The sequence below is a fragment of the Camelus dromedarius genome, chromosome 14 (assembly GCF_036321535.1).
Source record: "Camelus dromedarius isolate mCamDro1 chromosome 14, mCamDro1.pat, whole genome shotgun sequence".
Classification (NCBI taxonomy): domain Eukaryota; kingdom Metazoa; phylum Chordata; class Mammalia; order Artiodactyla; family Camelidae; genus Camelus; species Camelus dromedarius.
Genome location: NC_087449.1, coordinates 21,343,727 through 21,597,259, shown reverse-complemented (window position 1 = coordinate 21,597,259; position 253,533 = coordinate 21,343,727). Strand labels below are relative to the sequence as shown.

General features: G+C 39.3%; 3 protein-coding genes, 1 non-coding gene and 1 pseudogene across 20 annotated transcripts in view; 3 read left to right on the top strand and 2 right to left on the bottom strand.

The window, feature by feature from the left end:
* Positions 1 to 19,501: 19,501 nt before the first annotated feature.
* LOC105096676 (small ribosomal subunit protein eS1-like) lies at positions 19,502 to 20,377 on the bottom strand (annotated as a pseudogene).
* Positions 20,378 to 25,821: 5,444 nt separating this feature from the next.
* On the top strand, positions 25,822 to 208,354 carry SGIP1 (SH3GL interacting endocytic adaptor 1). Of its 16 annotated transcripts, XM_064493480.1 has the most exons (26): positions 25,822 to 26,304; positions 26,619 to 26,746; positions 104,685 to 104,748; positions 109,745 to 109,769; positions 110,782 to 110,865; positions 112,738 to 112,809; positions 116,497 to 116,553; positions 117,965 to 118,019; positions 118,655 to 118,830; positions 143,238 to 143,262; positions 144,236 to 144,287; positions 145,586 to 145,671; positions 148,510 to 148,602; positions 150,072 to 150,146; positions 152,290 to 152,790; positions 159,091 to 159,218; positions 160,181 to 160,307; positions 165,158 to 165,223; positions 166,159 to 166,218; positions 185,911 to 186,022; positions 195,835 to 195,990; positions 200,171 to 200,303; positions 203,870 to 204,072; positions 205,245 to 205,309; positions 205,892 to 206,056; positions 207,047 to 208,354. In XM_064493480.1, the coding sequence occupies exons 2-26, from the start codon at positions 26,737 to 26,739 to the stop codon at positions 207,067 to 207,069; spliced, it is 2,613 nt and encodes an 870-aa protein (XP_064349550.1). In that variant the 5' UTR covers positions 25,822 to 26,304; positions 26,619 to 26,736; the 3' UTR covers positions 207,070 to 208,354. The 16 variants fall into 16 exon arrangements, with proteins under 16 accessions (XP_064349550.1, XP_064349551.1, XP_064349552.1 ...); XM_064493481.1 differs by lacking the exons at positions 25,822 to 26,304; positions 165,158 to 165,223 and having other exon boundaries at positions 26,350 to 26,746; XM_064493482.1 differs by lacking the exons at positions 25,822 to 26,304; positions 165,158 to 165,223; positions 166,159 to 166,218 and having other exon boundaries at positions 26,350 to 26,746.
* A 3,790-nt stretch (positions 208,355 to 212,144) lies between these two features.
* TRNAA-UGC (transfer RNA alanine (anticodon UGC)) lies at positions 212,145 to 212,217 on the top strand. Its single transcript has one exon. It is a non-coding gene; the product is annotated as a tRNA-Ala (tRNA).
* Positions 212,218 to 216,365: 4,148 nt separating this feature from the next.
* DYNLT5 (dynein light chain Tctex-type family member 5) lies at positions 216,366 to 240,008 on the top strand. Its single transcript, XM_010989000.3, has 5 exons — positions 216,366 to 216,539; positions 218,261 to 218,382; positions 231,410 to 231,501; positions 237,594 to 237,718; positions 238,571 to 240,008. Exons 2-5 carry the CDS (start codon positions 218,264 to 218,266, stop codon positions 238,772 to 238,774), a joined length of 540 nt encoding a protein of 179 aa, XP_010987302.1. The 5' UTR covers positions 216,366 to 216,539; positions 218,261 to 218,263; the 3' UTR covers positions 238,775 to 240,008.
* A 13,107-nt stretch (positions 240,009 to 253,115) lies between these two features.
* INSL5 (insulin like 5) overlaps positions 253,116 to 253,533 on the bottom strand; it is a 4,618-nt gene continuing 4,200 nt past the window's right edge. For both annotated transcript variants that reach the window (XM_031463717.2, XM_010989001.3), the window contains one exon: positions 253,116 to 253,533. This exon is cut by the window's right edge and continues 47 nt beyond it. In XM_031463717.2, the coding sequence (XP_031319577.1) occupies positions 253,348 to 253,533 (186 nt within the window). In that variant the 3' untranslated portion in view covers positions 253,116 to 253,347.

Below are 253,533 nucleotides of genomic sequence, written 5' to 3'. Positions count from 1 at the left end.
CAATAAACAAATGAAGAACCCAAATATATGATATAATTCAGGTAGAGATAAAAGGAGTTCAGAAAAATGCAGCAGAATAAAGTTGGAAGACTAATGGAAGACTACTTTTTATAGATAACATGTCAGGGGCAGGCTCTCTATGGAGGTGAAGGGTGAACAGAGATCAGAATAAAATGAGGAAGTGAATCTAGCAGAAGCCAGGCGGGACAGGTCTCTAAGAGATTCCATCCATCTCTGTCCCGTCAGTCGCAGACACTTCTTCCTCGCCAGCAATGCCATTTTGAGGTGCGGGCGCATGACTTATACTTTCTACAAAGATGTGCAGCAGGAGAAACACTCCTACTGACCTTCTACTCTGCCACCGTGGTCACCGCCCAATTTTCACCTCTTTCTACTGCCATCAGTGCTTTAATACTAGTGGCCTGGCCCTAAGGGTTTAGCAGCTCAACTTTTTAAGTACCATAGATAGGTAAGTGTCTGCTTCTTATGAGTCCGGGGAAAGAAATTTTAAAATATATAAAATAAAATACGCAGGAACGAGTTTAGGTAGTTTGAAGAGTCTTGTACATCAGAAAATTTTCAAAGTTGTTTTGGTAGCAGAAGTCCTTTTCTCAGACAAGGTCGGATGTAAGACAGATGATACACTACACAACACAGAATAAAGAGCTGCTCTGGATGCGGTGGGGCAAGCCTCAGAGACGTGACTGCCGGCAAATGCTCGGGCCTTCCTCAAAGCCCTTGGAGCAAGGTCTCCTCGGAACAAAGAGAAAGATTAAGTTCACAGAGGTTGTTTTTTTTGTTTGCTTGTTTGTGTTTTAAAAAGAGATATTCAACATTTATTCTTTGAATTTCTGGTCCATGCAAGGCACTGCTCTCTAAACTGAGGGCAAGAGTGAAGAGTGGAGAAGGGATAAAAGAAATCATGTATTGATCACATTTTAAAGAGAGAAGACAGTGAGATAAAACAATTAAAACATGAGGTTTGAGCCATATAGTTTCAGAGCTTAGATCTCTCACTTTTTAGCAGTGCAGTCTTTGGTAAGTTAATCGACTTTACTATGCCTCAGCTTTCTCAGATGTGGGGAAAAAAAACCTATTGACTTGGTCCTTCCTTAAGTTATTACTGGTCCTGCTAGGCAATTATCTCCAAACATTATGAATAAATCACGCCCCTCCTCTAAGAAAGCTTTGCTGGATTGAACAGTAAGAATAAGAATATAACACAGTGAGGATGCCGCATTAGAATCAGGAATCAAGACAGAATGTTCTGGCGCCCAGGGGATGATCTTATATTTGGCCCATTCTGCTGTCCTTCCTGGACCCTGGTTACCTCCTGTCTCTGAGCAGGTATCCAGATAAAAGACTTAGGCATTTAACATGTTAGATGAGATCAAGGCTCTCTGTCTCTGGTCTTAGAAATTCAGAAGTTCCTTTGCAAGGCTTGATTTTTAAAATTAGTTTCTGGAAAGCAAAGATAGTCTACTCAAAGCCCACTGCCCCTGGTCCCAGGTCTGCCTTCCCTGGTTTCCAGGCTGGTGGGAGGTCCGTAGAGAGTACTCGTGTGGTTGGTCCTGCAATTTTGACAACATCACTCACAGATCAGACGCACTTCATTTAGGCATGCAGAGACCATTGTTTCTTTGGTATTAGGAATAAACAAGTTCCTTGATAACAGGTATGAAGTCTGCCCACCTGGCTGCTGATAAAGGGAAAGGGCTTAAGTGCCTGTGGGTGTCTGTGGGAACACAGTGCGTGAGCCTGTTCGTGTGTGTATGGAGCCAGGCAAAGATAACAGACAAATGCTGAAAGAGGCCTCTTTGATCATTTGCTTATCTCATAGTGATGAGGGTATTAAGTAAAAGTATGCATAAGCAGTGGTTACACAGTGCCTTGCACATAGTAAACATGCAGGATATGGTGGCTGTTACTCTAAACAGTCATCACAAAGCGTGCTTGTGTTGGTCAGGAGACACCTGATAGCAGGTGATGGAGCCTCAGTTTAAACCACCTTAAACAAATACTAGTTTAAAAAAATATTAAGACTCTTATTAACTAAACTTCTAACTGGAGATGGGAGCCCCATCCAAACCAGCCAAGTGTGGCCAGAAGCAGCCAGAAAAACAAAGTAACTTCTGCAGAAAAATCATTGCAGATGTTGAAGAAATCAAAGAAGTGGGTACAGCCAGGTCTCAGGATAGGAATCCTGAACAGACAAAATGAAAGATATCTCCTACTATGATAGAAAAAGATGTAAAAGAAGAAAAAAAAAATGCCCAGGAGTGGGAGAAGCAGAGATTGGGGAGAGCATCTTCAGTGGCAGATCTCGGAGGTGAGTCTTGAAGCAAACAGCCTGTGGGAACTGGAGGAAGATGGAAGGGGCTTCAAGGAGGAAGGGACACTGTCTGGATAGACGTGGCGACCTAAAAGTGCACAGGCTGTACGGAGCTCAGAAAGTGTTTAGTGAAAGCCGAAAAGCTGGGTTAGAAGCAGACACAAAATACCAGGCTAAGCGGGACATGGTTTACTCTTCACACATAGACGGTGAGTGGGCCCTCGAAGACGGGAGCTTAGGCTGAGTCATTATTACATTCCGCCTCCTTGTGTCTTTCCACCCCAAGTTTGACAGTTTAGAACATTTTTAGAAAAATTGGGAAAAAGGTTTTCCCTTGCATGAATGTTTATCCCTGAACCCACTCTGTTCTGGGATCTGCCTTTCAATGAGAGCAGGATGGTAGGGTAGAAAGCAGGTTCTGGGTCACGCAGACCTTGTACCAGCCCTGCTTTGCGACCCAGTAACCATGAGACCATGATCAAGTTACTTGTCTTCTCCGAGCCTCAGTTCTTCTAATTCTATGAGAGTAATATTAACAATTAGATTTCACAGAAAAAAATGAGGGCCAAGTAAGAAATCACTGGCAATTTTAAAAAATAGAAATTGAGAAATGCTACATAAAAGTTAAATATTTAATGGTGGGACAACTAGGTTTTTTTTTTTTTTTTTTAAGTTTTTTACTCAGAGGACAGAGTAAGAAGTAAAATTCAACCAGAAAGAAAACAATGAAAAAAATTACAGGAGGTAAAGGTAATCAGAGCATTTCATAAGTGGCTTCAGTAAAATGTAAATAGAAATGGCTAATATTAATGTCCAAAATGAAATTTTGAAAAATTTTCCAGACATTAATCAATATCTGTGACAGAATGGAAAATTGGCATTGTTATTTTGATACTGATATTAAAGTTAAAATGTTGACAAAATAATTTCTATTAGAAGGCAGCAAAACCACAAGTCTATATTTTAGTACATATACATTTAAAAAATCTCTTTCCTTCTGCCATGTTTCTTCATACTTTTGTGTTACACCAGCCCTTCAAAACCCTCTCTCAGTTTTACTGCCTTCTTCTTGCGTATCCCTCTCAATTCCAACTTTAAAATTCTGCCTCTCCTCTCCTGTAAGAACTATCTTTCAAAACTCTTTCTCAAAACAACCTGGAAGATTTGAGTTATACAATCGAGTGACTCATAGTCTCCACTAAGATCAAACAGAGGTCAATTCCAGTTACAAGAAAACAGGGTTAATTCATAAATGAGAATTCCAATTTTACATTGAAATGTAGATTTATGATAGTACTTGATTATGTCGTCATGTTTTGCTGTCTATCCAACAGCCACCTCTTCTTTCCTGCTCACAAATATTCAAAATAGAGGCTTCTCACCCCAGGAAGCGAGTGTCAATCATTCTAGTTAATCTAGACTTGTGATAATTCTGTTTCCATCATCAGTGATTGGCTTAATTATGAATGTGTTATGAAACTCTGGCCATCAGAGTAGGGAGAATTTTGCTTCTGGACTTTTGAACTTTGGGGAAAGAGATTCTATCCTGATAAAAAGAGCTGGGCGAGAGAGAATAGCTCTTTTTTGCCTCTCCACTGGGTTGTTCATGAAGTCACTTTAGCCAGGAAGAGGGGGCCATCGCGCCTCCCCAGTGGGGAGGACCTAGGTCCTTTGTTCACCTTCAAATGTTTTATTATGTAAAATATAAAACCCATTAGTATTTAAGCCACTTTCAAGTTTTGTTTTGTTTTGCTTTCATACCTGAACATATCTTAAAGAATATTTGGTGAATTGAGTTATTTGATTAACCAAAAATTTTAAAAATTCCCTTCCAAGTTATGTCAGGAGAATGCTAATAATGTTATCCTAACTTTGCTGGTGAACTTCTGATAAAACAAAAAAAAGAGCTACAGACTTTCAATAGTACAAAGAACTGCCAAATTCTCCAAAGAATTTCCGAAATATGAATGAGACCCTGAAACATAAAAGATACGCAATACATAGGAGAAAATTTAGATAACACCAAATGCAAGGTTTGGTAGACTTCACCATTCAAAAATTTAAATTCCTAAAAATGATAAGTAATTCCACAGTCAAAATGAAAAGTAGAAAAACAAGTTGGAAAAAAAATATAGGCAACATACATAATAGAAAAGTGTTAATATCCTTAATAGAAAAAAACCTTACAAGTCAATAAAAGATGTTAAAAGGAAAAAATGTCAAAGTAATTACTACCCATTCAATACGCATAAAATTTAACATTAATAATTAACGCAATTCAAAAAAGGAAAATGCCATTCTTTGAATATCAATTTGTCAAGATTTTTAATGTTGATGGAGGTATAGCAAAATGAGCACCTTCTAAACTAAAGGTAGAGCTGTGTTTCAATGTTTTGATTAAAATTTGGCAGCCAATATCAAAAGTTAAAAATGTTAAGAATATTTTGAGGCTGTGCTTTTGTCATTAAGAAAATGGAATTGTATACAAATACACAGGCATACAAATATTCATTTCTGTATCAACATATATACCAAAACTAAGGGATTAATTATTTAAAAGTTAGCATTTCCTTAAGAAAAATTTTTATATATACAGTATGATTTTGATTTTTAAATGCACTGTACATGAATTTCATCCAAAGTATCATACACAAAGCTTTTACGTATAATGGAATTTTATAGAAATTTTAGTTGAAAGTGGGTTGGTGAAGAATCAATAGATAAAATATAGGACAGGAAGCAGTTTCCAGTTCAAAGGCAGATACTACCAGACCTAGAAGTCTGGCCACCATCAATCTTGCATTTTCCTCTGTTTCTCACTGACTGTGTTGCTCTGTGTCCCCCCAGCTTCCCACCATGTTGCCAGGCCTCTCTGAAATCTTGAGCTACTGAATTTCCTGCAAGAATATACATCTCATTCTTGGTCCTGCACTTGCCCATCTTAACTGTGTTCTGTGTAAGTGTGTTGCTGGTATATGGTAACAACACTACCTATTGTCACCCAAAAGTCCCATCAACTGCTTTTCCTCATCCTTCTCTGCAAATAAGCCAGAATAATCATCAACAATCATCTAGAGGAGAATTCTGCCATTAATTCAGAAGGCAGGAGGAGCTGCAGTCAGGTTTTAATTTTTAATAGCAGTTCTTCTATCTGCTAAATAAATATGTATATATTTATACCAGAGATTTAGCAATATTTATTTCCAGAAAGGATTATTGAAAAAAATTATTTTTATTTTTATGTTATTTTTTCTGATTTGCCAAAATTTCCACCTGAAAGATGCAATTGGAAAACAAACCGAAAGGCTTTTCTAATTGTTTTTAATTAATTGTATTGAAATTGCTTGTAAATATGCTAAAATACTATCCTGCATTGTAATATTGAATCTGAAATATGGAAAGTCTGAAATGAAATGATGGATAGTGTTTTGAATTAATATTTGATATCAACTTATATTATTATCATTCATTTCTCTCTCCTGAAAGAGACTACACATGCAGAAAAAGACTTCATTCCCTGAGAGATTTAGCTCATTAGATAAGGCTATGTGTGTATGGGGGTGTGTCTGTGTGTATGTGTCTGTTTATAAAGGAAAGGCTCTGATCCCTGGAGTAAACTATGTATTGTGTAACTGATCATATATATATATATTACACAATGCTCTTAGAGTCTAATTTTTAATTATTTGTTCTATTAAATCGTCTCAGATTTCCATTCTTTCAGTACTTTCATTTCCTCACACTGTGTGCTTATCCTCAATTGTATTAAGCTATATTTCATTTCTCCCATTCTTTTAATCTTTCCTTTCTACTGGGTTCTTATAGTGCCATTTGACTAGCAGCTTTATTATTTATTCTCCTTTAAACAGCTAGAGGATTCTTCTCCAAACCCCAGATCCAGAAGAGAAGAAAACAAGACAGGTTTTGTTTCTAGTGTATTGAAATTCTGCTTGAAAATTCTGATTGAATTTTCACATATTCTTGAACTATATCCTTGACTAACGTTTGGGCTAGTTATGAAAAGAAAGAAAGGAATAAAAAGAAAGAAGGTCTGGGACCAACCTCAGGAGGTATGTGCCTGACTGTGATCTAGTGAAACAGTGTAGGCTTTTTCATCAGGGAAAGCTGAGCATCTCTGCTAGCTCTACGAATTTCTTGCCATGCCACCATGAATAACACGCTAAAACAGAGCCTCAGTTTCCTCACTGTAAAATGGGGATAGTATACCTACCTGGCAGGGTTATTATAAAGATTAGATGTAATGTACGCAAATAATAACTATTATTATTATATCCACATCATGTCTCCAATATCAAACATGTCCCTGAATTTAAACCCCGATACTCAGTATAACTTTGGACAAGCAACTTGATTTCTCTGTGCTCCAGCTTTCTCATCTGTGATATAGCAATGCTGACATTCCTCACTTGGGCCCAATTCTCCTCTGTTAAAAGAGAATGCAAGGGAGAAACTGTTTAATCCTGATGCAAAAAAATATTTATTTTATTTCTCATGACTTATTTCACTGGTTGTTTCTCTACTTACCACCCAGGATTGCTGTGAGAATGAAGTAAGTGATGCATATAAGAACAAAGTGTTAGCTGTCATCATCATCTTCTATGTTGAATACCTTTATCTTCCTTCTGCTATCTGACTCAGTCACTGATTTTTGGTTTGGAAAACATTTCTAAGTGTAGGCATAATTTAGCTCTTTGGCCCCAGTCAAGATCCAGAAGGCTCCTTTGAGCCGCCTGGATGTAACTGTCAACCATTTGTAGGGAGAGCATGGACACAATGGGTTCAAGGCTCCCTCATATTTGTTCTCTGTATTCAGAATGATTCAGAGCTGCTTGAGTCATTTCCTTGCTAAAAATTCTCTGCTCACCATAGACACACCAAAGCCCTATAGCATGCTTGGCCAAAACCATTAAAATCCAGTCTACAGAAGCATATGAACTTGGAAAGGACAGGGGCCTGTCACCAGTAGCAGAGATAGGACGCCGAGTACAGTTTGGGCAACCTCCAGGCTGGCTCTCCTGGTAACTAACTTGGCATCTCCAAACTAGGCGTCTTGGCATGTAGACTTTCCCTGTGAGTTAGAGGCAGGAGGAGATCACCCATCAGATTTTCAGTTGTCTGATTTTACCGCACATCTGACTTTTACTCCATGGCTAGTTTCTGAGTCATTTTAAGGAGAGCAATAAAATAGAACAAAGAAGCATGCTGCTCTTACAAGCATGTAAAATATGATAGCTGCAGATTTTAGGGGAAAAACAGATAAACCGAAAAGTAATTGAAAGGTAAACTGGAGTAATAAAATGGAAGGTTATAATGAGAGTTACCCAATTACCATTCAGTGGGGAATAAAAAATAAAACCCCATCAAGTTCTCTATCACAAAAGGCATTCATTTAAGGCCTGCAATTGAGAATAATTTTCCAATCAAAGATTTACATGAGGTCACAACAGGTGGTATGCAAACAATCAGTTAACGAAATGAGTCGTAAAGAATGAGATAAATAGTTCCAGCCTTAACTATAAATGCAGCTTCTCCTTGGCTTTTCCTTTTGCTAGGGCACTGAGAAATGGAGACCAGGGGATGGAAATAAATAAAATTGAGCTGTGTGAATGGTAAAGCAGCACCCCTTACCTGGAGGCCATGTGGTGGGTCACCTGAACTGCTGACGATGGAGTCTCACTTTCTGGAGATAATGTTTATGGCAAAATCCACAATTGAAGCTGAATTATTATTCCATACATAAACCTCACAGCTTTCACTTAAACTCTGTTTATTTTTGATTTTTAAGATAATCTTAATAGTTATTTGATTTTTCTAGATTATGAAAAAAAATGTTTTTCTTTTTAGTTTAAATAAAATAGAATACAGAAAAGTTTAAGGAAAAATTCAACATTAGCAGTAATCTCAGCATAGAAATGCCCACTTCTCCTATTTTGCGTATTTCATTCTAATCTTTTTTGTGTGTGTGCCTATGTATATAAATATACTGTAAAATGAGAATCTTTCTCTCCTTATAAAAATTCATATCCTATCTTTTCCATACTGATCATTATTTCTAGGCCAGAGTTAGCAAGTTTGGTTGTCTAAAATATTCATAGAAGTTTCAAAGAGAAATTTGAGGACCATTAAAGGGAACTATTCTCTAACTGTAAAATGAAGGTCTGAGTGCAGTAAGTTCAAGAAAATATCTGAGTGAATAAAATAATAAAAATTTCAGGATTAGAGGGGAACTCAGAGAACATGTAATTCAACCATTGTGCAAATGTTTAATTCCTTCTAAGTCATCCTTGCTTGAAGGGGTACTTAGTCACAAAAAATACAATACTTCCTAATGGTGCCCATTCCATTTCCAGGCAGTTCTCATATTAGTTATGGCAGCGCTAGTACCTGTAACAAATAATCTGGTCAAATAAATTTAGTCAAGTGAAGCTCAAAGTAGCTTTCCTGATAGGCAGCAGGCCCTCCTCTGATTCTGATTCAGGGAACAGGCTTCTTCCATCTTTGACATGTAGCCCCCAGAGCTTCCAGAATCATCAGCATCAAACCAGTGCAAGGAGAAAGCGGATGGAAGGTTGTATGAGAAAGGTATTTACGGGCCAGATCTGAGTCAGTAAACATCACATTCCATTGGTCAGAACTGCATCTCATGGACACACCCAACTACAAGGGAGGCTGGGAAATGTCTAACTGTGCATCCAGGACGAGGACATGCCCAGCCAGTCGAGGCCACAGTTTTATTGGTCAGAAAGTTCATTCTCAGGTTGAGCCAAAATTCCATATGGACTGGTTCTGACTTTGCCCCTAGGAAAACATAAAATAATTCTAATCTCTCCTCCACAGAATAACCCTTCAGTGTTTAAAGAATGATTTCATATCCTCATATGTCTTATTTTCTTTAATCCAATACCCAAAATTTCTTTATGTAACATTACTATTAAATCATGGTCATTTGAGGCCATTTGATACAGAAATCAGCAAATTCACATATGTCAGTACTTTAAAGGCATGCATTTTTTAAAGCATAATATAATAGGTATTATGCATAATAAAACTCTTTAGTTATCTATAAATAATTTAAGCTTATATGCAGACATTTAAAAATATGTGTCTCTGTTGCCTCAATTTCCTCATTTGTAAACTCATTTAAATTTTTGAGTGCTTCTTACGTTCCAGGAACTGGGCTTGGATATTCACAAAGATGATCTTATTTCATCTTTTTAAGAATTCTGTAGGGTAGTCATTCTTACCCTCATTTTAAAGAAGAGAAATCTGAGGCTCACAGGAGTGAAGTTACTTCATCATGATCAGATGACTAGCAAGTGAAGAATCAGGATTAAAAACTGTATCTATGCAGGTCCCAAGCCCATGCATTTGCCACTAAAACAGGCTGATATCTTCCAGGAAAAATGGTAGTGTGACTGCAGTCCAGTAAAACTGACCAAAATTAACCAAAATGAGTAAAAATAAGGAAGATATTTTAAATCCTGAATCCAAAGAGAGATCCTTGACTCGTGCTACAAACTTTGATTGCTTTTATTTATATAAAAGAAACATCACTCGTCTAAGCTAAAAATTTGGGGGTCATCTCAGTATGCCCCCATCTCCCATACACAATGTAAGTATTTGATAGTACACCCTACTTTAAGAAAATTCTATGTACAAGATTCAGTCATACAAAGAAGTTATAGGCTCAGAATGGAAATGGACCTCCCTCCAGTTCAACTGCTTCATTTCTCAGGTGAGTAAACTGAAACTCAGGAAGTTTAAGTCACCTGCTCAAGGTCATCTAACAAGGCAGAACTAGAACAGAGCTTTCCTGGTGGTCTGTTAGCACTCTTCTCTTTATATCATGCTGTCACTTTTGCAACGGATGGCATGGGGCTATCAGATGACACAGGCATCAAATATTTACTGAGCACCTATTATGTATCAGGCGCTGCGATGTAATGGTAAGCAAAACAGACGTAGTCCCTGTCCTCCTTGGACTTGCAGTTCGGTGGCAGTTAGGGCTATTTAGCAAAGAACAGCGCAGATATAAAGCACACACTTTGATAAGTGCTATAAAGGAGTATAAAGTGCTGCTGCGAGAATGCAGTCAGTTTGATCTAATGGGGTAAAGTAGATCTATGGGGAATCAGGCAAAACGTCTCCAAGACTGTGATGTGTGAACTAAAATAGGAGTGGTGGGGTCAGAGCCAAGGAAACGCAGAGTGGCTTCTAATTGCTGCTACCACAAAGACTTGGTTTTCAAAAGCCCAGAGGATTAACAAAGCAAAATCAAGTTCAAACACATAAACCACCTGCTTCAGTCCAGAAACACGGTCCTCCAAGCCAGTGTAATGTTCTGAAAGGCAAAGTTAAAACATACCTTGGATCAAATGCTGAGTAGTCACTTTGGGAATCTGATTCATTAAAACCAGGATTTTCCAAAGCAGACTGCGTTCAAACAAGCAAGAATTGAAACAGCAGGGTTTTTACAAGTGGTAAAGTTTGACAACGGAGATTCATGACTAATTGTAAAATTGGTGAATGTGCTGCGTTTATTGTTGTCAACTTGGTATCGCCACCATCAGTCCTTTTTAAGGCTAAGAACTACGTTACCCAGAATTCCCTTACCTGTAAGTTTCTGGGTTAGAATTTGCCAATGAAGACACTTGCATGAGATTGGGAAAGCACAAGTGAAGCCGAAGCTATTATATTTGGAGTAATGTGGCAGTCTTATGTAGCAGACTTTCAAACCTCTTTTGAAGTTTGTACTTTTAAGTTGGCAGTGGTTTGCAGACTTCTCAAAGTGGCAGCTTTCTTTCTCTGTCCCAGGGCTTTGATATCAGTGAAAGTTTCTCCAATTCTTCAGCTTCAGCATGCCAGGTATCCCAGATCCCCCAGATCTTTCCATTTTGTAAGCTCTAATTCCTATATTAAAGTATTTATTTTCATAATACTTATTATAGCTCTGTTTCCCCAACCAAACCCAAACTAATGCAAATTTTGGATTATTAAAATTAGTCTCAAGGGCACATAAACTTCTGGGTGGGTGTCTTGTATCGGTTCTCTGACCTGATTTGATTTAAAGGTGTTGATAACCTTCATTTTCAGTGGTAGTGAGTCATTAAAAGTTCCTGGCAGGCAGTAGCAAAACAATCACTTCATTTATCACTGCAGTCACCTGGAGTCAGGCACCTATAGGAGTCAAGGCTGTGAGCTGCTACAATAGGACACAGTAATGGAAATAATGTGCATAAGAACTGTCGGATGGATAGGTTGCTTCCAAATACAATAGAGAACCTAGGTAGGTATGGATCTATACTGGTTTATGGGCAGTGGCTCACAGTTTAGCTAGAGCGTCATGGAGTTAGAAGGCACAAATTGGAAAATTGTGTACAAGGAGGTCTGGAAAAGAGAGAAGTGGATGTCATGCTCCAGATTGGCACAGAATATGAGGATATTTGTGTCCCATGTAAATGCTCATGAAAGGGCTGCAATGGCAGAAGAGACTTTAAATAATCAGAGGGACAATGTAACCTCCCGTAGGTTATAGATACAGGGTTTTAGGTGCTTGACAAACTATACAAGTCTCAGGAAATGTCCTCAGGATACTGCTTATGCTCCGAATCAGCAATCAGGATGTTAATTCATCCATAGCCAGGATGCATGGATTTGGGAACTACAGGGTAGAAGTGGAACTGAATTCTCTCATTATTACCTCTAACAATCTACTAGCAAAATTTTCTGTTCTCATCATTACAACTTGGGCTTGCTGCTTTTAAGATCTTAATTCCTAGAATCAGGGGCCACACAATAGTTATAATGAAATAGGAACTGCCACTGCCATCTGGCCATTATGGGTACCTCATGCCCCCAATAGCAAAGTAGGGTGTTACTATAGTGGTCGGGGTACTTCATTCTGATAATAAAGAGAGAATTAGGTTGCTACTACAAAACAGAGGTAAAGAGGACATGACTATAACCCAGGATATTCTACAGGGCTGTTTCATCTACTATCCTATGGCAGAAAGTAATGGGAAATGGTAGAAATCCAATATAGACGAGTCCGCTGACAGAGACCCTTCAGGAGAATTTGGGTGACTACACTGGGCAAAGAACCACAACCAATTGTACCACTTACTGAAGGCAAAAAGATCAAGGAAAGTTTATTGGAATAAGAAAGATATAAACACCAATTGTTTGGAATATTACTCAGCCATAAAAACCGACAACATAACACCATTTGCAGCAACATGGATGCTCCTGGAGAATGTTATTCTAAGTGAAGTAAGCCAGAAAGAGAAAGAAAAATACCATATGAGATCGCTCATATGTGGAATCCAAAAAAAAAAAAAAAAAAAAACCCAAAGCATAAATACAAAACAGAAATAGACTCATAGACATAGAATACAAACTCGTGGTTGCCAAGGGGGCGGGGGGTGGGAAGGGATAGACTGGGATTTCAAGATTGTAGAATAGATAAACAAGATTATACTGTATAGCACAGGGAAATATATACAAGATCTTATAGTAGCTCACAGAGAAAAAAATGTGACAATGAATATATATATGTTCATGTATAACTGAAAAATTGTGCTCTACACGGGAATTTGACACAACAGTGTAAAATGATTATAAATCAATAAAAAATGTTTAAAAAAAAGAAAGACATAAACACCAATTGTGGCCAAATCATTACTTGTAGAAACAATAACTGTAGCTATTATGCTCATTTTCCTTATTGTTTTGATTTGTTTATATTTACATACATTAATGAATTACTCTTTTCTTTCTTTTTTATTGAGTTATAGTCAATTTACTATGTTGTGTCAACTTCCAGTGTAGAGCACAATTTTTCAGTTATACTGAATTACTCTTTTCTATTCTCCTTCTTCATTGTTGTATTACATTAGATATTTTAATAATGATTACCTGTCTATTTCAGTCTCTACTTTATAGGACTTTAAAGGGGAAAGTGTAACTTAGCTAAAGAGGGGTACGTATCATTTAGAGATAGTCAAAGTGATATACGTGACTTGAGTCTACTTTTGGTAAAAGGGATTGTTGCTAAAGGGTGGTTGCATTGTGTTAATTAAAAGCATGATGTCTTTATATTATTTATTGAGGAGTTAAATACGGTTAAAAGGAATGGGGTGTGGATGTCAAACTTCCAAAGGGATCTACTCTACAAGATTGTTTGTTGTCAATTTTGTAATGTCTTCACAATCCCCTTTTGTGCCCCTTTCCTTTAGGAAAATATGTTTCCTAAAATCTCCTTCCCTACATGGTTTTAGGTTGGAGTTTCCCAATGAGAAAAACTCTCTTGAGATTTGGGAGGTAAAGTGAAGCAAATGAATTTTGGGGAAGTTACTATGATCCCATGTGGTAGGCTTCCAGACTTCATGAGCTCTTGCCTAGCAGTCATAGTGGCTTGAAAACTTCCCCATAAATGGTATCCTCCTTTCCTTTTCCTTTGCTTCAGCCTGACATGTGTGACTGCTTCTAGATTCTATAGCTTCAAACATCTAGACTGATACTCCTGCAGCATTTTCCATATCTGGGTGAGCCTTGTCCTCATTATTAAACATTAGTTATACCCATCAATATTTGCAGTGTCTCAGTTTTCTTGAATAAACTCAGACTGGTACAATGAATGATCCTCTACTAATGTTTTATATTCAGGACTCAGGGCCTCTGTGGCAGTTATGTTTAGTGATATAAAACTGTAAGTAGAAGATGGATACCAGGGAACTTGTTTGGTAAAACCAGAAAAGGTGCCAGAGCCCCTTATAAGCAAGTCCTGTGAAGAAGCTGGAAGGAAAACTAAGGGAAGACCAGGGCATGGATCAGGATACAATTCTGGAGGGCACTCCAGCATCCAGAGTTCACCCTTGGCGCTGGCGCCACACAGCAAACACAAATGATTCTAGGCTTCACCTGGTGGCAGGAATGAATGCAACTACCAACATTCTTTCCAGCATTTGTCAGAGGAGGTTCATAAGAAGTGCAGCTGAAACTACAGATAAAAGGTATAAACAATGCTGGTTCAAAGCGACTGAAAAAAGCATGGTCTAAAAATGGGGATACAAATACACTCAGGGTTATTATAGGTCAGAACTAGAACTGGGGCAAAGCTTATCAACCATAATATTAAGTTAGCACACTAAATTATAATCAGCTAATACCTTAATGAAATTAGCAACAACTATATTACTTGGGTTCACAAAGTGAATATATTTCTCATCTCAGACCCATTTCTCAAGTCCACTGCGTGTATCCAATATACAGTGTAGAGTTTCTCACTTAATAAAATGTATACTCCTATCACTCTTTACCAAACAACTCTGAAATGGAAATAATCTATTCAGCAAGGATCTTCTCTTATTCCATTTTGTGGGTATAATAATTTGGTTCAATTGTCAACTGAAAAAGTGGTAGATTTATAGGATGTAGTAATTTGTCCTTTTTATGGTAGAAACACTTCAATATGGCCTATTTCTGGTGAAGTGACTAAACAGAGGCACAATTATTTCCTTGAAGAGGAAAAAAAATGTAATTGCATAAGCATCTCTTCTTTGTGTGTAAATTCTAAGCCACTCCCTAATTTTAAAGTCTTCAGCAAAAAAAGTCGAATGATTAATATGATAGCTTGGGCACATGTTAATCCACTTAAATTAGCAGCACTCAAACATTTTGGGTCCTATTACTGGACTGTACTAGTGGCAGAGCCTGCAACGAGTTGGATTTGGATACTGCTCTTGTTCTGGACGATGATCACAAAACCCACAAGAAACAATTGGAGATCCAACGATTTTTATTGGACTGTACACTAGGTGAAAATATGGCCCAGTTTTAATTGGTAAACACACTTGTATGTGTGTACGCACACATACAAACCACGCATACCGCATACACATAAACACAGGCATATCACAAAACAGAAAGAGAGTCAAAGGAATGTATTTACCTCCAGCTGAAAAACCAAAGCAGGTTTTCTATTCACGTGACAGGCCAGTTTGGAGAGGAAGCTCCTAAGGCTCCTCCCACTTCTGTCAGCTCCCAGCAGGGCTCCACTCGAATGAGATCTGTTGACAAGGCACCTTCTGGACCTTTGCTGACAGGGACAAGAAGCTTATGGGTTTTGAATGGAAAGGATTTGCTAAATAAAGCTTCAATCCAAGCCTTCACCCCTTTCCCCCAGAGGCCAGGGCACTAAAGTCCTTGGTCGCTTTGAAAATCGCAAGGTGAACCAATGAGTTATTTACATTTTAGAGCTTGCTACTTGACACTGATCCCTAGTTAAACCCAGTTAGGAAATTAAGCTCATGCAATTATATTTTCAAAATGAAAATGCAGAGTGAGGAAGCTTCTTCTTTATAGCTGTATAATTAGTGGTGGATGTGCCTCTCTGGTCCATTGTCAAAGACTGATTCCCACGTAATCTAAACCTCAACACATCATCCTGGTGACCAAGAGCCAAGGCTCTTTTTCTTCTGTGAGTAAATTCTATATAAATCTAGTTTCTTGGCCAATATGACATATTACATATTCAAATACCTTTGATTTCCTCTTGATTCCTTCCTTGGGTCTAGTCTATGATTTATTTAGTTTTGTAATGGTCATTAAAAAGAAAGTAGTGAACACCAGTGAAAAACACTATTGTAAGGTGGGAGTGGCTTTATTTGGGCTTAATTCTTAAAAGGGATGATTTTATCTTACGAAATTCTGATTATTGCTCTCACTCCATCCATGTCTTTGAACTAAACTGAACTACTGACTCTTATTTTGGCTAATGATCTTCAAAAAGAAGAGTTTTGGGTCTCACAGAGCTCTTCAGGATAAATGGTCTTAGATGGCTTTAATTCCATTGTTTCTCACCCCTGATTCTACTCTTGATGCTGACTGACTTACAACCCTTTGGGTTTGTCTCTTGCTTCCAACATTTCATTTCCTTCTTCGTTATGCTAACAGGCCTTAATTTTACTGATTTTTGACCTTCAGCACTTCCTGGGTTGGGCTGAATCATTTATGACTCCTTTGCAAGTGACAGAGAGCTGACCTGAATTTGTTTGAGCAAAATGGGGAAGTTATTAGTTCCTGTGACCATGGGAAAGCCAGACGCAGCAAGGGGGAGAAAAGAAAAGCTCACCAGCAATAGGGCTGTCTCTCCCCCTCCACCCTCCTTGTCAGTCCCATTCTCTCCTGCACACGGGCTCCCTGCAGGGGCTGAAGGACACTCCATGGCTTCAGGTTTATGTTCTAATATTTGAGTACTCAACAGGAAAAGGCTCCTTACTCACAGGTTTAGTGTCTTGATTCTTGGGGAAGCATTCTAATAGGGCCAGCTTGGGTTGTGACCTGGGAAATCAGGTATTCTTGGCTCAGCATGGGCAGATATCTCTCTCTTGACCAAACATTATGGGGAAGGAGGTACTGTCACATTGAGAGATGACAGCAACCTTTTCTTCTTCGTGATAGTGTAGTGGGAAGAAGGGAATTTCTCACCAATGAAGGGAGTTGTATTACTAGGAACAAAAGAGGAATATTAAATCTCCAAACCAATTAGTATTCACAAGACAAACTTATACTCATCGAATTTTAATGGTAAGTCATGGGCTTTAGAGTCAGAAATATGTGAGCCCAAACTCCAGCTCTGATACTTACTGTTCTCTTGGACAAGTCGTTAATAATTCTGAGCCTCTACTTCCTCATCTGTAACATGGGAATAGAGTACCTAATTTATAGGTTTGGGGGAATGCCATGACATAATAATCACAAAGGACCTAGCAGACTGCTGATAGAATGCTTAATAAAACATGGAATGCTATGAGATGCTTCATAAATTCTGGCTGTTATTGTGGTGCTCTGTGCTTCCTGTTTCTGGTTGCTCTATTAACAGCCCCACCTAACCAGGTCTGGATTCTAAATCCAATCTGAGAAGTAATTTCTGGGCTTACATTCCTACTTAGATTTTCCCAGATCTCTCTGGGGGAGATCAAACAAGAAACTTTAATTTTCTCCTTAATTTTTTTTTCGCTGACAAAGAAATAATATTTCTGCTACTGGATTTACATAACAAAGTAAAAATGATATATTTGTTTATCAAATAATTATTTCAAGTACCAAGGATGCATCCAGACTTGTGCTATTTGTGTAGGAAATGTCAAAGAAATAGAAGGTATCATCCGCTTCTTACAGATTTCTGTTGGGGCGATGATTAACAGATAAGAAATAATTAGAAGGTAATGTAAGCTGTATAATCAAAAGTTGATTTGGTTCATGTAGTAGGAGTTAAGAGAAAGAAAGATCCACGTTCTTGGTTTCCTGGAGAGAATCTGAGTTTGACCTTGAAGAAAAGGTTGAAGTTTTCAAGATAAAAGTAGACATTCCAGGTGAGTTCCAGGAGAAAATGACTAGAGTAGGTATTATTGGATTTTGAGGGAAGAATTGCTTCCCCAAATCCTTTCTCTCCTTCACCACAGATTTTACTCTCAAGTCTATGAGAATAAGGAAGATCAGCAGCCCAAGGGATCACAATAAGAAGCAAAAGGAGATAAGGAGGTGTTAAGGCAGATGTATGAAATGTAGAGGGTGAGGAAAGATGGATAAATAATTTAGAGGTTAGGGAGATACACAATGTGAAATATTAAAAATTAACAAAGATGAGGTCCAAAATATAGCTATAGTTTTAGTGACTAAGACACAATGGAAATTAAGGAAATGAAGGTCCCTGGAATTGAGAAAGTCAAGGAACTGTGAGGTAGGGATGCTGGATCATGGAAGGGATGCTGAAGTCATGAACAATGAGGACAGGTGGTGAGATAAAGGGGAGGACTGTGATACAGTTGCTGAAGTCATAGAGGAAGGTTTGACCTGGACTTGGTCTGAGGTTGATAAAAAGAGAAACAGCTAACGTGGGGAAAAGTAGGCAGGATGGACCTAGAAGATATTTTTGGCAATGGTAGCAAATGATTGACACAGAAGTCGAAATGGGGAAAATGTCAACCCCCCCTCACCTAGTGAGTTGGGGATGAAGGGTAGGGCATGGGAAAGGGAGCTGGTCTCCAGCAGAGTGCGTATAAAAAGAACATATGTCATTAAAGGAAAACCAGGATTGAGTTTAAGCAAGCTGATGCTGAAGTTTGACTATGGGCATTTTTGTTAACCATTGAACAGGAGATCCAGACAACACTGAAAGGGCTATCAGAAGAGAAAACAAAGTTGGGAAGAGATGAGGATGGGGTAAGGCTGGATAAGGATGGGTCTTAAGAGCATCTTATTTGCCCTTGAAAGATAGCACAAGCAGTACCTCTGCTCAGAAGCCTTCTTTGCCTCCCCTCTACCCCAGGTGTCTCTCCTTTGTGGTGCCTTGGCTCTGAATCTGTACTGTAATTCTTGGTTTGCTCATCTGCTTCCTTCCCTGAATTATAGGCTTCTTGAAAGATTTATGCCTTTTTCATCTTTGTGTCCCCGAACCTGACACAGTGCCTGGGCATAGATAATTCTGAACATTTCTTTGTTGGATGGAGAAATGAATAAATGTGAATGTGGTAGTAATATATAAGATTAACACATAACCTCTTAAACAAACCCAACCTTCACTTGCACACAGTGTTTATTAGGATGGCTTTCTCTCAGTCTCTAGAATAGCCCTGTCCAATAGAAATATAATGTGGGTCACAAAAATGAGCCACATGTGTAATTTAAATTTTCAGGCACATACATTGAAAAGAAACAAGTGCAATTAATTTATTAATATATTTTATCCAAATACATAAAATCAATATAAACATTATTAATGAGATATTTTAATACTCTCTGAAATCTGGTGTGCATTTTACATGTACATCACATCTCAATTCAGACTAGGCACATTTCTTTTTTTTTTAATTGGGGTATGGTTGATCTACAATGTTGTGTTAGTTTCTGGTGTACAGCATAGCGATTCAGTTATACATATATATATTCTTTTCCATTAAAGATTATTATAAACTATTGAATATAGTTCAGACTAGGCACATTTCAGTTGCTAAATAGCCATATGTAGTAGTGACTACTGCATTAGACAGAGCATCTTTGACTTCTAGAACATGCCTAGTCATTTCTCTTTTTTAAAAATACATCACTGATAAGATCTTTTATTTGTCACCCTTAAAAGTCTGACTTTTAAACAGGGTCTTGTTTGACTTTAGCACCTGTCTCATTCCCAGTAGCTTTTCTAGAACTGTTACCTTCACCATGAAGCTCCATAAATTTTCACAATTCAAATTTGGGCTTCAGCATTTTTACTTAATTAACAAAGACATTGTGGAGTAGGTAAATAGATCGGCAAACCTTTTCTGGTCTTTCCCAATGCTGTCTGGAATCAATATATTGACTACTTCTTTCAAGGCGTTTGTCTTCACCTCTCTGGTCATGACTTCCATCATCTTCTGGATTCAGCAGACCAGTTGCTGCTGGGTATATGAGGTCTTCCAAACCTGATCGTTGCATTTTTTAGAAAAACTCACACAGAATAGACAAAGCAAATAAACATCAGTAGTATTGATAACCATGTGAGCTTTAATCATGGTCTGCCATTTTTTTGACCATGGAGCACATTTTGTGTCATGATGGGAAGGATCTATGCCATGAAAATTAGGTAGTTTTTTGCCCAGAACATCCTCAATTACCTTGAGTATTCTAAAAGCAACGTCTTCATTCTGCGGATCAGCAAGGCTCACTTCAAAAACACGACCCTTGAGGCCATCAGATGAGATTTCGGTTCCTTGAGTTTTCATGACTAGTGTGTTTTCCCAATATTTCTTATATTGAACATAGCTGGTGCTTTCACATCACATCAATCTTTCTTAGAAAATGGGTCAATCACTTTCTTCTTGGCTCCTTTCTGGCGCCTTTCATAAGGCACTTGTTCTTGCTGACCACCACTATGCTGCTCTGTGTTCTTTCCCTTTTGATGGCCTCTGCACCTGGATTGTCCTCTGTTTGGATTAGTCCTCCTCTAGCTCTTTTAAAATATATATATACTTTTGGATATATCATTCAAAAAAGATTATACATCCATATAATGTGCAAACATATGTAAATATTTATATACACATAATGTATATACATAGTATGGAGAGTAACACAATGAAACTTTATTTCTTGCACATTCAAAGTCTTATGAAGATCAGTTATTTGGAAGGGAAGAAGAGGCATGGAAGATATGTGGGGTGTCTGTAAAGCACTGACCTTGACGATTCCATTGCCTTAATTCACTCAGATAACTCCACCCAGATGCAAGGAAATTCAACAAATGCAGTCTTCCTGTGTATCCAGATAGAGAAAATGATGTGATGAATACATATCACTATCTCTGACACAATTTCACATCTTTTATTCCTAATTTTTTGGCCAGCATCCATAGAACAGTATAAAATATTAAATAACAATGATGATAAAGGACATTTAAGTCTTATTTCTGATTTTAATGAAGACTGTTCTCACCATGTTTCCATTAAACAAGATGACAGATTTGGGGAAGAGATTCGTATATTTTATCATACTAAGGAACTTTTTTATCTCTTTCTTTGTTAAAAGGTTTTTACTTATTTAATTAATGATATATGTTGAAATAGATCAGATATCATCTCAGCAATTATGGAGATACTAATTTCCTTTTCAATTGCTTAATATTGGGGATACTATTTATTAGATTTCATAATGTTGAATGATTTCTCTTGTTCCTAGCATAAAGTTTAATTTATTATTATATCTATAACATATATGTAATTATACATATAATGTTTTTGAAAAGCTGGATTCTGCTTGCTGTTATTTTATTTAAAAGCTTTGCATCGAAATTCAGAGGCAAAATTGAACTGCAGTTTTTCATTATTTTTGTCAGGTTTTGCAACTCATGCAGTGAATTTCAGAGCTTTCTTTCTCAGTTTCTGGAACTGTTAAAGTTATATCTGAGTTAACGGATTCTTCAAAGAGAGAAAGATTTCCATCGCGCCTGGGCCAGTTAATGTTGTTGTGGGTCTATGTTTCAAGCACATTGTCAGCCAGGCCAATCAATGTTCCCCATTGTCAGTCTCCAACATATCTTTGATTACAGCTGTAACATTTACAAATTTTAATAAGAATGCCCATGCTCTTTTTCTGGCCCTCAGTATGCTCTATTATCATAGCAGTCTGCTCTTATTTATTACTGCTATATTCCTGAACCTATATCTGAAGTAAAAAATTGATTTTTTAAAAATGCCTCTCTAGTTTTCTACATTGCCTCTACTCTCAGTGAGGGTGGTGCCCCTGTTTCAGTGAGCTGTGACTGTTTACCCTCTCCCACTTTTGAAACTGCTGATCCTGCTAGTGTATTTAGTCGTTACTGCTTATCTTTGTCAATGCAGGTGTAGCTAAAGCAGTACTCTTAGCTGATTTAAGTTCCTTCAGTACTGGTGTAGGTCTGGCTAAGTGGCTTTCTGGGCAGGGATGGACCAATGAGTGGCAAACATATCATGGCACATCTTTGGTGTCAGTGGGCCAAGAAGTAGGGTTGGCTCTCTCTCCTTTTACGCCCTCCTTCCCCACAACAAGGAAGAGGATGACTATTGGGTCTGCAAGTTTCTCTCTGGATGTAGTGAGTGAGACGGTGAATACATGAATAACCTCTCAAATATGATGAATGGGGTGGGTATGGCATTCTGAGTCCCTCTGCCACCATGACTCCTGTAAGTTTATTTAAGGTGAACTGAGCAATGTCTACCTGATGGACAGCTTTTGTTTTATAGTTGCTCTCCCCGCATTGGTTCTGGTAATAGCTCCCTCTCTTCCTCTGACAATGTCTCTTCTACCCCTCCAATCATATTAGGGGTTCATATTATTAAAGGTTGTTTGTCACAGAAACTTACCTATCTCTCTCCCATGTTGAGTCACAGTAGAGGGCACGTGTCTAATTCTAATGTAAGTTTTGTTTAAATAAGTCCATCATGAGACCTTATCAACCTGCCCATAAATGGGTCCAAAGGTTGAATGGTGATCCAAGCCAGAGTCTATCAGAGTCTTGCCCTGGAAGTTTCTGTAAAGTAGCTCTCAGATAGTCAAGCTGTGAAGATGTGAGCTTAAAGATTTAAATGGCCAGCTCCCTAGTCACAGGGAGAAAAACTGGGAAGCCGAAGAAACTGATGTGCTGGGAGAAACAGCACTGTGAGTGCTTGGTTGTGGTCACCACGTTTCCTAGAGGACCAGGTTCCTGCTTTCCCTCAGCTGTTCGGTCTTCAAGTCCCCGGAGCTCCCAAATAGCTCCCTTCTCTGCCCGTGTCAGTGCCAGCTGGAGTTCTTCCTTTTAACAAGGGGTATAAATATAGTGAGTATGGGGATCCATACTTTTTTGCTCTTCATCTATTCCATCCAGTGGAAATCTAATTCTTCAGGTGGGGCCCTTGCTGATGGCTGGGGCTTGGACAATATTTTCCTTTCTTTATTCATTGAACTGCCTCAGCAGGGACAGCGAGAGGGACAGAGTCAGCGTTGTGCTGAGGTCATTATCTTGGAGATATCTCTCTGCATCTGATTTTTAAACTTTCCTTCTGTGCTAATTTTCTTTCCTCCTTCCTTTCTGAATCCGTTGTCATTATTTTCTTTCTCTTTCTGAAATATGAGCCAGTTCCCCCCTAAACACTACAACTGGGAAATAGTGAAGAAAATCAATGTTTATAGTACGATATAGTAGGATTTGTAAAATAAATGTGTAATAGGGCATCACTACCATACAAATATTATTCCGGAGAAGAAGTTTAAGTATCTAGCAATTTCAGCTACTTAAGTTTTCGGTCTTGGACTAGGCACAGGCACCTTCTGAGAGCTTGGTGTGATCCGGGGCACACACTCACCATCCTGGGCTAGACTCCGGAGCAGTCCCTGCACTTTGGTGCAACTCAGTAATTTGCCCGATGTTTTCCACAGATCCTTTGACTTCCGTTTAAGACTTGAAAAAAGTATTCCATTATTTTAGCAGCTAGAAATTCTCCTTTATACTTAGTTGCTAAACAAAAACTAGTACAGAAGGGAAGAAATTGGGGCTACAATCTAAAGTACTGTCTTTGTTCTTGAGGAAAAAAACCTTTTTTTCTCCAAAAAAACTATGAGAAATTAGAATGCTCAATACCTGCTGATAACATACTTGAGCAGTTCTTTTTTTTAAATTTGAAGCAGAACTTTGTTCATGGGATGCTTTTATGACTGTTGATAGCATTTTTTGATAAGGTTGCATAAAGTTTAACCAGTCTTGATACTGGCCTTACAACCTTGATACTGGCCTTACACATCCTTTTCTTGTTCCTTCTCTTATGACAGTATCGAGACACTTTTCTTTTTTTCTATTAACACCCCACTCACCAAAAGACTCTTTGAGCTGTCTTTCTGTCTCTGGCTAGTTGCTTTGCCGCAAGTCTAAAACAAAACTGAGGTGTGCCGGCACTGCATCTACCCGAGAGGTTTGCTCTAACACACTGTGAAACTTGCATTGGGTGAGAAAAGGCAGGCAGCTTGGGTTTCCTTGGCTTTCCTACCCCCTTACATCTCTGAAAATGCTGCCTGCCCCTGCACCTCAGTGCTTGCACTCACCTCCAGATTTTATATTGAGACTTTTTTTTTCTAATTTAGAACTCCCTGTCTTATTTAGAACTGCCACTCCCAGTCCATTCCATGCTTTCTTGAACTCTGAAATGCCATCTCTGTAAAAGGAACTTCCCTAACTAGCCTCTTCGGGTTCTAGTCACTCTTCTGCTGTCTGTTAGCACTCTCCAACGTGGTACACTGCTGGATGCACCACCTAGCCTTTCCCTAAGTTGCTCTCTGTGTACATGCTGTAACTCTCAGTTGGCTGCAAACTATTTTGATGCCTCTGGCAGCCCTTTGGTGGTGATAATACTAATATTAAAAAGCTAGCACGGAGGGTTTATTATGCTCCAGACACAATGCTAAGTAATTTACTGGCAAAGTACTTAGCACACTGCTTAGCACAGAGTGAAGGTTTGTTATTAACACTATTTATAGCCCTCCGAGCTTGGTACCATTATCTCCATTTCACAGATAAGGAAACTGTGAGGCATAGAGAGTTAAATAACTCGTACAGGGTCACAGAGCTCATGAAGTGGCAGAGACAGAACTGTTTGGCACCAATATCCATGTTCTTAACCATTACCCCCCAAATTGGCTACATACACACAAGTTAATTGATCTCATCTTTACAATTATAGTCTTGCACTTTTCAGAGCAGTGGAAGGTGTACTCAAGATAGGTGTTACTTTGGAATTCTTTCCTCTTTAAAAAATTCAACGGCCTCATAGATATAAGGGAAAAGGCACAAGTAAGCTTATCTTCCTGGAGAGCTTCATTTTGAAAATTCCGAGGCCACTGAGATATGTTCCCTGAGGGAGACTGGTGAGTTTTTAAAAACTAAGTTGCTAAGGAACTGTTTTTTTTAACCTTTACTATGCTATACTTCGGTCAACTTCTTTAGTTACATTTCCTTTAGCAGTTCTCAGCCACTAATACCTTGTATTTGCTCTCGTATAAAGAACAGGACTATGTCAAGGGCTGAGCAATATCAAAAGTCCACAGGTATATTTAGAATATAAATGGTTAATAATAGTATTAGAGACTCAGCCCTGATGGTGTAATGTATCTCACTTCTTAACGTTATTTCAGTTGATGCTCACAATTGTTCCGTGATGTAATGGTTTTCCTCCTGATCATGTTGCTAGATTGTAGAGGGAGAAATGCCCACTTCCGCCGTTCTAAAGAGGCTTTTCCTTTCCTTCCCTTCTCCCTTCCTTCTCCTCCTCCCACACTCTGCCTGCCTTCCCCTTTCTTAGCCTTCAGAGCCTGCTTGAAGGGAACCGAGGATCTTCGGACCCTGGAGCCAGGGGCCCTCTGAAAGGCTCTAGGATCCCTGGGGACTAGTCACGTGACGGATTCTCAACTCAAGCAGCCCGGGTGTCATAACCTTTCCCACTGAGGCAGCAGCTCTGCTCCCACACCCCACCCCAGGAAGCCTGGGCTCCACCCACCCCTCGGGCCAGAACCCGGCACAATCGCCCTATTCTGGATTTTTAGCTTGGAGGCGACTGCAGATGCTGAAGGCGCGTGGCGAAAAAGGTGTCACTTAGGAGAGAGTTGGTTTCCTCCAGGGACTTCAGTAGGCGGCAGCAGCCGCGCTCCACCTGGGGCAGCGCGGCGGCTAACGTGTGCGCTGGGCCGTAAGGATGCGCTGGCTGCGGGACTCGAACCCCGAGCGGAGCGGCGCCCCGCGGTCCCGTCTGCGTCTGGCCGCCCAGGTCCGAGTGGGAAGAAGGCGCGCACAGCTGTCTTCCGTCGGGCTGAGGCCTCCCTCCCGGCCGACTCCCCTCTCTCCCGTCTCCCGCCCCAGAAATTATCTCAAGCGTTGCCAGTGCGATTCCAGAGCCCCAGTCGGGTGGGTTCTTTTGTTTCTTTGTTTTAATGACAGTTCCTCGCCCTTCGGCATGTCATGCGCGATTAATTCCCTGGCTCTCTCGAAAGCAGCTGGGGTGAAATTTCTTCTGCATCATCCTTTTGGGGATAATTGTTTATGATGTGACGTCAGCCGGACTGATTTTTCTGTCCTGAATGAGAGAGAGAGTCACAGATGTGTGCGGAGGCCACGGATACTGACATTTGGAATTCCGTCAGGGCAAAAGGAGCTGGGAATGGGAGCTTGAGTGTGCAGCCAAGACTTCAGGCTGCACGGAATTATTATGAAATTTTTCTTTAACAAAAAAAAAAAAAAAAGGAAGAGAGAGAGAGAAAGAAAGAAAGCCCCTCCGCAGCGAGCCACTTAGGTGCTCCTTTCATGCCAGAGTCTCCTGTTAAGGTGTTAGCGCCTGATAATTAATCTCGGGTACCCAGCCGCTGCAAACGGCTTCAGAAGACGAAGAGGAGGGGCGGGGGAAGTGCGTCACCAGGTGGGGAAGGGGCTGTGCATTTGGTGACAAGCCGGAGGGGTTGGGGGTGGAGGGATGGAGAGGAGTGGGGACGGGGAAGAGGTTCTGTGTGCTCTCCGGGGGTATTGTGTCAGGAGATGCAGGCTGCCTACCATGTGACGCGGTCCAGAGCTGAAGGGATTGGCCGAGGCAGCGCAGGCGGTGCAGCTCGGCCGGCTTGCTGTTCCTCTCCCTTTCTCTCGCAGCATCTTCCTGGGAGCCTGTAGGTGAAGCAGCACCAGCAGCATCCATGGCCTATCTTTGGGGTTAACACTTGTCTCCTTTGGCTTCAGCAGCGGACAGAGCAGATCTCTCGGCAGCGGCAGCGTTGTGAGGACTTAGCTGGGACCTGGAATCGTATCCTCCTGTATTTTTTCAGACTCTTTGGAAATTAAGGAATGCAATTCTGCCACCATGATGGAAGGTAGGATGCTTTCTGCTGTGGTTGACTGGCTTCAGGCAAGATTCGGGCAGACACCGTTGAAATACGTGTGCAGCCTGTATTTGTGGCTGGTCTAGAACCTGGTTGCCAGCATTTGCAAGCAGAATGCTGCAGTTTGCTTGCAGCGGACCAGGGCTCAGACTGATGGAATCAAACCACAGGGCTTCTGTTTATCTCAGAACCTACAGAGCTCCCAGTTCTTTTGAGAGAGAGAGAGAGGAAAAAAAAAAAAAACCTAAAGTGCTTGCAGGGAGCTGAGATAGAGCTTGCAAAGCAAAGAAGTTGGGAGATAAGATGAGGTTTTCAGTTCTGGGTTCCTGGGACTACACTGATAAAACATTTACAATGGAAACTTGTCGTCTGAAATTGACATTAGACAGGAGAGGTCATTGACAGAGTTATCCACACTGTCATTTTCAGTGAACTGTTTAAAAATATTTTTAAAAAATTCTTGTAAGGTATTTTTATCTCTTTCATTTACATCATACTCTTGAGGTGAGAGGTGCAGCGAATTTGGTCCATAAGCTATAGTTTTACGGGGCTGTCATTGCAACAGAAGGAGCAATATGAGGAAAATATCTGGGCTTCTTGGCTCCTGATTCAGGGTCTTATCAGGTTAAAAAGAGAATTTTGTGCTTCCTAAATGCATTCCTTATGCAATGGTTCTTAGCCAAGCATCAGATGATTACTTACGATTACCTTTTTGTATTCAATATTAAGTGCAAGGAGGAAGTTTCCCTGGGGAGATGTTTAAACTGTATTTTATTCTCCTAAATTACCCTTCCAAGCTTGAGATGGTGATAGCCAAGATTGCCTCGAAAAAGCAGCAAGCTGATTAAGAAAGAAGCAGGCAGCCCTATCCTGGCTTTGATTTTCTGTTTTCACACTACAGGATGGTGCAAAACTCCTGGCCTTTCCTAAGATGACAGGCAGAAATTTGTCCCCAGCCTGGATTTCACACTGCAGAATCCAGTGCATAATGGGTCTCAAATCAGCCATGAAAATGGCAGAGAGGCCACCTCTTAAGCTATGGTCTGTTTTATAGATTTTAAACATTTCTTAGAAATTTACCAAAATGGAATAAGAGGAGAAAGGTTGAAAAAAACAAAAACAAACAAACAAAAAACCCCAACAGCGTTGCTTGTACTTATGTGGCAGAAATAAATTCTTTTTTCTCTCTCTGTCGTCATGTCAAACATTGTTAATGTGATTTGGGGGAGTGAAGAATTCTACAGTCGTGGCCCACAGATTTTAGAAAATTGCCTTAAAACAGAGATTGGGTATTATCTTGTTAGGGAGCCTGGTCTGATTTGCAAAGGGCACTCAAGTCTAGTTTTTTAAATACAGGCCTAAATAAACTGTGACTACTGACTCTCTAAGATTAAATCTTTTTCATGAATTCAAAATGGGTTTAATCTTTGAACAATAAAGCAAGGCAAACAGAAAGAGGGTTACTGATGTACTTTTCAATTAAAAGCTCACGTGGCTTACCCTCTTCAGGAAAAAAAAAAAGATTGTGTCTATAGAAGTGCTAGCTTTCTCCAGCTGAATTTCACATAGCATTTCTTCAAAATAAATCTGCACACATTCTGATTGGATTTTAATCTTACACAGGGAAGTGGAAGAGCTTTCATTTGACTTCTTACCTTGCAAACTATGTAGTTAAAGAATCTTTGAAGGAAGCAATATTTATTGATGCTCATTAGTGATTCTCCTGGTAATATTGTCTACTGTGCCATCCCAGAGTGTCAGTTCAAAGCCCTGTGATAAGCTTATCTGAGCTGCCTAAACGTGAGAACTGTAACAAAGACTTGTGTTGGAGCCGAATTAACACTATTGCTTTGCGTTTGCCAAATTTATCTAATGAAGGATGTTATCTTAGGACTTAGGAATTAAAGGTGACACCAGGGATGCGGTTGCTGGCCATCAGATCCTTGCGAAAGAAATTGGACAGGTGTTCTAGTGCCTTAAAAACTGAAATGCTACTTATAATTTTTTATCTATCTGTAGTTCCTACTTAAATGCTTTTCAAGACTTACTATCTTAATGGTTCAGTGACCTTAGAAAGGCTGGTGGGAACCTTAACCAGAAACCCATTTGCCTACCAATGCCCTTCCAAGGCAGTTGCCGGTCTTTTTGGCAATATATACACATTTCTGATATTGCATCTCAGAAGTTCACCTCTGAATTGCTCTCACTCTGAAAGTGTGTTGTAGCAGTTATCATTTACATTCAGCTCACCCGTAGAGGAAGCACAGCTTCCATCTATCACAATAGCCTTGGAAAGACAAGAAACCCCTTGCAAGGCACCCTAAAATCCTGTCATGGCAGCCGTCTGCTGAAACATCAGGGGGCTCTGAGAATGTCTCCCCAAACTTCCAGATAAAATGCTGTCTCTTCTCCACTAGTACGTGTGCCACACACACACACACACACACATAGTTGCACACATATGTCATTCACACGTATACACTATTCTAGAAAGGGAGAGAACCCACATTTGCATTTGTGTGTATATATTTCCATATTCACTCAAGTGTTTTAATCTACTGCTCAGGAAAAGCACGGCCTTGGCAACTTTTCAAAGCTACTTCTCTACTTTGTGTGAAACAAGAGTAAACAAATATTCATCAGAACGGCTCATGGTTTAATTTTGTGTTCTCATTTTGGTGGAACAGGATCTAGGCTCCGTTCATTCAATGCCTATTGGAAGTTCTGGCCATAGAAGAGAAATGTTACTACCTCCCCAGTGATTCTAATATCATAGAAGGGAGTGAAATAATTCTGCAGGGACCTCAAGCATGGTACTGGTAGTCTGTGGCTCCGTGACTCGTTTCAAATACTTATATTTAAAAAAGGATATCTTAAGGAGCTTGATTTGTTGATATCTGCAGTGTTGATTTTGGGGCAGTAATCAATATTGTGTCTTTCCTAAAGAATGCCACGTGATGTGGAGCCTTATATAGTCTGTGCAGGGAAAGAGGATGAGAAATGGAATTATTTGCTAAAGGGTATACATATTGGCTGAGCTTTACAATGCAGCCCATGTGATTAGGGCAACTGTTCAGGGATTCTATTGTTTTTCATATATTATTAGTAAAGTTTGCAAGTGACATTTTGGGAACCTTTTCTAAGATAAGTAAAACTAAGTCAGGGTCTCTAGGGACATCTGTTCTTTTGTAAGGCAGTCTGGGACATGGTCCCTTGTCTGGTAGAACTGGACAGAAAGTGTGTGTTTTCAGTTCCATATTCAGGCTTTTAGGGGTTTTACTGGAAGGAAAAGTTTTTTTGGGGGGGTCAATGGTTTCATCCTATATATAATTCTTAAAGTTAACAAGCATATGTTTAAGAGTTTACTGGGTTTAATTGCAATGTGCAGGGTGATTTAATAAATTTTATTATGTTTACTATTCACAATAACCTGCAGATAAGCGTATTCTGCACTGAGTACTTCTCCAGTGCTTTTTTTAAATTGCAAAAATGAAAAATAATACACTAAGGCAGAAAAATGGTGGGATGGAATTTGGACCTAAGTTCATTCAACAACAAAGCTCATACTTTTGGTCTCCCATAACATCTTAAATGTGAACTCTTCCTTCTAGTTCATGTCAAGGTGGGGAATGTTAACCTGATGGAAAACTAATTTCTTTGGTTGTATATTCTGTCTCTCTTTTAAATACGAGTACTCACAGAGCCATACCTCTTAGTGCCGTGTTAATACCTTTTATCTCCAAAATCAATATTTAGAAAAATTTGAACAAATTCTAGGTTAACTGATCTGTTGTTGAAGTGAACCTTGTAACAATAAAGGCTCCCCCCCCCATCTAGAAATGGGGCTTATTTATTTGGAAAATTCTGTGCTGTAATAAGAAAGGAACGAAGCATTTTGAAGCTGGAACTGTTCATTTTTCTAGTTAGCTAAGAAGTTTTAAAGGGAATCCTTTTCACTCTCCTACCAATTCCCTTTCCAGAAATGGTGAAGTTATTTTGGAAAATCTTAAGCATGGATATGAGATTATAATATATATTCCATCACTTATGTAATTTCTCTCCTTCCTAAAGGGTTCTGGGTCAGAAAAAGCCTTCTTTTATGTATAAATTCCCATTCAATTTCCAAAGGCCAGCTTCAAATCTCTAAAAAGAACGTGTAGTCTTTAAAAAAAAATTAACTTAGATGAACCATGCTGGAAGACTGTGGATAATTCTGCCTGTTGGATTTGGCACAGATACTATCCATGTTTCCAGTAAACAAGTTGTAGGAAGTACAACTCAAAATATTTTTGATCTTGAGATTGTTTGTGATTTGGTCACTGGAAACAAGTTTTCTTGTAGGAAAAATTGTATCAGTGATGACTGGATTCTCACACTAGTCCATTAAAGATGGTTAACACATTATCTAGCTAAAACACTAAATATTTGCCATGAAATGTATAAAAAAAATATGGTTACTATAGTAGTCCGTTAAAAGACAATAATGGCACTAAATGTGTTTTCAATTTCCAATATTGCTATTTGAAGGAAAAAAGGTTTCCTTAGAGGTCAATGAGGAAATGGAGAGAAAGTTTGAAGGGTGGTTGTTGTTTTTAGGTTTTCGGTTTTTTGGAGGTATATTCAGAAGTTTTAGAGACTCGTGACACTCGATTTTTCGCTTGTGTTCAGTTTTACTTCCATACTTGTGGTTTACCTATTTGTGACTCAGTTTTATCATATCTACTGCTATTTAATTGTGATGATTTTCATTCTGTAAACTCATGAATGGAATGAAGAAAAGGGTAAAGGAGTTGGAAGAGGGAAAAAGGTGAAGGGATTATAATGGATATGAACTCATGTGTCTGAAAAAGTCCCTGAGGAGACATGGACTGGAGAAGGAAGAAGTCATAGACAGAAGGGAATTGGGGAGCTTGGTGAGTGCGGGATCCTCTTGAGGAAAAAGTAGGGTGTGGAGCAGAGGTATTGGATCTAGCTGGCTTGTGCACCGACTACCTAATATTTCCATATGCTCCACAGTGGGAGGGCTTTGGGAAAGGAGGAGTAGACTTGCGGGGGAATAAGTCTCCATTCTTGGAGCACATGCCATTTAACTGCATCTACAGAGTGTTAGAAAGATATTTAGCATCTCTATTTAATATCTTATATCATGCTGTTTCCTTGTTTAAACAGAACTTCGATACCTTCTCATTTCTCTTAAAATCCATAGCATACAGGAGCCTGCACGCCCTGGCCTGCTCTGCTTCTTCAAGCTCGTCTAATGCATCGCTTACACTGATAGCCTGTCTTAGAGTATCTAGAACAAATACTTTCCTGCCTCAGGGCTTCTGCCCCACCTAGAATACTCTTTTGCCAGCTCATGGAGTAACCGAGTCTCTTGTGATTCAAGCACGACTGCCACCTCCTCAGGAGGCCTTCCCTACCATTTGTGTCATCCCAAGCTCCCAAGCCGACACCCTGAGCCGCTGAGGCCATCTTGGGTCCCTCTCTCGCCTGAGAGCTGTGTTTATGATTCGTGGTCGTTTAATGGTATTTGAGCTGAATCTCTTGCTCAGAGGTAAACTCCATCAAGGCAGGAATCTGATCTATCATATTCCTCTCTGTATCCTTAGCATTTGATAAACAGTGGATGCTTACCATATTTATGTATTGGCAAAGTGAATAAAATCAGATGTAAATGACTCCAATGACTTCATACTATACATTGTAAGGTATTATATTGAGCATTATGGCGGACATAAGAAAAATAAATGCTCAAATTTACATTCTTGTTGGAGAAACAAGATCTATAAACATGAAATAACTGGGGAAAAGATATATGTTATGGAGTGCTAATTGTGAGATACAGGTAATACTTTTTGAGAAGCAAAAGAAAAGAAATTTGAAAATATGTACTTGAACTTGAATTATTTTGGTGATTAGCTCCAAAGAAATGATTTCCTAATGGGAAGAGACAAGTTATAACACAGGTATTCAAAGCCATTCCCAGTGGCAGGACTGTCAATATCCTGCACATTTTTTTCTCTCTCCCTTCTGCTTTCCTTGTGTCTCTGCCTTCCTTCTCTCGGTTTTTCCTCTTTCTTCCATTCCATCTTTCCCTTCCTGGGCTCTTTCCCTTTCTGTGGATTATGACCAGATCTGAAAATAGTGGCTTTGAGAGCTGGAAAGTTAGGCTTGGAATTCGGGAAAGTATTTTTAAATACATTTATGTAAATGAGTATAATATTGTACACTATATTTGTACATGCAGTGGCAATGTGATGGTATGTGAGGTTTTTCAGATGCCGAATTAGTCTTGATTGGAGAATTTATGAATCTTAGAAATTCAAAATGGTCACTGAATTTGTGCAGTTTGGATTTCTTGGTTGAAAGAGCATGGACGAAGGAGTCAGACTTAGGTTTGCGTCTAAGTGTTGTAACTGCTTGACTGTATGTCTTGAGAGGGTTACTTTACCTTCCTGGACTTCTGTTTCCTTGCAAACAAAATAAGATCATCGATCCACCATATTTTTAAAACTTCGAGCTCCGAAAATCTCTGGCATTTGCCAAATGATTTGGGTTCCACATATTCACTCCCTCCAAGGTTTGAATTCTAATGGTCGACTCCTCTTCCTCCCACCTCAAAAGATACTTGTTCCTGACACACACACACACAAATGATTCAAACATATTCCTGTCTGCTTTTCTTGGTTTATTCTTCCTCTCTGGTTTCTTTTGCACATGTGCCACAAGTTAGTTTTGCATCGTTGCTGTACTGGAAGACAAAAATGCATTTATGCAACCCTCCTATATAGCTCTTAGCATAGAATGGTTTACGTATTCATCAAAAATTATATATTGAATGCATACTATGGTTAAGCACAGTTCTAGGTGCTAGAGGTTTGATAGTGAATGAAACAGATTCCTGCCTATCCAGAGCTTCCTGTTTGGTGCAGGAGAGAAATGATCAAATAAAATGAAATGCACAGTACATTGGATGGGGATAAGGACTTTGGAGAACCAAGTGGAGAAAAGGAATAGAGGAGGTAGTGGAAGGAGTGGGGCAGATGGGGTTGCAGCTGTAAATAGCATGATGATGGACGGCCTCACTGAAAAGACACTTGAGCAAAGGTTTGCAGGAGGGGAGGGAGTAAGCAACCAAGTCATTATTTGCAGGAACAGTCCAAAGAGTCAGGGGAGAGAGTGAGTGAAAGGCTCAGAATGTGGGTGGAACAGCAAGGGGATCAGTGTGTCTGGAGCAAAGGACAGGGGAATGTCCCAGAGAAGAACTCAGAGATAATAACGGACACCTATGAGTCCCTTTTTAAAACAATTGTTGTTGAAGTGTAGTTGACTTACAATATTATATTAATTGAAGGTGTACAACATAGTGATTTGACAGTTTTATAGACTATGCACCATACACAATTATTATAATATTATTGATTGTGTTTCCCATGCTGCCCATTACACTCCTGGCATTTATTTTATAATTGGTAGTTTGCACCTTTTATTTCCCTTTAACTATTTTGCCTGTTCCCCAGCCTCCCCACCCCGGGAACCAGTAGTTTTTCTCTGTATCTGTGAGTCTGTTTCTATTTTTTATATTTATTTATTTGTTTTGTTTTTTTAGATTCCACATGTAACTGAAAACAAACAGTATTTGTCTTTCTCTGTCTGACTTACTTCCCTTAGCAGAATACCCTCCAGGTCCATCCATGTTGTTGCAAATGGCAAGATATCCATTCTTTTTTATGGCTGAGTCATGTTCCATTGTATATATACACCACATCTTTATCCATTCATCTAATGATGGACACAGGTTTCTTCCATATCTTGCAAGTGTAAATAGTGCTGCTGCGAACATTGAGGTGCATGTGTCTTTTGGAATTAGCGTTTTTGTTTTCTTTTGATAAACACCCAGGAGTAGAGCCACTGGATCCCTTTCAGCGGTAAGAAAGCCCGTTTCCTTTTGCAGAAGTCAGTGTGCACGGGCCTGCGTTATCCATGTGTCAAGCACAGATGGGCTTTGCGAAGCCTGGTGTTCTGGTGCTGGTTCTGTTACTGTCTTGTGATGGTGCTGCTCAGACTCATTCTTCCCCCAGATTTAAGTAAGTGGATAAATATCATGCTTCTGCCTTACCTTCTGGTTCCAAGCCCAAAGTTAGAGCTGAGAGCTCAGCTCCAACTCTAGGCTTGGACATTTCCACACCAAAGATAGAGCTCCGTGATAAAGTGACTTCAGAATCAGAATGACCTATCAGTTCACAAATGTTTTGACTCTGTCTCAAAGACTTTCATTTTTATTTGGTTCATATAAACTTCATTATGCATCAAGACTAGTATTTTAGGATTTTTTGAAAGCCCATGCAGAGTGACCCATGTCACAAATCTTTAATAAACAGTGGAAGGAAAATATGCTCACTTAGGACAGTGTCATAAGATGATGACATCCGTATATACCTGAGTTTCCAAAATGCTTCATTCATTTGGCAGGGACGTCTGGGGCTTTTCCCTTAGTCTCAGTGCTGGGCACTGTGAATAAGACAGCAAGAAAGGGGCAACTGGACTCTCCATCCTCAGAAGCTTAGACACTAGTACATGTTACCACATACTCACGGACATATTTTATTCTCCACATCTCTGTGTGGTAGAAATAGTTATTACCATCCTCATTTCAAACAAGAGGCAGCTAGGGCCCAATGACGTTAAGCGACTTGTTCAAGGTGACCACCTTACCAAGTGGCAGAACCAGCATTTATTAGCCAAACTTGACTCCCAGTCAGGTGCTCTTTATCTGTATGATGGTGTAATTAGAACATCCAGCTCGTATCTGAAATCATTTGGCCTGGGTCTCAGGCTGACAAGCAAACAGCAGATTGTCTACATTTGACATGGTACTTCAAAAGCCTTCTTCAGAACTGAGCGAGTTAATTTTATTATCAGGTCACAAGCCTTCAGACCAACCACCATCCTGAGGAAAGCAGAAGTGTTTTAGCCCGGTGGCTGCCTTTCAATGACACTGATGGTTTCCTAGAATTTTCTGATGGGAACGGACATGTGATATCATTAGGCCAGTGGACTCTAAATTTTCACAGCTTACACACTATAGAACATTTTATCAAAAAGTCTGGCTCCCACTATGAACAAAAGCCCTTTCTCCCTGAGAAGGACAGCTTGGTATTCACTGACAATTCATGAAAGCCTTGGCCATCATCATGAAAGCGTGATGCTGTGTGCTACTGTGGAAGATGAACCAATCTAATCCAACCTCTTTTTGCAGTTGAGGAAACCAAAGCCACCTTACCCAAGGATTTTTATTCTCTCTGTAAGAGGACAAGTCAAAGTTTATTTTAGTGATTCCAAAAATGTGAATAGACAAAGACTTGGAAACTGCCACGTCTTCCTCGTTCAAAGGTGCTGAGGCTGGTTGGATGACTGCCCAAAGGCACACAAACGAACGTGTCCCCAGGGCCATCGCTCTGTGGGGCGCACATACAATGAGGCCATTTATAGCTCTCTCCTATCTGTGAGTCAATGCCCTGAGGAGGGAAGGACCAGGACTTGAGGCTGTACCTCCTGAGAAGCTCTGTGACCTTGAGGGAGTTCTGGAACTGCTTTGGTCTCAGCCCCCCACTAGGAAGGGAGAATTAATGCTGGCTCCCTTTTTATTTAATAACATTGTGAAAATCAAATAAGATTATCAGTATGAAAGCATCTGAAAGTGTGTGGTGGCAACGCCAGTAATTTTCTCAGATGCCTCTCTCTCAGCTTGGTGGTTACGTGTGGGTTTGCGAGCGTTCAGTGGCTGGGCATTACTGCTTGCTGTTTTGCTTTTCAAGTAGATTATTGCTGCATCTCTTCTGCAGAGAAGGCTTACAGATTTCAGTCTTTACCATCCTGTTAATTACCAATATGTTACATCGTCCTCCATTCTCAATGTCCGTGTGCCACACTCCCCCTTTCTTGACCATGGAAGACAATCAATCACAGTCATCTTTCTCTCCGCCCTCAGCACCTATCTCAACATCACATTCCAGGCCACCTCTGCCAGTTGTTGGGAGCTGGCACATGTGATGACATTGCTTTGCTTTCCCTACTGCCAGCAGTTTCCCAAAGTCAAAATACGGTGCATAAAACTGGAGCACAGGTGGTTGAGCTGTATGCCCAGCCTTTACAAATGCTCTGAAAATGATATGTGAATCACTAAAAAATGACATGTGAAAAATTGCTCACGGCACTGGTTATGGGAGCAAAGATAGGAAGTGGTCTGTAAGCCCTGAAGCAGGTAGGACTTTACCCCTATACTACGGACCTCAACCTTCAAGTTTCTCTTAGCCTCCTTGTTCCCCTAATTCAAAGAACTGTGTCTACCAAGTAGCCAAGCCAGACTCACTGTTGGGATTCATTCCTGATTCTCTCTTCCTGCCTGTGTCATGTCAGTAGGTCCTCAAGATCTGTGGGTTATCCTTCCTGACTCTGTTCTTTCTCTTTCATCCCCTGCTACCACACTTGACCAGACCTTGCTGCTGCCACCTTCCAGTCCATCCTCCTCACAGCCATCAAAGACATCACTTTCCTCACCTGCCTTTGATTGTTCCTCGTGCTTCTAAGATGAGTGCCAAATGCCTTCGTATGCTGGGCAACACGCTCACCCATGGGCTGCCTTATGCCCTTACGTCTCACTGCTCTGACCAGACGGGAGTTCCTTGCCCTTCTCTTTCCCTTGCATATGCTGTCCCTTTTCTTCCCTGTGTGGTAACAGTCTGTCCTGATCATTCGAGGTCAAACAAAAGCAACCCCTTCAAAGAAACATTTCCACGTTCCCCGTGGTTGAGGGTGAGGTGGTCCCTTCCCTGTGCTGATTTGATTCTAAGTTCCCACCCTCCAAAGCCAAGGAGCAGAAAGTTTAAGAGCCCTGGCTTTGGAGTCAGACTGACTTAGGTTAAACCTTATGTGTGTGCCTTGGGAAGCTAGTGAATCTGCTTCCTCATCTGGAAAACGAGAGTGAGAATAACAGTATTTTTCTCATGGGTAATTTAATCACGTGAGGCTTAAGGCTTAAATCAGAAAGTGCACTTCTCTCATTGAGTTTTCAGAGGTATGGAACCAATAAGCAGAGAAAGAGAGAAAGAGAGAAGGGGCGGAGGTGTTAAAGGAATTGGTTCACTTGATTATGAGGATTGGCATGGCAAGTCCAAAGTCCAGTGAACAGACCGACAGGCTGGAAACTTAGATGGGGTGGATGCTGCAGTCTTGAGGCAAAGTGTTAAGCACAAATCTTAGCTGCTATTTTTTGTTCTTATACCTACTTTGTTTGTGCCTTCCCCAAGGACTAAGGACTCTGCCATTTTTGCATTAGCCATGTATGGCATGTGTAAGTGCTCAGTAAATAGCCACTGAATGAATGAATCCTGTCAAAGGATCACAGACTTTTTGGAGGATATTCAAGCCACCCAGCCTATGGCTATCATGAGAATTCAATGAGTCACTATATGTAAAATATTTAGAGAAGTGTTTGGTCCAGAATAAAGGCGTATTCCGTGTCACTCTGTTGGGTACATGGAAGGCTCCTGCATGGTTCCTGGAGGCCAGGCAGTAGCCAGGACTGTGCTGTCTCTGCTCTCCCCAGAGCGCCCATCTGCTGCGTGGGATCGCTCTGGCTGAGAGCCGCACTCTGGCTCCAGGAGCACGCAGTTAATCTAGTATCTCACACATTCCGCCTGACACTTTTGTTTCCCTCTCATCTTAAGGGAGACCAGGTTTCGTCGTAGAAAACTTGGAAAATAGGAAGAGACAAAGAAGAAGTGGAAATCACCAGGAACCTCATTGTTATAAATAACCAACCACTGCTACAGTTTGTTGAGTGTAGAACATGGGCTTTGGGGACAGACGATCTGATGCTCTTCAAGCCTCAGTATCAGTAAAGTGACTGACATAACACCTACCACGTAAGTTTGTGTGAAAGTTAAATTAGCAGGTATATAGCCTGCACTTAGCGCTTACCTAGCATATTAAGTCAAAATATATATTTACATCAAAAAAACCAATTTTATCATTACATGTATTTATACATATTTGTATGTATACACACACACATGGTTTTTTCACTTTACACTAGACTGTGACCACTGTCTTAGGTAGCATGTTTATTTCTTAAGAACGTGGGAAGTGGAGACAAATTTCTCAGATTCAAATCCTGACTTCTCTACACCTCCCCACTGCAAGCTTAGGCAAGTTATTTAACCCCTCTGCTCTTCAGTTTCTTCTTCTGTATGAGGTAATCCCTATCTGAAAAGGTTATTATAAAGATTAAATGAGTTTAATGCTTTTATATAAACTCATGTGTAAGTATATGAGTGTAAAATATTTTATTATATGTGATATATAATATTCTTAAAAACAGTATTTGGTACAGAGTAATTGTTTGATCAAGAAATGTTAGCTATATTATTATCCTCATGAAATAATCCCCCAAAGCCCTGTTTTTGCTGGTTGTATAATATTCCATCACGTCATATGGAATTACTTTACTATTTTACTATTTTCATGTTGTTAGACATTTAGACTGTTAGCTGGAGCATGATTTCTGTTTAGAGTTAGAATGGCCCATATTAATGAGTCTCATGGAATGGTGTGACTTTTTGGTTCTCACTGAATAAACTAGCTTGGTGAGGTGGTGTGAGTTCTGTATTGGATTCTAGTCTGGGCACTGCCCCAGCCAGCTGAGGGACTTTGGACAAGCCATTTAACATTGGGAAGAGAAGACAAAGTAGTAGAAAGAGAAATTGATTTTAATTCAAAGATTCTAACATCTCCTGGCACCATTCTTTATGAGCTATGAAGATGAGGCCAAGAGTTTGCCAGATGGGTAGGTATCGATTTTTGATGTCCTGTTGGAAGGTGCTGGCTGTGTATCTTGGGCAAGTCACCATCTTTTTATTTTTCCATCTGTATAATGGTAAATGATAGGAACTTTCCAGCCTTTCTCACATGGTTATAAATGTCAAAGCACAAAATATATGTGAAAGTATTTTGAAAGCTTTGTATTTTTATATAAATAAAATGTACTATTAGGGCTATTATTACATTTGGTATCTTGGAAAGTGTTTTCAACTGAAGCGTTAGGTTAGATAATTTTGAAAGTTCTAACAAGTTTTAAGATTTTTGTGATCTAGTACTAGAATTTTAGGGTGTATCTCCCTGCTACAGTTACCCCCCCTTCCCATCCCTTTCACCTTTCATGCATACCAATGATTTTCATCATTTCTGGGTACCAGGAGAGAAACACCTTTCTTCATTTGTTGAATTAGTTGCTTGAACAGGGAATGCTATGGTATATACTTTTAATTGGGTAAAGTTATTATTTCTAGCAATGAATTTGTAGTGGGACAATTTCAGATACGTTTAAAAGAGTGTCTAAGTAAAACCTATCTTGTCCTAGTTACAAAACTAAAAATAGTTCTGTACATCATTTGAGCAAAGTCTAATCCACTCAATCTAATGACCAGATCAAATTATTTAATCTGGATTACTTTTTTAGTGTTTCCCGCCATCTTCGATTTTTTGTGGCAATCCACTTCAAGTTGACATGTTGAAGAAAAGTATTTGCTGTCTCAATAAATTTAGACTAAGATGCAGAGGAAGGCTTTTACTGGCAGTGGACTGCTGTGAGCTAGCCATGGTTCTAGGTATGGGGCACAGGTGGACAAGACATAGAGTCCTTGTTTGCTTCAGGTTCTTATTCTACTATGAGAAGACAAGACGAACAAGCCAAATGAATAAACAAGGTAATTTCAGATGGTGGTAAAATCAACTAAAACACAGAACCACGTGGAAGAGAGTGGCGAGTGCTGGTGAAAGCCACTTTAGGGGGTTCGGGAAAGCATTCGAGCTGAGACCTCTTTGCACTGTGGCATAACTAAGGATCTGGGAACCGAGCACTTCAGGAGTGAGGACTGTGAGGCGCAAGCTCAAGGAACAAAAGGAAAGCCAGGGTGACTGGAGACCAGTAAGGGAGGGGGAAGGAGGCAAGAGGGAAGGAAAGCAAAGCTAGGTCAGGGACGCCTTTACAAGCAGCGGAGATGGATCTAGAATTTATTCTGAGGCAATGGAAAGCCACTGGAGGCGTTTAAGGAGAAGGTCATGCTTCCGTTTGTCTTTCAACAATTACTTGCATGTTGGATGAACTTGAGTGGCTACAGATGGCATTCTGGTTTTGGGGAGGCTTTGGGGTTTTTTTTAAGAGAACAAGTAGATTGTCTTGAATCTGTGTTTGAGCAATAAATGCTCTGATTTTATTTAAATTTTATGTTCATCTTGGGGAAAGCTAAAAGAGAATGGAAGGAATCGTGGGGCCCGTCCCCCGGCCACTTGACTCCACCCCTGCCGAAGTCTGAGGGCTCCAAGTGAAGGTTTCATTCACCTTTACTCAATAAACTCTTTTTCTAACTCAATTGCTTCTGGCATTAGATTTTTTTGAGGCATGTTGACCGGTGAATAAAATGAAGATATCAAAGACCCAAGTATATCAGTGTGTGTGTGTGTTTATGTGCTTGGTTTCAAATGGCGTTGAAGTACTTCAGTTCTTTGACAGTCGTTTTGACACTGAGTCAGTTCATTTGTTAGGCTGACTTTCATTACTGAGGCTCCTTCTCTCTTGGCCAGATCAGAAAGACAGAAGTACTTCGGAGACCTTGCTGTTGACAGAGGTTGGCCTCTCTGTGTTTCATTTTTCTCCACAAATGTTTCCATTGAGACTTCTTGTGTTCTCTCTGAGTTTCATTGACTGAGACCCCCACTGTCTCCCTTAACTAGAGTCAACCAGGCACGCCTCCGACTGCACAGCTCCTCCCTTCCTGCCTGCAGGAGCGGAAATACGCTCTAAAATGCACTTGTCCCCTTCCTGAAGGTGCCATGTGTCCCTGTTCCAGTCTTCCTTATACTGAGGACGCTGGTTTTCTTTTCTAATTACTTACAGCAGGGAGTTACATGGGCTTGAAAGTCAAAACAGATCTGGGTTTAAATGTTGCCTCTATAACTTACATTGTGCCTTTGAGCAAGCCTGAGCTTCAGAGTTTTTTTGGTTTTGCTTTTGTTTCTTTCTTAGATTTTTAATCAATCATGCATTTAGAAGACTGTCAGCAAGTACATATTGTGATTCTAAACATTGTGTTATGTACAATGTGTATACGGTGAGCAAACATCAGCCCTTCTGGAGTGGACAGTATTAGTGACAGAGAAACTAAATTAATACAGATAACGAAATAATTCTACATGAGCAAAGCACTGTGAAGGGAGCGTTGAGTGGAATTCTCACAGAGCTTTTTAAATATGGGAACTAACCTGGTCAGGTGAGAGGGAGTCAAAGTTGTTGCAAGCATGAAATGGCATTGTGCTTACAACGTATTTCCTGTGACCTTTGCATTCAGTGGATCATAGCTGTCATTGTCCTACTATCATTACTGTCATATTGTTACTATTACGTGCATTCCATGCCTGTATATGTATATCCTGGATTCAGTGAGCTTTCCCAGAACTTGCTCCAGGATGCTCCAAAAATGTCTGTCGACTGTGCTCTTGGTCAATTGCCTACAGCTGTTCTGTGTCTGTGCTCTCTGCCTCCTGCCAGCTTACCTACTTTCTGACCTGCTTTCTGACTGGTTTCTGGGACTAGCCACTCGACTTTGAGTCCCATCCATGCCTTGACTTTCCCAGATTCCTCAGAAGCCTCCTGATCTTAACAATTTATCTCTAAATGAACGTCAACCACACCCTAACATGATGACTGCCTTGGTGCTATGCTGTTCCAGAAGGAAACAGGAACCTTTTAGGAGGTTTTCCTAAAAGGGAAAGAGTGCCTCCCTCTCTGTTTAAGCCCCTTTGAGAGCCCATCGCTGCACCCACTCAGCACCATGAGCACCTGTTCTGGCTGAATCATGAGCCTGAGGAATTTTCCTTCCCACTGATTTCCAGCAAGTCTCTCTTATTCATCATTGTCCTAGAGCCTAGGCCATACACTGAATCCTCAGACTTTTCCATTTCTTCATATCAAAGCCTGTGGAACTCTGTCCTTAAGTTTTTATATTGTCAGTGCATCTGTGATACATACAGCTATGCAGGGTAAACTCTTGACTTTCCCAGCTGATGGGTGAGAGGAAGAGCTTTTCACAGCCATTAGCTCGGAATCACCTCTTCTACTGAAGATGCTCATAACTGACTTCAGTTATTCCTTCCTTTTGTTCTATTCTCTAATTAGACCTTATCAAAAGATAGCTGCCCCAGAACAACCCTAGACCTCCAGGTGTTGTATAATAAGAAAGACCAAGAATTACATTATCTCTGAAATGTTCCGCAATTGTTCTTAACAAGTGGGTACAGCTATAACCAGTGCTCTCCCCAAGCAGAGGGACTGTTCGGGTAGAGCTTGGATTTATTTATCTAAAAATAGCTACCACTTCTTGAGCACCTGCTGTAGGCCATAAATTGTTCTTAAATTCTTTATAAGCATTCATCTCATTTAATCTTCACAACAATTCTATGAGGTTGATACTATAATTATTCCCATTATATGGATGAGAAAACTGAGGATGAGAGAGTTTATGACTTGCCTAAATATTTAGGACTTGAACACTGACCTGACTCTCAAACTTATATTGGCACCTCTAAGGACTATTGTCTCTCAAATTTTTCATCTTTGAGAAACCATATTTAATATATTCCCACATGAGACAAAAACAGCAACGTCATCACCACAACAACTGAGAATAGTGACAATTACAGCCTGCTCACCTATTTCTCCTCACCAGATAAGTGGTGAATCTTAGGTTCCTGTCCAGTTCCTGTGCATACTATAAAACATCTATAATACCTTATAGACAATTTTCTGGCTAATAAAAAATGAGTAGATGTTTATAGAGGTAACAAAATTATTATCCATTTTGTCTTTGTTCTGGTTATTTTTAATCAAATTGGTTTGTAGTTTCTCACATTTTACAGTATAGGTAAAGCAAACTTTGATAAACTACACTGGATGTTCCAGAGAAATTTGCAATGCCTTCTTCAGTATTTAAAGCATTTCTCCTATGCTAGAATGAGAAGTAACATTTCCCTCTTTTGCTTAACAATCTATTGGGCACATAATAGAATTTTTATTTTATAACATTTCAGAGGCAATTCAATCACTAGTTCACTTTTGTATAACATGAGAAATAAAGTCATTCTGACTGTGGGGTTTGGAAAAGGTTATAGGTCCCAATTCCATATTAACAGCTTCACTGTAGTTAGGACTTAACACTGATTTAGTTTTTAATATTCATAACACATGCTCAGTCTTCAATGACTATAATAAAATGCGTATTTTGGAAATGTGTAAAAATATGCAGATCCTCTCCAAGTTTATTTATAACCCCGAAATGGAACATTTATGCTATTTATTCTGCAGTAAATATAAATACAGCCCTTAGGTATTGCCTTTTTTGACCTGTGCTCTGTGTTGCTTGTTCTCATCACAAGTTCTTTAGTCAGAACAGGAAAAACAACAGGCACATACCTCTAAAGCATGCAAAACTCCAAGACTCTGTGGATTCTCTGAGGGAAAAACTGGCCACAGTCACCTGACGCTGGTAGTAACGATGGTCATTATTATTACTATGGATAATTTATCACTGTGCAGGGCTCTAAGTGAGTGGCTGTATAAATGGCAGATCACCTATTTCTCACCTTAACTCTATGAGGGTAATTTTTTTTGAGGTATAGTTGATTTATAGTACTATGTTAGTTTCAGGTATACAGCAAAGTGATTCAGTTATATATATATGTTTCAGATTGTTGCTTTATAGGTTATTACAAGATATTTAATATAGTTCCATATGCTATACAGTAAATACAGTTGCTTATCTATTTTATGCATAGTAGCATGTATCTGTTAATCCCATAGTCCTAATTTATCCCTCCTCTCCTCCCTTTCAGTAACCATAAATTTGTTTTCTATGTCTGGGAGTCTGCTTCTGTTTTGTAAATAAATTCATTTGTATTATTTTTTAGATTCCACATATAAGTGATATCATATAATATTTGTATTTGTCTGATTTACTTTGCATAGTATGATAATCTCTAGGTCCATCCATTTGGCTGCAAATGGCAATATTTCTTTGTTATGGCTGAGTAATATTCCATATATATATATATTATTTCTTCTTTCTCCATTTATCTGTTGATGGGCATTTGGGTTGCTTCCATGCCTTGGCTATTGTAAATAGTGCTGCCATGCACACTGGGGTGCATGTACCCTTTTGATTTAGAATTTTCATCTTTTTTGGATATATACCCAGGAGTGGGATTGCTGGATCACATGGTAAGTCTGTTGTTAATTTTTTAAGGAACCTCTGTACTGTTTTCCATAGTGACTGCACCCATTTAAATTCACTGAGGGTTACTCTCAAGCACATTTGCTAAATGAGGAAAATGAGGCCCGAGGTCACATGCACAAGTAGGAAACGGCCAAGCAGGATGGGACTGCCGAGTCCAGGTTCTGCAATCTCTGAGCCACTGTGTAGTGACTGCCTTTGTTGTGGGCGGGTCGGAGGGAGCTGGGTTGGGGTGAGTCTCTAGTGCATTGTCAAAAGAGGTCAAAGACTTCACCTGGGACCTCTTCCCACCACTCATCACGCCATCTGAGCTCTGGAGAGTGCCTGTATTTCTGGCTATGTATTTTAGTGAGTCTTTACTGACTTGGTCAGATTCATTCAGCAGCGCAAGCTCCAGAGGTGTGCCGTTCTCGGCTCTCCCCTTGGCCCTTCTTTACTGTGTTTTGTGCTATTTCGTACTGTTCCACAGCTCCCCCTTCTCTCGTCTTCCCTCGTTTCTTCCTGTGTTCTCCTACCTGGCTTGTGTGTGCTGCTGCTGTGTCCCGTCTGTGGTCTCTGCCCCTCCTGCTCCCCTCATGCGGCTGGGTCTGGGCAGCAGTAGAGCAGCATTTATAAGACAGCAACCTTTTGATCTCAGCTGCTGGACTTCAAATCCTGACCCCGTCACTTAGAAGCTGTTCAATCTCAGCTAATCTTCTGTGCCTCTGTTTTCTGTTTTCTCAGCTTTAAAATCAATATTACCAAAATAATGCCTCTCTCATAGAGTTATGATGAGGAATAAGTGAGCTAACATATACATAAAGTGCTTAGTTTAGTGCCTGACACATAGTAATTGCTCACCTAATAAAACATTTTTGTATACATTTTTCCAATGGTGAGTAATTCACATCAGGAAATCTCATCATTTCGTTGAGGGAGAAATGACTTTAACCACTACAAGGAAAACCCTTTCTCCAGGGGTAAAACAAGACAAGCTCTCCCTTTAAGGTGTTACCCATTCCTTCATTTTCAAGTTCCCCTTGGCCACAAAGCAAGTTGGCTGACTGCCATGGAGACCAATACATCAGCCAAGTTTTGTTTTTCTCTTAACTCTTGCAATTCCTGTCTTATCATATGCCTCCCATATTCACAGTGCAGCAGGGTCTTGGCAATAGCTCCACATTTGGGTCATGGTTGATCTGGGTCTTGTGGTCTTAGGAAGTTGAGCAGAAACCTTAGGGAACAATGGCTTTCTGTTCACTTGTCCACAACAGTCACGCGTCAGAGCACATATGATAACCTCATGTGCAGGTGGGGAAGGGCCAGTGTAAAGAATTCAAAATGGTCCTCGGAGCCAGCTCTGCCTGGTACTTTTCATACAGCATTTTATTTGAAGCCGCCTCTTGCAGATGGTATTGCTTTTTTCCATTTAAAAAATAAGATTGTCAACAGTGAGGCCAAGAGATAATAAGTAATTTGGCTAAGATCTACATGATTCCAATATCTGGGCTCTTAACCACGTCCCAGACTTGCTCCTTTCACTTTGCTGCACACGTTCCTTCCTACACTACCCTCTCCTAGCCTCAATGTCCTCATCTGCAAAGTGATTTGGGGTTCCCTCCAGCTCTGATATTTGGTACTCTGAGTCAGCATCTGAGTTTAGCAGCACTGCTGCCAGTGGTCCCCCCTTGGGCATCCATTTGGATGTGTGTGGACAGGCCCCATTTGCTCATTGCTGCTTGGATGACGCTGCAAGTGTCTGTGACTCTGTCTCTGAATCACATGACAGCTCCCATTACCGTATTTCCTGTACCGACCACACACACTGTTCCATTACAATTGAGCCAATCCTCTCAGGAATCCAATAGAGCTTCAAGAATTCTCTTCCAGTAGTTGCTGAATGTGTGTTGCCTCGATCCACAATTTTATACAATTTCAGAAGAAAAGACACTCAGAAGAAAAGAGTCCAATCAAGGTTGGAGTAAGATACAGAAGACAGAGAACCCAGCAACCATTGAGTTCTACTGAATTCAGTCTGTTTTGCTTTGTTTTTCACAATCTTGCAAGATTAGGTACTTTCTCCAAGACTCAGACAGAATAAAACCTCAAAGCTTGTGCAGAGAATTCAAATTTGAGTCTGCTTATATTTTTCATATGATGTCTTTCTACAGTATCTTTCTTTTGGTGTAGTAGTAAAAAGAGGGGCTAGATTGGAGATTTCATTCCAGCTCTGCTACTAATTTTAATGTGCTGCTTTGATTAAGACACTCTTCATCAATCAGATCAATCTATAAAACTGATTATCTTTAAACTAAGTAATGTGAAGAGATTCTATATCTTGAGCCATGTTAATGCTTTAATCACCTCAACTGGTTAAGGGGTGGACATGGACTCGCCTTTTACTCTTTTCTCCTTTATCTCATAGATTAAATCATCAAGTACTGTCAGTTCTCTCCTCAAAATTCTCTCTCTGTATTCTTCTTTCCCATTTCGGTCACCCATCACTGAAATTCTGGACCTTATGTCACTCCTGGAATCCTGAAATACATTGCAAGCTGCCCTTATGCCCAGGCTCTCCCCAGTTTGGCTCCAGTCCTTCCGTGTGTCCTCCTTACACACATACTTGCTACTTCCTGCTCTTGTCGGAAACCTCAGTTGTTCCTTCTCTATCACTTGCATTACTGAATTCACCAGGCTTCCATAAGTAGAAACTGCCCAGAATAAGCTTTCTGTTCTCCCATGTCCACCATCTTTATCTCATCTCTGAATCTTTGCTACGGCTGTTTTCTGTAACTCTCTTCATCGAATTCTTCCATGTGCTTCAAGGCCCAGCCCACAGAAAAGAGAGTCCAGAAAAATACAGAAAAGAGCCCTGTCCCTCTTGTTCATCAGGAAGGATGTGTCCCGAGCACAAGCGTAATGCCAGGCACATAAGGGGAACTTAGTGAGCACTTGTTGAGTTAATGCCTGAGTCCCTTCCACAAGGTATCCTTGACTACTTTATCCTACATTCATGTCAGGATTCTTTAAACTCCTATGGTGCCAATTTATCAGCTCTAGGGTCTTAGTGTCAGAGATTTGCTTTTTTAAAAATACATTTAAGGAAGAATAAAATCAATGAAATCAAAGAAGGATTTTTAAATTGGCCAAAATCTCACCCTAGTCATTTCTCTGTCAGACCGAAGAAGGAGGAGGCTCTTCCTGTGTGTCAGGCCCTGTTCTGAGCACCCCAGCAACATGTTACACTGAACTGTTACATCAACATTGTGAGGCCGGCGCTATGTTATTCCCACTTTATTGGTGTGAAAACTGAGGTCCAGAGAAATTAAGTAACTTGCTTAAGAAAAGAAAGCTAACATGGTTAAGCCAGGATTCCAACCCAGGGATTACAGAGTGTGCAGCTGTTGCCACTAGACTGTGCTATGTCTCACACAAACGCAAAACATAGGAAAATATTGAGTATATCATCAGACTAACCCCAGGAATAAAAACAAACATACTCTTAAGGCAGGCTCTACAATCAGCGAAGCACAATATGATCTTATTAGGAATGGACAGCCCTTTAGATTCAGCTCTTGTTTATTCATAATCCCCAGAAAGGTGCTCTCCTAGCTATTTATAAATGGATGTGTTCTTGTGTTTTGGTGTTAAATGATGACAGCCTTGCCCCAGCTCGAGTTCCTCTTTTCCCCTTTAAGGGTCTTCTCTGGCCCCCTGAAAATGCCGCATGGCTAATGGCAGGATGTGCCTTCTTTAAGGAAGCTCTACTTCCTAGAGTTTCTCTGGCGTGCTGTCCTGGGAAGCTCAGCACCACGAGCCTCTGACCAGCTGAATAAAAATGAAGTGGGCATTTGTATTTCCCCACTGATTGAGCTGGCTCAACCTGATGTAGGTTCACATTCACAAAAGCACAGACAGGCTTGCTTCCAGGCTTGCAATGGAGATGGAGGAAGGCAGGCTGTGTGCCCAGCTTCCTTGCAAAGTGTGGCATTGGATATGTGTCACTGGTACCCTTTAAAACCAAGGCTCCAGAACTTTCCCTCCCCCACCCACAAGTCACGGGATGGTTTGTGCAAGATGCCCTACTTCTGATGCCAACTGGACCCTGTTCAAATGAGTGTGCAGATCAGAAAGTGTTTTTTAAAGGGTGAGTGCCTCCACCGTGATTAGAATGATCTGTAACACTAGATGTCTCAAACTATCCCCCTGGAATTTTCAAGCTTAATATTTTTGCTCTTCTTGAAGGCTTCTTCCTCAGAGAAGCCTAATCTTAATCATGTGAATTCCAGTTATTTGACAGTGTCAACCTGGTTAAACTGTGTGTTTCCGAGTCCATGTTGACAAACAATTGTTTGGTTCGGTTTGGTATTTTTTTTTTTTTGGTGGGGAGGGGGTACTTAGGTCTATTTATTTTTAAAATTTTTTTAAAATGGAGGTAGTGGGGGGTTGATCCCAGAACCTCATGCACGCCAAGCATGCACTCTACCACTGAGCTATACCCTCCCCCACAACAACTATAGTGGTATCTTGGTATTTACAAGTTCAGCATTCAGGTTTCCAGTATTCATATCATGCATTTTAGGTTCACAGCAAGGAGTAATTTGTAGGTCCTATGGTGTAAATATGAATCACCCAAGGAGGGAATGCAGGGGCTTAGGTGAGGGTCAGTTAAGAATATACCTAGCTGTGTGTCCAGCACCCACATCTCAACATGCTCTGCTAGTCTCTGGAGTCATATAGTAACTATAATTGAGGGAATTTTCCTTCAGATGTTAAGGGTAAACACTTCATCTGAATCCGTGAAATAAATAGGTTTTTATACAAATGGTTGCCACATGACACTTCCAGGGGTTTTCCCAATCCACACTCGTGGCCACCACTGCTTGTCTGTTTACTGCCCGGGGCCGGTGCAGCCTTGCGTCAGAATCCTCCACCAGAGGTTAACTGGCTTTGGTGCTTGAAGATGTGTAAATCGCTCACTGTTGCTGGGATTTGGAAGGCCTAACTCAGCTGCTTCTTTTTTACGTCTTATAATTTAAACCTGACTTTAAATGCAGATTTTTCTATTTTCTCCCACACACAAGTTTGTGTCTCTTAGACCCTGCCAAGCATTCTGCAAAAACATTAGGAAAACAGATCGCTTTACTTGGTCTGCCCATCTCTGGCAACGGGACTGAGATAGATGCCTTGGGAGGAGGTGGCCAAGAAAGGAGGAGTAGGGGGCCAGAGCTCATTCATGCAGGTGAGAAGTAAGTAGGGACACGCTAGAGGAAATTTCCATGTAAGCAAAATGATGTGCCTCTACCCTCAAACAGAAACTCAGCTTGTGGCCCCTAAAACAGCCTGCTTCTTGGCTTCATTTGAAAAGTTTGCCCCACATAAAGATAGCTTTTGTTAGAAGGAGAACTTTACTAATTTATGGAATACACGTAGATTTGATGGATTGGTGATTCAACTTCAAATACTTAATAATTTTTAGATTCTGTCATGATAACAACCTGCTGCCTCAGAGTAGAGACCTATTTTCATGTTAGCTTGCCTACTGGAGTGTGAGCCCCATGAAATGGAAGACGTCTTAAAAAAAAAATCGTATCCAAGAAATAGCAATGTGCCTTGCAGGTGGTGAGTTTGAACGAAGAAATTAGTAGACGATATTTAGTAGGAATGGTTTTATCATGGAGTCTTATGCACCATGAACTAGTCATAGACCTCTTTTGATGACAATTTCTCTTCATTGCAAAAAGTTTTCTGAAAATAGAGACCACCGTGTTCATTTCTCCCTTGCTCATTTCATCCTGAGAGCAGGGCTGCTTTCATGGCTGTGCAACCAGTACCTTTGCATAAGGCTTCGAAGGGCCCTGCACTTGGCTGAGTGCCCGGATGTTGCTTTCTTAAAATTCTTAATGATTTTTGAGCAAGGAATCTTGCATTTTCATATTGCACCAAGCCCACAAACTATGCACCATATCCTGCCTGAGGGCCTGATGTACACGGTGTGCTGGACGGACAGCTGTGGGAGAGCCTATCTTTCCAATGTGGTTTTTCTCGCCCCAAGTTGAATGTGCCGGTAATGGCTGGGTTTGTGATGTGTGGTTCCCTTTGTGTAAGGAGAGCCTCGACAGCCGCCATCATCAGGAAGAGGCAGTCTTGTTACCTGGCTGCAGGGGAATAGAGTTAGAAACCTACCATGCAGCCATTATAATTTGGTTTCAAAGCATCAAAGAGAAAAATCTTTAGAGGAAGGGGACCTGGAGAGGGGCTAACAGGTGCATGATTTCTACTCCCTTCCCTCCAGCTGGAGACAAGGGAAAGGTGAAGGGAGCTGAGCCTGAAAGTTCCTCAAGAGGTCCCTGGGGAAGCGTACTGTGGGGCTCATTTCTTTTGCTTCTTGTCTAGGACTTATGTGCCCTAGGATAATGCTTCTCCAACTTTACTGTGTATGAGAAACAGCTACCACTCTTGTTAAAATGCACCTGCTGACGCAGCAGATCGGAGTAGGGGAAGCTTGACATTCTGCATTTCTAGAAATCTCGTAGGGGAGGCTGATGCTGCTAGTCGGTGGACCACACGGTGGGCAGCAAGCTGACAGGCTTGCTATGTTTTGGTTTCGGGCTGATCCTGAATTTCTGTTTCATCCTGGCTTATGGTGGAGGCACCATCTTCCCCTAAAAGCAGTCTGGTGTCCGCTATCTTCCTAATCCTTACACTGGCGCAAGCCTGCGCAAGTGCATGCGTGCATGCTGTGACTTAGAATCCTCAGAGCTTCAGTAAGGGGACAGTCTGACTCAGACTGCCTTCCACAAGGAGATTTATTATCTCACACAATTGAAGGAGCAGAGAGAGTCAGAAACAGGCTCCCGGAGCAGTAGAGTCCATGACTCCGTAGTGCCACCAAAGGCCCAGGCTTTCTGCTCTCCGTGCCGCCATCCTCGGCACTGCGCAACGGCTCTGACTGTCCCAGGCATTACCCTCAGATAAAACCATGTCCAGAGGCAGGAGGGAGCCGTCTCTGGGGTTTTCTCTGTTGAGAACCCAGATACATTTCTCAGAAGCCCCAAGCAAACGTCTCATGTTTCATGCCCCGAGTCTGTTCCTAACCCAATGATTTAGCCAGGGGAATGAGATGACTGTGATCAGCTTAGCTTAATCAGGCTGATCAGGGTCCACTTGCTGGAGCCAGAGAAGGGGCGGTGAGAGTCCCTTGAAACACATGGATACGTGGAGGAGTGAATATCTGAAAAAAGTCCAGGTAATGTTGGAAAGAGGAAATGTGTTTTGACTGGGGAGAGAGAGGATGGGTACTGGGTTGGCCACCAATCAAGTTTTTACTCACACATGCTTCACAACAAAAGGCCTTCATTTCAAGAGGCGCAATAGACCATCTCATCACAGGTCTGCAGCAAGGAAGCCTGGAAGCCCAAACCCTGTCTTTTCTTTCACTGGATTAGCCATCCCTGAAGCTAAGCTCTAAAATCATTGGTTTGATTTTTAGGAAATAATTTTAACTGGCCGCTGATCATTGATGCTTAATTACAATGCAGGACAAAAACAACTGTGTGACTGTGAAAGAAGTACCAGATTGATATTGTTGTTGGCTTTATTTGATTGAAATATTAAATGTTTTTCAGGCTCGTGAGTTTCAAGAATAAGGTCATCTTTGTAGCTCATATACCTAAACAAACAGAGGACACTCTTTAATCTAACACTTTTCCGATCCAGTGGGTGAAATCTCATGACTTTTGACAGCATTGGGCTGTAGGGTTCTTCTGTTGAGACACTAGATGCATTTTACAGTAGACAATGAAAAAAAAACAACCAGACTACTTGACAACATTCCTGGAAGACCTTGTGAACTGCCAAAAGTGACTTATAAAAATAATTTAAAAGACTTCATTCCTTGGTACAGATTACTATAGTTAGAGAATGCATTAAATGACCCTTCTGTCCTCATTTATTTATGAATGCTACTTAAAAAAAAAAAGAAAAGTCAGGGCAACACGGTGGGTAAAACACAGACTCTGAAGTCCAGGTACCTGAATTTAAATCTTAGTTATGCCGCTAACTAGCTGTGTGACTTTAGTTTAGGCAAGTTACTTAGCCTCGTTCTGCTTCAATTTCCTTATCTGTGAAGTGAGGATAAGAATAGCACCCATCTCTCTTGGTTGTTGTGAATATTAAATATGCAGAAATAGAAGAGGTCTTGGCCTTGATTGAGCCCTCCGTCAGTATCCACACATTCACATGTTTTTCTTTGCCTTCCATGAGGCAGGCTGGGTGTTACACTTTATCACTAAGCCTCAAAACAGTCCTGGAAGATTATGTAGTATTGCAAATAGCAACAGCTAACAATAGCTAACATTAATTGCACACTTACTCTGCGTGGGTACCAAGCACTGTTTGGGGCACCAAGCAGGTATCTCTCAGAAGCCTCACAATAACTTGCAGAAAGAAATAAGATTTTCACCCATTTTACAGATGAGAAAACTGAGATAGGAAACTGCACAGAGAAATCAATTAGAAAAAATACTTTGGTGCTTTTTAGATGTGGAACATTAGCCCCAGGGCATGGCCAAGAAGCATGGCTAGAAAAAGAGAGACTTGAATTGCTTTATAAAATGAAGTTGGACCCAGAGATTATCATATTAAGTGAAGTAAATCAGACGCAGAAAGACAAACATCATATGATATCACTTATATGTGGAATCTAAAAAACATGATACACGTTCTATTTACAAACCAAAACCAGACTCACAGACATAGAAAACAAACTCTGGTTACCAAAAGGAAAAGGGTGGGGAGGAATAAATCAGGGGTTGGGGATTAACAGACACATATTACTATATATAAAATAGATAAACAACAAGGACCTACTATATAGCACAGGGATCTATATTCAATTTTTTGAAATAACATATAATGGAAAAGAATCTGAAAATAAAATATATGTATATATGTATATATTTAAGTGAGTCACTTTGCTGTACATGTGAAACTAACATTGTAAATCCACTGTACAGTGAAAAATTAAACAAAAATGAAGTGGGAAAAAATGTCAAACATCCAGGAATTAGGCAGGAGAGGACTTGGAAAAGCTAGGCGTGAGGGATGATCTGCGACACAGCGAGGGGCTGAGGGGTGATGGAGAAATTTGGCAGAAGGAAGGGTCTGTGTGATAACAATGACCTGCAATTTTAAGAACAGAAATACTTAAAGTTTAGTTTGAAGTAACCTACTTTACTATAATGTAACCTTCCTTTGTTGTTCCCTATTTGTTGTTGTTGTTGTTAAAGTTTATTACCTACTACTCTTAAATATGTGATATTTAGAGGAAATTGGAGGGGGATGGGAGGCATTGTCCTGAAATATCAGCATGAAGTACAAATAAGATAAAAATCAGTTCTAAAAGGAAAAACTCAACACCAAAAATTCAGTGCAAATAGATCATCTGAACAAGATATGCCTAAGAGGGCTATAACCCACCCAGGAAACCTTGAAGGCACCGAGGAGAGGTCAGTGGGTGTCTCCTTATCTGCAGGGTTGGGACTTGAAGCATTTCTGCTTCAATGTTGAGAAGTGTTACATAGGCCAGGCGATGCAGGGCTGTCCATTTGGCTGACTCCTGGGTTATTTGGAAGAACACACTATGTTGTAGCAAGAAGGGACTTTAGTAACACAGATGTAGTCCGGAATCTTCCTTTAACAGACTTGGAAACCGAGACCAGAGAATAAGGTGACTTGCCCAATTCCAGACTAGGAGAGGCAGAGGAAAGACAATGAGGACCAGATCTCCTGAGTGGGAGCCCGTGGCAGTCCCCTCCATGCCTGCCCCTTTCATAAGAGACTTTGTGTTTCTTCTGTGCTTTGAGGATGCTTTGGGAAGGTCCTAGCGATTTAGAACTCTCCAGTGGGCCAACTGGCTTAGCATCTGGGAAATTCTGAATCACATTGGGTGGAATGTTTTGTTTACTTCCTCTCCGCAGTGCTACGGGGGAGACAGCGTTCCTTTTTTTTTTTTTTCCCCCTCTAGCTAATTTGCTGAAAGCAGTAAATAACTTCCCAGTTCATCTGGTCTCACTTGCAACCGATGTCTTCCTGTGGCCATCTATTTGCTAGTTTCAGAGAAGGAGTATCATCTGAAATAGTTTACTTCTTTTTAGAAGTTAGCGAAAAAAAAAAAAAAAAAGGAAAAAAGCCTCTTCCTAACTCTTCTCTTAGGAAACCTGCCGTGCCTACTACTAGTGGCAAATTGTAACACAGACGTGCCACCCAGAACAGTTGGTACAGCCAGGAATGGATGTGTGTTCAGAGATTGTTAAACCAGATGGTTAAACTATGACTGTTAGCAATCATCTAGTTCAATGGATCATAAGCCCTTTTAAAAACCAAACTAGTCTATGGGCATATCACCCTGAACACGCTCGATCTTGTCTAAAAACCAAACTAAAGTCAATACCCATTACAGAAAAACCAAGAAACTGGAGCTTCCCAGGTTTAAGTTAAGGGTTGAGAACAATTTAATCCCCTGCTGGCCCTGGAGTAGCAGTCCCTGAGACAGGTCCCTAAGGAAGCAATTCTGTAACAATGTACTAAGCGTGTCCAACTTATTTACTCTGTCCACAGAGACACTCACATTTCAGAGTAACCTTCCCAAGGTCTTATGGCTAATGAGTTTCATGCCTGGAATTGAACTCAGCCCATTGACTCTCTTGGAACTCACTTAAGTGGTAAATGCTCTTTTGACTTCTGCCTCACCTGGAACTAGGATCTCCTTGGAGGCAGAGAGTGATGGAATGAGGCTGGACAGGCAATATGTTACTATGTTCCTATAAGCAGGGAAAATTCAGTGAGGTAGGGGCAGAGGAAGCTATGGTTGGACCTGACTGATCTAAACTTAATGCACATAAACATGTAAAGAAGGCACACAGAAATTTATTTAGTATAATTCTCAAGAGACTTGAGATTTCTGTCATCTGCCACATTCTCTTTACATTTGTCCAAATATGGCCCCAGGATGCCTCGTAGTCCTGAGGAAATGATACACGTAGGAAATCATGCTGCAGTTATTCTTTTTGTAAAAATGGTGACGGTGGGAGATATTTACCAGACCATGAAAGGAAAAGGAAATTAACTGTGTGAATGCGAAGAGTCACACAGTCAACTCACTGTGGGACCTTCAGTCAGTTATTTCATTCCACTACTTCAGTTGCTTCCTTCACAAGGAGGGAATGAGAGGGAAATGAGATACTACGCTTAGAGCCCTCGGCACAGTGCCTGGTATAGTAAGCGTGCAGTTGTATTAACTGTTATTATTGGTGTGTAACCAGCTTAATAATAACGCTTCTTGCAATAACCCTGTGGGACTTACCGTTATCAAAGTTCTCATTTTCCAAATGAAGAAACTGAGTTCTAGAGAGTTTGAATGCTTTGCCCAGATAAACAAGTTTACACTGTATAGCACAGGAAAATATATTCAGTATCTTGTAGTAGCTTGGAGTGAAAAACAATATGGAAATGAATATATGTATATTCATGTATGACTGAAGAATTGTGCTGTACAGCAGAAATTTGACACAATATTGTAAACTGACTGTACCTCAACTTTAAAAAATGGAAAAAAAAATGCTTTGTCCAAAGTCACACAGTTAAGAAAGAGGCAGAAAATGGGATGTAAAACCAGGATCACTCACTCCACTGCCCATTCACTTTCTACTGCAAAGATCCCTGATAAATTGTTACTTAGGTTTAATTTCATGGGGGAAATGTTTCTGCCAATGAATAGTAATCTGATGTATAATTTGGATGACTCTCTTCCTGTTTTTGTGCTGGAAAACTTGAAACCAAATTTATTGGCCAAGTGTAATTATCTAATTAACTCTGTAAGAATTTATTCCTTCCATTTACATGGACTCTTATTTTCTGTGGCTTGGTTTTTATTTATTTTTTGTTTTAAACATCATACTGTATTTCTCTTGGGTATGTCTTTTTGAAAACTGTCAGGTTATCAGAAACAAGTAGAAATTCAAACTTGAGTATTTGAAGGCAGTTTTAGGTTGTAGGGGATATAAAAAGGATAAACCTAGGTATCTGGAATCTAGAAACTTATAGTTAAACTGAGGACAATAACATATATATCATACATGTATAGATATATAAAAATGACAAGACAGTAAATAAATCCCAAGTCAGAGAGATATGGATGGAAAATACAAGAGAGCTCTGAAGAAGGGGAGAGATTTCTAAATCAGGGGGTGACCATGAGAAGGATTTTCCAAAATTTGGGTTTAAAGTTCTAGAAACAAGTGTGTTGCAGTGGAATCCCAAAGCAGGAAAGGTCCTCTTGCTCCTTTAAGAAAGTTAAATAAATCTTTTGCCTACTCATTTATTCAACACACTGTATTTCTCTCTCTTGTGCTAGGCTCTGTGTCAGAGCCAGGTAGTGAGTACAACAGTCACGGTCTTTGCCCTTGTAGAATTTACAGTCTAGTTTGTCAGGAAAAACGTTTCTAGTTCTACTGTGTTGTACTTATGAGAGAAAGCAAGAAGCAGGAGAATAGTCTAGTCTGAAATCTAAGTATTCATCCATTTGCTAGTCCATTTTATTAAATATTTTATTATTATTTTTGTTGTTGTTGTTGTTATTGTTATTATATTATTATTATTATTCTAAGTTGTTATGGCCTCAGTGAGGTTCACCTCAGACCAGTCAGTACACTGAGTGAAAGATGGATTCATTTTAACGTCTTCCTTTTATTGCGGAAAATCCATCGCTCAGTTAAAGTAGGCTGGAACGTAAACGAGACACTATGTAAATCTTATCATTAGGTAGGCAGTAGGATGACTGCTGTGGTGATAAGCAACCCACTCAGCACTCTCTGCCTGCAACTTTGCTGTTTGAATCCTGGGGTCTTTTTAAGATCAATGTGAATAATGAGCAATTGTTGTCTCTTAGGGCCAGCAACTTTCTCAGGAGCTAATTCTTAGTCCAGCCATCATTTTGATTTCAGAGACATTTGGGATAACAATTGATAATTTGGAAAAAGAAATTTTTACATTCGCCTCCAAAATCTTTTATTCTATTCAGCAAGAAAAACGTGCACTTTTTCTGGGGGGAAGAGTTTTTAAATTCATTTTTGGAGTAATGAAGAGTTATCCTAGTATGCAGGGCAGTCTAGTCCAGTGGAAAGACACCGGGCCAAGAGAGGGGAGACCTGCATTGTGGTCCCACCCACCCCACCCAGTGGGTTTGTTTCTCGTTTCTGAGGTGGGGATGATATCATCGACAACAGGATAACTATGAAATCGTAGCACAAAGTTGACAATGTTTTATGGTTTTTGCCTTGCTAGAATACATTTGCTCTTTTCCTGGTACCCAAAATTTCCTTTAGGAATTAACAGTTCCTCTACGTGGCACACAGATCTAGCCAGTCAGAACACAAAATGAGGATGCTTATAAAAATGAAATAACCACAGTGATTTGGCTCGGGGACGGGTGAACTAGCCAAATTGATTGAATCAGAAATGAATTCTGGGAATTATGTGGGAGCTACTGGAATGTGGTTCTTGCTCTGTCCTCTTGAAATTAAATCTGAGAGGATACGAGCCTGTGTAGCTACAGTTTCTAAAAGGTGGAGCTTGAGAAGGAAGTCCCCTCAGAGGAAAGAGAAGTGATTGTTGAAGGTCATGGTGCCCTGATAGTGTAGTTAAGCCCCTGGGACAGGCTATGTCTGAAAGCAATGTCATTCTTGAAGTTTCACTTAGGTGAGCTGATAAATCCCCAATTTGCACTAAAGCAGTTTGAATCAGATTTCATAATTAAGAAAAAAAAGAAGAGGGAAGATTTTAAAAATAAGCATTAGTGAAACATATATGAGCCTTTTGCTTATTAAACCATTGAAGGGTAGCTGTTAATGGCAATGAATGCTATCAATTCGGTAGTAAGGAAGGACTATGATAATATGGACTTTCTTATCTTACTAAGAAGAATACGACCAGATATTTTTAACCATTCAGAACAGAAGAGATAATACAGTCGTTCTTTGGTATTTATGGGGAATTAATTCCAGGACCTGTTGTAGATCCCAAAATCCATGGATACTCAAGTCTCATAGTTGGCCTCCCATGTCCATGGGCCCCACATCCCGGGTGTAAATACAGCCCTACGTGATTCTGCAGTTTGCTTAATCCAGGAACGCGGAACCTGAGGGTAGGGAAAGCCAACAGTAAGCTATGGGACTGAAAAAGATGTTGTTTGAAGAAAGAAAAGGAGAAATTACCACCATCATTAAACACCAGGCTTTGCCTTGGTGACTTATTTTAAGTCTCTCAAGTTTTATTTTTGTTGTTTTCATTATATATTATAAGTTTTTAATTAATTAATTTTATTTTTTTCCAGTGTTTTGGAGATATAGTTGACTCACAACACTGAGTAAGTTGAAAGTGTACAACGTGATGATTTGGTAGACTAATATATTGTGAAATGACTACAACAGCAGGGTTGGTTAACACCTCTGTGATATCACATAATTACAGCTTCCTTCTTGTGATGAGAACATTTAAGATCTATGCTCTTAGCAATTTTCATGTATAAAATATAGTTTTGTTAACTATAATCATCATGCTGTACATTAGGTTGCCAAATTTATTCGTCTAATAACTGGAAGTTTAGTAAACTTTATTTTCAGATTGGCTTCTTCCATTTAGTAACACACATTTAAATTCCTCCATGTCTTTTCATGGCTTGACAGTTCATTTCGTTTTAGCAATGAGTAATATTACAGTGTCTGAATATACCACAATTTATTTATCCATTCGTCTACTGAAGGACATCTTGATTGCTTCCAAGTTTTGGCGATTATGAATAAAGCTGCTATCAGCATTCATGTTCAGGTTTTTGTACGGACATAAGCTTTCATTTCATTTGGTTAAATATCAACGTGTATGCTTGCTGGATAGTGTGGTAAGAATATACTTAGTTTTTTTTTTTAAACATTTTTTATTGATTTATAATCATTTCACAATGTTGTGTCAAATTCCAGTGTAGAGCACAATTTTTCAGTTATACATGAACATATATATATATATTCATTGTCACATTTTTTTCTCTGTGAGCTACCATAAGATCTTGTGTATATTTCCCTGTGCTATACAGTATAATCTTGTTTATCTATTCTACAATTTTGAAATCCCGTCTATCCCTTGGCAACCACAAGTTTGTATTCTATGTCTATGAGTCTGTTTCTGTTTTGTATTTATGCTTTGTTTGTTTGATTCTTTCTTTGTTTGTTTTAGATTCCACATATGAGCGATCTCATACGGTATTTTTCTTTCTCTTTCTGGCTTACTTCACTTCGAATGACATTCTCCAGGAGCATCCATGTTGCTGCAAATGGTGTTATGTTGTCAGTTTTTATGGCTGAGTAGTATTCCATGAATATATTTAGTTTTGTAGGAAACTGCCAAATTATCTTTCAAAGTGGCTACACTATTTTGCATTCCCATCGGCAATGAATGAGAGTTCCTGTTGCTCCTCATCCTTGTCAGCATTTAGCATTGTCAGTGTTCTGGATTTTGGCTGTTCTAATGCATGCATAGTGGTATCTCATTATTGTTTTAATTTGCAATTTCCTAATGACATATGATACCAAAAATATTTTTATATGCCTGTTTATTGTCTATATATAATCTTCTTTGGTGAGGTGTTTGTTCGTGTTGGGTCCATTTTTTAATCATCTTGTTCATTTTCATATTGTTGAGTTTTATGAGGGTTTTTTTTTGTGTGTGTGTATTTTGGATAGCAGTCCTTTATTAGATGTATCTTTTGCAAGTGTTTTATCATAATTTATGGCTTGTCTTTTCAGTCTTTTGACATTGTCTTTTGCAGGGCAGAGGTTTTTAATTTTAATGAATTCCAGCTTATCAACTATTTCTTTCGTGGATCATGCCTGTGGTGTTACATTTAAAAAGTCATTGCCACACCCAAAGTCACCTAGATTTATTTCCTGTGTTGTCTTCTAGGAGTTTTATAGTTTTGTGTTTTACATTTAAGTCTATGATTCATTTTCACTGAAGAGTGTAAGGTCTAAGTCTGGATTTATTTTTTGGTATGTGGATGTCCAGTAGTTCCAACACCATTTGTTGAAAAAACAGTTGTTGCTCCATTGTATTGCCTTTGCTGCTGTAAAATTGACTACATTTACATGGTTTTATTTCCAGGCTCTCTATCCTCTTCCATTGTTCTACTTATCCATCTCTTTTCGATACCATATTATCTTGATTATTGTAACTTTATAGTAAGTCTTGAAGAATGGTAGTGTCAGTCCTCCAATTTTGTTCTTGCCCTTGAATATTCTGTCTATTCCAAGTCTTTTGCCTCTCCATATAAACTTTAGAATCAGTTTGTAGATATCCCCAAAATAACCTGCTGGGATTTTGATTGGGAGATTGCATTCAATCTACAGATCAAGCTGGGAAGAATTGACATCTTGACAATATTGAGTCTTCCTGTTCATGTACATGGAATATCTTTCTATTTAGTTATTCTTTGATATCTTTATAAGAGTTCATAATTCCCCTCAGATAGTTCTTGTACTTAGTTTGTTAGATTTATACCTTAGTATTTCATTTTGGAAATGATACTCTTATTTCCAGGTTTTCACTTCTAGCATATAAGAAACTGATTGATATTTGTATATTAATCTCACGTTCTGCAAACTTGCTGTAATCACTTATTAGTTCCAGGACATTTTTGTTGATTCTTTCAGACTTTCTACAAAGATGATCATATCATCTGTGAACAAAGGCAGTTTTATTTCTTTCTTCACAATCTGTGACCTTTTATTTCTTTTTCTCCCCTTATTGTATTAGCTAAGATTTCCAGGACAATATTGAAAAGCAGGGTTGACAGAGGACATCCTTGTCTTGGTTCTGATCTTAGTGAGAAAGTTTCCAGTTTCTTACCAGTAAGTCTGATATCAGCTATTGCGTTTTGTAGATGTTCTTTATCAAGTTGAGGAATTTCCTCTATATTCTTAGTTTGCTGAGGGTTTTATCATGAATGGGTGCTGGCTTTTGTCAAATTTTTTTTTCTGCATCTATTGATAGGATAATGTGATTTTTCTTCTTTAGCCTGTTAATATGATTCCATTAATTGATTTTTGAATGTTGAACCAGGCTTGTATACCTGGGCTAAATCTCACTTGGTCATGGTATAAAATTCTTAATATATATTGTGGGATTCAATTTGCTAATATTTTGTTAATAATTTTTGCATCTATGTCCATGAGACATATTGGTCTGTAGCTTTCTTTCTATGTAAAGTTTTTGTCTGGTTTTGTTATTAGGGTAATTCTGGTCTCAGAGAGAGAGTTAGGAAGTAGTCCCTCTGTCTCTTTCTTCTGGAAGAAATTGTAGAGGATTAATACAATTTATTTCTTAAATATTTGGTGGAATTCACCGGTGAACCCATCTGAGCCTGCAGTTTTTTGGAAGGCTATTAATTTATTGATTCAAATTCCTTAATAGATATAGGTCTGTGAGATTTTCTGTTTATTTTTGTGTGAGTTTTGATAGATTGTGCCTTTCAAGGAATTGGTACATTGCATGTAGGTTATCAGATCTGTAGGCATAATATTTCTTCATTATTCTTTTAATGTCTGTGGGATCTATAGTAATGTCCCCACTTTTATTTTTAACATTAGCAATTGTGTCATCTCTCTTTTTTTCTTGGTTAGTCTGGCTAGAGGCATATTGATTTTATTGATCTTTTCAAGGAACTAGATTATGGTTTTGTTGATCTATTATTATTTGTAATGTTCTTGACTTTACCATGTGAAATGCCAACTGGTGGGCATATCTATTTCTCACATTATCATCATCCTAGGAATATCCTGAAACTTCCTGAAACTTCTGTAGGGCCAAAAAAAAGTCACAAGCTTCATTCCAACATTTTTATAATCCAGATATGCATTCTAAGGAATGAATTTAGATTCATCTGGATCTTTTTTTTACGTCTCCAGGCTGTACAATTTGAAATATGCCTTACTATGTTAAGCATTTTTTCAGGTACTAGTGATCAATAGACAGAATTCTGAACACAAGTTAATTTTGAAGGACATTTCATATTGTCTCCCTAGCTACTAATAATAGTGTGGCCAACCAACTCATTTTTTATTTTAGTAGCTGAGCTCCATCCATCCAGCTATTCACCCACCCGTCCATCCAACAGTCCATTCATATATGGATTTAATACATATTTATCAAATATCTGCTGTGTTCCAGGCACAGTGCCAAGCCTTAAAGGTTTAGTATGCGGGAGCATACACACAGTTCTTTGCTGTCATGGAGCAAATTTTGTCCTCACCACTTGCTCATCTGCCCTGATTTCAATCCCCCATGCAAATTTGTAGTACATTTCCAGTCTTCCAATAATTCTACTCCAGAATTATTTCTGGAATATGGCATTCTCTCTGTTTATCTACTGTTCTGCCTCACATCCACTCCATTGCTCCTATAATGTTGTAATGCCTGATCTCCCTGCTACCAAAGTGGCTTCATCAGTGTCCGTCTTCCACGTAGTACTAGTAAAGTTATCTTGGAAGCAAATCTGATCATCATTGTTAGTTAGAATCACTGTGAGCAGGACAACCAGATATTAAGTGCCTCTCAGTGGGATGCAATATAAATTATACAGTACCTCCTATGAAGTATTCTTGCCTTTGGAAAAAAATTGAGGTTGAATCTAATTAAGCCTTTTGGAGTAAACTATGTTATAGGTAACAGGAAAAGTGTCAGAAAAGATTAAATTACACACCAAGAAAGCAAACAGGTAAATGGGACATACTCTAGAACGTTATACCAGGTTCTTCAGTAAGTCAATAGTATGGGGGTAAAAGAGGGTGGGGTGAAGAGGAAGTGCTCGAAATCAAGATTTTTAAGAACCATTGCAACTTAGGGCGACATGAGAAATTAATTGGGATCCTCATTTGAGCGAACCTACTATAAAAAAGATATTTATGAGATAATTAAAGACATTTCAGTCCACAAATGATTAAGTTATGCCAAAACAATATTATTAATTTAGATGTGAAAATGGATTGTAATTTAATAAGAGCATGTCCATATGCAGAGATGTAGGGGCAAAATGAAACCAGGTGGGTAGTTTGCTTTAAAATCCTTCGTTTAAATAAAATAAAGTAGAAGTGGAAAACTCTTGACAATTGTTGAGTAGTTGACATGCGTATGGTAATTTTTACATTATTCTATTGTGTGTGTCTATGTTTTCATAGTAAAATTCCAAAAATAATCCAACCATGTAAGTCTCTCTTTAAAAAAAAAACAAAAAAAACCAAAAACAAAACAAAACAACAACAACAACAAAACCCTGCTAATTCTCTGCTGGCTAAAGAACAAAATCTAAATTCATGAGCTTGCCATAAAGGGTTATAGACTGAACCCAAACTAGTTTTCAGCCTACTGCTGCATTCCCTGTAATTCTGCCTTGCATAACCCCCTTTTTCCTAAACCTACCATGGCCTTTCTTGACTCCGAATCTTTGGGGATCCCATTCCCACTATCCAGAATCTCCTTGCTTTCCTTCTCACATGGCAAATGTACTCATCCCTAAGCCCATCCACAATGTTTTCCTTTGAGACAAGGACTTCAGTCAGAATTAGTCATTCTCTCCAAGTTTCCCATCCATGACTCTCTTACAGATCTTACTACATTCTGCTGTAATTACTAAGCCATTGTCTCTATATCTCTGTATTCCCAGCATCACCATAGTGCCCAGGAACAAGGAGTGCTTGATATGTGTCTATCAAATGAATGCGATGCTTGCAGAGTCAATTCTTTCTTTGTGAATGTCCTTCTGATGACCTAAAGAGAGCGAATACAGAAGCAGCATTTTTCTGTCTTGCAGTATCTTTCTCCTGTCTTGTAAGTCTTCCCAGAAATTTAACTTCTCTACTGTGGAAAGGCAATCACAATTCTCAACTTCCAGGCTACAGAAATATGTTAATATTTCATTGGTAAACACCCCAACAAATGGACTCTGTCATTAAGATTTAATGATTTTTAGACTAGCTGGGATTTATCTTTAGAAAAACACGGAGACTTGATTCCTTTAATGAACTTTTTTTCCCTGACCCAGCAATACCTAACTTCTACTTAATTGCTTTGTGTTGACATTTGGTTTTGTTCTTTGGGCTCCTCCCCAAGATGTACCCTCACGGAGACTGCTGCCAGATGGTTTGGTTGCAATGCATTATTTTCTCCTTACAGTTCTTGACTTACAAGGTATGAAACCATGCGCTTTCCTCTTGTTTTTTTCACTTTGGGGGACTTTGTATGTTATCACCCTAACAGGAGTTTCAAGTTTTCTGAATGATTTTAAGTCAGATAAGTCATTTTTTGGTAAAATATTGATAGTTGTAGCCTACAAGATTTGAATGTGTGTGTGCATCCTCTAGATAAATGAACCCCCTCCTCAGCTGGGTGGTAGACTATTTTAAAGATCCTAAAGCAAAGATAAGAAAAGCTTGGTTATGAATCATCAGCCAATGAATGGAAGAGTACAGTATGGTAAAGCCACACAAAGGAGAGTTATTCAGCGATAAAAAGGAGTGAAGTACCGACACACGTCACATGGATGAAAACATTGTGCTGAAAACATTGTGCTGGAGTCGTAAAGCCCATGTATTGTACGATTGCATGTATAGGAAGTGTCTAGAATAGGCAAATCTATAGAGACAGGAAAAAGATGAGTGATTGTCTAGGGCTGGGAGGGTTAGGGGGAGATGGGGGAAAAGACTGCTGATGGGTATAGGGTTTCTTTGTGAAGTGATTAAAATCCTCTGGAATTTGATGACAGTGATGACTGCACAACCCTGAGAATATACCAAAAATCATTGAATTGTGAACTTACTGTATATAAATTATACCTCAACAAAGTGGTTACTTTTTCTTTAGAACATGAGAATTGGATACATTATTTTTAGGATAATGCAAGCTGATGGAACAAACTTAAATATTACAGTGGCTTTACACTAAAAATTTGTCTCCTTATTCACATAAAGCCTATTCCTGCTAGACGAGGAGTTTCCCATGCATCCATTCAGAGACCTGGGTTCTTTCCATCTTGTGTGTCTAGGTCCTCCGAGTCCTCTGTATGCAGCTGGCAGATGAGGAAAGGGAGTGGAAAGAGGCACTTGCATTTCTCTGCCCTCTCAGCTTGGGATGACCCAGTATGACTTCTACTCGGGTTTCATTGTGTCACATAGTACATCTAACTGCAAGGGATTCTTGGAAATGTCCCTGAGCTTGAGTCCAGAAGAAGAGGAAACTGGCTTAGCTGTCTCTGCTGTCGTGTTCCCACCCTTCCCAGTTCTCTCCACCCTCTCTCCCTTTCCCCACCTTCCCAATTTATTTGTGCTTATGTCCAATTCTTTGCCATATTTTACTCATCACCTAATATAATTCTGTATTATATACATTCTGGGTCTTTAAATAAGCACATATAGTATACATCTATGAAAACAATTAGATTGTTTTTAATTCTTTAAGTGGAAGGAGAGGACAATTTGCTTCATATGCAGCACATGGAGTTACCACTCTGTCCTTTCCCTCCTTAATTCATAGTCTTTGTCATCAACATCTTTCTTTAACAAATCTATTCTTGGTACTCCCCACTTAGAACATTCAGTGGCTCCCCATTGCTTACAGATATAGTTTTCAAATACCAGGCTGTAGACTGCTTCTAATCTGCAGTGAAGTGATCAAAAATAAAACAATGTTTTGTGTGTGTGTGTGTTTAAGTTTGCAAACGGCCCTTGTTCAAGAAATTTCTTTAGAGATTCATCCTTCCAATCTTTGGGGTATTAAAATTTTTTCTTGCATGAAGCCACTGGTGCTAGTTGTTTATTTTTAAATGTCTTTCCATTCTAAAATAGATTTAACCTTATAGTTTGTCAAAATGTGGACAAACATGTCCTTTAAGAGCCCCATAGGGCTTTTTTCAAAAGTTGTCTTTTGAGAGAAAAGTTATAGAGTTGCCACTCACAGAACACGTGGAAGTTACATCCTCTCCTTGGTTCTGATCATATGACGCGTACTTTTGACCTTCTACTTGGAAGGCTTGTGTCTATACATGGTTCATGGGGTGAGGAGTGAAGGGTCTTCCAGGATTTGGGTAGTGTTGTGAGGACGGTGAAAGGGCTTTTACTTGGTCATGTGTGAATTTCCCATGAGAATGATAGAGATGGAAGGACAGGCTGTGGTCTGAACTACAGTCAGCAGAGGACAGAACACTTCCTTCTCATTCAGGTTCTGGGGCTGGCCTAACCATTAAAGTAATATTAGGCATATAAACAGGAGAAAAGTATACACATTTACTTAATATTTTTGCTTGGACACAAGAGTCTTCAGAAGGAATTTGAAGACCCGAAAAAGCTGTTAGGCCCCAAAGCTTGTAAGCCTTTTTATGTAAATAACAGTAAATTGTGGGGATGTGACAAAGGGACTTGGGCTAAGGGCAGTACATTGTGGGACAGTGACTAGGAAACAGATGGGGGAAACGAATGTGAGATGAGGGTTATTTTAGTAGGTTTGCTTGTACAGGTCCAATGCGGTGTTAACTCCCAGTTTCTGGTGCTAAGACTGTTTTTCTCTTCCTGGTTCAGGGAGCGCACCTTACTCATGAAAAAATTTATGACCTGCTTTTAGGTAGAAAGGGAGAGGTCAGAGACTCTTCTCAAGTGCATTCACCTCAAGATACTCAATAATGCCAAAGCAACATATTTTGGGTGGCACATTCTGAACCCCTTCAAGTCCATAATATGCATTTAAAACACCTCATTTCATTTGATCAGCTTTCTCATTCTTAAAATCTGGTTGGCCTTACATTTACTTGCAGACACACCCCCACATTTTCTCTACTTGCTGTTGTTGTAGAAATGGGCCACTTAAAATGACAGTCCAAAACCTCCAAATTGGACCCAAGTAGCCATGCAAGTAAATATCTCTTCTCTCAAACCCATGTGCGTTGACATTCTGCACGTGGCTCAGTGTGGGTCCTCATGCAGGTCACGCCAGGCCTCTGGGCCTCAGTTTTCAATAACAGAAAATGGAAAAGTGGGCCAGTCTGATTTCTAATGTCTCTTCATTGCTAACACTGTATAAATGGAACTATTCTTGCCTGATGCCTATGGACTCTGTGGTAAAACCCATATCAAAGGCTTTATTTTCTATCTTTGGTTGGATTCTGACAATTTTCAAAGTAAATAAAATATGTGTTGTGTTTAAAGCTGAAGTGGAAACTACCTGTCTGTCATCTGGGGGTCTTGGAAAGACAACTGGAGACAGAGTTTGTTATGCATGCTCCAAATGGAAGCCAGCTTCCCCTGACAGTGGCAGTTTTATCCTTATTCCGGGAGCAATGTGCAACTTATTTTATTTCCAGGACTTTTCTTCCTAAGACTATGTGGGCACTGAAGCTGGAAGTAAAGGTGCAGACATCAGAACGGGCCAATGTTGATTTATAGATTGCAGCAAAAGATAAAAAAAATGAAAACTGACAGAAACAGTATGAAGATGGGACCTGGGACTGGGTCCTCCTGGAGTCATAAAGGTAATTATTGATTTAAAGTTGTTAACAAGGAAGGAGATACTGTATTAGCATTAGCATTTTTCTTTTTGTAAAGGAGGTGCTCGTGGAGTATGTGTGTATCAATTCAGCATCACTGGAGATGAGGAAGAAGGAGAAAACGTTTCTCTGTTAGGTAAACTGAAATCACTGTAGCCATTGTAGCTTCCCACTGTTGAACCTACATAGTTAATTCCATTCTAATGTGGGTGAGGAGCCTGAGTTTCTGGAGTCAGTAGACTAGATTAGGTCTTTTTTGAAATCCAGCCACTATATTTTTATTTTGAGGGGGAGGCAATTGGGTTTATTTTTAATTATTTAATTTATTTAAATTTATTTATTTAAACCCAGGACCTCATGCATGCTAAGCACGCGCTTTATGTCGGAGCTATACTCTGCCCCAAGAAATTCAGCCACTTTTAAAAGCTTTATGAGTCTATGCAAATACTTACTTTTGCAATCTTGCGTGTTCTCATCTATAAAATGGAGTGTAAGGGTATAGGGTTGTGGTAAGGATGTAAAGAGAGTTAACTCAATGGACATGGTAAACACTCAAGGAATTGATAGCTATTTTTATTCTGCACCAACTTTTTAAATAGTTATTTCTTAGTGGTATGTCAGAAAATTTTATTTCTTTCATTATATTTTAATTTATTTTACAATTTGTTTTGCCTGGAGTATTTATTGATTTTATTTTATTTTGTTTTATTTTATTTATTTTTTATTGAAGTATAGTCAGTTACAGTGTGTCAATTTCTGGTGTGCAGCACAATGTCCCAGTCATGCATATACATACATATATTCATTTTCATATTCTTTTTCATTAAAGGTTATTACAAGATATTGAATAGAGTTCTCTGTGTATACAGAAGAAACTTGTTTTTCTTTAAATCTATTTTTATGTATAGTGGCTAACATTTGCAAATCTCAAACTCCCAAATTTATCCCTTCCCACCTGCTTTCTCTCGGTAACTGTAAGATTGTTTACTATGTCTGAGAGTCTGTTTCTGTTCTGTGGATGAGTTCATTACTGTCCTCTTTTTTTCTATTTTTAGATTCTACATATAAGTGATATCATATGGTATTTTTCTTTCTTTTTCTGGCTTACTTAGAATGATAATCTTTAGGTCAACCCATGTTGCTGCAAATAGCATTATTTCATTCTTTTTTATGGCTGAGTAGTAGTCCGTTGAGTAAATATACCACAGCTTCTTTATCCAGTCATCTGTCGATGGACATTTAGGTTGTTTCCATGTCTGGACTATTGTATGTAGTCCTGCCATGAACACTGGGGTACTACACCAACTTTTAATACACATCCCAAGATCTCTGAGACTAACTTCTGTCTTCACAAGCTTTGCTCTAAAAATCTGTCTAAATTTTCTGCAACTATTAGTGGTTTTGTTTCATTTCTTCTCCCCTTCCTCTCCTCTCCTCCTTTTTTCTCGTCCTTCTTCTCAGAGTTGGTGGGAATGGGTAGTGGCCGTGTGCCAGACTATTCTTGAAAGTGTGCCTTCACAGTAACCATGTGGCATCTGAGGTTTGGGGTCTGGGAATTCTCCTCTAGGGATTACAAAACAGACAAGGGGAGTGACTGTCTTGTTTCCCCTCCTACCTCCTCCCTAGGCAGACCAGCTGCCGGCTCGGGGATGCAGCGTCAGCAGGGTCGTGCCTGGTGCTTGGTGTGCAGCTGCAGCAGTTAGAGTTGAAAAAGCTCTGTCTTATTTTTTGAGAAGGGCAACTGCCAGTGTGTTGGGACACACTCGAGTGTCCTGAATAACTCCTGAACTGCTATCCACTAGCAGGGTAGGTTTTCTCTCAGATAAAGCTCTCAACCTGCCACTGGGATTACCTCCCTCCCATCTCTGCTCACTAAAGGTTTTTTTTTTTCATCCTTTAAATTCCATTTCAAATATCAATTCCTCCACAAAGGCCTTTCCTGGTCTCTCCTCTGGACCCCCTTTCTTTCTCAGCTCAGAGCACATGCTTATAGCAGAAGCTTGCACGTGTATGTAACCTTGGCTGATCCGATGAAGTAGCCCAGGGCTTCCTCATGTAAAGGAGCCCCTTAAAGAATGTTTGTCATTCATAGACTGATCCTGAACAATTTATATCAATCTACTTGTGTCTTAGTTTGATAACTGTTTTCTACTTTGAATTTGCTCTAATCCTGATGCTTAACTAGTTAACTTTATGGCCCCTGGCCTCTGCTTCTGAGCTCGTGGGAGGCTGGTCGCAAGTGATGTATATAAAGGAGAGAGGTCGTGAGGTTATTCTGACTGGTGGGTGTTAACCTCACTCATTTGTGCTGTAGTGACAGTTGTACATATCTTATTTCTCTCCTCTAAGCGAGATTCCAGGAAATTGTTTTTCTACATAAAATCAGCCTTTGGACATAGAAGGTGCTCAAGTGATTAATAATTTGAATCTGATAAGCTCATTTCCTTAGCAATCTAGAAAAAATGATACAAATCCAATTCTCTCTCTCCCGTGTGTGTGTGTGTGTGTGTGTGTGTGTGTGTGTGTGTGTGTATGTGTATGTATGTTGAATGCCGAGAGAGAAAAAGACAGAAAGGAGGACTAGGAAGACACAGTGGCAGCAGGGTCAAACCTGGATGACACCGTGAAACTTCTTTTCTTTGTTTTGCACTTACTCTTCCTATATGAAGTCAGGATTCAAGACCAGATGATCAATGTTAGCTTCAAGATTGATTTCTAGGAATTCTTCTCCTATTCAGACGTACTTTAACCAAAATATCACACTGTCATTTATAAATGAGCATGATTTTTCAAGATCTTATGTCTTGCAGAGATAATTTTACTTTAATCTTTCTCCATGATCAGGTTTAAGCTTCTGCTATGTACCAATGTTGGGCATTTCTAGGGCGGGGGAGGGGGAGGGGGAGAATATCCAATGTCCTGTAACAGTGATTCCCCCATCCAGCTGGTTGCCCAAGTCACACAGAACTTCTAGACCTGAGCCCATCCCTGAAGATTCTGAGTCAGGATATCTGGGATGGTCAGGTGCTGGGAAGAAGTATCTTTAAAAAGCTTCCCAAATTGGGCTAATGAACGACGGACATGATAACCGCAAGGGTAAAAAGACTGGGTCCTGCCCACTAAGAGTTTATAGGGCTTCCCAGGAAGACTGGACATAAGGAAAAATATTCAGAAACTTTATTTATGTTACGAAATAGAGAATTTACATGTTTAGAGCAGTTTACCATTTGTGAAGCATCTCGTAAAGTGCTCCCCGTCTTTCCGTAAGGTTGGTAAAGCAGTTGTTTTTATTCTATTTTTTTAATGGCTATTGAGACCAAGACATCAACTGACTTCCCAAGAAACCCAAAATCTGGATCACATGCATGTTTAAACATTGCATATCCCATGACCTTCACTCAACAGACTCACGGGTCCAAGGAGTGTGTTCACGGTGAAGGAAAATCTAGCACAGAAAGCAGAGAGAATGTGGGGTGTGTCTACAGGTGAAATAACACTGATGATCCAGAGACACGTCAGTCAATGTGGGTTTTTCAAATAAAAATCTAATGAAAAAAAAGTAGAACTTTTTTTCTCCTCCTCTTTAAGTATTTCAGTGTGTGTGGTTTCCCTTTTGTTTATTTTGGGGTTCCTAAAATCATGTACATGTTTAATGATAGGGTTAACCAAGTTCATTGTTACCGTTGTTTATTTTCATTCTATGTTTAAGAAACTAAAGAGGGGCCATGACTACCCTGTCTTCCCACCACGTCAGTACCCAAGATGCTCTTTCTCAAGGCTGCTGGCGCTTAGCTTCACCCATTTTCACTAGCCCAGCCCTTTATGTCAGTGTCCCTGGGGACGCCCTTTAAGGTAGAAGATAGTAGCCATCAGATGGTGGACATGGGGCTGCCCAATGTCAGAGGCTTTTGTAAGCTTTTGTGAACCAATAGGTATAGACATAGCCAGTTCACAGAACAGAAAAAGATCTATATGGTGATCAGAGCAGATATATAGGATTAGAAACAGATTCAAATGGGATTAAGGAAGAAGGCAGACTTCCTATGAGAACTTTCAAGCAATGCTGCTAGACCATGGCTCTCAAATTTCGTGCATGGCACAAGGCACCTGTAGAATAAAGTGCACATATGAGAGGCTCTTCATTAACTGGGCCCTGCTGACCTCCCCCATCTCGCACCTTCTTGTCCAGTCCTACCAGACTCCTTGCGGTTCTCACACATTCTCACTTTCTTATCTGCCTTTGCCTTGGCTCACGGAGCCCATTCTGATGAAGATAAAAATCATCTGTTCACGCTCCTGGGACATCCTCCCCTAACGTTAAAATACCTGTTCAAAACTCGGTTCAAGTGTTATTTCTTCCTACAAAGCCCTTTTTGGACAACTCTCTCACCCCAGTACAACTGGCCATTCTTCCTCTTCCCCATCTTAGTCGGTTCTGACCCTGTTCTCATAGTTGCTATCACCAAAAAATTAGAGTGATCCCTGAATCCTTCGTTTCTCACACACACCACATCCAATCAACCAAATATCCTATTATCTCTACCGTCAAAATATTTCCCAAATACAGTCACTCCTCACCATCTCCAAAGCTTTCACCCTGGTCTAAGCCACAGTGTGCATTCAGGTGGTTTATTTTAATAGCCTCCTAATTATCTTCTCAGGTTTCATCCTAGCCCCATTTCTGTCTAATCTCTACATGACAGTGAGAGTGATCCTTTTAAAATGGATCATGTCACAACTCTTTAATACCCTTGAATGTCCTTCCACCTCACTCAGAAAAAGAGCCAGACTTCCAAGAGTGCCTACAAGGCCCTATGTAACCTAGAGCCCCATCGTCTCTCCAACTTCCTCTTCTCCACCACGTTAGGTCCTTGCCCTTCCCTGTATCTTCAAGCATGTGCCTGCCTCAGGATCTTTGCACTTGCTCTCCTTTTGCCTGGAACCCTCATCCCTGATAACCACATGGTATATTCGCTTACTTCCTAGAGGTCTTTGCTCAGATAGCACCAAGCCAGAGAGGCCACTCTTGGGCGTACCGTATAAACTAGCAGCCGCTACCTCAAAACTCCCCATCTCCTGCGTCTGCTTTTTCTTGTACAGGGACTTCTCTCCACCTGATACAAGATATATTATTTATTTGCTCATCATCTATTTTTCCATATACAGCAAGAATTTCTTCTGTTACTGTCTTCAACACTCAGTATGGTGCTTGGTACATGTCTTTTGATCTGCCAGCCATGACCTGGAGAAAAGCCATCACACATACCGTGGGCTTAAAATAAAAAATGTATGGGAAAAAAATGGAGATATTTTTTGTAACTTTCTTCTTGACACAATTACTTATTTTATTAATGGGCAAAAACTCAAGACCTTCTCACTGTACTAAATACTCTCAGACATGGGAGTAAATGGCAAAACTTTACTACTTTCAACTAACAAAATCCAATCTGTTTCAACTGCCAATCAGTTCATTTAAGGCTGGGTAGTATACTGGTTTAAGGATCAAGACTCTGGAGTCAGGCTGTGTATTTTTATTGTTTGTTTATTTTATTTTTTAGCTTTATTTTTTTTAAATTTTTTGAAACATTTATTTGGAGGGAGCAGGTAATTAAGTTTATTCATTCATTTATTTATTTTTTAATGGAAGTCCTGGGTATTGAATCCAGGACCTCATTCATGCTGTGTATTTTTAAAATTCTAGCTTGAACACTTACTATTTGTGTATCTTGGAAATGTACTTATCATCTCTGTTCTTTGTATATAAATGGAGATAATAATACGTTACTTCATCACATTAATGAGAGGATTTAATGACCTATAATCCATAAAACTCTTAAAATAGTGCCTTGTAAATAGGAAAATCTTACTCTTAGCTATTGTTATTGTTATTATTCTAGAATATAGTTTTTATTACTTTCAATGGCACATAATAACTGTCAACAAGGTCTTTCCTAGCAGGTCCGGCCAGTCTTGACTCAAAGAATACATAAAAACTATTTATGATTAACATTTATTTCTATAAAAGTAGTTCATATATTAGGGTCCAGACATTTTCTTAAGTTTAAAATGCTTTCCCAGGTACATCCTCAGCTCAGCCCAAGTCAGGTTATTCCACATTCTTTATTGGAAAACTCCAAGTTAGTGGTGTTTCATTTTGTGTTCCCTCCTGAAGTCTGAGGGTTGATTCTCTTGTTTGTAAAAACACGGCATCAGGTGTAAGTTTGGTCCTGACATAGGTAACACTTAGCATTAAAAAAGGAAGACCAGAGACTTTTACCAAATTTTACTTCAGCAGATGAAGAAAGACACAGGACATTAATTTAGAGACAAGCAAGTGGATTATAATTTGGCTAATCCTTTTGTACTGTAATCCAATTTGCCTCACAAAGCGTCCGCTACCCACACACCACCTGAGGGACCGCGTGAGCTGATGAGAGACACCTCTCATTCTGTGCGTGGAGTGCTTTGCACCGGTGACGTGTGACCTGGTAACCAGTGTGTATCTGGAAAGGCTGCAGCATCCTCATGAATCAGCGTCTGTTAGAAATGAGACCAGGTCACCAGCGACTTTGCCATGAGAAGAATTATACAAAAAGGAAGAGAGAAGCACTGAAGTATAGCTCAGAGAGGAAGATGATGGATTCTGAATCTGTCACCTCCCAGAAGGGAGAAAGGGCCACCTAGTTAGTGGTGATGCCGGACTGGAATCCAGGTCTCCCCAAGTCCAGGTTCCTTCCCCTCCACCGTGCTCTTAGGGCAGGTAAAGGAGGTTGTGAATTATCTAGAAGTCTGGGAAAAGGTCATCTTGACTTGAAAAGGGCTCATAAATTCTGAATGAGAGTAAGTGGACTAGAAGAAACAGGACAGATAATATAAAACACCATTTGTTTAATGTTGCCTTTGAAAACGAATGGCTTTGCTCTGAGGTATTTTTTCTCAGGGGAAGTGGCCAGATGAGCTGGCAAGTGAGGATAGAAGGACTTTACTGTCCAGCGTCCCTTACAGGGATACTTTGTATGAAAACGGGTCAGGTCCCAGGCCTACAAATATGAATGGAGGGTCATTGTTCTCCGGGAGATCTGGGGAACGGCATTTACTGCTAAGTTTTTGATTAAATGAGGGGAAAACACACTTCACAGACTGAACATGAGTTTTTTTTTTTTTTTTAAATAAAGGGCTTTGCCAATTTATGTCAGTAGAAAAGCTGTTAACTCTTTCCAGTCAAAGACACAGGAAGAATTAGTTATTGTTGCCTAAAATAAGCTAAAGAGATGATCCACCTTGAAGAATTGAAGAGTGTGTAAAAATAAGTTAGCGCCCACATCTCATTCTTAAACCCTCAGGTCTTCGTTTACCTTAACAGAGTGACCACCACTTGTACTGTGCTAGGAAAAAAAAAACTATTAACCTATAGGTGCACCTTACTTAAATTCAGATTTATGAAAAAAGATAGATGAGGGAGTGATTTTATTTTACACATATTTATAAAATTCTTTAATGTATCAAGTCTCTGGTGTGTTTGATATCAACCGATTCATACATATCTGAAGTACACATGGCATTTTCCACCCTGCCTAAAAAATGTTTATCAAGGAGAGGGTGAGACAGATACGCCTGTAAGTATTTCAAATTATATGTGGTTTCGCAAGTAGAATACCCAGCTATAGTGTATGCCAGAAAGGTCTAGGTGGTTCGGATGAGACCTGACGGTAGATCTGTGCAGGACATGAGCTGTCAGCTCTAGAAAGCAGTAGAACAGCTGGAAGTATTCTCCGCGTGTGGTCCACAGACTACTGGCACTGGAAGTCCCTAAAGTGCTTGTTGTAAATTCCGATTAACCCCATTCGACCGAGTATCAGGGAGTGGGGCCCCAGTAACTGCACTGAATGAGCTCCTTAGTTTGTTCTGACGTGCCTTCAAGTTTGCCAGCCATTGGGACTATTTGTTTACAGGCTATGTTTCACCTTTGCAGAAATTGATGATCCTAATTTTTATGTTAACAAATGAAAATCCAAGTTCCTCAGTTTGTGATGAAATACATATAAGCGTCATTTTTTGAGCCCAAATACCCTTTCTTTAGGTGAACTAAAGAGGAAAGTTTATGCTATCTCAGCTGCGTTTTGTTTTACATCCTTTCTTAAGGCCTCCTGTTTCCCACCAAGTAGAGATTAGTGGTGTCTTTCTTCTGCATATTCCTTTGTCACATGATCCTACAAACGTTTGTTTACATGGCTATCTCCTGTCTGCACCACTGTGATCCCCGTGAGAGAAGGAAAATCATTGCTAGGAGATCATCTTTTATTATCACCAACTAAAGATAAATGGAAACACTGCGTGCGTGTGTGCGTGTGTGCGTGCGTGCGTGCGTGCGTGTGTCCCTTGAAGCATTCAAGTAGGATAGTAAAATAATATGCAAGTCCTGTTGCTCATACCCCGGGCTCCCCTTGACTCACTGCATAGCCTCTTTGAAGGCATTCGCCCTCTCTCTCCTTCAGTGTCTTCACCTGCGAACTATGAAAATGTTACAACTTCCTCTACTTCATTACATTGTTCAAGAGAAAGTGGAGCATTGGTGTTTCCATGTTCTATGCAGGACAGATTTATTCATATGCAGGAGGCCAAGTGATCCAGAGCAGAGATATATTCAGCCTAATAAAATGTAATAATTTGATTTTTACCATAAAAGAGAAGAAGTAAGAATTAATTGAAGAGAGTTAATTTTTCACTGTTTCCAGTGGATCTTCCTTCCCGTATTTTCCATTTCAGTCTAGGTCTGTGATCTAGCAAGTGCTAAGTGCAGTTAACCTTCACAATGTCCCATCCTCATTCTTCATTCTTACCTCCCTTTTGATTTCATGTTTAATTTGTGTTTTACTTTTTGAGGACGATTAGCAATAGATTCGCAGCTGAACATTTTCTCAAAAGTAACCAAGATACTGTTATTATTAAATGTTCTTTCAGTTTGTAAAATAAAGGAATTATACTGCCTTCTAGGTTCTGGCACTTTAAAGAGTAAAATTGGTAGAAATATGATTTTTAAAAAAAGAAATAATGATTCTACTTAACACAAGAAACAGAAGCGGAACCCTTATCTTCTTAATTTTTTTCCCAGCAATAAAACACAGGCCTGCTTTAATTAATATGAAATCGTCTCATGTTCTATTTAGCATTATTTAGCATCTAAATATGTCCTCATTAGTTTTCTTCAATTAGAATCCTAGTACCTACATGGTAACTTGAGGATAAAGAGAAGGTGAAGGGTTCAGGGGTTTCCCATGACTGGAAGGAAACAGAATGAATTCATTTAGTGTTTGCTGAAGAAGCAAAGACGTGACTATTTTAGACTTTGTTTTCTTAGATCATTTGGGCACAAAAATGTCCTGTGTCATTAATCCTAGTTTCTCTTCTTTTTTTTTTTTTTCCAAAGCAAAACATAACAAATTCCCTAAACATTGGACTAGGAGTCCTTAAAGCAAATTCAAACTGCTGGCTTTTTTATCCCATGAATTTTACAAAGATGGGTTTTTGCAGGAGCTCTTGAGCTTGGGATGGGAACTTACGCCTCCCCGCTATTGAGCTTCTGAGGGACCCCTGTGGGGACAATTCAAACACCCACGAAAATCACTCTCCTGATGCTGCGTTTCTTATGTGTAGTAGCCCTAAGGCCTGGAGACTCAACAAACAAGGGTGTTTGACAACATATTCCTAAAACATTGTCGGTAGGTAAAGACCTCTTTAATGGAATCATCTTTAGAAGTCTTGGAAATTGTGGGCTGTTTAAACTTTCTCTGGATATAAAAATCCCAGGTCTCCTTCTGAATATCAAGGACTGTCCTACCCAGTCCTTCTGGCCTTGTCTAAGTCTTAGCTCATCTATAAAACTCTTGTCCAATGCCTCATAAAATTTCTATTGTGTTTATAGACAGAAGCACATAGTTTGCCACGTGATGCTTTAATGCTGTGTATTCTCCTTTTGCTTCCTGTGTATTTTACCTCCCCATCGAGTTTTTTAATTACTTGGGGACAGAGATTAGATTAAGATCTCAAGAGAAACCCTAGGTAGTGAAATAAATGTTGGCATCCCCTCCACTAACACATCTAATTCAAAATAAGAAATGATGTTATATAGTCAAACAAGAATAAGAAAGTTTAGCAAATTGCAAAATTTTCTGTATTTGTTTGGAAAATGTTATTCTTTAGAATTCTTTTCCTGTTTTTGGTGCCCTAAGCAAATGCATAGGTGGCCTTTTGGGCAATCTAACCTGTTTGAAGATTAGAAATAAATATTATCCACCTTGTGTGTTCCTAAGAATAATTGGATTCTGTCAACATCTGCTAGTTTGATTAACAGAGTCCTGTAGTAAATCTCTATAAAATTAGAGGACACATTAGAAAATCATTTTCTTCTGAATTATTGGCTTTAAGTGTGTGTTCTGTATATCTGATTTTTTTTTTAAATAAGGGAAACATTCTATTTCTGTAGCTTAGATGTCCTCCTTTTCAAACTGCCCCAACAGGAAAGTCTACTCTCAGCAATGCTTCTGCATTAGTGAGCAATAAAAATTTTGCTAAATATTTTTAGGGGTGATGAAGACATTTTAATATTATGCACCTACAGCAAACTTGAAATCGTCTATTTTCATTGGTTTTCTCTAAAGTGGAGCACTGACAACCCTGCTTCAGGGAAGTGGGGAGAGGTCTCTGACCCTTCTCTCTATCCTACGCCCTCACTCCACTTTCTGGATTTACTACCAAAGTCTGAAGCATCTTATCAAGCCATTTCCTAGACCATGCTAGATACCTCCTTACAAGGAGTCTTGACCCAATTGCCAAACAATAAAATTTTCTCAGACAATATTTAGGCCAAGGATATGATGGTTAGGCTCAAGATAAGCCTGAGAGAATGATCTTGTCCAAGTGATGGACACATTCTCCTTGACCTCTGTTTTGACATCACCCTTCCTTTGCAAGTTATGTTCATTTTTTTCCCCCTTCTAGTAGACTTTATTTTTTAGAGACCCCCCCCTACCCCCACACATGTATGTCCTTTCCCACTGACAACATCCCCCAATAGAGCGGTCCGTTTGTTATAATTGAAGAACCCACACATTGTCACCCAAAGTCCATAGTGTACATTTCGGATCACTCTTATCATCGTTGTGCAGTCTATGAGTTGGGACAAATATATAATGACATGGAGTCAATGCTGTAGGATCATGCAGAAAACTCCACTGCCCTATGAGTCCTCTGTGTTCACCCCTCTCTCCCCCATGAGCCCTGGCAACCACTAATCTTTTTACTGTCTCCATAGTTTTGCCTTTTCCAGAATGTCATATAGTTGGAATCATACAGTATGTAGCATTATCGGATTGGCTTCTTCCACTTAGTAATGTGCATTTAAGTTTCCTCCATGTCTTCACAGCTTCATAGCTCATCTCATTTGAGCTCTGAATAATATTCCCTTATCTGGAGGTACCGCAGTTTATTTATCCATTCAACTACTGAAGGACATCTTGATTGTTTTCAAGTTTGAGCAATTATGAATAAAATTTCTATCAACGTTCATGTACAGGTTTTCATGTGGACATAAGTTTTCAACTCCTTTGAGTAAAATACCAAGGAGCTCAATTGCCAGATTGTATGTAAGAGTAGGTTTGATTTTATAGGAAACTGCTATACTCTCTTCCCAGTGGCTGTTCCATTTGCGTGCCCACCAGCAGTGAAGGAGGATTTCTCTTGCCCCACAGCTCTGCTCACAGGGGTTGGTGGAATCACTTGGCTCATAGCACCTACTACTGTGAGTGGCTGACTAAGCACATGGTTCCCTTAAAAGACTATCTTCTAGTCACTTAAGAAAATGGAGCTCAAGGCACAATGGATTTCATTTGAGGTCAAAAACAGACCTAGGTGAGACCCAGTTCTGTTCCTCATTTGCTATGCAACTTGCCGAGTTATTTATTTAATCTCTCATATACTTTGGTTTTCTATTCTTCTAAATAAGGTTAAGACATGCCAACATGTTTTAAAGAATATTTATCTAACAATATTCTTATTAAAGAACAGAACAAATATTCTGATAAACTTTACAGTTTCTTAATGAGTGACATTGTAAGAGGTGGAATAAAAGAATCTTATGCATGGTTACCTAATAACAAGAATGTGTTTTTCTTCTTCACCACTTAAAGTAATAAAGTGCAATGTGAGTATAAATTTAGAAATTTAAAAATACTTCTGTATCTATCAAATCGAGAAGTGAGAATGAGGAGGATTCATGGGATGATCTAATGGGAATAAACAACATATGTGAAAGAAAAAAATTGAAACAATTTTTTGGGGGGCTTGAATGTCAAGGCTTGTGTCCATTAAGCTCCCAACACTTACTTAGTCCTCAAAATTATTACTCCGTTGTCAGTCTTGTTGGGAAACTGTCCCAGTCTATTAGACCTGTTATTATTAACATATACATAATTTCTCACCCTGTAGATGCTAAAAAGAAAAAAAGCACAGCATTTTTTCCCTAGTAATTCTATCGTTTGTGACAAGACCTATGTTGTGGTTTGCTAGGGTGATGAAGGGTGTGTCTTAGGAAGGCTGGCTCTGGACTAAGCAAAGTGGCTTAAAAAAAAAAAAAAAAGAGAATTAAATAATGCCAGTTGCAGCGACTTGGATGGACCTGGAGATCGTCATTCTAAGTGAAGTAAGCCAGAAAGAGAAAAAAAATGCCATATGATATCACTTTAGATGTGGAATCTAAAAAAAAGGACACAAATGAACTTACCCACAAAACAGAAACAGACTCACAGACACAGAGAACAAACTTATGGTTACCAGGGAGTAAAGGGGGTGGGAAGGGAAAAATTGGGAATTCGAAAATTGCATCTCTTGGGGAGCGATGCAAACGTTAGATATCTTGATTGTGGTGCTGGCTTCATAGGTATACACATCTGTCAAAATTCATCAAATTGTACATCTGAAATATGTGTAGCTTACGGTACAAAAATTATGCCACGATAAAGCTATTTTAAAAAATTAAAAAAGAAATTCACTTGAGTCTCCATTTGCAAGGTCTGGCCCTTAATCTTGGGGATCCAGGCACTTGATTTTGCCAGTGCTCAGAGGTAAGCGAGCTCTGGGATTATGGGAACAGTCATGTGGCCCAGACTCACCAGAGATTCGTATATTAAACACACCTCTAGTTTATTAATTTATAATGAGAAAGAAAAGGCTAAGGGGCAGGAAAGGCAGTGGAGACAGACCCCAAGGGCTTCCTTTTCCTGGCTTGGGTGGGTTACCGAACTTCTCTACGCCTCAGTCCTTCCCTGTGAGTGGCGGTAATAATAGAACCCAACTTGACAAGATGCTATGAGAGCTAATGATAAGGTATATAAAATGCATCAGCACCCTGCTTGTCACTCGCCAAACACTCAAGTGTTAGAGGAAGAGGAAACTTCAGGCTGTTTTGGTCAGTGGGTTCCCTCTCAGAATGAGCTATTTCATTGATGTGTGCAGAGAGGGAATCAAAAGGAATCAGGAGATTGTCATGAAGGAGCTCCTGGCTTGAGCCGTCCTTTCCCACTACGGAGATCGACTTTCCAGTGACACCCTGCTTGCTGGAGCTCCTTTCCCGAACGGCTCCTTGAGACGCACTGGGTATCGGGTTTGATGTTTTAGACATTGTTTTATATTCTTCATGCTGGGCATTGACCTTTCGGTTGATGCAGACTTTCTTTCGTTCCAACTCATGACCAACAACTGGCACGGATGTGGCAATATCTCCACCAATGCCTGGGGCAGACACCAGGAACCATCCAGGCTCTGTTTCTGCTGAGCCTGGACTCGCCCTCTGAGTTCTCATCACTGCCCTCCAGGCAGCTGCTACCAATAGCTCATAATTTTTACTGGAATTGAGATGTATTTGCCATCCTGGGGACAGGTCACAGTGGAGTCACCACTCCCTGCTTTTAGCTTAAAAACACACAGTTTCTCATCACAGGGTGCTGTTTCCATTCATCAGCTCTTCACCTGGCTAAGGGGTCTCGGGAGACTGCAGGTACCGTCCACAGCCTCAGACTATGAGAGGGCAAAGATAAAAGTTCTACTGGTGAACTCCTGAGTTTCTCTGTCAGATATTATGCATGCAAAAGAGTTTGGGCTTTTGGCATTTCCATTCACTGGCTTTCTTAACCTATTCATAAATTTTATGATAAGGGCGAATGATGAAACTGTTCTATGGAATCCACATTATAGAACAGTGCTCAGTGACAAGAAGCATGAACTGCTGACACGTACAACAGACCGGAGGGGTCTCAGAGGAATCAACTGGGTTGAAAAAGCTAATCTCAAAAGGTTACATATTGTAGGATTCCATTTATATAATATTCTTGAAATGACAAATTTATAGAGAGGGGGGAAAGATGAGTAGTTACCAGGGAGAGGGGAGAGGGGAGGGGGCTGTGGCTGTTAGAGCAGAACAAGGGAAGAGTTTTCAGGAGAAACCAAACCTGCCTAAGCCTTAGTCTTGGACTTCTAGCCCGCAAAATTGTGAGAAGATAAATTTCTGTTGTTTAAACAAACAAACAAAAGAATAGTTCAAGGGGGTCCCTCTAATCGGACTGTTCTGTAGCTTGACTGTAATGGCAGTTGTAAGAATCTACGTATGTTAGAAAACTGCGCGCACACACATACACACACACACACACACACACATACACACACGAAGTGACAGAAGACAGTAACGGACTATCCAGGACATGAACCCAGGACTTTCAACTCCACTTTCAATAATATTTATTGTGATTCCCTGCTATAAAAATAATACATCTCATTGCAAAATACCCATACACAAACACACACACAATACATATGAATGCTTGTTTTAAGTCTGGTGAAATCTGAATAATTGAGTAAATCGTATCAATGTCAATTTCCTGGTTGGGCTGTTGTCCTATAGTCATACAAGACTTACCACTGGAATGGGAAACTGAGTGAAGGGTGCATGGTTCTCTCTTTATCATTTCTGACAATTGCATGTGAGACTAACGTTATCTCAAAAGATTTTTAAAAGATTTTTAAAAGATCTGAGATCAGCATCTTGGGAATTGCAACTGTATTTAATAGCAATTAAGTATCAAACAAAGAGAATTAATTCCTTCAGAATAGTAACAGAGAATGATGCTCGGGTGTTTTCAACCCTAAGGTGGTTGTGTTCTTAATATTTCCCATTATTTCTATATTATTATAATATTGTGACTTTGAGGACTCTTCTCGAAGGTACATTTGCCCCCTCATCTGACCTGGGTTATCTACAGAAAGCAGAAAGCTATTGATCTAACTATCTGTCAACCTGAGAACTCCATTTAAAACGTGAGAGGGTGTTGGTTTATAGTTATTTGTTTTGTTTTCTATTTTTAATATAAAACAAATAAAATAAGTAAGCAAAAATGAGATCTAGCTTTTTTTTTCCCTTAAAAATGTGAGAGGGAGAGTGTTCTGGAGTTCTGTATATTTCAGCCAGAAATAGCAAACATGCAGCATGCTTGCTGCCAGTCTCTGCTCCTGAGTCTCTGACAAACATCACTAGTGGGTTGTGGCACTTAATTTTTTGAGGAGCCTGAATTCTTCCTCAGAATCCTTCTTAACATAACATTTCAGAGAGACATTAACAGTAAATTGCCATTGACACAAGATGGAGCCCCAGAGCCAGCATTTTATGGGCTATTTCTCCTTCCCAGAGTATGAGATTTTTTTTCTAGCCTACTCTATCTCCTGTCCATGCCAAATAAAAAAGATTTGATGTATTAATATTTTCTTTCCTCCCCCAGTTTCACCTCATTTAAGCATGATTCACATACTTCCTGAAATGCCTTTATCATTCATAAATAAATATTTCCCAAATAGAGTGTTTTTGCACTTAAATATAACGTTCCTTAAAAAGTAATGCCATATGCAGCTGGTAAATTGTGAACACATTTTATTTAATTCCTTTATAGTTCAAGCAGAAAAAGTTCACAACTGGCCAGTGTAGTGGAAAGTAAGTTCTCTTGGGCATGTGCATATTTTTAAAGATATTTGCCCCTTTTTGCAATAATTAATACATACTGTCAACCTTCAGTGTCAAAGATAATCAGTTTTTATATACTGACACCAGTGACTTATTTTGATGATAAAGGTACATTTCAATCCAGGAGAAAGGAGCAAATAGGTGATATAAATTTATTTTCTTTGCATGGAAGTCTATCCAAACTAGTATATGAAGCGCAGTTTAAAAAAACTAACAGATCATAGAATTATTTACCAAAGAGATAATTCATCCAGTTCAGATTTCTCCTGAGTACCTATTATATGCTAGGGCCATAGTTCCCAAAACTTGTGCCGAGGTGCCCTAGGGTACCATGGTGCCGTGAGAACTTTTAAGTTTTCAAGGGAAACACAATAATATCTGTCCGATGCTGAATGAGCTTAAGGTAATTCACAATTTCAACCTTAGGCCATGCAACTTCAGGTAACATTGTGGTTCTTTACCAATACAGTAAAATCGTTATTTTTTTTCTCTTTCAATTTTTGTGTATCTTTTTTTTCCATACAATTACTAAGTTGTTAAGGACAAAAAAGTACTCATCGTGTTATTTGTATCTAACTACTTAATAAATAGAGCTGTTAAGTATTTCTATTTTGTGAAAATACTGCTTAGGCATCAAATGCGCTTGGGAGCCTCCACCCTAGGACATTAGGAAACATATTTCATCCATATTCTTGCATTTGTCTCTCATAAAATCCCACAAGGTAGGTATGGTCAGCCTAATTTTACATCCAAAGAAATTGAGACTTAACAGAGGTTTGGGGGCTTGCCCGTCTAGACGGCTGGCAGGTGACGGAGGCAGCAGGGGCTAAGTGACTTGCCTGAAAAGTCATAGTGAATCAGAGACAGAACTGAAACAAAATCCTTCTGTCCTGATTCCCCTCCCAGGATGCCGTTCACAAAGCCATGCTTTCTCTCCACATCCTCATTTGCCTTTTTCTTCCTAAGTCTGAAATTACAATAGAAAGAGGTGGACTTCCATTCTTTGTATCTTATTTAACTACAGGAATATTTGTACTGGGTTACTTGCTGCCTCTCTCGATTTTGAGTCTGCGTGGAAATGTGCAAGGTACTATGGCATGAGGATTTGGGTTTGGTCTGAATAAACGCTAAAACAATATTAAAACAACTTTTGGCTCCTGTAACCAAGGAGACCCTGACATCTTACAGAGGACACTGTCCTCTCCTCGGGTTTCCTGTAGCTAAATGGCTGATCCTGTCTTTCAGGGAATTGGATACTTGGGATCTGTTTTCAACCTGGTGAGCTCCAATTTAACACTGAAGAGTGTCTGGATTTTCCCGTCAGCCCTCCCAGAAACGACCCCTGATACCATCTTTTTAGCCCAGAGGGGCAGGCGATATTAAAACTCCAGGTCCAATAAATGCTAGAACTTTTACAAGATTTGACACATTGGCTCTTACTGTAATGGGTGTTTTGAAACACAGCTTCCCCGAGCTTCGGTGAGCTTTTGCTTTGCTTTTTGTTCGATGGCATTTCACTGGCAGCCTTATGAACAGCATGTTAAACAGTCAGTCTTTGTGCCTTTGGGCTCATTTCAATAAACTTATAGAAATTTAATTTTCTAAAAAAGGTTCATTACAAAGCTGTGTGATTATGACTCACATCTAGACGAAAATTTGTATCCAAGTTTAATCTTTCTTTGATTTGAATAGCTTTCATTTGTTCGGATACTTATCAAATATATATTATTTGCCAATCATTCTGCTAGAAACTGGAGATGCAAAGGCCGAGCAAGCACAGAGGCCCCTCCTGTAAATGGAAGTCATGAGAATGAAAAGTCATACAATGTAGTTGCAATAATAAGGCATTCATCGTCAGGCAATAATAATAATAATAATAATAAGGCACTCACAAGTTCTGATGGTTGCCGCAGGGAAAGAAAAGCTGGTTCCAGCTTGATGATGCCACCGAGGCAACCTTTACAGAGGAGGTGATGATTATGTTTTAACCTGAAGCTCGAGGAGGAGTTTTGCTGCGTGAACACGTTGAGAAAGGGGATTCAAAGCGGAAAGGAGAGTGCGATCAGAAGCTGGGGGATGCATGGCTCATTGCTAGGGAAGACAGAAGTAGTGAAGTATTGCTGGGCTGTGGAGTGGCCCAGGGAGGGCAGGAGAAGAAAAAGCCAGTGGGGAGATGTGATGGTCACTGCAAATGGTCTTCTACACCATGCAAGGGTGTGGATCTGTGATGAAAAGAACTGGCGGATTGTAGGCTAGGGGAAGACATGATCCAATAAGCAGATTTGAAAAACCACTCTGCCGAGAATAGCTCGGAATAGGTCAGAAGCCCCAAACAGGAAGACCTCCTCCAGGCTCTTGCTGCCCTTCAGGGGGATGTCGATGAACACCAATGGTCACTGAACAGGACAGTGACAACCGGGCTGGATTTCTGCCAGGACCTAACTGGAAATTGTATTTTAGAATAAATCAGCGAGAAGAATTGGAATGTTATTAAAAGCAATTTTTAAAAATACGGACCAACTTCCCCAACCTGAACTGGCTCAATGCTTTGTCTGGTTTAGAATCAGCACCGTGTCTCCGCACGACTGGTCTAGTGTTCTCACTAACGCCTCCCCCGGATGGGCCCCATGTATGGTGGAAAGTGACTGGGTTTAGGGTCATGCAGTCATGAGCGAGAATATCATCCATCTGCGTCCTTTTTTTCGGTGAGATTTTTAACTTCCCTAAGCTTTGATTTTCTCATCTATAAAAGGTGTTAATAACTAATCCTATTTTAGAATGGTAAGAATTAACTGAGATTATTTAATCTTACATAGAGAACAATGTCTAAGGTATAGTCATTGCTCAAAAAGAGTTAGTTCCAGTCTTATATTTTACTGCAAAAGATGTTTCAGATATTGTATTAAGAAATCCAGGCAGCCATTGTCACATCTGCAACTTTCTTTTTGCAGCATTCTCGTCTGTAGGGCTTCAGAAACATGATCAGTCTTTCAATGTGATAGAGCAAACAGCTCTTCCTCTTACATCAACCTTTCAAATATCAATATCCCCCAGGGTTCAGATCTTTCCCTAACTTTCTCCTCAAGAGACACCAGGGCAGAGTGGAAAGAGTTTAGGATTGGAAGTCAGACTCGGATTGGAGTTCTACTCTGCTGCTTACTGTAGGACTTTTGGGGCAAGCTGTTTAACTTCTCTGGGCCTCAGATTTTTCATTTCTTAAATAAGGGTTACATGGCCAATCTCACATGGTTGTTGTAAAGACTAGCAGGTAACCATCACAGGACTGGCTCTCAGCTACCATGATGGTCCAAGCGCATTCTGACATCATTATCCCTGAGCTTTGGAGTGCTATGCCCAGGTCCAACTGCATACCCCTCTGGCATCTGAAAGTTAACAGATTTATGAACTCAACTCCCCCTTAAACTTATTCTCTTGTTTTTTCTTAACTATTCACCAGGACAATACATGGCACCATTCTTCATTCTAGTTGCTAAAATGGAAATCTGGAAGTCCATGCTCTGCCTGTGTTCAATCATAAGGTCTTGCCAATTTCCACGTCCCCATTTCACCCTGGTTTGGCATCATCAGTTCTCACCTGGATCTCTATAAAGTCCCTTCCTTTGGTCTTCAAGCCTCTAGTTTCTCCTCTCGCAATTTCTTCCTGTAGTTGTACACCAGTGTTTTCTACCAAACAACGCACTGATGATTTTAGTCCCTGCTTGAAACCCTTAAGTGGCTTTCCATCACCTCCAGGATAAAGTCCAAACTACTTAACAGATAATATAAAAATTGTCATGACCTTGGCCATTTCTTGCAGCTTTATTTTTCCTGGTTTTCTTGACATTCCAGTTGCTCTGAATTGCCTTTGGGCTTCTACACACATATGGCACTTCTCACCTCCATGACTTTGTTGTGCTGTCCCCTGCCTGGCATGCCACCTCCCCAGTTCTTCTTTCCCTCACTAACTTCTACTAAATTTACTGCTTCCACCACCACCACCACCACCACCACCACTTTAGCCAAGCTGGATACTGGGGGAGATGCTGAAGCTATGTCTCTAACACCTCTAAGTACAGTACAATGTGCAGGTGTCGAGATCTCCTTCTGTCTCTCTTTGCTTTCCTAAACCCAGGCACCCGGGACTGATCCTCGCTCCATGCTTCCTGAACCGAACTGTCATATTAATTCTTGATGCCACTGATAATTCCTTGATGTTTTTCACCTTTTTGGAAGCAGGAATTACATAGGACAGATGACTTTCTAGAGCTCTTCCGCAGGACCTAGCATCCTGCGACAGTGCACGGCAAACACTATAGGCACGTGAAGGCTTATTCACTGAGACTCTTACTGTTGACAGTTTTGGTAATTCAGTGCTCTCATCTTTCCTTACCAGTGAAGAAGCTGGGATGCAGGCGGAGGATGCAGGAACTTGCCGTAGGATTTGAGAGCTCCTAGACTTTGCTCATGTGACCTGAGCTTCCCAAACACTGAGCCTTGGACTCACTGCCTCAGAATCACCTGGGAAACATGCATCGATTCCTGGGTCTCAACCCCAGAGTTCTGAGCGCTGGAGCTGGAACTGAGAATACAAGTGTTTTAAAAGCTTCCTGCGTATAGGAAGTGCTCATAAGCATCTGCTAAATGTTTTCGGGTGAGTTACAGGAGTCAAAGGAGAAACTGGTGTCAGCTCTAAGTGTGACTTTGGAAGACATCATCAGGGAAGACTTGGAGGCTTTCTTATCTGACCATTCAGTTGCTCTCTGGTAGTGGTTTCCCAGGTAGAACTCCATGAGCAGGGTTTTCTAGACACATTGTTCCCCAGACTGTCTGCTACCCTCATCTCAGTTACCTTGTCCAAGAGGTAGAGAAATGAAAGGAGATGTAGAGATGGGAAGCTGTCAAAGAAAGTGAAGAGATGGGGCACCTCTATAAGGCAGCTCCCTCAAGAATTGTAATGTGGTTTTATTTGCTACCTGGATACTTGGAATGACTTTAAGGAGAGTAGGGCCACCGTCATTGTACCAGACTGTCTCTTGATGGGACCTGGGGGGAGGCAATCAGTCCAGATATCACAAAACGACTGTGTTAGCTCGTGTGTCCCAGATAGAGCAAAACAATGACTCATGACCCCTTTATGGCCCCAAACAAGCTGATATTCTTGCCACAATAGTCCATAAAGGCTTTGACTTTTCATCTACAAGGAATTATAGGTGAAGGCTAATTTGGGGTCTGAGGGTGAATGGAAAGAGGATATGAAGTTTCATCATGACTGCCTGATACCACTGATTGTCTCAGAGGTTCAGTTAGCCATGTCTTGAGGGAAAAGGCAATATGAGTCTGAATGCTCCTGGATGGAAGCCCAGCCCTCCAGTAAGTTTTTGATTGCTTTGTCTCGGCCAAGACCATGGGACTACAGTGTTGGAATTCACCTGAGTATCCTAGGAGGTGTATGTCACCTTTTTCCCTCCATACATAGCTTTTCAGCTGAGGAAGAGTTGCGGTCTCTCAGACATAGATAATTTCAAGATCCTGGAAGGCATGGGGTTAGAGCTCAGCTGTTTTTAAATAAATGCTTTTAAAAGCATTATATAGTAGAAAAAAATATTAGACTTGGAGTCAGACACAAATATATTAAATACGAGTGCAATTTATTAACTGTGGGGTCTTACGCAAGGCACATAATCTCTGAGAACCTCTGGCCACCCACATGTAGAAAGTAGGTGGATGAGACCTACCCAGCAGGACTGATTTATGGCTTAAATGAGGTAAAATATGAGAGAGGGCCACACGGCAGGAACTATGTTGATTTTTTTCTTCCAGTATCATTGCTAATGACCAAGGTCTTTAGTTTCTAGTTCTAACTGGGATTTTCTACTCAGTTTTGAAATCTGCATGTCCAGCAAAAGCACTGTGGCTGTTTATCACAGAAACAGATGGATGACTGGACCAGCCAGAAAAAAAAAATAGGGAGGTTCTGTGGGTGAGACATGACAAAGGAGTCGGCTGATTGACTGTAATTTAGAGCATTCATCATCCTGGGTGCAGGGACAGGGACTGTGAATTATGATCCTGACTCAGGCCCTGATTCCTTTTGAAATGTTAGGTAACATTTAGTTTCTGACGAAGATTCACCATACTGCTCGGCATGGCTGGGTTGTCTCGGCCAAGATCACTTATGTGCTATTATTGCACATTAATGCAAGAAAAAAATTGGTTCCTAAAGAGGAAGGGTCTGAACTTGAGATCCATGATACATTTAGCTGGTCCCCAAATGTAGGAATAATATGCAGGTTAATAGACGTGTGTGGGCCAGTATTTTATGGGAAGAGGATCCAAAGCTTTTATTAGATTCTCAGTGGAGTCTGTGACCAAAAGGAAGTTAAAACCCACTGCTACATAGTAAAAGACCAGAATTTTTATAGCTAGAGAGACCATTTTTAACGAGTATGTTTTTCCTGAAACTCTAAAATATTCTCCCTGATGAAGACAGGATTGGAGCCATGCTTCATTTCTGTGAACTGTGCTGTCTTGTAATGGGGTTTTTATTACATTTGTTTCTCAATGGAATTCAAATAGGTATTCCAAAGTCTGCTTTAATTGCTTAAGAAACATGCCTGAGTTTTTAATACTCTTCCTTTAACTATGAACTTTCCTCATCACTCTCTCATATTTCTAAAACAAAATATTTACTGTTTGGTTATCTCAAATGACAATTTCCTTCAGGATGGGGAACCAAGGATTGTAGTTTCATTCACACAGTGGCCGGGTAGCCTAGCATCCTTGACTGTGCATTACTTAGAGATAAGACCTGCTGAACACCGGAGAGCATCCTTAAGCAGATGTGAAACAGCAAGCTGACCGTGTCAAGCATGGCTTACCATTGTGTACAACTGAGCGACAGAGGGTGACCACAGTGGTGGGATAAGTGTTGCTGGCAGTTGGCGGCTGAGAGTGTTTGAAGTGAAGAAGCTGAAGTTACTGTGTCTATCTCTAAAATAAAAGCTGGCCCTTCAGAGATAGATTTGGTTGCTTGTGCCCAGCAGGGATGGAGAAGGTCATTTTTGACACTTGCACCTTGGCCTGGCCTGGAACCCTTTTCTCAGCTCAGTGAGTGTTAACTTACTATCTGCCGAGTGTAGGGCACTGAATTCACTTCACTGATGGGGCACAAGATGAGTGAGAAGTGCGTCCTGTCTTCAAGGTGCTTAAAATCCAGAAGAACAATGACAATGTAAACCGTCATAGGAGGCAAACTTTGATCATTTCAATTGGGAAGTCTTAAGTTTGGAAGAACCCAAGAGAAAAAAATCAGTTCTGAAGGGAAAACCTCCCACAGGTGTGGCAGGGTGTTTCTGAACCGGCAGGAGGATGGTAGGTTTCCATGGTTATCAGTTAAAGAGAAAGCGGTCCAAAGAGAGAGTCCTCAAAGCAGAGGCTAACACACAGGCCACAGATGTGCACACTTACTGAGGGAATGAGGAGAATTTTCATTTGGTTGCAGAACGGAGTTTTGAAGGGTAACAGTGACAGGAAAAACTAGAGAAATATGATAGTCCAGCTCCTAAGTGCCAACCATAGCAAGGAGCTCTGTCTTCTGGTAACTTCAGAACAGACTGAAAATTCTGCTGAAATCACTGAGAGGGGGCTCTGCTTACACCACGTGGCAGAGGGGAGCAAGGTGAGTACATACGTTTAGGTGGCTGCCAAAAAGAAGGAGCCAGGGCCACTCGCAGTTTTCAAAGGCATTTCAGGGGAGAAATATCTGGGGCAGCCTGACTAGGATGCTAGCAAACTTTTGAATTTTGCATACAGCTTCTCTTGTCAGCATGACTGTTTCAGGACGAACAATACGCATTTGTGCAAAGTACCGCACGATTAGCTAAATTCAGACCAGCACTTGGATCTTGTCATATTCTACAGACCCTGTTTCTAATGACTTTTTTTTCTGTTTTGATTTTTTGTATCACATTAAAGTAACCTTTCACTTTCTTGTCTTTTTAGAGTACTTACCAGAACATTTACTCAAAATGCTAAGCCAAATTTCAGCTTAAAATGGTATTTGTGTCACTGGACATGTGATTCAGATTGTCAGGGTAATGCTATTCAGCCGAAGAGGGGTTCATGACACTGTTCTAGACATTTAGAAAGTAATGAGATATATTTAGAAGTCGAAACAAAACCCATACTCAAACCTAAAGCTGCACGGTATTCTAGAGCAGTACAGGAGATAGATAGATAGATAGTTGATGTGTTCTCTCTCTCTCTTTCCGTATGTGTGTGTGTGTGTGTGTGTGTGTGTGTGTGTGTGTGTGTGTGTGTATACACATATTTGTATTTCTATTTTTCATATTATTATATATTTATTTGTATTCACACATGCATACACCCACTCAAGTATAATGAAGCAATATGGTAAATTGTACTGAACTAAGTAAAGGGGTGAAGGTTTGACTGCAGCCTTCGCTCTGCTTTTCTGTATGGCTGGGGGCCTGTGGCTCTGACCCCCCCGCTTCATTTCTACTCTGTTCCCAAACCAGATGCTGCTCTCCAGCCTGCTGTTCTGTGATTTAACAGCCTATCAGTTGTGCCATGTTGTTTCCCCTTTTTCATCTTTTAATAGAAGCTTTTTAAAACTCCCTCCCAAGAACAATTTTTTGCTTAAATTGGGATTTTAGGGGGAGAAAAGGAAACCAACATCTCCAAATCTTCTTTAACCATTACCTTTAGAGGAGAAAGGTAATTTAGTGAACCATTGTATAGTTTTTTTTTTTTAATCAAACAATTTTAAGAATTTATTCTGGGGTCAGTTTTATACTCAGACTCAATTTCTAGAAAATAGTGATTGTGACAAGCCGTTGATTTTGCTAAGCAGCTTACACGTGTGATTTACTTAGTTTTCATAATAATCCTATGAGATAGGGTCCATTTTATGGATGAGAATATTGAGGTTAAGAGAAGCATACATTTATCCATGGGAACACAAGTAGCAAGTGGCAGAACCAGTTCATTATGTGGGACTAGAGCTCTGGGCTGCAGAGAAGTGGTAATGAGAGGGGTGGCTTATCCGTGTAGGGATTGGAGGAGACAGCTAGTTGACTTCCAGAGAGCCAAGCTCCCTTTCCACCATGCAGAACTGTTGTGGGGGAGTGGCTTCCCAGCCAGGGACTTTGTTTTCCAGCATCTCTGACATCGAGGTGAGGTCATATGGTACATAAGCCAAAACCCTTCTGGTCAATGGTGTAGAAGCAGAACTGTGTCTCTCCCTGGATGCGATGCTAAAGCATCCACAGTGACTCCCTCATGATTTCTCTCCCTTCCACAGCAATCTTAGAGGGCATGTCTTGAAGGTGGTAGCTTCAGGAGGTGGAAGGAGCCTGGGTAAACAGATTGGATGTACACAAGAAAGAGAGCTAACAGCACTCACTGATGGACCAGTTGTGGAGCGGGAGGGAAAGGAGTCAAAGGTGCGTCTTAGATTTCCAGATGGAGCGTCTTGGAGGATGATGGCACTATTTTACTTGGTGAGGGAACCCCTGGCAAAGGAACTGGCTAAGGAGGAAGTTCCATTTAGATTATCCGTGCTTCGTGTGAATACTTGTCTTATCTTGATAGATTGCTGAAAAGCAACTAAGCAAGATTTTATAAGAATCTTAAAGTTAATGCTATCCAGAGGAAGACATTGGAAAATGCACTTAGGGAAAACAGATTTTCCTCCCCTTTTCATACTAACAAGAGAGAGATCTTAGTATTTATGCTGAATTAGATACTTTATTTTTACAGTTGACTATTTTCAACCTTCAATTAAAATGACACTAATAATTATACAAATAAATAATGATATTACTTCTTCCGTGGGTAGCATTTCATTTACATATTCCAATCCATTTTCTCATTTAACACTAACAATTGTCATGTGACGCAGATATTTTATAGTTCAGGAAGCTGAGTTCTTGAGAGATTAGCTGATTTTTTTCAGCATCACACAGCTGATTAGTGGTAAAGCTAGAATCTGATTTGGGGGCTGACTGCAAATGCAACAAAACTCTGTGAGGAGTTTGAGTTCAGGAGTTATGGGAGTTTAATTAGTTTGATGGTTCTTAATTAGTTTGAGTCTCAATTAGGATTGACAAAATTGGCATAATTACATACAGTTACAAACAGTAAACTCTTAAGTGGGAAGAAATATTCGGGTATTCACTTGTTCTGGAAATTAAATATTTTACTTTAGAGCCCAACTCATATGCTGGTTTTCAAATAATTGGTACAGCATGATACTTTTGACACTAAAACAATACTCAATGTGATTTTGTCTTCTGATGGTCTAGGAAAGACAAGTTATGTATTTAGCACATCATAGTGACCATGATACAAATTAATTACTATTGGGGCTTTCTGGTACTAATAATAGACATTGTTGGTGGGGGAAAAAAAAAGATTATTTAGATGATGTCACTTTCCTTTTGCTTTCATGGCTACCCATTGCACTTACAATCTAAAGTCCTTAACCTGGGGGGAGGGTATAGCTCAGTGGCAAAGTGTGTGCCTAGCATGCATGAGGTCCTGGGTTCAATCCCTGGTCCCTCCATCAAGAAAAATAAATAAATTAACCTAACTATCCCCCCCCCCCCCCGATTTTTTTAAAATAAAGTCCTTAACTTGACCTTCACATGATCTGGCTCCTGACAGTCTTATCTCATGTCAATCTTCATCTTAAATACCACTCATTTATGCATATGTCCCATCAATGAGTAGGTAAGGAGGAGCTAAAATGGGTGACAACTACTTAATCAAAAGGGGGTGTTTTCAGGTTTGAGTAACTGATCTTTGAAGAAGTAGACTTCATGGATTCTTACTAAATGAAATTGGCTAGTGGCCTGTGGTGTATTGAGTCCACCATGCCATGTAAAGCTCCCTTCCTGTTCACCTCTCTGCCTCCACATAATATGTTAGAATTAAACCAAAACGATTTTATGTAAGACATGTTCCAGCTTTCTTTTTTAAATTCACCTTTAAAGACTTTTAATTCACCTCACTCAGTGGTACACAGAGTAACAGTTAAGAGATTTTTACCAAAGGACTTGCTCCTTCCTCTCTGGATGAAATGTAAAAAGACAGGAGCCGATGAAATGTAAAAAGACAGGAGCCCATGAAAAGCATTTCCATTATTGTGCAGTTTGCTTTCATTTATTTCCTTCTTAAGAGCAGAGCATTTTGAAAATGAGATTTGGTGAATTGCAATTCAATTGAATTTTTCTGTTTATTCCTGAAAACCAGTCATTAACTTCAGTTCTGTCGAGGTGTCAGTGTCGGGCCGGGGAGGGACTGGAGGCAGAGGGGAGATAATCGATCAATGTGGGGAGATGGAATGCGGGAGAGAAAGAGGCAAGAAGAGGAAAACCACTTGACAGAACAAGGTTCTCAGGGAACAGGTCAAATTAATTTCACTAGTGTCTGAAGTGTTAGTCTCTAAGCAGGGCCTATGTGTCTCCCCACTGGGTGGGGGGAGGAAACTGCAAATTCTGCATGCCCTAATCCAAGTAAAAGGAACACTGGTCTACTTTCAAATCGTTCTGATGAAGGTCTGCAGTAGACTTACACATAGTGAAGGCTTCATCAGTGACGGATTTTCCTGCTTCAGGAGATAGTTGTTTTTCTTCCTGTGGGTTTTTTAACTCCCTCTGATCTTTTATGACAGATGTTAGTAAATTACAGTTCTTAATCTTGGTTTTGGTAATTAAGGTACCCAGGAAAAGCTGGAGATTTTGAAAAGTTGGATTATTTTCAAGTTTTGATGTTGTATTTTTATTTGTAAAGGGCTAGAGCTATGGAGGGGCTAGAAGTGCTGAAATCGGGCGTTTGGTTACTTTTACATAATTAGTTAAAATAGCTGATTTCTAGTTGCTTTGTAACTATCAAAACTGCAAGAAAAGCAAGCGGGATCCATATAAAATGTATCTGCACAATATATTTTAGGTCTGATATATTTTACACCCATTTAAACTTTACAAAAACCTTTTATGATAGATTGCTGAGAAAGCTGAGACTACAGTACAAGTGATGTACCTTGCCCTGGGAGGTACTGAAGATGGAATTTGAACCCAAGTTATTTGGAGCTCAAATAACCTCCTACATTTTTTTTTTAACAACTACATATACTTCCCATGATCTTGCTACTGTATTTAAAGCTTAATAGAAGTTGTTCACTTGCTTAAAATTCTTCCCAATTCCACTCAACTCCTTCACTACATTGACCTTGGCGGAGAAAGCACTAAGTCCTTCTGTGGCAATACCTGTTCCATGACCGTTTCCTCTTCAACATTTTCTTCATGTCACCAAAAGTCAAGCATTTCTTTTTTAAAAAAGTCATTACTATTTTTAGTATTTTTAGCCCTTGATGTCTTTGTTGCCTGATGGCCACCTCCATTTCAGTGCACTAAGATGAACTCCCATATCTCACATCTGAACTCCAAGGTGCTGTGCATATCCGGCTCCTTTGCAGTCCTTCCAGTACTAATGGAGTGTGTCATTAAGATGCGTATTTCCCCCGACAGGCTCAGCTCAGAATGATTGGGCACCACATTGTAAAGAGGCCCTGTGCTGACCAAGCACAAAGAGCACCTGGATTTCCTTTGAGTCGCATAAAAATGAAGGGAAAGCATGCAGACCGAAGAGCACATGGCCATCATTCCCATCCGTAATCACCAGGAGTAAGGGGACGGCAGGGCCATCCGAGGGACCCAGTGAACCAGTTATGAGCAGTTTGGATTAAAATTGCAAATACGTAGAACAACCAACAATTATTTGTTAAGTGACTACCATGTGCCAGGTACTGCTCGACACTGAACTTGACTTTTCATATTTCCTGGTACTCGCCTCCATTAAGCATTTCCCTTATCTTAGGCAGTAGTCCAGGCACTGAAAATCATAAATATCATAAAAAATCGTGGGACTGGCCTCCATCTCAACTGATCTTACATTTTTTTTGGTAAAACCTTCTTAGGACAAAGAATCTGAATTGAATTATAGTACCTATATTTAAAACTCAGAGGAAAAGCTAATACTCAAGGCATTTGACAGAAATACAGTGGCCACCGTAATGAATAGATATTGCCAGTGAGAGTTGCTGTCACTATGCAGCATTCTGCCCAGGGCAATTATATTTGCCTGTTTTTTTTATTACTGAGACCAAATGTTTGGCCTGAGTTCCTACAGAAAATATGTAATTCCATTACATGTGATTCACCTTTGCGTAACCCTCCAAGCTGACAAAGACTCAAGCTGAAAATTTACGTTTATTACAGAAATAATCCATTTAGCAAACATTTATTGAGTCTCCTTATGTTCACTGGGCAGCATACAAAGATTTAAAAGTGCAAAATCCAGTCTTTGTGTTTAGGAAATGTGCAGCCTAACTTCTCAAAAAATGTCTTCCCATTGAAAAAAAAAAAAGCCAAGGTTTTGTTTTTTGTTTCTGTTTTTTAATAAGAGTGCAAAATGACTTGTGATGACTAATGGGAAGGTATTCCAAAGACATGAAGGGGTGGACTCTGGCGGCAGGCAGAGGGGACACTCCTCCTGCCCTGTGGTGTGTAGTCAATGCAGTAATAACTCCCACCTCATAAGGTCGTGTTGAGTCAAGATAAGGAAGTTCCTGACCAATTTCTGAAACATTGTAAGTACTTTAACAAATTACATCTATTGGTTTTTATTTATGATATACGTTTGGGGCTAAATTGAACTTTTCAGTGTACCATTGTAGTGCACATTCTTCACCTGAAATTGTGGTGAGGTCGCACCACAGCACTCCCCTGAGTTTCTGTTCCCTGGCGGAATGCAGATACATTCCGATAGACCCTCCCACCCCCCGCAGTTTAGGGCTCCTCCTCCTTTCCGAAGACCTCTATATACACAAAGAAATATCCCCACACCTGAACGTCACTGGGATGTAGATTGCAAACATCAGGAAAAGTCATTTGTTTTTTGTGTTAATTATACAAACATCGAGCAGCTTTTTTTTTTTTTTTTTTTGAAACTGTTAGACATACATGGATGCTGTGTCCACTGTGCACCAGGCAGGGCCCTGGGTCTCGTGAGACTCATCAGACCACGTGGAAGAAGCTACTTGGCTTGGAGACAAGTAGACCTGGCTCAGAATCTTGGTGTTGCCTAGCTTGTTTGTTTGGTGATCTTGAAAAGTAGCGTAATCACTTTGAGACTGTTTTTTAATCCTTAAAATAGGGGTTAGTAGTTCCTTCTGGGCTTGCTGAAAGAGTTGGCTCGTGAAAGTGCCTAGCGTGGTGCCTGGCACATCCGAGGGACCCAGTGAACCAGCCCTGCCTTCCCCTTACTCCTGGTGATTGCAGATGGGAAACCTGAGGTTGTTCCTCTAAACCCCTCATCCTGTGACAACATGAATCCTAACATGTAACACAGTGCCTCTCAGATTCTCTGTACATTTTGTTGCAAGTGACAACGAGTAAAAGGTCAAGTTGCAATCTGATCCCAGATCTTTGGAGTCTAAAGAAGGCCGTGCATTCTGCTCCCTGCCACCATGTCTCCTGCTCTGCTCCTGGGAGGGGCGTCTTCATGCTTCTGGGGGGGATACATGAGAGGATGGTTTCTACTCCTCCGTGAACTGTGTTTTGCGTACTGACCCTAAACCGCTGTCACTGCCCCCTTTCCTCCTCCTGGGGCTCCTCTTCCAAAGCGCTTGGTCACTCTTAGAGCTGACTTTGTGCCCAGGCCTAATTTTGCCCAAGCTCTGCTCAAGAGCACTATTTATGCAGGGATGGGAAGCAGAAGGACTAAGTACACCCCAGGAACATGATCCCTTAAAGTAGTACATTTTCAACCGTTTTAAAGGCAGCATGCTTATACGGGGGTCTTAACATCATGACAAAGAGCTGTTAGTGAAAGCGAAGTGTACGCAAGACTGAGATGAGTGACGAAGGTCATCAGAAACTAGTCCTTACAAAGGAGCTCTCTTCTCCAACAGTCAAATACGCAGAATGTCCCCCTCCCCGCCACAGGCTCACTCCCCAGCCCCACCGCCCCCAGCGTTAAAACCTGGCTTTGTCTTTGGCTCTTCTCCCCTTGTCTTGTACCTGCCCCACATCTCTCCCCATCCCAGCCCCTTAAAGTTAGCTGAGAGATACACCAGTTTGTTGGCAGCATGCAGATAGGATGGTGACTATTCTACCTTTGGCCTCTTGTCGTCTTACCAGCTAGCAGTGGAATGGTACGAATTTAGGACAAGGAGAGAAAGGAGGAGGTATTGGCAGGACTCCCCAGCTTACAGTCTTATGTGGCAGGACAGCATCTCTGGTGAAGGCCAGCAGCATCTTTTGTGGGGTAGGTCCTCAGCTTCTACCTATAGGATGTTCTCACCTTGATTTCTCCTGTTCTGGACTCAGCTCCAGGAATGTTACCTCAACCTGTCCGTCTATAGAACCAGTCTTCATTTTTAGCAAAAAATATTTCAAGTGTAAGTAAAATAATGATAACAACAACAACAACAACAACAATGGAAGATATGAAACCAAGCAAGCAAAAACCTGAAGGTTTTGTTGTTGTTGTAAATTCTCATGGAAATATCACTTTCTTGATCAGGGAGGTCATCATGAACACAGATTTGTGACTAAACAGCTCCTCACTTCTTTACTGTTTCACAATTTAAGCAAAACAAAACAAAACCAACCCAAATTTTAAGCCAATCTGCCTTGTCTCTTTCTTCTTCACTCCCTCCCATCTTTTACCCCCATGATCACAGAATAATCTGACTTGAACTATTCCATTTTTTTTTTATTGTGGTGAAATACACATGACATAAAACCTGTAATGTTAAAGTGTATTTACTACATTCTCAGTATTGTGTAACCATCACTACCATCTAGTTCCAGGACTTTTGTATAATCCCAAAAGGAAACTCTGTACCAATTAAACAGTCACTCCTCATTCCCCCTGCATCCAGCCCCTGGCAACCTCTAGTCTGCTATCTGTACCAATGAATTTGCCTACCCTGGATATTTTACATAAATGGAATCATATAATCGGTGGTTCTTTGTATCTGCCTTTTTCATTTAGCATAATGTTTTCAAGGTTCATTTTTATTGTAACCTGTGTCAGTCCATTCCTTTTCATGACTGAATAATATTCCATTGTATGGGTATACTGCCTTTTGTTTATCTACTCATCAGTTCACAGAGAACTATTTCATTGTAAAGGAGATTTTATTCAGAAAGTAATTGTCAACTAAATGATTGGATATACATTTACAAGTTTGATTACCTACACACACACACACACACACACACACACACACACACACAATGTGGTGCCTAAAGGCTTTCAAAGAAATCTGATGTCTATTTGTAGAAGCCTGAGTATGAGAAGTATTGTAAATCCAGAAGCTCATGAGACAGCACTGGGTCTGACCTATAGATTCAGGATTCATCTATATGCAGATGGAACATGAAAGCATGGGAGTGAATGAAATTGCCCCAGGTAGTAGGTGTAAAGGAGCCCAGGACAGAACTTTGGGGATCAGTGGAGATGATGATAATAAAACTCAACTCAGGTAAACCTTCAGGCTCACCATTTGAAAAGAAAACACATCCTACTTTTTCAAAAAGTTTGTGAGAAAATTAAATGAGTCAACATATGCAAAGCCGCTGGTACCTGGCTCATAGATAGGACCTCAGTAATGGTGGCTGTAATTGTTATTGTATATATTTGTGCTATCACTATTGTCAGTTTCTGCATCTGTTGCTTTATTTCACTATCTTGTAACATCATATCCAGGACTACCGATTTTGAAACAAGCTTTCCTACCCTCTTAAAAAATCAGTCTGTCTTTAGTTTTGTTGTTGTTGTCCTTCTCTGACTAGCTTCTTCCATAATACGAAAGGAAGCTAAAGGAATCCTAATTAGGTGGAGAGATGCTGGAGGCACAGCACAGACTTCCAGGTGACTGATCTCGTTCTGCCTACACATGGGAAGGTGTTCCCGATTCCATAGCTTAGAAGAGAGCTATTCTGGTCCCAGATCATCAAGATGTTAAAATTCTTTCTCTTCAGCTTTCTTTGTTGTGATATTGGCAAGGGGAAAGTTAGTTACTTCATGTCTCAAAAACACTTTTTTTTTTCCCCTCCCATTTTTGGTCAAGAATAGCTGACAAAAATTCATAACCCAGCCTAAAAACAATTACACTGTAGAAACTGACTTTAAATTTTTCATGAAGTTCTGGAGTCAGAAGTGAAAAATCATTGGAGAGAGTGTTTTAAGCTGATCAGATGATCAAATATAGTGTCTTAAACTTGTTATTCCTAGAAGATCTTTGAGTAGCATTGCTCTCTTCCGAAGAATTTTTTTGAGTATTTTAAAATTAACTCTCAAAAGCATTGGCCACCCCTCTCCAGTCATTTTTCACACAGTTGGTATGACTGTCTCTTTCTGGGTCTTCTCAAAGAGCTATTAAGATATGAATAACTTTTACATTTCATAACTTTGTTTTAGTCTTTCTGAGTTTTCTTCATACTTTTCTAAACTTCTCACATCTTTCCACTTTTCAAGGGGGAAAAGTTTTCAGTGTTTTTTCTTATTCAGTAGTTTGATTAGGTTTGTTTTCTGGGATGTCACATCTTTGGTGTATTCCTGTATGCATTCCATGTATGGGGCTGCATTCTGTGGATGGGAAATGTGACTTCTGGCAGAACTAAAACTACAGAGCAGCGCTGCATTGTGTGAACATGTGCAAATTCTTTCAGCCCTTATTCCTGGCTGATTTGTTGTAGACTGAGGGGATGAAATACAAAAAGAAAGTGACTTGTATTCATCTACACAAATAAGGCTGGGAACAGACTCTCTCCTGAAGCCTGATCCAGGGCACTTTTCCCTGGAAAATGGACAACATGTGACATTCATGACCTAGTTCATACTGGCTATTGTCCAAATTTAGTGGTCCAAAACAGGACAGAGTCCATGGAAAACTACTATTGCCCGCTCTGTTACTAATTTAATACAAGAATGACTGGAATCTGTCTGTATTTTCGGATCTATTTGGTAGGGCACGCTGTCTCTCATCTCACGGTCAAGTTACAGAAAATAGTCATTTGAAAACATAAGATAATAAAAGCTTTTGTTTTATAATCCTATAAAAATGAGTAGCAATTGGGGAATATCGCATTTATTGGGCCCCAAAGCTGAATCAGAAGCATGGAAAAGCCAATTAAGAGATTTGAAGCTGAAAGAAAATTATAGGAAGAAAATGATGATTTTTAACTATGGTATCTTGCCCCTATAAGGGGATAAGGCAGTTAAAGATGAAAAGAAAGAAGTTTTTCATCATCAAAATTAAAAATGAACAGGGGGAAGGTATTCCTAAATATTATGGGTGGGTATGTTTAAATGTCAATAAAGTTTCTATAAATTCCTCATTTGGAGGGTAAAGGAGAATAGCTTAATGTGGGAGGAGATTTTTTTTAAACAAACATTGACATTTTAAAGACCTAAACATCTTAAATGGAATGACTATTCAAATGCAAAATTAGACTAACAAAGGCATTTTGGAGATTGTATTTGAGTAGTATCCTGAGTCAGATAATGAATGACTCAGATCATCTGAGCGGCTTGGACTGACTCACATGTTTTAGGAGAAGGTGTCATGCAATCTCTGATTTTGTCAGTGTTTTTCCCTTTGTTCCACCTGGTAGTGCCAAGCAAATCCTGAAAGTCAGTGACTTTTCCCGCTCTAATTTGTCAAGAAGACATTCCAAACCACCGGTAACAAGTCTAAGGTTTCGAATATATAGGCATTTGGTATATTTGAATAACACTCATTAACACAAGAAACACAAGCCACATATGTAACAGCAGGACATGTAGGAGATGGTTCCCAGACAGACCCTTGACAGGATAAGAATGGAAGCTATAAGACTAGGCTTGGTTTGTCCAGAATCAGACACACCTTCTTTCCCCAATACGCGTGAATGATGTTTCTTGGAAGACATCTTAAATCAACAAATGTTATCTGGTACCTGTACTTGGTAAAGGGGACATGCAGAGGATGTCCTTGGCCTCTGTCCCAGAAAGTCTTACCATCTGTGAGAGAAACTGACATAAGAACTAGTAAGTGGAATAGTTTGATATATTGTAATACACACGAGAGCACCATTTGTGGGGAGCACAGAATAATCAGTTTCTTACCGCACTAGAATTGAGAGGCCCTCACGGAGGAGGTGGCATTTGACTGGGCTTTAAAGGCCCATATTGAAGTTCTAAATACAAACAAAATAGGAAAAACATTTCAACCAGAGCTAAGGACCAAATAACGAAAAAAGAAATACTGGATTACAGATGTTGGGGTACATTCAGAAAATCCGGTATAGCCACCAAATTGAGGAAGTAGAAAAAGATGAATTGGGAATACGGAATACAGAGATGTGTCAGGTCAATGTGGCCCTCTTGTATGATTTACATAATCTGTGCCTTGGAACTATTCCAGTCTCAAGAATATGTCTAACCTGGAAATTGCTGTTCTTCAAATCTGTGATTTGGTTTCTTGACAGATTGCCAGTTTGAGTGATGAGTAACAATAGTCTAAGAAAAGCTTGTCGTCTTGTCTGTACCTGGCTCTGATCTCCTTCCCATTCTTTTATATTCTTATGCTGCTGATCGTGCTAAGAGATTATGGTGCCACGTCCTTGATAAACATCTGTTGAAGAATATCATAATGAATCATACGTGCCTGCACACACACACACACACGGATACAAATGAAGAAACTGCCGTTGCTTCTCGAACATTCACAGTTAACGAATGTGTGTCAGCGTTAAAAATAATGTTCACTTGAATGTTGCTAGGAACACTCAAATAGAAAATAAACTTCTTTGACCTTTTGTTGTTTTCCCACAGGATTGAAAAAACGTACAAGGAAGGCCTTTGGAATACGGAAGAAAGAAAAGGACACTGATTCTACGTATGTACTTGAGGAGAGCATCACCGCTCAGTGTCAGCTGTGACTATGTAGAAATGCAGATCTGCTGTGGTCTCTGTATGGCAGAATAATGAGCCCATTAAACCCCTGATTTGGCTAGAAGTCCTGAAAGGAGGTTAGAAAATGGGAAAATCAATAGCTGTTTAGGCGTAGGTAAAAAGGAAGAGAGCTACATTTGTTTCTCATCTGTAGCTTTTCATTCTGCATATTTTTATCATGCATAAATTTCATCACAGGGTGCCGAGTATTGCCCTGCGTTCTTGCCTTCTAAGAATTTATAATTCGTGGACAAAATACCTGTCACACAGATTGAAGTATCTTTCATATAACTAGACGAGCTAACATTGGACATGACTAGCATGGTACCCAGTACTTAGTAAGTGCTCAGTGAATGGCAGAGGCCACTATGCTTATTACTACTGAGACAAATTAATACGTGGTAAGTTCCTTATGAGCAGTTAAAAATGGAATTTCGTGGGAATTTGAGGGCGGGAAAGCTCATATTTGAACAGATGATCAGTGAAGCTTCGGAGAGGGAGGAACCTTGAGTTTGGCCTTCAAGAAGGTGAGGACATGTATTTCCTGCAAAGGGAATGCCAGCCAAAGCAGAGATGTGGGACAGCCAAGTAGGTATTCAGGACAAGCTAAAGAGGGCAGTCTGTCTACCTGTCAGCTGCATACGTGTGTTGATGGGAGGCAAGGCTGGAAAGGAGATCAGGGCCAGACAGAAAGGGCTGTACATGCCAGACTGAGGTGTCTGGGCTTCCTTCCTTAGGCAGTGAGCAACCTTGAAACCTCAAAGGCTTTTCAACCAAAGACTATAAAGGATTGGAGAGCAAAAAAGCTATTTTTTACCCAGTTATCAAATGTGAAGTCTTCTGTTCTTACTTTTTCTTTGTGCTTTTTCTTTTGGTAATTAATTATTTCATGGAAACTATATTTCCTCTGGCCTTGCAAAGTTTTCTAAATGATTAAATTAGAAAATTTTGTTCTAAACATTATATGATTTCCATTATTTTTTGAGAAATTGCTGTTTTCGAAACATAACCAGAAGAGGTGATGGTTCGTTCAGCAGAGTCAGAAGATCTGGGCTTTGGGTCCAGCATTGCCAACAGCCTTGGAATATACTTTCCTCTAATGGGCCTCAGTTTACGCTAGATGGAATCTAATTTTCCTAAAAGGCTAGACACTGCACCAGTCTGTCTGTCAGCAACATCTTTTGTCACCTACAACATGCCACGTGTTGTGTGGAATATTGTTAGACACATCTCAGGAGAACATCATTAGCAGAGACCAAATCCATTTTTCTTGGAAGACAGTGTCTGTAACTGACTGCATATAATCTCTGGTGTGTGAAGAAAATTAAAAAGGAAACAAAGCTCCCTCAAATGGGAAAAGAGGTCAGACAACCTCCCCAGGGCAGGCTGAGCTCATTTGTATGTGGCCAAAGCCACACTTTTCCATCAACAATTCTAAACTCATGAAAATGTGAAAGCTGCTCCTCACAGCTTCGGGTAGATGCCCAATATCTCTGTGAAGTACTCTAAGGAGATATTTGCCAGTAAAATCCCAGGCCTCTCTTCTTCGCTTCTTATCGTTTGAGCACCCCAATTTACTCAGCAAATTAGCTATCAGTTCCCACCTGCAGCAATGATCAAAGGACAAGTCATTTGGTGTAAGCCTTTGCTTTTCAGAAGCCCCTGCTCTCTAACTAGGTCACATATCATTCTTGCAGAGGCTGGGGAAATGTTCTGGCAATTTGCTAGCCCTTTTGCTTTAGGTAATGCTTATGTTGGTCTGCAATCACTGAAACCTTGTTGGTGCAAACTGTTTTCAGGGCTGTTGCAACTCCGTGACGGTTGCCAAGCAACCTGCTATGGTAGCTGCCAGCTCTAACGTCCGCTGATTGAACCTCCTTAGATAGAGTGAGGTTGAACCAGAGCTTCCTGATTTGATCATCATCATTACAATGGCTGGTAGAAAGAGGAAAGCAGAGAGCTGGTGCTAAATGGCAGGCTCTGTGCAGGGTATTTTGTATACAGTGATATCCTTTTTAATCCTCACAGTAATTCAATAAGGTTAGAAGTAATGTCTCAATTTTAGAGATGAGGAATCAGTGCCAAAAGGAATTAAGTAACTTGCTGAAGGCTATCCAGAAAATAAGGCATGGAACCATTCTAGTTTAAAATCCAGTGCTTATTCCTTTATCACTCAGGGAAAAAAAAAAAAAGAAATAGATGGGAAAAATTATAATCAAGACCACTAGGAGAGTAAAAGAGAAAAGGCAGTTGTCGCAAGAGGTGATGGCCACTTTTAAAAATAGAGGCCAAGGGTCCCTGGTGGATGATTAGTTAGAAAACAGAAGTCAGTAAATATAATGGGTTTGCTGTTAAAAAGAAAAAAAAAGCATATAAAACTTAACAGGAGGGTTTAGGAAATAAATTGAGAACATTTGCCCAAGTGTCTGAGGCTGCTAAAATCTCTCTCTACTCCCCATCCTAGGCTAGCGTATACAATATCTTTACTCTAGATACCATCGAATGAGTATTTACTATGTCCTAGGCACTATTTCAGGCTTTTCATTTATATTAACTCATTGAATCCTTTAGGAGGCCTATGGGGTATATGCTGTTATCACGGCTATTATATAGATGAAGAAACTAAGACACAAAGCGATGAAGTACTTGTCCAGGGTTATGCAGCTGGGAAATCTAAGTTGATTGAACCGAGGGAGTCTGGCACTGCAGCTGGTGCTCTTAAACACCATGCTTACTGCCACCACACTGGGATGCAGCAGCCCCATTCCCAATGGATAAGACAAAGGATCACCAATGCTGCTATGTACAATCACAGTTCTCCTGATTAAATGTTTTTAAACACCATCCCTATAGCTGCAATATGCATGAGATCGAGTGGCCTCCCATTTAAGACCCCCTATAAATATGCCCTTCTACCTGGACCAATAGTTGGCAACATCACAGCCAGGCCTATCTCCAGAGCTTTGCCTTCTCCACATCCATTACCTGCCCCAGAAGACAACCCCACTAGGATCAGTGCCTCTGGATTATCCTACCCCAAAGTTGACACAATCACCTCATTCTCAATTCCTTTAGCCAAGGCTGAAATCCTAGTAAGAAATGCTCATTTCTTGCAATGTATAAATCTGATAAGGAAAATTGGTTTTGATGAGTGTGGGTTGGTACCTTTCTTCTGTGCTTTCTGACCAACCTGGGCTTATGGTGGCCACAAGAACCCACTGGCTTTACCTGCCCATCGCCTTCTCTTTCTGATGACCATGTCTCCTTCATTATTTTTAACCCCTGATCCTAGCGTAGTGCCTGACCCAATGTAAGCACTCAGTATTTGATCAGTGAATTATAACTTTTATTGGCTAAGACTATTCCTAGCTTTCTTAGATGGAATTCCTTTGAACCAACTAATTCCCATAGCCGGCAAAAATCCAAACATTTCTGTCAACTCTCATGGTCTTTCACTATCGGGATCCTTCCTGCTTCTAGTCCCTGTATCACTGATTCAGCCTTGCATCCACATGAACACAGAACTGATTATGAAAAATAACGCACTTCTCTGTAATCCAAGCAGAATATCCTGCTAATTTTGGCTGAGAATCACATCTTGGAGCCAAGAGTATGTCCCACCAACTCTGCATTTCTCTTTCTCTCTCTCTGTCTCTCTTCTCTTCTCTCTCCTTTGCCGCATCCTATGGAGCAATAAAGAACTTTGTTACTTTGTCCCACCTCTTAAAGAACAGTTCCAAACACACCAAACTCTTCAAGATTTCATAGTCTACCCCAAGTACTTATTGAGGTTTTCCTCCAAACAATGCAGGTCCTCATCTAAGCAGAATTCTGGTCTTCATGTTAATAGAATAACATTTTTCAAGCTTCCTTACAAAATGAATTAAAATAAGACATTACAAATTTACAGTGACTTCTCTCTTGCTTCTCCCTTTCTCTGGTTCCTCCAATTCAGTTTTCCAAAGCAACAATAATAATACCCTTCCTCTATTGCTATAAAGTCTAACAGGGTTGCAAGTGGGCAGTTTTGTGTTCCTAATGGAGAGGCATCATGGAAGAGGGGAAAAAAACATAACAAACAAACATGTTTGAATACTCAGTATGTGCCAGGAACTATATGTTATGTATATACCTTATATTTAAAAAGGCTTAGAGAGGTTGAGTCATGTGTTCAGGGTCAGAGAACTAATAAGAGGTGGAGTCTGGATATGTAGATTCATCCTGCTCTAAAGCCGGGACTCTTCAGCACGGCAGCCTTGTGCCGCCATGGATCAAATACCCTGGACGTTAGTCATCAAAATGAGCCACTTAGCAAAATTGCCCTCCATTTCCTGCTCCTCCATAATCAAAGGAGCAGTAAATATGGAAATAAGGAAGAAAGTACAGATTCTCAAAGTAGGTTGAAAAATACCATAGAAATTCCTTCTTATAAGGGGAAATTCAAGACCATTGATAGGGGAGAAGATGAGAGAGAACAAATTGGTCTGCTTTCCCTGTGGTAGTTGTAAATGGAAGCCAGCTGAGTGGGACAGACGGTTCATGAATTCTCCTCTCAAAAGTTGGCAAAGATATACACATATATGTATAATGGAATCACTTTGCTGTACACCTGAAACTAACACCACGTTGTAAACTAACTATACGTCAATTTTTAAAATGTTTATTAAAAAAAGGTGGGCAAGACATTGCACCATCAACTTGGTACCTTTTGGATCTCAGTTTTTAATGAGAATCTCCCTCCCACACGCACATACACACATACCCTACTCAAATATCACTCAGTCGATTTATTTGAATTTAGTTTTCATTAGCCAGGTTTACTGGGGTGGGAGCTCGCAAGACGGGGAGAGAGGTGGTTAATGATTCTTATTGTTGTTCTTGAGTCTATGTAGCAAGAATGATTCATTTTCCTAATAGCTACCAATTTCTTTTTGTTACAGAGGTTCACCAGATAGAGATGGAATTGTAAGTATTTAAATGACCATTTTTAGTAGGTTTACACTTCAATCTATGCTAGTTTAAATTTCTTAAGCCCCATTTCCTTTTTTTTTTTTTTTCAGCAGGGAAAAAGTAGCTTAAATAACTTTTCAGACCTCTCACTGTTATAATTTTCTGTAGTAATTGCATGGAACAAAAACGCAGTCTTAGTCAAGTTAAACTTATTTATTGCATTCACCTAAAACCCTGCCCCAGAGTAGGCAAGCAAACCAGTCATCAATATGGTGGGTCAAAAGCCAGACAGTTCCTGCAGAGGCTGCTACCATCAAGTCTTATTTCATTTCCAATTTAATGATATAAAAGCTCATTATGGGAGAATGTTTTTCTCCAACAGAGTCCACAAAGTCATAATGGAGCTGAGATCCAATAAAATTGAAAGAAACTTTTCCCCTTTCATAGTTGAGCTGCAGATACATTTTCTATATTAAATTCTTAAGTAGGGAATGGTCTTGAAACCACTTATGCCTGAATTTACAGCCTGAAGGAGGAAAATGTGTCCACTGGGTTCAGATTTAACAGTAACTCTGATTCCTTGCTTGTTGCCAGATTTCTTGCTTTTTAAAGAAGCCTGTGGTGCATGGCTTGGATTTATCTGAGTTGTGCTTCTGGGAGTCTGCACCAACTTCTAAAATGACTTCCTTCAAATCTAAATCAGATGCCTATTCAGAAGGTTGAAAAGAACAGCTGTTACTGGAGGGGAAAAAAAAAAGGACTCACATTAGGCTCATTGGGCTGGAGTGGGAACCAAAATAAACCTGATGGTTAAAAATATTTTTTTGGAAATATCTTACTTTATAATATTACAGCTAAATTGGGGTGTTAACTGCACCTATGGTAGGAGCTTTTCTCCCACATTTGACTCGAGGTTCTAAGCTTTGGGGTGCCTTTTGCATTCATGTAGTTCTCATCATGAAATGTTAAGAAAATAGACTGAAATTTATCAGACATTGGGTAACACTATAATCAAGGCTCTATTCAGCAGGGGAAAAAAAAGACCCAGAAGACCCAGCTTCTCCTCACCTCTTGCTTCTGGCTCAGAGCCCTCTCGTTAACTCTGTCTCAGGTACTCTCCGCTTCTGTGTCTTCTCTTGGCTTCTGTCTCAGTCCCCTTCCTGAGTTCTCTTGCCCTTTTCATTCTGCCCCTTGCAAGGCTCTGTTATAGCTAGCCTCCGCTTTCTCTCGCTGCTGCTCCCAGGCTGGTTTGCTATTTCTTGCTTCTCTCCCTCTGGCACCCTCAGTCTTGTCCTTTTTTCTTTCTCTAAAGCTCCTCCCACCCTGCTGTTTATTGTCTCGAGGCCCCACCGCTGCCTTAGGCTTCTCTGCGTTTCTAGGGACCACCAGTTTAAATCTCAAGTAGACCATGCGTCCCAGTGCCCGACACAGCACTGGCATGCAGCAGGTGACTGAGTATGTGCTGCATGAATGAGCCCAGCTGGGATTCTGTGGACTCACTGACCCTAAGTCAAGGCTTTGTACCTGAGTCCTCCGAGTCCTCCTTCACTGCCACCATTCCCTGTCACATCAAGATATTTATCAGCAGATGTGCCCTCTTCGTTCCTCAATTGGAAATGCCATGAATGGATCACTGGTCATGATTTTAGGGAAAAGGAATTATTTAATTTCGATTTCTTAGTAAATAACACAGACCTGTTTGGAAAAAATTCGAAATAAATGCATGTTCTCAGAAACAGGGTGTATAGCTTCACAGGTAATTGGAAATTATTAGCCAACTGCTAATTTTACCATTTGGAAATGTTCCTCAAGTCTTCTCCATGTACTATGGCCACCAAACTTTACGAACTCTGTATCAAACCAATGCCTTAGGAGTCCAAGTTGCTGTTTGTATTCAGTCCCTAGACATCTCAACCTGATTTTCTTTCAAACTCAGACAAATTTTAAGACCTTGTGTCTGTGGACCTAGTCCACTTTTACGTGGCTGATTTAGCTTTCAAATGATTGCCTTTTGAATATCTGAAGTTTAAATTTAAGGCTTCACTAATGCGGTTCTACGAACTGCAAGCGCTGGTGCACCCGCTTAACGCTTATAAACCACCTGGCCAGCGCAGGGGCTACACAGCAGGCTTAACGTACTGATGCTTGTTTAATTTCTGTTTCTCAAAATCCAACGAACCCCATCTCCAGTGACAACGCTTTTGAGGTTCTGTGTGCAGAGGTTTTGTGGCAGGGCTGCGTGTATGAAGGTGGGCTTGCCTTGCCAGCCACGGGCTGAATAAGCCCCCACCCCAGCCCCACCGAGCTGTCTGTCGCGGTGTCCGAGGCTTCAGGCAGCTGTGTGTGATGATATCATTCTAACCCAGAGACAAACTCCGATCTGTGCAGCATACACTCAGTGTTTTCTGAAGCGGTTCAGATTTCCATCCGCCCCTAGACTGGGGGCAATGGAGGTTACATCCGTCACCGTGAGATCTCTGCCCATCTTGAACATGTGTGCAGGAAATGGTCCAGATTTGGAACTGTCAGCAGTGCGTACTCTGTGTATTGATGACTCCCAGAAAGGCTTTAATCTAGGGGAATATATGGTGGTGCCAGACTTCTCGGGTTTGTATTAAAAGTACAACCGTTTTTATTCAGTCTCTTTGGTGTGTCCTGGTGTCTGTTCTCGACCCCATAAATTAAGTGCGGGCTGAATGAGGACTAGATCCACATCATCCCTGGTGCCTGGGATGTGTCCTCCTCCTTCTCCCTTCTTCTCCTGACCCAGCCACACTGGCCTGCTGAATAGAGCCTCATTATGGGCCCCAAAGTCCGCTCTTTGCTTCAGGAACCCTGCCAAGATTGGTAGGCCCTACAATTTGGCCTAGAAATTGTTTCTTCTCTGGTATGTTTGCTGACTCCATGTGATTCTTTATATGTGTCTTGAAGAACAAACAGATCCTTTAACAACTTTTTTCTACATGAAAACAATCAATTCCAGCAGCCCAGCCCACATGAACCACCCTACAATAACAAAGCAGAGTGCGCGCGTGAAGGAGGAAAAAAAGTTTCGGTAAGGAAACAGATTTTAGTTTAAAATTTCCAAGGGGTTTTAGAAACAGTGAGTAAAATCCCAATTTGAAATTTAAAAAAAAAAAAGTGTTTAAGAAGACTCTCTCTTGGGTAGTATTTCCCAATGACTTCTTGACTACCCGGGGCCAATTCTTAAATCAATCATATAGACTGTATATATTGACATCTGAATATACTTTTAAAGAGTGATCAGGCAGGAAAGACATGTGATTTCTTCAGCTTAGACGAAGGACAGGGATTCAAACTTTAAAAAGAATCTGTTATCTATAAGAAAGCTTTGACTATTTAACATAGACAATTCAATACAAATTGAGTAGTCATTTGTTAGAATAAGCATGATTTCAGTAAGATCAGGAATTTGGCAGGACCTCGGCCTGTGGGAACCAATGCGCTTAACCAAAGGATGTCATATCAGGGATGCTGATCCTGGTGCAGAATATGCAACAATTCTAGTTGTGTTATCCAATATGGTAGCCAGATAAGGCTATTTAAAATTCAGTTCCTCAGTCGCATTTGCCACATTTCAAGTTCTCCATAGCTACTTGGGACTAGTGGCTACCATGTTGGACAGCACACATATAGAATGTTGACGTCTCCACATACAGTTCTGTTGGGCAGTCCTATGCTATAGGAGTATTTACAAAGTGAGTAAGTGTAGCTCAATGGCAAAAAGATAATGTTTAGGCAGTATATCGTGTGTCATTTGCACTTCTTGCCAAAGAACACTATGAGACCACGAGCTGACCTTGGAAAAGAGGAGCATCCACAGCGAAACTGAAGAACTTTGATGAATGTACAATTGAACATAATTGATGCTGTGTTTATGGACTTAGTCCATCATGTTACCTGAGAGCAGATATGGCTGACCAAAGTACAATAGCTATTAAGACATGATCAATATTGCTGTGACCCTCAATTATCTTTAAAGAACAATCATGTATTTAAGTTGCAGAAGCTATTCGCACTAGTTGTGGAATTTTAGAAAATAGAGAAAAGAAAGAAATAAAAGAATGTATAACTTCTGCTCCAAGAGAAAAACCACTGCGTATATGTTAGGGAATAGCCAACGTTGCTTTATATATTAAGCCTAGTTTTTAAACAGCATTTCCCCACTTACATTCTTTCTTGCTTTTTCAATGTTTTCCAATTGAAATTCAATAGAGTCATTATCTCCACCACCATCGCTGTGATGGTGATAACCACTTAAAAGGTTAAACGAGGACAATTATTTCTTCCTTGAAGTCTGACCAGAAGAATTTCAACCAGATTCTGGCTTATCTTTAACTTGATAATATCTACTTACAAAACCAATTATATTTGTAAGAATTCACTAATGTGAATGAAGCCAAATTGTCAGTTCCTCTAATAAAGTTCTGTGTGTGTGTGCGTGTGCTCTGAATATTTGCCCAAGAGAATGTGTTGTTATGATTTGTTGTTTTTTGTATTTATGTTTAAAATGTTTCTATTTTAAAAGAAAATTTCTTTTTATAGGCTTTGATTTCTCATTATCTTTATCTTCCATTGGTTTCCATGGAAACCGGGAAATTTTTTCACTCAGCCCAGATCTAGAAAATTGAAAACATTGAGGGACTTTTTATTCATAATGTTGGATATATGTTATCAGGAAAAACACATACACATACACACACATACATCTATTTTGTTGTTCAGCTGAGCATATCAACTATCTTGGTTTTGAAGGGCTTTGGTTTTGGAAGTGAGATTATTATGGAAGCAAACACTACAAAACTTTAAACAATTTGAACTCAGTAATTTATTTAATCTCTTTGGGTTTTAGATAACAATTCTTTGTACTGAAGAACTGTTTAAAAACTAGAAGTTCTATTAATAGCAGTATGTACTGATCACAAAATTTATGAGTTTAGTTCTTTGCAGCCAGCTTAGTTCATTTGATTTCCCATTATTATACATTAAATTTGTATTTTGAATTTATTACATACACTTTCTAAGAAGGATTTGGAGAATTTTTCAAAGAAGATACATGCAAACAGATTGGTATGGTAGAAACTTAAAAAGAAAGCAAATGTGACAGAAAAAAAATAGGAACCATGCCATTCACCATGGGAGAGATTTTTTATTATGAGATGGCACATTATTTAATGGACTATGTCCTCCAAATTAGCTTCATAACTTATACAGGTACAGAGTTGATGTGGCAGGTATTTCAAACAACCTTTGTTCAAAAAGGAAAGGCTATCATTGAAGCACTAATTCAATGAAGGCAATTCCACGAGAAGGATAAAATGGTGTCATCTGACAAAGTATGTACTCTCTGTCAGGAGCAAGACAAAGAGGAAGAGAGGCGCAGGCCCTCTGCATTCCAGGATGCGGGTCGGTGGAAGCAGGGCAGAGCTCATGCATTTGTAAATTCTGGTGCGGTGGCAGTGTATGGGAAGAGAGCGAGAATGAGCCCAGTGTCTGTCCCTTACGCAGTAGTCACCCTCACTACACTACTGCTAGTTCTTAGAATGCCCAGCAGCATTCAGTAAGTATTAATCAGTGATAATGCTTCCTAGGTTACCTCTGAGTTGGTTTTCTGGTGATCCTATGTGCATAGATGAAAAGCTTTCTTCTACTTGTTTGTCAAATTAAGTCTTAGCTGTTCACACTGTAGTTCAACTGGTCTTCATTTGTGATTACAAAATTAGGTGTCCTGTCCTTAAGCCTCCTCGTGCGTCACCATTTGATGTGTGTTGTTGTGAGATCTGACGGTTCTCAGTGACATACCATTGCTCTGTGTGCTAAATACAGGCACGTTGTTGAACGGACTCTCCATTACCAACCTGATTTGCGTTTTTGTCCTTTGCTCATGAAAATCAGAGAATCCCAGCAATTTCCATTTGGATGATGCCATATCCTTGCTCAAGTGCTTATGGCCACACAAGTCATGTTTGTACTAGAGGCCAAAATAGAACTTTAAAAATAATCCTGAGAGAGCAATGCTGATACGCAGTCATCTTGCGATGATGTATGCTCATGAAGGCATAGGATGCCTGGATGATGGGAATTCATGATTAATCCTCAAATTCCATTTTAATAATTTGATAAGAAAAGCCACTCGAAAAGAATACCAACACTTCTTAATACCTACATGTTGAGTTAACTAACTCAGAGCTGATTTCCTTTATATTCTATCAAGGGGATGGTTAGGAAAAGGTTGAGTCAGGAAAACTAAAAGTTTGAGTTAGAAAAACTAAGATTAGTTAATGACTTGGATAAATACTGTTTGGCTGTGTTGGAACTAATTGTATATGAGAGCAACAGGGAAATCAAAATGTTGCCATTTCAACATGTATATACATCTGGTTATATCCTCTGAAGCTATAGAGGATTAAATTATAATGTAGGTGCTGCTGTTCTTCAGTAATTGAATAAAAGTTGAACAGCTAGTTGTTCATATCCCCATGCTTAGATATCCTATAATCTTTCATGAAATAAGTATGTAAGCTCTTTTATGCAGTGTCACGGCAGCTCAGTTTACCATTCAGTTACACCAGTGTGGTTGCTTAGAAGGCCGGTCTAATTTGTCTCCCAGTGCTGAATTTTGATAGCTCTTGCTAAATACAGATAAGAGTTAAATGGTCTTTGTTCCTTTTCTTTTCACTCAGATGTTTCTTCTCTAAATATATTTTCAAATTTATTACAGAAGAAAAGCAATGGGGCACCAAATGGATTTTATGCAGAAATTGATTGGGAAAGATACGTAAGTATCAGAAGATTGTCTTTATAAATATTTCAGAATGTGAAAATGAGTTGAGGCATTCTTATATTTAAAACAGGACATGGGAATAAGTAAAACATCTCATTAAGGAGTGCCTGGCACCATTAACATTGTATAGAGATTAAGAGCACTAGATTCCGTTAGACCTGGGTTCAAGACCTCACCCCTCCACATGTCAGCTGTGTGTGGCTTTGGGATAGTTATTTGTCAGCCAGCAAAAATGAAGCCAGTAGTTACTTTATAGCATTGTTGCAAGGATTCAATGAGCAAATTATCTGCAGAATATTTCAGTAGCCTGCTTACCCTGTAATGTGTTCAAAGAACACTTTTTTAAATGTTAACTCCAGATGTTTCAGTTCTGGCTATACTTCTAAGCAGCTTTGAATATTGAAGCAAGTCAATTAATGTCTGGGCCTTGGTTTTGTAATGTCTTAGCCATTTGGGCAGCCATACCACAATATCAAAAATTGAATGGCTTATAAACAACAAACATTTATTTCTAACAGTTCTGGAGTCTGGGAAGTCCAAGATCATGGTACCAGCAGGTTCAGTGTTGAGTGCCCCCTTTCTGGTTCATAGAAGGCACCTTCCAGCTACAACCTCACTGGGGAGGCTCTGTTATAAGGACAGCTTTTGCTGTCCCCAATCCATCCTGAAGCATACTTCCAACACCTGCAGATTGTGCTTTCAGCATGGCCTCCCCTAGTTGAGAAGCTGCAGTAGCTGTATCCTGTCCAGGCTCTTCCCCCAGCATGTTGGCCCACCGGTCTTATTTTCCAGGGTCTCCCACCACACAGCTTCCTTTCCAGGCACGCCATCTTCACTGTTGCCTCTGCCTTTCCCCACGTGAACCATACTGCCCATTCCCGCCTTGGTGCCTTAGTGCAGCCTCTTCCTTACTTCTGACTCCCCTCTGCCCGATCCATCTGGACCAAGAGGTACATGTAGACTCCCTGACTCTTCTAAACCTCACTAATTTCCTCTCCTTTCAAACTCCTATCACTGATGTTTTGTGGTTTGCGTATTTTTTAACTTTTCCTACCAAAATACAGACAAAAGATAATTTGCACTTTGTACCCCCCCTACACACACACCATGTTGCTTAACTTAGTCCTTGGTTTACAGGAAATGTGTGATAAATTCTCTCTGAATGTTTTCTTTCATTGACAGTTGATCCCTAGTTGATTTTCCCAGTAGGAAGACTTTGCAAATATCTCTGGGTGAATATCTAAACATATACTGCTCAGCAGTCACCTCCAAAAGTTAAAATCCTCACCTCCTAGAATAAGGAGGCATGTCTCCATCTTTAAGTAGAAGGCTCTTGAAGGAAAATGAATCATTCCTTTATCATTGTCAGGATAATAATTGCTTAATGTGCGCTTGTATTTTATAGAACTCACCTGAGCTGGATGAAGAAGGCTACAGCATCAGACCTGAGGAACCCGGCTATATCCTTTCTTTATTGTTTTAATTGGAATTTTGGCTTTCTCTCAGAAAGCACTATGACAGATTTCGGTTTTGTAAAAGTGCCGAAACCCAAGCTTCCCTAGTATTAGAGATGAATAAACAGCACAGAGAACAGCCTGATCACTAACAAGCAGGCATTCTGCCTTGATCTATTCATAGAAAAGAGAGAGGAGGAGGAGAAAATTGTGCTGAAAAACAATTGTACAAATTGTAGGTACTGGATTGTCTGCTAAAACCTGATGTGGCAATGCCACTTATGGTGGCTGGAAAACAGCCCTTACTTATGTTTTCCCCACGGATCCTCTCTGCTCAGAGAGCAGGTCACACCCTGAAGCACTTTAAACTCATCACAGTTTGTCCTCAGAGTGGCCCTCCTCTCTCCATGGGAAGAGGACATTTACGTGGGCCTTGAAATTCACCACCCTTAGCTGTGTTCCAAGGAAAGGGGAATAAATTCTAACCCTTTCCTGCTTTACTTTCAAATTTTTGTTTGTTTTGTTTTGATTTTCTGCTATCTACGGATACTTCCACTGACTCTCAGTATGATTGCTCTTTCTTATACTCACCGTTGCCTCCCAGTAGAAAAAAGAGTCATGTATCTTTAACTGTGTTCTACCTACCAAAGGAAAGCACTTTTATTCTTCGAGCGAATCGGAAGAGGAAGAAGAATCACACAAGAAATTTAACATCAAGATTAAGCCATTGCAATCTAAAGACATTCTTAAGAACGCTGCAACGGTGGATGAACTGAAGGCATCAATAGGCAACATTGCACTTTCCCCATCGCCAGTGGTGAGTGGTTTTTTTTATGTCAAGCTTTGGTGAGGCTGGACAGACAGCTGCATTCTGCCCATACACGTTCAGCAGATCAGAAACTCCTTAAACTGAAGGCTGCATATGGTCACCATTTTATGAACTCTGTAAACCTGAAACAGCTCATTCTAGCTATGGAAGGCAATGCTCATTTTATATTGCAACTCCTGTACTTTTGAAAATGGTCAAAATGACTGAGACCACATTTCTTTTTGACTTATTCTCCTGCAAACATTTTTCAAAGAAGGAAAAAAAAATAACATAAAGATTATCCGGATATACTTCTGAAACAATTAGAAACAATATGAAGTTTACATACTTACTAATAGAGATTTTTTAAAACATAAAAAAATCAAAAACAAAAAATTAAAACAATATATCATCCTCTTTTATGAAAGAACACATAAAAACTCATGGAAGGGAAACAAAGGAAATTGCTGTTTTTCAGGAAAAAACCTTCTCATTGTTAATGCTTCAAAAAGAACTATTAACCTAATATCATAGATCATAGGCTGAAAAGATATAAAAACTCACAATCTTCATTATATTTTATTATCAAATTGTCTTAAATACTCTTATAATTTAGGCACCTCAAATACAGGTATACTTTATTTATATTAAACAAATTGGTATTTTTCTACAATTAGTACTTCCTTCTCCAATTCTCATCTACTAAATTCCTCCAGTTGCAGAATTCTGAGTTCCAACATTTACAGTGTTTTCTCTGTAGAGTTTGATAAATGCTGCAATTGTTTTCTAAAAATAGCTGTGAAGAGCAGATGAAGGCTCTCCTACCAGCAGCTAATATGTTCTTGGCTTCTTGGCATCTTCTTTAGAGACACGTGATCTCCCCGCGACATTTCCCATGAACGAGGTAGTTAATACCTGCAGAACCATTTTTGAGATGCTCTGGAAATACCTCAACCAGCCTTTCTAAAGGAGTTGTAATCACCTGTCCTTTGGGAATAACCATTGCCTGCCTGGTGTGAACCGAGTCTATAACGATGCCTTTTTTAGTGCTTAGTGCTTATAATGGCCTTTACCACTATTGTTAAGAGTCAACTAACATGACCGCTAATAGTAATCAACCACAGCAAATAGTACATCAGGTAATTTTTAATCATATACTCACTTGCCTTCTTAAGATGTATTGTTGAAAAGGGAGGCATGAAATACATGCTTTTTCTTTCCCTTCTGCAATGGAGAGTGCAGATTTTAAACTCACACATTGGTCTGTCATGCAGGTGATTTCTAGCAGTAGGGGCATTTTAAATGCACACACTTTCATTTTTCAGTTGATATCCTTCAAATCATTTTTTTACTTACTAAAAATTTTTTTTATTAATTGGGAAAATGTATTTAAACGCCTGAAACCAATTTATATCCACTTCTTCATGGGATGTAATAAACTTAGTGGGCATTTGGAAGCTACGTGGATAATTGTAAGAAGGCAAGTTCATGGCATTAAATGAATAAAGTTACATGAAAGAAGACTTACCAGAACAATCTCAGACATGCAATATAAATTTGCTGAAAGCTAGTTGAATCTACGAAAGAAATCCCTTCTATCAGAAAGATGTGTGCCCAAGTCATCTGGTAGTTATTCCTCCAACCAGATATGATGCTGCTGAGGGGGTAGCAAGAAGACTGGTTGTTACTCTGAGCTCTGCCCAGCACCTATTTTAAAGTGATATATTGACATGATGTGGTTAAGACTGATAAAAAGCTTCTAGGGAAATCGTGTGAAAACTAGATGGCGACACTCAGAGAAAGTAATCACAGAGTTAGGCTGTTTCTGCAGACCAGGAGCACCACAAACCAGGGGAGCCCAGGACCCCCTACCACTACTGCCCTGCACTCCCAGCCGGCTCCCTCTAATGTGAGAACCTGGCTCTACCATTACTATGATTCCCAAATATTTGTGATTTTGACATTTAATGTAAGAAAATGAGCAGTTATTGCTACTTTAGGGAAAGGTAAGCCTATTTCTGGGTAAACATAAGGGTAAAGAGAGATTGTAACTGAAAAAATATTCTTGGCTTTAGGATGCTTGCCCTCTTCTAGATAATCCATGCGAACCTATATTTCTCAAATGACAGATATAAAACCTTATCTCCAAATCCAGATAAATAGAAATAACCTTTCAAAATCCAGTTAGTGCCATAATAAAAATGAGGAATGCTTTGTACAACTTTTTTTTTAGATGTTTCCAGCCAAATAATCAGACATTCATACATCTACGCTTAATTCCAAAACTAAAAGAGAAATAGGACCTACACCAGCTAATGATATATCAGAATATTTTATTGAGGCTATGGTTCTTATGCTACAAAAGCATCAATCATTACACTAACAGAAATTCCAAGTGGTAAGCTATTCATAACAATGGCTTATGGTGAATTTCTTTTTTTTTTAATTTTAATTTTAATTTTAATTTTTTTTTATTTTTGAGGGGGAGGTAATTAGGTTCTTACTTATTCATCCTTAATGGAGGCACTGGGAACTGAACCCAGGACCTCATGCATGCTAAGCACTCAGTCTACCACTGAGCTATACCCTCCCTTTATGTTGAATTTTTTATTTCTGTTTCTTTTGAAGAATTTTAAGAAAAAGTTGTGTTTCACTTGTTCTTTCCATCTATCTATGAGTATGTATCAATGAATTGTAACCCATTTATCATGAATTGGTTTTTGTTTTATTTAGATAGTTTTCCTCTACATGCTACATGATCAAATGACTCGATAAATGAATGAAATGAGTGGATGGGTGGATGGATGAATGAATCATATATAGCTAAGTGTATATATAGTATAAACAAACCTATTTGAAAATTAATCCTCCTCAAAACAAAGCGTCAGCAATGTAGAAAATCAGAGTTTCATTGCTGGCAAAAATCCTACTGTATAAACAAATAAACGTAATTTCAGTCCAGATCTCACCTTGGCCCTTGATTTTTATATAGAAATCAAGTATAATATGGGCCAGAACAAGGCAGAGCACCAAAAAAAAGAAGAGGGGAGGATGCAGAAGTTAACTCACAGGCAAAAGATGTTCACTTCTAGTCTTATCATGTTGTAGTCTCCTAATGAGATACCACGCTGATAGGGTAAAGAAGGAAAATCACCCCAGTTTTGGTCATTGATTTGGGATCTGTATGAGTTAAAATACAGGTAGAGCTACTTTAACAGAAATCAAAATGGTTTTGACTTTAACAAAGTAGATGGTTTACTTCTATCACACAAAAGAGTCAAAACCAGTACGCAGTCTAGATGCGTAGTAGAGTCTTGCTCCAGGGGTTATTCAAGAACCAGGGGACTTTCTGTATTATCGCTCCACCTTTTCGAGGGTGCTGCTGCCTTATCACCATGAAACACCTCCATGTTCCAGCCTTGGGATGGAGGAAGGAGAACATAAAAGGCAAGTGGTTTCCTTTAAAGGTTTAAGTCAGAAATTGTACCCATCACCACCACCCAGATCCCACTGGCCATAACTTAGTCACATGGCCATATTATTTGGAAGAGAGTCTGGGAAATGTAGTCTTTGGCTGGATACACATATAACCAGCTAAAATTCAGGGTTCTGTTACTAAAAGACAACGGAGTGAATGGATATCGGTGGACGTTGACACAGTCTGTGCCACTTCTGTCCCATTTAAGTAATATCAGATTAATTTGGGGAATTATTGGGAAATGAGATTTTTTTTCCCCTATTTGTCTTAAAATTATTCCCAGAACCTATTGAAACTAGGAAATTTCCTTTTAAAGATTTCTAGTCACTAATTTCTAAATACCAGTGACATTATGCTATGTGCTAGCCAGCAGCAAGGTGAAAAGAAACACATTTAAGTAAGATACCAACCTGCCTGGTTGATACAGGCCCCTCCAACAGTAAGAGGACTCCCTCTGCCTTACAAAGTGCACTGCTTTTGGAGGAAGGCTGTTTCACTGTAGGAAGAAATTTATTAAACCCAAATGCTGTCTCCGTATAACTTTTATTCATGTTATAGTTGTGCTCTTTGAAGGATGATAAAAGGACAAAGTCCCTCCTATTCTCAGCAGGTTTTCCATGAAGCATGAAGCTTACCGATGCCAGCTCCAAATTTGGTGTGCAGGATGTTTGTTAAGGAGTGACCTTGGGCTCGACACCCATAGGGTAGGGTGGGCAGAGGAGAGGTTAGGCTGTTTTGCACATCCAACAACAGCCTAAGCTAATCACATGGGGAACTCTTGAGCTAGAATGACCCTTCAGGGTTGCTCTGAGTTGGGCTGAGATGGATAACCTTTATACTGTGACATCAATCAGTACCCCAGTATGGGCAGGCTAAGAAAGGGCGTGACCTTGGCCAAGGTGTCTCTCTGCAGCTGAGTCGGATCCTCAAGTGTTGACAGTTGAAGGCTGTCTGCCAACAGCGCTTCTAACAGCTGGTGCAAGAAACCCTTCTGAAGACAAATCCACATGGCATATTTTGGCACCTAGGGTTACCACCTCCTTTTCCAAGTGCTTTCTGGCCATTTGTTCAAATAATTTCTTCCAGAATTTTGGGTCAATAGGAGGCAGCCATGTACTAATAGAAAGAGTGTAGCACCTGGATTCAGACAGGCAGGACACCAGGCCCAGATCTGCCAGTTTACCTGTGTAACCTTAGGTAAGTCCCCAGATTTGTCCTAAGACTGTATTTCCTTTTCTGTAAAGTGAGGATAATAATGGTCTTTATGGAGTTTTGATGCAGACCATCGTTGGAGGATCAAATCTTCTTGGACTTTTTGTTCCCTGTGCTTAGCACAGTACATGGCACACATTAGGCACTCGGAGAGTTATTCCGTAAGTGAGCGAATGAAGAGTCTAGTGACATACCTGGTGCATATGTTAGTACTTCCTGATTGTTCATTTCTTTGTTACTACTTGTATTAGCCAGGGTTCTTTAAAGAAACAACTGACAGGAGGTAGGTATATATGTGTATAGATAAACAGATGAGAGAGAGCGAGAGATGACAGATGATAAATAGATTTGTTATAAGAAATTGGCTCACATGATTATGGAGGCTGAGAAGTCCCACAATATGCTGTCTGCACACTGGAGACCCAGGAAAGCTGGAAAGATCATTCAATCTGAGTCTAAAGGCCTTGGAATCAGAAAAGCTGATGGTGTAAATCCCAGTCTGAGGGCAGGAGAAGATGACATGAGATGTCCCAGCTCAAACAATGAGGCAGGAGAATGGGGTGAATTCCTCCTCTCTCCGCCTTTTTTTCTATTCAGTCCCTCTGTGGACTGGGTAAGGGAAAGGCAATCTACTGAGTCCACCAACTCAACTGCTAATCTCATCCAGAAGCACCCTCACAACCCACCCAGAATAATGTTTAATCTGGGTACCTGATAGCCAATCAAGTTGACACTTAAACTAATCATCACAATAGTATGTATGTGTGTCCTTGTGTGTGTGTATATGTATGTATTTTTCTATGTTTATATATATATATATATATATTATTTTTTTTTTAAGTCTAACTTTTGCTCCTTTAGTGAGAGTCATGGCTTTGCTTCTCCATTTCTAGTCTCCTACCCTAAAAGCATTCTGTCTTTTCATGTCCTGGATTATAATGTATCTGCATTTCAAGTCTTGAATTCAGTTAAAGAGGTTTGGGTAATCTCTTGCTTATCTTTTAAAAAAATGTATTGAAGTACAGTCAGTATTTTTTAACAGACTTTATTTTTTATTTTTTAAATTTTTGGTGGGGTGGGTAATTAGGCTTTATTTATTTATTTAGAGGAGGTACTGGGGATTGAACCCAGGACCCCATGCATGCTAAGCCTCCGCTCTACCATTTGAGCTGTACCCTCCCACTTCTTATTTTTAGACTTTAATTTTGAACCAAGTCGGATCCACCTTTTAGAGGAACTACTTTTAAACCATTTTTTTTTATATGGACATTTGTGATTGACATTTCTTTAAACACAAATAGAAACTTTATACTTACCCCTGAAGGAACTGGCATATAGTGGGAAGGACACTGGAATCCGATTGTCCTGAACTCAACCTCTGCTAACGGTACCACTTAGGCAAGTTTCTTAAGCCTAAGATACTGAGTCTCAGTTTCTTCATCTCTAAAATGAGAATAATGAACACCTACCTTACATGATAGTTGTTGGGATGTCCACCTTTTTCTGCTAATAAAATGTAAAGCTCTTTCCCTTAAAGGAGGAGATGGAAACAGAGACGTGTTCCACTATTTGCTTGCACTCATTATAGATACTACGTTTAGAGATTATTTTATTGTTGTTGTTAGAATTGTCTGCAGAGCCTGGGGTACATTTTTAAGAAGTTCATTAATGGTGATAAATCAGGTAACCCAAACAGCCAAGAGTCACGTAGGGCCAGGACTAGTAATTGTTTTGAGTAGCAAACTAGGAAAATGTGTACTTAAAATAACTTGTTTTGTGGTTCCTGTGGACTGGTCTTGAAGCTCTTTCCAGAACTCTTTCCATTCCTAAACTGTTTTAACATCAAAATCCCCTGAATGAGTAAGATGCTTCCTCCAGAGACCGCACTGAAGGCTGACATTCACAGTGGGATCCTCTACTGTGTATCTCCACCAAATTTATTTCATGGAGAGAGGACATCGTTTCCCACCCCTCTTCCAATGAATTCACCAGATATTTGGTAAATAACTTCTACGTAGCAGGCACTGAGAGCTAATATCAGAAATACAAGACAGATAGGTCCAACCCTCTGGCTAACATTCTAACTACACATTTATCAGAAAACAACGTAGCACTAATGTCGCTAGCAGCACAGAGAGGCTGAACTTCCCCTCATGGTCCAAACGCCTGCCTGTCTCCTATTCAGTTTCCTGACTGAAGGGACCCTCTGCAGTCAGCTTCCCCTGTGGCTCCCAATGCACAGTCTCTTGCTTCCTCACACCTCACAGGATCTGAGAGGGAGACATTCATTTCGTACAAAACCCACAGGGGCACACATCTTTTCAGCCATGTGCTTTGCTTACTAGGTACGTTGAAGCCTCTGGCTCCCGCAGCTTTCATGGAATCAAGAAGACAAATGCTACATTGTAGTTCTTAGCACAGTATCATCTTTTCCTCTTGTGAGCTGCCAATGATTCCTTTCCTTTTGTTCTTCGGTGAACCAAGAATCACTGCTGACTTACCTTGAGCAATTGTCTTTAACTATAAGCATTCATTTCTGTACTGACTACAGATTTTTGCTCTGGAATAAGTCAAAACTAAGTTTGCGTTCTGGCTCTGCACTCATTATCCATATGACCCTGGGTAAGTTACATAAACCTTTAAGCCCCAGTCCAGGCTTAATCAAATGTAAGATCATTTTAATAATACTATCCACCTCGTAGGATCCTTGAAAGAATTAAGGAAGTAGTGCGTGTAAAGTCCTCAGTACTTTGTAAGTAGATTTATGTATGTAAAGCCCAAAGGAGTTGCTTGGTAAATGATAGCAATTATTAATCAGAACAATAGAGTGTGTCTCATGGTGACTACTTGTAAACATCCTCTAAGGTCACGGACCACTTAGAGAACTTATGATGGTGATGGTGTTGGTGGTTGGCAGTTGTGAAAGTCTGAGTGCTGACTGTGTGTCAGATGCTTCACATGTATTAATTCACTTATCCCCACAACAACCCAATAGGTATGATTATTACCCTCATTTTACAGATAGGAAAACTGAGGCATAAAAGAATTAATCAGCTAATCCAAGACGTCACGGTTAAGTCAGTGAAGTTGCTCAGATTTAAACTCAGAAGTTCTGGCTTCTAATTCAGAACTCTGAACCACTGTGCTGTACCACTTTTGATAACAGCTATTGGTTCTCTTCCCAGAAAACTAAATTAAAAGCTCGCTAATCATCTCAAACATTTTACAAATAATTTCTGAGTACTCACGACCCCTTTGAAGACCATCACTTTGATGGTGCCTGGGACCCCGCCGTGGGGCCTGCTCCATGCCTTCTTCCACGTGGCGGGAGGGTGAGGCTGAGCTGACAGGTCAGGCAGGCTGCCTTGCTGCTGTGTCTGCTTTGCTTTAGTTGTTAAGGGATGACACCTTGTCTTTCTATGACTCATCTATTTCGGTTCCCTCTGATCAATCAGTCAATCAGTCAGCAAGGATTTTTTATGGCGACGGTTCATGATAACTAGTGGTTTATGTTTTCTAACCACTGTCACGACCAGAAAGATGAAATGAGCAGGTACACCACTAAGCAGACAGGGAGGTGGTGATCGCCCTGTTTTACAGAAGGAATCAACTCAGAAAGATCAAGAGGCAGCTGAAGGTTCAGGGGCCCGGACTAAAACTCCAGCATCTGCCTCTTTTCTGTGAAGTTAAAACCACAGTGTATTTTCTCACCTACGTTGAATCAGGGTCTACTATTCAGTTATCTTTCTATCCCTCTCAGCTTTAATGCCCTGCTGTGAATTCTGGCCCAAGAATCTCTGTGGGAAGCTCTCTGTTTTAGGGGCAGGTTGAGTGTGCAGCGAGAGGACCAAGAAAGAGCACTTCCTTGAAGCACACTGGTTAAGGAGGAAGCACACAGGCCTTTGAGTCTGTATCTTATTGTCTGCGTGTCCATGTGCAAACTCCTTAACTCAGAGCCTCGGATCCCAAGTCTGTAAAATGGGAATAATGATCCTACCTTCTCAGGAATGATGTAAAGATGGCAGGAGATAATGTTGCAAAATGCCTGCTTCAGTGTCTGTCACTGAGGAAGGGGCTCGACAAGCATCTGTTCCTTTTGAGCTCCATTTCCCTCTTCCCTAACTTCAGAGACTTGTGGGAAGCAGAAAGAAAATAAAAATAGCGAGGGAGGACTTGAGCAAAGTCGAGGAAAAGAGGGCTGAGCAAAATGAGCGAGTAGGAGTTGACCTACCCTGGCATGTGTGCTCATGCCTCCTCCCTTTCCCCTGCAAAATTCAGTGATACCAGGAGTTAAAGAATTTGACATAGAGTTATGAAGGAGCAATTAGTTTAATCTTGTTCCTGGAGATGTGCTATCCACAACGGAGTTATTTAATCAAAAAATAAGGGGAGGGGGAGATAGCTTTCAACTGAGGACGATCTGGTGCTGTTTGTCTATTCCAGGTGGCCCACCCACCCTGCCACCCCCAAATTAGCCTGCCAGAGAGCAAAATCCCTGAATTTGCTGCTGCTTGGTAACACCACCCCCTTTCCTGTCCTCACTTTGGCAGAAGGTTCAGCACCCCATTGAGTTCAGTAAAAACAAAGAGTCATCAGTGGGGGAGGAGAGCTTCAGTCTCCTACACGCTGGCATTTGCTCCCAGCAGAAACTCTGCACGGTGCAAGGGGAGGCTAAAGATGGCATGCATTCTGATGCTAAGTGTTCAGCCCAGACCTCCTGTGCAGCAAGCTGGAGGGAAGAGGCTCAGTCTGGGTTCTGCCCATCAAGGAGACTTCGTAGGGCAAACATGATTTGGGTTGGGTCTAGACCAGGAATATCAAGCATGGAGCACGGAAACTGCCACTCCCCATCCAGACCTTCAGTAGACATTGCAACTGGGTCCCACATCCCAGATGCAGTCTGAGAAGCCCCCTCCAGACACAGCTGCAAGCAGCCTGGCCAGAACCACCTAGGAGTGGCATGTGAGATGTACCTCTTTTTCTCCAGGCCTTAGAGAGAAAAATAGATGGGGAAATGGGTGGGATCTAACTGTCTCAAAATACATTCTTCTCTTTCTTACATTATAATAAGCTATGGACCATCTGCAGAAGAGTTTCTTTCATATCTGAATGTTTGTTCTTTCTTTCATTACTAATTACTTTTCCTAGAGAATTCTCTGTTGCTTCCATTTCCTGATCTTTAAATAAAAATACCATTTTTTCAAACCCTTATGCCCCCACCCATGGTAGTAAGAAGAAATCTCTGAGCTGTGGTATGTTTCGATCTCCTTGCAAAATGAGCAAAAAATGAGTTCAATCTGGATTGCCTTTGTCATTATTTCTCCAATTAATGTTGGTTGTACCCTCTGAATACAGGGTATTTTGCTTCCCTTCGTGAGGTATAAGAGAATTTCCTTGCATGACTCTAAATTCTTTCATTGTGTTCTACTATCTCAGACCACCTGATCTGATTGGGCGTTCCAGAAACATGAACGACAGGGTCAGAGATCTTAAACCCTCAATTTCTGTTATTCACTTAAAATCTAATTGAATGAGACAATATACCCACAATATTGACGCATAAAAATGTTTGGGTGTCCTCAACTAGAGGTAGCAAATTCTTGAATTATATGCTTTTAATTACAATGCTAATTATCAAAAAAGCTAGCTTTTATATCTTCAAGTTCTTCTGTCTTGATTGTGTTAGTCCTACTGGTATGGAGTTGAATTTAAAACCATTTTTCTTAGCTAATGGTGTAATCAGGGTAGAATGGGCCCTGTAAAGAAGCAATCATTTTGGAAAATAAGTTTGTAACAGAAGAAGAACTTGTGAATAATTCAGTAAGCGTTGGGTTTATAAAAATTAATCCTGCACCCAGAAGTTATAGGTTCTTAGTCCTTCTTTAATGGGGCCTTTCCTCAAGAGTCTATGACACTGAGTAACGTGCAGTAGGTACTTAGAAGATACTTGTTCGTTGACTGGACAGATGGATGCTTGTCCCTGTGGGAAATTATACAGAACTTGATGTTTCACTGTGATATAATGAAACCTATCTCTCTCACATTATTTTATAAAGACAGCAAATTTTTTATCTTTTCTCCTTCAATTCAACCAAGTGTTTCTCCATTATTGAATGGATGAACAATATGAACACTAACTCTGTTTATTCTCTTACAGGAGTTATTTGTAAGTTCTTTTCTAAAGCTTATTAATGTGTTCTTATTTTCTGTGGGTGCTAATTTCCTCTCATAATTCTGTTCCCCAAATCCCGTACATTCTAATGAGGTGCCTGTTTTCTCATCTCAAGTCTCAGATTTCAGTCACTTCGTGGTCCCTGACCTTGAGAATAAAGGATAGATACTTTATTACCTTTTTTATACCATTTATTTTTATACTAAAGAGTTTCTATAAATATACAAATAATAGTGTAAAAATAACTGTAACAGTATGAAAAAACATCTATCCTATTGTTCTTTGAAGGAGAATTTTTTTAGTGCTAGAAATAATCTACAGCAATGAATGTACTTCTTAATTGTTTTAGAAAAAAATCTTAGAGTGTGAATCACTCATATTAATGATGTCAGGAAATGCTTCCTCAGACGTGGAGTGGTGGGAGGGGGGATTTCATTTCTAAACAGAATGAAGGTGAGATTTCCTTCTGTCTCTTATATTGTCTGAAGGACAGTCACTAACTGCCCATGGACCTTAGGAACTATTGCTTCAAATCAGCCACCCGCACAGCAGTGGTACAGAGCCATGCACGCCGGGCTGAGCTAATTGTCCTGAAGTGGCTGGCACAGAGGGAAGGCAAGATGGACTGCTCTCATTCTGTTTTGCCCCGCCGAAACTCCCTTTCTACCTCCTAGCCCATTGGAAGCCCAACTTTATTTTATTTTATTATTTTATTTTTAACATGGTACATGGGGAATCAAAATAAGCTTCCAAAGAGTAATGAAAAACAACAACATATGTCCCCTCCAGGTGTTTTCTGGTCTTGTTTCATCTGTTTCATCAATGCCTCTTCTCAACAACCAACAGTGACTAAATGTCCACGCTGAGGACTCCTGATAAGTAACAGTCATGAGCCACGCTGAAGCAGAGGGAAACCGGTCTCCACAGTGGCCTCTGAGAGCCTCGTGGTGGGGATACCCCCAACCCCAGACTAACACCTGCCACCCTTCCTTCTCACTCCATTCCCTCCCTCTCCTCGGCATTCCCTCTTCCCCTAGGGTGGCACTGCGACCTCCCTCTCAACTTCAGGTGCTTCGTCAAGTCCCCTTCTCAGTGAGCCCTCCCCTGACCACCTTATTTAAAGTCACAAAGCTCTCTTTCTTGGCATTCCCAAACCCCCTGTATATGCTCTACTTTTTAAAATTGCATATATCATCTTCTAAAATACTAAATACTTTGCTTTTTTATTATATTTATTATTTATAATCTATCTCCTCCCTGTCCCCACAAAAGCTCATTGAGCAGTTTTGTCTGTTGCTCCTATTGCTTTGCTCACTAATGTACCGAGAACAGTGTCTGGTCCTAATTAGGTGCCCAATGAATACTCATTAATGGTTTAATAAATGACTAAATCATCCTTTTGCTCCTTGTGAATACCTGACTAGTCAGACATAACTGATAGGAAGGAGTTACATCAATAAGAAAATCTCATTTGTTAAAATATAAAGACTCAAAATATAGCCATCCTATTTTTAAGGTTAAACAATTGTAGACTCTTAAAAAGCTTGGAAATTAGATCTGGCTTTTTGTGTCTTGATCCCACTCTATAAAACTTGATGCCAAAAATTCCCATGGCAACTCAGTTCCTCATTAAGAGGACGGGGGTATATTTAGAGCACAAAATCTCCATGGAAGGATCATTGAAATTGTGGTGTATATTTTCTCTATTCACCTCTGTTAGCTTTAGCTCTGGGTCTTAAACAGAATTCAATCTTAAATGCTGCTGATCTCCAGCCCTTCATGCAGAAAGGAAGGCTTCGACAAGACCTAACTTGAATGACTGCTTGCGTTAAAAAGCGATTTGGGATAATGCAGCCAGAGAGAGATTTTCCATTTGCAGAGGGTAGGGGTCTCTGGGCTCCTTGGAAAGCCATTGATCATAAGGCTGAGCTACCTTTCAACAAGGCTTGCAAATTAGAGAATTATGTTGCTCAGACCATCAGACAGGAACATCCCTGCACTTAGAGACAATTCACTGGTTATATTTTACATGTATGTAAATTCAACCCAAATTGTTTCTGTGAACACGAGTACCTGGAGGTATAAAGCTCTTTTTCTGTCCTTTTATTATCTTTTCCATAATTAAAAATAACTCTGATGCGATTAGCTCTTTTTCAATCAAGAAATATCTTTGTTTTCCCCAAAAGAGAATTGTCTTGTCATGTTTTTTTCTTTGTTCAACATTCTGAAGAAACTCCCAAGAGGTCATCGCCTAGGTGTTGATAGCTGCTAACAATTACAACATGTTGAGTAAAGATGGTTTAATCATCATAGAGCCTGGAGTAGGAGTGAGGGGTGAGCCCTTATCATCTGTGTGTTCATGTTTATTCCTCTAATTCTAATTTAATCAAATGCATTTCATTCTAGAAAAAGGCTGAGAAATTTACCTTACAATCAGAGTTTAATTCCAAGATCTGAAATCATGCCTAGAAACACAAGCTTACTTGCTGAAAAGCTCATTCTGAGACCTGCGATGATAGACAGGCATGATCTATTAAACTCCTTCCTTTGGAAAAATCCAAGATTATCTTCCAGGCTCTGTGATCTGTTAGCTTTTAGCTCTGTCATTTCTAAATCCCAGTGCTCATAAGGGCTTGAAACTGGATTCAGTCTGTTTAGGGGAATTGGGCTCTGCCACGCGCCCACCCCAACCCGGCTCCCTGGAGTTAGACAAGCGGGGATCCAGTCCCAGCTCTGAATCTTTGTAACCAGGTGACCTTGGAACTCATCCAAGCCTCCTTTTCCTCCTTAGTAAGCTGGAGATAATGACACCAACCTCATGAGGTAAAACAGTAATAGTAAATTCTCAGCAAACGTTAGCCGTCACTGCCATCCACATTTTTAATTTTCACAACAGTTCTACAAGGCAGCAGTCTTCCCTGCTTTGCAAACTATGGGATTGAGGAACAGTGTAACTTGCTCAAAAGCATCCAGAAAATAAGGGGTTAAGCTAATTTGCATATGTAAAAACTCATGCACTTCCTTCCATGACAACTCCTTTGAAGCTATTTAACCCCAAAATTCTTTTGTTTGTAAATTAAGGACTTGGACCTTAAATTTTTTCATTTCTCTGTGCTATTTATTAGGGTCTAGTCTGAAAGCAGCACCAAGGCTGTGGGTCCTATCTTGAGCCTCAGTTATTCTGAAGTAGTCATTTTTTTGCTATAGGAGAACATTCCACCCTGGAGATCTGATCACATAGCTCTACACTAATGTTTGTGCAAAACAGTGCCACTTCCTTGGAGCCTTTGTAACATCTATTAGCGCCTGAGTTCACTAACGGGCAGAGAGATCGACAGTTAAATAGGAGCTCAGTGATACATTCACAGGAGCTGGTAAAGGAACCACTACCACTGGGGCCATGTCCCTCAGGCTGTATACAGTTCAGCCTTATTGCAGAGACCAGTTCATCTTTCTATATTTTAAAAGACACTGTGCTTCAAACATTTGTATCATGTTTTAATGACCATAAAAAGAAAATTCAAAAACATGCTCTGAGTGCCTACTGTGTGCCTCGCACTAGGCTGGGGCTCAGCGAATCCATGCATAACCATTACTGAGAACGGATAATGAAACAGAGACACCTAAATAACACAGAACAAAATAAGAACTGCAAAAAATATACTAGCAACGTGTGCCTTTGTTTTCTCTGAGGCTAGAGATGCCAGGGAATGATTTATTCTGACTGGAAAGCTTGGAAAAGGCATCATGGAGGAAATGTTAATGGCCTTGAAGAATAAGTGAGATAGTAATGAAGGGAGAGGGGGAAGCATTGAAGGCTGAAGAAGCAGCTTGAGCAGAAGGCAGGGACACATATGAGTGGACTGCACCTTTGGGAGACACGAAGGAGGGTCTGCAGCTAAGTGTAGGCTTCATGTAGACAACAGTGCAAGATGAGGGAAGCCAGAGCCTATTATGAAGGCATTAAAAGACAGAATGAAGCTTGCATTCTATTTTCTGAATAATGGGTTTTCAATGGGCAGAGTAATACATTCACATCAGTATTTTTGTAAAATAATTCTAAGGGTAGTATGAAGGATGTATTCAGGAGATAAAATACGGAGGAGGCTGAAGGAGTGCATACTACTGTAAGCAAGAAATGAAATGAAATTCAGACAGTTGCTGAGGAAATAAAAGAGCACTCCCAGGGGCCAGGGGCCACTCACCAGGAAAATAATTTGTAATTGCCCATGGAGAGTGAGGGCAAGTGAAAAATGGGAAGAGAAGTGACAGTTTGAGCCAGGGTATCTTGGGAGAAGATAATAGATGCCAGTTTTCCCTGATAAGATTGGAAATTTTGGAAAATCTGCAACACATTCGTGGAATTTTCCAATTCCTTTCAATATTACAAAGCATAATCTTCTATTTTCAAAGTACAAATCTACTTGATAAAAGTCAACCATTCAAAAGCGAGCTTAGAATGTACTCAAATGGAGGCCACACCTATGCCCTTTATAAATTGAATTTGTAGAGGATGCAAAACTACTTCAACGCATCTTAGCTTTCCAGCTGGGACTCTTTAGCAAAAAGATTAATAACAGAAAAATGAACATAAGTCTATTAACATGTCTGTTTCACGTATACCGGGCCGATACTCAGGAAAAATGAGTAACTCAAAGAAGTGGCTTCAGAATTTACAATTGAACACCATCTTCACAGGGATGGAGGCTTCTTAGGGGAGAGTAAATGATTTTTAAGGAACATGAATGGGCCCTTAGAAGCATAGATGAGAAGTATGATAGTTTGTGATAAAGTTTCTCTGAATATGGTGTCAACTTCTGGTCTCCTGTCCTCTGATGAGTCAGTCCTGCTTGGTTGATGAAACTGTTCAGAATATTGATTTCCTTTTGGAAGATGTATCTTTAGGCAGATTATGGGAGTTCAGAGAAAGCCTCTCCTTGCATTTGCTCTTTTCATGTGCCTACAGCTCAAAACATTCAGTATGGCAAAGTGGCATATTTGGGGGTGGTATAAAGCCAGCAGCCGGGAAATGGCCGGATCAGACACCCACAGGAAGCATTTATAAGAGCAATGCCGTGGAGAGCTGCTTTAAGGAAGGTTACTCTGAATGTTGAGTTGTATCTTCTTGAATATACCTTTCATCGCTTTCATTGTCTCTTTATTTTTTCCTCCCCATGCCTGCACTTTTAGAGGAAAAGTCCGGTAAGAAATAAGTCCTTTCTATATCTTGGCCAAACATTATTTACTCTGTACATATTCTGTATATCTGATGACTGACTGTATTTAACACCTAAAACCGATTCCGAACTTTAAAAACAAACCTTTATGAACCAGGGCAAGGGCTAACTATGCCCTATGGGGAAAAAAAGGAAGTTGGTTGTTAAGTGATTTTACAAGCCTGTGATTAAGGGCCACGGGGTAATTTTGTAAAGATTCACCTCTGCCTCAGTCATAGGCATGTGATCAAATATTTTAGTATTAAGTTTCATTTATTGCAGCTTCCACTTGGTTTAGTCCAGCTACATATACTTACCATGAGCTAGGCGAACTTTTTTTTAAGTTAATTTTCTTTGAACGTACAACATGATAGCATGTCCCTGAGTGAACGCTAGTGAAGGTGGCCTAGGAAAGGGAAGTTGTCCTCTTTTCTTCTTTTTTTCCCCAGTTAGTCAGAAAAATTATCCCCTCCTGGAGTTGTCAGAGACAGAGAAGGAAGATCTTTATAAAGTGCGAATCATCTCTTATGTGGTTCATTTTACTACCAGGGTAATTCTTAGTGGTAGCACAAATTGGATACGAGGTACCTCCATCTTTTTTTTCTTTTAAGCAACAATGAAACAGATCTATATAAAAAGAAAATACATTGTTCTTGTCTCGGCTGCCTGGTTTATTGGGAAGATGTTCCCAGGATGCTGACACACAGCTGACACAGGCGACCTCTCCACTGGAAAATATGAAAATGTTGTGTTTCCATGTTAACACGCACCACGAAGTGGTTGCTTGTCTATTTAACTCACCTAAGTGGATGCTGCAATCAGTGCTGTAACCTCCCATCCTGCCATTGACCCAAAGCTGGCAGTCCCTGTACCACGCGCAGGAGATGCTCTGGTAGCAGGTCATGTGATTGGAGGAAGGAAGAGAAGAAGATGTAGGAAGAACAAAAAAAGCAGAGTCAGACCATTGCAATTTATCAAAATGTGGACCCAATGATTTTTGTTTCCAAGAATAAAACCAGTACCTATTATAATTATTATTACTAAACTAAATGACCTACTTCTGAGTAATTGGGAGTCAGTTTCATGTTATGTGACATGCTGTGACGTACGTATCATTAGCGCCCTTCAACAACCTTTCTTTGTATTTTGCCAATTTCATTTATTCTTCTTGACCCTGAATTTATCTCTGAATTATCCAAATTTGGCCAATTGAAATACTAAGTGGCCTGAAGTTACCTAAAGTGGTGCTTTAAAAATGTCTTGTTCCTCATTATCTTTCCTCCTCCTGTGTTGCTCTGACAGCAATGTCAACCACAAGTGTTCCTTTTCCTCACTAGCTGTGTGTCTTTAAAGATGATTCCTCTCCTATGCGCCTGCCTCATTCTTCCTTGGAAATGTCCATGTTGTTGACGCTCAGCCCACTCAACTTTTAGTGGTATCTTGGTTAGTTACAGGTGCTTTGTCTCTCTTCCCAAATGGAGTTTCAGAAGATCATCTCTCCAAGCCCTGCTGGATGTGATAGGCATTCACTGTCATCTGACTTGTAACAGACACAGAAACAAATTCAACTATAGACAAACGCATACCATTGAGGGGGAGGGGAGGGTGACTTCCCATAGGTTCTTGCCTGATAGATTGTTTTCACCCTAAAGCATTTAAGAGCAAATAAGAATATTGGCTAGGATCATAGTAATAAACACAATGATCATATATTCTAATTCTTTCCTAGAAAATTCTCTCACTGAATCACTGAGTTTGCTGTGACTAGACTGTATAAAAATAATATTTGTTTGGCGCTTTGTGGCTTTTCACGCTTTTTCCTGTTTCCCTACAGCACTGAATTTTTAGCAAATGAGGATGTTGTAAAGCTTCAAGACCTGAGGCTGGTTATTTAGCGATTTTGACAAGCCAGATTGTGTTTGGTTACTTCTTTTTATATATATCTTAAAACACCCGCATTGGCTAGGACTAAAGTTAGCTGAATTTAAATTAATCCTTTTGTGCAAAAAATAACCAAACAAAGCTGATGTGGGGTAAGGACACTGTGGGTACTTCGAGGACAGATCCAGAAGTATCTTCTCTTAGGAGGGCATATTCATACAGCAAAGTATATATATTGTAGAAATACAAAATGTTCTGACCAAAGATCTTCATTCTAGCAACCAAATCATAAATCAGTAGTGCATACTCACTTTGAAAATAGCGTCAAAGTACAAAGTAAGACTTATCTCCAGGCTGAACATAAAAATGGAAGTAGAGGAGAAAATAAAATGTTTTTCAATACCTTCTCCAGGATGCATCAGAAGATCGAGGGAAGACTAGGAATTGCACAATTAATGTTTAATCAGGAACACAGGAAGTTTGTGCAGAAAACAAATAGACCAATTGCAAAGTCCTTGTCTGAGTAATCAAGTGAAGTAATAACAGTAGACAAAAAAATTTACTGAGAGCTTATTATGTGTGATACAAATGTCTGCAATCAGAGACAAATTGGCCACCTGCAGTTTCTGAACAACAGAATGGATGTTTTGTTTGGTTGTGTAGTTAAAAACAATCTCAGCACCGTTTAAAAAACAGAATCTTTGAAATTAATTTAAAAAATCAAGATATGCATCTTCTCTGATGACTCTGAAGATCCGGCAGCCCTAGGTCCAAATTTTTACACTGCAAACATGGGTGCACCCACCTGGAGGTTAGTTCCCCAGAGCTTTGTGAAGCACGTGTGCCCTCACACACGGCACCCCTGCTCCTTGCCCTGCACACTACTGAGTTTGCAGTTTAACACAGAAAGAGTTCGGCTTACAGAATCTATCAGGACCAGACCCTGAATGAGTTTCCTTCCATCTTCGAAGCCAGTTCTATATAGTGGTAGAGCAAAGATAGACCACTTGAGGCTTCAAGGTTCTTGGGAAATGACAGGAGAAAGAGTAAAATAAAACTTCTAACAGGAAAGACCCTCCCCTCCTGGCTGGTAATGGCCTTGCTGTCCCTGTTCAGCAGAGCCTACAACTGCTTTCTGAACCTTAATGATGACAATTAACATATAAAGCCGTTCAGTCTGACTTCTGGGATCCTTTGCCTGCTTTTTAAGGTTTCAGATAGCTTTTAATGATGGACCTGAGGTTTTCTGGGTCTGACCTTTCCACAGCTTTTAGCTGGGTCTTCTGGATTCTGGTTAGCAAGCTTGTGACTGCATGAATCTAAACAGCTGGATCTTTATGAAGGCGTTTTGGCAGTAGAGTTCCCAAAATGCTTTTTTAATCATGCTATCTTTTACTAGAAAAGAATACAAACAGGAACTGTTGATTAAAATATATGGGTTTTTAACTCACTGAACTTAATTTTGGGTGACTTAATATAATTAGAAGTATTTTGAAAAGTGTTGTTTTCTATAGTCCTAAATAAAACTTCTTGAATTTGAGTTCTGCCTACATGGTTGCAATGTACATTTTATTTTGCATTATTTCTCCTAATCATCTTGGGGAAAACTGTCTCTTTGAATCCCCTCTTTGCTGTAATTTATGCTGCTTTTAAGTGTGAATTGTTTGCCATGAAATTGAAGCTAAAATCATAAATCCCCACCTTTTCTTCTTTAGAGAAGAACTTTAGCCTGGTCATTAAAGAATTTTAAAGTCAAAAACTTTATATAAAACAGGGCTTGAATTTGTCTCCAAACACAGGGTACATTTGTCAGTAAAAGAATTTAAGCCCAGAAATACATAGTCATAACTGTCCTTTTTTTCTGATTTTATTTAAATTGCATCCATGCAGATAAACAGATTCATAAGAAAGTGGCATCGATATGGAACAGAACTGGGAAAACATGGTGAATAATAAAGTCTAAAATTTTACAAGTAAAATTGACCAGAGTAAATATGTCTAAAATCCTAGCTGCTGACTGATACTCGTCTGAAAAGTAACCATTCCTGGCTCTCTGCTTTAGGAGTCCTCCAACAGCATCAGGCTTGGTGTCCTAGAAAGAACGTGAGGATGAGAGACCCGAGATCTAAATTCTGACTCTGGTTCTACCCTTTTTCTAGTCTCTTTTTCTTCTCTGTATCTTAGAGGCAATTGGACTATATATCCATGGAGACCTCCCAGGTATAGAAGACTATAGGTTTTTATTTCTTGTCTATATTCTGGAGAATAGAGCCATCTTTTTCATTTATGCAACCTTCCAGATACTTTTGCGTTTGTGCTTCTTGCCCAGATTTTAGGATTTGGCCAGCACTGGGTCCCCGGTACAGCCTCTGTGAATTCATGGGCAAGCTCATATCCTGAAACGGAAGCTCCGAGCAACAGCGCTTGCCCCACTCACATCATAGTCACTCTTGTTACTGCAGAAACATCCTAAAGATGGAGAGCAACTAGAGAGCACTGGGGTAAATGGTAGCAGCCAGGATTGAGGAGTTAAAGAAAGAAGTCATATGTCTATTTGTCCACGCATCACCCGGTCCACCAGTGTTCCGTGGCTGCTGGATGGTTTTCTTCATTCCCACCTGCGCTTGCCAGGAGCTCCTCATCTCCCTCACCACATCCTACCCGTTGCTGGAGACTGCCCAAACCACCAGACCAAGAACATGTGCTTTAAAAACGTCCTCAGCAGCACTCACTCCACAGAGTGCTAAAGGGAAAAGCCAGGCAAAGAAGAGGTCTCTCTGATCCTTCCCTCCGAGTTTTGGAGACTCTAATTAAAGCCCTGATTATGTGGGAAATGTATTATGTCTGTGATGTTTACTAATACTCTGTTGTGTGGGGAAACAGTGTTCCCTGAACTACCTATTCCCTAAAACGCCCCTTCCCAAACAATATGGAGGAAAAACATCTCAGGACAAGGCATGAAGAACTGCCAGTGAAATTTTCTTGTATGTTTCTGCTTTGTCTTTGTGTACGTAGAACTGAAACTAGTACATTCCCATTAGCAAATCTATGCTGTACAGTGGATGGATTCTCTTTAAGTTTCTCCAAGACCTCCTTATGGTTTAAGTAAGCCACCAACACAATGACTGCCTGTCCTTCTTTGGCCCGATTACTCAGAGTGTGTGTTTGGTTAGCTGTTGATGAAGTCTTCTGTTACCCAAGCCTGTTGACTGATCCATCATTCTCTGACTAGGTGTCTGTTCTCTCTTCCTTTTTGCTGATCACAGAGGCGCAGCCCGGTAAGAACCCTCAACATTTTTACCTTAAAAATGTATAGTGAAAATTGTTGCCAAGGCAGGGTGGCCAGGTTGGCTTCTTGTAAAATTTGTAACTCAGTATGAATGAGGCAGATGAATTAGGTTTAGTAGTTGAAAGTTTCTGGTCTTATGTGTGTTCAGATCATCAGAGCACTTCCCATAACAAGCTAAATTAATACATAGGTATCCCAACTCCTAGTGCTATGTGTGAAAAATGTGTGTGGTATATGTGTGTATGCGAGATCTGGAGGTTGTCCAGAAAGCACCATAGACATTTGTAAAACGTGATCATAAAGAATAAGAAAACAATCTACCTATAAAGGGAAGTAAGGAAACAATTTGTAAGCCACATTGTTTTTAAGCCTGAATTTAAAATAAGTCCCTGGACCATACCTTATATTGGCCAAGATACAATAATACATAATCATACTTTCTATCTTGGGAGGAAGAGCCCTGCTTTCAAGTCAGTCTTTCTAGGCTGTCACATATATATATTTCATCACTGAAGGCAAATCAGTACCAGTTTGCATTGTTCAGAGTAAATATCAATCATTTTCCTCAGGTTGAAAGTGCAATGAATTTGAAGCAGCAAAAAGAAGGATCTTTGCTATGTTTAAAATGATCCCCACCTGCCCGGTCAGTGCCTTGCAAGAGGAAATGGAATGAAACAGTGCTCTCTGAAATATCCCTAGGCTTGTGCCAATTTGATCAATCAAATACTGTTTGAGGCAAATGCTCTACACCAGCTGGCAAGCTGTGGTTCTCTATTTAAGCCACAGAGTTGATGATCATAGCACCTTCGGAGACTAGGTGGATGACTCCAACACCACGGTTAGGTAACATCTCAGGTTATGACACATTACATTCTTTTTTTTTTTTTTTTTTTTAAGGAAAAAGAGTGAATTGACTAAATCAAAATGAAGGCAGTCTATTCACAATCTACCTATAAAAAGAATCATTGCAAGGAGGGAAATGTGGTCACTTGGGGAGGATAAGGTTTTAGAATTCAATGGGCTTTTTTCCTGAATGTGGTTTGTGTGGTCATTATCACCTTAACCTTGTTCTAGATTTGTCCTGTTGTGACATCAAGGCCATCGAAGGTCTATATGCCGGATCCAGAGACAACAGGACTTGCTTTTCTGTTGCTAATGACTTTCTGCTGATGGAGTGAATATCTGTTCCTTTCTAAACTGATCTGAAATTATTCTTTCTCATTTCTAAACAACAGAGTTTTCTTGCATATTTCTGCCATGTCTGCTTGCACTTGACGTGATTTTTCATTCACAAGGAATATTGAATAAAAAATGTCACAGGGGCTTCCTGTCTAGTGCTTCTCAATAATAAATATCTATCAAATGAATTGATCTACCGGGAAGCAATGAATACCAAAGAAGTTTTGTATCTTTCTTGGTTTCACAAGTGTAACATTTTAAACAAAAGGGTAAGACAGAGAAACCAAAAGTTCTTCAATGTAGCCTCTGGGGTCCCCTAACTCCTGGATTTCAGGTCTCACTATACCAGGTGGGTCCTATTCCCTCAATGTCAACCTTGTGATTGACTTCTTCAAACTAAAGCCCCTGTATCTTTTCCTTCAGACCCTATTAACAAAATTTTGTCCGAGGCTCCTTAACCTAGAAAAACATTTTAATGCCATTTAAATAATTTGTTCTCTTATTATTTTGTCTATAGATTCTTATTTTCCAAAAGCCAACCTGTATCCAAGCTCTGATAATGACTGTAGCTGATTTAAATGATATTTATTTAAAATGTTAATTAATTTAACAAAACTTGTTAATTAAACATATTGATTTAAAATGTTTATCTATTAAAATAAATATTTATGAATTTAAAAAGTTTTTACTAATAATGTAATAAGTGTCTATGTGGCACACACATGCAGACTGTACTATTAGGCAAGATGAGCCAGAAAATATAGTTCGAGAGAGCCGCTAAAAAGCGACCAGTGAATCTTTATTCAGACTGAAACTGCTCCTCTATCGTAAATGAGTTCAAAATGAGAAAAACTTCTGATAAATTCTTAGGAAAGAGGGAAAAGGGCTTCTTATAAGTCTGCTGCAGAGGTGCTATATCTTGTCCTGACTTGTTAATGTTATCATTTGAGAGAAGAAAACTTGCGTAGCCACCAGTTTGAGCCTTCACCAAAGTCAGAAAGTAGAAACAATTGTACGTTTGGTTATCACCCACCAAACTCAGAGTCATGCCTTCTGGAAAACTTTCTTATACTTCCATTTCCCCACCCCCGAGTTCTGTCCCTGACATTCTCCTAAGGAGGCCCTGCCAGCCCGTGCCCCACCTTGTGAGGCCACCTTCTACTGCTCTGCTTTTCTGGAAGCAGCCTATGCTAAGAACCTTTCACGGTGATTTTGAATAAAAACTTCTGTCTAATCAGTCCTCTCTTATCAAAAAGACTAGGGCATTATAAATCTGAAAATGACCTTCTCAGACTATTCCTGCCAAGGCAATTTGCATCCCAATAGGATCACAATGCCTTGCGCTAAAGAAATGACTCCCAATTGATAGATCAGTGGCCCCCAGGGCAGGCAAGTAGAGGAAATTGGGGTAGGGAGGTGGGTGGGAAAGAATGGAATTCTCTGGCTCTCTGAATAGAACAGCCCATTCAGTGGTAATGCCTTCAAATTTTCCTTCTCTTTGACATTTGCCACACATATCTTTAAAACTTGCATTAGTAAACTAATGACTATTTCTATGAGTGACTTATGGACCCCATGTGATAAGAGCAGAGAGTACCCAGAATACGTTCTATAATTTTTAAACATCAAACATGAGTTAAACTTAATTTAATTTCTTGTCTGCTGGATATCAAGGGCTCTTTTTTTTTTTTTAATGGACTATTTAATAGTTGCTTTAATTTATCAAATCTACCCAGGTAAGGGATTTTTTCTGGTTTGGAAGATTTGTTATTTACCCTCTCTTCCCCTCTATAATCTTCGAGTAAAATGAAAAACTGATTTATATGTATGTGTCTACAATTTCCAACTTGAATGCAATTCTGAGAAAAAGAATCATTTTTCCCCATCTGCATTTTTTTGAGTTCAGTTTAATTGCAATAACAGAAATATACATATTGTACATAACATATATGTGGTCTTAAACCTTATAGTGTCTATTTCTAATTCTAGGGTGCAATTAAAAGGAACTTATCCAGTAAGTATATCTTAGCTACCAGAAATAGAGTATGATTTAAAAGAAGGAACAGTTCCTTGGATCTTGGAGCATATATGCATTAATTTACACACTCTTGGGCTTGATTTTGGAGGCTTTCAAATGTCTTACTTTTACAGCAGGGAAATCTTATGATAAAATGGCTCGGTGGGTTCAGAATGATTAATGTTTAAATCTTGAAAGTGAATATGTTTTTGGATAAACATTGCTATTTTCTTTCTATATTTGTCAACTCTTACTGTATCATTTGATTTTAGAAATGAATTTAATCAAGCGTGTGTTTATGGATTGGGATAGGAGAGGAGGATGCTAGAATGAACTGAAGACAGAAGCAGCTTACCCATTCTTGTGTTATTTGATACGAAAATTATAGTAGTATAAATTAAAGTGATACGAAATAGGTTATAGCTACACGTGGCATGATTTTCTTCTGCTGTATCCAGCACATTCTAGGAAATTTTAAATGAATGGTTCCTAGTTAGAGGTAAAACATTTTCTTGGTATTTCAAGAAAAGAACAGGCAGAGAATGCTGGATTCATGTACTCTGTACATATGGCCTGGCTTAGTATTCTCTTATGGTAATTTGGGAACAGAATGGATCAAGGCAGCAGACATTCAAAGAAAGATGTGCTGTTCCGCTGAGCTCTGCAGTGTACAGATCTTCTATTTGATGGCTTATCATGGTAATTCCTTGGTTAATCAGGTTATACAAATGCCAAAGAAAATGCTACTACATATGCCTGATATATGGCTGTTGTATTGCCAGGGCAGAGAATTTGTTTTCTAGATTCGTTTTGCAGAGTTTTCATACAGAGTTGCTTATTGATGGGACTCAAATCTCTAAGTGTTTCCAAACATAGCTCATAAGACAGAGAAGAGAAAAATGGTAAAAAAAAAAAAAAAAAAAAAAAAAAAATGAAGAAGCCTAAAAACTTCCTTTGTCCTGTGCATCAGGTGAAGAAGTGGCGAGACCCAGGCGTTCCACACCAACTCCAGAACTCATAAGGTGAGTGTGAAGAACGTTAGCTGTGTTTTATGCCCAGCGTCGTGTACGCTTAACAATAAGACAAAGCTCCTTTGGCCTAAACTCTCAGCTTCTAATAACAAAGGGCCTGCCCTTCTGTGTACATCACAGCAGGTTCAAATATGCTATAGTTTCTCCTAAGTGCTGCCTGAGGGAGACCTTTAGGGAGATACTCTGCAGTCATCTAAAGTAACATCCATCAGAATGAGCAGCCTCTCACTAATGAGAGGTTAAAGGCCTATATGAAGATGTCATTTGGTGTCTGGAACGCTGATCTGAAATATGATTATGTTGCCTTATAAATCGTATGTAGCCTGTTTAGTTGAATACAACTTTGTGATACATCCTGTCTGCCTCACACCAAAGGACTCTTCTATTTTGTTTTTGGGTTTTTTTGGCAAAACATTTTACACTGTGTATTCCTTGGAATAAGTAACTATTTCACAAATAAACATTTTTTTCCAAAAAAGACTTCTATTTCTATCTAAAGCCTGGATCCTTTTAATCGTCCCTCCTTCTCTGACCCCTTCCCTCTCCCCTTCACCTCTTACCACTCTGCACACTCTACACCCACACACATCCCCAACGCGTTAGAACCAACGAGGGGAATCAGGTCTGGGTAAGAAATAGAGAAGATGATGCAGCTTTTTGTTAATAAGTGTAATTAATAATTGGTAGAAAGGATGCAAGTTTAACATATTACCCTTCTTTTGCCCCCAGTTTCTCAATACTCTTCTCTTTCTGAGATGTGCAGTATTAAGGTACTAGGAAGTGACAACTAAGCTACTATGTTGGAGGATTGGGGCGGGGAGGAAAATTAGAAGTTGATGGACTTAGTTTCTTATTCAAACACAAACTGCCTGGTGGCTTGTTCCCCACCCTCCCTATGCCTGACTTCCACTAATCATAAACCGCGTTAACTACATCACAGAGACTAAGGTGCGTGGCAACAAACTGTTATCTCTACTATTACCTCTTCTAAGTATAGAGAATCAGGATGCTTTAAAAGAGTTTCCCGCCTTCATCCTGTCACTGTTGGAGCAGCCCCTTGGTCCCCCCTTGAGAACCAGGCATCTTATCTGTTACCAACCCTTTTGTCCACATACGTTGACATCTTCTGAAATATACTTTTTAGCCCCTTGGAAGCTTGAGTACACACACATGCACATGAGTGCACACACGTACACGTGCCTGACCATGAAAAACATCTGAAAGCATGTACACCTTTTTAACATTAATATGTCTTTTCTCTACATTTTCCTTTAATGTGTGTGATTTAGCAAAAAACCTCCAGATGACACCACGGCGCTTGCCCCCCTCTTTGGCCCACCATTAGAGTCAGCTTTCGATGAACAGAAGACAGAAGGTAGGAAAGACTCTATATTAGATCTATGGATCTTCTTTTCATTGAAGCATCACTTACCTAGAGTAAATGTATGTGTTTTGAGGCGTATTTTTAATGTGTCACCAGATCTGCACATGAAAGAATAATTCTGATCTAGGGGTGCTATTGGCAAACCTCTAGTGTTTCAGGATTTGAAATTTTACCTCCATAAGTATCTAATAGCTAACAAGTTCACTCTTCAAAAGAGGTCTGTACGAATTACAGCAAATCTATGCAGCTTACTGGTCGGGGAGTAAGGGCTCTAGGAGCCAAACGGTCATCATCATGGAGCCAGACCTTCAAACTCCCCATCGTGGTTACTGTCACTGCGATCTAGCCTCCCCGACCACACTTCCTCGCCTGTCCACCTCATCATTGGAGGTGTCACTGAGATTGCTCACACAACAAGACTCTGTTTGCAGGCTCAGGACCCAGGAATGCACTTGAATCATTTAGCAACTTAAAATAAAATGTTATGGGAGAAATACCATTTTGGCTGTTATTGTTGGGTTTACCCTAGGAATTTTAAATTCTTAGATTAAATATTTAACTTTTAAAAACTGATGTTTTTTGGATGGCTGTAAGTCATCTTTACTTTGCTGACATAAAAGAAATTCTTTATAAAAGGGATCTAATCTATTCCTGAAATGTATTTGTCTAAAGCATGTACCTACAGCATCTGGGGTTGGTAATATGGAACGTGTAAAAGTTATTTGATTTAAGAGCACAATGGCAGGTGTATAATAGAAGGTTTCTTTTTAATGGGCTGGTGTGGGGGGCTCTGAACTTCCTGCCTTCCTGACTCCAGTGCCACCTCAGGCCTTGGACTGGGTGCCCAGACCATGTGCAGCCTAAAATGTTATTTTTCCAGGACCCAGTTGTGAAGGAAATTAAATTTCAGTGTTAAGGATAACAAGATTCACTACCAGTCCTTATAAGAGCAAAATCTGGAAGGGACCACATCACTTCCAAGCAGAGCCCACCAGAAGGAATTCAGGGCCATTTGGCCAGCTAAAATTTTAACTATAGAAGAAATGGAGCATGGACCCTGGGAGACAGCTGGCAGTCAGCCACAACTGAATATTTCTTAATGATACAGTTAGGAAAATGTATAAGGAACATCTCCAAATATACCTTCAGTGACTGAAATGTCTACAACTTAAAATGCAGAAGTAAAGGTGACCCTGTGGTGAAGTTATCCGTGGTCTTTTTAACTCATCTGTGATCAGTCTCGCTTTTAACAGCATCATGATGTATATGTGTAGTGACTGAAGATGGGATTTGATATGTTGCATTTGAATCTACCAATCTTTTAAAAAGTCCAAATAGTATGGAAACTGGTATGCCAGATAGAAAATAGATTCTTAAAAATCAAGATGATATCCCCCACTGAACCCAGGAAAAAACAAACGGCTACTTCACATCTTTGGAGACTGTTTGCTTTCTTGTTAGAAACCAAAAGGAGCTAAGACCAACCTGGAGGTTTGTGATGGAGGAGGGGATGCACACCTGGACTTGTCAGCGAGCCTGGCTTGATTGTTCTTCAGGCTATTTCAGCCCCTGAAGTTCTGCAAAGTACCAAAATTTGCACCAAGCATACTAGTCCTTCTAGTGTCTACACTTACCTTTCCTATCTTCTCACTCTTACTTTTTTGGTTGAGTCTTCTATCACTGGTTTACAAGACCTGGGAGGGAAATATGCATTTTGGGGGTTCAGTATACATGCCTGGGATCAGATCTTAGCGCCTCTACTTCCACCATGAATGTTGAAGGGCAAGGCGTTTAACCACTGAGATCTTTGGTTTCCTTTCCTGAAAATGGTATTAACATCAGCCAGGTGGAGGTGTGGTAAGAACTAAAATGTATCATAGTAGCTATTGGCCTCGTGATAAGTGTTTTATATGCATTTTATATACATTATATTTCTACATATTACCTCTTTTAATCCTTTTAGTAACTTATTATCTCTACACGGATGGAAAGGAAGCTGAGAGGTCACATGAGTTGCCCCAGGTCCTACAGTAATTGTGGAGGCTGGATTCACATCCACATCCAACTAACTTCCCAGCCTGTGTTTTACAACGTAATGACAAGCGGTATTTACACAGACCCTGGCACATGATAGGTGCTGAGAAGAGCTAGTTCATTCCATTGTTACCATAGCAACAACAAAAAATCAGAAGGAACAGATGAAAGAAATAGAAGAAACATGAGCTTCAGTGTCCTTAAGCCTAATGCCTCATTGCCCTGATTTACTTTAGATGTCTATGCCCTTGTTTATTTTTCTGGTTCTTTTAAGATGTTCATCAAACTTTTTTTTGAATAATTTAATGTCTCTTTATGATGCTGTAAAAGATTTTGTTTAAAGACACTGCAAAGTCCTTTAAAGATGAGAACCACTGTACGGAATTGAGGCATTTTCATTTTTGAAGCATATTCATAGCAAACTTTAAAGAAACCAACTTAAAACAAATGTCCACAGGAGTGATGCCTGTGTTTTCAAGTGGGTGCCAGAGTCAGTACATGGATTGTATTGACATTTAGACTGTCCTTAAGTGACCAACCAGGAAGAGAATGCAGACGCTCTATTTTGCAAGTTTTTATTTAGCTCTACGTGCACACACACACACACTACGCTCCTATGTCTGTTCTCTGCTTGAAAAGAATAAGGACCAACACATCCCTGAATTAATTTGCTAGGACCGAGGCAAGACAGAAATAATTCTGGGAAGCTCAACTTTAAATTGAAATTTTAAGTGCTAAAATCAGGGCATTTCTTTGCTGAACTCACCCTGGGAAATTTTCTTTTTATATTTCCAGTTCTTTTAGATCAGCCTGAGATATGGGGTCCAGGCCAACCAATTAATCCAAGCACGGAGTCGCCAAAGTTAACAAGGCCTTTTCCCACTGGAAGTAAGTTACGTGTCTACTCTGTCTGGAAAAATAAGTGACTCATTTTACTGTCTGCCTGCACAGTGAAATGAGGCAACACTTAGAAAGTCTGCGTAAGCCATATTTGGACTGTATACTATTAAGAAGAGTTGTTATTTTAATAGGTTTTAGAGTTAAAGGGGCCCAGGACTGTTTGTTAAGACAGGAATAATATAACAAACAAAGTAAAATAATCAATGTTAAATCGTAGCTTCTTCTGACATCCCACAGGCTCATTCATTCATTTATTCATTCATTGTATATATATACAATGAATGAATGTATATATATACAATGAATACATACATTGTATATATATACAATGAATGAATAAATATATATATATGAGTGAGAAGCAACTCAGCTAGAGAATCTGCCATGCTCCAAGCATGGGCTAGCACTCAATACAGAGGTGACCAATTCAAATACAGTCTATTCTAGTTCTACAGAACAAAAGAGGCTGCAGAGGATAGAAAGGACACATTGAGAGGAAAGAAGGATTATTGGAGAGCAAGAGAAATGATGCCATATGGGAGACAGACCCTGAGACAGGAGATCAGGGCAAATTTATCTCAAAGCAAGGCCATCAACCCTGCTTATTCCAGCGTGCTCTCAACCCCGACTCCAGGTGGCTGGGGAAAGAGGTCCCAAAGGAAAAGTGAACTCTTGGAATCTGCCAAATGCAGCCAGCGACAAGAAAACATACATTTAAAGGAAGAATAAGAAAAACAAATGTACCTGTTGAAATCGTAATTCCGAACTTTGCCCACAAAGCGATAAGCCCAGTTCAGAAGGATGAGTCTCTGGGATGGGGGCATACTACAATACTTTTTCTATCTCAGGGAGATTTTTTTAGCTGTAATTTTTACCAAAGTCATCTGTTCACTCTTCAAGTCATTTTGATCCCAGATTTTCAAAAATATACCCAAATTGAAGACATATAACTTTGAGGACTCTTTCCAGACGCAGTCCAGGCGAGAATATTCTGACTCTATTAAAGCCCCTAACCGGAGCCCCTACCCAAGCTGTTTTCATTTCCCTGCTCACCCTCTGGACTGTGATTACCTGTGACCATGATATTCATTCATTTGGTTGTAAATTCCTTGAGGGCAGAGTCTCCTGGTATTCAACCCCATGTCCTTAGTTCCTAGTACAGGATAGGTGACTTAGTTGGTGCTTGAGGTTTATTGAATAAAGGAATGAATGAAAGGATATGATTATTGTTATCATCTGACTTTCTTTTGACAATTTCTTATCATAAAGCGGAAGAATCTGAATGAGTCCTGCTTCAGTCCCTTAGCTTTGAGCTTAAAAACATTTGGACCATTAATGACTGTTCCTTTTCCAATAGCAGGGCTGTGAATGAAAGCCCAAATTCTGCTCATGTAAGGAATAGTGTGTAACTTAGGGAGAGAGTGATCAATGATCCTTGGCTTCTCATCTCTCGGCAGCACCTCCACCACTGCCTCCAAAAAATGTACCAGCCACCCCACCCCGAACAGGCTCCCCCTTAACAATTGGCCCAGGTAAGCTTTGTTTTTTTCTGTTCTGGGATGGTGTAGCAATCGGCAGCAGTGCCCCGGGACCTCGACACGCCCTTGCTGTGTCAGAAGCTGTGGGCTAGACAACACGTGAAAATGTTTGCATTTAGCTTTACTTCAATTACAATTTACTACGCAGATTTCTTTTCAAGTGTCACTCCCAGGTTTCACAGAAAGTTTCACTTTCTCAACTGATTTTTTTCTTCTGGGTAATTTCATTGAATGAAGGCCACATTTACTTGCGAGATGAAAGAAAAATAAATCTCGGTATCAAAAGCCATTGTTTCATTGACATCTCCTTTTCTTGGATCTCATTTGAATTATTCACAAATTTAAAGTTCTCAAGGCATAATTTGCATTTTTCCCAGAACTGAGAAATGTTTTTCTAGAGTTAAAACCGTATAGTCCACAATGATAATAAAATGGTTCCCAGGCTGTGCGACGCACAGGTATGCTTGGGTGGTGGGAGATTTTCTCCCAGTAGTCATTAGAGTATTTATTACCCCATGGCAAAGAGAGATGTGAGGAGGATGGAATATGGCAAGGAACTGCTGCATGCCTTCAGACAGATAATTCCTAAGGCACATCTCTACCATCTGTTAAAGTCAATACTACATATTCCCACAATTTATAATCTACCCAGTGGTACTGGACTAGCAAATCAAAAGCGGTAGTAGTTACTTTATGTGTCTGGGTCCTCAGAACATAGTTCTTTATCACCTCTGCCGTGTCACCCTCAGCTATTTAGGCACTGAGAGCTACAGTGGGGCATTTATCAACAAGAGCAAACACAGGACAGAGTCGTTTATGAGACTCATATTGACTCAAACCCACAGAGAGTCATCCAGAGTGTCACAGGTAAAGGTGCTGGCAAGTTCAAATCACGCTGGCCCCTTGTATTTCCATGATTATGTTAGAGATAAATAAATCTACCAGCAACAAAGCGGTAAACATTGTGGGCTATCTCGTTTATCCGTACGTAGCCTTGGAACCTTGAAGGTTAACTCTCTCCAAATGTGAAATATGGAAATGCTAAGCCGGCTCTTAGAGCTTAAAGGTTATTTAAAGGTAAAGTGGCTTCTGCTCATGCCTTGCAATTATTTAGGTAACAATTTCTCATTTGAATAACCTCAGTTTGAAAAAAAGTACACTTCCTCACATTTCAGTTGTTGTCAAGTATTTCCTGCTGATCTGTAGAAGGTAATTTTAATTTTTTCCCTTATTACTGATAAGAATTAAAAAGATTAGCTGATGCTAATTCTTAAGCAAAACAGACTTTTCTGTTTCATGGCTACAGATATATATACCAGTTATGCTTGTGATGTTAACAGGTTAGACTTGATGAAAAAAAGAAACTATAAAGATGTTTTTATAATCTTCTTCCCTATTAAACAGGTATATATGTAACAGTCCTAATGAGTAGTAAATGTCTTCTCAGTCCCTCTGTGTGTGGTGTGTGGTGTGTGGGGTACACATGTGTGTTTGTAAGTATATGTGTGGGGAGATCCCTTTAAGTCAACGTTGTGCTGTGTTTCTGGTGTGTTCAGGATGGAGGATATTCAGCTAATTATGATGTGATTATTTTTTTTCAACTAACAGATAATATAATCAGTTTCACCAAACATTCTCATTCAGTGAGCTAGGCTAGACAATCTTTATCAAACATGCAGGTTACTTTCGGCTATCAATTCTTTTTTTGTTGGATCCCACGTATTTCAGTAGGCCAGATTTTTCAGAAGGGACCTGCCTTTTGGAATTTGCGGTCCCAGAGCCTGTACCTCTGTGTGAACCTAACACTGCCTTCTCAAAATGACCACACTCTGCACACTTGTGGGCAGCCTCGGAGGGCAGCTGCGTGCTCGGCACTTTCAGTGAGGGCAGAAGTAGCTAAGCCGGTCACCCCACACTAAGGGTAAATAGTAGCAAGAAAGGTGATGCTGACCTTGTAGGGGCAGGGAACCATCCCCTCCCCTTCAACTCCATATCAAGACATTTTTTCATCATGAGATATGCCCACCCAGAAAACTCACAAGGCAACCTACCAGGCTTTGCCTCATCCCTCCCACTCCCCATACCAATAATTTTAACAAGCTCAATTAAAGTTTAAAATCAACTACTTTAACCACAGGAAATGACCAGTCAGCCACAGAGGTCAAAATTGAAAAACTACCATCAATCAATGACTTGGACAGCATTTTTGGGCCAGTGTTGTCCCCCAAGTCTGTTGCTGTTAATACAGAAGAAAAGTGGGTCCATTTTTCCGATACGTCCCCGGAACGTGTCACTCCAGAGTTGACTCCAAGGGAAAAGGTGGTGTCTCCACCAGCTGCATCAGACAACCCAGCTGACTCCCCAGCACCAGGCCCCCCGGGCCCTCCTGGCCCTCCGGGCCCCCCAGGACCCCCAGGTCCTCCTCGCAATGTACCATCGCCGCTCAATTTAGAAGAAGTCCAGAAGAAAATCGCTGAGCAGACCTTCATTAAAGATGATTACTTAGAAACAATCTCATCTCCTAAAGATTTTGGGTTGGGACAGAGAGCAACTCCGCCTCCCCCACCACCACCCACCTACAGGACTGTGGTTTCGTCCCCCGGACCCGGCTCGGGCAGTGGTACGGGGACCGCCAGTGGTACGTCTTACTGTTTGCGTGTGCTTCGTGTGACCGGGAATGGCCGTGGCTGCTGCAGTGTGAGCACCACCCTCCTCCTGCCTGGCGGTTGGCTTTAGAGCTTCAGCCATCCCTCCTTTGGTCTGGGTGTCCTGTGCCCCGTGGCATGTCCCAGTCCGTCGAATGCTCGCAGTCATAGTGCAAGTCTGTGGACGTGTCCCGCCCTGCGCTCCCAGCCCCTAGGAGTGCCCTGCTTTCCACTCTGCAGTTAAGAAGTGTATATTTTTTAAAGAAAGCTGTGACGTCATTGTTTAGAATTCAGGAAACTTCTAGAAAGACAAGTTTCGTAGCAAAGGAGTTTCATGTTAAATGTCTGATTTCCTTGTCAGATACTTCTATGGGGACCCTAGTTTGTTTGTTTGTTTTTTTGTTTTTTCTGCTTTGTTGAGTTATAATTGACAAAATTGTAAGATATTTAAAGTGCACAATGTGATGATATGATGTACATATACATTAGGAAAGGATTCCTCCCACCAAGTTAATTAATACAGTCCATCGCCTCACGTATTTTTTTGGGGGTGAGAACATTAAAGCTCTACTCTCTTAAGATATTTCAATCACACAATACAGTGTTATCACCTATAGTCATCATGTTATACATTAGATCCTCAGACATTATTCAACTTACATAAATCTGTTTGCATTTTTTTTAGGAGCCCTAGTTTTTGTAGGTCACTGTGTTTTCTTCTGCTTTTCTTCTTTTTTCTTTTTCCTTACTGAAGGAGAACTGTGTCAACCCCGCTAACTACTTCAGAGAAAAAGAAGTAGGGTTTGAAAAGGAGGTTTTAGAGGACAGCAAGAAAGAGGATGCTTCATTGCATCCCCAGCCTAACTGAGCTGCCACTGAAATGAACCGCTGTCTGATTTCCTCATTTAACATGCTCATCAGCCTGTGAGGTCCACTCTAAGTATGGTGACAGGTGAGGGGACAGTTGATCAGAAATGTCCATTTTGGGACTCTAAATGCAAATGTTAATACTGAATCTGATTTTTTCGTTTTCCTTATTTGAAGCTTCATTTTTTGTTCTCTGATTATGAAAGGATGGGAACTGTCATGCATACCAAAGAAATATCAAGATTTTTCTAACGCATTTTCTTCCGTATCGTTTATTCCACTGGTGCCGGTGTTTGTCTGCCAAGATCGTCCAGTGCCTTCCCTCCTGTTCTGTGGGTTCCCAGGGATGTCAATGGCTATTTGGTTTTTATTTGCTTTGAAAGAGGCGGCCAAGTTTAAGTTATTTAAATCTAGTAAGAGGCAGAAAGAAAAGGCATCTGTCCCTATTCTAATAGTCATCATTGCTTCCATTTTCAATGCAGAATCCTTCAGTGCTCACTCTGTGTTTGCAAATTGCTCCGTGCTTTGCAGTGAGAGCGTCCATGCTGGTCAAGGACAGGACTGGAGTCACCTGTACTGCACAGAAAACCAGTGTTTTATATCGTTAGGGGTTCCCCTCCTCCAAAAAAAGGGAGAAATAATTCAGTACTCAAATTAGTTTGGAAAACATTGTGTTAAAACAAAATCAACAGGTTTCTTAACCATAGGACCTCGGAGAGCCTTCATTTTGTCAGTAAGAACAGCCACAGTTTCTTGTCCTGACACAATGTCAGGTGCTTTACGTGCATCATTTCATCCTTACAACAAGCCCATATAGTAATTACTCTTATTTTCCCCATCTTGCAGATTGGAAAACTGAGGCTGGTGAGTGTTAAGTAATTTGTCCAGCTTTACACAGCTGTAGGTGACAGACTTGGGATTCATTCTCAGGTCTGTCTGATCCCAAACCTGTGTTCTTAACCACTATGCCCCCCAGGCATGCTTGTAAGGTTTAGTGACAAAATATCTTAAACTTAATTAAGACTGAGACCCACCTATACTGCACAGATTGCTTTCCAGGATCCTTGGGAGCTTTGTTGTTGTTTTAATGTTTTAGCTTCCAGACTTTTATTTAAAATTACCTTAAAATGTTACCAGTAAGTACTATTGATTCTTAATAATTAAGCTGGAAAAAAAAACTATACTTTGCTGGTATTAAAAGATTGAATTTCTAAGTGGAAGACTGAACTGGGCCAATGAAGCTCATGAATAAATAAAACTTTGCATCATTATCTCCTTAATTAAGTCCCAGTTTATTTGCTCCTTAATCTTTTATTAATGAAATACACACAGACGGGCAGAAATGTAAAGTTAGGATCAAAACAATAGGCTATGGTCTCATGTCTTAGTGATTACCAAGGCTTGTCACTGCCTGCTTTTACTAACACGTAACCTGATGAGAAGAACTTTTCCTGTACTTCTCAGACTATATTTAATTGGATACCATTATGCTTACTTTTAAAGTTTTGTTCACAGCGACATGATTATCACTGACTGAGTTCAGGCAGTACTCACAGCCTCGGGAATCAGAAGAGTTACCTGCTGTGGAAAAAGATGGAGTTTAAGAATTTACAACAAGAACTTTAATTTCCTTACGGCAAAAGTTAAAAATACATAGTTTGGCCAAAACACTGCTTCCCTGGGATGCAGACCCTGATTCTTGGCAAAGGCTATCACTTCTCCTGTGTGGGCTGTGTGCCTAGGGGTGGAGTGGAGAAATGGCCCGCAGCAAGTTTGGAGGCCAGGGAAAAAGAGGAGTTTAATAAAGATAGATTGCTCAGTGCAACAGTTTCCAACTGGGGAAACTAAAGCAATATTAAAAGTTGTTAAACCCACCAGATACACACAGACATACCCATAAACAAATGAATTTGAGCTACCAGGGGTTGAATTAAATATATCTCCTAACTACAAGTCTTTTTAGAACGGCAGCGTCCAATGTAGAAGCCACCACGCACTTGTGGCTATTTTAATCTTAATGGTAATTAATTAAAATTAAAATTAAAATCAGTTGTTTAGATGCAGTCAGCACAGTGCAGTGCTCAGTGGCCACGAGTGGTTAATGGCTATCTTATTGGACAGCACTTGATCTAGAACATTTTCATCATGTGGAATGCTTTGTTGGACAGTACTGTTTTAGGGCTTTTAACTGTTCACCAAAAAAGAAACTTTGTATGAAACCATTCCCATACATATTTAAAACTTTCTCCAAAAAGTGATGCAATTGTGTTCTAAGAAACAGAATTTGGGAAAGGGTGTTTGAGTCTTTAGATATTTTGAAGTGCGTATATTTTAATTCATTTGATTCTCCTCACAACGTTGTGATGTATCAGCCTCATTTTACAGGCAAGGAAACGGAAGCTCAGAGACAGAACTTGGCCACAGTTACAAAGCTAATAACTAGCAAAGCCAGGATCTGTCTGATCCCAGATCTGTTGGGTTCCATTTACCACTTCCCAGCTGCCCTCGATCCCTGTGCCACCCCCACCACACACACACACACACACACACACACACACACACACACACAGATGCAATTTGAAGCTGTCGTTAAATGTGGTTCTCAGGGTTTACCAAAAAAGCTACGATGGAACCTCAGGATGAGAGCAGCAGATGGATTGAGAGCAGGTCAAAGGTTGCCAACTTTTTGGAACTCACAAAACTCAAATAATGTATATGTTGAAGTTAAACGATGTTCAGTTATTTTCCAGCATCGTTCTTGGGAACAAACACTGCTTGAAGGGGAAATAAAAGGATAACTGAAGATCAAAGAATGAGGAGAGAGATGTAAAGATAATAACCCTCTACACCCTTACAATACACAATAATTGTGTAATCTCACAGAAGCACGGGAAGCTTTAGTTCAGTTGTGAAATACCCTCCACTGAACTGGTGGGCTCTGCCAAGCAAGGTTTTGCTTCTTAAACATTCCCTTGGTGGCTTCGAACTGCACAACAAATCAATTAATCAATTCGGTGAAGAAAAAGTGAGTTGAGCAGGATGTCCAAAAAGGAAAAGGAAATGAGTGAACCAGCTCTTTTTTTCTTTGTTTTTAGTTGAATCTACAACAAAAAACACAATCTTTACCATCAACATCATGGCATTTTACAGTTTAGTGAATACGTTAATAAGCATTTTCCATTTCAACTGTTACAACTACTTTCCATGTAGAAACAGGTCTCATTTCTTAAAACCGGAAGCTGAGGCTCAGGAAGGTGAAGGTCCCACAACTGGTAAGAGGTCGGCGGGGCCAGAACTCAGATCCTCTGACTTCTCATCAGTATTTTCAATAATCCACACGCTTGGATGACACCCCTTTACTACTTGCCCAAGTATTACTGAAACTGGGTTTTTTTTAATTTCCCTTCTGGAACTTGTAGGAAAAGGATAAGCAGCTGACCTTTTCCCGAAATTGACTCAGAAGACTGTTTCTTGGAAACAGACCCTTGGATAGACATTTTGAACCACTGCTACAGCACGGGTTCCCAGCGAAGTAGAACCCCCACCAAAAAGCCCCATAGAACTTCCTGACAAAGACGTGTAAAGGTTCATTTCCCATCTCTTTGCTATCACTTCTGTTTTCTGAAAATATTCTGGGTGAAAATCTATTTGTAGTGGGACCTGTCAAAGTGTACCCTATTCTTTATTCAAGGGAAGATTAGCCGAAGACTAAGAATATTTATCTTGAGAGAAATTCATGCAATCTGCCCGTGCCAAAATAAGACCAGGCTTTGTGCAAAATGTGAGGCTGAAGACCACCAAAGTCCACAAGACACTGCATTTAAAAGCTCAGGCTTGGAGTTAAAGAAACTATTTGAGCTTTGTGACCTTGAGCAAGTTACTGAGTATCTCTGAGCTTTAGTTTGCACTGAGACAGTAGAAGTACCTTCCTCCAAAGCGTACTGTGGGCAGAAAATAAGATAATGCATTTCATGGGCCTAGCAGAGATGTTGGCCCAATAAAATAAAAAGTGAGAATACAGTGAAAGGGTGGTAGTGATGGAGAGGAGGCAGCGGAAGGGATGGGTGGTAATAATTAGTGGGGTTTCACACTAATGCAATTATGCTTAAAATAAACAGCACAAAGAAAGACAACACACGCGAGATTTCAAATTGTTTAAACAAAGGAGCAAGGTTCATCCCCAAGGACTCTCCTAGGATGAAAGCAGATGCTGAGATGCTGGGTTTTGCTGCTCACCTTCAAAGCTCCTTAGTGTGAAAATCTGGAGATGGAGGTGTGGGTCTAGGATTATCCAAACGGCAGAGATTTATAGTGGGTTGGCGGGGAGGTGAGGAGGGGGCGGGCACTTTCCTGGAGCAGAATTTCTTAGAATAATTTGATACCTGTGCTTCAAACCAAAGTGAAAAAAACCTCAGGAGTAGCTGGAACGTTTCTGACTAATAAGAACTGTGTGGAATATTGATTTGACTTTCTTAAGATTGTTTGCTGAGCAATTGACCCTCGTATCCCAGACTATGACTGAAGATAGGCGGCCCCCCGAGGCCAGAGACCCTCCTGGTGTGCTGATTAGTGTGCATGCCGGCCTCTGTGTGTCCTCTGTGTTTCTCATGCTTGTCATTGACAGCCAGAAAAGTAAATCCAAGAGGCTCTTTAAAAAATTACCACAGAAATCATCGTGGGCAACCTCTCCGTAGACAGATTCCCACACATCGTCCTTCAAAAGATAAAATCCTCTAAATTCAACGTGTTTCCGTTAAGACACTACACACAAAGTATGCACGTAACATCTGATTTCCATTCTTACAGTTTATCCCTTTGCTTACCATCCAGTGTTTGCTGACATTTACAAAGTTAACACTCATGTTTTCGAAGCACAGTAAAAAGGATAATGCTCTTCTACATGTTTATATAATATATATATATGTATGTATATATGTATATGTATATAAAATGTGAAAGATCATTCTTTTTTTTCAAGTTCGAACTTCCATTTTCATCTTGGACATAAATTCTGGATATGTAAAAATCAAGAAAATTTTTCCTAAGTTGGCTGTGTGCATGGTGAAAATGAAAGCTACCCACCCAGCCAGCCAAAAGGGTCTGAAGAATATACTTTCCGTCACAGAGAGTAATAAAAGGATTTACCTTTCCCTGGGTGTCACATGACAACAAAAGGCAATGAGCTTCAGCTTCTGCCATCAACCATAGTTCAACTGAGTGATTTTTTTTCGTTATTGAAAAAAAAAAAAAAACCCAAAAAAGCCCCAAAACCCCATGTGCTCTAGTGCTGACCTTACTAACTGCTGAAGTGAAGGAAGTGTGGTGATTGACGCTGTGCAGTGGGAGCCGGGAGGGCGGGACCAAATGATGACAGCACTTTGGCCACCTAAGTTTCTTGCCATTTTTAATGCCAGCTTGTTTTTCAGGTGCATCATCCCCTGCTCGGCCAGCCACCCCCTTGGTTCCCTGCAGTAGCACCACCCCACCTCCGCCTCCTCCCCGGCCTCCGTCTCGGGCAAAGCTACCTCCAGGGAAGCCTGGAGTCGGCGATGTGGTATGTTCCCTTCTGCCCTGGCTGGCTCAGAAACGTCCAGTGGGAATGACCAGCAGGAGCCAAAATGCCTTAACACGGGTCATCGTAACTTCAGGTCTAAGCCTTACAGTACTTGTCCAAATGGCCCTGCCGGGTGGCATCTAAAACATTGTCACTGCAGCAAGAATGTACATTTCAGTCATCCTCAAATCTCTACAACCTTTCAAGCCAAGGTCTAAAATGGTGGGACAGCACCCTGGGGCCCTCAGTTCTTCTCTAGTGGATTTGATGCAAATTAAGATAGTAATGCTTGGCTGCGCTAAATCCTTAAGAATAGGAGGTGTTTCTTTTCATCATATGGATCTGACTTTGGAAGACTCAAAGGGAGGGAAAGTCCTGATTTCTGTCCCCAGACTACAGAGATATTGGTGGTAGGCACACTACATGAATAAAAAGGAGGATGGTGGCCCAGTGAGTTTTTTCTGGAAGATTCTTACGTGTGTTTTAAGTCTGAGAGGTGGAAAACATTCTGTGTGAACAATTAAAAGACTTCCAGCAGAGGTAAATTTCCTTGGTAACCACACATAGGAGTCACAGACTGGTGACATCCATGATACTTGATTTAGATAGCACAGTACAATATTTTGTACTCAGATATCTTTAAGTGGGTATGAACTCTCACATTATGTTACTTGCTTAGTCCCTGAGGGCATGTGAGTCTACCGTCCTGAAACATCACTGACCGCATCCCAGACCTCAGCTTCTCTAAATGTGAGGTACCTGTTGAGTGTAGCGCATTATGGTTTAAGTTTCCTCTAGCACCATCCACAAGCTCCTATATAGATATAACCAATTTCATGGTAAAAATGGTGCCACCAGTCCTCTTAAGAACCCGAGTTGTCATATCTGGGGCTGGGAAATGTTCAAAATATGGAACGAAGACCCGTGACTCTAACTTTCCATTTTTCTTCTTCTCCCCACAGCCCCGACCTTTCAGCCCTCCCATACATTCTTCCAGCCCTCCTCCGATAGCACCCCTTGCCCGGGCTGAAAGCACTTCTTCCATATCGTCCACTAATTCCTTGAGTGCAGCCACTACTCCCACAGTTGGTAAAAATTATCTTCTCTCTTTTAATCCATTTGTGGTTTTGACTGGCTATTTTTTTAATGATCTGAAAACCCTAGAGTCTTATGTTTCTGGTCAAAATTGTTTCGCTGTGTGTTTTGCTACTATCATCTGACTCTTCTTTTAAAAGCACCTTCTCAGCAAAGAAGGCAAAGTGCTTTAACTAAGCAAATAAACAAAAGGATACGAACACCTGTGTTTTGCAGGAATGCTCTTAGGCTGTTTCCATACAGAGCTATTCATAAAATAAAGAAGAAATCGTCAAGTAAGATGCTGTAATTTAGGTTTTATTTCTTAGAATGCAAATAGTCTCCTTTGAGGGGAGAGCGTTTATTTAAATTCTGACGGTGTGACACATGAGAAATCACAAAATTTAGAACTTTTATTTTCTTGAAGCTTCCATTTCTTCATCACTTCGGTTCTCCTTCTGTTGACAGATGGTGTAAACATGGGCATTGTGGGACTTGAGAAAAGCTTCTGACATTTTTTCTAGTGCTTTTCAGTGATGTGTGGTCAATTTTCCCCAAGAAATAAGTCACTGCTGGCATTTTCAGTAAATGCCTTTTGTGCCTCTTTCCTTATGGTGTGATGAAAGTGAAGAGTTGAGATTGGCTGCTCAGCTGGATGGTTTTCCCAGGTTTAAATGCCTCATTTTGCCTGGAGCGTCTGCCCTCTTCCCAAGGCTGGTCTCTCTCTACACCTCTTTCCCCACCTTTCCTGGCTCCTGCTACCTCTCACGTTTGCATGGTGTCTCCGACCTGGGCTTTCCCATTTCATTTTCCCCGTTGTTTTCCTTTCTTGTCCTGACTTCTGCCAAGTCTCCCGTATTATAAACCAGCTGGCCCATCCTGCATTGCTTGGGAGAATCATTAACCAAAGCTAAATAAATTCCTGCTGCTACTTGCCAAAGAGAGCACGCTACAGAGATGCCCACGTGAGAAGTAATTTGATCAAAGCCTGAAGCTCTTCTGGGGAAGAAATCCCCAGTATCCCGGGGAAGTAAGTTAAGGTGTGCCTTTTAGGCCCCCAAAGAGAAATCCAATCATATCATGTGCTCTATATTTTTAATCAGACCAGCTCAAAAGAATTCTTCAGATTTGGTGAAAAAGAACCAGCTATCCAATTTTGTATGATGCATCAGATATCACAGACAGATATTTAACATTATTTATACAGCCAAGTCTATTCTTTATCTGCATCACCAGTTGGGGCAATTTGGGGCTCCCTATTTTTAGGTGCCTATTAGCTCATTTCTCTCTGGCTTTTGTTGTTGTTTTGTTTTGTTTTGTTTCTGTAACACCCAACCTTCGTTTTGAAGTCTCTTTAATACTCCTCATGGCTACAGTGTTGCCCCCACTCCCGCTCTGTTGTTTTTCCGTTGCTCTTTTTCCTCAAGATCGTTTGTTCCACTCACTCCATGTGATTTTGCTGGTTGGTCAGAGAGGAAAGTTAGGATAATAAACTGTCACTCAGAACGCAGACCTCAAGTGACCTCAGATGACCATCTAACATCTTCCTTCGACTCTGAAATTCAAAGAGAACACTGCACACACAGGGAATTGGAACTGTGTCCGTGTTTTGTGCAATGTGTTTTTATGCTCTCCGCTGCAGAAATCTCAAATCCTGGCCAGTGCCTTTGATACTTAACCCAGCTAAGGCTGCATTCTTTCACCACAGAGAGGCTGAAAAAAGAAAAACGTCACCTGAGAGGACAGTCACATTGCTTCATTGCTGAGGAGCATTCTGATTTAATCTGTTTGGTTCTGTTATTTTTATTTGGTTTTCATCTTCCTCACTGTCTTGTTCTGTATTTCCTGCTGCTGCGGGTCGCCTGACAGCCACTTCTCTCTGAAGTCCATACGCTGTCAATGACAACCCAGCAGGACCTTGTGCAGTGTTGGTAAATGTCTTTTTGGAGAGGATATGCTTTGTTCATGACTGACTTGGAATGTCAACTGAATGTAGTCAAATGGCTTGAGGGAGACAGAGAATTTCAACAGCAAATTCCTGACATTGGTGGTTCAACATGTCCCTTCCATCACCACAATACTTTTTTTTTTTTTTTTTTTTGCATTTTCTGAGACACTTGTGCCAAAATTTGGGCAAGTGTGGTGGAAACTTTGCACTTAATGATTTATACTTGCCTATTGCAAAGTTTAATATAATTTGAGAACTAACTTTTTAAGAGCAAGTCTGTTCTTCCTACACAACGAGTCATATAAGGATATGCCCCTGAAAGGCTTTGAGCGTAAAATCTTTCATGAGACCCGTGATTTATAAAGTAGTAAATCTGATGCCACATCTGAAAAGAAGACTTTCTGTGCACTGTCACATTCAAAAAATAAAGTGTTCCCTTGCAGCTGTACTTCACTAAATTTAAGATACTTTCCAATAGGAGATGCACTATCATTTCATGTGTGACTGAGAAAGGGAGGGGAGGGCTGCCAACTGAGTTAAGGTGCAATACTTTCTTATATTGATTTTAAGACCCATCTCAATTTCAGAGAGGTTAAAATGTGAAAAAGTGCACAGATTAGAATCAATGAAATACAATAAACTCCTTTTATACTGAAAAAAGCTCACAAGATCTTCACTGTTTGATTTTGGGAAAAAAATCTGAATACTAATATGCAAATAGAGAAAATGCTTGAAGTTATTCTAAGAAACAAACTCCTAGACATTAAGAGATGAACAGGGAATTATCTCTAGTTGTAAATATCCAATTTATTATTTTTTATTTCTACGGGTGATAGTCACTTTTTAAGATGTTAGCAAAACCCTCTTTTGGTACCCCAATACAAAAAGGCCACCATAAAAACAATCTTTCTTTATTGTTAAATTCACTGTTAATTATATTCCTTCACTGTTGATTATGCATTTTTAGTTGCATTTTTAACATCTCAGGAATCTGTAATGAATGGACATTCATGGACACCAAAGGAAGTATCAGCTGGACTTTGATGCTTCCTTTGGTGTAGAGCTTTGAGCAAAAGTGATTTGTATTCAGTACTGGAATATTAACCATAACATCTAAAACTTGAAATATTTCCTCCAAGCCTTTGTCTTTCCAAGCTGGGTGGCAATTCTGACTTGGATAATCTTGTTAAAAAAAAAAAAAATCTGTATTAACATCAATTATTCTGCACAAAAAGAAAGACCTTTGGAGGTGGGTATTCTTAATCTCAATTTAAAATACCCACATTTAATTTTAGTATTTTTCTTCTTTCTGCTTTCTTTTGGAGGGGGTGGGGGTGGGAAAGCCTGTCTCCAGTGCTAGCTGTCTGGCCAGTCCCCATCCCAGATCCTTTTGAGACAATTTCCATGGTTCGTTCTTAAGGACAATTTTGTTCAGTACTTAATTTGAGTGCTACCCTTGTTTAAATCCAGCACAGAGTTACCCAGTGACGCATTTTTTAAGTTCCCTGATTGATTTAGTACATTTGCTTCTAAGCCCTCAATGTCCACAACGATGATAAAAAAAAATTTTTTTAGCATGCTATTCAACCCTTATGAACTATTCTTTTGTAACTTCAACTCAAAGGACAAATGGCAGAATTGGAGGCTCCTTGTTTTAAGGAGATTGTAAATAGAAATTTAGTTTTTCAAAAGAAAGGAATATTCTCCACCATTCCCCACCAGCAGGTATGAAAAAGCACTGTTAACATTCAGTTTCTGCCAAGGTTCCTGTTTCACTTCCGATTTCCTGGAGATACGGAGCATCGGCTTTAGTGCTGGTTCCTTCTCCTCTCCTACAGATATTAAAGGAGTTGCATTCATTTGTTCTAGCCACCAAGGAAGCCACATGTATGAATAAAAACTGATTGACAGGTGATATCCTAGAGCCCTAAGAATTGCAAGGAAGCAATTTCCCTGCCTTACTAAGTCTAGGAGGCAAGCTAGTAGACTATTTTCCAAGAAATGTTGTTTATGAAGTAATTTTACTACCCTCATTCATTTCTTTATCTTACTTCTCTGCATTGTAAGGAAGAATCTCCCTCATTGCTCTTTGTACAGAATTTACTCAATTTTCTATTAAAGTTATAACCCTTCAGACCTGTGGCATTGATTGATCTAAATCAAATAGAGTAAAACTTCAATTATCTACATTTGTTTGTTGGTGAGAAGGGAGAGCACATGCAAAGATCTGGAATGGTTGGGGTTCAGAGCAACTGTTGTGACCAGTTTACAAAGACATTTGATGATGCTTGCTTCCAGAGCCAATTATGGAATTACAATCATGCTGTTCAAAATTACCCATCCATAACTACCAAAGACAGGTGCAAGACAAACTAAATTTGGATATTGATGGAGCTGAAATGGGATACTTCATTCAGGGACCTCAGATTTATAGTGTTGCATTTTTATGGTCTCGGTAAAAGCTTCCTCTTTCCCCATGGCGAGGAAGGTGCATGTGGGGTGATCCCACCGAGCTGTCAGCACTATGTCAGGAGTTTCTGTTGATGGACATATGTCTGGCCACTTGAGAATTGCGTCTGAGTGAAATACATTTGCACAAGTCAATTATTAATGATAATGCCTTTAACAACTCCCTGAAAAGGCAGGAGCATGATTTCTTCCATGAAGCTGACTTCAGCGAATTCACAGATGCTAAAACCCGGCATTTTAAAATTTTCAGTTTCTTCTCATAGACTTATCATGAAATAAGCACGTCACTTTTTATACCCTGTCCATAATCACAGTGTCTTAGGTTTTGTTTCCTTTTTCCATCAAAATCATTTCTGTGTTTCGATCAGTAAAGTGTGCTGCTTGATTTCATTTGAGATTTGTATTTGTGTTTTTGTTTTCCATTCCTTTATATTTCTTTGGTTCGTAGTGTCAGAAGATGATGTTTTTTATGACAAACTGCCCTCGTTTGAAAGGCGCTGTGAAACGCCTGCAGGTATGGTGCTAGCTGAGTGATTTTTAGATATCTAGACTTTAAAAATCCAAGCCATTATGCCATCTGAACGCTAAACTTCATGGACATGCTACTCACCTCATGAGTGTCCAGTGCCTCTCAGATGCACTATCTATCTACTGTTCATCGTGGAACTCATGCCACTGAAATGTTTTTTAAGTGACCATATTAAAAAGCAGCAGGTTGCATGACAGTTTCTCAGTGAAAAGGGTCAAAAAAGGTGGGATGCTATTGCTTTGTGAATTTACAAAGGAAGGAATAATTTAACTGCTCAGAATTACCTGTTCAGTGATGTCTTTTTAATTTAGGATAGAATAGAGCACCATTAGTAACCTTGCTTTCTCTTTGGTATGTAGGTAAAGGGTGTTTTGTGTCTGGATGCCTAAGATGATTTCAGGGGAGGGGACGGAAGATATATGACATCTTCCATGAACTTTCAATTTATATGCAATGCTGTTGTCATTTAAAACCTAAGCTAAGTTTTATATAACCCATAACTCCGAGTTTATTTTTTTGAAAACAAAGAAGGGGATGACATTGAAGATGTAATGGATACAGCAATTGCTGAATGACAGTTTGCCCAAACTAGTGCAGTTAAAATACGCTGACGCCCCTGCATGGCCAGGAAGACTTCTGCTCCATGCGCACAAGCACCAAGTACCAAGCTACCAGCCACACGTGCCCATCCCTTCAGGCCTCCATAGCTTTGCTTTTGCTTTCTGTTTCCTGAACTAAAAAAAAAAAAAAAAAATAGATGATTGCCAGCCTTCCCTTTTTTTTTCCTGCACGCTAATGGCATGCAGTGCCTCCGCCCTCCCCCATAGTGAGATTAATGACCTGCTCTGTAACTCATACTGTGTCCTTCTCTCTCCTTCTCCTTAACCTTCCCCATCCCGCTTCAACTCCTGGCCATACAGAGAATGAACAGCCTTCCCTCGTTTGGTTTGACAGAGGAAAGTTTTATTTGACTTTTGAAGGTAAGTAGTACATAGCATACCAGATTCTAATTTGTCCTCCCCTCCTGCTTTCTCCCCATCCGCATTTCGAAATCCCAGTTCTCATCAAAAGACCTGGTTTCGTTTGCTATATAAAAATGCTATGGCTACTTAGAAAATATTCAACACTAAAGAAAATATTCCATGAATTTGGTTTGTATGAGATCTTCAATTTTTCATATTAAAAAAAATGAAAGCTAATTTGCAGTTAATATTGGTTACTTAATTAACTGTGTTAAATTGAAAAAAAAAAAAACAAAAACAAAAACTATTTTGGGCAAGGAACTTAACTCTGTCAACCAGGGCTCTTTCCTAACTCTTTTGCAAATGCAATGCAACAAATATAGGGACATTTTTGGCTGGAAGTGCCATTTAACTTTGCTTTAGATAATTAATATTTCAGATTTAACATCCACTATTGTGAAATATAAATACACAAATATATTCTTATGACAAGGAATGCTGCATGGGAGATCAGAAAAATAAGGAAAAGAGAAAAGAGTATTTTTAGTAAGTTCTGTTTACATCTTCTGAAATTGAAATTGAGACTGGAATGACTTTAAAATGGACAACTACTATCGGACTTGCCATTTTAGAAGATTAAAAAATATGTACATAAGTATAATGTCAGATCTCTAACCTCGGTGTTGGATAATTTGTTATATTCTTTATTAAGTGTTAGCATTCTTTTGTTCCATATTTAAGTTCTAAATCATTTTAACAGGCCAGGCATTTGATGAAATGGCTCATTTAAACTAATGATGTAGGGAAAATTAAGTAATTTAACTTAATTAATGGGATATCTTACACATAATGTTTCAGTTAAGTCTCTACTCTCTACCATTTTAAACAGCTAAGTTTATCCTGGGATCAAAAGTTGGCCAGAAAATACTATACCCTAGAACTGAATATAAATATTGAACTTGCCCTTGTATTTCACAACAACAAAGAGAACTTTGGTAATTTAAGTGTATGTTTTAACACAATTTTAAAAATAGGAATGACCGATACAGATTTTTAAGTAGTTTGTGCAGTGTGGCTTTTTTTCTCTCAACAGTGAACGTTCCTTACAAAGTGGTCCCAGAGACAGAAGTCCTTAGCTTGGAGTAGTGTGGATAGCCGCAGAGAGTATTGTCTGATTTAAAACTTCTCCAACGCTCGATGTGTTGTCCGGGCTCAGGCACAGAAGGGGTGGATAGGCAGTTTTTAAAGGAGGATGCATATTTTTCACATGATGTTGGAAATCTTCATTGCCTCGGGCCATAAATTTTGTAATAACCAAGGTGCAAAATTTACAAACTTATGAACATCTAAACTTTCTGTTTGAATCAGATGGAGTTAAAAAGTGGCCAGGTATCTTTTTACTGATCAGCACATCTCAGAGGAGAAGTTCTGGTTGAATAGGTTGGTGATCTTGACATACAGCCAATACGTGCCCCTTTCTCTGGTTCAGTCCAGCCATAGCAGCAGCTGCGGTTTACTATGTTTAACCAGGGAAGTAAACAATATGTTACCAGCAGCCTTCGAGTAATGTCTAGGGGTCCAAAAAACATCTTTGGTAACTTTTTTGCTGTTGTGGTTTGTTTTAGCTTTAGAGTGTCTATTGGCTTGTTTGCATGTGTTTTGGTTTGGATTTCTTTAAACAGAGAGAGAGAAACTTTTTTTTTGAAGGTACCAATCTAAAGACAACTTTTGGTTGTTAGTTTGTTTTTAAAATATGTATCATTGATCAAATATAAGTGTTGATAAACGTATGGAATAACGATGTGAACCACATTTTTTTTCTTTTTAGGAAAATAAAATGTTTGTTAGTAGATTTCTGGGTATCTAAAATTGGTAACATCGCCATTCTATTTAGTAAGATCCAAATTCCGTTAAGCATCTCAGTTTGGTCCATGAGAGGTCATGCAGGAAAGAGGTTTAACTAGAAATTAACTGGATCTCTAGTCTCTGTGTTACCTTCATCTTGGACTTTGCTCAAGTCTGGGAAGTACAGACAAGGCTTCCCAAGGGATTATAGGCGCAGCCATGTCATGAATGTGTGTCCCTATTATTTCTTCAGGAAATGCTCATGCAAATAAAAGTACGTCAAAATGAACTTCAGGGGAAGACTTAGGAGAAACTAAAAATGACACCTTAACACCTGAAACTAAAAATGTCACAAGAATGGCTATATTTTAAGAATAGAAAAGGTTTTATTTTTGTCATTTATTTACATTAGTCTTTCAGGAATTTTTTGCTGGTGCAACCCAGAATGATTTTTTAATTTCCTGCTGTGATGACAAAGTGACACTGAAACAGTGCACATTAAAATGTCTTGGGAATAGTGCTCCTACCCAAATTCTAAACCCCATAGAGGCTGTCATTCAACATGTTTTATTGAACAGCACTTCTTGTATATTCTCCTAGGGCACTCTGACTTCACCCACATTTGTTATTAATAATATTATGATTATTGTTAATTATTTATTCAAGGAATTCAGAAGAAGGAGAAAGACTCCCAGATCAAAATATCCATCTGTTCTAAATAGCCTTTAGAGTATCAATTGTTGTCATCTAAATAATGTTTTCATAGTGTTCCAAACCTTAGCCTGTCTTATCCACTGCTTTGGTCTTACAGTCCTCTAGGCATTGTGGTTACCCTATGGGTATCTGAGCCACTGACCAACCAACCAACTAACTAATGAACATTGCCTTAAGAATTTATTTGGAGATACCATGAGATGCTTCCCATCTCCAAAGTTAGCATAGCAAGAGAGAGAGAAAAATCTTCCAACTCACAAGAGTTCCAAAGCTTGTCTTCATGTTTTACTTTTATATACAATTTCACTGAAATTTTAACCTATTTAAGTTGGACTTTAAAAAAAAGTAAAGGTTACAAAAGGTAGTAACTTTTAAAATTCATTCATCCAGGAGTATATCCTATTGAAGACTCAAGGAAGGGAAAGCTATTCCCATAACATAGAGATGATGTGACTGCTAGATATTTGAATAATTCCCTGGAGCATTGAAGGTGTTTCTAGAAATGTGCTGTCCCTCTCCTTGGTTAGCTTATTACAAAGTCATCTTGTATCTCGTAATGAAAAAAAAAAAAATAACCTACAACCACACATTCTTGAGTGTCCTTGTTCCAAATAGCATCCCTGTCCTCTGTGCACACAGCCATGTGCACGCTCATCTCTAGACTGCCCCGTGCTCCTGTCCGCTGCTCTTACTGCCACACCTTCGGGAAGGCACGTCTTTAGCAACACCCTTCTCTACCTTTGCAGGCTCTCTGCTGACCTGGCCCATCTGTTTCCTTCACTGAATCCCAGCTCTCTCCAGGGCCATCTCTTCTCCCATAGCACTCTCCACGGAAAGATCTTCAGTCTTCTGGGAGCCATATGTCATAGGACTACAAGGCAATGTTTGAGTTCTCCCAACTCCTGGTGTTACCCTGCTAACCCCTGCTCCCATTGTGGAAAGCAGCCATCTGCTCATTCCGCTGACGTATGGCGTATTCCTCTGCATTTATCTACAGGCTTGGAGAGGCTGGCAGCCCCTCTGATCCCATTCTCCACCTGACCCCCTAGCTTCATTTTGCAGCAGAGGTTTGATGTGGAAGACCCACCCAACATGCTGGCTCCAGGGCCTCCCTGACTTCTTCAGTTCCAACAGACTTTCCCTCCACTCAGTAACCCCCACCTCTGGCCACATCTCAGAAGTGGTTCCCACTGGCAAATGCCATGTTGGCTATTTCAGAACTGATCATTTGTCACCCTTCCTGTACTCCAAGAACTGTATTAGGCAATGATTCTTTCATTCAACAAATATTTATTAAGTGCTACTGGGTGCCAGCCCTGTCCTAGGCACTCCCCTGTAGGGACCAAAACAGAAAAAAACCCCTTGTCACTATGGAGCTTACATTTCAATGTGGAGAATCAAAAATAAGAAGATACAACAATAAGTAAAATACATAGTGTGGAGATGGTAAAAGTTCTGTAGAAAAAATAAAATAGAGAAGAACGACACGTACTGAGGGTGGCAATTATAAACAGGAGGACCTGAGGTAACAAAAATGATAAATAATGGTAATTAGCATCTGAGCCCTTACCACTCAAAAAGTACATTTTGTCTGTATCTCATTTCATCCGCACAACTCACTGATGAAGACATTCAGATTCAGATGACATAAGTGACTTTTGCAGGACCACTCAGCCAGGAAGAGGCAGAGCAGGGATTTAAACCCAGGCTGCCTCACTGGAGCCCTGGGCTGCTGCTCCGCCCTGCACACGCGATCTCGTTCAGTCTTTGCTTCAGCCCCTTGACATAGGTGGTGCTGGTGGGTTTTCCCAACTTTCCTAACCTTCCAGCCCCCCAGCCCCCTGTCTGTGCCTTGTCCCTGACCTTGTTGACACCTCTGGTCTCATGTCCATCCCACTTTCATTCACTCCACTAGCCAAGCCTACATGCAAGTTTTCTTCTTTATCCAGATGCGCCCCCATGGAGGAAGAGCATGCTTCTATAAGGACCTCATCTGTATGTTGGGGGCTGCGTTCTCCTCTTTAGAGTTATGTTGTTTATGTGGAAAAAATGAACTCTTTGGACATTTTTAACTTCTGACTTCCTTCAGTAGGTTATTCAATATCCCTACTTAGTAACTGTTAAGACGTAATCATAGTCATGGACCACTCAGCTTTCCTTACCCTGACATAGTAATAGCATCCTGTAAAGCAGCAGACAGGTCAGATTTTTCGCATGTGACCAGAAGGATATTAATTCATTCATCTGAAAGTCACTGGAGAAAGAAAAACTGAATTACCAAATGCAATTTTGAGAATTTTTTGAGAAAGGATGTGGCATGATCATCTTTGATTTTCAGGGTTAGCGGTGCAGTGAAATTTGGGGATTCACTGAAGCAGTTCAGGAGAAGTAGTAAGGAACTGGACCACTTTCATCCAGGGATTTGAAGAACACCACTGGGGTGGAAACATGTGACATCTAATAGAATGTGGAGGGTGGGGAGTGAAAGCTTCCATTGTGAGCCAAAGGGAGGAGGCTGCTGCTGTAAACCAGAAGAAAGAAGATTCCGAGAGCACTAGATTTGATCGGAAGGGATGAGTTGCTCTTGATGCCGCTCAGCTTTGAGGCCCTGCACACCATCCATGCAGTATGAGTCCGGGAATACAGAGACTGTAGAAATTTGGGAGTTATTTGCGTAGAGATAAGGGCTGAATCCATGGAGGGAGGTTTAGCCTGAGGGCAAGTCTGTCTTCAGGAGCCCTATTGGAAAAGGAATGCCTTGTAACTTGGAATTTGCTCCGTTGTATCTTTTCTTTAAATAGCCACACAAATATGAATGGTGACTACTGAATGCACGCTACTCTGTGGATATTTTTTGTGGAATATATTAGGTGCCTAGATCTTTTGCTGATCTGTTGTTCATGCTCAGGGGAACACCTAACTGTCTGACCCAGTTGCACTCTGAGTATGATCGTTAACCTAAGTACCAGACAGGAAAATTGCAGACATCAAGCCTAGAAGGAGAATACCGCCTTCTAGAAGACCGCTATTGCAGTTACAAGTTAACATAGTGGTGGCGTCTGACCTCTTTTCTCTGACTGCCGCCTGCCCACGCCTTTGGTCCTCACATGTGTGTCTGTCCTCATCTGTCTTGCAATCTTTGATCTCTTTCTCTTTTTTCTTCTTCTTGACACATCGACATGAACACTCAAAACTGAACATCATATGAGATTGAGGGGATTTTTAATTTTTGTTGTGCACATGAAATAAAAATGCAATGACTCATTTAAGTCTTAGAAATAATTGAATAATACATTTTGTATTTGTTTGCTTATGAGCAGAAAGAAAATTGGTTTATATAGGGCATTTCATTTTTCTTTTTCCATGAAGTAGCAGATCTTGCAAACAATTTTAAAGTTCCCTACCTACCCCTTTAGTAAATTTATAATCATATAAGTCATGTTCAAAAGGAGGAATTAGTTGTTCATTATGATATTACAGGGTTTCTGAAACACTCCTCGTAGTAGCTGCAATGTGCCCAGGCACACTTATAGTTAATATTCTTTATCAGGAGTCAGGACTGTCTTCACGTGTCTACGTGGGGGTGCACAGATTTTATTATAATGGATGCATAGCAAAATGCTGAGGTTTATTTACCATGTTTACCTAATTCTGCACTAGGTAGGTATCTGATAGAGAAAACAATGAACGAATTTGTAGAATATGGCCTTGATAATGTTACCCCAAAAGGGGAAGGGAAAAGACCCCAGTTCTTTTCTTACCCAAAAATAAGAACTCAGATGAGAGAAAGAACATTGTGTACTGAAAGATTTTTAAAATTTTATTTAGCAAAGAAAACGTACACCTCCAAGAATGGGAGGCAAGCTGATCCAAAGGAGGAAAGTCTTTGTTTTGCCCCCTCGCTTGTACTCTAGCTTAGAAATGTTTTTTCACTTGATCAACGGCTCTTGCCCCTGGAATGCCTAGTCATGTTTCTCCTCTTTGCGCATGTCCTTACCCATGATGCACAGAAAACCCCCTGGGGGCCTAAACCGCAATGCTGATTATATTACAAGGAGCACTGGGTCATGTCCAGTCCTTCCTACCACGCAGTTGCAGCTGTTGGGTTCCAATCGGTTTCTTGCTGAAACTCACTTAGAGGAAGTAAAGGCCCTTTATGTTGGAGGTGGGCATAACGCCATCTTCCAGACCATCCACCTTATCTGCCTGGTGCCCCCACTTATCTACCTACCTAATAATAATACTGCTATAAGGACAATTCATTCAATCAGCAAGTCGTTTTTGAGTCCCTACGATGTGCACAGTACCATGAAAGGTATTGGGGTCACAGTAGAGAACAAGAAAGACGTCCCTCTACCTTCATGGAGCACAGAAGACAGACATTAACCGAGTTGTTACAATAATGTGGAGAGATCGTTGTAATTCAGGAGAGAGGTGCTTTGGAGGCACCCAGCGGAAAGGCCCTCTGACCTGGAGGTTAGGGAGCGCTTCCAGAGGAAGGGAGAGGGGTGGCATTGAAGTCTACACACAGTCTGTTTGAAGAAAGATAAAATATTGCTAAGCTAGAGTTCTAATGAAAAGCCTCATGTAATGTGCAAATGTTAACCTAAAGGTTTATTGGCTATTATCCTAGATACTAGAAACAGAAAAAGAGCCCCTGATTAACTTCTATCAGTTTGCCCTCAGTACACACATGCATGTGCACACACATATACATATAAGCAGAGAAAATATATGGAATAGGTATATATAGAGAGAGAAAGTGTGTGTGTGTGTGCGCGCGCGCATTGGCTCTGGAATTAGCCTTCTGGGTCTAAATTAGTCTCAGCATGATGTGACTTTAGGTAAGCTACCTAATCTCTGTAAGCCTCAGTTTCCTTCTCTGGAAATTGGAATAGCAACGGTGTGGCTAGGAAATAGTAACCCATTTCACATGGTTGCAATGGTTCTCGTCAAGATTAAATAGTCGAGTACAAGATCAGTGCACACAAAGTGCTCAATAACAGTTAGCTCTTACCACTATTGTCCAACTTCACACATCCCTGGACTGTTCTGTTTAGTCATTGCCTGCTTTGGAGAAGGTTGGGAGGCTGTAGTCTAGTGTTCTTCCACATAAAACATCTGGCAACTTGATCTTTGTTAGCAGGGACAATGAGCAATCTTTTCCCCACAGTTTATGGAGCAGGAGAATGATTTGGAGGTAGAAGCCCTCCTCCCTGCTGTACACGCACCCCTCCGCCGCCACCAGCCTCCATCAGAGCCTATCATTAAAGCTGACTGGCTGAGACTAATGATCTACCTGGTGATAACACTCCTCCATGTACTGTGTTAATGCTGATGGGAGATGTTAGAAGAAAATCTGGTACCATCTCTTTTATTAAAGAATTTGTAAATCAAGGCATTTCAGCAGATTTGACAAGTGATTTCAAGCTTTCTGAGAAAAGAATGGAGAAGCCGAGAATCACAAGAGAGATCTGTTTACCTTGGCGTGATTGTGAGCCTTCATTGCACACTAGCATTTTTTTTCATTGATGTACATTTGATGTACAATCTTATATAAGTTACAGGTGTACAATATAATGATTCACAATTTTTAAAAGTTATACTCCATTTATAGTCATTATGAAATATCGGCTATATTCCCTGTGTTGTATAATATATCCTTGATGCTTATTTTATATATAATAGTTTGTATAATAGCTTTTTATTATGTGTCTTCTAATAAGAGCTGTCCACAGCTGGAGGCAGCCCATGCATTGTACTCCTGACTCCCCCAGACACAGAGGAGGCCCTCTGACTACCCCCTTCAGAGAGAAGAGCTGACACGGTAAACGAAAAAGTGATTCAGACAGGTGATGTCAAGACTCAAGAGAATCTCCCATTTCTAAGCCCTTTTATGTGTGTGGAATGAATATATTTCATCAACACCATACATACCCCCTAACAGATTTTAGTCAGTTACTTGTGAAAGGACTTTGTAAACTACAAAGTACAATTCAAATGTAGTCATTTCTTAATAATGAACATTAATGAATACTTAGTATGTGCTAAGAATTTTACATTCATTTCTTATTTATTAAGGCAAAGATTAATTTGGGGTCATCAGGATATGGCATTTGAGATGAGGTGTTAAGAGAAGTCATGGCCCTTAAGATTTTAACCCTTTTGTGTCTTAAACTATTTTGCAACATGTATGTGGTAATAATTTCTGCTAGAGCGTGGACTTTCAGCAGACAGGAATTTTCATGGGCTTGTTCCTCTTCTGCTGGCTCTGCTGTACTGAGTCACCAGGATGTGAGTAAAGGTAGCCTTGGGGCCTCGTTTCCCACTGGCGTACGTGCACAGACAGTGTGTGCCGCTAACAGTTGTGTTGCGTGGTCTTCTAGTCAGAGTAACTGCCACATGGCTTCCCCTAAGATTTGATTGAGAAGCTCAACCATGCCTTTGAGAAAACACAAAAGGTTATTCTGGAGAAGTGTCACAAAGGAGCAAGGGTGAGGTTAATCTTTCAAGGATGTTTTGGTGACTTTCAAGAGTTGCAATTGTCATTGTAAAGGGTGAGTCCAGGAAGAGGAAGAATGAGTTATTTAATGCTGATTACGCCTTTCCTAGATTTGGCCTTTTTTTGGACTCTGCTCACAGCCCGTTCCCCAAGAAACTGGCAGCTCAAATAGCAGGCTTTCAGGCAGTCAGACTACGTCCGACAGCATTCGTTATGCCTCTCCATTCATAAATATCAGCCCCCTAGGGGAATAACTTTCAATGGCATTCAGAATTACCAGCATCCACTTCTTAACTGTAAGAACAGGGACCATTCAAGAAACAAATAAAGGAGAAATGTAGAAACTTCAGTATTACTTAAGATCCCAGTATAACTCTCAATTTCTATTTATAATTTTTTTGCCACACTATCACCATACATGCTCATTACAGAAAACTTAGAAAAACAGAAAGCTATAAAGAAAATGAAATAATCTATAATCTAATAACCATAGATAACCATTGTTAGCATTTTAGTGTATTTTATTTCTAAGATTTTTCATGTGTACCTGACCGTGTATGTGTGTGTATGTGTGTAGTTTATATTTTCATGCACTATATAATAATGCATTCTTTTATTTTATCATATGATAATGTCCCCCATGCCATTAAACTATATTTGAAAGCAGTTCATAATTTATTTTATTCTGATCATGAAATTGATGTAAGCACATTACTTTTAAAAATTCAAAATATGGGAAAGTATAGATAAAAGAGTGAACACAGAGAAGGAAGGAAATCCTGCTGTTTGCAACAACATGGATGCATCCTGAGGGCATTATGCTACGTGAAGTAAGCCAGACAAAGAAAGACAAATACTGCACGGTATCACTTATACGTGGAATCTAGGGAAAACAAGTCAGACTCGTAGAAACAGAGTAGAAAAGTGGTTGCCAGCAGCTGGGTGGTAGGGGACACAGGGAGAGGTTGGTAAAAGGGTACAAAGTTTCAGCTATAAGGTGAGTATGGTCTGAGGATCTAGTGTATAACATCGTGACTATAGTTAATGGTCCTGTATTGTATAATGGAAATTTACTAAGGGAGTAGAACTTAAATATTCTCACGAAAGAAAGAAAGAGAGAGAGAGAGGAAGGAAGAAAGGAAGGAAGGGTGATCAGCATATGAATTAACTTGATGGGAGGAATCCTCCCACAATGTGTATGTATATCAAGTCATCACCATGTACACATCAAATACCTTACAATTTTATTTCTTAGTTATACCTCAATAGAGCTAAAGGAGAAAAAAGATCCTGGAACTGAAAAAAAAAAAAAAAAAAAAAAGGAGTAAATACAGCCAGGAAATCACATGTGTTTGTGTGTGTGTGTTGCATATACTTGATTCCAAAAAGCCATCCACTGAGATATGTTCCATTGGTTTAATAACAACATTTCCGGTGCAAAATAAGCTTCCTTAAATGTAAAAAAAAATATATTTTTTTCTAACAAACAAAGTGCAAGCCACTGTCTTCAGTATAACCATCAGAAATTGAATCTAAACTGATTTCAATTTCAGAATTAAAAACATATCTAAATCACTTCTGGCCATCAGCAGTTATGTTTAACATCACAGAGACTTGATGCTTTTTAAACCGCACGTTCATAATCTTGACCTCTTTATTCTCTTTGATGTTGATAGCTTCTTTTGGGGGGCACATCAAAAATTCCAGGCTTTTATCTGCATTCGGATTCCTGAGTTTATTTATAAACTGCCAACAGGTAAATAACTTTCTTGAAAGTCAGCCAGAAGTTATTGACAGATACAGTTTTAACACCTGAGTTACATATCCTTTCATGATGCATAATTCAGTCATAACCCACTTGTCCCATCTTTCAAAATTCCGTGGTTTAGATTTCAAAGATTCTGGCAGTTTCTCCTGCCTGCAGTTGCGTACCCTGGAGTGTGACGGTTTATCTTCTGTGTACAAATAAGTTTTTACTTCGTTACTACATCAGATGGAACCTTAAGAAAAAATTTTTTAAGAGGAAATAAGGGTCCAATTCAAATACGTGAGAAGCTAGCAATTCAAATAACTCAGCTCAGCTGAGGAACCTGTGAGATGAGCTGATCATGTCTACACGTAGTTAGGCTCCCACCAGGGCAAGCAGAGACAACGCTGGGACCCTCGCTGCTAGCAGCTGCGTTTTCATTTGCCATTGATTACAAAATGCATCTCAATTTCAGAAATTTAATACTTTTATGTTTTCAAAAGTATGTTTCTTACAGTCAAGGAAATATGTACGATTTTATGCAAATAGAAGATATATTCTGCTCTATAACCTGCAGTCAATAGTAGCCATTTAAATGCAGAATACAGAGTGTGTGGGTATATATATATGTGTGCATATACATACATATACCCATAATCATATTAATGGTTCCACAGTATTATACTATATGGCTGTACCTATCTTTTATTAATAAATATTTAGGTTGGTTTATATCCGTATTTTTTTGCTATTATGTAAAATGGTGCAAGGAGTGGACTTAAACCTATATTCTCATGTACTTGTGTGAATTTCTCCAAAAGATAAATTGCTAGAAATGGAATTGCTATGTTAAACGGTATGCACGTTTAAAATAATACTACAAACTACCAAATGCCCATCCAAAAATTCATACCAACATTGTAATTAATATTTTTTGCATTTGCTTATCAACATTAAGATGTCAGTATTTTTCACCTTTTCCAGTCTAATAGATAAAATGTCATATGTGATTGTTTTTAGCTCCATTTTTAATTACTGAAAACTTTTTAGTATCTGCATGACATTTCATTCTGTCATGAGTTGTGATTTATTTCAATTCAATGATTAGGCATTTAAATTGCTTCAAGTTCTCCTATGTGCAATGAACATCTTTACACATGATTCTTTGGCCGTCAGACATTTTCTTAGAATAGATTCTTAAAATTGGAATTATGGGCTAAAATTAGGAAACTTTTAAAGGTTCACGGTTCACATTGCCAAGTAGTTTTCTAGAAAATTTATACCAGTTCTTCCATCAACACTATATTATAGTGCCTCTTTCATTATATGTTCACAAGCATGAAGTATTTTTTTTTAGATCTTTTCTAATCTGAAAAGGTAAAACATTCTGTCTCTCTTCCTGTCGTATTTCTTTGAGTACTAGTGAGGCTGAACTTGCTTTCAAACCTTTCAACCATTCATGGTTCTTCAGTGAATATTTTATTCCTTATATTTTACTTGTTATACTATTGCTTATATTAATTCCTTGTATTAATATTATATTTCTATATTCTTTTCCTTTTTAAAAGTATTCATGTATCCCACTTGTACTTGCGAAAGACGCTAGCAGGCTAGTAATATGCTGGTGTTGTCAACTCCACGGCCATACCTTTAAGTAGCCACCATGTCTCTGGAAATACTTACTTTCCACAGAAAAACGTACTCCACCAGCCCGACCTGCTTGGAAGTCCTCTAGTTCTCCTCATTCCTTAGCAGACGCTCTACTCGTTCTCTGGGTGCTCTCGGGCCTGTGTCACTGTCCCCTACCGTTGTAGTCTGACCTTGCTCCTGTTTGGTTTAAAGCCTGACGCAGGCTCTCCCCAGCTCCTCTGATTACAGCAGATCCGTGGAGTATACGCCTCTTTCCTGCTTCAGCGCAGGGGCTGCCCACACTGCTCATGGGAGAGCATCTCTCCCGGCTCAGCCACGCTCTCGCCCTCCCTTTCCTGAGCTCTGTTCCTTTGTGGGGTCTTTACTGGATATTTTCCCAGGGATCTTGAGGAGCTCACTCATAATTTTTGGCAACACAGTTATTATTCATTCAGTGTAAGTTTGAAGAAAGGAATAAACTATTATTATCCTTTAGCAAAACCAGTGCTTTATAAAGTTCTTACCAAGAGAGTTGATGGGGTATAAAGGACATTCACAACCAAAGGCCCTTTTGAAACTGTAAACCAGTGCTTCTCAAACTGTTTTTTTGTTATCCCCCTTCCCTTACCCACAGTCTTTTTAGACCTTTGTTTCCTCTTAATTGCTCCCCAGTAGAATTTTAATATCACAGATGTACTGGTTATGTACTGTAGGTATATCTGTGTGCTTTATACACAAAAAAGTAAAGGCTTCCTTCACTTTCCCCCAAGAACCAATTTCTACCCCTTTTGGGGTGATGCTGCCTTATTGAGAACACACGCTGTGGATCTTGGAGCAAGGCTTACTCACATGAATGGCCCACCACTGCTATTACAGAGCAGGGTTTAAGAACACAGTTCATGTTAGGTGTGGTTTTCAGTCTCAGCACCTTTCTACTTACTGTCGAGCAAGTTACCTTGAGCAAATTATTTAATTTCACTAAACGTCAATCTCCTCAATGGTAACATGTGCATAATAATGGTGCGTACCCCAAGGAGATGTTTGGAGACTAGGAGACATGATGTATGTAAAGTATTCAGCACAACGGCCAGCCCATACAGTGCTCTGCAGAGATGAGCTCTCACGCACGTGGTGCCCCACATCCTTTGCGGTGCCGTGCTGTGGCTGGCCCAGCTTCAGGTGCTTAGTCAAACGCTCATGCCGCCTGTGTGAAATTGGCTAGGGTTTGGTCCTGCGAGTCTTCATACCAAAGACATTTCATTATGGCTTTGTCTCCTGCCTTATGATCATTTCTAACAACAGTCCTTGTGTTGAATATGCTGGATGTGGCTGTGATGATCAAAATGAAACACAATTTTCCCATTTTCTTAGTCAAATATATTATTTTAGGAAGCTAATTAATTAGGGCATTAATTCATGTTGGATGATGGCCTGAGAACTGTTAACAAAGACAGTTTGAAGAAAATTCTCTATAAAACATGACAAAAATGTCTGCCAATTATATGTTTCTGGACTGAGTGGAATTTGAAAAGCAAAAATATATGCACATGAATATATATGTATCTCCAGGGCAGGTAAGCAGGGGCTTATGAAGAGGAAGACTGGAAATAACTAATTCTACTTACATATCCAGAAATTAAGTATCGTTAATTCTATTCTGTGATAACTGGCTTTTAAAGTATGCCTTCCTTGTTTTCATGAAGGTGAAGACCTTGCATACTGAAAAGCATGTAACAGATATAACATATTACATATTGTGACTTCCAGGCAAATTTTCCTTCTCTGTAATCATAATGGCTATAATTTGTTCAGTATTTACTATGTGCAGGAACTCAGATTCACGTATAGTAATGAAATTTCTTACCTAAGTGTCATTACTGGTGTCTTTGCAGTTACTGGATTTTGTAAAAAGGTAAAGACCAACACAACATGAAGGTATTAACCTTACAACTTTAGTCCCCATTCTAATATTTTACCAAGTCAACACTAGCTTCTACAGCATCTATGCCTGTTCATTACATAATACCCAGATTTGGTCAGTTTCTCCATACGTGTCTGATATTACAAGCAGTGGACATGCAATGCAAATACAGTGCGCATATATTGCAAAGTGAAATTGCCAGTCTTAGAAAGGATATGGGATTCCATGAAGTCAGTGAAGGTGATGGTGTTAAGCTCTTTGTCAGGACTCGACAAGCTAGTAGTAGCAACTTGTCCTGAAGGTACCACAAATGCGCCATGAGATGCATAACATGATCTTGATCTGACTTTTTGCTCCTGGAGCAGAGAGGTTAAGAGTGTGGGATCCAGAGGCAGGAAGGCCTAGGTTCGCATCCCAGTTCTGTTCTTCCTTCTTACTCACTGGGTGACTGTGGGTAAGGCTCCTGAGTGACTTGAAACCTCAGTTTTCTCATCTGGAAAACAAAATTAATAATTGTAGTTCTCTAATGGGGGTATTATCAGCATTAAGAGTTAATGCAAGCAAAGCCCCTTGAGTAGTTCTTAGTATGCAGTAAAATCTACAAAGCTTTTGTTATTGTTACTGTTGTTTTTGTTAGAGTTAAGGGACCTAGGATGGAATTTCAGCTTTACCACTTACTAGCAGAGTGAACTTGGGCTAGTGAAACAGAGATAATTACATTAAATCTGTTTATCCATTCAATGTATAAAGAACACAAAGCCATATTAGTGTTTGATATTTTATTTTATTATAGAGTAGACATAATAAATACTATTTCTACCTTGAATTGTTTAAAAACAATCATTAACAGTAATACAATAATTATAATATTAAACTACTATCTAGCTCCATGTAGTTCTTTATCTTTCATATGTATCTAATTTTATACCCTCCCTTCCCTACTGTTACGTTCCAAGAAGGGAGGGGCACATCTCATACATTTCTGTGACTCCCTCAGCACCTAGCACAATGCCTAATTATTTCAGGAAGTCATGTTCAAATGAATCAAATGACAAAGATGCATTCAACCAACTTTCATCTCCTATTAATCCAACCATTATATCAGGTAACTTGAATGATACGGTAGCCACCCATGTCATACACAAAAAATTAAACATGTGTGATGGAATTCATTGTTCTTAGGATAAGGGAATTTTAGGGATGGAAAGAACCTAAAAACTCTAGTCTATCTCCGTGTTCAGTGAGGAGTACTATTTGTGCTAGCATCTGTCTTCATTTTCTACCTAAATACTCAAATTCAAAGAACCGACTCTAATTCAACAACCTTCAAAAGCTCCTTGTGACAAAATAACAGCAACAATAAGATGTTTTCATGGTACATAAAGTGTTAAGGATTTCACAAACGTTACCCCATGTGATGTCCACCACAAGCCTTTACCATAGATATTATGATCTATCTTATTTTAAAGATGAGGAAACTGAGTCACGGATTGATTAAAAAGCTTGCTCCTGGTCATTCAGGTCGTTTAAGTAGAGGAGCTGAGATTCACATCCAAGGCTGTATGACTCCAGAGCCCAGGCTTCCTTTTGTTAAGTCAAGGAGTGGCATCTCCTGCTCTGCTCGTCGGGCAATTAACCTTGCCGTGAAATACTCTCATGGAGCTGTCACTTGAACCTTCTGCCTTCAGCTCTTGTTTGCATGTGTGATTGTTACTAGGTTTTCTATATGCTTATATCTTATTTCCTGAAAGTTTACACATTTGTGTCCCCGCCACTATGTCACACACAGTGGAGGCTCAGTAGATGTTTGGCAGAGCCACTCAAATTGCCAGTGAGGGGATCCTGTTTTCAAAGCAGCTTGTTTCTGTGTAAGAATATTGTTCCTATTGCTTGAAAACCCTTAAATGCCTATAATCAACTTAAAATCATAAAATCCTAAAACAGAGATGATGTGGTCTTTTGCTTTCATTTTATAGTTGAGAAAACCTAAAGTTAGTTGACCTGCCCAAGATCACAAAGCTATTAACTTGCAGATTCATGGCCATGAACTCTGGTCCCTTGAGTCACTGTCTAGAAATATTATTTCAGATATTTGGAAATAGTTGTCAGGCCCCTCTTAGGCATCGTAGGCCATGAGGTTTGAATTTCTCAACATCTTAGACATTCTCCTGGTTTTAGCCCATTTTTCCAATAATTATATTAACAAAGATTCTCTGAGTTACTGCAGGGGATCAAAAGCATTCATTTATTCCTAATAGCATTTTTCACTGAGTATAATCTGGCATTCTTAGTAATCAAAAATTTATCTACCTTATGGTTTGGTCATCTCACTTTGTATTATTAAAACTATATCTTAAGGAAATAATTAAAAAGGAAAAGAAAACCAGTTTGTACCAAGATGGATTTAGAATAATTGCTACCTAGAAATGGCCCAACATTTGGAGAACACTTGTACAATAATATATAACCTGAAAATGCTATGTAGACCAGATAGCAATAAGGAAAATTATGTAATAAATGAAAAAAGTAAAATAGAAAATGGCATATTTATTCCAACGTGTAAGGATGTGAAGAAATTAGAATTGTAAATTGTGGATCCTTTAAGGTAAAAGGGTCCTTGGTAAAATTTTGGCGTTTTCTCCTTCTCTGGCATTATTGATCAAACCTACAACAAGAACGGTAGTGCCCAGAGGTGAACGCAGTAGAGTATAGGGTTGCTGGAGGGAGAGGGAGGAAGTGGGTCAGGAAGGACAGAGCTGGCCTGAACAGCATGACTTAGTCTGTTCCGACTGCTGTAACAAATATCACAGCCTGCATGGCTCGTAAACTACAAGAATTTATTTCTCATGTTTCTGGAGCCTGTAAGTCCAAGATCAGTGTGGCCGCATGGTCATGTTCTGGTGAACACCCTCTTGCAGGTTGCAGACGCCAGAGACTCACTGCGTCCTCACGTGGTGGGAGTGACAAGCTAGCTGGGGCCGCTCTTAAAAGGGTGCTAATCCTATTCATGGGAGCCCCGCTGCCATAACCTGATGATGTCCCAAAGGCCCCACTTCCTAACAACATCACCTTATAGTGAGGTCTTATCCATTTCCAAACTGTAGCTCCAGTGTTATTTTCTCAATGACACCTCCCCTGGCCTATCTAAGCAATATGAAGTGCTTTCATTGAGCTTTGCTCGGAGCATTCTTAGAACACTTATCAAATTCCTTTGATTACAAATCTATCTGTATGCTCACCAAATTCCAAGTCCCAATCACATGGAACCCTGAAATAATGGTGAGAATCCACCCCTCTCACCATTCTCACTCAGTTTTAACTAACAGAGAAGCCATTCTCCTCCAGGATCTAATAGTTATTCAGTAACTATTTGAAAAATAAGAAAGCAAACTGAGTAATTCTATTACAAAATAATAGAGGCACCTGTTCAGTGCCTTTTTTATTTATAGATGTATCTAAATGTTACCTTCCTGAGGTCCAACAATGGATAATTCGACATGGATTTAATGAAAGATCAGTGGAAACCTGGCTCTGTTTTAGGGACCGTGGATGGTTCATAAAAGCTTCTGTCACAGCTCCCTCCTTCTAAAAGTTTACAGTCTTGTGGTGGCAAAGACTTAGACATGGGTACTCCAACTTAAGACTCACTCGATGCTACTGTAATTGTTTGCTTGCCCTCAGATGGTACTGTAACTGACCACAAAGGCAGAAAATTCATATAGTCCTCAGAGCCTAAACTTTGAACTTATATGTATCTGGGTACCAATTTTAAATATTCTGCATACCAGCTGTGCAAGACTAAGCAAGTTATATAAACTCTTAGCCTTGATTCCAACCACTACCAAATGAAGATAATGCTTACTTCATACAATTACATAGATAATGTGAAGATAAAACCCATAGGAAGTATGCAACAAATAATGCTTAAGGAAGTAAGTCTGGTAGTGAATGTTGATGATGTTAATGATGATATTAGTACATTGAACTGTAAGTCTCTGAGGACAAGGATTATGTTTAATTTGTCTTTGAATCCCCAGCACCTACCATTGTGTTTGATAATAAGTAAATATTTGTTGATGATCAATGACCACGTCCAAGATACTGAAAGCCAAGGGAAGACACAAAAAGTAGACAACCTGGCATGAACTGGAATTATCAAGGAAAGCTTTACTGAGGAGGGAAATATACAAAGGGTAAATTTTTTTCATAATCAGAGAAGAGGATAGAAGTTACTGAAGGTAAGAGATAAAAAGTCTATGGCATAGTCTGTGACAAGGTCAGGGGAGTAAATGTGTTTTGTGTGATGGGAAAGAGAAGCAGTGAATGGGAGACATAATGAATACTTGGTCCTTACTGAAACTCGACTCTTCAGTCTCATGTCTAGAGATTGATAACGATGACAACCATCCTCAACTTGGCTCCCTTTGGAAACCTCAAGTTATATCAAAATCATACAAGAAAATGTTTCATTTAGACAAACTATGTGGTATAAACAGCATGGGGAAAACACGTGCCTTATAGGGTGGCAAGTCTAGGTTTGAATTTTAGTTTTGCCACTTAAATATGTTATCTTGGGCAAGTCACTTACCTCACTGATCGTCAGTTCTGTTTCTGTAAAACAGAAATAATAATGCTTATCCCACAGGGCCGATGGGGGGGTGCTATAATTCTTGTAAGGTATTCAGTGTAGTCCCTGGTATATAGCAGATGTCCAGTAAGCATAAGTACTGCTGTTATTTTTAATTATGTGAATTGATGCATTTATGTGTTTGTACTAAGTCAAGGTATATGTTTGGGTTTTATATATTTGGGGACCTGTACACTTGAGCCTCCTTAGTCGGAGGGTAATTGGACTTTTTGAAATGGAAGCAGTCCAGGAGAGGACAATGTGTAACATGGTATCCCGTGAGGGGGTTGATGTTTGTCTGTTTAAAATGAAGAAATGCAAACAGTTTTGAGTGTATAGACAATTGTATAAGGTGAATGTTCAAACAGGAAGCTAATAATTTTCTTTACTAACTGCCTGCTGTACAAACTGTCATGCAAATACTGCCTTATGCTTCAGGTAAAACATTGAAAACCCTTATGACTTTATACTTCTGCTTGGATTTTTTTTTCCGTAGTAAAACATGTAATTGATTAATTTCAAGTGTGTTTGTCTGTAAACCAGCCAAATATTTCCTTTTAAATACTTGAGCTCTATGTTGAATATACAGAGTTATGGTTCTTAGCATATTACCTTATTCCCCCAGTAATTAGGTTTCAGACTTTAACCTTTGAATGAGCTTTTAGTTCCACGTATACTAAGATGTCTCCAACCCACATTAAATGAAGGTTTTTCATTTCATGTAGGTTCTTCCCGGGGACCCAGCCCCCTAACCATGGGAGCCCAGGACACCCTCCCTGTTGCAGCAGCATTTACAGAAACGGTCAACGCCTACTTCAAAGGAGCAGATCCAAGCAAGTAAGCCTGGGGCTTGGTCCACTGTGTTCTCCAAATTCTATTCTGTTCAGTGAAAGACATCCTAATATAACTATTTAATTCCTTATCCTAAAACAAACAAAAAATGCAGTTAACCATAACAGGGGGCATACCTAGAATTAATTTAATTAGGAGTATTATTAATTCACTGCTTTTTTAAAAAATGTGCCTAAAGGTCCAATCATCTGATATCTTACTACCCAGAAATCTCTGATCCAGTTTTCATTGCAAGTTACAGAAAGCACTAACCCAACTCAGTCAACAAGGAGAAAATGTATTCTCTCACAAAAGTAAATGTCTAGATCATGTGTTTATTGTGCTAGTCTTTCCTGGATGGGAATCACCCACATACAAACTGAAATAATGATACAGTGGAATGAGACCCTGGAATAAAAACGTCTTTCCATAACACACAGGTTAATAAAAGGCCAAGTTATACGTTACGCTTGTTAAGTAAGGGAAAACTAGCCAAAAAAATCACAGCAAAGTAAAAACTTTGGATAAAAATGTACCACTTTCTATTCACATGAGCCTGATTTCACTTGTATCAGTATATCCTGACAGTGGATTTGACCTGAATGCACATGTAATATGATTAAATACTTCACCTCTCTATAAGGAGTTCCATGGATAGGGTTCAGGAAGTCTGTGGATCATCTGAAATTACATTTCATGCCTAACGTGTGTGTGCACATGCACATTTGTCAATGGAGAGGGTCTACAGCATCAATTTCACAAAGGGCTTCATATCAAAAAAAAAAAAAAACAAGTTGAGTGATTTTTGGTCTACACTGAAAACTAAACACCTAAGTCAAACTGGTTTTCAAGCGTGTCACATACAATTCCAAGTCTGAACTTGATGGATAGACAAAGGACAAACCTAGATAAAGACAGAATTGCTCTTTATTTTTTACTTGCAAGGACTAGGGCTTAGAAATCCTTAGTATCCATGGAAATAAGAATGAGAGAAAAAATTAAACTTGCATGTAAAACACTGGACTATTTTATAAAAATTTCTGAAGCAGCGACAGTCGGGGGGGGTTAGAACATGGGTCTTTCTATTTTAAGTGACAACCTATGTGACTAATTGTTAATCCTCTTTGCACTTCAGAAACACTAGCTTTTTTAAGTCTAAGTCTAACAATTTGATCTGGGGAACTAATATAACTAGTTAACTCTGCTTCTTCCTAGCCACTGGGGTCTATCAACCTCCCTAAATGTCATATCCTTTTTTTTTTCTTTCTTTTTTCTTTTTTTATTGAGTTGTAGTCATTTTACAATGTTGTGTCAAATTCCAGTGTAGAGCACAGTTTTTCAGTTATACAGAAGGAACCCTACTTCAAAAAGACACCCGCACCCCAATGTTCAGAGCAGCACTATTTGCAATAACCAAGACATGGAAACAGCCTAAATGTCCATCAACGGATGACTGGATAAAGAAGATGTGGTATATTTATACAATGGAATACTACTCAGCCATAAAAACCGACAACATAACGCCATTTGTCGTATCTTTTAAAATAACATTTAGGCTTTACTCTGGGTTCAGAGTTTTATAGAGAAACAAACACTGGGGATTCTGGCGTCTAAGTTCACTTGGGCTGCTATAACAGAAAATCAAATACTGGGTGGCTTATAAATAACAGGAACTTATTTCTCAATGTTCTGGAGGCTGGAAAGTCCAAAGTCAAGGCCCTGGAGGATTTGGCATCTGATGAGAGCCAGCTTCCTGGTTCATAGGAACCTTACATGGTGGATGGGACTAAGGAGCTTTGTGGGTCTCTTTTACAAAAGCACTAATTTCATTCATGAGGGCCCCACCCTGGTGACCTAATCACCACCCAACAGCCCCACCCTAAATACCATCACGTTAGAGATTAGGTTTAAATATAAAAAATTGAGGAGAGCATAAACATTCAGTCTATAGCACTCTGGTTTCTCCCATGTCTTCTTCATCTTCAAAGCAGGAAGGTCATTTGAACACAACCATAGAAATGAAAAGCTCCTCATACAGAGTATGTGTTTGAACTGATAGGGCAAGTAAGCATCTTGAGTTGGTTGTACATATACTTTATATACATACATACATGTTCTGTAGACTCTTCTTTGAGCAAAGAATTTGCATGGCTTTGTATCATACCAGTTCTAAAGACTATTAGTGACTGACCCATACCTGAGAAAGCTCAGGCTGACCTGAATTGCAGGTAGAAACACATCCTAAAAAAAAAGGTTTTCAATAGTGTAGAGAGATGTCTAAACTGGAGTGAAAAATACTGGGAATCACACAAGAAAGAATTCTTTTTTGCCCACTTACTAATTGGCTTTCATTCATTTCATTTCATTCATTTATTCAGAGAGCTTTAACTGGTAGTAGGGATACTTCCACTTTTGCTCCCCACTAAAATCTATGCTCAATGTATACATCACTGTTCATTTCAAAATCTTCCTAACTTGTTCAGAGTCAAAACCAAATGCTTTATGATGGTCTGTAAAACTATGTGATCTGTCCTTCACGACCACCTACTCCATCCCAGTTGCCACCTCTTGTCTCCACCCCTCTCGTCCTTATTCACGCCCTTCTAGCCACGCTGGCTTCATGGCTGTTTCTCTTTCATCAGCCCCACCCCAGCTGCATCTTAAGGTCTTTGCATTAGTTGCTCCTTCCATCTTAGTGTAATCTCCCAGCCATCTGAGTGACGTTCCCCCTCGCTTCCTTCATAATTCTTCAGCAAATTTGTCAGAGACCTTCCCTGGCCATCCTATGTAAAACAGCAACACTGTTTCCCCCTCCACTATCCACACTTCCTTTCTCCTTACCTCACTTTTCTCTTTCTCCATAGTTAGTGTGCTACATGTTTTCTAATTAATTAACATGTTTAGCATGTTCCATTTTTTTCAGTGCCCACTGTCTGTCTCTTCCCCCATTAGAATGTAAGCCCTTAAGAATTGGGACTTTGAGTATTTTATTTATTGCTGTATCCTCAGTACCTAAAACATGGGGTCCCCAGTGCACATTTGCTGACCAAGTTGAGTTGAATTACTTATTCACCTAACATTTACAGAATTTACACTATGTGGCTGCCATTGTGCTAGACAGGGGATATATTTATTGGTGGTGAAGACAGTTGATGCGGAAAATAAGTACATAAATATAATGCAAAGTTCACTGAAGAGAGGTGTAGATGTGGGGCAATGGGACTTAAGAAGCCCTTGATGATAATGTTTTTAAATTCCAGTGAGTGGTGTAACAGCCTACCAGTCCCTTGTGGAACTGTCCCTATGCAGGCTGGGTTTGTCATTCCGTTTCAGTTTCCCCAGCACACCATGACAAGTGTCTGCAGAGGTCAGTACCAGTGAGCCTGGTACCCATGCCTTGGCATTCCAATGACATGGCACTAGAGCCAAATTAATATTAGTGCTTTTCTTATGCCCTTCTAAAGTAACTGAGCCTGTGATTTGTGGATGATAGTACATATTGGGTCTTTTTCCAATTATATTGCTATAAGTAATTGTAGCATATACTGTATGTTGGTAGATGGGAGATTTAGTATATTTCATTGAAATTATGAGATCTGAAATTTATGAACAGATCATGAAGTGACATTCTTCTAAATTTAATTTCATCTCCAGGCAGTGAATCATTTTAATTGCTGTTCTTCCGTTATTCACTTTCAAGGAAACAACTCAAGTTTGAAAGTTCAATCATAGTGCAAGGTGGGGAGGTGGAGGATAAAGCCAAACACAGCACCACATAGAGAAATGATGCAGAAAAGGCATGTGGGTCTGCTTTTGCTTGTGGTTCTCTCTCATCCTGCATCAAAGGCTTCCCCATTTGTTTTCAGACCATACACTGGAAATAGAAATCTACTACTTTATTACATATTATGATATCTCATCCATTCAATTACAGTTATACTCTTTCCCCGAGGAACACCTGTAACAGGTATTCTGACATCTGAGTCTTTCTCAGTAGCTTATAGGCAGAAAACTTGACTTTGCTGCTTGGGGAAAACACATCTTCCTTGTAATTAGCTCCTATTTAAATAATGTGGTGCTAGGGATTAACTCCCTAATTCCCAAGAGAACCTTATACTTCTCATTCCTATTTTATCCTTCCCTCATCACCATATTTCAATTATTTATTCAAGTGTCTGTCTCCTTGCTTAAACTGGAAGTTTGGGCAAGACCACATTTGTCCTGTTTCTCACTGCCTGTTCTTGCGCGTTACATGGCGGCTGATACATTGATTAGGCACCCCATACAAATTTGTTAAATGTAGGAATTTATTTTCAAAACATCTCATTGAGTTTCTGCTCTGCCCTGAGTTCTGTGTTTTGCACCTTTGCCTTCTCATAACCCAAGACATAGGACTTGCCTTCACAGTAGCGGATAGGTATGTTCGAGAAACTACAAAACAGTTTTTTTTTTTAATATGTCCATTTGTCCAAGGAACCTAAAGAAAGAAAAAAATGAAGGAGGGCTGACTGGAGAGGATATTAAGGAAGGCTTTGGAAAGATCTGCCTTTGAACTGAGTCTTAAAATATGAAAAGGAGTTTTTGCCCATTACCCAAGTCAATGAAAGGGGATGATAAGGAAAGGAAGGGAACAATTCTACGCACAGAGGTACGTCCCCTTGGAAAGAAGACCATGGGCCTAGTTACCACAGCAGTGGAAGTCACACTTTGTGTGAGGAATGCATTTCTGATGACTTCACATAAATCAAAGCCACACATTTCCTGACCATAATTGCCCGGCATTTCTGTCGCCCAGCTAACATGATACTGCCTCTGGCAACAGGGAAAACCCAGTTTGTAAGTCATTTGACCAAATGACGTTGAAATTTTGCCATTCTAGACAAATGTTTCATTTGGAAGGATTCATATGATTTCAGATTTACTTCATAAAGTACATGTGTTAATATTTCCATATTGCAATATTTTAGATTCCCATAATTTAAACTTGCATGAAATGTAACCATACCACATATTGATAGGAATAATCATTACTGCTGAACAAAGACTTCCCTTTAGTGAGTAAGGGTTGAAAATGCTAATTTTTATATAGAAAACTTCAGACCAGCTTAGACACTGGATGGATTAATAAATCATCTAAGGTCTGACTCTGACAGTTGAGAAGCAGTATAGAAATGTACGTGATTGCGAGTGAGGAGCCGGGGCGCTTCTTGCATTGGTTTATATTGACTACTTCTCTCATCCTCCACGGAGCTCTGTAAGTCCTTTGAAGGCAGTGACTGTTTTTGCTCATTTTTTAACAGCCTCCCCACTCAAAAACGAACAGACAACAAAATTACACAGTTAGGAGTCAATAAGTGTTTATTGATTTAATAAATGCTGCCTCCTCCCCTTGCTGACTTCCTTTTAAAAGAGAAACCAGGAGAGGGTGTAGCTCAGTGGTAGTCTGTGCTTAGCATGCACAAGGTCCTGGGTTCAATCCCCAGTACCTCCACTAGAATAATTAATTAATTAATTAAAAGAATAAATAAATAAACCTAATTACCCCCCCTTCCAAAAAAACAGAGATAAACATTATCCCCACCAAGACACCATTTAGCACTCATTTTCTGGAAAAGAAACCGAGCTGATTCCTCATCAATTAAAACACATTTGAGCCATCACTGCTAACAACACTCTACTGAGTGATGGAGGTACTGAAGTCGAATTTAACAAGTGCTCTGACTAACTGTTGCTTCTTCTAGAGTTGTCAAATAATATGTTTCATGTTGAAACATGAAACATCAAGAGGAGACTCAGCCTGATGGGAAGTCTAGGCTTAGCATCAGTTCAGCACCAGTAAAACAAGCAGGGCTTATGGAGCTAACAGACAGAGAAGGTAGCCAGCAGAGTTGGCACCAAACAGGGAGATCCGCAGTGCTCTCCAGGAGGGACGGAGGGGCAAACTTCTAGGAACCAAAATTCTCCTTCAGAACAGTTCAGAGTTAGGATGACTATTTCTGAGCGGGGAGGAGGGGGCACATGGCACATTTCAGAGGTTCACCTACCCTCCGCCCTTTCCCCAAACCCAGTCTTGTACATACAAGGCTTTTGAATGTGGACCAAGGACCAGCTCACCTGAGCCACTTGGGCTCATCAGTCAGCTACACGGTCTACGAGGTGACTATGGGGCAAACAGAATTTCCAGTATTCACGTGTGAGCAAAGTTTTCATTTATGAACTCAATTTCCCTTTCTAGTGCACTCTTGAACTTAGACAGTTGTAGAAATGGTACAAGTTGGTTGTCCAAATGTATAGGGAAGTCACAAAGAAGTTCACTCATTTTAAATATTTACCATTTCCCAAAGAAGAATAATTCTTTTGAGATTTCTGCTTCTGGCCAATGTGGAGTAACAGGGACCAATTTACTCTTCTACCTGAATACACTTCAGAAACAGACAAAACACATGAAACAGTGATTTGCAAGACCCGGGGCCCGGTGAAGCCCTGAGAGGTGGGGTGAGCCGGAGGATCCCCAGCTGACCTCCTGGAGAGCCTCCAGGCCATGGCACAGGGAGAGCCCGGCAGACCCCCAGCTGCTCACAGGAGGTGTCTCGCTGGTGCGCTCTCCCCTGAGGCTGGCTGGGGAGAGAGGAGGTGCCAGAGGAAGTGAAGGGCCGGAGGGCGCTGCTGAGCACCGTGCACTGCAGAACCTGGCTGTGGAGGTGTGCATGTGACCAGAGCCTGGAGCTGGGGACCCAGTCTGCACTGCAGGAGCTGGGCGCTGGGGCAGCTCAGTCACACATACCTCAGGAGTTGCCAGTGTCACCGGGCACCAGCAAAGCAGACAGACTGCAGCACCCAAACACTGGGAGTGCCACGTGCCTCTGCACTGCCAGGGCCTTGCCCTGAACAAGCCCTGAGTCCTGCAAGAGCCTGCCTAGCAAGCACACTGGAACCAGGAAGGGGGAAAAAAAAAACAAAAAAGAAACCTCTCCTTCCTGCAATGACTCTCTAGTGCCCTCTGCTGACAATGCGTAACATAGTACCTTTGACAAAGAAAAAATATATTAGAGGGCCCAATACTAATTCTCTCAGAGCAGGCAGTAAAGGGTGAATTTGAATTACATTGATTTTCTGTAGAAATTGGCACAGTTATCGTAAATTTAATGTGGAGACACAAGGAATCACAATAGCCAAAACAACGTTGAAAAAGGACAAATGTGGTAGATTAACACTATGTGATTTCAGAACTATTTTAAAGCTACAGTAATTAAGACAGTGAGGTATTGGTGTAAAGACAGACAAAACAGATCAGTGCAAGAGCATGGAGAATTTAGAAATAGACCAACATATAAATGGATAACTGTATTTCAACAAAATTGCCAAGTGGAGAAATCAACACATAGTACTAAAAGAATTAGATATCCTATCCACACTAAAAAATGGACTTGGACCTACACCTCACAGAAAATATACAAAAATTAACTAAAAGTGGATCACAAAACTAAATGTAAAACTAAAAATTAAAAAAAAAACACTTCTAGAATAAAATATAGGTGAAACTGTTGTGACCTTGGATTTAACAAAGACTTAGATAAGACTCCAAAAGAGTAAATTGATTAGCTACAACCCATAAAAGAATAAATTGATGAATTTAAAGCTTCTGTTCTTCAAAGTTACTCTTAGGAAAAAGAAAAAAGCAAGTCAGAGACTGAGGGGGAAAATCTTTGCAAAACATGTATCCTTTAAGTTATTTGTATCCAGAAAGTACAAAAAAAAAAAAAAACTCTCAAAATTCAATAAGAGAACAGAAAACTCAGTTTTAAAAAAAAATGTTTAGCAGAAAAATTGGGCAGGCACTTCACCAGAGTAGATAACCGTTGACAAAAAAGCACAGGAAGAGATGCTTAAGATCATTAGCCGTTAGGGAAATGTAGATTGAAACAGAGACCAGTGCTCACCTACTAGAATGACTAAAGTTAAAAAGACAGATCCTACCAAGTGTTGGTGAGGATATGCAAGAACTGAAATTCTCATACACAGCTGGATTTTCCACTTCAGAAAACTGCTTGGCAGTTTCTTCAAAAGTGAAAGGTACACAAACCGTGTGATCCAACCATCTCACTCATATATTTATCCAAGACAAATAAGGGCTTGTGCACACATATCCATCACAGCTTTGTTTGTAATTGGCAAAAATGGAAGAATCCAAATATTCTTCAGCAAGCGAATGAATTTAAAAAAAAAATAACCAGTGGCATATCCATATCTTACCCAGGAACTGTTGACTCACACACCACGTGGATGAATCTCAAAATAATTATGCTGAGTGGAAAAAACCAGACAAAAAAAAAACACACACACACACACCTTATGATTCTGTTTATATGGAATTTTAGAAAGTGCAAACTAATGTGGAGTATCGGAAAACATATTAGCAATTGCCGAAGAGTGGGGAGAGAAAGGATGGAGAAGGGCAGGTGAGAGGAATGACAAAAATGCGGGAGGAAACTTTTAGGGGTGTTGGATATCTTCATTATCTTGATTGTGTGATGGTTTCACAGGTGTAAAGCAGGTCAAAAATTATGGACTTTTACACTATAAGTAAGTGCCAGTTATTATATACCAACTCTTCATCAACAAAGCCTCCTTTTTATTTTATTGAAGTACAGTCAGTCATTTGACAGACAATGTGTCAATTTCTGGTGTGCAGCACATGTCCCAGTCATGCATATACATACATATATTCATTTTCATATATTTTTTATTAAAGGTTATTACAAGATATTGAACATAGTTCCCTGTGCTATACAGAGGAAACTTTTTTAAAATCTGTTTTTATATATAGTGGCTAACATTTGTAAATTTCAAACTCCCAAATTTATCCCTTCCCACCCCCTCTCCCTGGTAACCATAAGGGTGTTTACTACATCTGCAAATCTGTTTTCTGTTTTGTAGATGAGTTCATAGTGTCCTTCTTTTTTTTTAGATTCCACATATGAGTGGTATCATATGGCATTTTTCTTTCTTTCTGGCTTACTTCACTTAGAGTGATGATCTCCAGGTCCATCCATGTTGCTGCAAATGGCATTATTTTATTCTTTTTTTATGGCTGAGTATTATTTTATTGTCTAAATACACCACAATTTCTTTATCCAGGCATCTGTCGATGGACATTTAGGTTGCTTCCATGTCTAGGCTATTGTAAATAGTGCTGATATGAACATTGAAACAAAGCCCTTTTTTTAAAGAAAGGGTTATTCCTTCCAAATTATCGAACTGTGTTAACTTATGTACATGACTGATTTTACAATTTCACCCAAAAAGACAAGTTAATGGAATGAAGATCTAATAAAGTGGGAAGCAAGAAGTTTACCTCACGAGCATATAAAAGAACATGCTCAAGGCATCAGTCACGGTACCCAGAGAACTAGAACCAGTCCCAGTGAATAGTGTGACAACATCGTGCAATTCAATATCTTCAAATATGCTGCCAACCATTCAGAAATCAAAGAGAGAGAACCACCAGAACAGATGATTCTATTTGTGAGGTGAACATACAGACTTCTTTCCAGAAAGAGAAAAGCTGCACTTTTCTTCGTACTGTCCAAAAACATCTTCAACAAAATAGCCACTTTTTTTTGGATAAATGTTAAAACCAACCTTTGAGTCCTCGGGTCTTAGAAATGATTCAGTAGTGGAGAGTCCATTTTAAGAACTTTTTCTCTCTTCTGCTGTGTCATATTGCTCCATAAATCCTTGCGTTTCACAGCTGCTTCGATTCACAACTTGTTGACCTGGGTTTCCTCTCTTCCCTCTCACATGTTGTGACATGACAGGTGTATCGTGAAGATTACTGGAGAAATGGTGTTGTCCTTTCCTGCCGGCATCACCAGACACTTTGCCAACAACCCGTCGCCAGCTGCTCTGACTTTTCGGGTGATAAATTTCAGCAGGTTAGAACACGTCCTGCCAAATCCCCAACTTCTCTGCTGGTAAATATATTTTGCACAGATTTTTTTAGAGATGTGTGTGGCTTAGCACTTTATGCTTAGATGAGGGGTAGACCTTAGCAAGAGAGAAGCACCATGGAAAAATTACCACTACTCAGATATGTTTATAGATTCCAACCAAGATCTTTTACCAGCTGTCAAAGTTTTTGGTGGGTGATGTGTGTGTGTGTGCATATATGTATTTTAATGGCCAACTATCTCAAGTGGCTAAAGAGACATTTAGATTAATAAAATCTGCATCAGTGACAATTTATTCATTGTCTGTTTTGCTTATCATTGGTAAACAATAGATAAGAATGGTGAGAAGTCAGCTCAATCAAAAGAATAAAATCCATTTGTTGTATTAGCATCTTTTAAAATCAAATGATATTTGAACTGTGAGCTATTCTTCATATAAGCTTGAACTCTCTTTTGTGAAACATATAATTTCATTGCACTGTAATGGCCCCTGTTTTGATAGAACTTTACACATATTGTGTCAAAGAAACTTGTGTGAATTTGTTTATATAAATATCCTTTTTCACATTTCCTATTAAATCTGAATATGTCTTTATCATATTTATGCACATGGCAGTCACACAAATACACACATACATGCTGTTAAAAATGATCCACTATGCACGTTAATTATTGGCAACGGATGAGACATCAGGAGTCATTCTTGACAGCCTTCTCCACCACCAAGTCTTGATATTCCATCTAAAAAATCTCTCTCTTAAATGGCCACTTGCTCCCTTTATCATGACTTCTCCTATCCAAATGCTGACTATCATTTCGCTGGACCACAGCAGCTGCTTTCCTCCTTCCCTCCCTGCATCCAGTTGCTCCACAACTACACACAACAGCCAAATGACCTTTTTTTGAGATAAATCAGGCTGTCCTTGCTCTTAGTTCTCTGGTGGCTTCACATTGCATCTGTACCAGAATCCAAACTTGTTACTGTTGCCTTGGAAGCCCTGAGTCATGCACTCTTGCTTGACTCTCTGTCCTCATCTCCCACTGTCCTCCTCAGAATCCCTGTAGCTCCAGCCAGACCTGCCAGTCTTAGGAACAAGCTGAATGCTTTCCCACATCAAGGCTCTGCCTCTAATAGGCCTTCCATCCTTCTTTACTGGACTCCTGCTCATCCGTCAGATCTCAGCTCCACTCTACCTTTGACCATCCCACTCTCCTCCCCACTCCCAGATGAAATCATATTGCCTGCTGTTCTCTCTCAGGGTTCTCTATTCTTCCATTTGTCACACTTACTAAAATTAGTAATTACATATCTATTTGTGTCCTTCATTCATCCATCTCCCCCACTAGACTGTAAAACCCATGGGGGAATAGGACACATCTCACACACCACCACAGCCTCAGCACCGTCCACTATGCCTAATAAGGACCTGAGTAGTATATGTTGAATATGAATGAACAATTCAACTATAATTTAAAGAACTTAGTCAAGCAGGATATCTATGGAAAATTCACTGAAGGTTGTTGGTGTCTGGAATTTGAGGACCAATATAGTCACTTTCTTTCTTGACTAAATGAGACTGTTTCATTCCAGTGGTGAAAAGAACAGTCACAGGTCTTTCAGGTGATGACCAAGATCACCCCCTTCTCTTTGGTCCTTGTGGTGCCTTAATCGACAAACTTGATTCCAAGCTTAAGACTGTAAAAGAAATGCTACCCATTCAATGAAAAATAAATGTGAAATGGTCAAAATTGGAAATGGGCAACTTCTTGTTTCAGTTTCCCTCCATGTTTTTGATGTGCACATTGAGCCAGTTGATTTTATTTTTCTAAGTTCCTCCATCTGAAATTAGGATTTATGTGCCACCCTCTCATCAGTGTGTTTGTAAATGTCACTGGTGTAGAGTTATAGTTTTTGTTGCATTTTTAAGCAGTTGTGTTGCCAAGTTCTTAGACATGTGTAAGAGTTTTATACTTATTTCAATATATCAGTCTTATGAATTGAATTAAATATCAGGCTGAGAATGTTTTTGTTTGACAAAATATTATACAGACCCTTAAATTACTTTTTAAACAAAAAGCAAATCCTTATTAATTAACTTGGACTTTATTAACTCTAAATGTTTGGTGATCGCATCAGGGCTGTGACTGGTGGCCCATGAGTCATCGAGCCTGTTGGGTTTAGTCAGGCAGTGCTGTTCCACCGCCACCACCGCCACACCTAGCTTTTTAAAAGGCAGTTGAACCAAGCATTGTTCTCAAATGCAGTTCAAGCCTGTTTTCATCTGTCGTCTTATCCCCAGACACTCCTCTCAGTTACCTTCAGTGAAAGACATGTAGGTTAGCAGCTTGGCCTCTGAAGACACTTGGGTTTGCAGTCCCTGTGACAGGAACCAAATTGAAATGTACTACTTTTCCCTTGTGAAAGGGGTTGGCTTACAGAAGATGTTCAGGAACAGTTGTTAAACCAACTATGAGTCTAAAGAATTCTCAAGAACTCTAAAGCATTCAAGAATGACATCCCTGTGTAAGCTTTTGATTGGCAATGCTTTCTTGAGTATTTATTACAGCAAGTTCTCTGAGGAATTATCATAGACCTAGGACTTAGCTTATTTTGTGATTAAACGTATAATTGAGATTTTCTCAGTTATTCAGATTTACTTAGCACAGATTAATGGCATGCTTCCGGGCACTAATTCTGCACCTCTTTTGGTATTGTGAGAAAGTATGACCTGTAGTAAGACTGACCTGGGCTGGAATCTGACTCTGTTACTTATTAGCTACCCAACCTTAAGCAAATTACTTAATTTTGCTGCACCCCATTACTCTTATCTCCTGCCTCTTTGTGTCCCTACTGGGGTAACTTGAGTGCTTTGCATGATAACATTTTAGATAGCCCTTATCAGCATCCTTAGTTTAGCCTGGCCAGGAGCAAAGTCTAGGGGTCAGGAGTCTTTTCCGTCTGCTTCCTACGCACCCAGTCATGGGGCTTTGCTTTGTCCTCAACAACATACTCCAGGCGCAACAGAACCATCTGGGCTGTGCTGAGACAGGCCCCCACAGCCACTCCCTCCTAATAGACCGGGAGCAATTTTAAGGCTCTGATTTTTTTTGTCGTTGTTGACTCAGCTCTTGGTTTGTTTGACTTCTGGAGGCTGAATCAGAGCAACTTACTTTTGACCTGTCTTTTACTTTATCAAGACTTTCTGTCTTCTTAACCTCTAATTTTCTCTTTTTATAACTTTTGCTCAACTTTAGAAAGGAAGATAATTCTCCCTTTGCGGGGTAGATTTTGATAAAATATGAAATAATGGAGCACCTAGCACCTAACAGGTGGTCAAAAAATTATAGCTGCTCTCATTGTATTATATAGGCTATTCTGAGAGGGAAATGTCAGTAATTTACTGAGCCCTCAGTTTCCTTATCATGTGGGAAGTGAGCAGGTGCTTTTCACATCTTGCTTGATTTTTTTTTGTCATTGAGTCATTTTCAAGAAATAATTTCAGTGGGTAAGTGGCCTGTGGATAAGCCTCTGAGCAAAGCTGACAACTCTCTCATAGGAATACAAAACTCCTTAGTTCGTCAAGACTGCACTCTCTAGTCTAACTACCGTGATTATTATCATTTAAATTCCAGGATTATCTTGTAAGTGAGGTATTTTTTATGACTTAGATGCTTTTAGATGAACTATCGGTGCTATAAGGTAGCAAGGTAATTTTAGTCTCACACTTTTCTCCTCAGTTGGAAATGAAGACCATGTTTACATTTGGCCAAATATTTAACTCTGTAATTTCTGAGAAAATACTCAAGACAATTCAAAAGAAAAATCAATGTACTAAGCTCCTTGATTACATTAATTGACTAATTCAGAGGAAATTGTGGTGATGTAGAAAGAGCTATTAGATTTGGGTTAATAAATAATTCACTCTTGAAAGCAAGCAATTATCATCATGATTGGTTAATATTACTAGGTACTCACTGAGATTTATAGCAATACAATAATGCCTCCCATGGGTATTAATCTATTAACATAATACGATTCAGAGCTGCAATTTTACTAGAACTATACTACTGTTGATAATAGAATCTCTACAAATTGTCAAAGATGGATATAGAAATCAGATGATAATTTGCTAAGATGCTTTTCTGTGCGATTCATGTTTGTCACAAGATGCTACTCAATTATTCCTTCTTCCCGATTGAATAGCGATAATACCCAAAATGATGCCAACACCAAGGAATTCTGGGTAAACATGCCAAATTTGATGACTCACCTAAAGAAAGTATCAGAACAAAAACCCCAGGCTACATACTATAATGTGGACATGCTCAAATATCAGGTAAGCCTATTTATATGGGCAGGGCATCTCTTCCACATTACAAATGTGTGTTCTAACATATCTAACATTAAATGAAAGTCCATAAAGTAACATCTCTTTTAATACGATTTAAAAGCTATAATTTATAAGAAAATGGAAACCTTAAAAGACTATTTGGAGGCTATTTAGTGACAGGAATATTCATACGTATTCTTAATAGTTTAAACTTGTAAGTAAAACATTGTATTAAAATTTAAAGAAACATGCCACAAAAATGAATTTGCAGAAATTACATCAATTAAGATTACAAATATTGACAAACAATTTCACTGTAATTTTGTTAAGAGCAGTGCTGTGCTGAAATCTCTCATTTTAAATGATTCAGTGTAAGTAGTCTGATGTTTTTTCATAATGTCATAGTCTTATGAAATAAATTTTAATGAAACTTATGTTAAGAAATGATTTAATGTGAAAAGAATGTTTGGTACAACACATTCTAGGATATGAAGGCTTTCTTTTTGTGCTGAGGTTTGCCCTTACCCCAAAGTACTACTGATCTTATAAATAAGCCCATTTCAAACCAGGATTCTCTAGAGCCTGAGTGTCCCACTGATTCCCACTTGATCTCCTAGGTTATTTTTAGTGCATTGCCATTTTTGTGATTAAATATGCTCAAACTATTTTTCCTAAGATAAGGAAACAAATTATTATTTTTGAAAGTTGTACTTTAGTAGAAATCAGTGCATCTTAAACATGAGTGCACTTTACAATCTCCAGGGAAGTTATCAACAAATGCTGCTTCTGAATCGGTGTTAATTATAGATAGATACAGATAGAGGATAGATACCTATCATTAAAATCTATTTATAGATGAACAGAGATGGAGATGGGGATGGGGATGAGAAGAGAGACAGAGACAGAGACAGAGATACTTGCTGGGCCCAGACACTCCCAGAAATTTTGACTTCATTGGTTCTGGATGTGACCAAGGTATAGATATTATTTTACAAGTCCTCCAAGTTATAATACACACTATGGATTGGAAACAACATATTTATATTGTTGTAAGGAAATTATTGAAAGTAAAGTATCTATGTGATGGTACATTTCACAAAAATGCAAATGACTATAATGTTCTTCTAGTAAGACTAATATCGTCTAAGCTTTGGACATTCTAACAAAACCTAGAAAGTAGACAGATTTCACCTATCTCAAAAAGATCTTGGTGTAAAGTATTTAAACATAGGCAAGAGACTGAATTCTGGAACAAAGTCAGCTTCCTACTGTCCACTGACCTCGGTTGGGCCCTTCATCTCCCTGAGCCTCAGTTTCCTCATCTGCAAATAAGGGTACAAATGATTCCTGCCCAGGTATTTTGTAGGTTGTGAGGAGCTAACAACCAAACATATTTCAAAGCACGCCCTGAAATGTCAGCAGTCCTCAGCCCGCCACTTTGTTTTAAAGGTGCTCTGCGGAACCTCTTTTCTTATGGGTTAGTTATGTTGTTGTTACTGTTTTTCAACAATGCAGGGGACTGGCTGGGAGGCATAAAGTAGCATTCTGTGGGATCATCCTCACATCACAGCCTGTTTACTTTCTGGCCACCAGCAGCGCCCCCAGCAACAGGGACAGTCACATAGCCATAAAGCACCTCACGGGGTAGAGGAACTCCTGCTGAGGACAGAGTGCGGAGACGGGTGGGGAGACCGAGTCTGCCTGGCTTTTGAGCTTTCTTAAATAACAGATTTCTAAGTAAAAGTTCATTTACAGAGAATTGGGCTGCTAAAAATATTTAAAGTTTTAAACTTTATTATAAGGCTTATAATAGAGTTTACTATGAAGTTTTAAAGCTTTTATTATAATGGTTAGCTAAATAAAATTATGTTAGGTCTGTCATTTATAAAAGAATCCATTTCTGGGTTTCCTTCTATAGCAACCACTCTTGCTTTATAAGCTCATCCTGCCTTCAGTATCCTTCCCCATGGTGTCTATATGCACAGGCATTGCTAGTCCAATAAAGAGCTGTTTATATTCTTCAAAGTCAGCAGAACTTATACTCTATGAATAAAACTTCAGGGGCACAGACATCGCCCACATGGCCTCTGCAGTGCATGTGTATTTATAAAAGGTAACCAGAATTAGACAACACTGCAAATTTTTCACTACAGATCCAGGATTCAAGTTGATATTATTACCTTTCAAACTTTTTGTTGATTCTTCAAACCTGGCTTTTCTTTAGTCAAATTTACAGTTGATTCTAACTAGAATCGACAGTAGACAGTAGAATACAGCACTGCCTGTTAGAAGACTGGGGTTCAAGTCTTTACTTTGGCAAATTCCAAAGGAATAATCATAACTTGCTTTCTCTAACTCACTGGTTTGTGAGGAGCAAATGTGATAATATTAATAGATAACATATTAAAATGTTAATTCCTTACTATATACTAGGCACTATCCTGAGTCTATCACATAAAACTTCTCCTTCAATCTTCTTAACAACTGTAGGTATAAATGTTATTATTATAGTTCCCATTTGGCAGATGAGGAAATAACTGAGGCACAGAGCAGTTTAGTGACTGTTCCAAGATCCCTCAGCTTGTAAGTTACAATCAGAACTCAACCCAGACAACCAAAAAAAACACAAAAACACTAATTTGAAAAGACACATGAAACCCAATGCTCATAGTTAGCATTATTTACAATTGCCAAGATATGGAAGCAACCTAAGTGTCCATTAACAGATGAATAGATACAGAAGATGTGATACACACACACACACACACACACACATATGCACACAATGGACTATTACTCAGCCATTAAAAAGAATGAACTTTTGCCATTTTCAGCAACATGTATGGACTTGGAGCACATTGTGCGAAGCAAAATAAGTCAGATGGAGAAAGACAAATATGCATTGCATCACTTATATGTAGAATCTCAACAACAACAACAAACTAGTGAATATAACAAAAAAGAAGCAGACTCAATATAGAGAAAGCAAACTAGTGGTCACCAGTGGGGAGAGGGAAGGGAATGGGCAATATAGGGGTAGGGGATTAAGAAGTACAAACTATTAGATATAAAATAAAGTACAAGGATGTACTGTACAAGATTGGGAATATAGCCAATACTTTATAATAACTATAAATGGAGCATAACCTTTAAAAATTGTGAATCACTATATTGTGCACCTATAATTTATAAAATATTGTACATCAGCTATACTTATTAAAAAAAAAGAATTCACACTCAGGGCTGTCTGCCTTGTTGACCTCAACTCCCAAACAGTGTGCTACCATCTCCCTAACTGACATTATGTGCACTGTAAACTCTAAAGTGCAACAGAGATTTTAGTAACTGATTTTGTGTTTTTAATCTGTAACAGTTTATGTGAAGCGCCCAGCTCTCCCCTGCGTGGCACCCTTCACAGTGATTTTTCACTGAGCACGCATTTGTGAGCAGTACAAACAACAACATGGCATTTTGATATCTAAGAACATTCCAGTGGGAGATAATCACAGCTTCTGGTTTTGTTTCTGATTAATGGTTAAGCCTTAAACCTTCTCTTTCCTGTGTTTGGCAAGGTATCTGCCCAGGGCATTCAGTCCACGCCGCTGAACCTGGCAGTGAACTGGCGATGTGAGCCGGCAAGCACTGACCTGCGCATAGATTACAAATACAACACAGATGCAATGACAACGGCTGTAGCCCTCAACAACGTGCAGTTCCTGGTCCCCATAGACGGAGGGGTAACCAAGCTCCAGGCTGTGCTCCCACCGGCAGTCTGGTAAGGAGCCATTAGTCCCCTTCCTCTCCACCAAAGGGCTCCTTCTGGGCAAAGGATCACAGACTGCTTAGCATTTGTGTTTCCTGCAGGAAGAGATCACAGCAGGCCTGGCTGTCAGGGTTCAGGACGGGAAACAGAAACTGCTATAGCTGTTTCAGGAAATAATTTAACACAGGGATTTAGATGTTCACACGGCAGAAAAGGAACAAGCTTTAGGTTGGATCCGCAAGAATGTTTCCCAGAACACTGCAGAACTGACCCATCAGTGGAGCTGCTACCTCTGCCACAACCAAGAAAGAAAGAAGTTAGAAAGCTGTCAGTGGAGCCACCAGGAGCCCGCCACAGCCACGAGAATCCAAGGATAAGAAGGTTCCTACTGGCACAGCCTAAACTGCTTCTCAGCACCCACCAAACTGAGACTGGACTGGATTACTGTTTAACAAGATCCGCACATAATCAGTTACGCTGCTGGCCCGCAGAAAAGAGCCAAAAGAGCAGCAGGAGAATGCCCTCTGCCTCCCTTCTGTTCTCCAAATCTCAGATAGTGCATGTGATTGGTGGACCCTAAGCTGTATGTAGGACCCTAATTACAGGGCAATCTGAGTTTCATTTTGCAGCCTCTAGATTATAAAAAAGCACACTAGAGAAGGTATGGGAACAGAAACAGAATAAAACTGAGTACCAATAGTGACTGTTAAAAAGAGCTTATTCTCCTAGAAAAAATACTCTAGTTTTTCCATATGATTGTCAGAAGCAAAAAGTAGAACATTAAAAAAAAAGAGAGAGAGAGAAACTGTCAACCATATGACAGCTCCAACTTAAATTACCTGAATTAATTGGTCAACTAACACTTCCAATCTATTTTTTCAGTAGATGTGTTAAAAAAATTTTTTAACTACATTGTCCTTTAAATGTTTCTGTCTCTGACAGTGTTGTGACTAGTTACAGTGAGGAAAGGAAAAGGAGAGGATTCATGTGTGGATGGATGGATAGATGGAAGGAGGGAAGGAGGAAGAGATGGATGGATAGATGATAGATAGATAGATAACACTTAAATTGCTGCTAAAAATTTCAAGATCCTTTTTTCAAATGAACACTATCTGGAAAGATATGATATCCATTAAACAGAAATCCTTGCAAACGCAAAAATCTTTTATCTATTTTATTTTTAGGAATGCTGAACAACAAAGAATATTATGGAAGATTCCTGACATTTCTCAGAAGTCAGAAAATGGAGGTAATGTAATCACAGGCTTATTTTATTTACTACATAAAGCTGAAATAACTTTCAGATATTAGAAAACTATTAACCAAAATACACTTAGTATTAAAAGCAAGCAAAATATTTCACTTTATTTTGATAAATACATATTTTAACCAATAAAAGCAAATAATTCTTCAATGAATCCTCTGCTTCCTCTTTTCTACCCAAGACCCCACATCAAACAGGCCATACTTTAAGCAGAGAAGAGCTTTTAGTGAGGCATATTTCCATTCTGTATCAGATCTCACACTCTCTGATAGTTAAGATATTTTTCGCTTTCCTCTGACATTAATCATAAGCTGGAAAATGCATTGCCTTCCAAGTAGCATGCTCCCAAATTTTGAAATACTATTTGGCTGAATTACAATTTTATCAGCGTGCAAAAAAAAGTCGTGAATAATTTAATGGTAAATTTTATTCATCGCCATTCTGTCACTGAAAAATATACTATTTTTTAGTAAGTTAGATTTTGCATATTAACTTTGAATACAATTTCCAAAATCACATCTACAATGCAGTGTTGACTGTGATTTTGTAATAATACTCTTTTTACAGGGGTGGGTTCTTTATTGGCAAGATTTCAGTTATCGGAAGGCCCAAGCAAACCTTCTCCATTGGTGGTGCAATTCACAAGTGAAGGAAGCACCCTTTCTGGCTGTGACATTGAACTTGTTGGAGCAGGGTATAGATTTTCACTCATCAAGAAAAGGTTTGCTGCAGGTGAGTGGGTATCTTGTGAGCACATTTGCAAAAATAACATTGCTTTAGCTGTTTTTCCTTAAGAGGAAAGAGTTTGTGATTTTCTCATGTTCTTCATCCTCCTCCTCCTCCCCACTCCTAGCCCCCATTTCCCATCCCAGTCAGAAAGCAAATCAATTGCTGGATGAAGTAAAACTCTGACAGTGGATTGCAAATCAGAAATTAGGAAGGCCCTGGCTACTTATCGTGGCTCTGGCTGTTTCTTATGTGGCACTGACCGAGATCATTCCCATTATATACATGTGTGTGTACAGTGAGATTAATGGAGCAAATCCTGCTTTTGTGATATTGACAAGATAAATGCCATTTATCTTTGAATATATCTCTTACCTGAAAACTTTTTTTCTCCATCAAGTCTTCATAAAGTTTAGACTTGGCAGGCTTAGCTGAGGTCCGGGAGAATCCATCTTTCACTGTATCATAGCAATCGTAAAAAATCTAGGGCAGACATCAGAACTGGTTGCCCTTGAGCTGAATACAGTCATTGACAGGCTTTTGGCACACATGAGAGTTGGCTGGTGGGGGTTTCCCAGTATGAAGGTGATTATACTTGCCAGTGATTTGCTGGGATACGTCCTGGTTTTCATGTCTGCTGTACTGATGTAATTTTTAATTATACCCCTTTCACTCTCAGAAATGACCCAGGTGGAAAGTAATTCTATGATCGCTCTATAACAAGTTGGAGTCACATCCAGGAACAAGTCTCCCAACCTATTCTGGACAAAACCCAAACTTCTGCAAAGTGTTCATATATGGAAATGTGAAAAGGCAACTAGCTGGTCCAGAAAATAGAAAACTTAAAAGACTTTATATATTTTATGCTAGTATTGCACCCCTCAGGTTTACAGTATTTGGGGCTAGGAATAGGGTGGGAAGAATAGAAATGTTACCCTTAATAACCACATTATGGAACTAGCAGGTAACCTGTTACTATGCTGTTTTATTTTGCAGGAAAATACTTGGCAGATAATTAACAAAATCTTATGCAAGAATCTGGAGGATTCATATAATGGAGAACTGTTGTATGAGAAACAGAATTTAATTTTGGTTTGATGAAAACAAACCAAAATCTGCACTTGGGATATATCTGCTGGAAATGTCAATGACTTTCAGCAATGATTTCCCTCACACGATACCATGATGACCGGTCCTACAGTATTTACTTCTAGGTGTAATATTGTTAATGGTTTTAAAATGTAATTACTGTATTTGTAAATTGTACTCATTCCAGTAAGGCAGTTAGATACTTGAGTTTTAGCATTTTACCATTCCTGAAATGGATGTAATTTAAACTGTGGTATGTAAATTTAATAGTAGTACTGTCGAATGGCACAATGCTTACAGAGGTAGACTGCATTTTGTCAATATATAAAATTTAAATATAAATATTGATAGCTGTCATAAAGGGGGTGCCACACACAAAGAAAATTAAGTGGAACCAGGAAAAGAAGTTCCTTTTCTTCAGTCCTTAGTATGTTTTACTCTAGTGCTAAATAAAAATTCTATCTTCAAATATTTAGTGGGTTAAATTCAGAAACTATTTCAGAAAAAAAATTCTAAGGTTACAGCATATTCAAAGAGAAGCATTAATTACCACTTTTTAAAAAGCTTTTTTTTCAAACTGCAAATTTCATAAAAATGCGAACTGTGTAAACAGGGCCTCTTATTTTTATAACTTGTGTAAAAAGGGAAAGCAATTCATATTTAAAGTTTAAGTATATGAAATTATAATCAAGAGTAAAAAGATGTTGAAGTCTTAACTACTCGAGTACCCCATCTCTCCACAGTTTAGCTTATGTGGAGATTACTGAATCATCAGATTAAAACCAAAATTGTGATTTTAAAATTTCAAGACTTTCCAGAGTTGAACTGGATAACATTTGCACAATAACTCTAAACAGAGGGTCCCTCCCATCCAACATGGAGAATGATACCTACCACCCATCTGCCTCTTTACCCACAGGAATCAAAATACTGAGTCTCAAAATCTCAAAAAAAAAAAAAAAAAATTTAGTCCCCTATTTAAATCCAGATGGAGAATTTTAATCAGCGTTATTTATATCATTGGGGAAGGAAAAAAAAAAAGCTTTGTTAAGTGAAATTCTAACCACAGTATTGTGCAATAAATTTCCTTTCAGATAAGGTTCATTGTCTGTAACTATAAATCTTTGCCATTCTTGGGGAATCAAAAAAATAGTGGATAAAAATGTATGTTATGATTTCATTGTTGCAAGGTATAATAAAAACTGTGATTATTCAGTCTGGCCTCATAACATGGGAATTTAGAATGGAGAAGCACTTCTTTAGGGGGCCCGGTTGTAAAATCTTTCTCCATTACAATCTAAAAACACAAATCTTCCTTTAAGTCTTAGAACTTATTTTAAACATAAACCAATTTCTATCCTAGGTTACACTATTAAATAACTGTAATTATTAAGTCGTTATATTTATCATTAGTTGCTAAATTTTATTTTTACATTCCCTCATATTTGACAAAAAACTTTTAGTCCCTTTAAATTTTAGAATCAGATTAAAATTTTGTAAGTCTTACTTTTAAAATGAGGTTGTGACTGGCAATTGTTTATAGTGGAACTTTTTAAACTAATGTTTGTACTTCTCATTCAGTGCTTGCTATCAAGAGAATGTTTGAAATGATCCGTATTATCTTAGAAGAATTCTTACTGTTCAAACAAACTCTTGGTTAGCTCCCTAAGCAGTCTAGTGTTAAAGTTTTTTTGGACAAATAATTAATATACTCATTTTAAGTAAAGATATTCAATTTGATTTTGAATCCAAAATAAAAAATGCCAATTTTTAAATCCCATGAAACATGGGGAAATTTCAACAATGAAACCAATGAAAAGTAAATAGTAAAAAGGTGAGATTTATCCAGCACATGCATATAAAAATGTGTTTTTAAGAAATCAGTTCCTGAAAAAAAATATTGAATACTAACACAGAACATATTAAAAATGTGTAAATATTACTGGTTCTCATGTCTTGCTCATTATATTTTATTTTATTTTATATAGTTCTTGAGTGAATTAGCAATTAAACACAAGGATTTTTCTTTTCAAAGAATAATTTTGTTAATATTGTAAAGTGTGATTTAAGTCATAGATTACAATAATCTCTAACATTATTCAAATGTTTCCAGGAACTAAATTTGAAACTATGAAGATATCCTGTGATTCCATAAGTGATCTTTAAGAAACAGAATTAAAGTCAATTATTTCAAAATTATTAAACATTGAATAACCAGAACTTCAATAGTGAATACATCCTTTCTCCTTCCAGAAAATAGGTCAAATAATAACACAATACACAATACACTCACATCAGGAATTTAGATTTTGGTGTCTTTTTTTTAAATCCTGTAGTTTATAATCTCCTATTACACTTGTATCCACAGTACTGTACAATAAGAGTTCATGTTAGGAAGTATAATCCTAGACAATGCAAGAATCTCAGTTATAAAAGAAACATTGTCAGGTTCATTATCAATTCCTATAACAAAACAAAATGTGCTGGTATATATTCAGATTTTCAATGCCAGGGGTTAAAATAAAAATAAAGGGTTCTCATTAACCAGAACACCATTTCCTAAGCATTATGATTAAAAAAGATTTCTCTCTAACAAGATAGAAAGTATGAATGATACTGCTTTATTTTGGCAACATGGAAAATATGGTTTTTCAAATAAATTTCATATTTTCATGTTATTTTTAAAAAATAAATTATTGTTAAGAATTAGTCTGAATTTTATCATAATTGGAACATACAATTCCAAAGAATTAAATTTTTAATTATTTTTAAAGCTCTATTCTTCTCTCCACCTACAGTCAAAATGAAAATTCGCTGAATGGTATTTGGGAAAATATTTCACCTGTAAAGAAAGAATGTTCACATTTCAAGCGGTTTTGAGTGAGTAGAGAGGAACTCTCTCCAGAAAGTCAAACTACCATTGCTTTTCATTTTTAAGTATTTTTGCTCAATCTCAATATGCAAGGTATTTGAGGCCATAATTACTCATATGTCCCTTTCCAAATACTTTTCAGAGAAGCCTGGTAACTACACTAGTTCTGCCACTAACTCCTGCTGTGTAACCTTGGACAAATCACTGCCCCGAAAAGGTTTCTCATCTTTGGAATGAGAGATTGGGATTGCCAGTGGTTTTCAAGATTTTCTTAACAGCTGAACTTTTTTCTACTAAAATTGCACACAAAGTCCTATTACACAAAATAGCTCAAAGCAATGAAGGAATTCCTTCAGCAGCTTAAATTTGGGTCCTCCAGAGCAGTGTTGAAACACATAATAACATATCAATGAGCTATAAAGTTTCTCCCACCTCAGAAGTTCCATGATTCTACTTGACTCAGAGAGATCCACCTTCAGGGGCTTTACCAATAAACATGAACAATCACAGTAACTGATAGACAATAAAAACTGATATTTACTGGAGTGCTTACCATGTACCAGTCACTATAGATATTCGCTCACTTCATCTTCGTATCAACCCCCAAACTCTAGATACTCTTTTTAATTCCTCTTTTACAAATGGTGACATTGAGACTGAGATTAATTAACTTGCCCAAAGTGACATAGCAGCTGGAAGTAACCCATTTATCTTGACTACAAAGGAAGCCCCTGATCTGCTTTACTTGTTCATTCTGGGAAATGAACTCTGCTGTTTTATTTTACTATACGTATTCTATTTGCATACCCAGGTAAAAGGCGCTGTGAAAAAACAGTACCAAAATAAGGATAATTCCAAGAGCAAAATTGTTGGAAAACAGTTTCTCAGAGCATGATTTGTGGACCGCTTGAATTACCATTTATTTAAGAAGGGCAATGATTTTGACTTAGTCATCACTATGGCCTCAGAACCTAGAAGATAGTAGGCATCAATAAATTTATATTGAATGAATAAATCTGTAGGAATGGAGTTTAAGAATATGTATTTTGATAAGTACCCAAAATCTGAGAATCATTGCTCCCAGTAGCTCTCTCAAATACTTCTTAGTTCTGACATTTTTATCAGATATTAGACATTAAATTATAACTTCAGTACCATTTTTCTAGTGAGCTTATTTTTTCATTCAGTCCGTTTCGTTTCCTCTACTATTAAAAAAAAAAAAAAGAGGGATTTTTCTAGGAAAAACCCTCTTACCCTTGGAGTTCTTGTGTTATGCCTAACTTGGTCTCAAAATGGCCTGAAATGCATTCTCGCATTTTCATATTTCTATCCTTTTCATCAATGTCTTAAAAGATTAAACAAGAAGTAGGGAGGTTGCAAGCTGTCATTCATTCCAAATACAATGTTCTAAAAAATGGCTCCCTCCCTGCAAGGGCACAGACATCTAACTTGTGAATTGGCAGTATTTATTTTGTAGGCCTTTGATCTGAGTGCTTTATAAGCCTGGAGCAGTGTCATTCCGAAGAGTTGCACCAATCTTTTTCATTTTTGCATTTGTCTTTCCAAATAATCACAGTCTGTTAGTTAAAGTTGAATAACACAGTAAAACATGCAGATATCCACTAAGGAGATGAGTTTACAAATTATAATTTGTTTTTTTTTTAAAGCTTTCTTTTTTAAAAAAGATTATGCATTTGAGCAAAATCCCATTCAGTCTAAACATACTCATTTTGCTACATGGTTTTCTGATCAACAATTTTTTTAAATGAATTCATAATTTTTATGATATCAAAATGAGGGTGAGCTCTACATATTGCTTTATAAGTTAATATAAAAAATTAAAAGTTAATATAAATCAACATGATGTTTCCTTAACATGAGCCAAATTAAAATGTTGATATGAATGAATAAATCAATCCTTGTTACACTGATTAAAGAGATTGCTCTGATGACCCACCCCACCCCCTTTTCTGTGTCCACTTCTCTCTTGAGCATTTATTGTATTTTCTTGCTCCTTCCATTTTTTTTATTCATTTGGAAAACAGTATTTAAATGCCATTTGCTCATTTGTGAGTCAAACATGACTATCATTATGTTACTTTTTGTCCATGGATATATATAGATTCTTGGGGAGGAGGGCATAGCTTAGTGGTAGAGTGCAAGCCTTGCACGCATGAGGTCCTGGGTTCAATCCCCAGTACCTCCATTATAAATAAATAAATAAACCTAATTACCTTCCCCTCTGAAAAAAAAAAGAAAGAAAGAATATATAAATTCACAATGAGATAGGAGTACAATATTTAAGTCTCCAAATAATAAAAACAAACAACAAAACTCACTAGCATTTCTACTGCTTTGGTGCTCTGGCATCTTCTGTAAGCTAGAGCTGCATTTTTAATATTTAATTAAATACAAAATGTCCTTCTTGAAGGAATATCCAATTTTAGAGTCTACTGAGTTGACCACAGTCAGAACTTTAATTGCCCCTAATGTTTAATATCTGATTCCTGTGCAAAATGAGTATTCCTAGGAGAGACCATCACCTACTTGTTGACATTCACCGTGGGCATAATAATGTATTCTCTCGGTTTACTTCTGAAATTATTTTCCCTTTGATTTGTAGTATTTCTAATTGTTTCCTTCTAGCCCTAGGTTAGTCATTGTCTATTCTAAACACATCTTTTAACCTTAAAAGATGTTTCAATGAAAAGCAAACATATTTGCATGTGTCTCATAAAAGAAAATATGCAAAGGATATTTCTACTGCATTCACTTGTATTCCAGTATTTTCCAAATCCTGTTCAGGACTACTGGTTCTGGAAAATGTTCACTGTGATCTGAGAACAAATGATCCTAAACCACAGTTCCCACTCCTTGGACATTGAAAATTAATGTTATGAAGCTTAAGAAAGTTTTGGATCAGCAAAACACTTTTTTTTTCTAAACACTTCTTGAAGAAACTTCAGAAAAGTTTTCTTTCAACACGAGTTTATGTATCTTTCAGCAACTGCAAATAATATAGCCAGGAATGCTTTGAAAAGATGCTTCTGATTTTTTGTTTTAACTCTAAGGGAAATTTCTGTCACTTTAAATGAACTAGTATCTAATTTAAATTTCATTAGTGTATCTTACTGAATTGAACTTTATCACCTAAAATATTCCAAACAAAACAATGAAATAATTTTACTATTTTAATTTTTAAGTATTATTTCTAAGATCTGCACCTATGACCAGTACATCAGGCTTCTCTTTGTTGAAGATGGTCCAAATTCTTTGCAGAGTGGAAGCAATGCAAGTGAACAATCTTTGATAATTCTTTATCCAAATGCGTTAAGAAACTGAATCATAATAGGTTGATGCTGACAGTATTTTTACATAACCTTAGAGAAGTTATATGAAAAACATTTGAGTTAAAACTAAGAGAAATGCACTATTTGCTATGGATTTTGCAGACTCTACACTCTATTAATGAGCATTACAAACTTCTTTTTTGCTTTGCTTTATTTTGCATATGAACAGTTTTTACAAAAAAATCAACAGTTTCTTTTTAAAAAATCCTGAGTGAACTGTATATTATCAGACAGAAAAGAATAAAGCCAAACTCCTTTACATTTCTCTAAATGTAGCTCAATTTTAATTCATTCAGGGTCCATGAATCAACTTGATGAGTCAGAAGCCATTTATCATTTAAAAATATTCCATTGAGTATATCATGCAAAGGTTAATTCCATCTCACTTGTTCAGTTCTATATTACTATATTGACATATTCTTTTTTTGTTCTTTTTGGCAAAACAAATTTTTAGTGTTATTCGTACATCATTACTCTAAAATATTTTAAATAACACACCAAATGACTTTCACTGGGATCCTCGTCCTAAGGTCCAAAGCCAGGTTTTTTCGTTTCCTTCTGAGACACTAGGATGATTAATGTTTATAGCTGTGATTTTGCAGGTCAGTATCTAGTTCTTGCTTTTTTAAATGGGTATGCATGATAGAGATTGGCTGCTGTTTGATCTCTCTCTCTGCGTGTCTCTCTCTTTCAGTCTAAAGGAGTTGGAACATTGCTGCTGAATAGTTTTTCTTGAAAAAGCCAAGTGTTGGTATGATGATATGCTAACCTCATCAATGAGCAGGGCTTCGCTTTAGGCCAAGCAGTCATTTATAAAGCTGGCTTTTTAAACTGTTTGAATAGTATTGGGTTTCAATATACAAAGGGTTTGCTTTCACTTTGCACAGGAAAAGATCTGTATAAAGAAATAATCAAATTTTAATTTTCTTGCCTACGAAGTGGCAATGTAAGCCTTTTTTTTTTTTTTAATATACTTTAACAATAAGAGAAACTAGGAAAAGAATCTCAGAGAATTTTGCTGTGTTTTTAAAGGTAATAAAATTCAGCCAATTGTCTTTCTTATGGAAAATGCTGTTAGTGTGTGCTTTGAGTTTGTGGTAGCTTTTATTTAGAGTCTCCATGATCTTTGTAGCAAAAGTAAACAATGCCTTTATGACCTTGGGTGGAGTACATATTTTCACAAAAATACCTTGAGCATAAAATATTTCTAAAAAGAATTGTGGGCTAAAATACTCAAGCATACTCTAAAAAGTTATTTTAAATGTTGATGGCTGGCTCTTTTTCCTACATGTGTAATTCAACGGAGAATACTTTATTCTCATAGCTGTTACTGCTTTGTCTGTGATGAAAGCTTTCCTGCTTCTGTGCTGCGCTCAAGAAAAAACCAGCAAGAGCAGCAAGGGCTTGTTTCTTCGCAGAACTGCCCCAAGCTCTCTGTTGAGCAATGGTGATAAGAATGTGTAATATTGACTTATTGAAGATAATCATGAGAACATTTTAATGTCACTTGCCTTATAAGTTAGAAAAGGTGTGAATATCATTTTTGTAATGACTTTTACCTTCATAATTTTCCCAATCACCCATTTCACAAAATCCTGAATATGCAACTATTTATCATCATGGCACATTACTGCAACTAGGGTTCCCGTTTCAGGACAAAGTTTAATTTTATGTGAGAACAAGATGAAATATCTAAGTTGTTATTTAAATGTGATTTTCTTTTCTGGAAAATAAATGAAAACATAACAATAAACTGAGTTGTGAACCTTTTTTATTACCAGTCTCTTAAAATTTTGCACTTCTGGAAAACTTAATTGCATATTTAGAGGGGGCACAGTCTGGCACAGTGCAAAGGCTTTGGAGTTTGACAAATCCCAGCTCTGTAATTTAACGATCGTCTTGAGCATGCTACTCAATGATTCTTTCCTTATCTTAAAAAAAAAAAAAAAATGGAGTTAATACCCCCTTATCATAGGGTCATTGAACAGATTAAATGAGATAATATTCATCAGTCAGCTGACAGTTCCTACCTAGTACATAGTATAGTCAATAAACAATCCATTTCTATTCTTATTTTTCTGTGACTAGGGATTGAGATAGGCCAAGAAACATAAATGCTTTTTCTCCAACACTACGCTAACCCTCATGCGTTCTACCTTTATCCTGATGAATTGCCACTGACTGCGGTGAGCACCCCTCCACGGACGTGCGCCAGGCCGAGTGCTTAAAGACGCCATCTTATTTCTACCTCCAACGATTGCCCACTCCGGGAAGGTCTATTCAGGGTCCGGTTTTGTTTGCTTTGGGTTGGAGGAGGGGCTCTGAGGTTAGAAGGGGGATAGTTACTAAGGAGGAGGGGCCTATTAGTTACGTCAGGTAGGTCTCCTACCCCAAACAGCCTCCATTTCAAATCTTAAACTTTAAGGACTGGAGAGAGTGGTGTTGAGGAAAATGTTAAGGAAAGGGAGAGTTTCTAATGCACAGGAGATAAACCTATAAGAAATTCAAGGGGTCTTCTTCAATATCTGAAAATCTAAATTCTCTAAATCTATAAAGAAAGAACAACCCTCCCTGGAAAGGGACGACTCGATAAAACCGACTGTGTGCCCATATCTGGTAAATGTGAGCTTTCAATAAATTATCCCCATCACCAACCATCGGTGACTCCGAGGCGGGTGGGGGAAAGCAGCGTCAGGAGTCGGGGAAGGGAAGGAGTTGGTTTGCTCTCTGTGTGCCTCGTATTTCTTGTCCTTGGAACCGGCCGCACTTCCCACCCCTGCCCCTGACATCGTCGGGTGTAAAAAAGGAACTGGTGATGGCTCTCAGGACTGCATCTTGGGTCCCTGATGTCCCCCTCGCAATAGGATGAATCCGTTCCCCTCCAGCTCGCGGCCACCCCGGGGCAGAGTGGGCTCAGGGCGGCCCCCTCTGGGCAGTGACGATGAGATCCTTCACATCCGTAGGCGGCCCTGAGGACCACGCAACTACTTTGTCTGTCTGGGGAGGGCCAAAGACTCTGTTTGAGGAGGTCACCTTGGAGACGCACCGCGGAGTCCAGAGGGAGAGCGCGGGCGGTCGCCGGCAGAGGGAAGCCTGGGAGGCGGGAGCCTGGACGAGCCTGCGGTCTGGGAGGCCCCCGCCGCGCCGCGCCGCGCCCGCGGCTGCAGCCCTGCCGCAGGTAAGTGCGGCCTCTCCACAGCGCACGGGGAGCAGAAGCAGACGAGAGAGAAAGAAGGCAAAAGGCAAATTGGCGAGGGTCAAGGGGGCTGAGGAGGGAGGGCCCTGTGTCAAAAATGGCCTGCTTGCCGTGGCCACGATCTCTCTCTCTGGTACCTTACCTCTCCCTCCAACAAATAAGAACTAGCTCCAGATTTGGGAACTGAAAGCGGGTCCTGGCCTTTGGCCCCCTGCCCGCCTGCGTGTCTGGGCTTTAGAGAGATGTCCCGTGCAGAGCCAGCCAGCCTTGTCAGGTCCTGGAGCAGCATGAGTTCTGAGCAGTCTGCTTGAGGTCGCCCTGGCGACACTGGCGGCCGCACCCCCTCCGGACCTCTAGGTCCAAATTCTAGACTGCGGGGCAGTTTTGGAAACAGGTGAGCAGATCGAGGTCTGTCTGTGTCATTTTAAGATAGGAACCAGAATGACTCACTTAAACAGGCTCACTTTGTCTTGTCAACACATATACTCATTCACATGGACACACTCACATACACAGACACGTACACACACTGACACACTCATACACACTGACACACTCATACACACAAGCACACATTCAGTATACAGACACATCACACACAAAGGCACACACTCAGGTACACAGATAATCACTCATACACACAGGTGCAGACACAGATGCTCACACAGGCATTCAGGCACACAATTACATTAATGTACACAGACATTCTCACTCAAACCACAGCTTCGCACACTCATGGGGACACACTCATGCTCATACAAGCACGTGCTCACAGAGAGAGGCTCACACAGAGGTGCTCACATTCCTGCACACACTATCACACGCGGGTACACAAACACACTCCCCACACTGCCGCTCCTCCTAACACACGGAACTTCTGCTATATTTGTGTGCCCTTTGCCTCTGTCTGCCCTGACACTGATCACACTGCGGTTTTAGATTTTGTACTCAACTGTCAGCTCCTTGAAGGCAAGGACTTCAGGACTTCAGGTTTTAGTTCTGTTTTAGTGTCTAGCACAGTGTCTCCTGGTTAGGGCTCTCAGATTTACAGACTATAAAATGATTTAAATGAATGTCTAAATGTGTATGTAGGCAGTAGGGCAGTAGAGTTACAGTCTGAGTTCTGGGAGGTCCACTCCTCCTTCCCGCTTTTTAACAAGCACTTGTGAGAGGATGTAGATTTTCCAATAAATCACTTCCTTTAAAGTTCTGTTTGCTCTTTACAAAGTAAATCACTATTGCTTGAAAAAAAAAAACCCTTTGGAAAAGACAGTTCATTTTAATTTTTAAAGTACTGGCAACAACAATTAGAAAACTTTTATTTTAAGATTAAATTTGGGGGACAATAAAACATATTGCTTTCTGGTGTGGAATAATTTCTTTCTTCTAAATATGGCTATCTTTTCTCAGTGAATTTTACCTCTTTGGCAGTTAAGTTATTTTTGCTGCAACTTAATATCTGCTTCTGTGAATTGTGTGCTACTGCATAAATAAAAGTTATCGGAGTTAACATATGTCCAGTTATACTGACCAGAAGAACTACATATACTAAAAATCACTCTTAAGGAAACCCTACTTCTCAATTCAAAAATGGGGGTGGGGGAAGTATCTGAGTACTTTATTTAGAATGAATCTCTGTGTTACACTAACTAAAATGTTTTCAGATCTTCTGTTCGATATTTTATGAAAGTTTTCTCCCATAGGTTATGACGATGTCCGACATGGCTAGAGACAGAATGGCTCATTCACTGAAGAAGAGGACCAGTGTGTCTTCACTAAGTAGTCACGACTTCCGGCGGAAGGGACCTCATGGGCGCGCCAAAGAGTGAGTAACTGAATGTCTACTAAACTCGATTCTTGAATTAACACGTTCATAATATTTATTGGGGGGGAAAAAACGCATTTCCTCTGAGACATAAGAAAGGAAGAAAAATGGGCAAGTACAAGGCTGAGGTCACCTTTCAGGGCCATATTTTTAAAAAAGAAAGAATGGTAACTAGATTTATTGTGATGATCATTTTAAAATGTATAGAAATATTGAATCACTGTGTTGTGCACCAGGAAAAAGAAGAAAAGAGAAAAGGGGCAAGGAAACTTAAGTGATAAGTTGATCACAGCATTTTGTACTATTTCAGAGAATGCCCCCCAAAATCATCTACTCAAAAGAAATGCCATGTGCAACGTAGACCAGCTACTTCTTACATTGTCTCCCGAATTCTTCTCCTCAATATTATACAATTACATTGTTTTTGCACTTTTGTAATCATTATGTACAATTTCCATGCATTTAGCGTTATTTTAAACACATTTTGTAATGTATTTGCATAGTCTTTGTCCATATCCTTTTAAATGGCTGCATAATATTTTGTCAGTTTATGATTCCAGGTGAGCTAGTCATTCCCCAATTATTGAGCGTTTTAAGTTTGTTTCCACTTTTTAAATGTTTCAACTATATGAGAAGTCTCTGCTTGTTTTCTTCCCAGAAGTATAATTTGTGGGTTAGATGATAATAAGTATGTTTTTTGAGCTCTTGCTACATATTGAATTTGCTCTCCTAAAAAAAAGATGAATAAATTTTTAACACTTTCATGGCATTTTTTTCGACTGCCACTGGGAAGAAAACCAAACAAATTACCCAATGCAGAGGTCAATTCACTTATGTAATAAGCTTTCCTTTTTAATAGTTTCCACAGGATTGAAGGATGTAGCATATTAATCCCCAGGGTTGGGAAGTAGGAGCTGGTGGGTCCTACAGAACAGAGACCAGAAGAGCTGAAATACATTTACAATAGAATTCTGAAACCATCTCATTCCACTCTCAGAGTGTATTAATGCGCTTATTTCAAAATACCACTTTTCAGCCCTGGGCATTTGTGGATTACAAGTATAATCACTCTCTTTTCCAGATAGGAAATACAAAGGCATCTTAGTCCCAGTGTATGTCAGAAGTAAGGCTGAAAAGACTCATTAACCCCTGTAACTTTTGCTTCTGACTCTGTGCCATTTTGGCTGCTATTTCCAATATTTAAGTGTACGAGGTTTTTTTAAAAAAACATGATTTTAAAATAATTGTTAGCTTACATTCAACTTTTTTAAAGAAAGTGTTATAACAGTAATCTGACATAAATCCTGGTCCTGTGATTTACAAAGCACTGCTCTCATCCAAAAACCAAACTGTCATTCCTACTTGCAAAATTTTCATTTACTTCTTCCCTTTCAAAGCAAATTAGAAAGTCAGGTAGAACCAGAATGTGGCCCAGTTCGAAGAATTAAAGATCACTCTTATTTTATTGATAAAGCATAAATATAAATTAAAAGGTACCAAGAATAAAAAATAATTATAGCAACACAGTAGGAAAAAATTTTTACTGACAAATACAAACAAAATACAAAAAAGAAAAAAACTCACTAAGTGATAAGTGTTTTGATATATTTCAAAGTGAGAAGTTGGGACTCTCCAACAAAACATTCAGAATGGATCCTCTATTGATGCTTTTTTCCTTAAATAATAGCAAATGAGCAGCTTCCAAGCCCTTACAGTGCAGCCATTTAGGAGGCTGCCTCCCAACCCTAACTCCCACTTACCTTCTATTGTCTTCATTATCGCCTTGGACCAGAACATATGGGTGATTCTCCTTCATGAAATGGGGCTTCAACTAGTCAAAAACTTCTGACTCCTTAACAGCTCTCAAATGCAGGCATTGTTTTGAATTTGCAGGGGTTTTTTGGAAAAGCATGTACCTTTCATTTGAAAAGATTTTTCAAAACAGTGTTTTGAATAGACTAATTTCAATAGTATAAAGTATATCTTGAATTATATTGAGGACTCAATACATTATCTCATTTAATCTCTCCAGCATTAATCCTACTAGGTGGACGCCATTCTTACCATTTTACTATGAAATAACTGAGACCTGTAAGTCAAGTAACAATTGAAGGACTAGCATATAGTCTTAAACCATGAGTATGGAAAAAAGGGTCCACAGACTCTTGCTTACTTCTCTAGTACCATCTTCCCCACTCTCCTGCTTGCATCCTGCTTTCCCAGCTTCCATGTTTACAATCCCTCAATGCTCCAGCCATTGACTCGGTTTGCTTTCCCATGGGGTACCCTTGTCTGGAATGCTCTTCTTACACTCTGGCTTCCTTCCTTTCCTCCTTTAGAATTTAGCTCTATCTCCACCTCTCTAGGAAGCTCTCTATAACTGTTTCCAAAACAGGTACATCTTGCCTGATGCACAGCAAGCCAAAATGCTAAGACACTGACATTTGCAGCAAAGAGAAGGTTCATTCGCAAGGCTGTCAAGTGAGGAGACAGGGGAACAAATCTCAAATCTGCCTCTCCAAAGGCAAGGGGCTCTAGTGTTTATGAAATAAAGGATAAAGAAGCAGGGCAGTCTGAGGCATAGAGAGCGTGGGGAGGGTGGGGAAAGGGATGGGAAAAGGTGCAATAATCATCATTCTGCAAACGTTTTGCTATTTCACTTACATACCCCTTGGAGGACATGCAAGTCTTAAAATGACCTTGCTTAGTGAAGGCAGGTGAAATGGATTCAACCCATGGTTTTGTAACTACCCAACTACAGCCACTTCCCCCCTCAGTTGGGTCGGATGCTCTTCCTTTCTGCATCCTACTATGTTTGGCTATTTTCTTGTCTCTCTCTCTCTCATTAGATTGGGGACTTACTGGCCTTCAGAGCAGTAAACACACTGATAAGGAGGGCAAAGAAGAGTAGGAGGTAGACCTACTTGGAAAGCCGTTTCTTGGGTGTGGTCTAAGATCAGCATAAGTTCAGCCCCCAGTCTTGGTTTCTAAATCTGTTGTCTTCTCCAGTAGTAACTGATGCTTATCGCTGATTCCTGGGCATAAAGGATACCTGAAGTGCCTTCTGAATTATGAGAGGTAGACTGAATTTATATTCAATATAATTACTGTTAACTGTTTTTAGGCTTGGGTCTTTTATTTAAATTATGTTCTCATTGTGATATAATTTTTAGGCTTTATTCTTTTTTTTTTTCGCTTTTAACATTTTTTATTGATTTACAATCATTTTACAATGTTGTGTCAAATTCCAGTGTAGGCTTTATTCTTAAAATAAAAAAGAAGCATTTTAAGCTGATTCTCACTATCCCAACATTGTAAACTGTTAGCATGTTGGCATATTTCTTCCTCTATCTACCTACTTGTCATCACACTTCATCTGTAATTGTGAATTTTGTTTGTTTTCCACTTAGATAATTGACAGTAGTAAGGATGGTAAGCTAACATTTATTGAGCCCTCACTAGGACCTCACTTAAGTTTCACAGAAGCTCTGTATTGGTGGTTGGCAAACCATGGCCCAAGAGCCAAGTCCAACCTGCCACCTGTATTTGTATAAAGGTTTCTACATGGTTGGAAAAAAAATCAAAAGGAGAATAATACTTTTTGTCACATGGAAATTATAAGAAACTCAAACTTGAGTATGTGTAAATAAGGTTTTATTGGAACACATGCAGGCTTGCCCAGGTGTGTACTGTCTCTGGTTGCTTTCACACTATAATGGCAGAGTTGCGTAGTTGTGATAGAAATGCAGGTCCTGCGAAGCCAAAAATATCTACCTGGCCTTTTCCTCGTTTTGGTAAGTCCTATTACCATCGAAATCCTAAAAGATCCTAATACACAGAAAATCTAAAAATATATAATACAGCGTTTAAATACATATATTCAGATGTTTTGACAGCTTAAAAAACACTTTCTGACTGCGGAGAGACTGCCCCTCCCAGGTCTAGCCAATTATTCAAGATAGCCAAGGTCTCAGCAGGGAGCGTGCCTTTGATATGTCAACTGACCAACCCAGACCTCGCCCTCTTCTCTCTGGCGCCCCTCCTCCTGCCACATCCCGGGAGGCAGTAATGTCTGCCCTAATCATCCCAGTGCCAGGTACCAAGCCACTAGGGACCTCTCCTATGCTTAGAGGCTGCTGAAATTATTCAGACTAGCCAGCCCTGACCTGTTCCCTTGCACAGCTTTGCCTTTCCCTGGGAAGCCCCAGCAGAGGCTCCAGCCCTGGTGCTCCCGCGCTCCTGTCCTCCGCCTCTTGACCACCCAGGGGTTCTTCCACGTGGTCCTGTGTGGCATGTCGTGTCTCTTGTCTCGAGGACCTGTGAATATTATAAATTATGTTTTCCCGAATCCCTCCTCTGACTCCTTTTGTGGTCTCACCTATCTCATAAAAAAATACAGAACAAATTCTTAACAAATATATGGATTTTGACTTAAGTAAATAGTATTACACTATAAATCTTATTTTGGTTTGACATTTTTATTTTTTAAATTTACTCGTGTAACTATGGATATTTAGCTTTTCGCTTCTTACTGCTGCGGAGGAGTCCTTTAGTATACATCCGTCACTGATGTTCCTATCCATTCCCCCTGGGATGAACACCTAGAGTGGCTTTCACTCCCAGGCAAGGTGTGCAGCACCATGTGCAACATCTCTGTACATAACCCTTCACTGGCATCTTGGTGAAAGCTGCCCTGGGAATGTGACCCCAGGTAAAGGCATTCCCGTTCAAGGAGATCTGAATTCATGGAGAAATAATACGTGGGTGAAGCTGCTTAACACAGTAACATATCTATGTTTCTCAGATTAATCTAGAAATTTAATATAGCTCAATCAAAATCCATTTGCACTCTTTGAGAAATTCAACAAACTATTTTCTAAATTTTATAAATAAGGAAAGAATTTTGCATAACTAAGTTAACTTTGAAGAGTGAGCATAGAGGAGGAATTTACCCTATTAGATATTAAGATATATTACAAAGTTGTAGTATGTAAAAATGATAATAAATGCAGCAATAAACAAATAGGTGCAGGAGTAGACAAACAGGCCAATGGAACACATAGAAACTTCTGAAGCAGACCCATGAATATGTAGAACATAACATATGAGCAAGGGAAATGATGGATTTCTTTTGATAGATTATGTTGAGTGAAAACTTGTTTTGTTATATGAAGGAAAATGAAGCTGGAATCTTACACCATTTGCATGGTAGACTCCAGATGGAAGACTGAAATGTGGAAAGATACCAAGTTAATAGAAGAAAGTATAGAATATCTTTGGGTTCTGTGGGAGGGGAGGATTTCTTAAGATACCCAAATGAAAAACTAAAACCATAAAGGAAAAAAAAAAAAAACCTTTGATATATACAACTGCAATAAAACTTAGCATTTCTTTTCAACAGAAAACACAATAGACACAGTTTTTAGGCCAGTAAAAGTTATATATATATATTTTTAAATCATGCACAGTAACAATTTTTAAAGAAGGAAAACAATATTTAAATATTCAAAGAGATAAATAGCAACTTACAGAAGCAAAGCCCAAATGGCAAAGCAGAATATGAAGAGATGCTTAAACTCACTTGGAATGAGAAAAATGCAAATTAAAGCAAGATACCATATTGCACCCATCTGAATGGCAAAACATAAGAAGGGAGAATAATACCAAATGTTGGCAAGGCTAGTAAGAATAAAAAATTGTATAGGCATTCAGCAAAGAAATCTAACCGTATTTAGAAAAAACAGGAATATACGTGTCCTATTACCCCCATATATTGAGGAAACTGAGGTTTGATGTCGTAAAGTGACTTGTCAAGAGTTTCACAACTGCCAAATGACAGATCAAATCACCTCTGGTTCTCTGACCTAGAATTTAGGGACATGTGAAAGCACTTGTATTTGATGTGGGCTAAGCTGTGTCCCCCACCACCCCTACCCAGTTTCTGAGTTGAAGTCCTCATTCCCAGTACCTCAGAATGTGACTCCACTTGGAAACAGGGTCTTTAAAGAGGTGATTAAGTTTAGAAGAGTTCATTAAGGTGGATTCTAATCCAATATGGCTGGTGTTCTCATAAGAAAGGGAAATTTGGACACAGACACTCATAGATGTGAAAAGACACAGGAGGAGAAAACCATCTACCAGCCAAGGAGACTGGCCTGGAGCAGATCCTTCCCTCGCAGCTCTCAGAAGGAACCAACACAGCCAACACCTTGATCTCAGACTTCCAGACTCCAGAACTGTGAGACAGCTAAGGTTTTTTGTTTAAACCACCCGGTCTGTGGTACCTTGTTATGGCCGCCCTAGCAAACTAAGGCAGGGTTTGAACTGCACAGGGCCACGTATACATCGCTTCATTCCAATAGTAAATGCTATGGTACTTCGCAGTCTGTGACTGGAGCTGCGGATGTGGAATCGAGGATACCGAGGAAAGGCAACCACAGATACGGAGGGCCAACTGTAACCCATACTGGATTTTCAACAATGAGGCGGGTCCTTTGAGTTGCTCCTGACCTTTGAGTTGTTCAAGGGTCAACTGTCTATCTAAAGGAGTGACTGGAGCAGCACCAGCTTAGTCAGGGGGTCAAACAGAGTGTCTCAGAGGCCCGCTTTGCACCAGCTGGCTGGGGTCAAGATCCTTGAGCACTTTCAAGCTGCTGATCTTGCATAAGTTCTTAAGCCTACTTACCTCAGTTTCTGCTTCTATAAAATAAGATAAAAATAACAGTTGTCTTTCCGGGTGTGATGAGAATTTATTAAAATAACACCTCAAAGTGCCTAGAATGGTTCTTGGCACATCTAAGTAGAAAGCAAGTATTTTTATTATTATTATTTATTATTATTATTATTATTATTATTATTATTATTATTATTATTATTATTATTATTACAACATAGAACTTTGGCATCAAACTAGACCTGAGTTTGAAACCCTGATCTTCTGTTAACTAAACACTATTTAATATTCTTTGAGTCAGGGCCGTAGGTATAGCTTGATAGTAGAGTGTGTGCCTAGCATGCATGAGGTCCTGTGTTCAATCCTCAGTACCTCCACTGAAAAAATAAATAAATAAACCTAATTACCTCCCCCCTAAAAACAAATATTGAGCCTTGAAATATAATCTGTAAAATGAGAATAATAATGACTTCTTCATCACAGTGTCATTTCTTTTATTCATTGGACATATTTTTGTTGCCTGGGTCGTGGGCATTGTCTTTGGTGCTAAAGACACAGGGGTGGACAAAACACACTGTCCCTGAATTTGTGGAATTGCTCTTGTCAAGACCATAGTGACTTTCACATTGCTGATCCAGGGATCAATCCTCAGTCCTCACCTTTCTTGACCTCCCCACAACATCTGACACTGTCCACCACTCCTTTCTCCTGGAAACACTTTCTTCATTGGCCGCCAAGACACACTCTCCTGTTTTCCTTTACCCGACTGGTCCTTCCTTCTCAGTCTTCTTCACTGGTCCCTCCTCTTCTCCCCAACTTCTTAATGTAGAAGTGCCTCAGGGAGCAGTCTTTTGTCCTCTTCTTTTCTTGTTCTACGCTTGTCCTCTTGGGAATCTCCTCAGTCTAGTGACTGAGACTTGATGTTATGCCCCCAAATTTATATCTCTAGCCCACACGTCTCTCCCAAACCCCAGACATATATCTGACTGACTATTGACCTTTCCATTCAGTACCTAGGAGACATCTCAAATCCAACGTGTTCATAACTTAACTCTTTATCTAACCCCCCTCCTTCCCAGTCATCAGGAGATCCCATTGGATTAATTTTTAAAACATATCCAGGACCCAACTACTTACCACTGCCTCCCACTGCTACCATCTCAATCGAGGTCACAGTATTAGTCAGCTCGAGCTGCCATAACAAAATACCGCAGACTGGCTGGCTTCAACAATAGGAATTTCTTTTCTCACAGTCCTGGAGAATGGAGGTCTGAAGTCAGGGTACCAGCTGGGTTAGGTTCTGGTGAGGGCCCACTTCCTGACTTGCAGACGGCTGCCTTTTCACTGTGTCTTCACATGAAGGAGAGAACCCTGGTATCTCTTCCTCTTTTATAAGGACCCTAGTTCTTTCAGCTCAGGGCTCCACCGTTATGACTTCATTTAGCCTTAATCATCTCCTTAAAGGCCCTATCACCACTAGAGCCACATGGGGGGTTAAGGCGTCAACATATGAATTTTGCGGGGAGACAGTTCAGTTCATAGCAGTTGCTGTCATCTCTCACCTGGATTACTCTAAAAGCCGTCTAACTGGGCTCCCTGTTTTTACACATGTGGCGGGCAGTCTATTCTCAGCGTAACTTTCTTTTTTTTTCTGTGCACTCTGAAATATCTCCACTGGGAGGCAGCACATGACTTTGGGAACAGATAGGGAAAAAAAAAAAAAGGGGGGGGCATACTTAAATGATACCATTCAAAATACGGTAGTTCCAGGCATGTCACAGTTACAAATCAAAGAAAGAGGTGATATTCTGACCTTCCTAATCTACTCCATTAATGGCTCCAAAGCCGGTTATGCATTCAAATATTATTTGCAGCTTCAAAACATTTAAGTAGTAATGGCAGTGATAATGTCTGGAAATGAATTCTTAATAATTCTTAATTGGTGTGATATTATGGCCGGTGAGATTTAATTGAAATCATTGTTTCTATCTCCAACCGTCGTAAGACATGCTTTGTGTTTATTCTCTGTAATTCAAGGACTGGTCAGTACAAAAATTTGGAAAATGTTTTCAGGAAAATTGAATTTCATGAAAAAAAAATTCCAACTGTTTAGCTAATTTTTTTTGCCCTTTCTTCCTGCATAATCAGAACACAGGCTGTTGGGTTAGTGTGGGACATTTCCGGTGTCAATCAGGTACGATATAGGCTTACTTATGTTATTGTGGAGCAATTTCAGGCAGCTGTTTCCACATCCAGTCTAATTTCAAGCCTGTCCTGAGCAGTAGTACATACGATTCCAAGTATTAACTGAAATTTACACAGGCTACAAATTGTTACTTTTCTCTCCAAAATAACATTAGTTGATTTTTTTCGGTGTTTTCACCAGCAGTTTACACCAGATTTTCAGTTTTCCTGCTTTTACTTTTAATCTACCTTCCTTCCTAAACCTTTACAACTTGGAATCTTGCCAGGTGAAATCTTTTTCCTCCATAAATGCCAACAAGCTGATGAAAGTCATAGACAGCACGAATATATTTCATGTTTTAAAAAATCAACTACAGCATTCCATTGCAGTGAGATCATGTATCTAGAAGGATTATTATTATAAACTAGGGGAGGCTTGGTCATAGACAACTGAAACTCATCCACTTGTAATGTTGTGAAATATACCCAGTAAATTTATTGTACTGTATATAAAGCACTGGTAATTAAAATTATAAATTTGCTCTTTGAAGCATCTCACATTTCTATCTTTAAAAATTTCAGAGGGCTTGGGTAAAGCTGTTTATCAATAGAAAACATGTACAAGTTTTTCTAAGTCAGTATTCTGAACTGATGTTGGTAACTGAAAGCATTTTTAATATTTTATGCCTTCTGTCTTTTTAAAAGGAATAAATATCTTATTTTTTCTGTTCAGCTTATTCTTCTTTTTTCTCTCTCCCTTTTTCCAAACCATCTCATTCTCACATGGAACTATCAGATATCAGTTTCAAAAAATACCATAAATAGGGTTTTTTAAAAAGTATAAATTTCTTGTAATTTTCCATGAAGTCTTGGTTGATACATGGTCAGCTTCCAAAGCCCAGAAAACAATAGACCAACCAAGTATTTTCCTTCTGCATGATAAGGGATGCCAGGTTTCCAGCAAAATATCTGAAATCTCACCCCCCAAACCCTGTCTCTTCCACAAAATTAATTCTGAGTTTTGTGCTCTGTTCCTTGCAGCATCCCACTTCCAAATCTGTGACAGTTATATCTAATGCTTATTATAATAATGTCTAAAAAAAAGCAAAAATGGTGACACAAAAAACCAGAAATATATTTTCTCTTACATAAAAGAAAGACTGGAGGGAAGCAGTTCTGGGACCTAGTCTTCTGTCTTTCCAATCTGTAATCCATAAGTCATCTCAAGACCCAAGATAGCTGCTGAGCTCTTGCCATTATATCTACACTCCAGTCATAAGCAGACCCTTATTGGTTGAATTAGTTGGTTGAATTAATCCTCTCAGAATTTTCTCCCCTAATTTAATTGGCTTATAAGCCACATGGCCTCAATAGCACCAAAGAATCCAAGAATTTGCTTTTAATTTGGAGAGAAATATTCCTACAAGCTTTGGATTCTGCTACCAAAGAGGAAGAGAATAACATTGGAAAGCAAACTGCAGTCCCTGCCATGGGGGTCATTATAATTTTCTTTATAATGGTTCAATATTGAAAACAACCTAAATGGCCTAGAGAATAAATGGTTAAATAAAATGAAGTATGTTCACATGCTAAATATTATCTTGATATTTAATATGGAGGTAGGTGACTATTTATTGACATAGAAAGTTATCTACTATACATTTCTGAGTGGGAAAAATCCAGCATCTATAATGATCCCATATGTAAAATCACATCTGAAAACTTTTTTTTAATATTAAGATTGGTTAGACAATCACTGGGGTTAATAATTTTTTTGTGTAATTTTACTTTGTTCTTTATACTTTCCTGTGTTTTGAACTGTTTATAATGAGCACACACTGTTTACAGATTACTGTAGAAATAAAATGGCACTGAATGAAATCATCTTCAGTAATTTTTTGTCCTTTTAAAAAATTTTTTAATTTTTATTTTAAAATTTATTTCATTTTATTTGGGGGGGGGTAGTTAGGTTTACTTATTTGTGTAAGTTTTAGAGGAGATGCTGGGGATTGAACCCAGGACCTTGTGTATGCTAAGCATGTCCTTACCGCTTGAGCTATACCCTTCCTTCCCCTATCCTCAGTATTTCAAAAAAAGTCACTTCCTATTTGCACATCAATCCTCAGCCAGTGGGATTTTTAATCTGCCCTGATAACACTAATTTCATACTGATAATACTATAAACTGTACTGAATATCATTATTTTAGTAACATAGTAATAACAAAGCAATAGTGAGGACTGTTTGTAAAAACCCTTGTTTGCTTTTTTTGTCTTAGACTTCTAATTCCTGCTAATTTGAGTTTTGTACCAACTTTATTTCTCTTTCTGTGAGTTTTTAATATGGTGTTCAGTAGAAAAGAAATGAGGTTTTATTTTTGTGCAAGTTTTAACTGCAGCAATTAATTATTTCAGATAGTCATTGCCCCTGTTTTCATTCTATCAGATATGATCATATGTGAGACTTTGTCACTGAGAGGTAAGTAGGATATTTGAAATCTAAGTCTGCCTTTCCTATGTGTATGATGTTAAGCCCTTTGCCTGGTTCCCTACATCACTGAAATGGGCAGAACAATGACTCTTCTACTTACTTGAAAAGGTCTTGTAAAGGTAAAATGAGATAATTGATGGAGAATGTTTTGCAGAATAAAAAGTGGCATATACAATATTGGGGCAGGCTGGCTTATCTTAGAATCAAGGGGCTTATGTGACACTGAGTTTTCTAAGCAGAAGCTATCCTCTTTGGCACTGCCCACAACACCTGCAGCCAATGTGGCTAAACAGGTTGGTGGTTACTTCAAAGGGCAGCAGAAAACTGAGGAAAGCAGGTGTTACAAGAATGAAGACTAGATCACTAATCCAGAAATCCATCTTGGAAAAGCAACCATAATGTCTTGCATCACTTGCTTGAGCTGAGTGAGTTAACCTTAATTTATTGTATATATTATATTGTCTTAAAAGATGTTTTAAAATATAGTATCCATGATTCTCTTAAAATATCTATTTGCAAGAAGCTCACCAATTCCAGACAGCCCAGAACTAAGCATTTAAAACTCCTTGCAGAGAGAAGAAAAGAAATCTCAAAAGATAAAGAACAAGTATCTCATTTTCATTTAATTAAAGCAAAAATATAGCCTGCTTATTAAAGTAGTCACTCTGAAAACACATACACACACTATTATAGCATCTCCTTTGAAATGACATCTGTCTTAACCTCCATTTTCACAGGTGGAGAGAATTGGGGCTAGAGATCTGAGACTGCCGTTAGTGACACTTGAATCTCTGATTAAGTTGAATAAGTAGTGCTGGAGGGACTTTGGGGGTTACCCTTCGCTTGGGTCTCCTGTTCAGCACCTGGATAAGCTTATATTGCCTTGGTAACCAAGCCAAAACCCTTTCTTACTGTTGAAAAGAATGATTGATGCTTATTGATTTCGATAGTTTCGGTGAATTGCGGTTTCTCTCCTCACATAGATGAGTTTCTCGTTTTTCTTTTTTCTACTAAAGGGATTTTGTGAGGTATGTAAAATAGTAATCTCTTTACAACCCCCATGTATATATAGAGTTGTTTCCCAACATTTCAAGCTTCCTCATATAATCCCCAGGCCTTTTGTGAGTTTTGTCCACTTTGAGGAGAGCCTTTGTATTTGCAGTAGAGACGCAGTTGACAAAGGCTTTTGAAACATGTACAGCCGTCCCTTGGTATCCTCCGGGTATTGGTTCCAGGACCCCCGTGGACATCTAAATCTGTGGACGGTCAAGTCCCTTGTATTAAATGGCCAAGTGCAGTCGGTCCTCCATATCCAGGGTTCCTTACCCAACTGAAATCCGTGATTAGCTGAATCCACAGATGTGGAGAGCTAACTGTCCAAACTTTGTTACCCCACAGACAGAACAACCTATGAACACTCTGGTGATAAATGCCCCAGGCACTGGGCTTGGCTTCAACCGCTATATTGAGACCTGCTCCAAGTAACTTCTCTACTCCCGTAAAACTTCCATCTCTAAAATATTTTAGGCTTTATAAATATATCACTGGGATATTTACATGGGTCTTGCCTGAAATGTTTTCCAGAGTAAATGTAAAATTTTGTAACATTTTCGCTGAAAGCAATACTGCATTTTATTATTGTTATAATAACTATTGAAATTTGTTTTCTCCTTGCTTTTAGCTCTGTGAGTACAGTGTCTTACATGGATGACCCTAGCCAGCATGACGATGCCTCTCACCTTACAGTTCAGATGGAAAACACCTATCAAATGGGTGTGTGCCTTTATCACTCCCTCCTATCTGAACATTCTAATTTCATGAATGATATTTACTTAGAATAATATCTGATAACCTGGCATTATCATCAACGCTTGCACAACATAAGGGCTCTTAATTAACTGAGTGATTTGAAACTGCTTTAATGTCTTCCTCTGCAAAATGGGACCACTATCCATTGCCTACTTTTCTTTATCAGTATTTCCTAAATACCAAGCAATTCACTGGGCAACACTGAGCTGCAGTGTGTATTACTGTCTAGAAGTTCTCTGTGTATTTCTAGGTTATCTTGTGGCGTTATTTTACATATACTTGACTTAAATGAAGGAGATATGCATTAAAGTTTTATTGAACAAAACAACCCAAGGTTGCTGATAGGTGGAGAAAAAAGCCTTCAAGGCAAAGGCAAATGATTCCTGGTCCCTTGTTGGCAGAGATGTTTATCCCTTCCCACAGAGATTTGGGGTCTTTGAAAACAAAAATCTTTGCACCTGCCCCTATACCCCAGGTGGAGTCCACAGTGACTATCTTTTCCCATTTATTTTTCCTCATAGACCTACTTGTTTTCTGTAAATGCCTACCTACCCACTATTATCTGGGTCTGTATGTAATTACTGCTGTATAGAAATTCCACAGAGACTTGCCAATGACCAGAGGAAGACTCCATGGGCCAGAGTGGTTTCATCTGTGGCCAGTTAACCTCAAGAAAATTATAGACCATTGGCACATCCCATTAGACCTTCTGGCCAGTTTTCTACACTAATCCCCGAGACTGCATGGATTATAAGACTCCACAATTAGTCTGTCTACTGGTATCTTCAGTGCCTGTGGTAGACAACGAATATTCCTGCCATCCGATGTCCATTTATATTCCTTCTGGTAACCATCCCCAGTTTCCTTTGGGGAAGCTCCACCATTGCCATCAGTACCACTTTCGGTCCATGGTGTTCTGCTGGATCTGACACTGGCTTCAGAGATGTAACAGTGGCTGATTCCGGGGTGGAATACCACACTTTGATTGGTCAAGGCCTTCAGAGTCTTTGAGGTTCAATTCGGAGAGTGTTGTTTGGGTGGTCGAAGATGCATATCACACCTTGAAACCTAAAAAGATGTAAGGGCTGAGATGGCTTCTGCCGTCTTGCACCCACAGGAAGCCTGAGGCCGAGGCCAGAATTCAGCTATGTACTCTTAGACTTTTCAGTTAGGCAAGCTAAGTGTGGGTCATGTTTTCTTCCCCTTAGAACTAAGATCTTAGCCATTCGGTGCCTGTGGCTTTGGACTCTGTGTGCTGGAAGGGTTTGAATCACATTTCCACAAGATAAAGGAGCTGAAATATGAAACCTTGTGTTTCTTCTTCATAAGGGTATATTTTCATAGCTCATTTCCTCAAACTAAATCGTCTAATCAGGTTTAGAAGTAATGAGTGTTGAAACAAGGTAGAAAAGTAATTTTGGAAATACTTTAGTTAAAGTATTTTCCATCTTTTCTTTCAAGAAGTCATTTGAATTGTTCTTTTATAATTAAAGTTTTTTTATACTTGACAATCCATTTTTTTGAGCATTCAACTAGCTATTTTGTTAATAATCAAACGTGTTTCCAATTCTACTTGTTTCTATTTATTTTGCATCTGAAAAGTATTCTGTGGGCCTTTGGTAAAGATTTTCTCATATCTACACAACACAATACTGACCAGGAGAGTGAGGGAAAAAAATCAATCACCAGTATTACTGGGCTTAATTTTTCACATTCTTTCCAGTAATATTTGCATCATTCAAACATGCCTTAAATGTTTAGCATGTTCGTCTTCCCTTTATCTGAGTAATTACAGCCACCAAGAATGAGATGAAACAAGAGTGAGTATAACCAATGGGGAAAAAAAGGGAATAGAAGGATGAAAATACGTTTCTTGTAATGAAACACCACTCCATACATCTTCAATTAATGACCGAAACATGAATACAGAAGAAAATATAGACTGTAGAATCCAATGTCTATGAATCTGAATTCTGGTTTTGCAAATTCCTAAATAAATTATTTTTGAGCAAGATATTCAACATCCTTGAATTTCAGTTCCTTCATCTGTACGTAGGGATAAAAGTCCACACAGCATAAGGATACCGTGAGAATTAAATAAAGTATTGTATTTAAATTGCCCCTGCATTCATTATTTAATTGCTTCTCAAAGTAATGGGCTCTAGGACTTCACTTAGATCACTAAGAAGAAAAGCCTTCTGTAACATCCAGTATAATTTCCTATTAAGTATGGAATGAGTTCTCCACGGGACTTCTGGAGCAATGATATGAGCACCGCATCAGACAGGGACTACTGGTGGCCATCTTTGCTGCCATACAGAGACAGCTCAGCTGAGAATGAAGCCAAATGAATGAAAAATAGAATCTAAAGGTGGAGAGACATCATTTAAGCTCAACATCCATGAGATGATCAGGCCCAGTCATCAGATGCTTTGTTGGCCAGAGCCTGCCAGTCTCTCCGCACTGACTCTGCTCCACCCTCCAGGGTCCTACTTAACACCTTCGCCCATCTTGCTGCCTTCTGAGCAAGAGCAATCCGTGTTTTCACTCGGAATGCAGTAGCAACTATAATAGCAACAACACAAATAATAATAAATATCTAATGAGTGGCTTTTTTATGTGGCAGGCACTGTTCTGAGCATTTAAAATATTTCACCAATTTAATCCCAACCAAAAACAATATGTGGTAATTATTATTATCCCAATTTGGGGAAGCTAAGACACAGAAATATTAAATAACCTAATTTTTATCTATTCTCTCTTAAATCTATTTTTAGGGATAGTTTTTCCTTTCTTTAAATCTTGATCCTTCTTCAGGTTGTTGCTTTTTGCTTTCTGGAAGCATTTTTTCCTCCTAAAGAAAAAAGAAATCACTCTAAAAAAAGAATTAAAAAAGCTTAGGCATTCACATTAGTTGACTCTGCCGTCTTTGGGAGCTGGTTTTGGAAGTCCAGAGCTGAACATTAATGCTTTCTCTCTCTGCACCTCAGCATCCCAGCCTGAGTTAGGCAATGGATGATCTGGCTGTATAGGGCCAAGGACACAAAGAAGTTAACAAAAGAAAAGTTTACTACTAGATTTCAGAATTTTTTCAGAATAGAATCTGGTTACGAGATTTAAAAAGAAAAACTACGCAAAGTGCAAAAAGGATATTAGTGACAGTGAGCAGGGGCTGTTGGAAACCAGGACTCTGGTGCCACCAGGATTCTGTCTTTCTTTCCAGCACTAAACTGCCTGTGGGCTCCTCTCCCTGTGGCCTGGCTTCCTTCCCACTGTGAGAAACATGGTCTCCAGCAGTTCTTGAGGGGCGCATGTCATAACTTTTGCCCCTGGAAAGAGACTTTTTTCCCCCTTAGTTCCAGTTTAAAATGGAAAATCCCAAGGAAGGACTCTAAATGGCCTGGCTTGGGGCAAGTCCACCCAGGGCCAATCAACCATGACTTGGACTTGGGCTCAAAAGACGTGATGATAGATCGTAAAGAACAACATGGTTTGAGTAGGAAGAGGACCAGTTCCTTCCATCTGGGAGAGGCTGTTCCTGAATGACAGGGAGCTGTGCTAGGCGGACAAATATCTGCTCCGAAGGAATTGGCTGTTTTCTGAAAGGAACGATGCAGACAGTCACTATAATCCATGACTGAGTTAAGCTCCTTGTGGGTGAGAGAGGTCCAGTTAAGGTAAATACATTATGAATGCTTGGTAGGAAGGAGTGAAAAAGAGAGGTACCGATCTAAAGGACATAATCTATTTTAATTTTTTTCAAGCTGGCAGTATCATTTTAAAATTTCTTAAGTAAAAAGGTAGAAGCCACTCTTAAATTTAGCATCATTTTACTGGAGTATGCAAGTGGAAATCTTCTAGAAGAGCCATAGGACAGTGACACAGCAGATATGTGGGAGATTGCCTACGGAGGCTGGTGCCCTGTCTCTGACCCCATGACGCAGGAGCAATCGGAACCAACCCTCCAACTCTCCACAGGTTTATAACGTCTTGTCGCTCTCCTGTATGCAGAACAGAGATGCCTGCTTATTAAATACTGGGGTTAATTATCATGCTTGTTGTATCAGGTGCCTCTATTCACATATAGACTGAGTCCAGATTCATTCCCCAGGTTGATTTAAATTTAATTGAACAATTTGTATTTAATCATCAAAACAAAAATACCATTCATTGAGCCCCAGGAGGCTGACCTAACTCAACCCTAGGAACAGGCTGTCACCTTCTTGTTAAGTTCAGCCATCGGGAAACTTCAGCGGGAAGTCAGACTGGGAGGGGAGGGTGAATCCCAGCCTGTGGGCTTATCTCAGGCTGTTTGCATCCATCAACAGAAGGACGGAAGATGCTCTCAAGGGAGCCCTCTCCACATGGCTCTTGTGCGATCTAGTAAGAGCTCCTTTTTCAGATCCTTCAAGCCTGGGGTTGGGATAAGTGACACCCTCACTTTCCCAAGCTGAGGGGTACTGCACATTCCTTCGTGATTTCCTACAGCCTGCTCAGACCTTCTTAAGGAGTCTATTAAATCCTCCTGGAATTGTCCTAACTTTAATGCGCCATATGTTTCCTTGGACCCTGATTGATACTGTCATTAAAAATAAGCACTTAAATATACTGATGACTATTAAAATAGAATTGGGTGTGATTTTTTATCTCATTCCTTCATATCAACTCAGCAAATAATGATCGAGTGTAACTTGTGCAGTCACAGCGAGATGGTGATTCCCGGGAGGTACAGATAAGACGCCTGGGGCACAGGATAAGATCCATCTGAAGCTTTTGCTCTGAAAGTGGACTAAATGTGGTTTAAAATTCAAGCTCTCAAGTCAGATAAACCTGGGGGTACCTCCCAGCTCTGCCACCGTATGATTCTAGGCAAATTACTCAAAATATTTAAACCTCTGTTTTCCCATCTGTGAAATGGGAAAAACAGTAAGATTCACCCCAGAGATTTATTGGGAGATTTTGCATAAAAGATAATGAATATAAAATACCACGGTGGCTGACAGGTAGAAAATGCCCAGTGAAAGTAGCTATTATCTGTACTATGGTTATTAGCTACAAAATGTTTGGTTCTACTCAAATTTGGAAATCAGACCTTAAACATATCTTATGCCTTTAGCATTGTGTTAGACCCTGGGGAGGATATAATCTGATACCGTTTACCATTGCAGGGGAGAAAGGCAGATATGCCTTAGCCATTTATTGGGTGGATTAGGAGCCAAGATAGCAGTGGTGACCCAGTGCATCGGGAGCATAGAGAAGAGAAGGATGAATTTTACCTTAAGAGAGGAGGAAAGCTTCGCGGAGAAGAAGACATTTGAGCTGACCTTGACACATGAGTGGATATTTCTCAGATGAACAGGATGGAGAAGGGTGTTGCATTTGAAAAGAAGAGCAAGAGGGGAGGGTGGAACTCAGTGGTAGAGCGCATGCTTAGCATGCACAAGGTCCTAGGTTCAATCTCCAGTACCTCCATTAAAATAGATAAGCCTAATTACCCCCCCAAAAATAAATTAACTAATTAAAAAAAGAAGAAGAAGAGCAAATGTGCACAAGCATTCTCTAAAGGACAGGTGAAGTCCATGAGGCCGGAGCAGCGTTCATGTGGAGTGCTGTATTGGTGGGAGGAGAGGCTTGAGGTTAGACAGGAGCTGAACCTGGGACTTTGCTAAGGAAAACATGGTGGTTAGATCTGGGTGTCACAGCTCCACTTGTAGTGTGGGAGAGAGACTGGAGGGGGAGATGGAACAGCTGGGGGCCAGTTAGAAAGATGTTGAGACTTTGCAGTAAGTCCTTAGTAGTGGGAACTGGGAAGGTGGATATTTCCAATGTCAAACCTCACGGGTGTTGAACACACCCTTCAGGCAGTCTGGTAAGTGGAGGAGTCCATTGTCCTCTCGTCCCCTGCCAGAGAATTTGACTAGAAACCTAATTAGGACCACTTGTTTCTTTAAATGGAGGCCACTCCGAAGATGAATTTTGTTTCATCTTCACTCTATGTTTCAAAACTCTATGATTTGCAATTACTTCTTTGAAAGAAATGTCATCTGTATTTTCAGGTCCTACCAAACGTTTTCCTGTGGCCATTGTCAATCGTATTCTGAAAGATGTGTTAACTAACTACCTACAAGAAGAGCAGTATGAAGCAGAGCTCTGTAGACAGTTGACTAAAACAATTTCTGAGGTATATGTATGATTTCCCAAAGTGTTAGCTATGACTAGAATATTTGCTGAAAGCACAACCCCCTACTTTTTGATAAAGGCGATGAATTTGCAGTCGCAGTAAAACTGCTTATTTATATTTTATGAAAACATTTATTAGGTCATATTCCATGTGTGCCTGTGTGTGTAAAAAGCCTTTGTCTAAAACAATTATTATGTGAGTCATTTGCATATATTCTTTTTAAAAATGTATAAAACTGCCCCATTTATTTTAAAAATTTATTGTAAAAGATAAAATATTTTAACGATCATTTTCTCTTCCCCAAGGCAGCTAAGACCATGCCGTCAAATACAAACATTATGGCCTTTAAATCTATTTAAATACATTTCTGTTTTTATCAGCTAAAGTGCTGGCACTCCACCAGGTTTTCTCGACTTTCTTTTTTATAACAAACTCTTTAATAAGCATTCATGATTAGTTAAATTACAGGAGACTCCAGATGTATGGCCCCTTAATTAGACATGAACAAGATGGTATCACTCCAGTGTCAACACTCTCTGAAGGGAAGCCATCCCAACATAGATTTTCGAAGAATGTAATAAATCCATTGAATTCTATTCTCTGGACTATAATTTTTCCATGTGCCTTAGAAAATGAAGATTTCTTACTGGTGCTATTATTTTGTCCCTAAATGTCCTAGCTTGTGAGGACAGCACTCGAAGGGAATCACAGCTAGCATTCTACAACAATTACTGAAAGTATCTACTATGCAGCATGCTATTTTCTTAAATCCACTACCTTTATGATGAAAATGAAGGCTCTTAACTTTCATTGTGACTAAGTGAGGACTTTTTTTTTTCTTTTTATTTCTAGGTTATTAAAGCCCAGGTCAAGGACTTGATGGTTCCACGATATAAGCTAATTGCAGTGGTCCACATTGGACCACGGACTAGCCAGAGCATACTTATTGGAAGCAGATGCCTCTGGGATCCTAAAAATGATACCTTTTCATCCTACATTTTCAGAAATTCTTCTCTCTTTGCTCTTGCAAATGTCTATGCAGTTTACTTTGAATGACTGAAGACAAGAAATCTATTTCTTACTTTTTTAATCAAGAACTAGGCTGTATCTATGTACACAAAAGTTTCACTGCCCAGACGTTTGAGGAAAAAAAACAACACACATATTTCAAACAACTGGAAATTTGGGGACTCTTTCATATTCTCATAAGAAGTAGGGGAAAGAGGGTGGCACGGGAAAGAATCTTGTTTATCCAAAGAAGGAGTTAAATCTGAGTTCTGCCAAATTGTTTTTCATAAACATAGACTCATATTAAACATTTCTTTTGGTACTAATTATTTTAATACCTCTTTAATTGGAGAGTTAGAATCCCCTGCATTATTTTTTAATGAAGAGAAGTTTTTTAAAAAAAAATCTAGCTATGTACCCTGACCAATAAAAGACAGTAGAATATTCAACCTGGTATACACAAATGATCAATGTTGCTATGTCTCAGTGCTGCCTATAAAAGAAATACTGGATTTCATTTTGTACTTAATAAATTGAGCAGCATTCATTAACTGCAATTATTGTTACATGTACCTGACAGTTGAAACTGCTGAGATAGAATTAATGATTTCATAACAATTATCGTCGTCCCACAGGACTGCTGGCTAAAACTAGAAGCTCTTGTGGGTTGCCTGCACTTTACAGAATTGTGGGAGAACCAAATGTTAGCTCTTCAATAATGGAAACAATAAAGTGGACAAAGTCTTTTAGGGCACTGAAGTAGATGCTGTGATATTAAATATACATGATGCTTAATAGTAAGTGTATCTGTAACACATAAAATCAGGTATTGGAAAGAGACACTGCTTTTAAATATACACCGGCTGACGCAACTTTCAATAGCTTTTCCTCGGCTAACAGACTTTTACACAAAATATACAGCTGGCAGTTTAACAGATTAAACATGTGTATTTACTATTTTGTTCCTATGAATTTAATACCAAAGTGACCTCGTGTGGTTTTGAATGGATGGCACTAAAATTTACAGGGCTGCAGTAGCTTGTTATTCTGTGGGTTAATGTAGCTGGTACCATGGATCATTTATTTTTATGGAGGTTTCAGCCCTTTGTGTGCATGTAAAATGGGGCTGCGGCGTTGTTCTCGGGTGGTAAGTGGGCTGCCTACAGGACATTTGTTAAAGGTCAAAGACAAATTATACACATAAGGAGAAAATTAGCAACTCCTTAGTCCTAGGGAAAACTAATGTGTAATCCATATCAAAAAGAATTTAACAAATGGGAAAACGGTCAATGCTTTATAGTTTTAAAATGTATTGATGTCTTATTTTTCCCTTAAAATGACATGTATCTTTTGTAAAGTATGCTTTTTAAATCCCTTTTCTTCTCTTTGTTCTGGCATTTAAGGCAGCATTTCAAAATGAATTAGTCAGCTTTTATTATTTTTTCTGATAGTGGGCATATGTCTGTGAAATAATTTATCACAACCAATATTCGTCCGTCTCCTCATAGGCAGTTTTGAATCTGGGTTGCACAAGTACAGGATGTAAATGAGTTTCCTGTTTTCATTATACATTTGTGAACCTCTCCCCTCTTGGAACAATAACAGGGGAAATCATATAGCAATTTGGCATGAATAAATCACTATGAAGAAAAATTTTTTATTATGTAGAAAGTTCATTATAAAAGCAGCCTTATTTTTTTTAGAGTTAAAAAATCTCATCCATGAGATAATTTCTTACCATCTGTCCTAGGCTGTTAGGATTCAAAACCGTATAACAGGATGGCAGTTAAAAAAGCAAAAAAGGAAGCAGTTTGCCAGCATATTGTCATGTACTGTAATTCAGAGAGCTGATGAGTTCTAGCAACTCTGTAACAGCAGAAGAATACACAGCAAAAACTCCCTCATGGTGACTAGCTTGGAAGAATGCTGGTTATCAAAAAAGGCTCTGTGATGGGAAATTTTGACAGATGTGTTAGCTAACACCTATTGCAATGTATAAATGTATCAAGTTAACATGTACACTTTAAACCTAAGCAATGTTATGTCAATTATAATTCAATTTTAAAATAAACATTTTTTGAGATATCACCGCACACCTGTCAGAATGGCCATCATTAAAAAATCCACAAATGATAAATGCTGGAGAGGATGTGGAGGAAAGGGAACCCTCCTACACTGTTGGTGGGAATGTAATTTGATCCAGCCACTATGGAAAACAGTATGGAGATTCCTTAAAAACTGAAAATAGACTTACCATATGATCCAGCAATCCTGCTCCAGGGTGTATATCTAGAGGAAACTCTAATTGGAAAAGATACATGCACCCCAATGTTCATAGCAGCACTATTTACAATAGCCAAGACATGGAAGTGCACTAGACATCCATTGACAGATGACTGGATAAAGAAGTTGTGATATATTTATACAATGGAATACTACTCAACCATTAAAAAGGGATTAATTAAGTAATGTCATTTTTAGTAGCATGGATGGACCCAGAGATCGTCATACTAAGTGAAGTCGGCCAGAAAGAAAGAAAAAAATACTATATGATATCACTTACATGTGGAATCTAAAAAAAAAGGACACAAATGGACTTATTTACAAAACAGAGACAAACTCACAGACATAGAGAACAAACGTATGGTTAACCAAGGGAAAAAGGGGGTGGGAAGGATAAATTGGGAGTTCTGGATTTGCATGTATAAGATAGATAAACAAGGTCCTACTGTATAGTACAGGAAACTGTATTCAATACCTTGTAATGGCCAATAGTGAAAAAGAATATAAAAAGGAATATATATGTATGTATAAATGAATTGCCATGCTGTACACCAGAAACTAACACATCATTGTAAAGCGACTGTTCTTCACTTAAAAAAAGGAAAATAAATAATAAACACTTTTTTAAAAAAGAAATGGCATTGTAAATTTGAAGGAATTGTCTTACCTTGAAACCCACTGAACTTTCCAGGTATTTTTTTCTTCTCTATAGACGTTTCCAAAGTGCCTTTCTTCCTCCCAGATCTGCCCTGCCACCCCTGCCTCAGAGCAACCTCCTTCCACTTACAGGTGCTTTTCAGCATTAAACAGGTCTCACCTTTTCTCAAAGTCCTTCTCCATGCATTTTTTTCCTCCCATTCTCTCTCCTCTTTCATCACTCTCATGGTTGAGCTTCTGATCCTTCTCTAGCTAATTTTTGAACACTAGTTTTGTTTCCCTTACTAGATTGAAAGCATCTTGAGTATGTGGACCATATAACCTAACAATGCCTAGCAATAAACTGTAAGACATCTTAACTTTCCAAGCAAGAATCACGTGCATTGGTTGCACTCTGCTACGTAACTACCAACCACAAAGGTCACAATGACACACAGGTCAGCCCTAGATGCACTAGGATCCTAGAGGGATGGTAAGCGCACAAGTGACCACAGTACAGGCTAAAAGGCCCGAATATCTTGATGCGATTAAGGGAATCGGGGAAGGCTTCATGAAGGAGCAATCACTTATCTAGACTGTGAAGGTGACAGGTAGAATTTCAGCAGACACAGGAGTTCTGAGTCCAGGAAGAAGTCTAGCCTGGATAGACACAGTGTTCATGAAGATAGTGGTGAGAACTAAGACTGGGATCCTGAATGTCTGAGTAAGAAAATGAAACTCGGACCATCAAAGGCTTTCCATGAGACTACAAGTGTGAACTGACTCTTTAAGAAGGGGAATCCGTCAGTAAAGAGCAGGAGAAGTGAGAAGTAACGAGGGGCTGAACTCTGTGGTGGTGACATTGAAACAGAAAGGAGAGGACAGTTGCATGGCACATTTTAGGAACAAGGTCTACATGATCAGGCAAGAGGGACGGGGTCAGAGGTGACTAAGGCTTCAAGCTCTCATGTTTGCAGTCTCAGGTCCGAGTCTGGCCGTCACTAGTTAAGTGACCTTAAATGTTTGTTGACTGCACTGAGCTGCCGCTTACCCATCTTCAAGTACAGCAGTGATGATGCTGGTACCTACTTCACAGGGTTTTGGTGAGAATTAAACTCATATGTTTGCTAAGATCTTCACAGCACAGTGCCCAAGAGGAAGCCCTAGACTGTAGCTCCTGGGATGTCAGCTGAAAGTTTGAGTTCGAGAAACTCAATCAATGGTCCTCAGCAAAAATAAAGTCAGTAGGAAGAATTTGAAGACCAAAATCCTAAGCTGGATTCTGAGCTTGTTGAATTTCAGTTGATAATGGGAAACTCAGATGAAGATAGCCTTGGGCAGCTGAAAAAGTGGGACTGGAACTGAGCTAAAACATCAAGGTGAGAAATTTAGACCTGGCAGCCATCCGTACTGAGACCTAATATCTTCCTTCCATTTTATAAAATATTCACGAGCAGCAGCTTCAGCAGCTACAGTCAGTACCAATAGCAAATTACTGAAAACTCAGTTAACTCTAAGAATGTTAGCAGGAGACCTCCCTCGAAATCAACAGAGAATTTTCCCCCCAAACCAAAATTAAATGATAACTTCTTTTTTTTCCCTCATTAAAAAAAAATTTCTGTGTGGTCCATTTCTGTTGTCAGACATCTCAAGAAATGTAAAGATTCAGTCAAAAATATGTTAGCATCTTAAGTGGAAGTGTCAATGCTGTTGTCTGTTGTCATGGTTAGAATGACTTTAAAGAAAACACATAATAAGAGGCCCCCTTGCAGCAGAGTCCAATGGATTACATGTCGGGAAATTGAGCTACTTCAGTTCATTGATTTTTTTTTTTTTTTAACTCTTGGGAATTATCCAGTATATGGGAGTGGTTTACAAAACGACAGTTGAGAAATTAGAAATTTTAAACCTAGCCATTTTACAGAATGAACACTTTCCTTCTTGGGACCATTACTTGACCTGCCTTTCTAGATATTATCAAAAAATGCATTAAAAAATATTGAATAGCTGTTGATAATTTACTGTGCTTTTTTTTGCTCCTGAAATTCTTACAGAAGTGGCCTGCACTGCTACCTCTGACTTTGTCCGCTGCTGTCCCCTTCACCTCCTGCAGTCTGGATCTCAGGTCACCAATTCCTTGCCTTCACAAACACCAGAAGTGGTCCCCGGGGCCAAATCTGCCAAACATCCCCCGCGCTGTATTCCAACTCAGCTCTCTGCTGAATTCATTTCTTTTGAGCAGCCATGTGATATAAGTTTGTTTTGGTTTTGTTTGTTTTTTTTTTAAACACAGATATGACAGACAAACATCTCATTTTAGCTTCCAGACCTTACCAGCTGTGTGACTTTGAACAAAGCGGCTATTGCCTGGAGCCTCAGTATTCTCAAAGCTAAAAATGATTATAATAACGATCGCTGCTTATCATCGATCAGAGATCAGTGATCACTACTTGTGTTCTTGCTGTGGAGACTGAAAGGGAAAGTGTAAGTAAGACGTCTGACCCATCGCGGAAAGCTCACTCTCGACCTCCAAATTCTTTATGCACAACCTGTTTTCCTAAAGAACCGAGCATATGTTTCAGCAATTTCAGCTCTCCACCAAAACATAATACCCTAGATTACCTGTTTTTTTTTTCTTTTCAAAGTTTTAACCACCTGCTTTTGCCTTCTTTGAGTACCAAATCATTTGTCGTCAAGTCCACATTTATTAGAAGACATTATCCATCCCCAAATTTACCCTCTTGTCACCTGCCTCTGCCTGTTTTTTTAATGCTTCTGATCAGATGTCTCGCCTTCCACGTCAGGACCTTCTTAGTCCCTTTTACTGTGTTTGCTTACTGTCACTGGTCTGCTTAGTTCTTCCACTCTTAGCGTCCATTTGAATTTACAAGCTCTCTTCTCTTCTTTGCATACATGAACACATACAGCTAGAAGGTTTATTAAGGCTTAACTATGCTAAGCACTGGACTAAAATTTCCTGTAATCTCTTCTCAGTTTCTTTCCTCACTGATTTAACTATGGTATACGACTTCTTAAAATTTTATTTTAGTGCCAGACGTACTTAGAAACTTGTGGTTCTCCAGCCACCCACGGGGCTACTTCCCTACTTAGCAATTAAGGAACCAGTATAACCCGTTTGGGCAGCACTGAGCTTCACTTTCTGTTTGTAATCAAAAAAAGAAAATCTGTTGCTTCCCACAGAGAATGAGCTAACTCAGAAGGACAGAATATCCTGCCTGACTTGTGCAGGGGGTGCTGAGAAATCATTTTTTAAATTCATATGAGAACTATTAACCTTAGAGAGTCATTTCATTTTGGAAATAAAGAAAAATAAACTATATGTTGCTAGTTAATTATAAAAATACATGAGATTGAAGTAGGTTGGGTATAGCTCAGTGGCAGAGCACAGGCTTAGCATGCATGAGGTCCTTGGTTCAATCCCTAGTACTTCCATGAAAAAATACATTATCTTTATGTTTTTCTTTAAAGAAACTTATTCTATAATAAGAACTTACTTTGATAGGGCAGCCGAAAAATTAAAAATACAGCTAAATTGCTTACTTGTATCTCTGTTTACAAGCACAAGCAAAAGCCTTCTAAGGACCCACTTTAGAAAGCTGGGTCAACCAGAGGGTGTTAGAATGTTCTTAATCGCAGGTCAGCGCAGTGTAAAAGGCTGGAAGGCAAATGTTTTCAGCCTTGTAAACCATGCAGTCGCTGTTGCAACTCTCAACTCTGCCATCAAAGCACAAAAATTGCCAGGGACAAGAAGTAAGCAAATAAGTGTGGCTGTGTTCTAACAAAACTTCATTTATGTGACCGAAAGTTCACTTTTATGTAATTCTCTTGTATCACGAAAAGTTACTCTTTTGATTTCTTTACCATTTAAAAAGTAAAAATCCTTCTTAGCATGTGAGCCATAGAAATCAGATGATAGGGCAGATTTGACCCCCAGGCCATAGTTTGACTGCCCTAGTTCTGAAGGATTCATGTCAGTGGACAAGAGGGATTGAAATCATAATACAGAGAAGTCAAGATGCTTTGACGTCTAATAGAGGGTGCACAGTGACCAGCAGTGAAATGGAAAAGCACAGTAACATTTCTAAATTAACAAGTGAGGATGGGGAATTGTCCATACAAACAAAAAAATTCAAGTAAATACTAGATTATATAGAATATAATCCAGTTCATCAAGTGTCATCGATTAAACATGAATTGGCTTCATTTAACAAATAAAAGCCATCTATGTGTGAATTTAAGAATACACCCTGAAAACCAAAAGACAAGAAAAGTAAGAGTTAAAGTTCAATTCAGTTTGAATTTTTGGCCAAAGATATATCGTAGAAACACAAGCAAAAAGGCAATGTCCATACTAATATTAGATAAAGCAAATTTCAAGGCCAAAAGCATTAACTAGAAAAAGAATGATCTCTACTATGGATTTTACTGTATCCCCTCCCAAATCCACATGTTGAAGTTCTAATCCCCAGTTTGGCTATATTTGGAGAAAAGGACATTAGGAGGTAATTGAGATTAAATTGGGTCATAAGGGTGAGGCCCTAATCCTTAGAATTGTTGGCCTTATAGGAAGAGGAAAAGAGAACGATTCTTCCTCTCCCCTCCCCCTCCCTCCCCCCTTCCCTCTTCTTCTTCTCTCTCTCTTTCTCCATGCCTACACATTGAGGAAAGGCCATATGAGGACTCAGGGAGAAGACAACAGTCTGCAAGCCAGGAGGAGAGCTCTCACCAGAAACTGACCCCGGCAAACTTTGATCTGGGACTTCTATCCACCAGAACTATGAGAAAATAAATCTCTGTTGTTTAAGCCACTCAGTCTGTGGTATGCTGTTAAGGCAGGCTGAGATAACTAATAATAATTTCACATAATAAAAAAGAATACACAACCCTTTATTACTGTCACCAAATTTAGGATATCAAATAGCAGCAAGTAAACCATTATCGATATAAGGAAAAGCAGATTTTGAAGTTTAAAAATACTAAGCAAAACAAAGAAAAATACTACTTAATAGTAGAGACAGAACTTGAAGAGGGGGTATAACAATAGGAAGTCTTCATGCACCCAATAATTGCAGTCATTCACGTAAAGTAAACCTTCCTAAAAATAAAAGAACCTGATAATCACAATTAGGAGATTTTAATGTTTCTTTTACAGAAACCCCCCAAAAAAAGGCAAAAAATAAGCAAGATATGGAGAATTTTTTTATTTTCTAGAAGCTTGATTTAGCAGTTACATATAGGGAGAAAGATACACCCTAAAATAGAGAACACACGTTTTCATCTAATATGTTAGGTCAGTGTTTCAGGTTGAATTGTGTCCCCAAAAAAGATGTTAAGTTTTTATGTTAAGTTCTTAACCCCTGGTACCTGTGAATCTGACCTTATTTGGAAATATGGTCTTTGTAGATATGGTTATAATATAAGTTAAGATGAGGTCATATTGGAGTAAGGTGGTCCCTTAGCTTTCATGTGATGTCCTTATAAGAAGAGGAAAAGAGACATAAGACAGACCTATACAGAGAGAAGGATGCCGTGTGACAACAGAGCCTGAAATTGGAGCGACATATCCCCAAGTCAAGAAATGCCAAGAACTGAAGGCGACGCCAGAAGCTGAGTGAACAGCGTGAACAGATTGTCCCCCAGAGCCTTCAAAGAGCGTGGCCCTCATGATACCTCGATTTCAGATTTCTAGCCTCTTGAGGTACAAGAGAATAAATGTCTACATTTTTAAGCCACCCAACTTGCAGAAATTTGTTATGGCAGCTCTCAGAACAGTTAGCTTCCCCAGGATAGGGCCTGAAACATTGAGTCTAGGTTCAGCCTAGAGCCCTGGAGGGAACTGTGTGCATTGCTGGGTCGGGCTTCACAAAAAGGGGCAGGCTTTTTGCACCCTGAGTCACTTAGTCATTACCTGTTAGCTGATCACCGAGGCCAGGGGAGGGGACAGGGGCGGGGGAAGTGGCGGTGCAAAGGCAGAGAGAAAGGCACATAACCTCCATTGTGAGGTGCCCCTCTTTGGCCAGAGCAGTTTTCTAAAAAGGGGATAGATAGCTGTGAGCTGGTGACAGCCAACACTCAGCATCAACTCTATGTTCTGTACCTGGAAATTTGTTTTGTTTTGGCTCCCAGAAAAAAATTTAATAAATTCCCCAAATTAGAGAATTTACAGGACTTAATCCTTGAACATAAACTGCTAAACCTAAAAGCCAATAATTATTCGATGACTAAGAAAACAAAATTGTATTACTTTGAAATTATGAGACACTCTCAAATCATTCCTTAAGTCAAAGATAAAAACAAAACTAAAACTGAAAATAATTTAGAACATAATAAGGTGAATGTTTCATAATCAAATCCATGGATAGCTAAAGATATACCTAGATGTGCGTGTGTGTATGTATATATATATATGTCTTTTTTTTTTTTTGGTTAGTGGAGGTACTGGGGATTGAACCCAGGACCTCGTGCATGCTAACCTGAGCTGTATCTTCCATCCTGTATATTTTTAGACTTACACACATTAGTGAGTACAAAAGAGAAAGAAAGTAAAGAACATTAGTAATTAAGAAAGCACTTAAAAATAAAGAAAACAAATAAAGGGAAGATTTACATAGACAAAAAAAAAGAAACAAATGGAATAAGATTTTAAATCTAGTTAAAAAATAAAATATTTTATTTCAAAAGACTAAAATAAAAATAACCTTCTCCCCTCAACCATCAGCAAGCTTGGTGAAGGGAGACATAGAACATAAATATATAATATAGAAAAAAATGATTATTTTATTCATTCAACCAAAATATACTTATTGATTAGAAACTACGTGTAAGGAAGGAAGAGAAAACAGTGGTGAGTAGCGGTTCTTGCACTAGATACAGAGTCTATACATTGAAATATGAATAAATGTCAATAATATGATCAGAATTTTTAAGTGTTAAATAGAAGCTCTTGAAACCAAGGACACATACTATAAAGGAAAGCCTATTGGTTGCCATCATGCAAATATGAAAATCTAGAAGAAATTCTGAGTAGTAAATAACTATCTAAATTAACCCTCAAAATGATAGACTATCTGAAAAGATCAATAACTATAAAGGAGACTGGAAAAATAAAGATTTATTGTGTAAAAAGTCCCCCCCTCCCAGCAAAAAGGTAAGAGGATATTATGAAGAATTTATGCCAATCAATTCAACAACTTAGATGACACAGACAAGTCCCTTGAAAAACACAATCACTAAATCGATTCAGGAAAAATTATAAAAATCTTAATATTCCTACACTTGTAAAATAAATTGAATCTGAATTTTAAAATCTTTCTACCAAGTCTTGAAGACTTCACTACTGAAACCTCTGAACATTTAAAGAAAAATAAAACCAATCTTAAACATTCAGAGTTTAGAAAAGGAAGGAAGGAAGGAGGATAGGAAGGAAGAGAAGAAAGGAAGGAATTTTTCCAGTTCATTTTATAGGGCTAACAACCCTGATATCAAAACCACCTAAGGTATTACAGAAAAAGGAAACTATAGGCAAAATACAAGTTTTTTAATGAAAATGCATGCAAAAGTACTAAGCAAAATTTTAGGCAATCAATTGCAATGATACATAAAAAGCTATGTTAATAACTGAGTTTGTTCCAGGAATTCATGGGGTTACAAATAAGCCAAAATTCAATTTAAAATTATGCACTTAATTGTAAGTGTATTATAGCTTTTTTCTTCCAAATTTCTAAAGAATAGACAATGCTTTTGTTTTATGAAGCTATATCAATCTTCATTGAGAGAGATCAATTTTACTTATGAATACAGATTTTAAAATTCTAAATAAAATATTATCAAGTTAACAAATAGTCCTGAGTATTGAATAGCTGTTACATCATGATCAAATAGATTTTTCTGAGAAAGTAGAGAAATTTCAACATAAAGAAGGCTATCAATAGAATTCTTCACCTAACAAAAGAAAAAAAATATTGCATGATGAATTTAAATAGATACTTAATAAAATTTAGTGGCCATTTATAACAAAATAAGTCCTTCAGCAATATGTCATAGATGAAAACTCTTTAGATGATCAGCAGTATTATTTATAGACATACATATACACATAGCATATATAATGTAAAGACTGTTCATTATTTATTTTGAATAGCAAACATCATATTTAGTACTGAAATGCTGAAACCATTTCTATTAAAATTAGTGATGTGGAAGACATGCCTACCACCATCATCACTGAGAATTTTCATAGTGGCCACCTCCCCAGTGAAGACTTCCCTAGCTATTCTGTCTAAAATTCAATCCCCACCCCCACTCCAAGCCTCCCTGTCCCCTTTTCATACGTTCCTTTCTCCTCAGGGCATCAGTCATTATCTAATATTTCTCTTGCTGATGCCTGCCTTCCACGAGACCATACACTTTGTTTTATTCACAGTTGTAGCACTCACAACAATGCCTGCACGTTACTCTCTCAATCGATAATTTCTGCATAATGAGCCATGTCATAAGACAAGAATATGAAGGAATCAGCTTGAATATTGGAAAAGACAAAATGACCTTTTTATTAGTAGATGATAATATTGTATACCTACTCTACCAAGATAGACTTATAAAGTAGCCATTAAATGTCATAAAATAACATAAGGTGGCTGGAGGAAAAATGAATGCACAAAAATAAAGATCTTCTTTTTACTGCAACATACATTAAGAAATGAACAGGGGGGAAATGTCTCATTCACAGGGGCAAATAAAAATGGCAAATAAAAGGTAACATAAAATGAAAAGGTAATATAAAAATGTAACTAGGTCTCTGTTATAGATACAGATAGATAGACAATGATAGATTATGATGATGATGTAGGTAGCTAGGTAGATAGATAGATAGATAGACAGATAGATAATAGATATAGGGTAAAGCTATCTGACTATATTTGTAACTATACCAAATAAATTTGGTACAAACATGATACACGATTTTTGTTCCTGGCAGAAATTACAAAAAACTCCTAGTAAGGGTTACGCTACTACTTCAGAACCAAATAGAAGAGCAAGTAAGCAAGTGAGCTCATTGAAATGAAAGTGTCAATACGTAAGGATATACAAACAAGGCTATTTATTGCTTCTTTATCTGCAATGGCAAATACAGCAACCTGAACATCCATTGATGGAACCTCAAAACTTCGTGGCAAAACATATTATAGAAGAGCAATTCTCCAACTTTTCGGTCGCATACTCTCCTTACACTCCTAAAAGTTATTAAGAACTTCCAAGAGCTTTTATTTATGTGGGTTGAATTTATCAATATTTATCATGTGTGAATTTTACTGAGAAATTTAAATATATTTATTAACTCATTTGAAAATAACAATAAACTCAACACATATTAACACAAATAACATATTTTATGAAAAATATATTTTCACAAAACAAAAAAAAAATTTAGTGAAAACAGTGGCACTGTTTTCTATTTTTGCAAGTCTCTAATGACTATCTTTATAAAATACAGCTCCTATCAGCTCCCACATTCAATCTGCTGTGTGTTGTGCGGGCTGATGTATATGAAGAAAATCCAGCCACACATAGATATTTAGTTGCAAAAGGGAAGATTATTTTAATAGACTTTTCAGGTCATTTTTATATTCTCCTTTGGTATTATACTAAAACTCAACAACTTTTTTTTAAACATGTATTTATTTGATTTATATATATATATTTCAGAGGTATTAGGTTTGTTTGTTTGTTTATTTATATATTTATTTATTGGAGGTCTTGGGGATTGAACCCAGGACTTCATGCATGCTAGGCCTACCCTCTACCACTGATCTATACCCTCCTCCACAACAAGTGGTTTTTTAATTAAAGGTTAGTTGCAATGTAAAATCTGAAATCACATCAATGAATTTTTATACAGTTAGATTAAAATCTTTATTTTGCACTTTGAGCAGGTCTTTACCCCTCCATGATTTTGTGGTATCAGGCATTGATCGTTTGGAAAATATTGGTTCACTGAGTTACAGCTCAGTGAATATTGGTTTACTGAGTTACATTCTTTCAAATGTTGACACATCATTATACAATGTCAAAAAAAATCAAATTCATTAATATCAGCCCCGATCTCAGGTTGGTGGATAAAAGTTTTCCACAGTTAACTGTATGCTTGAATTTTATGATCAGCAACAAATACTGTCAGTTGTTTTCCTTGACATGACAGGCACACTTTGTTCATTTTCAAATCTTATTTCATTTAATTTCTAAAATCCAAATCTGAATAACCACAGCTCTTCAGTCTTTTTTTTTTTTTTTTTAAATGATGCTTCATGGAAAAAATAGCTAGTTTTAAGCTCATAACTCGACCACAGAAGTGCATTTCCTTGGGGAAACCACCATACTTCAGTTGCTACAAACATGATCTGTGTAGTCTTCCGATTTCACCACCCAGAATATCGAAAAGGCGTGTACTTAAAGGTTGAGATTTAACACCATTAATTTTTACTGCCTCATCAGAGGACGTTCTTCAGTGAAACTGACTTAAAACAAACACACAGGGAGTGTCTTCGTGGTAAAGAATAATTAACTACCAGTGCAATGGGATGCGACTGCCATGATCCATGCTAAGTAGGCTAGGTTTGGATCAGTAACACCACCTCCGTAGCTGTGTGACTTAGGAGACATTTATTTACTTCTAAGGAGAGTCAGTTTTTTCAATCTGCAAAAAGCAATGCCTTGACACAATTTAAATGGCCAATATGTGGACAACAAATTTCAAATATAGGCTGGAGTATTAATAACCAGCACCTCAGATGAACAAAGAGTCTAACTGTTGTTATAACCGACAGGGGAGTTGGCTGACAGAGTTAGAAATAAAAACATAGTTTTGTGATATCTTACTTTGTCTTCTTATCTGTGAAGGCATCTAATTTTAATGTAGTGATTGGCTATCTGGATTTTAGTTTCTCAACCTCCAGAATGAGACTAGCATGTCCTTTTATCTCAGGAGTAGGAAGGCAAAACCAAGGCAGCCCCGACTATAGCAAGGAGGTAAGACTCCCAAACGCTGTCTGGATTTTGGCTGTTTATGGACCTACCTGATGCACATACGTACCCAGCTATTCTCAGGCAGAATGCTGAAGAGCTGCATGATACTAGAAAACATGTATTGAGCTCTCTAAGAACCTTTCAGAAAAGCAGTTTGTTGAGATTCTTACTCTGAACTGTGAATCAGTGTTTAAATTTTCAGTAATAATATATAATAACCCAACAGTTAAGAGTGGATGGTTATTTCTAGATGATGAAGTAATCATCAAAAGTTGGCTTTTGTTTTCTTTTGATACTTATATTTTTAAGTTTTTATACTATCAGCATTTTTGTTAACTGTTTTAAAGTTATTTAAAATTGTTTTAAAAGGGGAAAAAAATCACCATGAGCTTGGTTTATGGCATTTTTATTGCAATGGTGCACAGCATCTAAAATTTCAAAGAATTAGTTAAAATGTGAAAAGAACAGTGCATTCACCTTGGCAAAGAGAGAAAACAGACTTCGTTGTGGTTTTTGCCATTCATCCACAACTTTTAGGAAAGAAATGCCTATCCAAGAGCCATGAGTTTAGTGACACAGGGAGGTATTTTCCTGGGAAGTAAAACAGTGTGATTAAACACGTGCTGAAGTTCTGCTGCGCATGGGAACCTGCACTTGTCCTAACAAAGCGCACTCAGATCAGACATGGAACAGCCTTCAGTGCAGCACAACATTTGTAAGTCTTGTCTTGACATCACCGAGTGCTTCTTTGACCTCCAGAGCCCTTCCATGGGCAGCTGTCCACCCTGAAGACCTTCCATCCCCAAGGAATCCATCTTCGGAACGTTTTGCACTATGCTTCCCTC

Excerpts from the sequence above, each read along its gene's own strand:
- DYNLT5 (XM_010989000.3), top strand. The coding sequence starts at position 218,264 with ATGACGATGTCCGACATGGCTAGAGACAGAATGGCTCATTCACTGAAG. Across the intron at positions 231,502-237,593 it reads GGAAAACACCTATCAAATGG|GTCCTACCAAACGTTTTCCT; the intron begins GTGTGTGCCTTT and ends CTGTATTTTCAG. Across the intron at positions 237,719-238,570 it reads TGACTAAAACAATTTCTGAG|GTTATTAAAGCCCAGGTCAA; the intron begins GTATATGTATGA and ends TTTTATTTCTAG.
- SGIP1 (XM_064493480.1), top strand. Across the intron at positions 166,219-185,910 it reads GTTTTATTTGACTTTTGAAG|GTTCTTCCCGGGGACCCAGC; the intron begins GTAAGTAGTACA and ends CATTTCATGTAG. Across the intron at positions 186,023-195,834 it reads AAAGGAGCAGATCCAAGCAA|GTGTATCGTGAAGATTACTG; the intron begins GTAAGCCTGGGG and ends GTGACATGACAG.